At 42.8% G+C, this 288,358-nt stretch overlaps 3 protein-coding genes and 1 pseudogene across 4 annotated transcripts in view; 3 read left to right on the forward strand and 1 right to left on the reverse strand.

The window, feature by feature from the left end:
• Positions 1–44,726: 44,726 nt before the first annotated feature.
• Positions 44,727–192,790, forward strand: LOC311143639 (acid-sensing ion channel 4-A-like; the record flags this gene model as incomplete). Its single annotated transcript, XM_084179507.1, has 10 exons — positions 44,727–45,320; positions 182,173–182,317; positions 182,636–182,763; positions 182,870–183,023; positions 183,841–183,894; positions 189,680–189,833; positions 190,347–190,438; positions 190,695–190,774; positions 191,252–191,359; positions 192,653–192,790. The coding sequence occupies exons 1-10, from the start codon at positions 44,745–44,747 to the stop codon at positions 192,788–192,790; spliced, it is 1,629 nt and encodes a 542-aa protein (XP_084035633.1). The 5' UTR covers positions 44,727–44,744.
• A 10,741-nt stretch (positions 192,791–203,531) lies between these two features.
• Positions 203,532–222,176, reverse strand: LOC311143716 (chondroitin sulfate synthase 2-like). Its single transcript, XM_084179586.1, has 4 exons — positions 221,702–222,176; positions 212,960–213,524; positions 207,849–208,031; positions 203,532–207,204 (listed from the first exon to the last, which is right to left on the reverse strand). Exons 1-4 carry the CDS (start codon positions 221,986–221,988, stop codon positions 205,942–205,944), a joined length of 2,298 nt encoding a protein of 765 aa, XP_084035712.1. The 5' UTR covers positions 221,989–222,176; the 3' UTR covers positions 203,532–205,941.
• Positions 222,177–231,263: 9,087 nt separating this feature from the next.
• On the forward strand, positions 231,264–270,155 carry LOC311143479 (protein Wnt-6-like). Its single transcript, XM_084179306.1, has 4 exons — positions 231,264–231,622; positions 236,958–237,178; positions 265,202–265,512; positions 266,565–270,155. Exons 1-4 carry the CDS (start codon positions 231,543–231,545, stop codon positions 267,024–267,026), a joined length of 1,074 nt encoding a protein of 357 aa, XP_084035432.1. The 5' UTR covers positions 231,264–231,542; the 3' UTR covers positions 267,027–270,155.
• A 15,636-nt stretch (positions 270,156–285,791) lies between these two features.
• The window catches only part of LOC311143698 (protein Wnt-10a-like), a 21,623-nt pseudogene continuing 19,056 nt past the window's right edge, over positions 285,792–288,358 (forward strand). The window contains exons 1-2 of the transcript in view: positions 285,792–286,082; positions 287,497–287,762. The product of the transcript in view is annotated as a protein Wnt-10a-like (transcript). The remainder of the gene's footprint in view (positions 286,083–287,496; positions 287,763–288,358) is intronic.

Consider the following 288,358-nt stretch of genomic DNA (forward strand, 5'->3'; position numbering starts at 1 on the left):
GAAAATATCAAAATAAGATGTAGCATTTATTTTCTGCATGTTCCAGCAGTAATTCATGACACAGGCAGAATGTTACATGATAATATATGGCACTTTAAATCCAATGGCTCTCAAATCTGCCTGCTGAATATGTTTGGAGGTTTCACCAGGCTCCTGCTATACAGGGCTATAGCTGAATGTAGAAATAATAAATACAGTCTCCAGATAATGTCACTCCTCCGTACAGTATCTCTCTCTCTTCAAAAAAGGCCACCTTCTACTCTTCAAGTCGATTGGCTTGTCTTGGCTCTTCCCCTTTCATAAGCGCTGCTGCTGAGATCTTGTCAATGATGAGAGAGACATTCTCTGGTCTGCTGCTGATGTGACAGTGACACACCCCCAAACCCAAACCCGACCCAAACCCGAGATCAAGCCATCCCTGTGCTCTTGTCTAGAACACTGGGATTGGGTTTTCAGACATACCCCATACAGACCCCATATGGTGATTCGATTGTAAATGTCACATTTTGGTCATGCAACCAAATCAGCCGCTCCCCCCTCCCCCTCTTCCATCATTTTCCCAATGGGATGCAATTCGTTACATACATTAAAACTCCAATCTAGGCACCAAAATGGGAATAAATCATTCTACCAGCTACGCTGAAGGGGGGACTGATTATTCCACTGTGTGACCAGGAACTGGGACATTATTTCAAAGCCTACGTCTGGGGAATGCAGCACACATTCTCATTGACAAATGCACAATTATTTTATCAAACACCTGCACATTATGCTATTTTTGTTGTATTAGTCATCCACTTATTTTAAAATAATATATGATTATGCCACTTTCTTTCAAATCTGCTAGTTTGAATATTGAGATGAATGTACTACTCTGATTCATGTGTCATATAGTTTGTATGTCATTTAACACTAGACCTTCATGGAGCCCCTATGACCAGGGCTCCTGCTTTGGCTAGTTTTACAGACCCACTGTTTGTTGATATTGCACCTAGGCCACAGAGCTCTATAGGGACGTTCCATATGATTTCAATCACTTTCTGACTGCACCCCTTTTGATTTGAACGAAACCTTTCAAACATGCCCATGGTAGAAGTGGTCAGAAAGTGACTTTTTGGACCTGAATGCAAATTCAGGAGATAGGGGTGCTCAAAGTTGACCCATTTTGCAGACCCCACCCTACCATAAGCTGTCCATGTCTTCATCACTGAAAAAGGTTGAGTTTGATGTCATTTGAAAGCTTTCAAACAGGATTGTCAAACTATTATGTCATTTTTTAAGTTTGAATGTAAATGATCTAAAAACGTAAACTATGATTTTTCTAATTTTAACAAATGTTGTAGCTCAGACTCTATTTACATCATCAGCATACTCTTGAATACATGGTGAGTGTCATTTCAGTTATAGAAATGTAATTCATAGAATGGACCTATCCCTTCATGCCCCTGTAATTTAGCTGGTGCACTATTGACATTTACATTTAATTGAAACTTTAACTTCCAATTACTACCAGTAAGATGCCTGCCGGTCAGTGGCGATTTTAGCATGTAAATCTTGGTGGGGTAAACAAACATAATTTTTTGTGGATGCCTGCCAGCAAAGCCACTACACAACACAACACAACACTAAACAATACATTAATTGCACTATAAATGTGACAAACGGTGCACACAAACTGTTAGGGCCTACATAAAGCTGTCTTTTCAGCACCATGGAGTGAATCCTTACCACTGCTACACCTGGCTATCAGCGGAGCCTTGTCTGGCAGCAAAACAATTCATTCAGCCTCATTTACTGCCTTTTAAGAAAACATAGCTGATATGGCTGACTTGCTTAAACAAATGTGGTTTCTACTGACAATTGAGATGTACAAACTATGGCATAAGGGGACGACGAGCGGATAAGAGGCAATCTGGAATTTCGATTAAGACATTAATGAGCGAGCTAGGACGGACGTAGTCAATATAACTATTTTTTCAGCACTTTTGAAATGTACAGCGACAGAATTTAGAACATGGGCCATTCTTACAGTGTTCTCCCTATACACTAAGTCAGAACATTGGATATAAAAGGGGGCATAGAAGCAGAAAATGAAAACTCTTACAATATTCAATGATTACATTTCTCTAAAACAGGCTATAGGCTACATGTGCACCACCAAGTCAGAACAGTAGGCTGAGTTATGAGGGGGAAAGGGACCAAATTATTAGGGTGTGGCACATGGGCTACCAGCAGCTTACTACACAACATACAGTGAGGGAAAAAAGTATTTGATCCCCTGCTGATTTTGTACTTTTGCCCACTGACAAAGACATGATCAGTCTATAATTTTAATGGTAGGTTTATTTGAACAGTGAGAGACAGAATAACAACAAAAAAATTCAGAAAAACGCATGTCAAAAATGTTATAAATGTATTTGCATTTTAATGAGGGAAATAAGTATTTGACCCCTCTGCAAAACATGACTTAGTTTCTTGTAGTTGGCCACCAGGTTTGCACACATATCAGGAGGGATTTTGTTTCACTCCTCTTTGCAGATCTTCTCCAAGTCATTAAGGTTGAGGCTGACGTTTGGCAACTCGAACCTTCAGCTCCCTCCACAGATTTTCTATGGGATTAAGGTCTGGAGACTGGCTAGACCACTCCAGGACCTTAATGTGCTTCTTCTTGAGTCACTCCTTTGTTGCCTTGGCCGTGTGTTTTGGGTCATTGTCATGCTGGAATACCCATCCACGACCCATTTTCAATGCCCTGGCTGAGGGAAGGAGGTTCTCACCCAAGATATGACGGTACATGGCCCCGTCCATCGTCCCTTTGATGCGGTGAAGTTGTCCCGTCCCCTTAGCAGAAAAACACCCCCAAATCATAATGTTTCCACCTCCATGTTTGATGGTGGGGATGGTGTTCTTGGGGTCATAGGCAGCATTCCTCCTCCTCCAAACATGGCGAGTTGAGTTGATGCCAAAAGAGCTCGATTTTGGTCTCATCTGACCACAACACTTTCACCCAGTTTTCCTCTGAATCATTCAGATGTTCATTGGCAAACTTCAGATGGCCCTGTATATGTGCTTTCTTGAGCAGGGGGACCTTGCGGGCGCTGCAAGATTTCAGTCCTTCACGGCGTAGTGCGTTACCAATTGTTTTCTTGGTGACTATGGTCCCAGCTGCCTTGAGATCATTGACAAGATCCTCCTGTGTAGTTCTGGGCTGATTCCTCACTGTTCTCATGATCACTGCAACTCCACGAGGTGAGATCTTGCATGGAGCCCTAGGCCGAGGGAGATTGACAGTTATTTTGTGTTTCTTCCATTTGCAAATAATCGCACCAACTGTTGTCACCTTCTCACCAAGCTGCTTGGCGATGGTCTTGTAGCCCATTCCAGCCTTGTGTAGGTCTACAATCGTGTCCCTGACATCCTTGGAGAGCTCTTTGGTCTTGGACATGGTGGAGAGTTTGGAATCTGATTGATTGATTGCTTCTGTGGACAGGTGTCTTTTATACAGATAACAAGCTGAGATTAGGAGCACTCCCTTTAAGAGTGTGCTCCTAATCTCAGCTCGTTACCTGTATAAAAGACACCTGGGAGCCAGAAATCTTTCTGATTGAGAGGGGGTCAAATACTTATTTCCCTCATTAAAATGCAAATCAATTTATAACATTTTTGACATGCGTTTTTCTGGATTTGTTTGTTGTTATTCTGTCTCTCACTGTTCAAATAAACCTACCATTAAAATTATAGACTGATCATTTCTTTGTCAGTGGGCAAACGTACAAAATCAGCAGGGGATCAAATACTTTTTTCCCTCACTGTACACTTAGTATTACTTTCTTAGCTACAGTATACACATCTCCCTGGCATATTGCATCATTTATGCAGCAGCATACAATACATGTTTGGACTCACCTTGTTGTGCTGTGCTCACTTGAACACGAAGGTGGCGCGGTGGTCCTTGTGGGCAAACTTGGTCATCAAACTTTGTCATCAAAGTCTGGCTTTCTCTGGAAAATGTATGTTGTTTAAAAGACACCTGGGAACTCTGAAAAAAAACAAGATAGAATAATGATGGCAGTGATCTTCAGGTCAGAGATCTAGAAAGAGGCCCGAGTTCCTGACTTGGAATTCCTAGTTGTATGACTGTTCAAAACTTATTTTCCCAGTCGAAGCTAGTTTTTTTCCGAGTTCCCAGTTGTCTTGAACTCACTGAAGTCTGAGATTTCCCAGTTCCGAGTTTCCAGAAGTCATGCTGGATTGACAGCATGAATGTTTATCCTTTTAAGCTTGGAAAAGAGACCCTTAAACCCAAATTTGGACCACACACCCACTCCACTGATAACAGGCTAGTGATTGCTTTGCAACGCTTGCAGTTAGCCAGATTCCATCCAAACCAATCATTGTTGAATTTGCGATTTCCAACTTGTTGTGTAAGGTTTATGTCCAATGGCCGATTAGCACCGATACGTTTTATCTATAATTTGCCTTCATATGACAAGGATTGAAAAGGATTTGCCAGTAGATTGTCAACGTGATTCATGATAATGACTGCTTGCTAGCTAAGATTTTGAAAGTATGATGTTGACATGATCAGTCCAATCAAAGCTACGGTAGATATAACGTGGTTGACATCATTTTATCTGTGGCCAATGACCTTGAGCCTTCTTGGATGGGCAATTCTAATGTAACTTTATGGAAGCACCCAAGGGGCTTGAATTTTCGAGCTCTCCCCGTATATTTTGCGGTGATGTAGTGTCCCCATGAGTGACAGAACACTGAGCCAATCACGGCCCAACTAGAGAACATTACCAACCCCTACGCTCCGTATTTTTGCCCTGTCTGCCCCACCACCATAGAAAGCACTGAGCTAGGCTAAAACACCTGCATTTTGGAGCTACCTTACTCAAGAAAGCAAAATACGTAATGTAATATATATATATTTATACATTACTAGTCAAAAGTTTGGACACAGCTACTCATTCAAGGGTTTTTCTTTATTTTTACCATTTACTACATTGTAGAATAATAGTGAAGACATCAAAACTATGAAATAACACATATGGAATCATGTAGTAACCAAAAAAGTGTTAAACAAATCAAAATATATTTTATATTTGAGATTCTTCAAAGTAGACATCCTTTGCCTTGATGACAACTTTGCACACTCTTGGCATTCTCTCAACCAGCTTCATGAGGAATGCTTTTCCAACAGTCTTGAAGGAGTTCCCACATATGCTGAGCACTTGTTGGCTGCTTTTCTTTCACTCTGCGGTCCAACTCATCCCAAACATGGGTTGAGGTCGAGGGATTGTGGAGGCCAGGTCATCTGATGCAGCAGTCCACCACTCTCCTTGGTCAAATAGCCCTTACACAGCCTGGAGGTGTGTTGGGTCATTGTCCGGTTGAAAAACAAATGATAGTCCCACTAAGTCCAAACCAGATGGGATGGCATATCGCTGCAGAATGCTGTGGTAGCCATGCTAGTTAAGTGTGCCTTGAATTGTAAATAAATCACAGAAAGTGTCACCAGCAAAGCACCCCCACACCATCACACCTCCTCCTCCATGTTTCACGGTGGGAAATACACATGCAGAGATCATCCGTTCACCTAGCTTGCTTCTCACAAAGACACGGTGGTTGGAACCAAAAATCTCCAATTTGGACTCGTCAGACCAAAGGACAGATTTCCACCAGTCTAATGTCCATTGCTCGTGTTTCTTGGCCCAAGCAAGTCTCTTCTTCTTATTGGTGCCCTTTAGTAGTGGTTTCTTTGCAGCAATTCGACCATGAAGGCCTGATTCACGTGGCCTCTTCTGAACAGTTGATGTTGAGATGTGTCTGTTACTTGAACTCTGTGAAGCATTTATTTGGGCTGCAATTTCTGAGGCTGGTAACTAATAAACTTATCCTCTGTAGCAGAGGTAACTCTGGGTCTTCCTTTCCTGTGGCGGTCCTAATGAGAGCCAGTTTCATCATAGCGCTGGATGTTTTTGCGACTGCACTTGAAGAAACTTTCAAAGTTCTTGAGATTTTCCGTATTGACTGACCTTCATGTCTTAAAGTAATGATGGACTGTCATTTCTCTTTGCTTATTTGAGCTGTTCTTGACATAATATGGACTTGGTCTTTTACCAAATAGGGCTATCTTCTGTATACCACCCCTACCTTGTCACAACACAACTGATTGGCTCAAACGCATTAAGAAGGAAATCAATTCCACAAATTAACTTTTAACAAGGCATACCTGTTAATTGAAATGCATTCCAGGTGACTACCTCATGAAGCTGGTTGAGAGAATGCCAAGAGTGTGCAAAGCTGTCATAAAGGAAAAGTGTGGCTACTTTGAAGAATCTCAAATATAAAATAAATGTTGATTTGTTTAACACTTTTTTGATTACTACATGATTCCATATGTGTTATTTCATAGTTTTGATGTCTTCACTATAATTGAATTTCAACTTCATTCACATTTTAGTACATTTATATGCCAAAACATAACACCCACCCTGTATTCAGGAGTATGCTGTCCCAACCAATGGCGGGCACAACACAAACACCTCAGATGATGTAAAATAGGGTCTAAGATGGAACATATATGAACATGAACAAAATCGGAGTTTACAAATGTTTTGATAATTGGCGGAAAAGCCATTTTTTTTATGAAAAAAAAGTATGTCAATAAATCATAAAACAGTTTGACAACCATGTTTGTAAGCTTTCAAATTATATCAAACTTGATCTTTTTCAGTGATGAAGACATGGAAGTCTCATGGTAGCGTGGGGTATGCAAAATGGGTCAACTTTGAGCACCCCTATCTCCTGAATTTGCATTCAGGTCCAAAAAGTCACTTTCCGACCACTTCTACCATGGGCAAAAATGTATGGAAGGTTTCGTTCAAATCAAATGGGGTGCAGTCAGAAAATGATTGAAATCATATGGAACGACCCTATACAGTCAAGGGCATGGCTTGGATTCATGGCATTTATAAGTTAAGTGGGGAAGGGTTCACACTGCAGCAAAGGCTTTAAGACCATATGAAAGTTATAGATCCTCCTCTTTAATGGGGTCCTTGGTAAGAATCACCATATCACATTTTGATGCATAAATGCTAAAATTGTAGGCTAGTCAGTTTAATGCTCTGCTAAAGATTCACTACAATATAATGACTTTGGCAACTGCATGGAAATGACTGTCAAGGTCACTTATCCTGTGTATCACTGCTTCAGTAGAAAAGACAGAAAGTAGAATTGACAATGATGGGATGTGATTAAGAGCATTATTTTTCGTAGGATACACAGCAGTTGCCTTTGGAGAGTCAGGAAATATGTTTCAATGGAAATATCTTGGATGATACTGTTCTAGTTCTGTGAGCAATGATTGTCTAGCCACAGCCCCCAGAGTCAATTTTATTAATGCCGTTTTGCAGCCCATCCGTGGATGGCTGGGGTTGTCTCTTTGTTGTTCTTGAACTCCAAAATGCAGTTTGTTGCTCCCTTTTAGTTTGATTAGGCTACTGATTATTTGGAGCTACAGAGGTGGTGGGTTGTTTGTTTTCTGACTAAAGAGATCTGGGGGTGTTAACATACTACGTTTCAGACACCCTTGATTTGGCTTCTCAAAACAACAGCATTATTTTCATTTAAGTAAGATTTGAGGCTTGATTTATATCTGCTTGTTGGGCATCGGGGGTGACTTTGAGTTATCATACTCAGGCACAAACAAACTTAATTTACTTCCTTCCTTATTTTGCTTGTTGTCATGTTACCCAAGGCTATTTTGAATGGTCTATTTAAGTCTTCTAACTGAATCTTCCATTTATAGGCTGAGAGGTGGAGGAAAGCAAGAGCGAGGAAAGCAATAGGCACTATGCTTTGTGATTGGATGAGAAAAAGTAACCAAGGAAACCACAGTGCTTAACGTGTTCTAAATTGGTTTAAAGCCATTTAACTGCAATCCGAGTTGCAACATTGGTGAAGTAAACATGATCAATCAGTGATGAGGCACGGCTCAATATGTTTGGACACTGTGCCCTATTTCTGTATTCCCCATGTTAAGTTTGTGTATCTGCAATGTTGCAAGTGGGCCTGCAAGAGTATTTTATGGAAATTTGGAAAATAATTAAGGAAAGCGTTTCAAAGGTACCCTCATAAATAATGTAAATTCAGCGTTAAATGTCCCTGACAGCCAGTGCTGGCGCTGCAGAATGGTTGCCCTGGGAAAGGCTGAGCTGGTCTGTCTGGTCAGGTGAACTCCTTGGAGTGCCATAAATTGACAGGAATGGGAGACAGTGCAGAATAAATGGGATGGCTTGAGTGACGAACGTTCCCTAATAATGTGTCCAACGGGGAGATCTGATAGCCTACAGGAGGGTTGAGAAATAAATCAGTTACCACTTCACACAAAACCATCTCTTTATTCCTCAGATCTGTCCAGAATACATTTGAGAACTAATTTATGGCTTCAGAATAGATGGTCTTTATCAATCCCTGAAAACAGATGATGGTGGTGATGATGTGTCACTAATCCCTCTCTCTGAAACAAATAATAACGAGCTCTTCTTTTGTGCTATATACATATCAACAGCAGAACTGACAAAGTATTGCACACTATTCATTACTAGTCACTGTCTGTTTGGTGTGTTGTACAGTAGACCTATGTCCTGCATCACTAGCTTCACCATATCAAACCTCTACCAGTCACAGAGAAACCCTCTCATCTATTTTCCTCTTCTCCCAAAGCCTAGGCAGCAAGACTAATGTAGGACAGCTTTAGTGACAGTTACCCATCATTAAAAGGAGTTCTTACTCACGCCTTGATTTTATTTCAAAAACCATATAAGACAACTTTGTCTCATAACGTCTTTAGCAGTCACCGCTTTGTTTCTACACTTTGTTTCACAGATATTCTGGAAGTCCTCGCTATGTGAAGTTGAGCTATACTGTCATTATAGTTTTTGGAGGGAAATAAATATTTACGTTTTTCACTGAGTTAAGAAGACCCAGTAAGAAGGCCCAGTAATGTCTAGTTTGTTCCCCAGAGAGCAGAGCACTGCAGTGCAGTGCAAATCAGCCTTCTTTCTAAGTGTTGGTTTAGCCTGTGGGCCTGTGACGGATGAGTGCGATGTCTCTGGCCCAGATCTCCAAGAGTGTGTCCCCTTTGATATTCCCTGACTCCGGGGCGTGCATAAGCGCGTTGAGCAAAGAAGTCAAGGTCACTCCCACTCTGTCGCCATCCACACACTCATGAATATTATGATTAATCAGAGTCCTTTGGCTTGGAGTAATAACAAACCCGACATTGTTGTGATAAGTGCATAACCCATAGATTTGATGCCGGTTGAGAAGAGCTGTCTGTCGTAAGCCCCATTGGCGCTGTTTTCCTTGAATGAAAACAAAGGCTTTCTCCCAAGGCACCCATTTGTCTAGTTTAACTGATTACAATCTATTAGGGTGAATATTTCATGAATATTAAATATCGGGAACTGAGGTTATACTGAGTTCCCACTATGGATTATCTTGCTCTTTTGTATGCAGTAATTAATGTATTTTTGTTTTTGTTTATTAATATTGATACCTCTGGACAATTATTTCATGGTTTCACATTTCACGGGGAATGGTGCACGCTACAGTAAATAAATCGATCTCATGAAACATGAATAAAAAATCAGCCCGCCTTTTTTAATTAGTACGTTTAATTGAGTAATTTCATATAATAGCTGCGAAGAAGTCAATCAATCAGGGTATTCAGGTATGTCGATAGCACAATACCAACAATCATTAGATTTAATGTCACACTCAGCGATGCTTGTAGAGCAGTGAACAGTAGACATAATTTCACGTGCAATTAGGCAGAGCGAACAGATAGGAGTCTCTTTATTATGCGACATGAAACACTTTTTTCTTTTTCTTTATCAACTCCACTCCAGCCACTGGGGAAGACAATATTTCACATAGTTGCGGGTCCATTTGTCATGATAGTGTAATGTTACTGTTGATTTTTACAAGCTGTAAAACATGAACCAAGGTTACGTTGCCTCTTGGCGATGTGTGCTCAGAACAATTAACCTGTCCCACTTAGAGCCAGCACGTTGGCTAATTTATTAGCAGTCATTTATTAGTGGAGTGGAACAGCATCAGAGCCACCAAGACAGGTTCCTGTTGCAGCCAAACTGTCACTGTCTCTGTCATGATGTGCCCAATCTAAAGGCCTTGTTCCGCCGAGGGAGGCCACCCCTCTTTACCTGTCATTGTGCTACTTAAGTGGCAACAGGTGTCTCATTCGATGCTCTCCAGCTCTCCAGTAACCTTCTTTATTTATTTAAAATCTCCTGATGGTCCCGGTTTGCAAATGGAGTTGTTCCTCCCACTGCTGGTTTACGGGAAGTGTCTGACAGCTCTTGAGAGGTCCTGGGGATGCCTTGATGGGTATTAGACATGGTTTCACACACCCAGAGGATTGGGACAAGTTTGAGTAGGCCTACTTTCTCAGAGTTAGTTGTTTAGTGTTCATTTTTAAAGGGGTAGTTGGCAGTGGTGGTCGGTGCCGTTTAAGATGAGGGAGGACGCTAATTTTTTTATGAGCTTGGCCTTATTTCTATTACATCATATTGATCATTCATATTCTATTCACCAGCTCAATGTAACATCAATAGATTTAGGCTACTACATGATACTCGAATTTCCCTATGCCCATCATGAGGTTGCTACAACCTGGCCTATGAATGAAAGTTTACAACGTAGGTGCACAGGTCGAGATAATTTTTTGTAGTCAAGGTGACAGACAGTGACACATTCAATACCGCCTTGCACACTCTTGCCTGCATCTAGCTGATCTAGGGCGTAATCATTAGTCCAACAGTTGCAAACGAGAGTTTCTATTGGACAAATTCAGGTATGTTTATTCTCGTTTCGTTCCATTTGCTTCTGTTTAAAAAACGTTTTTCAACAGAATCAGCGGAATGAATAGACCCCTGATCACACGCAAACACAGTTCACTTTCATAGCAGCCACATACAAACAGCATGATTACTTTGCTCATTGTAATTCCTTCTCGCATCTACGCGCTTTCCTCCTCTCTCACCTTTTCCCTTCACGTGTGGACTTCAGTGCAGAACACATCAGCTTTGTGTGAGCAGGCAAAAAAAACTTTCCAAGACAAACCTTCATATCATAACCACTAACCGCTACACACAGCCTAAATCATTGTCACCATATTATCTAACATCATAGACAACATAGCTAATAGAACTAACACATTAGTAAACCCGCTACAATCATGCAGTACAGTGTCCAGTCAGCAAGCACTTTAGCAGTTACACCGGCGGCCCCGGTGGCAATAAATTAATAACCTTGACTTGGAAGAGATCCGGTGTTGGATAGCCAGCAAGCTAACATGGGGGCGGCAGGTAGCTTAGTGGTAAGAGCGTAGTGCCAGTAACTGAAAGGTCGCTGGTTCTAATCCCAGAGCCGACTAGGTGAAAAATCTGTCGATGTGCCCTTGAGCAAGGCACTTAACCCTAATTGCTCCTGTAAGTCGCTCTGGATAAGAGCGTCTGCTAAATGACGTAAATGTAAAAAAAAAAAAAAAACATAGCAGCACTCTCTGTTTGACCCGGGTGTTTGAGTAGGCTAAACTAGCTAGCTAGCTAGCTAAGTAAGTGAAAGTGAAAAAAATACTATGAAAAATTGCCAGCTCCCTCTCTCTCTCTTGCTTCTCCTTAATTTTTAAGAAATGTTTTTGTTCAAAACTGTTCAACTATTGTCTTTCTCTCTCTTTGAGTCAACTACTCACCACTTTTTATGCACTGCAGTGCTAGCTAGCTGTAGCTTATGCTTTCAGTACTAGAGTCATTCTCTGATCCTTTGATTGGGTGGACAAAATATCAGTTCATGCTGCAAGAGCTCTGATAGGTTGGCGGACGTCCTCCGGAAGTTGTCATAATTACTGTGTAAGTCTATGGAAGGGGGTGAGAACCAGGAGAGTCCTAGGTTTTGTATTGAAGTCAATGTACCCAGAGGAGGACGGAAACTATCTGTCCTCCGGCTACACCATGGTGCTACCATACAGAGTACTGTTGAGGCTACTGTAGACCTTCATTGCGAAACAGTGCGTTTTAATCAATTATTTGGTTACGTGAATATATTTAGTATAGTTTTATCTAAAAAGGCTAACTTCTTTTATGTTTCACTATTTTTATTTTTATGAAATTCACTGAGGAGGATGGTCCTCCCCTTCCTCCTCTGAGGAGCCTCCACTGGTAGTTGGATAGTGGGATAGTTAAATTTTACCTACATTATATTTCAAGTGTCTACATTTTCTTGATATTCCTGTCAGATCTCGTCATCCATCTTGCCTGGATTGATTTACAGTCCAGCCAGCATCTTTCACTAAACTCCTCTCCTCACTTCCTGTTACGAAGCCTTTCAGACCTTTTCCTCTTATCTTCCCTTGTTTAATTTTTCTTTTAGGACAAATCCCCCTGAAGAATCTCAGAATACAACTGTTTTATCATTAGACCTGTAACCTTAAGTTGACATTTATAAATACCGAATGTCCCTCTGAATTGCTTTTTGTTGAAGTCACTGTATTGCAGGGCCAGATAGCATCAGTCCATTTGTTTCCAGACTTTAAGTACAGGCTCCGTGGGCAGGCACGGCGTGAGAGAAGGACAATGCTACCGGTCCAGCTTCTCTGCAAGCCTATCAGAAACAATAGCGATGGAAAGCAGAGGTAACGATGGTACTCTCCCCTTCTCCTCTGTTTGTGTACCCAGGACAATAAATCGATACTGCCGGCTTCAGAGACTATTTTACAGTCAGGGCACCTCTCAGCTTAAATGTTTGTCTGTTTTAGTCAATGACACTTCTCTGCAAACTATTACCCACCGGGAATGGAGAACAAACGTGAAACAAATAAACTAGACGCCGACCCATCTTGGCATTGTTTGCGCTTACAGATGGAATCCTGATAGTGGGGACATTTTCTTTGCGCAGCGCCAAAGGAAAATCTATCACGGCCAAGATCCAAAGCCATTATACTAGTAGTACAGCCTCAGAGGAAATATTACTTGTGATAAAGGAGGATTTCTGGGCTGATATGAAATCAAGGTTATCTGGATCTTAGTGATGCCTCTTGTATGACATGCAAAACCAGCCAAAACAAGAAAACAGTTCTGCCTGAAAACTCATTTCTGTTTTCGCTAGACTGCCAGTAAACAAGAACAGTACTGATGTGATCATAATTCTCCTTCTCTCCACAGTGAGTCTACTGTAGTGTTCCCCAATGCCTGTATAGTTCTTACTGTGGTGGCTCTCTTTTTGCCTGTTTAGAGATCTTTAAAAAAGGGAACAGCATATATTCAGTAAAATATTTTGAGTGGAACAACCAGAAGTCAATATGCAATTTGAACACTAGTTCCTTGTGTCATAAATAAGTTCAATCTCCAAGTACTCTCTTTGTATTGCCTCTCTTCTTACTGTTACTGGGAAGAAAAGGAGAAAAGAGACTGAGGTTTAGTAGAGCAGACAAGCCAGCCACAGCCTCACACCGCTCACCTGGATCCAGGCAGGACCGAAATAGCACTAAAAGCACCCACTCTCACTTTGTAAATGTTCCTTTGTTCCTCTGTCTCTTGCATCACTTCTATGGCTGCAAATCCCATGGCTTATCTCTCAAGAGATTTCGCCACATCACTGACTGGTGGTTCTCTCACCTAGACGTTTTAACCCCTGAGATTCTGGGACCCTGGCCCTACAGACCAAGGGCTGTCACATTGATTCCTGTATAAATGGATGGTTTTGAAAAAAACGAATAACTTATAAAGTGGTATAGCAACAAGATTCATGTCGCCTGCCACATAACTTGTCAAATAGCAGGGATTTTTTTAAAATATAGGCATGGCAATTCCATATTGTTCGATCAACAGGGTTTTCCACCATTCCCACTAAATATTCCCACTAAATAAAGAGTATCTCTCCTTGGTACTGTCATGTCTTTAGAGACAGTTTAGTTTGAGGGGGAATATTATGGCTTGTCGAGAGCGTGACGTCAGTAGTGCACTGCAATGACTCGTCCTGACAAGGATGGGGAACCTCCCTTTCGCTGCTGGAGTCTGATTGATTGGGCAGTCACGACCATAGGAATGTCCTTCACAATGGCCAGGGAAGGACAGCAAGTAGACTTTCTCTGTAGGAACTTCCTCTAAACTGAACAAACACTGTTTGCAAAGGCAGTGCATGATACAAAAGACATACGGTCTACACCTAGGCCTATTCGGTGTGCACACAGTACACTGACTTTAGTTTAGTCTTGTTAGGTCAAGTTAGTATTACATATTGAAGTATTTAGTTATATATTTTTTCCCAGATAATTTTTATGTAGAAATTGACTACATAATGCAATTCAGTATTGACAGTGTAACAACCTCTCGGGTATATGAATAATAAAACAAATTTGGTGGCAAGGATTGTACTGAAATATATTGTGGTCTTTTTCTTACCCCTTGTGTTTCTCTAGTTCCCTAGTTCTCCAGCAGTAGTGACGGATTCTCTTTTGCCCAAGCTGTTCCTCAGGGCTATCAAAAGTCCATTTACTCAGAGTAATGTGGTCCACGGAGCCTACATGGACCTGCCAATACTCCCCTCAGCTCCACCATATATCATGTTGTACCATAGTAGACCTGTTTTATTACACCTAGTTTATGTAAACATGTAATTATGTCATAGTAAAATCCTCTCTTGCACAATCATGAAAACAGTTGTCATTCATTTCTATTTTGGAAACAAACTATGGTAATCTAAAAGTGAAAGGACTCCCCCGCCTCCTTTCCCTATAAATGTAGCTTTCATATGACAAGATGGGCATTCATGATGCTACTAACAAGCAAAATACACAGTTTGGAATATAGACAGGCTGTTCCCTTAGTCGTAGACATGAGATGTCTGTCTCCCCCTTTACCTTCATCCATTTTAGGCAGGGCCTTGTTAAATATTTGTAGAGTGCCAAGGCACACAGAAGCCATGGCATCATCCCCATTACGAATGAGCCGGGCCCCTCTTTTAAATGTTAATTGCCTTCCCTCATGCTTTCTCATTACACCCATTCTAAATTATGTGCTGTAAGCTCCAGTGAAAGTGTTCTCATTTATTCTCCAGAATGGCATTCAAGATCCACATAGTTATATTCCAATCCCAAATTTGCCATGAACGAAAAGGAATCGCCCTGCGCATTTTGGTGTGTGCATTCACCACCACTGTTAGTGATCAGGGTTGGTTGACAGAATTGTTCAGCCAAGTTTGAGCGAAATAAACAGAAGGCGCCAGCGTCCAGAATGACCACATGCATTATGGAATGTAGTGTATGTGCTCATTAGGTTGGTGCAGGGATGCTTGCTGTCTATATGCTGTATCTGCTCTCACCTCACCCACTCAGCCGCTGCATAATGCATGGGGCTAGCTACACCGTTAAAGATCAGCATTCCATATAGAGCCAAATGAATCATTATTCACTTGTATAGGTAAAATGTTCAAAATAAGAATTGTGTGCATATTCAATGTTTTTTACAATGAGCAGCGTTAACCGACTTGTCACAAGACCTGCAGTACCATCGTTTTTTTGCTTAGTCTGGGAAGTATGTAATTTGTTTCATTTAGGTGTTTCAGTTGTTACCAACTGTGGTTGATGCAATTTTTTGTAGTTTTATACCGTTAGTGTGGTTGAAATGTAACATTTATGGAATTGCATTTGTAACTGCTTTAATACTCCAATAGTAATGGCTATATCAATTATGAACAGTAACGTACTTCATCTCTCCCAACATTGCCTTTCCTAAACCAAATCCCCAAATGGGATTTTGGTACACAACAGTAATTACTTTAGTTTGATAACATTCAGAATGTTGCACGCATTATAATGTCCCGCTAGTTTGTCATTGTGTTTTTCTTTCGTAATCGCAACACATACTTCCGTAAAGGATTTTGAAATTCCTTTTTAGACATTTCCCTCCAGCCCGTTCTTCGGGAATTGAAAGGGTTTGGGAGAACGGTAATGGGCAGACCTCTGCAGTGCTCTTTATTATAAGCATGTTTCTCTGCAGATCCATCTGGGTTTCTGGGTGTCAAACTCATTGCAGAGAGGAAGATGAGTATGCCAATCGTCAGGGCCCGGGGCTTTGCCCCTCACGTCGTCAACATCGCTCCAGTCCTCTCCTGCTGTAATGCCATCTGGCAGAAAGGTCAAAACAGGCTGATCCAAGTGCAAGACTTTGGGGTAAAAACAAAAACACATTTCAGGGTTTACATAATCCCCAAACTCTGTGATGTATCTCGTCTTCCAGACGTTCCAGCATCAAAGTGAGGCAGGAGAGGTATTTAAAGCATCCATGTGAACGCCTTGGTTGCATAAACATGCCCTGTATCAACTCGCCCTATGCCCCCCCCATCACAGTCCTGGCTATGATGCAGATTAACCAACTTGTCTGGAAGCATAGACATTTTTTCCCCTCTTTCACAATGAAATGGAACTGATGAGAGCTTGGCAGGATGGTGTTTCTGCACCTTATGTTTATGGGGATTCCAGTTTGGTAAAAAGGCTTTCCCATAGTGAGTCAACCTAATTATTAGCTGTACAGGGAGGTGTCTGCTAGTCTGTCACACTATTCATCCAATTTGCGTCATCCCATATGTCCATATGAGCAGATATCCCATACCTGAAGTGAATCCGGATGACATCATCACTAAAGTAAAGAAGCTGTCACAGATAGACAACCCTCTTGTGTTCGTTTCCATTAATCTAGTCAAATATTCAGCGGATGCATATTTAAAAGTTGCACTCTTTTTCTCACATTGTATCAAGATGCAAGGGAAGAATAATGAGCTTCATTATAGGAATCCACCCACTTGTCACGACACGTCTTGACCATTACCGCTTCAACTTTTTATCTTTAATACTTAATTAACCTGGCTGAAGAGCAGCTGGTGGAATTATCCAAGATGGGTAAAGCTGCAGCATCTTGCTGGTTGCCTTGGAAACCTTGGATTTTAAGCACCAAGCACTGGGCAAAGTTGGATGATCAAAGGAGCATCAGCACAGGGCGAATAAAGTTAATTGGTTTTGGAGATTCAACCATAACTGACCAAGAGTTGCTGTTATGAGTGGAAAATAAAACCTCTCGAAAGTTTTATAATCTGAGGCCTCACAGAAAATAAGGATTCCGTTCCTGACATGTACAGGAATATGCTGCTCTAGTCTAGGGATGACGATTCAGGATAGGGGCTTAAATCTGACACAATGTGGCCATACAATAGATGGATCTGAAGTCTTGGGAATCTGCGGTGGAAAGCACAGACGTAACAGAAATCCCCACTATAAAGGGAAGGGGCAAAAAGGCAGTTATTTAACCAGATGCCCCACTCAGCAGAGAGGGGATTAAAATGCACTGCTGCTTATCTGCCTTTAAGACCTTGACTTTCAAACCACAGGTTCCCCTCAAACCACGGTGCCAAGGTCAGCTTTTTATTAGTGCTCCATTGTGTGCTAATGAGAATGCAGAAAGACTATTTCAGAGACAGGATTTAGGTATTCTCACTTCAAAGTCTGTGTCTATAAAAGAAAGAAATACAAGGCTAGTGACACATGCATTCTGTGCTGAACAATATGGCAAGGGAAGGTGAATGCTCTTTGATGTGTCAGCATGTTCAAGTTGGACTGAGAGCAGATCTTTGGAGGTTGTGTCCAAAGGCATAGGACATTGGCTGAGGTGAGATTGAGTGGCATAGCTGCCTAAGTTTTGGGGGTGAAGTATGTCCACGTTATTTACATTTTGTTCCACTTAATAATCTTAGTCCACAATGCTAGTCCAGTAATGGCACAACACAGTATTTCCTTGTAATGCTAGTGACCTGTGATGCAGGAAGCAAATTACACTACATCCAGTCCCAATGTAATATTTCCTATAGGATAGTGAGTGTAATGGACTGTGCCCAAGTTTAAGGTATCGAGTTGTGCAAATAAGAATGGTGTCATAACCCTTGCTTGTGTGTGCATGCATGGGATGCATTATTGCTAATATAGCAATATACAGTAGGAAATGTCTCTACAGACTTCTGCCTGGCTCATTCCTATTCTGCACGTTCCACTATCTTACCGCACTCCCCTTCTGTGATGTGACTTGTGAAGAAATGGCATTTATAACTCATACAGTAGTGCGAGAAAGAATCCCTGATGATCAGCAGAGTTCTAGAAGCATGCTAGGAGATTGTGTAGGCCTCAGTACTCCTCTGGTCAATGGAAGTTGATTGGGGTCTCATAGTCATCAGAAGGACAAATCAGAGCCCTATTCATGTCCGTGTACTTAGTAGGCTGGGAAAACCAGTTTTGGTGATTTCTGGTATATCTTCAAAATAAATAAATCGCAGCACATTTTTGGACTCATTCAGCAGTTTTTTACCTGATTAAGTACAATACCATTGGAAATTAATGTTGAAAGTTCCATTCATATTCCTAAAACTTAAGTTGAAAATGCTGTCGCTGATTCCTGTTGACAAAACATTTCGATAAATAGCCCAATGTCAAAACACAGTTTTAACGTTTCCAAATAAATTACCAATATGCAAAAACAGTTTGTGATATATTGAGAACATAAACATACAATGTACTATCTACACATACATGTGCCACAATAGTAATCATATTACTTGTATTTTTTAAACAAGCACCTTATAAACTGCACACGCACCAAAAACCCTGTGGCAATAAATCACTGATATCGATTAGTGTTGTAGGCGCTGTTGAAACTAACACAACAAAAAAACACACATGGAAACTGGAGATATTTTTTTACATCACTGGTTAGAGAACAACCTGCAGATGACAGTCAGCTACATTTTGGAGTGATGCATTTTGATTTGGCGGTTGGCAAAACGGAAAGAGAAAAGCAACACTTATTTGTCAATCACTCATATCAATATCATGTTGAAATCAATTGCCCTAGAGGGGGAAGATGAGGTTGCACGTCTTGTTAAAACTAACACAGCTCAAAAACCACACGGAATCTGGGAATAATGTGTACATCACTGGTTAGAGGACAAATTGTAGAAGACAGCTAGCTACATTTTGAAGTGTTACATTTTCATTCAAGTGGGTCGCCAACGCTACACCCCAAAACGTTTGGGGTGTAGCGCTGTTTAAACAAACAATATTCAAAGGCCACACGGAAACTTAGAATAACCTATACATGGTTGGTTGGATGAAAACTTGTAGAAGGCTTATATCTATATTTTGGAATGTCGGATGTTGATTTTGGGAGGCTGCCATCACGGAAAAGGGGGAAAAAAACACTTTTTCTGTTAGTTAACTTAAACGAATCACAACACGGTATAAGAAATCAACAGTGACAACGGTTGACTGCTATTAAGTGATTGTTTGACTGTCAAATCCAGGTATTGGTGTGTGGCCAGCGGCTTTTATAGAGAGACTGCCCCGAAGTTCTGTGCATCCCAGCGCATGTGCAAAATCAATGGTACAAAACCAAAGATAATGATCTTTTTTAAGCAATCAATCTTATGTCATCGTGATGACTGTACACTTTTATATTAACATCTCCAATCTGAGGTAAAAATTATGTGTAATTCCACTACATATCATTGGGTAAAAAATGCAAGCTTAGGGAAATTAACGCAATATACAATAATTTAATATGCCAGAATAATTCAACATGTTAATTTAAGATGATGACATACAGTGCATTCGGAAAGTATTCAGACCACTTGACTTTTTTCACATTTTGTTACGCTACAGCCTTATTCTAAAATGGATTAAATTAATTGTTTTCCTCATCAATCTACACACAATACCCCATAATGACAAAGCTAATTTAATCCATAAATTTGCTAATGTATTAAAAAATAAAAACAGAAACACCTTATTTACATAAGTATTCAGACCCTTTGCTATGAGCCTCGAAATTGAGCTCAGGTGCATCCTGTTTCTATTCATCATCCTTGAGATGTTCTACAACTTGATTGGAGTCAACCTGTGGTAAATTCAATTGATTGTACATGATTTGGAAAGGCACACACATGTCTACATAAGGTCCCACAGTTGACAGTGCATGTCAGAGCAAAAACCAAGCCATGAGGTCGAAGGAATTGTCAGTGGAGCTCAGAGACTGGGGAAGGGTACCAAAAAATGTATGTAGCATTGAAGGTCCCGAAGAACACAGTGGCCGCCATCATTCTTAAATGGAAGAAGTTTGGAACCACCAAGACTCTTCCTAGAGCTGGCTGCCTGGCCAAACTGAGCAATCGGGGGAGATCAAGAACCCGATGGTCACTCTGACAGAGCTCCAGAGTTCCTCTGTGGAGATGGGAGAACCTTCCAGAAGGACAACCATCTCTGCAGCACTCCACCAATCAGGCCTTTATGGTTGGACAACGACCCTAAGCACACAGCCAAGACAATGCAGGAGTGGCTTCGGGACAAGTCTCTGAATGTCCTTGAGTGTCCCAGCCAGAGCCTGGACTTGAACCCGATCTAACATCTCTGGAGAGACCTGGAATTAGCTGTGCAGCGACGCTCCCCATCCAACCTGACAGAGCTTGAGAGGCTCTGCAGAGAAGAATGGGAGAAACTCCCCAAATACAGGTATGCCAAGCTTATAGCGTCATACCCATGAAGACCCGGGGCTGAAATTGCTGCCAAAGGTGCTTCAACAAAGTACTGAGTAAAGGGTCTGAATACGTAAATGTGATATTTCAGTTTTTTATTTTTAATACATTTGCAAACATAAACCTGTTTTTTCTTTGTCATTACAGCGTATTGTGTGTAGATTGATGAGGGAAAAAAACAATGTAATCAATTTTAGAATAAGGCTGTAACGTAACAAAATGTGGAAAAAGTCAAGGGGTCTGAATACTTTCCAAATACACTGTATGTTGCCCACTCACAAACTATTGCAACAATTACATCTATTTCTCACTCATTTAACCATTTAGAGAGTTAAAAAATGCTCTCAAACTATTTAACCATGCGGCTAGACTAGAGCCTCCATAGTGTCTATGCAGCAGTCTGAACTTTTGACGTCCCTATACTTAGAATGACTTGAAATACAGGCACACCTTACCAGGAATATTCATACACACGACCCTGTTTCTTCATAGAATTTAGGTTCTACCATGTTCAATGCTCCCCATAGAATTACTTATAGAATAATGAATGAAATGATCTCTATGATGCTCCTATGCTCTGAGTTGATATTCATGTCATAAGAAGGAAATTCCAAATTGGGGAATTGGGGATTGGGGAAACATTATTTCCCATTGACCCCCGTTGTAAAAGAGCCAACTTTGTCGTCTATTTTTTTGTTATACAGAAATAACAAAGCATGACGAAAAGCTGCTGTGTTGTTCATAATACATGTAACCATGTAAAAGATCCTGACCTATGGTTCACAATGCTCCCACATAGGGAAATAGAGCCTGCGAGAACAGCCCTGTGGCTTCAGGCTTTTCAGCGTGGGAAATGTGGGGACCCGGTGTCCAAGTAGGCTACAAGTAGCTACACTGAACAAAATATAAACGCAACATGTAAAGTGTTGGTCCCATGTTTCATGAGCTGTAATAAAATATCCCAGAACTTTTCCAGATGCACAAAAAGCTTATTTCTCTCAAATGTTGTGCACAAATTTGTTTACATCCCTGTTAGTGAGCATTTCTCCTTTGCCAAGATAATCCATTCACCTGACAGGTGTGGTATATCAAGAAACTGATTAAACAGCATGATCATTACACAGGTTCGCACAGCCATTGAAGAGGAGTGGGACAGCATTTCACAGGCCACAATCAACAGCCTGATCAACTCTATGCGTTTTCTGAGGCAAATGGTGGTCACACCATATACTGACTGGTTTTCTGATCCACGCCCCTACCTTTTTTTTAAGGTATCTGTGACCAACATATGCATATCTGTATTCCCAGTCATGTGATATCCATAGATTAGGGCCTAATGAATTCATTTCAATTGACTGATTTCCTTTTATGAACTGTAACTCAGTAAAGTCTTTGAAATTGGTGTAGTGTCGAGTTAACGTTGCTAATTATGCTGTGTTGACAAGGAGGACCCGCTGACGCTGTATTTTCATCATAAGGTTTATTCATAACAAAGGGTTACAGCGTCGATTTACAGATACCTGCAGATACCCGGAGAATAATCGCCCCATCTCTAATATGATTATTCTGTCTTCCTTTCTCCCAACTGTGGTATATATGCTATGTAATCTGATATGGGTGTTCCCTACAGACCAATCCCAGGAGGACACCTAACAGACTTCCTCTGTTCTATGGTGTGTCACCACAAAACTACTCCCTCTAACACTGAATAAACATCCTCTCAGGTTCCACTTGAAAACATTAGCAAAGTCATAATTCATCATACACTACATTGGTGTATGTTGCATTTATATTTTTGTTCAGTATATTTGTGTGGAAAACATTTAATCACAGGTAAGACGCTTAACTTCTTTAGTACAGTCCGTTTGTAACTCCCCTTACTACTTGTAGCTGTATAGTCCATTTGTTTGTGTTGTTGGTCTTGGCTAGCTTAATGTTCCGGTTGGTAGTTGGCTAGCACTCAGTCACGTGGCTGCTAGCACTGTCATGAAAAGGGGCATGAGGGAAGCCCTACAATATAACATTTTTCTAAGTAGTGAGAATGCTCGGGAGATGTTGAAAATAAGAAGAGGACACGAAAATTGCGTTTGAAATAGTTGAAGTTTTTGCTGTGAGCCAATGGGGTGGTTTTCCCTACAGGTGGCGGGCCGCGATGTTCTATCTAATACCTATTGGGACTATCCTCCCAAGACACACTACTAGAGCTTGTGAATGGCAAGGGGATTCCTTGGGTGAAGGGAAAATGCCTTTCTATTCTACTAGATTATAGCAAAACAAACCCTGCCATTCACTGTAAGATGCCCCATCTGGGAGATTGGCAGGACTTGCTGTTGTAATCAATGTAGTAATTGTAAAACAACCTGTATTTAAGGAATTAGAGAAATAGCAAAACCCCAGTTGCAATTTTGCCCGGGTTGAAGTAGATAAATGATAGTCCAACTATTAATATTGCTGCATTTTGGATATGAGTCATTTATTTTCAAAAGAGACAAAAAGGCATTTCCTATATACTAATGTTTAATGATGATAATAATTTACTGTAGATTATTCAATCAGCAATGAGTGACAGTGTTGAACAATAACCAAATCCATATAAGTTTAGACTGTCAGAAAGACACACTTTGCACCATCTGTCAAAAATACAAAATAGTTATTTGCAAAATGTCAGTTTTGTATTTCACAAAACCTGTTTATGTCCATTTAGGCCAGGCAGAAAATGTCAGTATGAGGGTTTTGCACTTTTTTTCTTAGCTCTAGAGCCCACTTCAAAGCCATTAGGCGTTCAGAATAAGATTAGTATTCCCTTCACATGAACACATGGCTGTAAACTATGGAGGTTGAGTTATAGGAGAGGTTTATGCTGTAGGTAAGGCCAGAGAACACATTCATCTTTCATTTTCTGTCGATACTGTGGCACAACAAATGATGGAGGAAGGATTAGGCAACAGTAAACACAACTTAACATATAAGGCCACAACGTGTACCATAGGATAAAATCACAAAATACCATTATCTGTGGGTAATTCAATTTTTGTTTTTGCTAAAGTCCATGGAAAATAAGAGCACCTCCTCCCAACTGCGCACTGCACTGAGGCTAGGAAACACTGTCACCACCGATAAATCTACAATAATCGAGAATTTCAACAAGCATTTTGCTACGGCTGTCCATGCTCTCCACCTGGCTACCACTACCCCAGCCACCAGCTCTGCACCCTCCGCTGCAACTTGTCCATGCCCCCTCCGCTTCTCCTTCACACAAATTCAGACAGCTGATGTTCTGAAAGAGCTGAAAAATCTGGACCCCTACAAATCTGCTGGGCTAGACAATCTGGACCCTTTCTTTCTAAAATTAGCTGCCGAAATTGTCGCAACCCCTATTACTAGCCTGTTCAACCTCTCTTTCGTAACGTCTGCGATCCCCAGAGATTGGAAAGCTGCCGCGGTCATCCCCCTCTTCAAAGGGGGTGACACTCTAGATCCAAACTGTTACAGACCTATATCCATCCTGCCCTGCCTTTCGAAAGTATTTAAAAGCCAAGTTAACAAACAGATCACAGACCATTTCGAATCCCACCGTACCTTCTCCGCTATGCAATCCGGTTTCCGAGCTAGTCATGGGTGCACCTCAGCCACGCTCAAGGTCTTAAACGATATTATAACCGCGATCGATAAAAGACAGTACTGCGCAGCCGTCTTCATCGACCTGGCCAAGGCTTTCGACTCTGTCAACCACCGCATTCTTATTGGCAGACTAAATAGCCTTGGTTTCTCTAATGACTGCCTCGCCTGGTTCACAAACTACTTCTCAGATAGAGTTCAATGTGTCAAATCGGAGGGCCTGTTATCTGGACCTCTGGCCGTCTCTATGGGGGTGCCACAGGGTTCAATTCTCGGGCCGACTCTATTCTCTGTGTATATCAATGATGTCGCTCTTGCTGCTGGTGACGCTCGGATCCACCTCTATGCGGGCGACATCGTTTTGTAAACATCTGGCCCTTCATTAGACACTGTGTTAACAAATCTCCAAACGAGCTTCAACGCCATACAACACTCCTTCCGTAGCCTCCAACTGCTCTTAAACACTAGTAAAACTAAATGCATGCTCTTCAACCGAACGCTGCTTGCACCCGCCCACCCGACTAGAATCACTACTCTCGGCGGGTCTGACCTAGAGTATGTGGAGAACTACAAATACCTAGGTGTCTGGTTAGACTGTAAACTCTCTTTCCAGACTCACATTAAGCATCTCCAATCAAAAGTTAGATCTAGAATTGGCTTCCTATTTCACAACAAAGCCTCCTTCACTCATGCTGCCAAACATGCCCTCGTAAAACTGACTATCCTACCGATCCTTGACTTCGGCGATGTCATTTACAAAATAGCCTCCAACACTCTACTCAGCAAATTGGATGTAGTCTATCACAGTGCCATCCGTTTTGTCACCAAAATATACTACCCACCATTGTGACCTGTACGCTCTTGTTGGCTGGCCCTCACTACATATTTGTCGCCAAACCCACTGGCTCCAGGTCATCTATAAATCACTGCTAGGCAAATCCCTGTCTTATCTTAGCTCACTGGTCACCATAGCAACACCCACCCGTAGTCTGCGCTCCAGCAGGTATATCTCACTGGTCATCCCCAAAGCCAACACCTCCTTTGGCCGCCATTCCTTCCAGTTCTCTGCTGCCAATGACTGGAACGAACAGCAAAAATCTCTAAAGCTGGAGACTCTTATCTCCCTCACTAACTTTAAGCGTCAGTTGTCAGAGCAGCTTACCGATCACTGCACCTGTACACAGCCATTCTGAAATTAGCCCACCCAACTACCTCATCCCCATATTGTTATTTATTTTGCTAATTTGCACCCCAGTATCTCTATTTGCACATCATCTTTTGCACATCTATCATTCCAGTGTTAAATTCGAAATTGTAACTATTTTTGCACTATGGCCTATTTATTTATTGCCTTACCTCCATAACTTACTACATTCGCACACACTGTATATATATTTTCTGTTGTATTTTTGATTTTATGTTTTGTTTACCCCATATGTAACTCTGTGTTGTTGATTTTATCGCACTGCTTTGCTTTATCTTGGCCAGGTCGCAGTTGTAAATGAGAACTTGTTCTCAACTGGCTTACCTGGTTAAATAAAGGTGAAATAAAATAAATAAAATATTTTACTGTGGCTTAGTAAATGCTCTCAGTGAATATAAGTTGACATTACATTTACGTGTATGCTCTATGTATATACTTATAATTCAAATGTCTTTACTACATTTATTGAATCATTTATTGAAACTCTCTTCCTCCACAACTGTTTACTAGAATGTAATAACACCTTTGTCTTAACCCCTCTGTCTTAGAACAGTCTCACTGCAATAATAACCTATTATTATCTATGAAGTAGTCAAATAATGGTATTCAATAATTTGGTAAAGAACAATAGATTAGAGTCCACATGCCATTATGTTAATATTTTAAAAACATAATTAAGTTTTCTGTAGAAATACAGGTCATATTGGTTTACATGAAAATCAGCATAACCTAAATACAATATAATTTCCAATGCTTATTGGGTTTCCTTCCTTTATTAGTGCTGTGTGGCCCTACTTAAGGGGGATGTTGTGGTAAAGGGATATATATATATATATTTACCTTTATCTGCCCCAGAGTCAGATGAAATAATGGATTTTTATGTCTCTGTGTCTAGTATGAAGGAGGTTAGAGGTAGTTTTGTGAACCAATGCTAACTAGCGTTAACTTGAAGTATATGGTAACAGCTAAAATGGAAGTCTATGGTAGCAGCTAGCATTAGTTAGCAATTGCGCTAATGCTAGTTAGCAACTTCCTTCAAACTGCACGCAGAGACTTAAAAATGGTATCCACAAGTTCATCTAACTCTGGGGAAGTAGAAAATGGCTTTGCCAAAATCCCAAAGTATCCCTTTAAGAGGAAATCCACTCAATGTGTTTTACAATAAATGCCAGCTCAGCCCCAACAGCTCAAACCCTGGCCAACAGCTAATGTAGAGTTGAATTTCAATTGTATTGAAACAAGGTGACCTAAATGACCCCTCTTTTAGTCCCCATCAAATCCCTTTACACAAACAGGAATAACCAGGAAGTGGGATTCCGCCCAAATGTCAGTTTGGCTCACCATTTATCAGAGAACACAGACAATGAAAGACTGCGTTAAAGAGAGCGCCCACTGAAACCATGGAAGTATGTATACAGTTGAAGTCGGAAGTTTACATACACCTTAGCCAAATACATTTAAACTCAGTTTTTCACAATTCCTGACATTTAATCCTAGTAAAAATGTCCTGTCTTAGGTCAGTTAGGATCACCACTTTATTTTAAGAATGTGAAATGTCAGAATAATAGTAGAGAGAATGATTTATTTCAGCTTTTATTTCTTTCATCACATTCCCAGTGGGTCAGACGTTTACATGCACTCAATTAGTATTTGGTAGCATTGCCTTTAAATTGTTTAACTTGGGTCAAGCTTCCCACAATATGTTGGGTGAATTTTGGCCCATTCCTCCTGACATAGCTTGTGTAACTGAGTCAGGTTTGTAGGCCTCCTTGCTCGCACACGCTTTTTCAGTTCTGCCCACACATTTTCTATAGGATTGAGGTCAGGGCTTTGTGATGGCCACTCCAATACCTTGACTTTGTTGTCCTTAAGCCATTTTGCCACAACTTTGGAAGTATGCTTGGGGTCATTGTCCATTTGGAAGATCCATTTGCGACCAAGCTTTAACTTCCTGACTGATGTCTTGAGATGTTGCTTCAATATATCCACATAATTTTCCTTCCTCATGATTCCATCTATTTTGTGAAGTGCACCAGTCCCTCCTGCAGCAAGGCACCCCCACAGCATGATGCTGCCACTTTGTGCTTCACGGTTGGGATGGTGTTATTCGGCTTGCAATAACCCCCTTTTTCCTCCAAACATAACGATGGCCATTATGGCCAAACAGTTCTATTTTTTTACAACCTAAGTGTATGTAAACTTCCGACTTCAACTGTAGGTGTAAGTACTGTATATAATAAAGTGATGAAAATGGGGTCAACTGGAAACCCCCCAGCTTGTTTCGTCCTTGTCAACACATTACTTAGGTGCTTTTGTTGTTGTTGTGGTGTTGGCGTTTGCGCTACTGTCAAAAAAACGTCACTGATGTGTTTCATATTGCTTCATATGTTTGTCCTTTGAGAGTTGTTATACGCAGACTGCTTTCTTCAGTTTTATGTATTGTTTTCACAACGCTGCCTGAGCGTAGGTGAAACGCGTTGCAGTTGTGTGTCCTGATGTACTATGCTGACTGCTCCCGTATATACAGTGGGGGAAAAAAGTATTTAGTCAGCCACCAATTGTGCAAGTTCTCCCACTTAAAAAGATGAGAGAGGCCTGTAATTGTCATCATAGGTACACGTCAAGTATGACAGACAAAATGAGAATTTTTTTTCCAGAAAATCACATTGTAGGATTTTTAATGAATTTATTTGCAAATTATGGTGGAAAATAAGTATTTGGTCAATAACAAAAGTTTCTCAATACTTTGTTATATACCCTTTGTTGGCAATGACACAGGTCAAACGTTTTCTGAAAGTCTTCACAAGGTTTTCACACACTGTTGCTGGTATTTTGGCCCATTCCTCCATGCAGATCTCCTCTAGAGCAGTGCTGTTTTGGGGCTGTTGCTGGGCAACACAGACTTTCAACTCCCTCTAAAGATGTTCTATGGGGTTGAGATCTGGAGACTGGCTAGGCCACTCCAGGACCTTGAAATGCTTCTTTACGAAGCCACTCCTTCGTTGCCCGGGCGGTGTGTTTGCGATCATTGTCATGCTGAAAGACCCAGCCACGTTTCATCTTCAATGCCCTTGCTGATGGAAGGAGGTTTTCACTCAAAATCTCACGATACATGGCCCCATTCATTCTTTCCTTTACACGGATCAGTCGTCCTGGTCCCTTTGCAGAAAAACAGCCCCAAAGCATGATGTTTCCACCCCCATGCTTCACAGTAGGTATGGTGTTCTTTGGATGCAACTCAGCATTCTTTGTCCTCCAAACACGACAAGTTGAGTTTTTACCAAAAAGTTATATTTTGGTTTCATCTGACCATATGACATTCTCCAAATCCTCTTCTGGATCATCCAAATGCACTCTAGCAAACTTCAGACGGGCCTGGACATGTACTGGCTTAAGGAGGGGGACACGTCTGGCACTGCAGGATTTGAGTCCGTGGTGGCGTAGTGTGTTACTGATGGTAGGCTTTGTTACTTTGGTCCCAGCTCTCTGCAGGTCATTCACTAGGTCCCCCCGTGTGGTTCTGGGATTCTTGTGATCATTTTGACCCCACGGGGTGAGATCTTGCGTGGAGCCCCAGATCGAGGGAGATTATCAGTGGTCTTGTATGTCTTCCATTTCCTAATAATTGCTCCCACAGTTGATTTCTTCAAACCAAGCTGCTTACCTATTGCAGATTCAGTCTTCCCAGCCTGGTGCAGGTCTACAATTGTGTTTCTGGTGTCCTTTGACAGCTCTTTGGTCTTGGCCATAGTGTAGTTTGGAGTGTGACTGTTTGAGGTTGTGGACAGGTGTCTTTTATACTGATAACAAGTTCAAACAGGTGCCATTAATACAGGTAACGAGTGGAGGACAGAGGAGCCTCTTAAAGAAGAAGTTACAGGTCTGTGAGAGCCAGAAATCTTGCTTGTTTGTAGGTGACCAAATACTTATTTTCCACCATAATTTGCAAATAAATTCATTAAAAATCCTACAATGTGATTCTCTGGATTTTTTTCTTCTCAATTTGTCTGTCATAGTTGATGTGTACCTGTGATGAAAATTACAGGCCTCTCTCATCTTTTTAAGTGGGAGAACTTGCACAATTGGTGGCTGACTAAATACTTTTTTTCCCCACTGTATGTATTATTTCATAGATATATTCTGTTAATAGTTCACTAAAGTTTATTGCAACGTACCGGCCGCCTACTTGTCTTCTTTCAATGTATTTTTTATAAAAATTAACAGTATTCTTTTTATCAACTTCATATGGTCGCCCATACTGTACATGTACTGTCCAGAACAATAAAAAATAAACACACATCATATTGGACAGTAGTGGAAAATTGCCAATTTGTTCATCACATTCTGCCCCTTCTACTATTACCCGAGCAGAACCATCACAAGGAACTACCTAGCCCAGGGGTATTCAACTGGGCGTCCCATAGGGGGCCACAGAGGTACTGCAGGGGGTCTGCAAAAATACATATAAGAAATAATATTATTATTTCAATGTTTTTATGAATATCGCTAGCAACAACAGAAAAAACAAATGTTCAATGAAATACTTTACCTACAGTTTATCTTATTTCTAACAATGTCAACTTTATTTCTCAACTCCTAATATTGAGCAAATTACACTCATTGGAGCCAATTACACTCACTGGAGTTTCTGACACAGGCTTTGAAAAAGCACCCGTGTATAGGCTACCGGTGCGGCAAGTGCCGCTGGCTGCTGGTAAGCTTTCTTGACTTGGACATACATTTTTGCCAACACATGGCTAACCTTTGTTTAACCAGCTAAACAGCTGCTCTTAGCAAAAATGTGTTTAGAGTTACCATTCTAGCTAATAGGCTATGTTAGAGTTTACACTTCCTCTTCCAATTATAATGTGGGGAAGTCAAAATAATGAAAAACTGTCTACCAAATCTATTCATTTGAAAATGTTGAATATTTTTCCTTGCAATTATCATTGGCTGATGATAAGACAAGACGTGAAAAAATATGTTTTTTTGCTAACATATGATGGGAGTCCCTGGGTTGCCGGTTTGCCTGGGAGGGGGTCCCTGGGCAAGAAAAGGTTTGAATCCCACTGACCTAGCCCAATAACCCAACAACTCCTGATTCCCCATTACTTTGTTGTGGCCATCACTAAAATACATAAAAGCAATTAAGTATAGTTCCGATGGCTGGGGGTAAATTCAGGTCCCATCTGGCTGGGGGATCTGTTTGTTACTTCCTCAAAGTTGTTTTTGCAAAGGGTTTACTATTCCCAATAACTTAGGCTGCATCCCACATGGCACCCTATTCCTTATATAGTGCACTACTTTTAAACAGAGTAGTTAAAGGTTGTGCAGTAGGGAATAGGTTGCCATTTGAGATGCAGCCTTAGACATTTAAATGTCAAATTTTACTCTACTCCACCTCTTGAGAATAGGAAGCCAAATGACATATTTAAATCCCAGAACTCACTCATTCTGAACTAGAGTCCCTTTTCAAGTCCTTGGCACAAAGGGTAGCTCATGCAGGAGGAATTTACCCTATCCAACCATTGTACCTGCAGTAAATAATAGATTGAGAGAAAAAAAATACACATCTCCCAGACATAAGACATGACGAGTTAACAGACATAAAAAAGAAACCAAGCTTGGAGAAAATTGGATTTTAGAGAAAGCCTTGTCTTGCAAAAAATGACCAGTCAGAAAATGTTAGTGAAGCAGACTGGCTTTCATTAGGTCAGTCATTTAGAGCTATTGAACCATGAAGATTGGTTAAGGGATATTATGTTAACCTCCTGTTTTACATCTAAAGTGAAGATTAAATGTAATTAGGGAGCTTGTGTAATGTTCTGCACAGTCTCCTGGTAATTGATGAGTGACTGAAGCCATTTAGTATGTGTCTGTGCTATTGTTCTGATTCCAGGCAGTGGCATGTGCCATTTTACAGTGATTGATCGCAAACGTAGACATCCGCTATTTCACTCCTCCTTTTTGCTCTTAATGTGAGCCCATATTGTGATGAAAAATATTGTATCACATGAGGGGTTTATCTATATTCTGTTCTATAATCGTATATATATTTAGAATTCGGCAATATTCGTAGTTACGCATTGATCAATGTTAAAACCAAATCTTCCTACTATCACATCTAAGCCAGTGTAACCAATTTCGATAAAACTTAGCAAATCTACTTGGATGGAGGTCGACAATACACTCTCTGTATCTCATAATGCTAGCTAGCCAAAATGACCCAAACAAGACTGCATATATGGACATTTTGTGCACCATAACTAAATGTTGACGATATCCCACATTTTCCGCAAAACATAGATAGCTAGCTAAGTTCAAAGCTAACTGCAAACTTTGGGAAACTGCAGCACTGCTAACTCACACGTGTATTACTTAACTTACTAGCTTGCTACAGTACATAGCTATTAGATAGCTAGCTACTCCATTATCAAACAATTTTGGGGTAGCTAAGGTAAGCCAGCTAGATACAGCTAGGTTTGAGTCCTAAGCAACCTTCCCTGTAGTGAGTAGCCTACATGTTGTTTGAAGTACAGTAGACCAACATAGCTATTGTAGTTGGTCAAAGCAGTGAGTCTATTAAACCTAGGTAGTGCATGTGTGAAGTTAGACCTTGTGTTGCTTGTCAGACCAGCCTAACTTCTCACTTAAAAGGTTGTTTTTGTGTTTAATTTAAAGTATATTCTGTATTTTCTATCCAGTATGGCTGTACAGATTTGATAGACTCCCCTGCAACATTTTGGAACAAATACGGAGGCAGGAGATTGATAACAAATGTCATTTTTGGTGCACAAATGCCTACATCACATTGAAGCGTGGACTCCCTGACCTTTTAAAAAGCTCTATGAATGATATGTATTCACATGAAATTATGTGTTGTCAGCCATTCCTCTGAACTCTTCTATTTGTAACTCCCCTTTACACATCGGGTAACATTTTCTACTGATTGCAGCTTTCACAACCAGTTGTGAGATCTTTATTTGATGTATACAAATGCATGTACATGGGGATAGTACATGGGGATATTAGTACAGATATGGACAGCCCTGGCACTATAGTGTCTCTACAAGTACTTGAACAGAGTTGGAGTGGTGGATATATTTCATAAGTCATGGGAAAGTGTGTATGGAACACAATGAATCAAAAAGTATTTTCACTCATGTAATTTTGGTATCTTGGACAATATGCTACAAAGGAGAGCAGGTTCACTCTATCCTGAATAAGGAAAGAAGGAATTTAATACTGCTCCATCTTATGCTCATCATGGACAGAATGGAATGGCCCGAACAATGTGCCAATATGCCTCAAGCAATTTAACTACCGTAAGTAGTATGTAATAGTAAGCATTTTAAATGATCAATTAATTTAATGACAAGATATAGATCTAAATAAAACTGCATAATCCCCTAAAACCAATTATCCCTTCCCTGATCATCTCACGTGCAGTGCATACTGTATATACATCAGAGTTGTTGAAAGTCACCTTTCCCACTGTTTCTCAGTACAGAACATGCATATTTCAATAGCTTTTGGCAAGGCTGCCCCTTTTCCACCCATGTTAGGGGATGAGAGTGGTTTTGGGGCTAGAGAGGCAGATGGGCTCTCATCTTTCCCTCTCCACTGATGGCCTGACCTCTGCGTCTCCTGAGAGCATGATACCACCAAGGGCTCTGATTAAGACCTGTGCAGCCTGCACGGGGCCTGGGAAACCCACTGGGCAGGTGAGAGAGGAGGCAATAGAGTGGACATGATTGACTACGCCGCACACACTGGCCGAGAGTTGCAGTTCCAACAGATCGAGAGAGTCCTCCCCATGTTTTCTGCTCTTTGGCTAATTAAGTATTATTATCCAACACAGCAGGAAGTACCTGAGAGATAATTGTCCACAGCAACAGCTAAATGTCCCAATCTGGAGGTTGAAGCCAGGAGCACTAGGAAAGGTCAGACACCATTATGTGTTCCGCTGCTGATCTAATTATCGCTACCATCCCTCACAAGGACTCCATTAATTCATATTCCAAAATGTTTCTTGGGGCATTAGTGTCACCTGAAAGCAGCTATTTTGGTCTCTTTTTTAAAAATGTATCTTTATGTAGTCCCAGCCCTTGTTGGCATGCTCTGTATTTTAATGTCTGTACATAATAAACAAGCTGCTTTATTGTGGTGAATTGCTGTTTTGTCATAGTTCTTTGAAGACATCAATTACATCGTATCAATAGCAATGCCATGCAGACTTTATTCAACGCTTTTTCCCCATGCAAATTCTCTGTGTTATGATCAGATGCAAAAGGTCATCTCAGAGCCACGAAGGTTACAGAATGTTCACAGCTTGATTACATTTTACGCTGAAGCCTGATTCACATTGGACTTCTTTCATTTGCAACCTTAGTCATTTACCAAAATGCACCTGTTAAGAGATCAAATGACAGAGCATTGAAGTACATTTCACATCACAATAGATTCATCCCCCTGCTGATGATAAAGACATTTTGGATCTGATTGGGCAGAATGGGACTTTCCTTTGTGAGAATGAAAGTCACGTACAATGTGAATAACGGTAATCAACAAGTAGTTAGCTGCACATTGTACTGTTATTGTCACGCCTGCTCCCGCTCCCCCTCCCTGGTGCTCGAGGGCGCCAGGCTGACCATCATTACGCACACCTGTCACCATCGTTACGCACATCTGCGCTTCATTGGACTCACCTGAACTTCATCACTGTTTGATTGCCTCCCCTATATCTGTCACTTCCTCAGTTTCATTCCCGTGTCTGCATTGATGTTGTTTTGTTTGTATTGTCCAGACGCTGTCGGTGTTTTGTTCCTGTCTGTTTTTTCTATAAATGTTCACTCCCTGTACTTGCTTCTCGTCTCCCAGCGTCTGTCCTTACAGAATGCAGACACCAATATCAGAAGCATCAGGGACGTTTATATATATTTTTGGGGTTGGTGACGTCGGGGCTGGGTGCCGATGCCGAAGGAACCGGGGATGCCTCAGCTGGCTCGTCAGGCTTACATGCCTTAGCTGGCTCGAGAGGTTTTCTTGCCTCGGTTGGCACGGCAGGCTTCCATGCCTCGGCTGGCCCATCAGGCTCCCATGCCTCGGCCGGCCCGTCAGGCTCCCATGCCTCAGCCGGCCCGTCAGGCTCTCATCCCACGTCTCAGCCGGCCCGTCAGGCTCCCATCCCACATCTCAGCCGGCCCGTCAGGCTTCCACGCCTCAGCCGGCTCATCAGGCTTCCACACCTCAGCCGGCTCGTCAGACTTCCACACCTCAGCCGGCTCGTTAGGTTTCCACGCCTCAGCCGATTCGTCAGGCTTCCATGCCTCAGCCGGTCGGTCAGGCTCGACAGGTTCCCGATCCTCGGCCGGCTTGTGAGGCTCCCATGCCTAGGCCGGCCCGTCAGGCTCGACAGGTTCCCGCGCCTCAGCCGACTTCATCACTGTTTGATTGCCTCCCCTATATCTGTCACTTCCCCAGTTTCATTCCCGTGTCTGCATTGATGTTGTTTTGTTTCTCTTGTCCAGACTCTGTCTGTGTTTTGTTCCTGTCTATTTTTTTCTATAAATGTTCACTCCCTGTACTTGCTTCTCGTCTCCCAGCGTCTGTCCTTACAGTTATACTGTATTACATTTTCTTTTTGAAGTACTCAAAGCCTTTGATATACTTTTAATAGAGGGGGTTAGAACTTTCTTGATCTATTTTCATTCAGAAGAAATAAAATCGACTCCCATTCAAAGTGACAATATGAAGTTCTGCCTCATGTAAGATAACACCAGCATGTTCTGAATGGCTCAAATGTACTGTCAATCCAATTTAGTTTGGAACAACTGAACACATTTGAACTAGAAGGGTGTCTTGATCTGAAAAGTAATAAATGTCTACAGCTTACAACTACATCAACACGTTTGTGCTCAACAGATGTTTGAAGCAAGACCTTGCCAAATTGTGTAAAATTGATCTGTCTTTCATTGCCTTTGTGAGGATCCCATTATCGGGTGACTCTTCTGCAATATTTATTCAGTTCACCCCTCTCTGCCCCCTGGCTGATCCATCCATGCTCCCCTTGTACCTCCTTTAGCTATCCAATCACTCCCCAATGCTAATGAGCAGCTTAGGTGCCTGCTCTCCTGTCCCTCAGATATCATGACTGGAGACGGGCTCATTGATTGGAGAAGATTGATCAGGCCAGAGATGATACAGCAACATTACATGATTTATTCTGGCTCTAATATCCTGTGTCAGGGTCTCTCCCTAGGGACGCTGTTCTTCAAGCATGTTGTTCTTTCATCATCGGGAGGATCAGAACCTCTTTACAAAATGCAATCTCAACTTTTCTCGCAGGATGTGGCTGTGACACTCTTCACTTAGCGGGGAGCCTGACTGTTTTGATAAATTCTTACACCGTCTCGAAATTGTCGTCATTTATATTTAATGCGTTATTGTTCTAGGACAGTTTTTTTCTTTCTCCCCTTCTCTTATTCCGAACACCCGTTTGTCTTGCGTTCGGTAGTTGCTATGTTATGGCAATTTAATGAGCTGTTTCCCCCCCTCTGAAAGCCAAGATGGCACAAACAAACACAATGATTCTACCTCTCAAAATAACTGGATTAGAGGTAAGATCCAGCCAGAGAGACACAGTTTTCAACTTTTAACCCTCTTCCCACCACGACCACCACCCTCCCCCAAAACAGAATAGAATCATTATCATCGTCACTGACTCACTGTTGTGTGAAATCCTAGTGAGCCTCACAGGGCTGGAGTGAGTTTTCACAGACTCCACTGAGTCGGGGCGGCGTGGCGTTTGTGGTGGTGAGGTACACAGCTGGCGGCAGAACATGCCCTCTTGTTGTGGGGGCTGGAGGGCAGGTGAGGCTCTGTCGGAGCAGGGGAAAGATTGGGAGTGTGATGCCCGTAGTGTTTTTAATGCTGATGGGGAAGGGAAGAGGGTCAGCGGTCCCTCCCAGGCTTTCCTCCACATCCCATCTGTCCTGCACTGACAGCCTGTGAGCCCAATAACAAGTCAGCATCTGTCCTCTAATGAGGCTTCCCGCTCTGCATCAAGACATCAAACACAAACATATAGATAATCAAGGCAGGGGGAGAGGTGCCCCTCGTGAAATATAGCCTTATCAGTCCACTTAATCACAATGTCTCCAAGTACAAAGTAAGCAATTATCGCAAGATGGCTCGAAGCGCCTCGCTATTCATTTTACAACACACACAACTTGGCTTTATCAGTGTAAACTTTGCTTTGTAAACCGAAAACAATGGTTCATTTATAAATATCTGTTTTTCCCCCCTCACATTTATCATGTCTCTCTTCCTGCTGTCTTCTGTCATCCATTGTTTTCAACTGGACTGTTATTATGTGTGTCAGACGCAAACAGATCAGGTTCAGTCAGTCAATGTTCTCCCCTGGCGTTACATCTATTTCAGCCGCCCTCCACATAAAACCTGACACTCCCATGAACTCTCAAAGAGGGAGAGGGATTTTTATTAAGAAGCTCTTAAAAAGAAAGTGCATTTATTATTTACAAAAAGCTATGTGTTGTAGAAATTGCGCATGAATGATTTTTGTGAAAGGAGATTCAGCCTGTGACATTTAGCTTTTGTTCCACTCGCTTATGGGAGAGTGCCTTTCTTACTTTTTCTTGGGGGGTGGGGGGCTACATGCAGGTGTGGGGAGGGTGAGGACACAAAAGTATCATACTGTTGGGAAGTTAAAGTCTGCTCTACTCTGGCTGTGTCCTTCACTAACTGTGGATAAGAGCGTCTGCTAAATGACGTAAATGTAAATGTAGATGCAGAGCTCTGCCATTTTGGTTGTCAATACTTGAAAACCCTACAAATTGTCAACAACCTCTGTTTTTTAATTTGAGGTTTTATCAATAACGTTGCATTTGTTAGCCTTGGTCTCTTTTTGGTTCCCTTGAGAATAGTAGTCTTTCATATGAACTGTAGCTGAGAGCAGCTGATTGGCAGCAATACACTTACAGGGAAATGATGTACTGTGGTCCTCAACATTCTCTGTGAGAGCAATACTAGGAAGGTCAAGGGATGTGCACTTTCCGTGATCTCTTCCCATGTTGTTCACATATCTATGGATGTTATGGACTGAAACATTGAAGATATACACGAGTAAGATAGTGTGCATTTTTAAATAAAGCAGCTTACTGCGTGTGTTCTTCTTAAATATCAATTATCCTCAGGGCTCTAAAAATAATTGGTGAACCTTGAGCTTTCTACTCATGTGTGCAGAGCATGTCAATTCCTCAGTCCACTGCGTTGGCTACACTCTTTATTTTTCTCCCTTGGGCAATGGGCTACATTCATACATACAGCAAAATGAGTATCCATATGGTCCTTCAGTAGATAGTCTAACCTTAATAATGAGAGCTCTCACTATGCCCTGGCACTTTGGACTTTCATGTAGTATTAGACCATGGTAGCAGGATTTGTGCTGGCCAAGGCTGAAATAAGCGACTGATCCGTACCGTGTCCAATCTCAGCATAAACGGGGGAAAGGTCTGGTGTGTGGCTTTCAATGTCATACCAGATATTTCAGCATTTTCAGAGGAATTAAAAGAAAAAAGTCTCAATCTGTAAGGAATTGTAAAGCAGAAATTCCAATTCTAGACTTAGCAGCAAGGTTGGCCTCAATACAAATATCAGGGCAATATGTTAATACATTCACTGCAATGTATGTCTTTTTTTATTTGGATCCCCAGCAGCATCTACTCTCCCTGGGGTCCACAAAAAACACAAAACATAACAAAGTTACAAAAGTAACAAAACACTGATACACTGACAGACAAGGACAGTCACACAAATACAAAATGCAACAATATACAAACAATACAACAACAAAATAATACAAACCATACAACAACAAAAAACGATGTGTGTGTTAGTGTGTCTGTTTGTGTGTGTCCCCTCCCGCTGTTCCATTTTTACCTGATGTAATCTCAAAAATAAAATAAAAACGAGAGTCGATTTCCACGGCACTGTGGAAATCGAATTAGCAGAAATAAAAAAAACAGCAGATCAGCTGTACCGACTTCAGACAACTTCTGTCTGTAGCGTCCAAACAGTTTGGGCTACACACTAATAAAGGTGAAACTCTCCAAACAGGTACATGTCGGTTGTTTTGCTCTAGGACGCCCACAAGCCTCACAAGACTTGTCTGAAGGTCCCCCCGTACCAGTTTAAAACATTTATGGAAGGATATAGTTCAGTGCCAAAAATAAGGGGTCAAATACATGTCAAAAAAAGTAATAATAGTTTCCTGATCTTTCTTATAACTCTCAGATATAGGACAGACACTTCAGAACATTGTTCTTTTGACCAATCAGATCAGTTCTGAAAAAGATCTGATGTGAAAAGATCTGATGTGATTTTTCAAAAGACCAATTAGTGGAAAGAATTTCAGAATTCAGAACAACTTTAGTGACAGCTTTTTTGTTGTATTATCTTAACTTCATTTTACACCTGAATCTCCCAAACTGGGATGATCTTTGCTATTTACTATTCAATAAATAGTAAATATCACCACATCCTTCCATTTCCCACAGTCCCCCAACTAAACTTAAATGCAAATCTGACATTTCCCTGGCCTGTTTCAGGCAGTTGGATTGTCCGTTTGGTGCAGATAAACACCTTTGTTACCTCTGAGGTAGCAGTCACCTCACCTGCATTCGAGGAACATATTTTAACAACTGAGAGAATTAATACCTCTCTAACAACAATTACATAGCCTCAGAGTCTCAAAGTTAATTTGCTTGTATAGCAGCAAGGCTGGCTAGGGTCTGTCAGAATTTGTCAAACTCCATATCTCATAGTTGCACTCTTGGGAATGAATAGAAATGCCTGTGTGGAAAACGTTCACCCCCAGGAAAGGTTTATTCAACAGAGATTAAAGAAAACATATTTATTCCCAGGATAAATAAAAAACATATTGAACTGCAAAACGGAAGTGCAACATTCTGGATTTATTATGAAGCACAAAACTGAAATGTGAAGAGAATTCTCCAGTTCTACACTGAACAAAAATATAAACGCAATATGCAACAATTTAAAAGATTTTACTGAGTTACAGTTCATATAAGGAAATCAGTCAATTGAAATGAATTCATTAGGCCCTAATCTATGGATTTCACATAACTGGGAATACATACAGTTGAAGTCGGAAGTTTACATACACTTAGGTTGGAGTCATTAAAAGTAGTTTTTCAACCACGCCACAAATTTCTTGTTAACAAACTATAGTTTTGGCAAGTCGGTTAGGACATCTCCTTTGTGCATGACACAAGTCATTTTTCCAACAATTGTTTACAGACAGATTATTTCATTTACAGTGGGGAAAAAAAGTATTTAGTCAGCCACCAACTGTGCAAGTTCTCCCACTTAAAAAGATGAGAGAGGCCTGTAATTTTCATCATAGGTACACGTCAACTATGACAGACAAAATGAGGAAAAAAAATCCAGAAAATCACATTGTAGAATATTTTATGAATTTATTTGCAAATTATGGTGGAAAATAAGTATTTGGTCAATAACAAAAGTTTCTCAATACTTTGTTATATACCCTTTGTTGGCAATGACACAGGTCAAACGTTTTCTGTAAGTCTTCACAAGGTTTTCACACACTGTTGCTGGTATTTTGGCCCATTCCTCCATGCAGATCTCCTCTAGAGCAGTGATGTTTTGGGGCTGTCGCTGGGCAACATGGACTTTCAACTCCCTCCAAAGATTTTCTATGGGGTTGAGATCTGGAGACTGGCTAGGCCACTCCAGGACCTTGAAGTGCTTCTTACGAAGCCACTCCTTCGGTGCCCAGGCGGTGTGTTTGGGATCATTGTCATGCTGAAAGACCCAGCCACGTTTCATCTTCAATGCCCTTGCTGATGGAAGGAGGTTTTCACTCAAAATCTCACGATACATGGCCCCATTCATTCTTTCCTTTACACGGATCAGTCGTCCTGGTCCCTTTGCAGAAAAACCGCCCCAAAGCATGATGTTTCCACCCCCATGCTTCACAGTAGGTATGGTGTTCTTTGGATGCAACTCAGCATTCTTTGTCCTCCAAACACGACGAGTTGAGTTTTTACCAAAAAGTTATATTTTGGTTTCATCTGACCATATGACATTCTCCCAATCCTCTTCTGGATCATCCAAATGCACTCTAGCAAACTTCAGACGGGCCTGGACATGTACTAGCTTAAGCAGGGGAACACGTCTGGCACTGCAGGATTTGAGTCCCTGGCGGCGTAGTGTGTTACTGATGGTAGGCTTTGTTACTTTGGTCCCAGCTCTCTGCAGGTCATTCACTAGGTCCCCCCGTGTGGTTCTGGGATTTTTGCTCACCGTTCTTGTGATCATTTTGACCCCACGGGTGAGATCTTGCGTGGAGCCCCAGATCGAGGGAGATTATCAGTGGTCTTGTATGTCTTCCATTTCCTAATAATTGCTCCCACAGTTGATTTCTTCAAACCAAGCTGCTTACCTATTGCAGATTCAGTCTTCCCAGCCTGGTGCAGGTCTACAATTTTGTTTCTGGTGTCCTTTGACAGGTCTTGGCCATAGTGGAGTTTGGAGTGTGACTTTTTGAGGTTGTGGACAGGTGTCTTTTATACTGATAACAAGTTCAAACAGGTGCCATTAATACAGGTAACGAGTGGAGGACAGAGGAGCCTCTTAAAGAAGAAGTTACAGGTCTGTGAGGGCCAGAAATCTTGCTTGTTTGTAGGTGACCAAATACTTATTTTCCACCATAATTTGCAAACAAATTCATTAAAAATCCTACAATGTGATTTTCTGGAGAAAAAACATCTCTATTTGTCTGTCATAGTTGACGTGTACCTATGATGAAAATTACAGGCCTCTCTCATCTTTTTAAGTGGGAGAACTTGCACAATTGGTGGCTGACTAAATACTTTTTTCCCCCACTGTATAATTCACTGTATCACAATTCCAGTGTGTCAGAAGTTTACAACACTAAGTTGACTGTGCCTTTAAACAGCTTGGAAAATTCCAGAAAATGAGGTCATGGCTTTAGAAGCTTCTGATAGGCTAATTGACATCATTTGAGTCAATTAGAGGTGTACCTATGGATGTATTTCAAGGCCTACCTTTAAACTCAGTGCCTCTTTGCTTGACATCATGGGAAAATCAAAAGAAATCAGGCAAGACCTCAGAAAAGAAATTGTAGACCTCCACAAGTCTGGTTCATCATTGGGAGCAATTTCCAAACACCTGAAGGTACCACATTCATCTGTACAACAAAGTATAAACACCATTGGACCACGCAGCCGTCATACTGCTCAGGAAGGAGACGCATTCTGTCTCCTAGAGATGAACGTACTTTGGTGCGAAAAGTGCAAATCAATCCCAGAACAACAGCAAAGGACCTTGTGAATATGCTGAAGGAAACAGGTACAAAAGTATCTATATCCACAGTAAAATGAGTCCTATATCGACATAACCTGGCATTGCTACCAAATACTAATTGAGTGTGTGTAAACTTCTGACCCACTGGGAATGTGATGAAAGAAATTAAAGCAGAAATAAATAATTATCTCTACTATTATTCTGACATTTCACATTCTTAAAATAAAGTGGTGATCCTAACTGACCTAAAACAGGGAATTCTTACCAGGATTAAATGTCAGGAATTGTGAAGAACTGAGTTTAAATGTATTTGGCTAAGGTGTATGTAAACTTCCGACTTCAACTGTATATCTGTTGGTCAGAGATACCATAAAAAAAAGGTAGAGGTGTGGATCAGAATACCAGTCAGTATCTGGTGTGATGACCATTTGCCTCATGCAGCGCGACACATCTCCATCCAGGAATTATGTACAGATCCTTGCGACATGGGGCCGTGCATTATCATGCTGAAACATGAGGTGATTGCGGCGGATGAGTGGCACGACAATGTCCCAGTTCTTCCATGACATGCATACTCATCAGACATGTCACCCATTGGGCATGTTTGGGATGCTCTGGATCGATGTGTACGACAGCGTGTTCCAGTTCCCACCAATACACAGCAACTTCGTACAGCCATTGAAGAGGAGTGGGACAACATTCCACAGGCCACAATCAACAGTCTGATCAACTCTATGCAAAGGAGATATGTCGCGCTGCATGAGGCAAATGGTGGTCACACCAAATACTGACTGGTTTTCTGATCCACGCCCCTAACTTTTTTTTAAGGTATCTGTGACTAACAGATGCATATCTGTATTCCCAGTCATGTGAAATCCATAGATTAGGGCATAATGAATTTATTTCAATTCACTGATTTCCTTCTATGAACCGTATCTCATTAAAATCGTTGAAATTGTTGCATGTTGTTTTTATATATTTTTTCTGTCAGTGGACTGTGTATTTTGGCTTGTAAAATGAAAAAACCTGTCTTGGCTAAAGGTAAATATAATTCTCTCCAATATGTGAAATTATTAAATTTGCCAGATGTGGCTGCTATATTTTTGGTAGGCAGGAATGAGGGCTGTACCCCTCCCCCAGGATGATGAACAGCCCAGCCCTCTGTGTGGTTGCTGTAAATAACCTCAGCATCCTCAGGGTATCTATTCAAAATACTTCATGTCCAGCAGACTTCACTACCAGTAGCATGGTTAATTAAATAAACATCATTCCCACCGAGTAAATTGAATATTCCTTAGATATCTCAATGTATCCGTAAGGAATTATGATCAAGGGTCCATCCCTTTAAGTTTGACCCCTTGTTGAAGTGACTACCATGACATTGTTCAAGGGACAAATAAACAGAGAAGAGTCAAGGATATGGCTTCCGAGTTACTTGAGGGCACCTTATCAATTCTCACTGTTGATGGGAATTTCTTTGGCTTGCACAAACTAAGGGTGTATTGATTGTTCTTGTCTTTTCAATCAACATCTCAATTCTATAATTTGACAAGATTTCATGCTATTCGGTTATATACTTTCAATAGTCGTGGCAAAAATTACTTTCCTGCTGTTTCTTAGTATTATTTAGTCCCCTAGTCTATGTAGTGAGTGAGTAAGAAAGGGGAGGGCCGGCGAATTATTATTATTTTTAAAGCTTTTAAAAGCCTCATTGTCACCGTAGTTCCTCATTCAATCTGTAATAATCCTGTTAATAATGTGTTTAAAGTGGTTTAATTCACCTTTAAATATTTTTCTCTACAGGTCCCAGCCCTGTGTGATGTGACCCACATGACTAATCCCATTTAAAGGGGAATAACATGCATTAGGGAGCCCACTTTTGTGCCTCCTATTTACATCATTTTGTTTGGCAATCTGGAAAAGGGTCATTAATAGCATGAAGGCACACACTATAAAAGAGGAGGAGTGGGGGTGAAGGGGGGGAAATCAATACTTTATTTCAACATCTCCAGCATCATCTTGGTCCCAGATCAGAAGGCGTCCACTAATTCAAATTCATGCTGGAGCCTGTGACGCTACCATTAATTCCTGATAAGAAAGGACCGTTGTACTGCCTTCCTTAATCTCTGACAGATGCTTCAGCCGGATCGATAGTCTTTCACTTTTTTTGTTCCAAAGAGGAGATTGATTGCTAGGAGTTGCCTGCTGCTTGTTTCCACTTCTCTCACTCCTCATTATTGTTCCAATTAGGCATTCTCTGGGGACCCGGGGTGGGGGGGGGGGGGGGGTCATTAAAAACTACTGACACCCTGCAATTCACATCAAGCACCGGATGTTTGGGAGAACAACCTTTGACCCCAACTTATTACGATCAAGGAGTAAGACCGTTTCAAACAAGTGGATTAAGCAGGAGCAGGCTGTGGGAAGCACAGGGACGTACGACGGGGGAAGTTGCAGCTCGTGCCAGTGAGGAGGAAATAATCACAATGTTGCCTTCTCATGAATTATTAAGTAGCCCCCTGCCTCTTTTAGCTTGACTCAAAATGCTGCATTTTCATCTGTGGTCTGAAGCGGAGAGCAAGGGTGTTTTTTGGACAGCTGTATTACTGCTGATAAGCAAGACTCTGCGAGCTGATCAAGTACTGAGACAAGCATCCAGAGCAGCAGCACAGCAGCACTAGTCACTACGAGCAGTGGCAGTCAGTAGCAGCAGCAGGAGCAGGAGCAGCAACAGCAACTCTCTCGTGCCTTTTTCTTCTTCTTTGTGGAGTTGTAATCTGTTCTGAGGACAACAGCCAGAGAAGACGGGACAAGTGGATCAGGGCTGACAGCTGTCATCAAAACAACCCCAAACGCAGACCTGGCTGCCCACATGCCGATCGAATTTGTTTGCAAAATCAAATTTGCTGAGGAGGATGAGAAGCAGAAAGGCAAGCAGGATGGGGACAAGGAGAGCCTGATTGAGGAGAGCTGCTCACCCCCAGCTAAAGACCTGGTCGGCTTCGCCAACTCCAGCTCTCTCCACGGGATTAACCACATCTTTGTCTCGGGACGCCTGGGCATTCGGCAGACCCTCTGGGCACTTGCCTTTTTGGCTTCTCTGGCACTCTTTCTGTACCAGGCTGCAAAGTGTGCCATCTCTTACCTGGAGCATCCTCACGTCACCGCTCTGAATGAGGAAGCGAGCCCTGAGATGGTCTTTCCCGCTGTGACCATCTGCAACATCAACCGCTTCCGCTTCTCTGCTCTCACCGACGCCGACATCTACCACCTGGCTAACCTCACAGGTCTACCGCCAAAAAACCGGGATGGTCACAAGCCCACTGATTTGGACTATCCTGCACCAGACATGCAGGACATCTTCAACCGGACAGGACATCAGCTGGACGAGATGCTGAAGAGCTGCAACTTCAGTGGACAGAACTGCTCTGCCGAGGACTTCTCTGTGGTAAGTTGAAAAGTTTCCCAAAGTAGCTGACATACCTGTGTCTTGTCTGAGAAATAACATTTCATTCAGTGTTCATCTAAACTAAAACATTTCAGATAATGAAAACACAAGGCATTAGAAAAATAAGTACACTTATGTTTGGAAGTAAACTATTCTGAATTTGATCAATATCACAGATCCTTGGAACATAGCACTTTTCTTGTTTTTGCAAAACACCTGGAGGCATGAAAGATAATGTTGGAGTCAGCTATATACTTTAAAGATAGTGTAATTGAAATGATCTGTGTTTTAGTGTTACTTGAAGAGCCATGTGCTTTTTACTGGGAAAAGCTTAAATAAATAGGATTCAGAGCTCTGTGTCTCTGTTATGTTTCGTCATGGACAGGGGAGCAACAGTTCTCTAATGATTTCCTGTTTGAGAATGGAACAACATGGAACAACGGCTCCGGCTCCCCTGAAGATACATTTATTTTACTTTTCAAAAACACAATGTGGTTTTATGCTGCCTTCAATGACAGCAGCTGAGAGAGTACATGGCCACAAAATCACCTTTTAAAAGCTAACTTCTCTCTCCCTCACTCCCTCTCTCTCTTTCTCTGTCTGGCATTGTGGAACTGCTCCCTGGCTCTCTCAGCTCTTCTACCTTTCAGGAGGGAAGGAGTAATGTTCCACCAATGTTGTATTTCAATCTCGCTGCTGTTAAGATTAAATATTTAGAGACAGACATACATGATTATTGCATTAGCCAGATTGACTAAAAGGAATGAAACAATTTCCATAAGCTTCTCTCACATCCAGTCAGGAAGGTCCTCTCTCTCTCTCTCTCTCTCTCTGTGTGTGTGTGTGTGTGTGTGTGTGTGTTGTGTACTATTTATTAAAGCCACAGTCCTGATAGGAGATGGATTTTTTCCCCCCTCTCTCCAGGAGGAACAGGAATATGCAATTACTTTAGTGATGATAAAGTACTGGTGTCAAGTATTAATAGGGTGTGTTGAACATTGATATGCTCACCTTGCTGATACCTAAGGATTCTCTCTTATCATGGTGATTACACAGTATTAACCTTTGATATACCAAGTTACAGACCAAGGAAATAATGACTTATCCTCCCTGATTTCTGTGGCTGTTGCAATGAATAGGCAGCTTTTTTCTCTTTGTAGTATTTCTGATCCTCAGAAGAATCACTCACAGAGACATTGTATTACCCCTGACATATAGTAATGTATTGTATCATGCCAAGAAAAATGCCATGCATCCTAGGGGACCAAAAAGACGGGTAAAGATGGCAAAACACTGGCAGCTGTGGAGGTGTGATTCCAAAAGTTTGTTATGCACTCGGGTTCAAGCTACAGTATTTCTACACCAGTTGATGAGAATGTCCTCTGACACATTGACAGTCACTTCCCTCGCAGTACATTAATTAGGGGAAGATTGTGACATCCAGGAACGGGGCTGTCCCATGTCAGCTGTTGAAACCTCACTAGTTCTCTGGGATGGGGAGTGACTTCATCACAGATTAAGATCCCGTTGAAAGTTCCTTAAGTAGCTGTTTTCTCTCTGTCAGCTCTGTGATCTGCATTTGGGGGGCTGTCAGTTAGATTTGTTACAGGCTTCCTACTGCCTCCACGCATGACATGTCATTTACTGCATCCCCAAGGGCAGCAGAACTTGGAGGGAGCGTCAGTGTGAGGAGCCAACCAACCTGGGTTGGGAGCTCTGGGTGAGGGCAGGCAGGGATGGGATGTGAGGGATGTGCTCTAGCTAGCTAACAGATGTTAAGCCCAGCCACAGAGTCTCTCTCACACGGCATTTACTCCTCTTTTCATGTGTGCGTGCCTCTGAGGTGCGTGGAGCAACAGAAGTGTGCACCACAGTATGTAGCTAAGGCTGAATATTAAACTAACAGTTCAAATGCTATTAATCACACACACACTAACACACACACACACACTAACACTAACACACACACACTAACACACACACACACACTAACACACACACACTAACACACACTAACACACGCGCTCTCTCTCTCTGTACACGCATTCATTATTCTTCTTCTCATTGATTTGCATATATCAGGATTGCCTTCTTGCACAGCGTTGTGAGTTTCAATACATCATTTGGAGGACTCTAGATGTTTTGTTTAGGTAATGACTGAGATGGTGCTCAGGAGAAGTGTCTGATGAATAGTCTCATCACAAGGCCTTTGTCATTTCATTTTTGCCTAAATAAACATTCTGTCTGTCTTTATCCTTTTACTGCAGTGGGCTAAATCAGGGTCACGTAGAGTGTTTCTTGGTAGTCTTAAACAAATCTACTTTGAAACAAACGTATACACCTCACACACATGGTTATGGGCTTATCTGTACCATGTCAGATATAGAGTTGAAATGTATTCAATTTTGAGTTTGCATCCCAATATTGCACTTTACAGTATATACATCACAGAAGAGTGAAATATAACAAAACCGTTTGACATAGAAACATCGGATTTTCAGCGTGTTTTTTGAAAAATATTAATAACATCCTACCCATGAGGCCACTAGGTCATTTGACTGCAGAAAAGGGCTACTACCTTGAAACTGACATTTTGTTTCAATCTTTTTCTCTCACATAACACTTGAATGCTCTCAAGTTATACACAACACAACATTTTATTGAAGAATAAGAGTGTGTCACTGTGTGTCTGAATCGTGCGCTTTGAAATGCAATAATTGGAAAGGGAAAAAGGAATTCAAACCATGCATTTATGCTTGAGGCACTCGAGACCCCACCAAGATAGAGATACATAGCAATTTATTATACAATCTGGTCCCTAAAAGTGAAATGATTGTTGAAGTAATATAGGCATAGTTCAAAACCTGTCTTTGTCATCGAAACACAGTAGCTCCAGAACCGTATCGTCAGAAACACCTTGGATGAATGTGGACTATCAAAGACCTGTTGTTATTTTTCAGAAGATTGATTGGTGTATTTTTAGGAGCTGTTCTTCTGCATTGAAAAGAAAATGCAAAGAAAAAGGCAGCTAGTAGCATATTCGTATTGTTTTATTTTTACCGATACCCAATGTTAGCCATTCCCAGTCCATATTCAATTCACCAACCTGTTTTCCATAGAGGTCTTGTTGTTTTATATTGAATCTAAGAACGTGTTGACTGGTCAACAAATAGAAAAACAAATAGCTGATCTATTTAAGATGCGATCGTACATAATTATGCATCAAAATGATTTGTTTCCCTTTAATGCCTTTGCTGGTTGGCAGCTTTGTTTGACTAGCATTTTATGCCATTTAGTATAATCAAAAATAATTTTATTGACTCAGATTAATCAACACCAGATATAGCTAGCTCAACATGCCATGAATAAATATACACCTTTTATTTGTTCTTCTTTTTTTGTAACCTGAGGATAATTGTGTGGCGCTATCGTGTAGATCTGGCAGAGAGCCTTTGGCTTTTTAAACAGGATATTTTGGATTTGTTTACTCTCTGACGGCTCTGTTTGCAGCTGCATTATCAGATTTAGCTCTCAGCAAGGACAGAACCCTTCTGTATATATTCATGGGGTTAACTAAGTGGCATTGGACTTGTAATGGTGTGCAGCAACCTTTGAAACCTGGGTTAACGCAGTCACCATTAAAGGTCCCCCCTGTCTGCAGTTTGTAATTTCTGCATGTCCTTGTTGAGAGGCTGGTGTGTTTTAATAGATCATTGAATATTTAGTGACGTGAACCTGAATGGTTAACTATTCTTGACCAACACCTCATCTAACTCGATCAAATTATAAGTGTTGGATAATGCAAATCAATAGTATGCAGAATGGTTAGGCAAGCATGTATGGTGATGCTGTTGTTGATCCTTACCGATGCTGACAACTGCCTAACTAGAGATCTGGGGCTTTGTTCATACAAGCTCCAGTGAATTTCCTATAGGCAAAAACTCCCAAGTCAACAACAAAAGGAGGCACTCTCTACATCTGATTCCTTTGTGTCGTCCTGTGAAAAGTTTTCCCATGAACAGGTGCTCTGTGTTGTGTCTCTGTGTTGCTGGCACCCACTCTCTCCCAGGGTGGCATGTCTCTCTTGTCTTGGAGTGAGTGCTGCACATGAGCACAGGAGTATGTGAATGACAGGTCCCCCAGTGGGTTCAGCGTCTGGCATCCCCTCCCCCCCCGCATCCTTCCAGCCCCCTGATAGAGACGGAGGACTGGGGACCATGAAAGTGACCGCCTTTCTGGAGCTCCATCTGAAACAGCCTGTCAATTAGCCGTCCAGTTCCACTGCTGTGGGCCTCTCTCTCGCCAGTCTTCACAGCTTACCATGCTACTCCACATTTGATGTACAGACTCACTCTGAATTCAGAGCCCATCTTCAGTTAGGATTTGAGCAGCTCAGGAGACCAAGTTTGCATCCGTTTTTTCCCGCTAATGCACATTCTGTATAGCTATTGCTCCTACACGTGTAAAGAAATACGCCAGTTGATCCCATATCATGCTGCTCTGATGGGGAAGATGTGAAGAGTACTGTGGGTGTAACCTATTCCAGGCCTGTCCCACACACTGTCCTCTTCCTCCACTCTGCCACGCTCGCTGGAGATGAATTACAGTCAAATTGGTCGGCTGCTTTACTCGGTATGCATCATCAACATCCAATCAGATAAATCCCACCTGTGACCAGCTACTGTTTAATACAAAACCAAACAGTTTATTTTTTAGGGATTTGGCTTTTTTATCATTTCTGATCAGATTTAAAACCTCTTACCTCTGCAAGGTTTGGATCACTAGGCTGTATATGAGGAGAAGCTAGAGCTTAGGGATGGCTTTTAACTCCACGATAAAGGCTTCTAATGCTCTGGTGCAGTTAACCCCCTCTAACCCCAGGGAGTCTTTACTCACACACATTTGTCCCCTTTTGATAACTAGTACACCAAGCTGTTTGTGTGTGTGTGTGTGTGTGTGTGTGTGTGTGTACACATGCATGTTTCATCACAGGCTGAAGGACTTGGTTCAACAAGATTGATAATAACCCCTAACTTTGTGGCCCTCCCCCTTCCAATGGATCGATAAATCCTCCAGTCAGATTGCTTCCCATCCCTTAAGCCTAGTGTGACTAATTATCTGGTTGCTTTGTTTTGGGCCGAGTCTCTGCTGCATTTGTTAATGCTGCCAGAGCCAGGTTCGAGTTTGATTTTAACATTTCTATTAGTAGAAACACAGAGTTGTTGGCCGAACTCAGTCAATATGTCAGACCTTTCCTCATTTACATGTAAAGGGTGCTCCAATGGTCTAGTACTGCTAAGTATTGAACCATGAGCAGCCATTTCCACACCTCATACAATAGTGGGCTGAAAATACACTCTGCATTCTCTATATATGTTTTCAAAAACAGTGTTCACAGTCTCCATCTGAATACAGTAAGGCTGCATTCCAAATGGCACCCTATTCCCTTTGTGTGAGCAGTACTGCACTATATAGCGAATAGTGCACTAAGTAATGTGCTATATAGAGAATAGGGCGCCATTTGGGTAGCAACCTAGGTGATGATGATGATGAAAGCTGCTGACCAAAGATGCACTGTAAACTCTTTCCTTTCTTCAGGGGAGCAAGCCGTGAGAGTCTCCGAATACATTAGTGGAAAAGCTTGTGAAAAAGGAATCAAGCCTGCTTTTAGAACACATCAGATAATAGATCCGTGCCTCTCATTTCCTTTTACCAGTATCACTTAATTACTTTGAAAGAGACAGCATATTTGAACATTTCAAAGATATTTCAGTTGTAGAAACCATTGTGGCTGCGATTTGCATGAAAATGTCATTGATCACTTGGACTACCATTCAGCGGCAGGAAATGACAAGGAGCGCAAATGTCACAGTGCATATCTACCCCCAGCACTATCTGTATCTGCATGAGGAACTGCCTGTGCCTGGGATATCTGCTTGGCTGGACAATTGGCTTGTGTTCTGAATTATGTCTAATGTCACTTGGCTCGGCCACTTGCTGATCTTTCGAGTGTGGCCTGGCCCCACACTTGCATACATTATCGAGCGGAATTTCACAAACATTTTATCTACATTTTTGTGCCCATTTTACATCATTCTTTGCATATTTGCCACTATTGCTCAAAAGATTGATGCAAACCAGGTATGACCTCTATTGACACACAGTGCCATGACTGTCAGGTGTGAAATTCGGTCTTGATCTATCAGATTATAACAGTGTCCTGAAGAGGACACTGAACCTAGAACCTCTTTCCCTGTGAGAGAGGTTTGGTAAAGCCTGTGCTAAGAAATGGCTGTAACGAACTGTGGAATGGTTAATGATGGTTACATATGAGCCAACTGCAAATACACAGCCTTAGGTTGACCCCTGACCTCCAGTTTTCTTGTATAATATTTTTGGTGAGTAGGAAATCATAGAAATCCTGTTCAGTAATGTTAAAGCTTTCTGAATGATTTATGAAGTAGTGTAATGGAGAATGCCTTATGGTAATGCTCAGGACCTGTTAATGCTGATACCTCCCAGTTGCCATCGTAGCAATCCTCTGCTAAGAGCTGTGATCAAATGTGTGCCTGAAATATTCATACAATTGTGTATAGTGCTATATATAGGCTACTCTAGAAAACATTTGGCCTGATTTAATAAGCATTTAAACTATAGTGCAAAGTTTGCTCCCTTTAGTTTCAGAAGGGAATGAAACATAGTGATGATTTTGCTTTGTCCACTCCTCCCCTAACTTAGAACACCAGATTTATGTGGTGGTGCACAGTAACTGTAAATTGACATATGTTATGTTGAGTGGAAAAATAGGGATTATATATTTAAACAAAGTAAAGATGGACATAACCTTTGAAGATACTTTAGTTACTAGTACCTAACTATAATCAAAAAGGGATTGAATATATTCAAACAAAGTAAAGAGAGAATTTCTGAAGGTACTGTAGTTACTTGAACAAGGTTTTACAGTACCTTGAATAAAGTTATGCCAAGATTATTTTCATGATCGTTTATATATTTCTATTTCTGTACATAGCCTAATCTTTCCAGACAGACAATTTCCCTGTGTGCCAGCCCAGCAGGTTGTGTGGAGATGTGATGTTGACAAACCACTCGACCTTCAGGTGCACAGAACGGTCATCTGATTTATACCCCAGTGCTTGATTTGCCACCTCTCATTTTGTAATCTCATGAAGGAAATACATTACAGTGTAATGAACTGCACTAACAATCAACCAAATTACTTCCTGTTAGATTCCAATATGACTGTGTCCGTCTTGGATGTGGTGTGGTGGTCTGATCTACTTTTCCTGTCCTTTTGTCTTCTGCCTGACCAAGAGCTTTCACCTTGTGTGCATCCCAAATGGCACCCTATTCCCTATATAGTGCTCTACACTTGACACGAACCCTATAGACCCCTATGGGCCCTAGTCAAAAGGAGTGCACTATAGGAAATAGTGTGCTATTTGGGAGGCAGATTCTGGATTACCGTCTAGAGCTTTGAAGTGACATTTGTTGATATTCTGTTGATCGTGACTGGATCCAAGGTTGTGACAGTATATGATGGAGCAAGGGCATCCAGCAGCATCTTTGAAGATGGTCTTTAGTTCATTGTTAACATTCAGAAATGATTTAGATTGAACTCATATGAATCTGGCTGAAGTAGGAGGACATGTCCTTCAGAAAGAGCTATTTAGTTCTACTAATCATCCTCCTCGTATACTATTACCTAAACTAATTATAACAAATTTTTCTGATTGTACATGTTTTTTTTTGTCTTAATGAGTCAGATAAGCAGCATTCCTTGCTTTAGACAGCTGTATTTGTTGTTACTAGAGTTGTATTTGTTGTCTTTGTAATTGTACTCCTCCTCCCTAACACTGTTGTCAAGATGTATTCTGTTTATCCTAATGTATGCTTTTGAGAAGGTTTTGTGCATTTCATTGTCAATAAGGTGAAATGCGGTCCTGCTCCCTAAATGCCGTCTCCATTCAATAACCTATTACAGTTGAAACACAGCTAACTTGGCACGCATCAGGAAATGTATGCTGACATTGATCCAGCGGGGAGAGGACCTAGTGGCTCCGATTAACACTGTTGTCCCTAGAGGGAAGTCCCTTTGGCCATTAATAGCAACACTGTCCTCATGTCCTGGGTTCCCCTCATGATCATAGGAACATTCTTCTTCATGAGGACCTAAGGAGGAAGTCTAAAAGGGGGTGAAGAGATACTTGGACGTGGAAGAGACCTGCCCACCACCAAACACTGTTTCTAAACATGTGTACCAAGTGGAGAGTTTACTGGTGTGTCTCTGCTCACATCTTTATCATATTTTTCACCTTTCATATCAATATCACACCAGTTAGATACTGTAGACAAACTCCAATACACATGACTGCTTGACTTTTCTTTTAAAAGATCAGAGCAGATTCTGTGAAGACCTTGTATTTTGTTGACGGTGAGATGCATAAAACAAAACACTTATTTTAATAGCAAAATTCACAGCACTTTTGATGAGCACGCACTTGTGTGTGTGTGTGTATGTGTGTGTGTGTGTGTGTGTGTGTGTGTGTGTGTGTGTGTGTGTGCGCAGCTGATCGGAGCTCTTGAATGTAAATACCCTAATTAGAGCTTCTCCGTTTGTGATTTTCTCATCTAAAGATAAGTTAAGATTATATGTCCTTTCCTGGGCGAAGAATGTAAATCGCTTTTCCTCTAAATGCCCTTGGGACAAACAAAGAAAAGATAGATCCTTTCAAATTTGTGATCTCATCCATTTCATTACAAACACCGTGATAAGGGCATCACTTAGAATAAATATGGCCATTAATGAGGTGTGGCATCCCTTCCTGTCCATGTTTACGTGTGTCCTTGACATTCTCTCTGACTGCATCCCAAATGGCACCCTATTCCCTATATAGTGCACTACTTTTGACCAGGGCCCATAGCCTTTGCCATAGGGCTGTAGTCAAAAGTAGTGCACTATATAGGGAATAGGTTGCCATTTGGTTACAGAGCCTTAGAGTAAAGGAAGGAAGGGATAATAGTGTGCTTCGAAACAGATCTCCAAAGTCCAGGGAAGAAATAAATGTCATGCCGCTTCACTCACAAATCACCACGCTTTTTTTCCTTCGTCTTTGACCTTCACCGTCGACTCTGTTCTATGGGGAATTAACAGGATGCTAATGTTTCATTAGTATGTGTACCATAATGAAAGTTATCCCCTGAGACTGCTTGCATATTTTTCCATATTAGCTATAATGCCTCTTAACTGACAATTAATTAGCAAGTTGAGGTAATAGGCTAATATATAAATAATCACCACGACATTGAGGAACATCAGGGAAGATAATGTGCAACAGGACCTGAGATATAGGAGTGAGATGGAGATATATAGAACGAGACGTGTCATTATAGAACAAATAGTCTGCTCTTTGTGCCAAAAGAGGGCTGACAATATCATTTGTGCTCGTAAATCCAATTTAAGCTAGAATATTGATGATCTAATAGGTATTATCATACTTTCTGAAGAGAGCTTGGGGTATTATTTGGCAGCTCCTGAGGAAGCGCAATAGCTACAGATCGATATCAGCAGAGTACTATACATAACTATATTATGATTATACACTCCAGCTACAGCATAAAGGAGAGGAGAAAGGATGATTTGAATGAGCGCCACGCCCCTTGGCACAGCTTTTTCTTCCCAAAGTGGTACTCGGTGAGCTCAGTGGGAAACAGAGTGGTCAGCGAGATTGCGTCTGTCCCTTGCTGTCCACTTCTGTGCTGGACCAGCTGATTCAGGAGCTAAATTGGAGCCACCCCATGTGCCGACTTGCCGTATGCTATTGGAGTGTTCCAAATGGGGGCGTTATCTGCCTCCTTTCCTGCCCCTCTGACTAAGCTTGTAAGGAAGTCAAGCAGCTTTCCTACTCAGAGAGAGCACCTTTACACAATGGATTCACCCTTTAGTGGGTAGAAATCACAAGGCACTCACAGAACTGGACTGCCACTCACTGCTTTCTTTCTCTATATTAAGGTGCATGGTGTCTTTCAGGACAATTCGGGCCCGTTTGTGGCATGTCATGTTTGTTCATAAACAAATTTAAAAAACGATCAATTTGGAGCATAGTATGTACTTTAGAATTGGTTCGCAAATTAACAATGCATCACAAATTAATTATTCAGCCGTCCACAAGATTAATACCATGTACTTTTGCTTGAATAATTAAACTTCCTGATGGAGAAATTGAGATAAGGAAGGAAAATACATCTAAAACCTACATCGCACCAGTCAGGTAAAACGATGCTCAGGAGAGGTCACCTTTAACCACGAGCCTCGTTCAAATGCAGCTAATGTCGGAAGAAGACCTGAGATCTCTTTACACGGAATATGTATACAGATAGACACTGAATAAATAAAAGCCTTCTCTCTCTCCCAAACACTGGAATGCGTTGCAGAGGATTAGCATCTCATTACAAAGGAGTGCTGTGAATTGTGGACAAAGTGGTGTGAGGGAGAAAAAGAGGGATTGGGAGAGTTCCCTCTCTGAATATGAAAGAGGTCGTGGACGCTTGGTCCCTCCCGGGAGCTCTGGATAAACATGCATAGACTATGGATTGCACCGCAACAGAGAAAATGTCCCACAAATGGTTCTGTTATTGCGGCAAACTTGCTATCAGACATGATTACACTCCCTCCTTTGTTCCGAGGTGGTGCATCCAGGTTGGATATTTCACAGCAATGTCTCCCAACCTAAACTGTGTGAGCTGTTTGAGTAAACACCACTCTTGAGACGTTGGGGGAGAGATGTATTGGCAAAAGCTACAAATCTCCTGCTGCTGGCCAGTCTGCGTTCTGTGCCATGAACATGCAATTGCCCTTGATTCCTCTCCCCACTGATAAGTGTACATTGCCAGCCGCGCAGCAAACTACGGTAGACAAGCGGCTCGTCGACAGTAGCTACGCTGCATCTAATTCTGAAGGACACGAATACACTCTCCCTAATTTGGATACCAACTTTTTCAAGATACTGTAGTGTGTTGTGTTTATAGTTAGTTGGATAAAGCAGCCCGATGATGCAGTTCTATATCGTGGAGCTCCGCCCCATAGGGGAGCTCTGCTCCTAATGGTTTACCCTCTGCCCTAAGGCAGCAGCAGCCTGAGACAAAATTATGCACACACCTACAGCCAATAGGAGTACAGGTGTCCCTATAAGAGGGGGTGCCTCCCCTCAATCAGCCTCCCTTTTTCTTCAGCGACTGGATGACTAGACTGAAGAGCCAAGAAGAGACGAAGCACGAAGACTCAGGACGAAAACGCCGTTGATATTCCAGTCATCAACGTCGTCTAAATGAGCACACCGGGAGATTTTCCACCCCCAAAAGCTCTTTTCAGAGCTCAGTGCAGATGCACTTCCATGGCGGCCGGTGACCACCACGACTTATGTTTCGTGTGTTTGGGATCCCAGCATGCCAAGGAAGGCGTCTGCAGTCCCCCGAATTGCGCCTCCTGCGCCCTCCTTTCTTTAAAGGAGAGGAAGCAGCGTTGGGCGTTTTTCAGGGAGGACATCCCCCTTGAGGATGTGTTGTCGATACTAGCCTCTGCTTCAGAGGCGTCGTCCGACGGCGCAGACTCGGGGGAAGATGGGGATTTTGAGGAAGGGTCTGGCATTCCAATGGAACAGTCGGACCCCGTCCCTCATACTTTCAAGCCCCCCTTTCCTTTGGAGAGCGAGAGGGCTTGTAGTCCCTATAGCGAAGGGGATACGAGCTCTGAGAGATCAGAAGCTCTCTCTTTCGCTGCAGCCTCTCTGAGAGCGGATTTTCCGGGTCTCATTGAGAGAGCTTCTCAACGGCTGGCAATAGAGCTGCCCCCTCTTCCCTCCGCACCGGAGGTTGATATGATGGAGGGCGGTCCTTATTCCAGGCCAAGGAAGGCGGCAGAGCCAGTGGCTCCTGCCATGCCTTCTTTGGCTAGGTACGTTGGAGGCTCGTGGGAGGCACCTTTAGCGGCGCGTTCGCCTGTAAAAGCATATCTCCCATTCACGAGAGTGGAAGGAAGGCTTCAGGGTCAGGGAATCCCCAGGTTAGAGAGCGCCATGGCGGCATATCTCGTACCGGGTTCGAGCCCTTGGCCCTCTTCCAAGAAGGCCATGTTGCCATCCCAGAAGGACCGACTCACAGCGTCGCTGTTAGAGAAGTCTTTTGGGTTGGGAGCCCAAGCTGTAGCAGCAGCTAACAACATTGCCCTCTTGGCGGCCTCTCTGTCCCGTTTAACCACGGGTAAGACAGAGATGGCACCGGAGGAGGTGGAGGAGGCGTCCAGAATTTCTGGCGCCATACTCCACCTTACACAGGCGTCCGCAGTCTGCGCGGGGAGATCCATGGCCACTTCGGTGGTCGGGGAACGACACCCCTGGTTGTCTTTGACTTCCATGAAAGAGGCAGACAGGACGTCTCTCTTGAATGCCCCCCTCTCTGACGACGGCCTCTTTGGGGTCGCAGTCAAAGAGGCGACGGAGCGTTTTTCGAAGTTGGAGGAGGAGAAGAAGCAGTTGGCCAAGCACCTGCCGTTGGCAGGACGACTCGGCCCCCCTCCTCCCCAAAGGCCATCTACCTCCGCCCCTCTAAGTAGACCGGGATCTACGACGAGGCGGCGTAATCGGCGTCATCCGGCGGCCACGAGCAGCAAGGGAGCGGGCTCGGCCCTCCCAGCAGCTACGGTAGCCCCACTACAGCCGGCGAGGGAGGTGACGAGGACTCCGACCTGGCCCTCCAAGGGAGGCAAGAGGAGGCGTACGTGACGGGACGCGGGGGAGAGGATGGAGGACGCATCGATGGTGTCGAACGCGCCCACTGTTCCCCCCCACCCTTCGGTTGAAGGGACGGGTGCTGATGTAAATGCTTTTGTTGATGTGTTTAATAAAGAGTTGGCTCCACCTGACTTTGTCAAAAAAGAGCCTCTTTTCCATAATACGTCCGAGAGCGTTCAAATCTCACCCTCTCTTCCTTACCACTCTAAGAGCCGTTCAGCCCACCGAGGGTGCGTTGCTGAACAGGCACTAAGAGTAGGTATCCAGAAGACCTCAATCAGGTCGTCACATCACACTTCACGTATAAGAAGTGCTTTACATAGAAGGCAGCAGTCCCGGTCAGATTCTGACATGAGGACGCAGCCGCTATTTGGGGATGGCGCACTAGTACAGACTAAGGTCTCCACTAGTACGAGCCAGACCCATGCTGCGTTCACGGAGGGCCCGATTACCGCGGTCACCAAGGTGCCTAGAGTATCGGCGCCCCCAGGCATTGTAACACAGCAGCTATCTGGGGACGGCGCATTATCGCAGACCAAGGTCTCGGTTAATGCGATTCAGACCCATGCTACGTTCACGGAGGGCAGGATTACTAGCGTTATGGGTATAACCAAAGTATCAGCTCCCCTGACAGAACGAGCCAGTACTCACCACACTGAGCGTGAATCAACCCACCAGGGGTGCAGAGTTGAACACACACAGAAGGTGAAAGTTAAGAAGGTATCAAGGCGCCGCCTTGTTTTACCTCATAGAGACCTCATACTACAGACTTCTAGGAGTACTGTAGTGAAGGGCTCTGATAGCGAATTGCAGTCACCTAAGATGACGCAATCGCTTGCTGGGGATGGTGCCCTGCCGCAGGCTGTGGCCTCGGTCAGTGCAATTCAGACCTGCGATGCGTTCAAGGAGGGCAGGAATACGACGGTTACGGTTTAACCGACGTCCCTACTCCTCTTTCTTTCTCAGAACGCATTTCCTCTCCCTTTCACGGGAGGCCCACCTTGGGCTGTTCCACCACTTCAATGTTGGGGAACAGTGGCGGTAAGGGCCATAGAGGAATACAGGTCCTTCCTACTGGATGCACCACAGCTTCGCGCCCAGCCACTTTCTCAGCATTGCTGGCAGTGGCGAATAAGCTGCACCCTCTCACGCTGGCTAGAACAGATGTTGCAGAAGGGTTATGCTCTCCAATTCCACCGGACCCCACCCCCGTTCAGGGGAGTGGTGGAGACGGTGATGAAAACGCCAGACAAAGTGGCCGCTCTGATGACAGAGATTACGGAACTTTTGGCGAAGGAGGCGGTGACAGTAGTTCCCCGGGAGCAAAGGAACAAAGGGCTATATTCGCCTTATTTCCTAGTGCCCAAAAAGACGGGGGGAGTGAGGCCGATTTTGGATTTACGCATTCTCAACGAGAGCATAACCAAACGGCCCTTCCGAATGCTAACGACAAAACGTCTGCTGGAATGTGTCCAGAGAGGGGACTTTTGTACGAGCATAGACCTAAAGGACGCATACTTTCATGTGCCGGTTCAGCCGCGTCACAGGAGGTTTCTGCGGTTCGCCTTTCAAGGGGTGGCGTACGAATACACGAGGATGCCATTTGGGTACGCCCTGGCACCTCGCACATTTTCCAAGTGTGTGGAGGCGGCATTGGAACCGTTGCGTCGTCAGGGAATACGGCTACTAGCCTACCTGGACGACCTACTGGTTCTCGCCCCGTCAGCAGAGCTGGCGATCACTCACACAACACAGACAGTGATGCATCTCACAAGTCTGGGGTTCGCTGTGAATTGGAAAAAGAGCGCGCCCTGGCCCACTCATCAGATTGTCTACCTGGGGATACAGCTAGACACTGTGAGGATGAGGGCTCGAATCTTGGACCCCCGAAGGGTAGCCTTGTTGCTAGCCCTAAGGAAGTGTCGTCTGAATCACACGGTGACGGCGCTGTCGATCATGTCACTTTTGGGTCTCATGTCGTCAGCCCACTTTGTGGTTCCGCTGGGACTCCTGCACATGCGCAGGACGCAGCGATGGTTCGCCCAACTAAGACTAGACCCATTGCGTCAACGTCATCGGTTGGTGGTGGTTCCCCTCTCGCTCAGTGCAGACCTAAACTATTGGAGAAACTTGCGCGTTCTCACGCACGGAGTCCCGATAGGAAAGGTGTCCTCTCACATCCCAGTATTCACGGATGCGTCCCTGACGGGATGGGGAGGGACATGTCAGACACAAGCGATAGGAGGTGTGTGGCCTCAATCAGGTCGTCACATCAACCTCCTGGAGTTGGAAACGGTTCGACTGGTTCTGACCCACTTCGCGTCTACCCTTCGGGGTCACGATGTGCTGGTCTGGTCAGACAACCGGACCACAGTAGCCCACAGAAATCGCCAGGGTGGAGTCAGGTCGCCTCCTCTCCATCGGGCGGCAGAGGAATTGTGGCTGTGGGCTCACGAGCACCTTCGCTCATTGAGAGCAGCACACATTCCGGGCTACTTGAACGTAGGAACAGACCTCATGTCAAGAGGGGGTCCTCGAGACGACGAGTGGTGTCTGCATCCAGACATTGTTCTCCAGATTTGGGAACAATTCGGGAGAGCCGAGGTGGACCTATTCGCGTCACGCGTGAACGCGCAATGTCCTCTGTGGTTCTCTCTGAGGGAACAGGACGAACCGCCACTGGGAAGGGACGCCTTTGCGCACCAACCGTGGCCGAGAGTTCTCCTGTATGCATTCCCTCCGCTGTCCTGCATTCTCCCACTGCTAGCCAGGGTGAGGTCAGGGGTCTGTCAGTGATACTGATAGCGCCCGATCGCCCGGGGGCTCTGTGGTTTGGGAGATGAGTCAGATGTTGATTGCGCCACCTTGGCCAATTCCACATCGACGGGACGCGTTGTCTCAGGCGGCTGGCACGATAGGGAAATTGCCCATAATCGGCCAACCACTGAAGGCCTGGCTGCTGAGAGGGACAGGCTAGAGCGCCGTGGGTTATCTGATGCAGTGATCAGGACCATACAGGGTTCACGTGCCAGTTCCACTTCTAAGATGTATGCCAGTAGATGGAACGTGTTTTCACGATGGTGTGTCACACAAGGTGTGGACCCCATGAGCTGTCAGGTGGAGAGTATTCTCTCTTTTCTGCAGCTCATGTTTGATAAGCAAAAATCGCCTGCCACGATTAGAGTGTTTGCAGCAGCGATTTCAGCTTGTCATGAGGGTTTTGGCAGAGACAATGTCTTTAGTCACCCTCTAGTGAAACGCTTCCTATTAGGAACGCGGCGACTTAGGCCAACACCTAGAGTCACGCTTCCTCAATGGGATTTGGCTTTGGTACTCAAAGCGCTATGTAAGTCGCCGTTCGAGCCATTGAATCAAATACCCCTCAAGATGCTGTCTATCAAGACAGCACTGTTGCTCGCTTTGACTACAGCTAAGCGGGTCAGTGATTTGTGTGCTCTTTCGACGAGACCTGACTGCCTGGCCATCAATGGTGACCTGAGCAGAGCAGTGTTACGTCCTAACCCGGCATTTGTGCCGAAGGTTATTAAGAGTTCATATAGGTCACAGACCGTGGAGCTGTGGGCTTTTTCTCCTCCTCCTCATAGAGAGAGGAGTGAGGAGAAGCTCCATCGCCTGTGCCCGGTACGCGCTTTGGCGTGTTACGTCGAGCGCACAGCAGCGATTAGGTCATCGCCTCAGTTGTTTGTGTGTCACGGTGCGGCTGCACTAGGTAGACCACTTTCAAAACAGAGGCTGTCTCACTGGCTTTGTGAAGGCATTGAGATAGCTTATGAGGTAGCAGGGCGGCAATTGCCTCAGGGTATCAGAGCTCACTCCACTCGTGGAGTAGCGGCTTCTACTGCCCTTTTTAGAGGAACAGGAGTAGAGGATATCTGTAGAGCAGCATCCTGGTCGACGCCGTCTCCATTTATCCGTTTCTATCTCTTAGATATGTCTTCTAATTCTCTGGCTCGATCTGTACTCAGCGTGGCTGAAGGGAGATCTTGAGCAAGAAAGAGAGGAGAAGCAGGACTGTGGACTCAGGTTTCCATCAGGTCCGCTTTGGTTAGGAAGACGTGTTTTTGACAGATGTGTTTTCTAACTCTTTGGCTCGGTCTGTACTCAGCATAGCTGAAGGGAGATCTGGAGCTAGGAAGAGAGGGAAAAGCAGGACTATGGACTGGGTTTCCATCAGGTCCGCTTTGGATAAGAAAACATATTTTGTGACATGAATCCTGACAGGATCAGTACAGTAGAGGCATGCGTTGATTAACAGAATATGAGGTCATCTATCTGCTTGTTCAGTTAGTATGACTCATGTTTTTGTTCCTGCCCACTAATCTCTGGGATTCCATTGAGTGAGTGAGGCGGTCTACCCCGTTCATAATGTAGAGTGACACTTGATGTCATTCCATTAGTGGTCGGTAGTGTTTTCACAGGATAAAAGGCACATCTATCTGCTAGTACAGATTAGTATGGCTTCTATTCTGGTGATCTGCCCACTAGTCATTGGCATTGCCATTGGGCTAGGTGGGGCGGGTTTTTTAACCGATGACGCGGTATATTGTGACGCCCGTAGGGGTTTTTAGTTGCAGTACTGCGGGACTCGGTTGCAGCCATTGCTAGGATTGACTTTCTCGTTTCGATGGGAAGTGTTAGGCTCGGCAGGGAGTACATTTTGGAGCGCTACGCTCCGCCTTAAACCATTAGGAGCAGAGCTCCCCTATGGGGCGGAGCTCCACGATATAGAACGATTAGTTACCGGAGTGTAACTCCAGTTCTATGAGTGGAGCGGAGCCCCATAGGACTTAAGGCCCTGCCGACCCTCTCTAGTCTCGCTGAAGAAAAATATCTCGGGAGGCTGATTGAGGGGAGGCACCCCCTCTTATAGGGACACCTGTACTCCTATTGGCTGTAGGTGTGTGCATAATTTTGTCTCAGGCTGCTGCTGCCCTAGGGCAGAGGGTAAATCATTAGGAGCAGAGCTCCCCTATGGGGCTCCGCTCCACTCATAGAACTGGAGTTACACTCCGGTAACTAATCGTTTTGTCTCATTTTCAAGTTGCTTATGGGAAAACTTCCAGTCTCTCAACTGTTTGATAAAACTTGGAAGTGGGTCTGCTCAGACTCTGCTGCTTCACTCCCCACGAGTGCTACACTAGCCTATATCCTGGCTGATTTGGTAGGCAGATGTCTCAGGGCAGTGTGTGGGAAGGGTAGGAGTGAAATGCTAGATGGCCTCAGTGACAGACAGCGTCCCATTGCACCACTTCAATTGATACAAACAGGAACTTCACAAAGTGTGTTATATTGCATGGTCACGTGATGTTACACTTGCATCTGAACAATACAAAGCTATTTATTTCACCATTGTATGGTGAGTGAGTTGTGATTCACACAACTCATATTTGTGTTGACCACTACACAGTGGAACCAGGGTATACTAGTAACTGTTACACATCAATTATAATGTATGGATCGGAATACACCACTAGAGTAAGGGTGAGTTTTCTTCCACAAAGCTGTAGAATTGGAGATGTAGGAATATGTCAGTGTCTGTCTTCTCCCTATGATGGCTTACCTTGCTGTACTTATCTGCTGTTGTATACAGTGCCTTGCAAATGTATTCATCCCCCATGGCGTTTTTCCTATTTTGTTGCATTACAACCTGTAATTTAAATTGATTTTTATTTAGATTTCATGTAATGGACATACACAAAATAGTCCAAATTGGTGAAGTGAAATGAAAAAAATTACTTGTTTCAAAACATTCTAAAAAATTAATAACGGAAAAGTGGTGCGTGCATATGTATTCACCCTCTTTGCTATGAAACCCCTAAATAAGATCTGGTGCAATCAATTGCCTTCAGAAGTCACATAATTAGTTAAATAAAGTCCACCTGTGTGCAATGTAAGTGTCACATGATCTGTCACATGATCTCAGTATATATATACACCTGTTCTGAAAGGCCCCAGAGTCTACAACACCACTAAGCAAGGGGCACCACCAAGCAAGCGGCACCATGAAGAACAAGGAGCTCTCCAAACAGGTCAGGGACAAAGTTGTGGAGAAGTACAGATCAGGGTTGGGTTATAAAAAAAGATCAGAAACTTTGAACATCCCACGGAGCACCATTAAATCCAATATTAAAAAATGGAAAGAATATGGCACCACAACAAACCTGCCAAGAGAGGGCCGCCCACCAAAACTCACGGACCAGGCAAGGAGGACATTAATCAGAGAGGCAACAAAGATAACCCTGAAGGAGCTGCAAAGCTCCACAGCGGAGATTGGAGTATCTGTCCATAGGACCACTTTAAGCCGTACACTCCACAGAGCTGGGCTTTACAGAAGAGTGGCCAGAAAAAAGCCATTGCTTAAAGAAAAAATAAGCAAACAAAAGGCATGTGGGAGACTTCCCAAACATATGGAAGAAGGTTCTCTGGTCAGATGAGACTAAAATTGAGCTTTTTGGCCATCAAGGAAAACACTATGTCTGGCGCAAACCCAACACCACTCATCACCCCGAGAACACCATTCCCACAGTGAAGCATGGTGGTGTCAGCATCATGGTGTGGGGATGTTTTCCATTAGCAGGGACTGGGAAACTGGTCAGAATTGAAGGAATGATGGATGGCGCTAAATACAGGGAAATTCTTGAGGGAAACCTGTTTCAGTCTTCCAGAGATTTGAGACTGGGACGGAGGTTCAACTTCCAGCAGGACAATGACCCTAAGCATACTTCTAAAGCAACACTTGAGTGGTTTAAGGGGAAACATTTAAATGTCTTGGAATGGCCTAGTTAAAGCCCAGACCTCAATCCAATTGAGAATCTGTGGTATGACTTAAAGATTGCTGTATACCAGCGGAACCCATCCAAAATCCCAGTGGCTAGATGTACCAAGCTTATAGAGACATACCCCTAGAGACTTGCAGCTGTAATTGCTGCAATAGGTGGCTCTACAAAGTATTGACTTTGGGGGGGTGAATAGTTATGCACGCTCAAGTTTTCGTTTTTTAAATCTTATTTCTTGTTTGTTTCACAAGAAAACATATTTTGCATCTTCAAAGTGGTAGGCATGTTGTGTAAATCAAATGATACAAACCCCCCAAAAATCCATTTTAATTCCAGGTTGTAAGGCAACAAAATAGAAAAAATGCCAAGGGGGGTGAATACTTTCGCAAGCCACTGTACATCCTACATTTCCTTCCCATAGCAACTCCCATTCTAGCAACATGTTTATCTGCAGGGGTGGATAATTCCTTAATCCCCCGACAATCCGCTAGAATTTAGTGTGTAGGATTACAGGTGGGAATGCAGAATATTGGTGATGACCTTGGTAAACATAGAAAGGATACACTTTTTATTAATATTGCTAAAGTCGGTCGAGATTGTATTGTTTAAATTACCCCAGCCATTATCACCTTGGCTGCTGTAGGTTAATTCACCTCAGTCAATCTACAAACGCATAGCCTATTAGCTATACAATTGTAATGTTATATCCCTGAATAATGGGAAATATGAGAAATTATTCACACTGGCACGTAGCATCAGCGACTGTTCAGTCAGTTGTAATGATGAATTGCATAAAATCCTCAACTATTTACATAGATATCTCTTTTGTCAAATTACATAGCGTTCACATTTGTATTCCTAGGCATTACTAATTAAGCTCCGCACAAACAGACATCAATGGAGTACACATTCACATTCACTATTAGAATATTACTTACAATTCTGTATTAATATAATGGATATAATAGTAAAAGTTGGGTAATGGGTAAACTATAAACTCCAGTGGGAAATTGAGATAAGACGAACAACCACCGATATAAACAAAAACGTGTGACATTTTTACAACTGTATTGTTTGCATTTTGATTGCATTTTAATGTAGGCCTAAAGGGAACATAGTACATTTGGAGATGTTCATATTAAAACATCTCAACAAAAAAAATTGTTCCTAACTTGTTTGAAAAGATTAGTAGGCCTACAGATTTTCTCAGAGGACCCCACATAAGGGCCCTGACCCCAAGTTTGGGAACCACTGTCCTCTCTCTGCTTGCTTCCTATAATAATAATAATATGCCATTTAGCAGACGCTTTTATCCAAAGCGACTTACAGTCATGTGTGCATACATTTTTACGTATGGGTGGTCCCAGGGATCGAACCCACTACCCTGGCGTTACAAGCGCCATGCTCTACCAATTGAGCTACAGAGGACCACTTCCTCTCTCTCTATTACCCATTTCAGACAGAAGATGTGGCATATTACCTGTAAAAAAATATATAAGGCAATGTTTAAATGGTCCCCTTTCAAACAGCCCCTTATTTACCACATTCTTGCAGGTATATCCATTTTATACATATCAGTGGGTAACTGGCAAATTGGGAGAGGTGGTGGGTGGGGGGTGTTGTTTAACCAAGAGGGCTGTTTGCATTTAAAATTAGGGAGGTGCTAAACAATGGAAGTGTTAATGAATTTACCTGCAAAAAAGCAGAGAACCGTTCACACAGACCTGATACGACTATTTTGGTTAAAGGGTCTGTGGAAATGCAGGATTCATGACTAGGTTTTAGGTGGGTTTTATTTTCCCTTGTTTTTTTTACCACCTACCCCTTTTAGATATAAAATAAAGTAGGCAAAAAGAAGCAGGGATAGTAAATTAGTGGGATTTTGGTCTGTGTATGAAGGAGATATCTGTCTCCTCTGCTTCCTCCTGCATGCATTACAGCCTGCCTCAGCCTCACCACTGAGCGCCACATCCATGTCTGTAGCCTACTCTCTGTAAAGCAAAGTTATTATGAGAATTTAGTAGCCATTTTTTTGCTCCAGTAGGCTCCGTTTAACATGAGCCAGCTAGAAGGATGAAGTAAGAAGCTAAGTAATATTCGCCAGAGCCCTTCAAAGTTATTGCAATAGAAGTCTCTTCCGGCTGATAGCCACCTTACTGACTGTAAGCGACTATTTACCAGTTGTGCACAAATTCTCCGAAAGTGTTTTTTTGTTTGTTTTAAGGAATATCTGTAGACAAGGAGGGAGTCGAGGGACGGTTTTAAAATGGCCTTTTGTCCGACATCTCGCAAACTGTCAGCGTCTCTAGTTGCCTACTTGAGCCCACTCTGAACTGGGGTAGTTCATTTAATGTCTCAGGCCCTCGGTCTGTGCCGCGAAAGGGTGGAGTTAGCCATTTGAGAGAGTGGTGAATGTGCTGCTAAAAAGGCAAATCTGGGATGCAAATCCAGGGACGCAGGCGAACAGAACAAACCACTGTTCATGATTCATGATATATGTATATATATATATATATATATATATATATATATATATATATATATATATATATATATATATATATGTATATATATACATGTATATATATACATGTATATATATATGAATGTATGTATCTATATATACATGTATATATATATGAATGTATGTATATATATATGTATATGTATGTATGTATGTATGTACGTATGTATGTATATATACAGTACCAGTCAAAAGTTTGGACACACCTACTCATTCAAGTGTTTTTCTTTTACTTTTACTATTTTCTACATTGTAGAATAATAGTGAAGATATCAAAACTATGAAAAAACACATATGGAATCATGTAGTACCAAAAAAGTGTTAAACAAAGGGATAAAGGGAACACTTAAACAACACATCCTAGATCTGAATGAATGAAATTATCTTATTAAATACTTTTTTCTTTACATAGTTGAATTTGCTGACAACAAAATCACACAAAAATTATCAATGGAAATCAAATTTATCAACCCATGGAGGTCTGGATTTGGAGTCACCCTCAAAATTAAAGTGGAAAACCACACTACAGGCTGATCCAACTTTGATGTAATGTCCTTAAAACAAGTCAAAATTAGGCTCAGTAGTGTGTGTGGCCTCCACGTGCCTGTATGACCTCCCTACAACACCCGGGCATGCTCCTGATGAGGTGGCGGATGGTCTCCTGAGGGATCTCCTCCCAGACCTGGACTAAAGCATCCGCCAACTCCTGGACAGTCTGTGGTGCAACGTGGCGTTGGTGGATGGAGCGAGACATGATGTCCCAGATGTGCTTAATTGGATTCAGGTCTGGGGAACAGGCGGGCCAGTCCATAGAATCAATGCCTTCCTCTTGCAGGAACTGCTGATACACTCCAGCCACATGAGGTCTAGCATTGTCTTGCATTAGGAGGAACCCAGGGCCAACCGCACCAGCATATGGTCTCACAAGGGGTCTGAGGATCTCATCTCGGTACCTAATGGCAGTCAGGCTACCTCTGGCGAGCACATGCGGCCCCCCAAAGAAATGCCACCCCACACCATGACTGACCCACCGCCAAACCGGTCATCTGGAGGATGTTGCAGGCAGCAGAACGTTCTCCACGGCGTCTCCAGACTCTGTCACGTCTGTCACATGCTCAGTGTGAACCTGTTTTCATCTGTGAAGAGCACAGGGCGCCAGTGGCGAATTTGCCAATCTTGGTGTTCTCTGGCAAATGCCAAACGTTCTGCACGGTGTTGGGCTGTAAGCACAACCCCCACCTGTGGACGTTGGGCCCTCATACCACCCTCATGGAGTCTGTTTCTGACCGTTTGAGCAGACACATGCACATTTGTGGCCTGCTGGAGGTCATTTTGCAGGGCTCTGGCAGTTCTCCTCCTGCTCCTCCTTGCACAATGGCGGAGGTAGCGGTCCTGCTGCTGGGTTATTGCCCTCCTAAGGCCTCCTCCATGTCTCCTGATGTACTGGCCTGTCTCCTGGTAGCGCCTCCATGCTCTTGTCACTACGCTGACAGACACAGCAAACCTTCTTGCCACAGCTCGCATTGATGTGCCATCCTGGATGAGCTGCACTACCTGAGCCACTTGTGTGGGTTGTAGACTCCGTCTCATGCTACCACTAGAGTGAAAGCACCGCCAGCATTCAAAAGTGACCAAAACATCAGCCAGGAAGCATAGGAACTGAGAAGTGGTCTGTGGTCACCACCTGCAGAACCACTTCTTTATTGGGGGTGTCTTGCTAATTGCCTATACTTTCCACCTGTTGTCTATTCCATTTGCACAACAGCATGCGAAATGTATTGTCAATCAGTGTTGCTTCCTAAGTGGACAGTTTGATTTCACAGAAGTGTGATTGACTTGGAGTTACATTGTGTTGTTTTAAGTGTTCCCTTTATTTTTTTGAGCAGTGTATATTTCATATTTTTGATTCTTCAGTAGCCACCCTTTGCCTTGATGACAGCTTTGCACACTCGTGGCATTCTCTCAACCAGCCTTACCTGGAATGCCTTTCCAACAGTCTTGAAGGAGTTCCCACATATGCTGAGCATTTGTTGGCTGCTTTTCCTTCACTCTGCGGTCCAACTCATCCCAAGCCATCTCAATTGGGTTGAGGTCGGGTGATTGTGGAGGCCAGGTCATCTGATGCAGCACTCCATCACTCTCCTTCTTGGTCAAATATCCCTTACACAGCCTGGAGGTGTGTTGGGTCATTGTCCTGTTGAAAAACAAATGATAGTCCCACTAAGCGCAAACCAGATGTGATGGCGTATCGCTGCAGAATGCTGTGGTAGCCATGCTGGTTAAGTGTGCCTTGAATTCTAAATAAATCACAGACAGTGTCACCAGCAAAGCACCCCCACACCATCACACCTCATCCTCCATGCTTCACGGTGGGAACCTACTCTACTTCTCACAAAGACATGGCGGTTGGAACCAAAAATCTCAAATTTGGACTCATCAGACCAAAAGACAGATTTCCACCAGTCTAATGTCCATTGCTCGTGTTTCTTGGCCCAAGCAAATCTCTTCTTCTTATTGGTGTCCTTTAGTAGTGGTTTCTTTGCTGCAATTCGACCATGAAGGCCTGATTCACACAGTCTCCGCTGAACAGTTGATATTGAGATGTGTCTGTGACTTGAACTCTGTGAAACATTTATTTGGGATGCAATCTGAGGTGCAGTTAACTCTAATGAACTTATCCTCTGCAGCAGAGGTAACTCTGAGTCTTCCTTTCCTGTGGCAGTCCTCATGAGAACCAGTTTCATCATAGCGCTTGATGCTTTTTGTGACTGCACTTGAAGAAACTTTCAAAGTTCTTGACATTTTCCGGATTTACTGACCGTCTTAAAGTAATGATGGACTGTCATTTCTCTTTGTTTATTTGAGCTGTTCTTGCCATAATATGGACTTGGTCATTTACCAAATAGGGTTATCTTCATAATACCACCGCTACCTTGTCACAAGACAACTGATTGGCTAAAAATGCATTAAGAAGGAAAGAAATTCCACAAATTAACTTTTAACAAGGCACACCTGTAAATTGAAATGCATTCCAGGTGACTACCTCAAGAAGCTGGTTGAGAGAATGCCAAGCGTGTGCAAAGCTGTCATCAAGGCAAAGGGTGGCTACTTTGAAGAATCTCATGTATAAAATATTTGTTTAACATAGTTTTGGTTACTACATGATTCCACTTGTGTTATTTCATAGTTTTAAAGTCTTTACTGTTATTCTACAATGTAGAAAATAGTAAAAATAAAGAAAATCTGCACTGAGTAGGTGTGTCCAAACTTTTGACTGGTACTGTATATAATAAATTTTATTAGAAAAAATTACCGATGTCCGGACCTCAGTGTCCTCATATGTAGTCACTGCCCTGGTTTGGTCTAGACTAGATTTCGACGATGAGGGCTTTAGATCCCAAAGACTGATGAGGTATAACAGACTGGCAACTGCTCTTTTGAAAATATTGACGATGGGATTTGTGAGGAATATTACTTCAGCATTCTCCACACGCTCTCAACTTTAAGATCTTTTGATCACCCACCTAGGAGACGTCCACACCCGTGATTTACCCTCCGTTTTTTATCACTCCGATCATCTATCTTGTGCTAGCATGTGGAGTCTGGATTCTGCCTGTATATTCTATCTTCCTGATTACAACAGGTTCAGGAGCTGTCTGTCTTGCCTTGCTAGCAGTCAGCAGAAGGCTTTGTGGGGGTGGGTGGGTTGTGGAGGTGGGTAGTGTGGGAGGGGTGATGCTGGTGCTGCTGGTTTAGTTGATGGTGGATTAATCCCCCACACTGAGACATTAGGTCTTGTGTTCTCCCTCTAGCTACTGGAACTTTGATCAAGCCCTTATGTGATTAGGCGCTGACCCTGACATGACAGGCCCCAGAAACTTGTAAAAGAAGCCGGAAATAAAATTATTCTGATCTGACGGGTAAACTAAGAAATGTCTGAAATATTCTGAAGGTGTCTTTCCTGCCTCTCTCACACCGTCTTGAGGGTAATAAAGATTTAATGTATTCATTTTACTCTGGCAAAAATTGCAATCTATAATGACCTGACTTTTTTTTTTTTTTACTAGCCAGCAGCCTCATGATTTGAATATTAACCAGAGTCCCGCTCAACTCCGGGTAGTAACTAGTGGGAGAGGCATGCTTTGAATTATACAGGGATTACACACCTGTGAATGCAGAGATGCATGTTTTGAATTAATCCATATTATTAATTTGTTTATATTTTGCATACATGTTTTCCACGTTGCATTTTTATAGTATGTCAGGTGACTTCTCTTTGGTTTTTTATAATATTTAATGACTCATATAATGTACAATTTGAATCAATGGCAGACATGAAGATGGAATAGACAGAAAGTTAGCCTCTTGTTAGTGGAACAGATATTTATTGATCTGAATGTCAAATAGAGTAGGGTGAATTAGGAATAAGTGGGACACTTTTTGCATTTACTTCTTCTGTAACCTCTTACGACATCTATCCAGCATATTAGCCCAACACATGATACATTTCTGAAGTCCTCAAGATTTTTCCTAATCGCACAAAAAGGATAAATGTTGATATTATATTCACAGGAGGCATGACACCCATTTGTGTACACTGATCCAAAACCATATTTTCAGTTTGCATTTGGTAAACTGGGACAGCAGGTTAGATAAACTGGGATAGTCCTATTTGTACCCCAATGACAATTCAATTCAATTTTGTGTGATCAGGAAACACCCTATCATGTGTTGGGCTAATATGTTGGATAGATGTCGAAAGAGGTTATAGAAGACATAAATGCAAAAAGTTCTGCTTGGTTCTATTGGTGCCAAAGATTAACAGGATAACAGTACTAAAAGAACCAGAGCCCTGCCTAACCTAAGTACAGGAGGTCCCTAATGTAAACTGGATCTCTTTCCATTGTCCTCTGTAGCTCAGCTGGTAGAGCACGGCGCTTGTAACGCCAAGGTAGTGGGTTCGATCCCCAGGACCACCCATACACAAAATAATGTATGCACGCATGACTGTAAGTCGCTTTGGATAAAAGCGTCTGCTAAATGGCATATTATTATTATTATAAAAGCCTATGAGATTATCCCACTTTAGCTACTCCATGATGTCCTACTTTAGCTAGCTATGAAGTGGGACAAAATAAATGACTGAATTACAAAACGTTTTTATTAAAACGGTCTTTATTTAAGCTATTTTTATTTTGATGTACCAGAACATATGTACAATCTACATCACAATTTTGCATAGTGCATTATTTAACAGGGTGAGCTCCCTGTTTGAAGCTTGCTCTGCCCCCCTCTATGATGTCACACCAACGAAGTGATGTGATTTTGATCATGTGGTTTCTCTGCAAGGGCTCAGTAACAATAGTTTTGATTTTCACTTGTCAGACCAAGAAATAAACGCATCAGGATGAAGCTGTCCCAGTTTATGTGATATCCCACTTTTTCTGAATTCACCCTATGTTATAAAACTACCTGATCGGTGTGTTCCGCCTATGTATAGAGTTCAGTTCCTCCTTTCACCTTTGTTTGGGGTAAACTGCAATGCCTGAACTTCAGAAGCTGCATGCTGCCTGTGCCTGTGTCAGGTCTCAATGTATTATGTTCAGTCTAAAGCTATTTAGCAGCTTTGGCGTGGAAAGGCATGGAGATTAGAAAGAGGGTGGATAGTTGATTATTTAGCATTCTGTTTGGTTCTCCCCACCATGCCTGGAGTTGCTTAGAAGACTTTAAAGGCCTGTCGGAATCTCTTTAATGTAGGGTTCTACTCCATCCTAGGGTACCTCCATTGCTTTTTACCACATCAGCCCGGCCACGTTCCCATAATCTCCATTGGTAATGAGATCTAGAAGATTCAGGGCAATGTTTTCTCCACAGAGATGCCCTCTGCAGAAAGGAATACTTATTTTCACAGGATATTGTGGCATTTTGAGGGGGTGGAGGTAAAATACTGGTAAAAAAAGTACAAAAAAATCATTATTTTAATGCATGTACTATTAAGCTTCTTGGGTTTTACATCAAATATGTAAAAATGAGTCATACAGTATAATTCTGAATTGATATTGATATTGATTACTGCATTGTTGGGTTTAGAGCTTGCAAGAAAGGCATTGCACTGTACGTGTGCACGTGACATTAAAACTTAAAACTTAATAATATTATGTTTTAAGTTTCAAGTTTTAATATGTATGTTTACAGGAATATTATATATGTTTACAGGAATACAGTCCACCCCCCAAATTCAACCCAAGTTTTATATTATGTCATGTGAATAGTGACCAATGCAGAACACAGAAAATATCCTAAATGAACAGATGGATATGTATTTAATATTCCATCCATCAACATAACAATCAGTTCCAGTCCTTTTGATGTATTAATGTTCACATCTTTTAGCACAAGAAATATACAATTCTATACAGACAACATAACAGATTTTCCACATATAAAGTGTGTTCAGGGACCTATCTGGTGATCCACACAAATTTAGTGAGCTTGCCTCAACACGTCATAAGGGACACTGGCAGTACAGAAGATGTGGCCGATATTCTACAGAATTGGCCAAGAGATGGAAAAGATATTCAACCTCAAGGGATCCTCAAACATTAGCCCATAATGAGAAAGGAGATGTGTAGAAATTGGTTGGTTTTCAGTCGGACATGTGGCTGTGCAGCTAAAGGCACAGGTTTATTTCCTCGAACTACATCCTCCAGAATGGAAAAAAGTCCATGTGATAATGGATGTTGTTGTCCTTGATTGCATTTGCGGTTCATATCTCATTATCGATGTGTTGCGTTAGAACTCTCTCCAAATGAACAAACACTTTCCTCTCTTATTATCTGCATCATTTTGTAATAGCATTGCATGGCATTGATTGTGTAAATCTACTTAAAAAGAGGCAGATGTAATTGCGTGGATTGAGTATGCCAAGGAGTTGACTATCTGTTAACCCCTTAGACATGTCTTTATGTGACCAGCTCTAACATAAGGCTTAATGCTGCCTCCTTAGAGAGGGTGCTAGGTCATTACATTTACATTTTAAGTCATTTAGCAGACGCTCTTATCTAGAGCGACTTACAGTTAGTGAGTGCATACATACATGATTGGTGTGTGTGAAATGTAATACATTATTCCAACCCTGTGCATCTCAAACAGGGAGCGGCTAGACATATCTTCACCTTTCCCTCTTTGGCGTTGTCCTTTGTTGCTCTCTTTTGTAACTTCACTTTCTTTTCAACAACAACATCCCTCTACTTAACTTAGCTCCACTCTCCTGCTGTCCATTCACCAGCCTTCTAAACCACAGCCTCCCATCCCAATGGAGTCCTAATGCAGTGTCTCCCCTGAGGGAAGTCAATCAAAGTCTCCCTGCAGTAAGTCATTTCTCCAGCCCTAACTGATCATTTTCCCTCTAATATCCCAGGCCCGGCTTCACACCGGCTGATCAATGTTGTTGAAAATAGTGGACTGTCCATTCTGTCTGGGAGCAGTGGGAAGTGAAAAACGTACTAAATGAATGACTTTGTAAAGGGAGGTGGGAAGGCTTGTATAACCCACGGTTCCCTCTCAAAACACATTCCCGTCAGCCTCATCACAACTAAATTAGCAATTCAAAGTGCGGCCCGGGGGTTGCGAGTGTTTATGTGGATGCCCAGTGCAATGAAGGTTCACATTTGTATCCTGTCACTGCTCTGTTACTCACTTGGCACTGAAGTTAGGAGGCAGCTCTAATTTTAAACCTCAAACACTTCTACAGTGGCCAGTTACTGACAATCCCTAAAAATAAAGGATATAAGATTTTCCTATCATGAGTATGTTTCTCTCTCATCGTCTCCACTCCCAATGATATAAGGTTCTCCTATAGTGAGAGTATTATTTTCTCATTGTTTCTTCTCAAACCATTAAAATGCGTCCATCAGAGAAATAGTATTTTTTTATTTTTTTATTTAAGTGCCCTTCGTGAAAGTTGCGAGGTTTGCCACTTTGCACTCCCAGTAAATTATGTGGGAGTTTTTCTTCATCATCTTAAACTGTGACATGATACGGGATCGATAATCCTAATTAGCACATCTATAGCAACCCAAAGTAGTCATCAGAGTTTGAGATTACATTTTCAACCTCACTGATCAATTGGCCGTTTGAAGTGTCTTACTTAATAATGCTACAGTAACTCTTACTCTGCAACTTGCTAATGAAGGCTCCTGAGTCTCCCAGGGACATGTGTAGGTTCAGCCCTATCCCACTGCTTCCCACTGCTTCTTTTTGCGGTGCATCAGCGGCATCCACTGTGGTCTTTAGGAAGACGTGAAAACTTGCTATCTTATCTTGAATATTTTTAACCTACTTATATACTGTATACATATATATTTATAAAACGGGTTGTTTAGATCCTGGAGGCTGATTGGTTGATAGCAGGGAGTTATTCACCACAATCCCCACATTCTCCGGGTAATGCCTGTTAACAGTTCCATTAGATTTATCAATGCGCCTCCACTGTCCCACAGCCCAGCCAGTCAATTTATGAACTTAATCTCCCCTGGAAAAAAGCGTATAAATCAAATCAAATATTTTATTAGTCGCATACACATATTTAGCAGATGTTATTGCGTGTTTAGCGAAATGCTTGTGTTCCTAGTTCCAACACTGCAGAAATATCTAACAATACACAACAATACACAGACACAAAAAAAATAAAAAATATTAGGACGAGCAATGTCAGAGTCCGGAGTATAAATGTATATATACAGTGCATTCTGAAAGTATTCAGACCGCTTTACTTTTTCCAAATTTTGTTACGTTACAACCTTATTCTAAAATTTATTAAACCATATTTTCCCCTCATCAATCTACACACTATACCCCATAATTACAAAGCAAAAACCGGTTTTTAGACATTTTTTTGCAAAAAATAAAAAAACGGAAATATTACATTTACATAAGTATTCAGACCACTTTGTTGAAGCACCTTTGGCAGCGATTACAGCCTTGAGTCTTCTTGGGTATGATGCTACAAGTTCATCTTTCCCTCTATCATGACTAGTCTCCCAGTCTCTGCCGCTGAAAAGCATCCCCACAGCATGATGCTGTCACCACCTTGCTTCAGTGTAGGGATGGTATTGGCCAAATGATGAGCTGTGCCTGGTTTCCCCCAGATGTGACGCTTGGCATTCAAGCCAAAGAGTTCAATCTTGGTTACATCAGACCAGAGAATCTTGTTTCTCATGATCTGAGAATATTTTAGGTGCCTTTTGACAAACTCCTTTTATTGAGGAGTGGCTTCCGTCTGGCCAATCTACCATAAAGGCCTGTTTGGTGGAGTGCTGCAGAGATGGTTATACTTCTGGAAGGTTCTCCCATCTCCACAGAGGAACTCTGGATCTCTGTCAGAGTGACCATCGGGTTCTTGGTCACCTCCCTGACCAAGGCTCTTCTCCCCCGATTGCTCAGGCGACCAGCTCTAGGAAGAGTCTTGTTGGTTCCAAACTTCTTCAATCTAAGAATGATGGAGGCCACTGTGTTCTTGGGGACCTTCAATGCTGCAGACATTTTTGGTACCCTTCCCCAGATCTATGCCTTGACACAATCCTGTCTCGGAGCTCTATGGACAATTCCGTCAACCTCATGGCTTGGTTTTTGCTCTGACATGCACTGTCAACTGTGGGACCTAAAATAGACAGTTGTGTGCCTTTCCAAATCAATTGAATTTACCACAGGTGGACTCCAATCAAGGATGATCAATGGAAACAGGATGCACCTGAGCTCAATTTCGAGTCTCATAGCAAAGGGTCTGAATACTTATGTAAATAAGGTATTTATCTTTATTTATTTTTTATATATTTGCAAAAAGTTCTAAAAACCAGTTTTTGCTTTGTCATTATGGGGTATTGTGTGTAGATTTCTGAGATAAAAATGTATTTAATCAATTTTAGAATAAGGCTGTAACGTAACAAAATGTGGAAAAAGTGAAGGGATCTGAATACTTTCCGAATGCACTGTATATTTATACAGCTGTGTAAAAAATTAAGAGACCACTGCACATTTTTCTACATGTATGACAGCCATTCCATTCCAGTGTCTGTAGAATTCCAACACAGGCACACCTCATTCTACTGAATTAGATACTGATTAGGTGATCACATGAACCAAATCTTATTTAACGAGGAAAGGTATAAGAACCACTGCTGTGGTCATCACTATACTCTTGCAATAGGACCAGCTGGATGGCAAAAACAGTGCTAATAGTACCTCCAAAGTAATATTAATCAAAAAATAACTATTGACCATGCCAAAAGAGATGAAAAGGAAAGTTTCGAGTGAGGAAAAGAAGGGTTCTATTCTGGCTTTACTGGCAGAGGGATACAGTGAGCGTCAGGTTGCTTCCATCCTTAAAATTTCAAAGGCCGCGGTTCATAAGAACAAGGTCAATCAGCAGACATTGGGGACAACAAAGCTACAGACCGGCAGAGGGCGAAAACAACTCTGTATTGACCGGGATGACCGCCAACTCATTCGAATGTCACTCAAAAACTGTAGGATTACATCAAGTGACCTACAAAAAGAATGGCAAATGGCAGCTGGGGTGAAGTGCACGGCGAGGACGGTTCGAAACAGGCTCCTAGGGGCAGGGCTGAAGTCGTGCAAAGCTAGATAAAAGCCCTTCATCAATGAGAAGCAAAGAAGAGCCAGGCTGAGGTTTGCAAAAGACCATAAGGATTGGACCGTAGAGGACTGGAGTAAGGTCATCTTCTCTGATGAGTCCAATTTTCAGCTTTGCCCAACACTTGGTCGTCTAATGGTTAGACGGAGACCTGGAGAGGCCTACAAGCCAAAGTGTCTCGCACCCACTGTGAAATTTGTTGGAGGATCGGTGATGATCTGGGGGTGCTTCAGCAAGGCTGGAACCGGGCAGATTTGTCTTTGTGAAGGACGCATGAATCAAGCCACGTACAAGGTTGTCCTGGAAGAAAACTTGCTTCCTTTTTGAATAGCTGAATCATTGGACATTAACACCGGATCGCAACTAGCTAGCCACAACCGAATGGACGTTGCTGTTGGCTAATCACCACTGCCCCCGAAGCAAGCACCAGTTACCCTTGAGCTAGCCTCGAGCCAGGCCCATATCCCGGCTATCTACCTCTCTGTCTACCGGACGGGAGTAGCCAGCTAACTAGCTACTTACTATTAGCCACCGTTAGCGGTTTTTCACCAATGTCCGTGGCCTGCACTACCTACCAGCCAACTCTAGCCTGGACTATTATCGGCCTGTCTGCACTGTCTGCACAGCGCGTTATCGACCCAGAACATATCGTTTTTTCTGCCGGAATCACTGAATCACTGGACCTTTAACACCGGATCATCGCAACTAGCTAACTGCAACCAAATTGATGTTGTTGTTGGCTAATCAGCCTTGAGCTAGCCTCGAGTCAGGCCCATCTCCCGGCTATCTACCTCTCTGTCAACCGGACGGGACCTCCTAGAGTCGACATGGAGCCCCGCCGATCCATCACGACTGGTCTGCCGACGTAATCATCTGTGGTTTCAACAGGCTTCCCATTGCGACGACCACAAAGATCCATCTGCTAGCCCCGGCCCGCTAGCACATGCAAACAACAGCCGTGCTTCCTGCTAGCCTGTGCTGTAGCACCAATTCGAACTGCTCTCGGACTCACATATTGCTGTTCACTGGACCTTATGTTCACTCAGCTGCAAAGCTGATGCCTGTTGGACTGTTCCTTTACACGGTACCCTGTCCTGTTTATCTGTTTAGCCTCAGCCCAAACCTTCATCGCCATTACCAGTTGTTGTCTTAGCTCTCTCGAATAACACCTGTGATTGCTTTATGCCTCTCTCCCATGTCAATATCCCTTGCCTATTGCTGTTCCAGTTAGTTGTTATTATACAATTTCACTGTAGAGCCCCAAGTCCCTCTCAAACTGCCTCAAATAGCTCCTTTGTTCCACCCCCCATACACGCGGAGACCGGCTCAATCGGTGCCTCCAATGATGCTATCTCTTTCATTGTTACCCAACGTTTAGGTTTACCTCCACTGTACTCATATCCTTCCATATCCTTGTCTGTACATAATGCCCTGAATCTATTCTACAACGCCCGGAAATCTGCCCCCTTTATTCTCTGTACCCAACGCACTAGAAGACCAGTTCTTACAGCCTTTAGCCGTATCCTTATTCTTGTCCTGCTCTGTTCCTCTGGTGAGGTAGAGGTTAACCCAGGCCCTGCAGCCCCCAGTATCACTCCTACTCCCCAGGAGCTATCATTTGTTGACTTCTGTAACCGTAAAAGCATTGTTTTTTTGCATGTTAACATCAGAAGCCTCCTCCCTAAATTTGAGTTATTCACTGCGTTAGCACACTCCGCCAACCCTGATGTTCTAGCAGTGTCTGAATCCTGGCTTAGGAAGGCCACCAAAAATTCAGACATTTCCATCCCCAACTACAACATTTTCCGTCTAGATAGAACTGCCAAAGGGGATGGAGTTGCAATCTACTGTAGAGATAGCCTGCAGAGCTCTATCATACTATCCAGGTCTGTGCCCAAACAGTTTGAGCTCCTACTTCTAAAAATCCACCTTTCCAGAAATAAGTATCTCACTGTTGCCGCTTGCTACAGACCCCCCTCAGCCCCCAGCTGTGCCCTGGACACCATATGTGAATTGATTGCCCCCCATCTATCCTCAGAGTTCGTACTGCTTGGTGACCTAAACTGGGATATGCTTAACACCCCGGCCATCCTACAATCCAAACTAGATGCCCTCAATCTCACACAAATTATCAAGGAACCTATCAGGTACAACCCTAAATCTGTAAACATGGGCACCCTTATAGATATCATCCTGACTAACTTACCCTCTAAATACACCTCCGCTGTCTTCAACCAGGATCTCAGCGATCACTGCCTTATTGCCTGCGTCCGTAACGGGTCCGCGGTCAAACGACCACCCGTCATCACTGTCAAACGCTCCCTAAAACAATTTAGCGAGCAGGCCTTACTAATTGACCTGGCCCAGGTATCCTGGATGCATATCGATCTCATTCCGTCAGTAGAGGATGCCTGGTTGTTCTTTAAAGTGGTTTCCTCTCAATCTTAAATAAGCATGCCCCATTCATAAAATTCAGAACTAAGAACAGATATAGCCCCTGGTTCTCCTCAGACTTGACTGCCCTTGACCAGCACAAAAACATCCTGTGGCGTACTGCATTAGCATCGAATAGCCCCCACGATATGCAACTTTTCAGGGAAGTTAGGAACCAATATACACAAGCAGTTAGGAAAGCAAAGGCTAGCTTTTTCAAACAGAAATTTGCATCCTGTAGCACTAACTCCAAAAGGTTTTGGGACACTGTAAAGTCCATGGAGAATAAGAGCACCTCCTCCCAGCTGCCCACTGCACTGAGGCTAGGAAACACTATCACCACCGATAAATCTACAACAATCGAGAATTTCAACAAGCATTTTGCTACGGCTGGCCATGCTTTCCACCTGGCTACCACTACCCCGGCAACCAGCTCTGCACCCTCCGCTGCAACTTGCCCATGCCCCCCCCCCCCCCGCTAGCTAGCTAGCTTTGTTGGTCCAAGTAGTGGGTTAGCTAGCCTCGTGCTTCGCCGGGGTCCGCCGAATACAATACTTACCTACAATAATTACCTACAATAACCTACAATAACCTACAATAACTACCTAAGTAAACTACCTATAATACCTAACTACAATACCTACCTACAATCTAAATACATGGTTTAAGCTTTACTCAACACCATATAAGAAGCCAAGCTTACCTCCTGCTAGAGAAAACACAACCTCTCCCGAACACAGTTGTCCTGAACACCATACCTACTGTGAAGCATGGGGGTGGAAACATCATGCTTTGGGGCTGTTTTTCTGCAAAGGGACCAGGACGACTGATCCGTGTAAAGGAAAGAATGAATGGGCCATGTATTGTGAGATTTTGAGTGAAAACCTCCTTCCATCAGCAAGGGCATTGAAGATGAAAGGTGGCTGGGTCTTTCAGCATGACAATGATCCCTAACACACCGCCCGGGCAATGAAGGAGTGGCTTCGTAAGAAGCATTTCAAGGTCCTGAAGTGGCCTAGCCAGTCTCCAGATCTCAACCCCATAGAAAATCTTTGGAGGGAGTTGAAAGTCCGTGTTGCACAGCGACAGCCCCAAAACATCACTGCTCTAGAGGAGATCTGCATGGAGGAATGGGCCAAAATACCAGCAACAGTGTGTGAAAACCTTGTGAAGACTTACAGAAAACGTTTGACCTGTGTCATTGCCAACAAAGTGTATAACAAAGTATTGAGAAACTTTTGTTATTGACCAAATACTTACAGTGAGGGAAAAAAGTATTTGATCCCCTGCTGATTTTGTACTTTTGCCCACTGACAAAGACATGATCAGTCTATAATTTTAATGGTAGGTTTATTTGAACAGTGAGAGACAGAATAACAACAAAAAAATCCAGAAAAACACATGTCAAAAATGTTATACATTAATTTGCATTTTAATGAGGGAAATAAGTATTTGACCCCTCTGCAAAACATGACTTAGTTTTGGTGGCAAAACCCTTGTTGGCAATCACAGAGGTCAGACGTTTCCATCAGGTTTGCACACATCTCAGGAGGGATTTTGTCCCACTCCTCTTTGCAGATCTTCTCCAAGTCATTAAGGTTTCGAGCCTGACGTTTGGCAACTCGAACCTTCAGCTCCCTCCACAGATTTTCTATGGGATTAAGGTCTGGAGACTGGCTAGGCCACTCCAGGACCTTAATTTGCTTCTTCTTGAGCCACTCTTTTGTTGCCTTGGCCGTGTGATTTGGGTCATTGTCATGCTGGAATACCCATCCACGACCCATTTTCAATGCCCTGGCTGAAGGAGGTTCTCACCCAAGATTTGACGGTACATGGCCCCGTCCATTGTCCCTTTGATGCGGTGAAGTTGTCCTGTCCCCTTAGCAGAAAAACACCCCCAAAGCATAATGTTTCCACCTCCATGTTTGACAGTGGGGATGGTGTTCTTGGGGTCATAGGCAGCATTCCTCCTCCTCCAAACACAGCGAGTTGAGTTGATGCCAAAGAGCTTGATTTTGGTCTCATCTGACCACAACACTTTCACCCAGTTCTCCTCTGAATCATTCAGATGTTCATTGGCAAACTTCAGACGGGCATGTATATGTGCTTTCTTGAGCAGGGGGACCTTGCGGGCGCTGCAGGATTTCAGTCCTTCACGGCGTAGTGTGTTACCAACAGTTTTCTTGGTGACTATGGTCCCAGCTACGTTGAGATCATTGACAAGATCCTCCCGTGTAGTTCTGGGCTGATTCCTCACCGTTCTCATGATCATTGCAACTCCACGAGGTGAGATCTTGCATGGAGCCCCAGGCCGAGGGAGATTGACAGGTCTTTTGTGTTTCTTCAATTTCTTTGTTGTTATTCTGTCTCTCACTGTTCAAATAAACCTACCATTAAAATTGTAGACTGATCATTTCTTTGTCAGTGGGCAAACGTACAAAATGAGCAGGGGATCAAATACTTTTTTCCCTCACTGTATTTTCCACCATAATTTGCAAATAAATTCATTAAAAATCCTACAATGTGATTTTCTGGAATTTTTTTTCTCATTTTGTCTGTCATAGTTGACGTGTACCTATGATGAAAATTACAGGCCTCTCTCATCTTTTTAAGTGGGAGAACTTGCACAATTGGTGGCTGACTAAATCCTTTTTTTCCCCCACTGTACATATGAAGTGGGTAAAACAGTATGTAAACATCATTAAAGTGACCAGTGTTCCATTATTAATATGACCAGTGTTCCATGTCGATGTACATACAGTGCCTTGCAAAAGTATTCAACCCCCTTGGCGTTTTTCCTATTTTGTTGCATTACAACCTGTAATTTAAAAATGATTTTTATTTGGATTGAATTTAATGGACATACACAAAATAGTCCAAATTGGTGAAGTGAAATGAAAACAATAACTTGTTTAAAAAAATTCGAAAAATAAAATAAAGGAAAAATATGTATTCACCCCCTTTGCAATGAAGCCCCTAAATAAGATCTGGTTCAACCAATTACCTTCAGAAGTCACATAATTAGTTAAATAAAGTCCACCTGTGTGCAATCTAAGTGTCACATGACCTGTCACATGATCTCAGTGTATATACAACTGTTCTGAAAGGCCCCAGAGTCTGCAACACCACTAAGCAAGGGGCACCACCAAGCAAGCGACACCATGAAGACCAAGGAGCTCTCCAAACAGGTCAGGGACAACGTTGTGGAGAAGTACAGATCAGGGTTGGGTTAATTTTTTAAAATCCGAAACGTTGAACATCCCACGGAGCACCATTAAATCCATTATTAAAAAATTGAAAGAATATGGCACCACAACAAACCTGCCAAGAGAGGGCCGCCCACCAAAACTCACGGACCAGGCAAGGAGGGCATTAATCAGAGGCAAAAAGAGACCAAAGCTAACCATGAAAGGTGCTGCAAAGCTCCACAGCGGAGATTGGAGTATCTGTCCATAGGACCACTTTAAGCCGTACACTCCACAGAGCTGGGCTTTACGGAAGAGTGGCCAGAAAAAAAGCCATTGCTTAAAGAAAAAAATAAGCAAACACATTTGGTGTTCGCCAAAAGCCATGTGGGAGACTCCCCAAACATATGGAAGAAGGTACTCTGGTCAGATGAGACAACAATTGAGCTTTTTGGCCATCAAGGAAACGCTATGTCTGGCGCAAACCCAACACCTCTCATCACCCCGAGAACACCATCCCCACAGTGAAGCATGGTGGTGGCAGCATCATGCTGTGGGGATGTTTTTCATCGGCAGGGACTGGGAAACTGGTCAGAATTGAAGGAATGATGGATGGCGCTAAATACAGGGAAATTCTTGAGGGAAACCTGTTTCAGTCTTCCAGAGATTTGAGACTGGGACGGAGGTTCGCCTTCCAGAAGGACAATGACCCTAAGTATACTGCTAAAGCAACACTCGGGTGGTTTAAGGGGAAACATTTAAATGTCTTGGAATGGCCTAGTCAAAGCCCAGACCTCAATCCAATTGAGAATCTGTGGTATGACTTAAAGATGGCTGTACACCAGCGGAACCCATCCAACTTGAAGGAGCTGGAGCAGTTTTGCCTTGGAGAATGGGCAAAAATCCCAGTGGCCTGATGTGCCAAGCTTATAGAGACATACCCTAAGAGGCTTGCAGCTGTAATTGCTGCGGGGGGGGGGGGGGGTGAATAGATATGCATGCTCAAGTTTTCAGTTTTTTTGTCATATTTCTTGTTTGTTTCGCAATAAAAAATATTTTGCATCTTCAAAGTGGTAGGCATGTTGTGTAAATCAAATTATACAAACCCCCCAAAAATCCGTTTTAATTCCAGGTTGTAAGGCAACAAAATGCCAAGGGGGGTGAATACTTTCGCAAGCCATTGTAGGCAGCAGCCTCTAAGGTGCAGGGTTGAGTAACCAGGTGGTAGCCAGCTAGTGACAGTGACTAATGTTCAGGGCAGGGTACTGGGCGGGGGCCGGCTATTGGTGACTTTTTAACAGTCTGATGGCCTTGAGACAGAAGCTGTTTTTTATTTTCTCAGTCCCAGCTTTGATGCACCTGTACTGACCTCACCTTCTGGACGGTAGCGGGGTGAACAGGCCGTGGCTCAAGTGGCTGAGGTCCTTGATGATCTTTTTGGGTTTCCTGTGACACTGGTTGCTGTACATGTCCTGGAGGGCAGGCAGTGTTGGGCAGACTGCACCACCCTCTGGAGAGTCCTTCGGTTGCGGACGGTGCAGTTGCCGTACCAGGCGGTGATCACCCCGAGAACACCATCCCCACAGTGAAGCATGGTGGAGGTCAGGCAGTGTTCGGCAGACTGCACCACCCTCTGGAGAGTCCTTCGGTTGCGGACAGTGCAGTTGCCGTACCAGGCGGTGATACAGCCCAACAGGATGCTCTCAATAGTGCATCTGTAAAAGTTTATGAGGGTCTTAGGGGTCAAGCCAAATTTATTCTGTCTCCTGAGGTTGAAGAGCTGCTGTTGCGCCTTCTTCAGCACACTGTCTGTGTGGGTGGACCATTTCAGATTGTCAGTGATGTGTATGCCGAGGAACTTTAAGATTTTTACCTTCTCCACTGCGGATGTGGATGGGGGCGTACTCCCTGTGCTGTCTCCTGAAGTCCACGATCAGCTCCTTAATTTTGTTAATGTTGAGGGAGAGGTTATTTTCCAACTCAAATGATTGAGTTGGAGACATGCGTGGCCACGCAGTCATGGGTGAACAGGGAGTACAGGAGGGGGCTGAGCAAGCACCCTTGTGGGGCCTCTTGTCACTGGTGCTGTAGGTGGGTGTGGTGCAGGAATCAAGCGCAGGACGCAGAAACTAAGTCCAAAAGACTTTAGTGAAAATTCACTTAGTACACGAGCTCAACAAGCCCGGAGGCGAAATAAAGGCGCACACAGGCGTCAAACAAAAGGCGCACTAACATGTGCGAAAAACCCTCTCCAAAACAATGGAGGGAAACACGTAGCACAGAACACCAAACAGAAGCGCAATCACACACAACACCTGACACACACAACGAGAACTAAATAGGACACTAATGAACACTAACTGGAAACAGGTGTACAACATCAAGACAAAACCAAACGAACATGAAACATACAACGGTGGCAGCTAGTACTCCGGGGACGACGACCGCCGAAGCCTGCCCGAGCAAGGAGGAGGAGCAGCCTCGGCCGAAGCCGTGACAGTACCCCCCCCTTGACACGCGGCTCCAGCCGTGCGCCGACCCCGGCCTCGGGGACGACCAGGAGGACGCGGAGCAGGGCGCGCGGGATGCCCCCGGTGGAACTCCGACAGGAGAGACGGGTCTAGGATGTCCCTCCGCGGTACCCGGCACCGTTCCTCCGGGCCGTACCCCTCCCACTCCACGAGATACTGGAGACCCCCCATCCGACGTCTCGAGTCCAAGATGGACCGAACGGTGTACGCCGGAGCCCCCTCGATGTCCAGTGGGGGCGGAGGAGTCTCTCCTATCTCACCTTCCTGGAGTGGACCAGCTACCACCGGCCTGAGAAGAGTCACATGGAACGAGGGGTTAATATTCTTATATTCAATAGGCAGATGTAACCTATAACACACCTCGTTCAGTCTTCTCAGGACTTTAAAAGGCCCCACAAACCGCCGACCCAGCTTCCGGCAGGGCAGGCGGAGGGGCAGGTTTCTGGTCGAGAGCCAGACTCGATCTCCAGGTGCGTACACCGGCCCCTTACTGCGGTGGAGATCGGCGCTCGCCTTGTGTCGACGGATGGCCCGCTGCAGATGGACGTGTGCAGCATTCCACGTCTCCTCCGAGCGCCTCACCCAATCATCCACCGCAGGGGCCTCGATCTGGCTCTGCTGCCAAGGTGCCAGAACCGGCTGGTAACCTAACACACATTGGAAGGGGGTTAGGTTGGTAGAGGAGTGGCGGAGAGAGTTTTGGGCCATCTCCGCCCAGGGAATATACCGAGCTCACTCCTCCGGCCGGTCCTCAGACCTCAGAAACCTACCCACATCCTGGTTGACTCGTTCTACCTGCCCATTGCTCTCCGGGTGGTACCCCGAGGTAAGGCTCACCGAGACCCCCAAACGCTCCATGAACGCTCTCCAGACTCGGGAGGTAAACTGGGGGCCTCGATCAGACACTATATCCTCGGGTACCCCGTAATGCCGGAAGACGTGGGTAAATAGTGCCTCTGCGGTCTGTAGGGCAGTAGGAAGACCCGACATAGGGAGAAGACGACAGGCCTTAGAGAACCGGTCCACACGACCAGGATGGTGGTATTCCCCTGCGAGGGGGGAAGGTCTGTCACAAAATCCACTGAGAGGTGGGACCAGGGTCGTTGTGGAAAGGGCAGGGGTTGTAACCTACCCCTGGTCAAGTGTCTGGGCGCCTTACACTGGGCGCACACCGAGCAGGAGGAGACATAAACCCTCACATCCCTGGCTAACGTGGGCCACCAGTACTTAGTGCTAAGACAATGCACTGTCCGGCCAATACCCGGATGTCCAGAGGAGGGTGACGTGTGAGCCCGGTAAATGAGTCGATCCCGAACCTCGAGCGGAACGTACTTCCGACCCACAGGACACTGTGGAGGGCTAGGGTCGGCACGCAACGCCCGTTCGATTTCAGCATCGACCTCCCACACAACCGGTGCCACTAGACAAGACGCCGGTAGTATGGGAGTAGGCTCAACGGACCTCTCCTCCGTGTCATACCGCCGGGACAGAGCATCTGCCTTACCGTTCTGGGACCCAGGGATGTACGTGATTTTAAATACGAACCTGGCGAGAAACATACTCCATCGAGCCTGGCGAGGGTTCAGTCTCCTCGCTGCCCGGATGTACTCCAGGTTCCGATGGTCAGTCAAAATGAGGAAAGGGTGTTGAGCCCCCTCAAGCCAATGCCTCCACACCTTAAGGGCCTGAACTACAGCTAACAGCTCCCTGTCCCCGACGTCATAATTTCGCTCCGCCGGGCTGAGCTTTTTAGAGTAAAAAGCACAGGGGCGGAGTTTAGGTGGCGTGCCGGACCGTTGAGAGAGTACGGCCCCTACACCGGCCTCAGACGCGTCCACCTCGACCTGAAAGGGTAAGGCGGGATCCGGATGCGCCAGCACCGGAGCCGACGTAAACAGGTCCTTCAGTCTCCCAAAAGCCCTGTCCGCCTCAGCTGACCACTGCAGGTGCACCGGACCCCCTTTCAGAAGGGACGTTATGGGAGCTGCCACCTGTCCAAAACCCCGGATAAACCTCCGGTAGTAATTCGCAAAGCCCAAGAACTGCTGCACCTCTTTGACAGTGGTTGGGGTTTGCCAATTACGCACGGCTGACACACGGTCCACCTCCATTTTCACCCCTGACGCGGACAACCGATAACCCAAAAAGGAGACCGACTCCTGGAAAAACAGACATTTCTCTGCCTTGACATACAGGTCGTGCTCCAACAGCCTCCTCAATACACGACGCACCAGGGCTACATGCTCGGCTCGGGTAGACGAGTACACTAGAATGTCATCAATGTACACGACCACCCCTTGCCCCTGCATATCCCGGAAAATCTCATCCACGAAGGATTGGAAGACTGACGGAGCATTCATCAACCCGTATGGCATGACGAGATACTCGTAATGACCCGAGGTGGTACTAAACGCTGTTTTCCATTCGTCGCCCTCCCTAATGCGCACCAAGTTATACGCGCTCCGGAGATCCAGTTTTGTGAAAAACCGCGCTCCGTGCAATGACTCCGTCATGGTCGCAATCAGAGGGAGTGGATAACTGTATTTCACAGTAATCTGATTGAGACCACGGTAATCAATGCACGGGCGCAACCCTCCATCTTTTTTCTTCACAAAAAAGAAGCTCGAGGACGCAGGTGAAGTGGAGGGCCGTATGTATCCCTGTCTCTCGGATTCGGCTATGTAAGTCTCCATAGCTTTTCTCTCCTCTTGAGACAAAGGATACACGTGGCTCCGTGGGAGCGCTGCTCCTGCCTGGAGGTCTATCGCACAATCCCCCTGTCTGTGAGGAGGCAACTGCGTCGCCCTAGCTTTACTAAACACAATAGCCAAATCCCCATATTCAGGCGGAATGTGCAATGCGGGCACTTGGTTTGGACTTTCCACCGAAGTCGCCCCCACGGAAACACCCAGACATCGCCCCTCACACTGAGCAGACCACCCATTGAGAGCTCTCTGTTGCCACGAAATGGCAGGGTTATGGGTACTTAACCAGGGAATTCCCAGCACCACCGGGTACGCAGGAGAGTCGATCAGATATAGCTGTATAGTCTCCTCATGACCCCCTTGCGCACACATCCTAAGTGGCGCTGTGATTTCCCTAATCAACCCCGACCCCAACGGGCGGCTATCTAACGCATGAACGGGAAAAGGCTTGTCAACAGGCAGGAGGGGAATCCCTAAATCTAAACAAAACTTCCGATCAACAAAATTCCCAGCTGCACCTGAATCTACTAGCGCCTTATGCTGGGAATGAGGTGCAACCTGTGGAAAACGAACAGGTATACAAAAGTGCGCAACAGAGAGCTCTGGGTAAGTGGGGCGTCTACTCACCTGGGAATGCTCCCCAGTGCGTGGCCTGTTGTCTCCTCCTCCTGGAGACCCTCCCCAGCACCTGGCCGCAGTGTGCCCTCCACGACCGCAATTGGTGCAGGGGACAGGCCCCCTCGGGCTCCTTCTCCTCCTTTCTCTAGAGCCAGCACCCCCGAGCTCAATAGGGCTCGGCTCGGAGGTGCTGGAGGGTGGAATGGACGGACCCCACTCGGGACGTCCACGGGTGGCCAGCAGGGTGTCCAGACGGATGGACATGTCGACCAACTGGTCGAAGGTGAAATTGGTGTCCCTGCAGGCCAACTCACGTTGAACGTCCTCCCGTAGGCTACATCGAAAATGATCGATGAGGGCCCGTTCATTCCACCCTGCGTCTGCCGCTAGAGTCCGGAACTCCAGAGCGAACGCCTGTGCGCTCCTCCTCCCCTGTCTAAGGTAGAATAGACGCTCCCCCGCCGCTTTGCCCTCAGGTGGATGGTCGAACACGGCCTTGAAGCGACGGGAGAACTCCGCGTAGGAGATGGTGGTGGCGTCTATCCTCCTCCACTCGGCGTTGGCCCATTCCAACGCCTTGCCCGTGAGACAGGAGATGAGGGCGGAAACGCTCTCGTGTCCCGAGGGCACCGGGTGTACAGTGGCCAGGTAGAGCTCCACCTGCAGGAGGAACCCCTGACACCTGGCAGCTGTGCCGTCATACGCCCTCGGGAGCGAGAGCCGAATCCCACTGGGTTCCGGACCTGGGACTGGTGGACCGACCGATGGTGGTGGCAAGGTAGGTGGAGGTGTGGGTACCCCTCTGGACTCCCATCGGTGCAAGGTGTTGATGACATCCTGTAGAGCGGTCCCCAGTTGTCTGATCTGGTCATCCTGGCCGCGGACGTGCTCCTCCAGCGACTCAGGTGTGGCTGTTGCTCCTGCTGATTCCATTTATAAGGTGTGTGATTCTGTCACGGGTGCTGTAGGTGGGTGTGGTGCAGGAATCAAGCGCAGGATGCAGAAACTAAGTCCAAAAGACTTTAGCGAAAATTCACTTAGTACACGAGCTCAACAAGCCCGGAGGCGAAATAAAGGCGCACACAGGCGTCAAACAAAAGGCGCACTAACATGTGCGAAAAACCCTCTCCAAAACAACGGAGGGAAACACGTAGCACAGAACACCAAACAGAAGCGCAATCACACACAACACCTGACACACACAATGAGAACTAAATAGGACACTAATGAACACTAACTGGAAACAGGTGTACAACATCAAGACAAAACCAAACGAACATGAAACATACAACGGTGGCAGCTAGTACTCCGGGGACGACGACCGCCGAAGCCTGCCCGAGCAAGGAGGAGGAGCAGCCTCGGCCGAAACCGTGACACCTCTGTGTTGAGGTTAAGCATAATGGAGGTGTTGTTACATTTACATTTACATCATTTAGCAGACGCTCTTATCCAGAGCGACTTACAAATTGGTGCATTCACCTTATAGCCAGTGGGATAACCACTTTACACTTTTTTTTTTTTGGGGGGGGGGGGGTGCGGTAAGGGGGGTGTAGAAGGATTACTTTATACTATCCCAGGTATTCCTTAAATAGGTGGGGTTTCAAGTGTCTCCGGAAGGTGGTGAGTGACTCCGCTGTCCTAGCGTCGTGAGGGAGCTTGTTCCACCATTGGGGTGCCAGAGCAGCGAACAGTTTTGACTGGGCTGAGTGGGAACTGTGCTTCCGCAGAGGTAGGGGGGCCAGCAGGCCAGATGTGGATGAACGCAATGCCCTCGTTTGGGTGTAGGGACTGATCAGAGCATGAAGGTACAGAGGTGCCGTTCCCCTCACAGCTCCGTAGGCAAGCACCATGGTCTTGTAGCAGATGCGAGCTTCAACTAGAAGCCAGTGGAGTGTGCGGAGGAGCGGGGTGACGTGAGAGAACTTGGGAAGGTTGAACACCAGACGGGCTGCGGCATTCTGGATGAGTTGTAGGGGTTTAATGGCACAGGCAGGGAGCCCAGCCAACAGCGAGTTGCAGTAATCCAGACGGGAGATGACAAGTGCCTGGATTAGGACCTGTGCCGCTTCCTGTGTAAGGCAGGGTCGTACTCTCCAAATGTTGTAGAGCGTGAACCTACAGGATCGGGTCACCGCCTTGATGTTAGCGGAGAACGACAGGGTGTTGTCCAGGGTCACGCCAAGGCTCTTCGCACTCTGGGAGGAGGACACAACGGAGTTGTCAACCGTGATGGCGAGATCATGGAACGGGCAGTCCTTCCTCGGGAGGAAGAGCAGCTCCGTCTTGCCGAGGTTCAGCTTGAGGTGGTGATCCGTCATCCACACTAATATTTCTGCCAGACATGCAGAGATGCGATTCGCCACCTGGTTATCAGAAGGGGGAAAGGAGAAGATTAGTTGTGTGTCGTCTGCGTAGCAATGATAGGAGAGGCCATGTGAGGATATGACAGAGCCAAGTGACTTGGTGTATAGCGAGAATAGGAGAGGGCCTAGAACTGACACCAGTGGTGAGAGCACGTGGTGCGGAGACAGATTCTCGCCACGCCACTTGGTAGGAGCGACCGGTCAGGTAGGACGCAATCTAAGAGTGAGCCGCGCCGGAGATGCCCAACTCGGAGAGGGTGGAGAGGAGGATCTGATGGTTCACAGTATCAAAGGCAGCAGACAGTTCTAGAAGGACAAGAGCAGAGGAGAGAGAGTGAGCTTTAGCAGTGCGGAGAGCCTCCGTGACACAGAGAAGAGCAGTCTCAGTTGAATGACCAGTCTTGAAACCTGACTGGTTTGGATCAAGAAGGTCATTCTGAGAGAGATAGCAAGAGAGTTGGCTAGAGACGGCACGCTCAAGAGTTTTGGAGAGAAAAGAAATAAGGGATACTGGTCTGTAGTTGTTGACATCAGAGGGATCGAGTGTTGGTTTTTTGAGAAGGGGTGCAACTCTCGCTCTCTTGAAGACGGAAGGGACATAGCCAGCGGTCAAGGATGAGTTGATGAGCGAGGTGAGGTAAGGGAGAAGGTCACCGGAGATGGTCTGGAGAAGAGAGGAGGTGATAGGGTCAAGCGGGCAGGTTGTTGGGCGGTCGGCTGTCACAAGTCGCAAGATTTCATCTGGAGAGAGAGGGGAGAAAGAAGTCAAAGCATAGGGTAGGGCAGTGTGAGCAGGACCAGCAGTGTCATTTGACTTAACAAACGAGGATCGGATGTCGTCAACCTTCTTTTCAAAATGGTTGACGAAGTCATCTACAGAGAGGAGGGGGGAGGGTTAGAGGCAGATGCTTGGAATTTAGAGTGGTAGAAAGTGGCTTTAGCAGCAGAAACAGATGAAGAAAATGTAGAGAGGATGGAGTGAAAAGATGCCAGGTCTGCAGGGTGTCTAATTTTCCTCCATTTCCGCTCGGCTGCCCGGAGCCCTGTTCTGTGAGCTCGCAATGAGTCGTTAAGCCACGGAGCAGGAGGGGAGGACCGAGCCGGCCGGGAGGATAGGGGACATAGAGAGTCAAAGGATGCAGAAAGGGAGGAGAGGAGGGTTGAGGAGGCAGAATCAGGAGATTGGAGGGAGAAGGATTGAGCAGAGGGAGGAGATGATAGGATGGAAAAGGAGAGAGTAGCGGGAGAGAGAGAGCGAAGGTTGCGACGGCGCATTACCATCTGAGTAGGGGCAGAGTGAGTAGTGTTGGAGGAGAGCGAGAGAGAAAAGGATACAAAGTAGTGGTCGGAGACATGGAGGGGAGTTGCAGTGAGATTAGTAGAAGAACAGCATCTAGTAAAGATGAGTTCAAGCATATTGCCTGCCTTGTGAGTAGGGGGGGACGTTGAGAGGGTGAGGTCAAAAGAGGAGAGGAGTGGAAAGAAGGAGGCAGAGAGAAATGAGTCAAAGGTAGACGTAGGGAGGTTGAAGTCACCCAGAACTGTGAGGGGTGAGCCATCCTCAGGAAAGGAACTTATCAAGGCGTCAAGCTCATTGATGAACTCTCCAAGGGAACTTGGAGGGCGATAAATTACAAGGATGTTAAGCTTGAATGGGCTAGTGACTGTGACAGGTAGTCATTGTTGCCTACCTTCACCACCTGGGTGCGGCCTGTTAGGAGGTCCAGGACCCAATTACACAGGGCGGTGTTCAGACCCAGGGCCACAAGCTTAATGATGAGCTTGGAGGGTACTATGGTGTTGAACGCTGAGCTGTAGTCTATGAACAGCATTCTTGCATAGGTATTCTTCTTGTCCAGATGTGATAGGGCAGTGTGCAGTGCGATGGTGAATGCGTCATCCGTGGATCTATTGGGGCGGTATGCAAATTGCAGTTGGTCTAGGGTGTCGGGTAAGGTGGAGGTGATATGATCCTTAAGTAGCCTCTCAAAGCACTTCATGATGACAGAAGTGAGTGCTACGGGGTGATAGTCATTTAACTCAGTTACCTTCACTTTCTTGGGTACAGGAACAATGGTAGACATCTTGAAGCAAGTGGGGACAGCAGACTGGGATAGTGAGAGATTGAATATGTCCGTAAACACTCCAGCCAGCTTATCTGCACATGTTCTGAAGACGCTGTTAGGGATGCTGTCTGGGCAGGCAGCCTTGTAAGGGTTAACACGCTTAAATGTCTTACTCACGTTGGCCATGGAGAACGAAAGCTCACAGTCCTCGGAAGCGGCGGTGGCCCGAGGCAGCGGCATTGTGTTTTCCTCGACATGGGTAAAGAAGTAGTTCAGCTTGTCCGGTAGCAAGACGTCGGTGTCCGCGAGCGACGTGGCTGGTTTTCTCTTTATAGTCTGTGATTGTCTGGAGTCCCTGCCACATACGTGTTGTGTCTGAGCCGTTGAATTGTGACTCCACTTTGTGTCTGTACTGACGTTTTACCTGTTTGATTGCCTTACGCAGGGCATAACTGGACTGTTTGTACTCAACCATATTCCCAGTCACCTTGCCATGGTTAAACGCAGTGGTTTGCACTTTCAGTTGGACAATATTTCCACATGCTACTAGGCTAGCATTTGTTTTGCAACAGTTGGGGTTTGTCTAAACCTTGCTGTATCCCTCTTTGACCTGTGGAACAATGTTTTTTCGCAATCTCTACTGTGCAATGCATATGAACGTGACGAGACTGACAGCTTCTCTGATCCAGGCGAATTCATTTATGAGGATTATTATAATAGATATATCCAAAGAATTGGCAATAGAAACGAAGGTTAAACAAACAAAAATGCACATATTTTGCTGTCATTGCAGCTGCTTTATGTGATTGTGTGTTAGCTTTAGTTGGCTAGCTAGCTAGCTAGCAAAGGAGACGTATAGTTAGCCTAGCTATCCTCCATAACTGTCTTATTGACTCGACAATCAGCTGGTTGTTGCCTATGTATAAATTATTTATTAAATCATTATTTGTAGGGTGTCCACCCACTCTGCCCAGAGTGGGTGAAAACACGCTTTGGTGATGACATTTCACTTCCTTATGTTAGAAAATACATTTTAGAAAGACAAATATGATTATTCATGTTCTGAATCATTCAGTAAGTTCTTTCTCTAACATATATCCATTAAGTTGGATTTCGTAACCTAATACATCCGATAATAAGCACTGAGCTCTGTTTTCTCGTAACAACTGCAGGTTTTTTCTTTTTGAGGATTTGACATTTTAAGGTCGTTTCCGTGGATCGCAAAAAGCAAAATTAGCATGACACGGGCTGAATTAAATGTAAAAGGCTTTGAAAATGAACAGAGATGTTTGTAAAATAACAGGAATTTCGAATTTATTGTGAAAAGCGTATACTAAAATATGAAAATACTACATGTCATGTCTCAAAATTGATATCCATCTTACTTGTTTTATGAGAAGAAAGATTACTAGTTCAACGACAATTATCATATAATTTTACCCATTTGTCAAAAGATGCGTTGTTGATTGGACACCCTATTAATTGCTGAAGTTCTTGTTGCCTATTTGTAAAATCATTATTTATTGAATTTATTTTCTGTTGTCATCATTGAACCTCTGCTAGCTAGCTACATGCCAATGAATGGATCTAAAGAATAATCATGTCATATTGTTTATTATTTTGTGATGTCATTAAGGATGGTATCAAGTAATAACATATATTATGTCTATCAACATCTAAATGTTGTATAAAATATAATATTAAGTATGAGAGTATTTTGGTGAAGATAGGAATGTGATTTTAGTCTTCTAATGAGTTAACTAGCTACGCCCCGAGTGACATCAGAGATCGTGTAAACATGATGGAATGCCCCTTTTACCCCGAATGCATAAAACGTTTCGTGACGAAATTCACCTCAGACCAGCAGACGTGAAGCATGAGCTAAATGTTGCAAATGATTGAAACTCTTTCTACAAGACCAGAAAGACCAGAAAACGTGAGACAGTCCACACGTTTGAAATGGAGAAACTCTGAAACTCTCAACCTCTACATGAGGTGAAGAAGAAGACAATGCACTAGACCTTATCATTTCAGTCTGCAGCTGGCATGTATAGTCTTCTAGAGAACTTTCACTAAAGACACGAAGTGGGAAGGACAATCCCTCTTAGACAACCGCTGGTACATCTGAAGTAACCATTCTAACCAGCACTATGACCAGAAACTCTACCAAGGACATTGGGATCTCTGGTGGGCAAACCAGAGTCCTTCATCATCAACTCAACTATCGAGGACAGCTACACGTAAATACATGTTGCATTTCTAATCCGAATGAGCATTATTAGGGTGCATAAGTATTATGATTACTGTGAGCATAGTCTCCAAAGTAGCCATGATAGTTTGAATCTCTGTCTCTCCCTTCCACTCTGACCCTCCTTCTACCCAAGCAGTCATTCGATTGTTAGTCCAGTCAACTAGGGACCTGTTTTCATTGTATTACGTTAGTAAGTAATAACCTAAGTGTGTTTGTATTGTGTTATTATTTAGTTAGTTAGTAAATAAATAATTAAGCCAATTTGTGTATTGCTGATTCATCAATAAGGTTAGGGTTCTTGCAGGTTCAAGGATTATGTGATGTTCAGAATGAGACTGATAAGAGGTAATTATTTGATAAGTGACTGTTATCGATATAAAACATATCTTATAAGAGTTTAATTCGGGAGATGGTAACTCGTTAAACAACTTCTTCCATGGTTCCCCAAATTCCTAATGAGTTAATTGTTACATGATTAATTTAATCGAGTGACAATTAAACATAGTTAGGTGATTCGATAAATAACAGTCATACATTAAAGTAAGTCACGTCACGACATCATTAAAATAAAGATTGTAATGCAAACATGTAATTAATATATTTTGTAATATGTTGGCAACCGTTCTATAAAAGCACTAATGTCCTCCCGGCCATTAAAAAAGTTTTCCTTTAGATAGAACTATACTAAATATATTCACTTAATCAAATAATTGATTAAAACACATTGTTTTGCAATGAAGGTCTACAGTAGCCTCAACAGCACTCTGTAGGGTAGCACCATGGTGTAGCCGGAGGACAGCTAGTTTCCGTCCTCCTCTGGGTACATTGACTTCAATACAAACCTAGGAGGCTTGTGATTCTCATACCCTTCCATAGACTTACACAGTGATTATGACAACTTCCGGAAGACGTCCTCCAACCTATCAGAGCTCTTGCAGCATGAACTGACATGTTGTCCATCCAATCAAAGGATCTGAGAATTAATCTAGTACATAAAACATAAGCTACAGCTAGTTAGCACTGCAGCGCATAAAATGTGGTGAGTAGTTGACTCAAAGAGAGAGAAAGACAATAGTTGAACAGTTTTGAACAAATTACTGTCTTCAGAGAGAGAGAGAGTGAGAGAGAGATGGCTATTTATATACTGTATATGTTTCTTAGCTAGCAAATGCAGCTAGTTAGTTTAGCCTACTCAAACACCCGGCTCAAACAGAGAGGGATGGTATGCTACCTAGCTGGCTATGGCTATCCAACACTGGAACTCTTCCAAGTCAAGGTAAGCTTTTGGTTTTATTAATTTATGAACACAGAGGCCCGCCGGTGTAACTGCTAAACTGCTTGCTAACTGTACTGCATGATTGTAGTGGGTTTACTAACCCATTAATTCTAGTAGCTATGTTGATTTGACGTTAGCTAATATGGTGACAATGATGTTGGCTGTGTGTAGTGGTTAGCGGTCATGATATGAAGGTTTGGCTTGGAAAGGTTTTTTCGCCTGGTCACAGACAGCCGATGTGTTGTGTACTGAAGTCCACAAGCGAAAGGAAAAGGTGAGAGGAGGAGAGTGCATAGATGCAAGAGGGAATTATCCAACGATTAAAGGCTCATGCTGTTTGTATGTGGCTGCTATGAAAGTAGGGGTGTGCGGACAAGGCCATACTTGACAGTTGATAATCGGATCGGCTGATACTTGTGATCGTAAAAAACGGCAGTGTTTTAATATGCCTACATAGATGTTGGCAAAATACCTCCCTGCACGTTCTCACTGCAAAAACATCTGCAGATTTGGAGCAGCGTGCAGAGGGGTGGGTGTGTATGTGTGTCTGTGTGCTATCAACAGTCAGAATGCACATTTGTTTAATATTTTTTTCCTACCCTTCTACCCTTGCCCCACTTGTTATATATTATGCACATTGATAGCTTGATAGCAAACGTCCTCGCCATGTGATTTATCATAGTAGCAGGCAGCAGCAATCTAAATGATCAGACTGAAAACATGCGAGGAAAACTTATCAGGTGAAATTATGAAGCGAGTGGATGGAGAAATACAGCTTCACTCTATCCAATCAGAGCAGTAGGATCAACGTACAGCCCGCCCTTCTCTTTACAGGCAGGAAAACTAGCCAGTTTATTAATTTAGACCGCACATGACTGACTCAAAAACAGTCCAGTATGGTTTAGAAACTTTGTTACTGACTGACATGAGAAAGATGCTTGCTGGCACCCGAAAATATCATTTTTTCAGATCACGGATAACTAGAAAACATACTCTGATCATAATCGTATCCAGAAAATTGCACATATCCGTTATGATACTCGTTTTGTCCGACTGCTCAGCACACCCCTATATGAAAGTGAACTGTGTTTGCATGTGATCAGGGGTGTATTCATTCCACCGATTCTGTTGAAAAACATTTTCTTAAATGGAAGCAAACGGAACAAAACGGGGATAAACATACCTGAATTTGTCCAATAGATCTCTCATTTTGCAACTGTTGGACTAATAACCATACCCTAGATCAGCTAGATGCAGGCAAGATTGGACAAAGCGCTATTGAATGTGTCACTGTCTGTCACCTTGATTACTCAAATTTCTCTCGACCTGTGCACCTACGTTGTAAACTTTCATTCATAGGCTAGGTTGTACCAACCTCATGATGGGTATAGGGAAAATTAGAGTATCATGTAGTAGCCTAAACCTATCAATGTTACATTGAGCTGGGTGAATGGAATATGAATGACAGTCATCCAATATGCTGTAATAGAAATAAGACCATGCTCATACATTTTTTAATCATTCTCCCTCATCTTAAACGGCACCGACCGCCACTGGTCGGGAGAATCCCTGTGTTCTCATGCATTATTATTATTATTATTATTATTATTATTATTATTATTATTATTATTATTATTATTATTATTATTATTATTATTATTATTATTATTATATGCCTTATTGCTTAAATATAATTTATCTATAACTTGTCCTATATATACTGTAATATTTGTTGTCTATAATTTGTCTTTTATATAACTTATCTTATCTTACTTATCTTATTTTGCACTGGCAATTATTTTGTCTTAACCCAACAACAGGGTTTACTCCGCCCCAAAAATCTGTCCATATTAAGCAGATCATTCATTTTTAAGCAAGTGAGGAGTTTTTGTATGCAGGGCCGGACTACCGCATTTAGGGCCTCAGGAGTTTCTCATTTTTATTTTGGGGAAATCATCTAACTTCCTGTATTTCAACACATTTTGGCATTGTGCAGAGAGTAAAAATTGCCGTTTTATAATGCTATTCTACACATTTTGTCATTTGGAAATGTTGCAGTTTTAAAGCTAATTTCCTGCAATTCTACACCTTTTGCCATGGTGTAGGGATATTTTATGTTGCTGTTTTATAGCTCATCTCAAGCTTTTGCAAATTTTTGTAAATTGAAGAAACATTGCCTTGTGCCTTAATATACCATGACCAAAAAAACACATATCTGTAAGATATTTTTCTAATTTCTCTCCCTCATGAGGAGAGAGGATAATGAAAGTTCACAGAAGTAACAAGTAACGGTAGACCTATCAATTAGTGTTTTTACTTATATCAATTTTGTTTATGAATTATTAAGTGATTATAACTCAAAATTATGTTACCAAATTTGGTAACAGAATTTCTGTAAAATCTCCCTCAGTTTTTTATGTAACCACATTTTCCGAAAAAGATCTGCACAGTTCTTCCAGTAAATGTGTTTTTGTAAAATGTTCAGTGTAAATTGTTAAAAGTAGTCCTTGTGCATGGTTGTATGGTTTGTTAAGTCCAAGGCTAAAATGACATTTTTTGCATCTACCTATCAATTTTGAGATTTGGGGGTATTTTGGTCCATTAATATTAGTATTTTGAAAAAGTAAACGTAGAAATGTCAAAATCTTGATGAAAATGTCTATTTTATTAGTTTATCATACTACCGTCATCAACATTTCATGAATTTTAACCACTTTAAAATGAACATACATCCATAATTTAAAAGCCAATTTCATAGAAAATGTAACAAACTGGACTATATGTAATAACTTACTTTGAAGAGATGTTGATTGGGTCTAAGTAGGTGTTTGGCGTTTGGTAAGTGTACGTCAGGGTCGTTAACTGCCATTTCCCGAAATTCAGACTCTTCTCACATGCCAACAAATTTTCCTCAGTTTCAGAAGCAGCTACATTCATCAAATTTGGTGTGGTTAAGCTTAGATATATTCTCTAGACTTGCCCGGAGGAAATTGTTGATGTGTTTTTTTAATTCTAGATAATATTTTCTTTAGAACCATGTGCCAAATTACAGATAGAAAAATGAATAAAGTATTTATCAACAATCTGCTCTGAGTAAGTTCGGTCCTGGTTTGTCTTAACAAAATGAAACCAAAACATTTAGGCTGACTTAATCCAGTGTCCTGAAAAAATGTATTTGTGTGATATGCAAATATGCACATATTTAATGAGATATCGGCTCATTTTCAGAAAAATTGTAATACAAAAAAGTATTATATTTGTATCTACGTCAACCGGTAAAAGTTGATTGTGATATGATTAAGGGGGAAAAAATCCCTATTAGTGTGTGGTGCCTGGACTTAAACTTTGAAATCAATAGTTTTTGTTTGGCATACATGTTAAGTAAAAAATAGTCTCAGCACAATTCAGTTTCTGTGGAATTGCCCTACACTTTCCCTCCTTTATTTTCAAGCAGGGATAGGGCCTCAGGCTTGATATGAATGTTGACATTTCTACTCTGACTAATGCCTTGCCAATGTGGGACTGGCAGGTGTTAAACAGATGCAGTGTAAAGAAACACCAGAGGTGTGGTGAAGAAAAGTGAAATCACTTGCATAAGCCGGTGTTGTGATTTCATGTTCAAAATAAATGGTTGGGTGCTAAGTAAATCTAACAGGGGACTTTTGGCCATTAGCCAGTCAAGTAACACAATTTAATAAAACCCTGGGTTTAAATTACTCATATTTGCTCAAGTTAGAATTCAATACACTTATGCACAGAGTTCAGGTGGGTCTTCACGATTCAGTAAACAAAGGAAAGGAGGGGTGCTCAACAACAATGACAAAAAATCATGAGAAGGGCTTTCCAAGAAAAACTTCAAAAAGGACTTATTTGAGGCAGAAAGGAGTAAGAGCACTGAACAAAAAAGGCAGAGATTGATTTATTTTAGTTCACTTTAATCCATTGTACAGGATTACAACAGGTGACTGACGTTTCGACATCAAGCTGACATCTTCCTCAGTGACCTGACCATTGCACTTAGCTCCTATTTATAGCCTAGTAGCCCATTGAGACACAATGTAAGAAAATAATAATAATGTTTCAAGGTAAATGGCAAATTATAGCACAAAATAATAATAAGAGAAACCATGTGTCTCATTAATCAATAGGCCATGTCAAAATAAAATATATACATAGGTGATATTTGGGTGTCTGCAACTCTGACCCTGCGGGGGACCAGAGAAACTGCATTACGCCAGTGGCGTCTATGCAGTGGCGCACAATAGCATAGTCCGTGTTTTTATTACGAATAGCAGCCTTCCGTTCTGCGATGCGGAGTTTCAATGCCTGTTTAGTTTGACCAATATAAGCAGCCCTGCAGACGCATTTGAGAATTTATATGACATTTGTGGTGCTACAAGCTTTGGATTTTGTATTCTTTACCTGTTCTTCGGTTGTAAAAACTCTAGTAGTGGTCGTGTTTCTGCAATGTACACAGTTTATCAAATGTTTATCTAAATAGCGCAGCATGTTTATTCCCACAGCATCACGTGCCTCTCTACATAATCAACAATGTTGGCTGTTTGTTGTGGTTATTATCACATTGTTACAAACCAGCTTTGTATTATGATGACAGCTTATTGTAGCGGGAGACTTCTATTAAGTTCAATGAGGATCATGTCAGTCCAGTTGTTATTAATATGCTGTTTGTCCGTTCCTGACCCTAATTATGTAAATGTGGCATTAATCCCCCAGAATCCCCGGGATTGTGGAGCTGAAATACGGTTGTTGAGAGGTTAATGATGGTCGGAATTGTCTGGGTGGTTATCAACATACACTGATAACTTCTAGGAGCCGTATTGGTTTTGGCTGCTGCTTTAACTGCACTATGTAATTAGTGTTTGTACACCGTGTGCATATGATTAGCTCTCTGTGGCCCTAGCCGCCTTGTGTGTGTCAAGTGCATATTTTCTTCCTCTTGTCCAGGTATGAGACCCTATTAAGAATAGACACAAAAAATATGTTTAGTTATGATACATTGTGACAATTCTTAGAAATGTTTTTTGTCTGAGCTTCACAGTAAAATGTAATTACATTTATTGCTGCTATTTCTATCAAAAGCTTTGAGTTTCCTGATCTTTTGTTGTTTTAGAATCAATGAGACCTTGGGCGGGCACTTACATGTTCAGTGAGTGGCACATTTTCTCATAGAGCAGAAATGACTCAGGTCGATGTAGGCAATAACCTATTCAAACTGATTGAACAGTGTCCTGAATCATTCCACACCACACTCTCTACAGTACGTGATTTGTCTTTAACAAACCAGCAGAGCACAACACACACGTGGCAAATACATAGGCCTACATCTAACGAATAGTTTTTATATATACATACTATACCAGTCAAGAGTTTGGACACACCAACTCATTCAAGGGTTTTTATTTATTTTTACTATTTTTACATTTGTCACGTTCGTTTACAGACGGGACGGACCAAGGCGCAGCGTGATATGCGTACATGTTTATTTATATGAATAAACAACCGACAAAACAACAAACGAAACGAAACGTGAAGTCCAAGGTAGACAACATACCTTACACGGAACAAGATCCCACAACCCACTAGTGCCTATAGGCTGCCTAAGTATGGTCCCCAATCAGAGACAACGAGCTACAGCTGCCTCTGATTGGGAACCACACCAGCCAACCTAGATCTACACGATCTAGATCTAAACATAGAAAATGCAACATAGAACAAACCACACAGAAAATACACACCTTGACTCAACAAATACGAGTCCCCAGAGTCAGGGCGTGACAGTACACCCCCCCCCAAAGGTGCGGACTCCGACCGCACAACATAAACATAACAGGGTAGGGGCCGGGTGGTCATTCCGCCTCGGAGGCGGATCCGGCTCAGGGCGTGACGACCACTTACTCACCGCCTCCCTGTTGCGCCCCTGGTCTGGTCTGGACCTCGGCGCGCTGCTTCCCCTCTCCTTCCTCCCACGAAGTACCAAGCCCTGTCTGGACCCTGGTGTGGGAGCCCCCAAACCTGGAGAGGGGCTGACGTCTGGGTCTGGACTGGAGCCGCTGACCTGAGCTGGACCGGGCACCGGTGGAGCGGACTACACAGGCTCCGGACTGGAGCCGCTGACTTGAGCTGGACTGGGCACCGGTGGAGCGGACTGCTCTGGCTCCGGAGTGGAGCCGCTGACCGGATCTGGACTGGACCCCGGTGGAGCGGACTGCTCTGGCGCCGGAGTGGAGCAGCTGACCGGAGCTGGATCAGGCACCGGTGGAGCGGACTGCTCTGGCTCCGGAGTGGAGCCGCTGACCGGAGCTTGACTGGACCGCGGTGAAGCGGATTGCTCTGGCTCCGGAGTGGAGCAGCTGACCGGAGCTGAACTGGGCACCGGTGGAATCGGAATGCCCTCCCGGCCCCTACCCTGTTATGTTTATGTTGTGCGGTCGGAGTCCGCACCTTTGGGGGGGGGGGGGGGGGGGGGGGGGGTACTGTCACGCCCTGACTCTGAGGACTCGTATTTGTTGAGTCAGGGTGTGTATTTTCTGTGTGGTTTGTTCTATGTTGCATTTTCTATGTTTAGATCTAGATCGTGTAGATCTAGGTTGGCCGGTGTGGTTCCCAATCAGAGGCAGCTGTAGCTCGTTGTCTCTGATTGGGGACCATACTTAGGCAGCCTATTGGCACTAGTGGGTTGTGGGATCTTCTTCCGTGTTAAGGTATGTTGTGTTGTGCTGCCTTGGACGTCACGTTTCGTTTTGTTTGTTATTTTGTGGTTGTGTTTGATATTTAATAAACATGTACGCATATCACGCTGCGCCTTGGTCCGTCCCGTCTGTAAGCGATCGTGACAACATTGTAGAATAATAGTGAAGACCCAAAACTATGAAATTACACATATGAAATCATGTAGTAACCAAAAAAGTGTTAAACAAATCAAAATATATTTTATATTTGAGATTCTTCAAATAGCCACCCTTTGCCTTGATGACAGCTTTGCACACTCTTGGCATTCTCTCAACCAGCTTCACCTGGAATGCTTTTCCAACAGTCATGAAGGAGTTCCCACATATGCTGAGCACTTCTTGGCTGCTTTTCCTTCACTCTGCCGTCCGACTCATCCCAAACCATCTCAATTGGGTTGAGATCGGGTGATTGTGGAGGCCAGGTCATTTATTTTTATTTTTTATTTTTAGTTCACCTTTATTTAACCAGGTAAGCCAGTTGAGAACAAGTTCTCATTTACAACTGCGACTTGGCCAAGATAAAGCATAGCAGTGCGATAAAAACAACAACACAGAGTTACATATGGGGTAAAAAAACATAAAGTCAAAAAATACAACAGAAAATATATATACAGTGTGTGCAAATGTAGCAAGTTATGGAGGTAAGGCAATAAATAGGCTATAGTGCAAAATAATTACAATTAGTATTAACACTGGAATGCTAGATGTGCAAGAGATTATGTGCAAATAGAGATACTGGGGTGCAAAAGAGCAAAATAAATAACAATATAGGGATGAGGTAGTTGGGTGGGCTAATTTCAGATGGGCTGTGTACAGGTGCAGTGATCGGTAAGGTGCTCTGACAACTGATGCTTAAAGTTAGTGAGGGAGATAAGAGTCTCCAGCTTCAGAGATTTTTGCAATTCGTTCCAGTCATTGGCAGCAGAGAACTGGAAGGAATGGCGGCCAAAGGAGGTGTTGGCTTTGGGAATGACCAGTGAGATATACCTGCTGGAGAGCAGACTACGGGTGGGCGCTGCTATGGTGACCAATGAGCTAAGATAAGGCGGGGATTTGCCTAGCAGTGATTTATAGATGGCCTGGAGCCAGTGGGTTTGACGACGAACATGTAGTGAGGACCAGCCAACAAGAGCGTACAGGTCACAGTGGTGGGTAGTGTATGGGGCTTTGGAGACAAAATGGATGGCACTGTGATAGACTCCATCCAATTTGCTGAGTAGAGTGTTGGAGGCTATTTTGTAAATGACATCGCCGAAGTCAAGGATCGGTAGGATAGTCAGTTTTACGAGGGCATGTTTGGCAGCATGAGTGAAGGAGGCTTTGTTGCGAAATAGGAAGCCGATTCTAGATTTAACTTTGGATTGGAGATTCTTAATGTGAGTCTGGAAGGAGAGTTTACAGTCTAACCAGACACCTAGGTATTTGTAGTTGTCCACATACTCTAGGTCAGACCCGTCGAGAGTGGTGATTCTAGTCGGGTGGGCGGGTGCCAGCAGCGTTCGATTGAAGAGCATGCATTTAGTTTTACTAGTGTTTAAGAGCAGTTGGAGGCTACTGAAGGAGTGTTGTATGGCATTGAAGCTCGTTTGGAGGTTTGTTAACACAGTGTCCAATGAAGGGCCAGATGTATACAAAATGGTGTCGTCTGCGTAGAGGTGGATCTGAGAGTCACCAGCAGCAAGAGCGACATCATTGATATACACGGAGAAAAGAGTCATGTTGGGTCATTGTCCTGTTGAAAAACAAATTATAGTCCCACTAAGCCCAAACCAGATGGGATGGCGTATCGCTGCAGAATGCTGTGGTAGCCATGCTGGTTAAGTATGCCTTAAATTCTAAATAAATCACAGACAGTGTCACCAGCAAAGCACCCACACACCATAACACCTCCTCCATGCTTTATGGTGGGAACTACAGTTGTGGTCAAAAGTTTTGAGAATGACACAAATATTAATTTTCACAAAGTCTGCTGCCTCAGTTTTTATGATGGCAATTTGCATATACTCCAGAATGTTATGAAGAGTGATCAGATGAATTGCAATTAATTGCAAAGTCCTTCTTTGCCATGAAAATGAACTTAATCCCCAAAAAACATTTCCACTGCATTTCAGCCCGGCCACAAAAGGACCAGCTGACATCATGTCAGTGATTCTCTCGTTAACACATGTGAGAGTGTTGACGAGGACAAGGCTGGAGATCACTCTGTCATGCTGATTGAGTTACAATAACAGACTGGAAGCTTTAAAGGGAGGGTGGTGCTTGAAATCATTGTTCTTCCTCTGTTAACCATGTTTACCTGCAAGGAAACATGTGCCATCATCATTGCTTTGCACAAAAAGGGCTTCACATGCAAGGATATTGCTGCTAGTAATCAAATCAACCATTTATCGGATCATCAAGAACTGATGCCTTCTTCAATTGTTGTGAAGAAGGCATCAGGGCGCCCAAGAAAGTCCAGCAAGCGCCAGGACCGTCTCCTAAAGTTGATTCAGCTGCGGGATCGGGGCACCACCAGTGCAGAGCTTGCTCAGGAATGGCAGCAGGCAGGTGTGAGTGCATCTGCACGCACAGTGAGGTGAAGACTTTTGGAGGATGGCCTAGTGTCAAGAAGGGCAGCGAGGAAGCCACTTCTCTTCTGGAAAAACATCAGGGACAGACTGATATTCTGCAAAAGGTACAGGGATTGGATTGCTGAGCACTGGGGTAAAGTCATTTTCTCTGATTAATCCCCTTTCCGATTGTTTGGTGCATCCGGAAAAAAGCTTGTCCGGAGAAGACAAGGTGAGCGCTACCATCAGTCCTGTGTCATGCCAACAGTAAAGAATCCTGACACCATTCATGTGTGGGGTTGCTTCTCAGCCAAGGGAGTGGGCTCACTCACAATTTTGCCTAAGAACACAGCCATGAATAAAGAATGGTACCAGCACATCCTCAGAGAGCAACTTCTCCCAACCATCCAATAACAGTTTGGTGACGAACAATGCCTTTTCCAGCATGATGGAGCACCTTGCCGTAAGGCAAAAGTGATAACTAAGTGGCTCAGGGAACAAAACACCAACATTTTGGGTCTATGGACAGGAAACTCCCCAGACCTTAATCCCATTGAGAACTTGTGGTCAATACTCAAGAGGCGGGTTGACAAACAAAAACCCACAAATTCTGACAAACTCCAAGCATTGATTATGCAAGAATGGGCTGCCTTTAGTCAGGATGTGGCCCAGAAGTTAATTGACAGCATGCCAGGGCGGATTGCAGAGGTCTTGAAAAATAAGGGTCAACACTGCAAATATTGACTCTTTGCATGACTTAATGTAATTGTCAATAAAAGCCTTTGACACTTATGGAATGCTTGTAATTAGTAACATCTGACAAAAATATCTAAAAACACTGAAGCAGCAAACTTTGTGAAGACCAATACTTGTGTCATTCTCAAAACTTTTGACCACGACTGTACACATGCAGAGATCATCCGTTCACCCACTCCCTGTCTCACAAAGACCAAAGGACACATTTCTAGTGTTTCTTGGCCCAAGCAGGTCACTTCTTCTTATTGGTGTCCTTTAGTAATGGTTTCTTTGCAGCAATTCGACCATGAAGGCCTGATTCACACAGTCCCCTCTGAACAGTTGATGGTGAGATGTGTCTGTGACTTGAACTGTGAAGCATTAATTTGGGCTGCAATTTCTGAGGCTGGTAACTCTAATGAACTTATCCTCTGCATCAGAGGTAACTATGGGTCTTCCATTCCTGTGGCGGTCCTCATGAGAGCCAGATTAATCAAGCTTGATGGTTTTTGCTACTGCATTTGAAAAAATTGGAATTAGGAACACTTGATATTTTGGTTCAAAACTTTTTTAGTCCTATGTGTAAAACACTTTTTTAGTCTCCTTACCAGGCAAACTACATGGGTAATCCATATGCCTTGTGGCTTGGACATGATCTCATTGGGTTTCGATTATTACTCATCTTAATAACAACCTACAGTGGCTTGCCTACCACTTTGAAGATGCAAAATATTTTTTTTTGTGAAACAAGTAAGAAATAAGACAAAAAAACAGAACTTGAGCATGCATAACTTTTCTCTGGAAGACTGAAACAGGTTTCCCTCAAGAATTTCCCTGTTTTTAGCGCCATCCATCATTCCTTCAATTCTGACCAGTTTCCCAGTCCCTGCCGATGAAAAACATCCCCACAGCATGATACTGCCACCACCATGCTTCACTGTGGGGATGGTGTTCTCGGGGTGATGAGAGGTGTTGGGTTTGCACCAGACATAGCGTTTTCCTTGGTGGCCAAAAACCTCAATTTTAGTCTCATTTGACCAGAGTACCTTCTTCCATATGTTTGGGGAGACTCCCACATGGCTTTTGGCGAACACCAAACGTGTTTTTTTCTGGCCACTCTTCCGTAAAGCCCAGCTCTGTGGATTGTATGGCTTAAAGTGGTCCTATGGACAGATACTCCAATCTCTGCTGTGGAGCTTTGCAGCTCCTTCAGGGTTATCTTTGGTCTCTTTATTGCCTCTCTGATTAATGCCCTCCTTACCTGGTCCGTGAGTTTTGGTGGGCGGCCCTCTCTTGGCAGGTTTGTTGTGGTGCCATATTCTTTCCATTTTTTAATAATGGATTTAATGGTGCTCCGTGGGATGTTCAAAGTTTCTGATATTTTTTTATAACCCAACCCTGATCTGTACTTCTCCACAACTTTGTCCCTGACCTGTTTGGAGAGCTCCTTGGTCTTCATGGTGCCGCTTGCTTGGTGGTGCCCCTTGCTTAGTGGTGTTGCAGACTCTGGGGCCATTCAGAACAGGTGTATATATACTGAGATCATGTGACAGATCATGTGACACTTAGATTGCACACAGGTGGACTTTATTTAACTAATTATGTGACTTCTGAAGGTAATTGATTGCACCAGATGTTATTTAGGGTCTTCATAGTATAGGGGGTGAATACATATGCACGCACCACTTTTCCGTTATTTTTTTTTTTCATTTCGTTTCAACAATTTGGACTATTCTGTGTATGTCCATTACATGAAATCCAAATAAAAACAAATGTACAATACAGGTTGTAATGCAACAAAATAGGAAAAATACCAAGGGATATGAAGACTTTTGCAAGGCACTGTATCTCATGCACATCCAATGTATTTTCCAAGATGGCGCTGCATTTGATAGCAGCCGTTTTACGGGCTTCTGACCAATTCTTCCACTGCAGATATCTTACAGGCTCCTGACCAATTCTTCTACATTGCGTTTTATTTTGAGCAGATCTTAACTTTTGTACATAATGTGTCTGCCATCATTTCCAATGATCGAAAACAGCTTCTGAACATTAGAACAGCGATTACTAACCTCAGTTTGGATGACAATTTCTACTTCAACGAGTGGGCAGCTCTGGACATTCTGCTTACTCCAGACCAGTCCCTAATCCCCGGGACACGAAAGAGAGTCAGGTGAGGCGGAATCCTTACGAGACTATTTCGGCAAACAAATGGACCACCATTACCCTCTGTTCTGTTGGCGAACATGCAGTCACTGGGGAACAAACTGAATGAGCTCTGTTCGAGACTATCCTATCAATGGGACCTGAAAAACTGTAATATCCTATGTTTCTCAGAGTCATGGCTGAACGAGGACATGAATACACTGTACATCTCGCTGGTTTTTCTATGCATCGTCAAGACCGGACGGCAGACTCATGTAAGACGATGGGAGGAGGGGTATGTTTCTTTGTTAATAACAGCTGGTGCATGATCTCTAATGTTAAGGAAGTCTCGAGTTTTTGCTCACCTGAGTTAGAATACCTCATGATAAGCTGCAGACCATACTATTTATCAAGAGAGTTTTAATCTATATTTTTCATAACTCGCTATTTACCACGACAAACCGAAACTGCACTAACAGCGCACTCAACGAGCTGTATAGGGCCATAAGCAAACAAGAAAATGCACATTCAGAGGCGGCGTTTCTCGTGGCCAGTGATTTTATTGCAGGGAAACTGAAATCTGTTTTACCTAATTTTTACCAGCATGTTCCCTGTGCAAATAGAGGCGACAAAGCTCTATATCACATTTACTCCACACACAGAAACAGATACAAGGACCTTCATCCCCCTCCCTTTGGAAAATCAGACCACAACTATATCCTGCTGCTTCCTGTTTACAAGCAAAAACTCAAAAAGGAAGTACTACAGGAAGTGACACACTCAATACGGAAGTGGTCCGATGAAGCGGATGCTAAGCTACAGGACTCTTTTGCTAGCACAGAGTAGAATATATTCTGGGATTCATACAATAATCTTGATGAGTTTACCACATCAGTCACCGGCTTAATTAATAAGTGCATTGACGATGTCGTCGACACAGTGACCCTATGTACATACCCCAACCAGAAGCCATGGATTACAGGCAACATCCGCACTGAGCTAAAGGCTAGAGATGCCGCTTTCAAGGAGTGGGACACTAATCCGGATGCTTATAAGAAATCCCGCTATGACCTCCGACGAGTCATCAAACAGGCAAAGCGTAAATATGGGACTACGTTTGAATCCTACTACGCCAGATCTGACGCTCGATGGATGTGGCAGGGCTGGCAAACTATCATGGATTACAAAAGGGAAACTCAGCCACAAGCTGGCCAGCGATGCAAGCCTACCAGACGAGCTACCTTCGAGGAAAGCAACACTGAACCATGCATGAGAGCACCAGCTGTTCTAGACAACTGTGTCAAGAACAAGAATGTAACCTGACTAAATGACTATCGTCCATAGCACTATGGTCATGAAAGGCTGGTCAGGGGTCACATCAACACTATCATCCCAGACACCCTGGACCCACTTCAATTCGCATACTGCCCCAACAGATCCACAGCTGACGCAATCTCTATTGCTCTCCACACTGCCCTCACCCACCTGGACAAAATAATACCCATGTAAGAATGCTGTTCATTGACTACAGCTCCGCATTCAACACCATAGTCCCCTCCAAGCTCATCACCAAGCTCAGGACCCTGGGACTGAACACCTCCCTCTGCAACTGGATCCTGGACTTCCTGACGGGCCGCCCCCAGGCAGTGATCGTAGGCAACAACACATCCGCCACGCTGACCATGAACACAGGGGCCCCTCAATGGTGTGTGCCACATCGATGTGGCTGTAGTGGAGTGGGTTGAGAGCTTCAAGTTCCTCAGTGTCCACATCACTAAGGAATTAACATGGTCCACACACAACCACACAGTTGTGATGAGGGCACGACATCGCCTCTTCCCCCTCAGGAGGCTGAAAAGGTTTGGCATGGGCCCTCAGATCCTCAAAAAGTTATACAGCTGCACCATTGAGAGCATGTTGACTGGCTGCATCGCCTCTTGCTATGGCAACTGCAAGGCACCCGACCGCAAGGCGCTACAGAGGGTGGTGAGTACAGCCTAGTACAGTACTGGGGCCGAGCTCCCTGTCATCCAGGACCTCAATGACAAATGTCAAAGACTCCAGCAACCCAAGCAATAGATTGTTCTCTCTGCTACCACACGGCAAGTGGTACCAGTGCACCAAGTCTGGAACTAACAGGACCCTGAACAGTTTCTACCCCCAAGCCATAAGACTGGTAAACAAGAATGCTAAATAGCTAATCAAACTAACTCTCTTGCACTGACTCTCTGCACACACACTGGACTCTACCCACACACTCACACATACTTATACTGGCACCCCAACACACACATACACTACATACACCCACAGACACATAACATGCACACACATGCATACTGACGCCACACACACACACACACACACACACACACACACACACACACACACACACACACACACACACACACACACACACACACACACACACACACACACACACACACACACACACACACACACACACACACACACACACACACACACACACACACACACACACACACACACACTGCTGCTACTGTCTCTTATCTGTCCTGTTGCCTAGTCACTTTGCCCCTACCTGTATGTACACTGAACAAAAATATAAAAGCAACATGTAAAAGTGACCTGAAATAAAAGATCCCAGAAATTGTCCATATGCACAAAAAGCTTATTTCTCTCAAATGTTGTGCACAAATTTGTTTACATACCTGTTAGTGAGCATTTCTCATTTGCCAAGATAATCCATCCACCTGACAGGTGTGGCATATCAAGAAGCAGATTCAACAGCATGATCATTACACAGGTGCACCTTGTGCTGGGGACAATAAAAGGCCACTCTAAAATGTGCAGTTTTGTCAAACAACACAAATCCAAAGATGTCTCAAGTTTTGAGGAAGCGTGCAATGGGCATGCTGACGACAGGAATGTCCACCAGAGCTGTTGCCAGAGAATGTAATGCTCATTTCTCTACCATAAGCCAACTTGTTGTTTTAGAGAATTTGGCAGGACATCCAAGTGTCCCATGGTGGCAGTGGGGTTATGGTATGGGCAGGCATAAGCTACGGACAATGAACACAATTGCATTTTATCGATGGCAATTTGAATGCACAGAGATACCGTGACGAGATCCTAAGGCCCATTGACGTGCAATTCATCAGCCGCCATCACCATCACCTGTCATGTTTCAGCATGATAATGCACGGCCCCATGTCACAAGGATCTATACACAATTCATGGAATCTGAAAATGTCCCAGATCTTCTATGGCCTGCATACTCACCAGACATGTCACCCATTAAGCATGTTTGGGATGCTCTGGATTGACGTGTACAACAGCGGGTTCCAGTTCCTGCCAATATCAAGACACTTTGCACAGTCATTGAAGAGGAGTGGGACATCATTTCACAGGCCACAATCAACAGCCTGATCAACTTTATGCGAAGGAGATGTGTTGCGCTGCATGAGGCAAATGGTACTGACTGTTTTTCTGATCCACGCCCCTACCTTTTTTTCAAGGTATCTGTGACCAACAGATGCATATCTGTATTCCCAGTCATGTGAAATCCATAGATTAGGGCATAATGATTTCCTTGTATGTTTTTCAGTATACATAGCTGCCTCAATTACCTCGTACCCTTGCACATCGATTCTGTACTGTTACTTCCTTTATATAGCCATGTTATTGTTATTCGTTATTCACTGTGTATTTGTTCCTCGTGTCACTATTTATATACTGTATATACAGTTGAAGTCGGAAGTTTACATACACTTATGTTGGAGTCATTAAACTCGTTTATCAAACCACTCCACACATTTCTTGTTAACAAACTATAGTTTTGGCAAGTCGGTTAGGACATCTACATTGTGCATGACACAAGTAATTTTTCCAACAATTGTTTACAGACAGATTATTTCACTTATAATCCACTGCATCACAATTCCAGTGGGTCAGAAGTTTACATACACTAAGTTGACTGTGCCTTTAAACAGCTTGGAAAATTCCAGAAAATTATGTCATGGCTTTAGAAGCTTCTGATAGGCTAATTGACATTTTTTGAGTCAATTGGAGGTGTACCTGTGGATGTATTTCAAGACCTACCTTCAAACTCATTGCCTCTTTGCTTGACATCATGGGAAAATCAAAAGAAAAATGTGTTGACCTCCACAAGTCTGGTTCATCCTTGGGAGCAATTTCCAAATGCCTGAAGGTACCACGTTCATCTGTACAAACAATAGTACGCGAGTATAAACACCATGGGACCACGCAGCCGTCATACCGCTCAGGAAGGCAATGCGTTCTGTCTCCTAGAGATGAATGTACTTTGGTGCAAAAAGTGCAAATCAATCCCAGAACAACAGCAAAGGACCTTGTGAAGATGCTGGAGGAAACAGGTACAAAAGTATCTATATCCACAGTAAAACGTGTCCTATATCGACATAACCTGAAAGGCCGCCTAGCAAGGAAGAAGCCACTGCTCCAAAACCGCCATAAAAAAGCCAGACTATGGTTTGCAACTGCACATGGGGACAAAGATCTTACTTTTTGGAGAAATATCCTCTGGCCTGATGAAACAAAAATAGAACTGTTTGGCCATTATGACCATCGTTATGTTTGGAGGAAAAAGAAGGTTTCTTGCAAGCCGAAGAACACCATCCCAACCGTGTAGCACGGGGGTGGCAGCATCATGCTGTGGGGGTGCTTTGCTGCAGGAGGGACTGGTGCACTTCACAAAATAGATGGCATCATGAGGAAGGAAAATGATGTGGATGTATTGAAGCATCTCAAGACATCAGTCAGGAAGTTAAAGCTTGGTCGCAAATGGGTCTTCCAAATGGACAATGACACCAAGCATAATTCCAAAGTTGTGGCAAAATGGCTTAAGGACAACAAAGTCAAGGAATTGGAGTGGCCATCACAAAGCCCTGACCTCAATCCTATAGAACATTTGTGGGCAGAACTGAAAAAGCGTGTGCGAGCAAGGAGGCCTACAAACCTAACTCAGTTACACCAGCTCTGTCAGGAGGAATGGGCCAAAATTCACCCAACTTATTGTGGGAAGATTGTGGAAGGTTACCCAAAACGTTTGACCCAAGTTAAACAATTTAAAGGCAAAACTACCAAATACTGTACTAATTGAGTGTATGTAAACTTCTGACCCACTGGGAATGTGATGAAAGAAATAAAAGCTGAAATAAATCATTCTCTCTACTATTATTCTGACATTTCACATTCTTAAAATAAAGTGGTGATCCTAACTGACCTAAGACAGGGAATTTTTACTAGGATTAAATGTCAAGAATTGTGGAAAAACTGAGTTTTAATGTATTTGGCTAAGGTGTATGTAAACTTCCGACTACTTTATCTTTAACTCTGCATTGTTGGAAAAGGACCCGTAAGTAAGTGTTTCACTGTCAGTCTACACCTGTTGTTTACGAAACCTTTGATTTGATTGATTTGATTTCTGATGTATGGACCAATATGAGGAACTCTCAATGGAGAAGTATCACATAACACTACATCCACCATGGCTATTGCACTGTGGAGACCTGTAGACTGGTATGACCTATAACCTGTTGTCATCATGGAAATGTTGGACATGGAGAGCGTTGAGATTAATTAAGAAGCTCGCTTTCAAGGCTAAGCTCCAGTGTTCTGTGACCTATGTCTCCCATCTGATAGAACACGCCCTGCGGTGGACAACTGTGACTCTGCATAAGTAGGGTGCTCACACAATCCAGGGGGAATGAACATTGGGCTCAGTTGGACACTTGATGTTGTCATCACCATAATTAGGCCATTTTGAACCATGATTGCCACAGAGACAGATGAAAAGTGCTTCATAAATGTAGGTTACCTGACCTTTGCAAACCAAACAAATAATATTGTAGCTCATAAACTCCGGCTGAAAAGAGAGAAGTTGTGTGCATGTTGCATGTTGTATTTTCCTTTTTGTGCTTTTGGAAGAGTACCTGATAAGAGCTCAGTAAGATCGCAAAAAGTAGCTAGTTTTGGCCATTCAGGATGAACTCATTGTGATTGTGCTATTGGACAAGATCACATGGATTGCTTTTGAAGACTGCTTTTGAAGAAGAGATGCAGTTTGTGTGTGTGGTCTTCTCAGCGTGGAGAGATTGAGCTGTGAGAGTGAATTACTTTCAAGGTAAAAAGCCCTCATGGATTTTTACCTTGACTCTTCTGTCTCCCTTTGTGTATGAGAACATGATGTTTCCGACAACCTTGTTATACTCATATTTTGAGAACAGCATTGGCACATCATGTGACATCATAACGACAATAACGTTCCTTCTTTCTGCACCGGCAAGCTGTTTAAACTCAGAATTCAATATTTTTAGAGTGTTTTTTCCGGCCAACACAAATAAAATGCACTTCTGAAAGCGCAGTGCAGAGAATACACTATTAAATGTGTCAATATTTTTCCCAGTCTGGACAAAGAAATACGAACAACTGTAACTTGGACATCATGCTTGGTTGTTTTTGCTGTTTTGTTAGCATGCCTAAGTCTTAGTATGAAGTTGTATAAAGAAATCTGCACTGCACATTTGTATTGTTTAGACAAATACTCTGTTGTGTGAGAGAACTGGTCTGTGGAAACATTTATTTTCTACAGTTATTTTTGTCCATTCAGGCACATTCGTAATTATTCAATTAAGCCGTGCATGGCTGATTAAACAATATTTTGTTTGATTGAAATAAATTACGTTTTGGATGTCTCCAGAGAAATGGAGTGAACAGATGACTTATGTAACTATTTTTCACAGACCATTTCACTGTTTTTCTCTGTCTTTTCCTAACAGCTGTGCAATTGTATGATTGAACCGTAGAGAGTCGCGTGTTGTCTCTTACGTCTTGAAATTACGACCAGCGGCCTGTGACATGTCGTTAATATACAGTAACTTTGAATTGAACTTCCACATGAATATTTATGCTGTAAATTGTCACCAACCGGTAATGAGTTATCAGGAATTAATTATTGGTTTCAAGGGGAAGAGATACAAATCGATCTGTTGTCTTGATGCTGTGTAAAATGTGTCAGATGTACGGGGGTTGTCTTAGTCCTTGGAGATGGTACTGTAGATCACATTGGCTCCCGAGTGGCGCAGCGGTCTAAGACACTGCATCTCAGTGCTTGAGGAATCACTACAGACCCCCTGGTTCAATTCCAGGCTGTATCACAACCGGCCATGATTGGGAGTCCCATAGGGGGGTGCACAATTGGCACAGCGTTGTCTGGGTTTGGCCGGTGTAGGCTGTCATTGTAAATAATAATTTGTTCTTAACTGACTTGCCTAGTTAAATAAAGGTCAAAAAACATCAGGGGACAGCTGATTAAAAATGTTATTTTCAAACGTCACACACTGTTTCGCGATATATGGAACATGATTGGGGATCTGAGCTGGGCTCTTCTCGTTGCAGAAGGACTCTTGTCTTGGATTATGCAGTGTCAAGGCTTAGACTAAGTCCCAAATGTCCTTCTATACCCTTAATAGTGCACTACATAGGGAATAGGGTGCCATTTGGGATGCAGACTCAGTAGAGGTACATGTAAATAGAGGGCATGACTGTTTTGCTTCCCGTTGACATGGCAATACACTATCGTCTCCAGAGTTCATATCCCCCAATTCCCCTCTGTGTCTTTCTCTGAGTAATGCCCCTTCACCACACCTAAACCACACTGGCCTTTGACTCATTTACACAGATAACAGATGTGATGTTGAAACATGGCCTGGATCAGCACCTGCCCCTCTGAGGTGTAACAAAATGTCACAATGATGGTGAGGACACAAATGCTTTATTTTCTTGGACCTATTGTTTAGCAGATCCACAGCAGATGTGATGAATGTCCTGCAGCGGGACACACATCCTACCTGTCTACCTGTCTGTGGGGGTTTACCAGAGGGAAGAAGAGAAAGCTGTGGTTTCAGATGGTTACAGTAGGAGGGATGTTTGATCAGAGACAGGGTGGATGCACTCGTGGCTCGGTGTTTGGCCTCTGGAGAGTTGTGTCTGCCACTGCAAGGGAAGATGGACTAGATCAGGGACACACACATTTAGAAGGTCAATACAGGGACAGGCAGCTGTGGGCCACTAGTGTGTAGGCCACAGCAGCCTCCACAGCCACAGCATGTACCACTGCTGTCATACTGTATACCTTAGAGATCAGACATGGTAATACACAATATACTTTGCTGTAATGTATAGACATTTTACATTGACATTTTAGTCAGTTAGCAGACACTGTTATCCAAAGCGATTAACAGGAGCAGTTAGGGTTAAGTGCTTTTCTCAAGGGCATATTGACAGATTTTTCAACTAGTAGGCTCGGGGATTCGAACCAGCAACCTTTCGGTTACTGTCCCAATGCTCTAAAAGGAGTAGTTCACTATTTTACAACTTGATGGGCCAAGAGAAACTGTAATCCATGGTTCAGTTTTCTTTAAACAGCCACTACAAACTTCAGCTAAACTTAGCCACCACAAGCTAACAATCAATGGAAGTGTTGGGGGGCATGTGAGCATGTTTACAAAGAATTATGTCCAAATCACCTGAAATCTATTCAAATCAACTATTTGATGTTACTTAAAGGTGATTTGGCCATAAAAAGAAGGCATGCTCACATGCCCCCATCATTTCCATTGATTATTAGCTTGTGGTGGCTAAAGTTAGCTGAAGTCTGTTGAGGATGTTTAAAGAAAACTGAAGCAAGGATTACAGTTTCTCCTGGCCCATAGACTACTTTCAGAGTGAGATTCCATCTAATATCAAGTTGTAAAATAGTGAACTCCTCCTTTAAAGGGTAGGTAGCGTAAATGTAACCACATGAAACATAAGGATTTGCAATAGTATATGCATCTAAAGTCCCAATGCAAAGTAACACCTCACTTTTCTATTTTTCGAGTTAATCATAAAACCAATCAGGATTTTGAAGAATGCTGAAGTCATGCAGGATTTTATTTTTGCAGGGTGTGACTTTTGTGGAGGACCCAGCAAGCCAGCCTATTCCCTATAATGTAAACTCCAACAGAAATAACTTCAAATGTATAACTTCAAATTAAACCAAGTTGTTTGCACTCATGACTACTGGTTTCAATACAATTTTCAGCCAACCTACAAGCAAATTCTTTATTAATTTATTGTTACAAATCAGCTTGCAAGGTTGCTAGCCAACTAGCCTGCTAACGTTTGCCCTACAAGCCTACTAACATTACGATAGCACTGCTTAAGTCAGCCAGTTGCTAGCAACACCTAGCTTACAGCTATATTAAAGTAAACCAAAGTAGATAGATTCCAGAGGCAATAATCCAGAGGAGGCATTGGGCACAGGAGATGAGGGGACGAGTCAACAATAAGACAGCGATTGGAGGAAGGCTCCAAGCAGATGGAAATGATAACAACAGCACAGCCAGTCAGCTACTGTAGCACGCTATTTCTAAGCCAAGGTTGAAAAACTCTGCCTACTTCACGGAAAACCGGTCAAAAAGCTGACCAAACAAATTGGAGGACGAAAAACAAATGAAGAACAGACGAGGTACTAAACAATTAGAGCAGGCAGGAATGATTTTCCACTATCCTTTTGAGTCAGAGGCAAGCCTGCCGGTGCAAAAGAAGTCAACACTTGGTCTGCATGGCTAGTGGTTAACACTAGCCAGTTCGAGCTAGCTAATGCAGAGTAGATTCTCAATATGACATTAGTGCATTATGGGTAGTTTAGAAGATATCCGGAAATAAGTTAATAAATATGTAAAAACCCAAAAGCATAACTATGTTTGTAGTTATAGGTAACCAGATCGTGACTACAACTAAGTTACTAAGTCTTTGACCACACTGTGTTGTTACTTTGGTGAGTAAAAACGAATGCTTTAAACGCTAAGCTACCTGCCGCCAGAAAATGTAGGCTTTTAGAATGACCTTAGAGAATAGTCTCAAGTGGGGTTTGGTCCTTAGAAGAAAATTCACTGAAATGCACTGAACTCTATGGGCCTGGCATTGCATTATAAATACATCTGAGAGAAAATGCATAATACAGAGATGGATTTCAGCAGTAGCGGTGCGTGGATAAAATCACTGAGAAAGGCAAGCCAGTAAAAAAGCCATATTACAACCTATGTTGTGATAATTGCTTTGTTTGCTCTATAACCCATTCACTCATACACCACCGTGATGTACAATAAGGCCGTGACAACCAAAAGACAACAGTCATACAGTGGCGAAATAAATTCAACTACACATTCGTTTGTTTCAAATCAAATCAAATTTTATTTGCCAAATGCGCCGAATACAACAGGTGTAGACCTTACAGTGAAATAAATGCTTACTTACAAGCCCTTAGCCAACAATGCAGTTTTTAAGAGAAAAAAAGTGACTATGCATAAATAATAAACAGAGTAGCAGCAGCGTAAAAGAGAGGGTTGGGGTGGGGTGCAGCATCTATCACAAAACCGTAGAGCAACATCTATCCGGTGAAGTCCACAAAGCAAATATTGCATGTAACAAACAGTTATATCACCTGCAGAATGGTCAAGCAAGTTCATGTTTTCGACAGTTTACTAAACAACTACTGATTTAGAACCAAGGAGTTACCACAAGTCAGCATCATTTCAACTTAAACATTTACACATAATCAAATCAACAAGGCTATATATGCTTAGTTTAATAAACTGAAAACAACTTAAAGATACCGAAAACTATTTTGTCCAATCAATGTTGCTAAATATCATGTGGCAGTCCATGTTACTGATTTATGTCTCTCTCTCTCTCTCTCGCTCTCTCTCTCTCTCTCACTCTCTCGCTCTCGCTCTCTCGCTCTCTCGCTCTCTCGCTCTCTCGCTCTCTCTCTTTTGCTCTCTCTCTGTGTGTGTGCGCGCACCCTCAAGTAAAATATTTTTTTGTGACTCACACTACTTGTAGACTAGTTGAACGCCAATGTCATTCTCCTCTCTTTCATGTTGGCAAAATGGTCTATGGCACGGTCATACAGTACACTTTTAGTTTTTGTTATCATAGGCTACCTAGCTAAAATGCTTGCTAGCCTAACTTCCTTGCATGGGCAACAATGAACCAGCTAAGTTAGCTAGCTAGTTAGCGTGAGCCTAAAAAGGCTAGGCTACATTTAGGCTACATTTTGAACTTCAATCGTCTCAGGCCAGTGGCACAACATATTAATTTAGGGTTAGATCAGAATTGCCATCATAATCATTGGCTAGTACAGAGAATTAATTTAAAACCAGAAGTTCAAATCCCCATCTCCATCCATGGTTTAAGAAAGGGACGATTTAGCAAGCTAGCTACTGTAAGACATCAACACAACCAGACCAGAAAAATAGACATTTTTCTGAAAATTGAGTATTGCTTATGAAGTGATTTGATTTGTATGAATCCAAATCCAAACTGGCCTCCCTTGATGATTTCTCTGGTGAGATTCAGCCACTTGCAAATTGATGAAAAATTATAAAAACACAGAGAGACAAAATATAAATTATTATGTAATTTTAAAAAATGTATTTGGGGAAGCCTGGCTTCCCTTGGCATCCACGAATACACACCACTGGATTTCAGTAACACTTCACTGGTGATAGAGAAAAAGGGGAAAATAAAATCAGTTATGTGTACCAGCCAATTTCAAAGGGAAGATCTTGTTCCAACATAAGGTAATTATAATGTAACACATTGACCTTTCGCATGACCTGTTTTAAAGGAGTACTCTGCTGACAAGCGCTAAGTAATATTAGCCTGCAGCAGCAATGGACCAGTGTCTTCTGGGAGGAGGTAAACAATGCTAGTGAACTGGCTGAGGTCCTGTAGAACACAGCAAAGGCCATCAGTTCATCTGCTAACACCCCGGTCTCAGCCCTCTCTTTCTCCCACTCCTGTGAAAAATAAACTGGCCAGCTGCTCATACATATTACTAAATATGGAGAATGGGTCAGCTCTCTAGTCCCGTGTAGCTCAGTTGGTTCATGCTGTGAGATTTCAAAATGTTTAAAACCATGACTAGAGAGAGACCGTCAACAAATACAGCAAAGAGCTGCTGTTTTTACGAGTGACTTCATGTTTAAGTTCTTTTATTCTTTCTTTTATTTTAATTTTTAATTTTTTTATGTTAACTTCTTGGGGGTAGATCAGCTTAATATTGCAGATAGATTGTAACTTCCATCAATGTAATTGTCTGCATCACTTCCAATCCCCCATGTTTTATATATATATATATATATATATATATATATATATATATATATATATATATATATATATATATATATATATACACATATATACACACATACATACATATACATATATACATACATATATATACATATACATACACATACACATACATACACATATACACACACATACATACATACATACATACATACATACATACATACATACATACATACATACATACATACATACATACATACATACATACATACATACATACATACATACATGCATACATACATACATGCATACATACATGCATACATACACATACATATATCCTTTTAAATATATATATATATTCCCCTTTATTACTTTCCAACCGCGCCACCCTTTCCCCACTTGGAGTAAACTAGTGAACAACAACGCCTAGGCCTCTACTTCCAGCCCATACCCACTATCTACATTTTATGGACACAGTCAATTTTACAGTAATTACATTTGGTTTGTTCTTTCTCCTGAACTTCTTCTACTCTCTTCTTCTACTCTCAAAATCATTTTCATGATGTCCATCCAGTTTGCTTCTATATGCCATATCTTTCTAACTGTGCTCCTTCACAAAAGCTCCCAACCTACAAACCATACACTTATTATGTTTAAGCTCTTACTCAGCGCTGTCAACACTTTGTATTCAACACTTTTATAAGCCATAAAATGCACATTCTTCCTATTTCCACACAGCGCTACAACAAGCACTGCAGCAGTAATGATCGAGTAGGAAAGTGTATCTATAGGCTTGCGCTGTTGTTATTATTAGCAGCTTGGGTCTTTTTTAATATCAAGTAATATTTCACTTTCTCTGTTCATAGGAGTAACAACATGAGGCAGAAATGCGGTAAGACTTGAGTTTTACCATCAGCTGGAAGACGGTGTCCCTTTTTGGTCAGTGTCAGTGGAGGAAAGGGAGAGCGGAGGGATTTGCTAGTTAGTGCGTTATTAGCCAGCAATAAGGGACTGATTGCTTCCTACAAGAGCACAAAACGTGTACATTTCTAGACCTCTTTGAAAAATGAGTCAGGTAAAGAGCTTTTTTTTTTTGACTTAAAGGGGCAGTGCTGTATTTTTGCGACAGGCTTGAATAAGCTAAGTAGCCAATAGGCAAAGGGTAGCATAATTTGTCTGATTCTCTGTAATAATGGTATGGGAATAATAATGCATTTTATTTTGTAAAGTGGTTTCTTGCATCAATCAACAACAACATGTTCAGTCAAGTGGATAAACAGGTTAATGTCAAGCCCTGCATGTTTTTTTTCAAAAGTCTCATGGAATGTAGGCCTACATTGAACACCACACATTGGCTGCTACTGTAGGCTAAATGATAGAACAGCTATTTCCATGTTAAAATGTTATGGGATGCATTTTCTCCATTGTTTTTGATGGTAGGCCGCTCTGGTAGGCCTACATTATAATAAAATAGCTACAGTAGCCTACTTGGCCACTGTTAAAACTGTAACTTAAAGCCGGTACAACCTCAGTGTTCACATTAAACGCGCACTGGAAGTTGCACATCATTTTCAATGTTCAAGTTTGCGCTCAGCAGACATGAAATTTGCTCAGTGCCCCAAAAAATTGGAGGGAAAATTGGTCACCACACCTCTCCATTTCAGTATCTCTTTGATGTTTTTATCAAGCATCTATGCTAACATATGTATTGTACACTAGAGGGTTGTTGGCACACCTGATGTAGTACCCAGTGCAAAGAGGAAAAAGATACTCCAGCACACTGGTGTTCTCCACAATGTCTCAATCGTCCTACATGGATGCAACGTCTATAATATTGTTTAAGTTTAGCCTACAATTTTTCTCAGTCTCCACAATGTTGTGTTCAACATTTTGCTCCATCAGAATACCAGTGCACCGGAGTTCCTTTTTGAAAATATACTGTATGATATCAGAGCTTAAAACTGAATAAAGGTTTTCCTGTAGTTGCCATATTGAAATCTACCAGGCCCATACCTTAAACAGTTTCTCTCACACATGCAGTCATCTTTTCCCCTCCATCTGCCATTTCTCTTGGTCAAATCAATAGCAATTTATCAGCTGCAGCAGGGGACTCATTTTCATCATCAGCTCATTGACCTTCTCGCTCACGAACATCCAAATTCTCCCAATAACAATATCTACTGATAGACCTGGAGGCTTGCAGCAGAGCCGGGAGATAATACTTGAGCACAGCACACCTTAATGAGCTTGTTTTGAGATTGTGCATGTCCACTGAAAACAGCTTTGTTAGCAGACATTTAGTAAAAACGCTCTGCATCACAAATAGCACACCCTATTCCCTATGTAGTGCACTACTTTTTAACAGGGCCCATAGGGCTCTGGTCAAAAGTAGTGCACTATATAGGGAATAAATAGGGAAGGTAAGGCAGCACAGCCAAGGCAAGGTTTCCCTTGATCTGTGCAGCTCTGAAGCATCATCATAAATGCTGTCACCTGAGCGGTCAGTGGGAGCTCGCAAGTGAAATAAAGGCATCCAGCAGGGAGTTGGGTTTTATGTTGACATAGCACATTTTTTAAAAACCAGTTTGATAATGTTGCTCGGCAAGGACTGGGTGAAACCTAAGGTGTACATCAATGCTTGCTTTCTCCTGTCAACATTGATATAGGCCTAAGAAAATAGTTTTTTATTAAAAATGTTATGGTCAACTCCTAACTTGCATTAGGATTCGGACATGTTCGGACCTTGATCTGAATAAGACATTGATTGGGAAATTATAATACATTTGTGTTTTCTGTGTGACAGACATTTGCTCCTTCACTATGTTCATATTCTAATCAGGCCAACGCTATGAGCAATTATTTGTCAAATTCCGAGCGGCGCTACATACCATGCATTGATCCCATTAAACTCGTGTCGTGAGGCTGGCCACTATCGCCCTGTTTTGTCCATTGCCATGGAGACGGTGTTGCGTCGGAGAGTATTTAGATCACTCATGGCGGAGGAAGACATTTGACCATGCCATGTTAATCACCAGTTCTGATTAGTTTTTTGTTTTGTTTTTATTGCCGAGGCCAATTATGGTAAAGCTCTCACTCTGAGAATTACACTAATGGCACAGGCTGAGCTCGCCTCTCCTTGGGTGGCCTCTGTAGTCAAGTACACACATTTCCCTCCCTGCAAAGCATACTGGAACAAATGGGGTGCCTCTGTCACTGCCAGTGTCTCAAATATACACACTATTCCTTAGATAGTGCACTACTTTTGACCAGAGCCCCTATGGTCAAAAGTAGTGCACTAGATAGGGAATATTGTGCCATTTGGGACATATCCTCTGTGTTCGTAATGCACCCTTATGTTATTTCCAGTTCTGCTTGTATGGGATTCTCAATAATAACTCATGGATGCTGACCTTTTCTGCAGATTTCTGGTGACATTCAAGTATGTCCCCTGGATCGAAGGCCTGCTCTTAGTGCCTGTTTGGGAACAGAGATGAATCTCTCTCTGATCTGTGCTACAGCCCGTCAGACAGGGGATTGAACCAGTGGTCTGCTGGTCTCAGGGTGAGCACTGGGGCGAGACAGAGGGACTGAGTACTGCTAAAACCTCAACGTAGGAGTGCACTGAAAGGTGTGTGAAAATGTCAACGGGGGAATGAAACATGAACACAGGTCATTGTTCTCTTGTATCCAATTGTTCGATTGTTTTGCCCTATTTCATGTGATTCGAACATTTTCAACTGTTCAATTAGACACAACTTACACTGTTCAGTAAGGCGGAGGAGAAGGCTGTGGCAAATGATATCCAGAGTCAGTGGAGTGTGTTAAAGTGGAATGCTAAAATATCCCTGTCGTGGCCTCAGCCAAGAGATGTGAGCTGCTCTAATGGAAATCATTGAAACCACTGGCATTTAAAATGTGGCTTGATGAAATGTGTGAAGTTGCCAAGAGAAAAGGAAATTAAATGATCAGGGGAGTAAGCACATTGACGGCTGAAAGTCACAGCGTGCCCCTGCTTATTGTGCTTGCTCTGTGGGACTCCTGGTGCCCAGCACTGCTTCTGTGGCCTGGGCTTTACCTCACTGCTGTCCAAAGAAACCTGGTTTGCATCCCAAATGGCACCCTATTCTCCTATATAGTGCACTACTTTTGCCCAGGGCCCACCCTATTCCTATATTATGCACTAGTTTTGACTGCAAAAGTAGGTAAAGGAAATAGGGTGCCATTTGAGACACTGCCCTGCTGCCCGGCCAAAACCTTAGACGATGGATGCATTATATTAAGACAAATCACAGTCAAATAATACTGTCAGCCAGTGAAGCAGTGCAAGAGTGGAGATACTGACAAGCGACACAGTCTACCTCTGTTCTCTCATGTGTACAATTCAATGCAAATGACCTTCCCCCGTATGAAAATGTATGCACTCACTAACTGTAAGCCGATCTGGATAAGAGCGTCTGCTAAATGACTAAAATGTAAAATGTATAACTATTGTATAGAGTACAGACTGATGTGTTGGAATGCCAATCTAGCTAACTGCATGTGGCAGAATGCACTTTAGTTTAAGGGTATTAAACTGTGTCCCTTTGAGAGATCCCCTTTGACTGTGGTAACAGCAGTCGCTGAGGGAAGATACTGTAGTTTCCCTGAGGTGCAATTGTTTTTGCAGATGGTATTAATAGTTTTAATATGATTGACAGGTGCAGTCTCCAATACAGTCTAATCTAAAGCAGCTTGCTCCTGTAACGTCTTAAAACGTGCTGTCTCTAGTAGCACCACTCGTAGGAGCTGAGTTGAAATTTCCAGTAGAAATTAATAAATGATAGGAAATGTCTACCTCTACCTATCAACGCCAAAATGCGCTGGTAGATTGCCTGGAGAGTGTTCCTGGGAATGGATTCGTCATGTTTCTGTAACATAGACGCAGGGAGTCAGGAAGCAGGTGCAGATTGTGAGTTTAGTAACGAACATGGAGCATTACAAAACAAGAGAAGTGTCTGGACATGGAAACTGAACCAATACTGCCTGAAGAGTGATCAAATCAAATGTTATTTGCCACATGCGCCGAATACAACAGGTGTAAATATTACAGTGAAATGCTTACTTACAGCCCTTAACCAACAATGCATTTATTTCTTAGTAAAAAAGTAAAATAAAACAACAAAAAAGTGTTGAGAGAAAAAAGAGCAGAAGTAAAATAAAATAACAGTAGGGAGGCTATATACAGGGGGGGTACCGGTGCAGAGTCAATGTGCGGGGGCACCGGCTAGTTGAGGTAATATGTACATGTGGGTAGAGTTAAAGTGACGATGCATAAATAATTAACAGAGTAGCAGCAGTGTAAAAAGATGGGGTGGGGGTGCAAATAGTCCGGGTAGCCATGATTAGCTGTTCAGGAGTCTTAAGGCTTGGGGGTAGAAGCTGTTGAGAAGCCTTTTGGACCTAGACTTGGCGCTCCGGTACCACTTGCCGTGCGGTAGCAGAGAGAACAGTCTATGACTAGGGTGGCTGGAGTCTTTGACAATTTTGAGGGCCTTCCTCTGACACCGCCTGGTATAGAGGTCCTGGATGGCAGGAAGCTTGGCCCCAGTGATGTACTGGGCCGTATGCACTACCCTCTGTAGTGCCTTGCGGTCGGAGGCCAAGCAGTTGCCATACCAGGCGGTGATGCAACCAGTCAGGATGCTCTCGATGGTGCAGCTGTATAACTTTTTGAGGATCTGAGGACCCATGCCAAATCTTTTCAGTCTCCTGAGGGGGAATAGGCTTTGTCGTGCCCTCTTCACGACTGTCTTGGTGTGTTTGGACCATGATAGTTCGTTGGTGATGTGGACACCAAGGAACTTGAAGCTCTCAACCTGTTCCACTACAGCCCCGTCGATGAGAATGGGGGCGTGCTCAGTCCTCTTTTTTTTTTCCTGTAGTCCACAATCATCCCCTTTGCCTTGGTCACGTTGAGTGAGAGGTTGTTATCCTGGCACCACACGGCCAGGTCTCTGACCTCCTCCCTATAGGCTGTCTCATCGTTGTCGGTGATCAGGCCTACCACTGTTGTGTCGTCGGCAAACTTAATGATGGTGTTGGAGTCATGCCTGGCCATGCAGTCATGGGTGAACAGGGAGTACAGGAGGGGACTGAGCACGCACCCCTGAGGGGCTCCCGTGTTGAGGATCAACGTGGCAGATGTGTTGTTACCTACCCTTACCACCTGGGGGCGGCCCGTCAGGAAGTCCAGGATCCAGTTGCAGAGGGAGGTGTTTAGTCCCAGGATCCTTATCTTAGTGATGAGCTTTGAGGGCACTATGGTGTTGAACGCTGAGCTGTAGTCAATGAATAGCATTCTCACGTAGGTGTTCCTCTTGTCCAGGTGGGAAAGGGCAGTGTGGAGTGCAATAGAGATTGCATCATCTGTGGATCTGTATGCAAATTGGAGTGGGTCTAGGGTTTCTGGGATAATGGTGTTGATGTGAGCCATGATCATCCTTCATGATGCTAGGGAGTGCTAGATAAAGGGGAAGTAATCAGGGTAGTGGTGAAGTCCAGGTGTGCCTCATGATGAGGTGCCAGTGTGCATATTGAGGGTTGCCAGGTGTGCATCATGATGGGTTGCCAGGACCGGTGGTTAGTAAACCGGCAACGTCGAGCGCCGGAGCGGGAGTAGACATGACAGTACACCCCGACATGCAGATCCAGCCGCAGGATGACGCCGGCCAAGGGGACGGCCCCGAGGGCGAGGAGCAGGCCGGTCGTCGAAGGTGGAAATCTCGGATGATGTTGAGATCTAGAAAATCTTCCATTGGAACCCAACACCGGTCCTCTGGACCATACCCCTCCCAGTCCACCAGGTACTGGAGTCGACCCCCACGATGTCGGGAGTCACAGAGGGATCTGACGGCATAGGCAGGGCTTCTCTTGATGTGCAGGGTAGGCGGAGGGGTGTCGTGGGCAAGACTTCAGTCAGGGGACCAGTAACCACTGGCCTGAGGGAAACATGAAAAGAGGTTGAGATCCGGTAATTAGTGGGGAGCTGTTACCACATTGACCCTCCGGAGGACCTTAAAGAGCCCCACAGACCGGGGGCTCAGCTTCCGGCAGGGCAGGCGGAGCGGGAGGTTCCTGGTGGAGAGCCAGACGCGATCACCAGGATGGAACATGGGAGCCTCACTGCGGTGGCGGTCCGCCTGATCCTTCTGATGGCGGACGGCGCGCCGGAACCACTTGTCAACCGCAGGGGCCTCGGTCTGGCTCGGAGTCCACGGAGCCAGGGCCGGCTGATATCCCAGGACGCACTGGAATGGAGTCAGCCCTGTGGAGGCGTGACGAAGTGAGTTCTGGACGTATTCCGCCCAGAGAAGGAACCGGGCCCACTCCCCCTGCCGGTCCTGGCAGTGACTCCTTAGGAACCTCCTCAGCTCCTGGTTGGTCTGCTCCACCTGCCCATTAGACTGAGGCCGGTACCCGGATGTGAGGCTGACCGTGGCCCCCAGCTTCTCCATAAAGGCTTTCCAGACCCGTGACGTAAATTGGGGACCACGGTCGAAACGATGTCCTCCAGAAGGCCATAGTGCCAGAAGACCTGCGGGAATAGTGCCTCAGCAACCTGGAGAGCGGTGGGTAGACCAGAGAGGGATAAAAATGGCAAGATTTTGAGAATCTGTCAACCAGAGTAAAACCATCAAAAAGGGGGAGATTCATTACAAAGTCTGTGGACAGATGCGACCAAGGCCGCTGAGGCACGGGAAGGGGGAAGTACTTCACCTGTTGGAGCGTGCAGGGGAGATTTGGATTGAGTACATACCAAACATGAGTTGACATAGTGGGCGACGTCCTGCGCCAAGGTGGGCCACCAGTATTTATCGGAGAGGGATTGGAAGGTGCGGGTGATACCTGGGTGTCCAGCGGCGAGGGATGTGTGTGCCCAGGTCAACAGCCGATCACTCACCCCCGTGGGGAAGTGAGTAATTGTGCCGGATCCCCATGGTCGCATATTCAGAGCTTGGACTGGAAAAGGAGAGGAAAGCGGGTATGAAGTTATGTTCAGGGAGGAGTTGAGGGCCTGGTCGATGAAGTTCCTAGCGGCACCGGAGTCCACTAGAGCTGTAGAGACAGATGAGGGACAGCCAGCCAGTGAAATTTACACCAGAAAGGGTTTGGCGGAAAGTGATGGAATACTCACGCCTACCCTGGAAGACGGAAGGTCACAGGGCCACCCCTCTGCGCTAGTGGACCCCTGGTTAGGACGCACCGGGAACAGCTGAAGCTGGTGTCCCTCCTGGCCGCAAAAGGGACAGAGCCCCAGCTGTCTCCGGCGACGCGGAGAGAAGCGTGGCCCCCACCTCCATGGGTTCAGGCTCTGCCGCAGGACAGCCATAGGAAGGAGGCGAGTGGTGAAGTGGACACCGGCGCTCCCGAAGGTCCAACGGATGGCCATTGAGATGAGAGTGTCCAAGGATAGGTTGTCATCTCGACATGCCAACTCCGTCTGGACCTCCTCGCGCAGTCCACTGCGGAATATAGTGCGGAGCGTCGGCTCATTCCATCCGCTGGTGGCTGCCACAGTCCGAAAGGTGAGGGCGTACTCCGCAGCAGTCTGGGCACCCTGCTGGAGTTGTAAAAGGTTGCTCACCTCCCTCTCTGCCCTCTGGAGGATGGTCGAAGACCGCCCTGAACAGAGCCATGAACCTCTCATAGGAACCCAACTAATCCTCTCCCCCAGACGGCCGTAGCCCACGCCCGTCCGGTCAGCAGGGAAATTACCGTGGCAACCTTGGACCTCTCGGTGGTGGGGGCTCCCGTCTGATAGGCGAAATAGAGGGAGCACTGGAGTAGGAAGACACAGCATTTCAATGGAGTACCGTCATACTTCGTGCATAAGTCGTGCATCGCTGACCTGGGCGGACGGCTGGGTAGCCTGGGGGACTGGCTCACTGTGACAACCCATGGTAGGAGGCCCTCTGTCAGATGTATGGAGAAACTCACTGGTGGTGTCGATGCGGTGGAGAACGCAGAGGACCTCCTTCATGGTCGTACCCAGTAGAGCCAGCAGGTTGTGGTGTTGGTGGAGTAGATGACCCTGTTCCACAACCGTCTGGAAGATGGTGTAATCATCTGCTGCTTCCATAATTCTGAGGCAGTATTCTGTAACATAGGAGTCAGGAAGCAGGTGGTGAGTTTAATAATAATGAACATGGCACATTACAAAACAAGAGAAGCGTCTGGACATGAAAACTGAACCAATACTGCCTGAAGGGTGCTGATAGGGAGTGGTAGATAAAGGGGAAGTAATCAGGGTAGTGATGAAGTCCAGGTGTGATACATGATGAGGCGCAGGTGTGCGTATTGAGGGTTGCCAGGTGTGCATCATGATGGGTTGCCAGGACCGGTGGTTAGTAAACCGGCGACGTCGAGCGCTGGAGTGGGAGTAGACGTGACAGTTTCAATACAAATGTGTGAGAACTCAATGAAAAGAGGAAATACTGTTAACTGTGAACATCTTTCTGTTGTGCTCCCAAATGACTTTTTTGAAATCCTTTTTGTCCTCAATGTTTATGTGAGAAACATATTCATATTCAGGCACAACATGTTATTTTCTTTATTTGAAATATGTAACAAGACTTGAGAATTCTGTTCTGTTATCACATTGGAATTGCACCCCAGATGTTTGCATCAGATAAAAGCTATTAATCTTAAGAGGAGCGAGATTGTGAATGTAAAAAGGTAGATGTACAGTAGATCCATTACCTTTTTGGATTTCTATTTTGACAGACCTCATATTACACAGTGATTGGCAGTAGAGTCAAAATGGAACATACAGTTGAAGTCGGAAGATTACATAGACTTAGGTTGGAGTCATTAAGACTCGTTTTTCAACCACTCCACAAATTTCTTGTTAACAAACTAAAGTTTTGGCAAGTCAGTTAGGACATCTGCTTTGTGCATGACACAAGTCATTTTTCCAACAATTGTTTACAGACAGATTATTTCACTTATAATTCACTGTATCACCATTCCAGTGGGTCAGAAGTTTATATACACTAAGTTGACTGTGCCTTTAAACAGCTTGGAAAATTCCAGGAAATGATGTCATGGCTTTAGAAGTTCTGATAGGCTAATTGACAACATTTGAGTCAATTGGAGGTGTACCTGTGGATGTATTTCAAGGCCTACCTTCAAACTCAGTGCCTCTTTGCTTGACATCATGGGAAAATCCAAAGAAATCAGCCAAGACCTCAGAAGAAAATTTGTAGACCTCCACAAGTCTGGTTCATCCTTGGGAGCAATTTCCAAATGCCTGAAGGTACCACGTTCACATGTACAAAAAATTGTACGCAACTATAAACACCATGGGACCACGCAGCCGTCATACCGCTCAGAAAGGAGACGCATTCTGTCTCCTAGAGATGAATGTACAAATCAATCTCAGAACAACAGCAAAGGACCTTGTGAAGGGAACAGGTACAAAAGTATCTATATCCACAGTAAAATTAGTCCTATATCGACATAACCTGAAAGGCCGCTCAGCAAGGAAAAAGCCACTGCTCCAAAACCACCATAAAAAAGCCAGACTACGGTTTGCAACTGCAAATGGGAAACAAAGGTCGTACTTTTTGGAGAAATGTCCTCTGGTCTGATGAAACAAAAATAGAACTGTTTGGCCATAATGACCATCGTTATGTTTGGAGGAAAAAGGGGGACGCTTGTAAGCTGGAGAACACCATCCCAACCGTGAAGCACGGGGGTGGCAGCATCATGCTGTGGCGGTGCTTTGCTGCAGGAGGGATTGGTGCACTTCACAAAATATATGGCTTCATGAGGAAGGAAAATTATGTGGATATATTGAAGCAACATCTCAAGACATCAGTCAGGAAGTTAAAGCTTTGTTGCAAATGGGTCTTCCAAATTGACAATGACCCCAAGCATACTTCCAAAGTTTTGGAGTGGCCATCACAATGCCCTGACCTCAATCCCATAGAAAATGTGTGAGGAGAACTGAAAAAGTCTGTGCAAGCAAGGAGGCCTACAAACCTGACTCAGTTACACCAGGTCTGTCAGGAGGAACGGGCCAAAATTCACCCAACTTATTGTGGGAAGCTTGTGGAAGGCTACCCAAAACGTTTGACCCAAGTTAAACAATTTAAAGGCAATGCTACCAAATACTAATTTAGTGTATGCAAACTTCTGACCCACTGGGAATGTGATGAAAGAAATAAAAGCTGAAATAAATCATTCTCTCTACTATTATTCTGCCATTTCACATTCTTAAAATAAAGTGGTGATCCTAACTGACCTAAGACAGGGAATTTTTACTAGGATTAAATGTCAGGAATTGTGAAAAACTGAGTTGAAATGTATTTGGCTAAGGTGTATGTAAACTTCAGACTTCAACTGTATATTACTCCCATCCTCTAATTGTGCGACGTCCATGATGACGCCAATGACGTTTGCAGTTGTGAAATGAAACTCTGTAGATACAGTAGGTGTGTGATACACATAATGCAGTCACGTTGTTAAATGCCAAATTAGTTTTGAAACAAATGTCACATAGCGTCATGTTTTGAGTATTTAAAGTGATATGGTATATGTTGACAACTGCACAGCGTTTTGCATGGTCACTCAATTATGTTATGTGGAGGGCTCTAGAGAGAAAAGAGTGCAAAAAGTAAATAGAAAAAGAGTGGAACTAGATCATTTGATTGAGCTCCCTCTATGTTTGGCAGTGCGACAGCTGCTCCGGGGATTCTCAGCAGCTCTGTGTTGACTCTGTCTTCAAGGTTCGGGGCTAAGTACCCATTAAAATCCTATGATCACTTAATACACCTGTCATTAGCCATCGGCTGCCCATTTACAGTGCAAATCATCGGCCCTTACTCCAGGAGAATACAAAACCTAATAGAAACCTGGGCTACATCCCAATTATCTCTCCTTCCTCCCAAAGTGTGCATTTGTACACTTCCCTTCGCTGATTTTAAAGGAAATTACTGGTGTAAGAAATAAGGTGAAAACTCCCTCTAGCTAGCCCACGCCTCCACCAATCCAATGGATTTAAATGTGTGGTAAGTAGTGAACGTGTGTACATCTTAGGAGAAAGAAGATGACATTGGGATGCACCCACAGCCTCAAAAGCCTGCTTCAGAGTTCCAACACAATGGGCCACTCCTCAGGTTTTTATTACAATATGTTTGAAACTTTGAGGCAAGTAAAGGCAATGTGTGAATAAATGGGAAATAAACATGTTTATTTTAAGGATCTCACACTTACCTTTGGCAAGACAAAAATCTATTTTCTTCTGACCAACTTTGAAACTGAGGACAATAAACAAAGCAGAAATGGCGGTCGGTGTTCTTAGGACCTTGGCAAGTCAATAGAATGTTCTCATTAACAGACTCATAAAAAAAAATAGGTAGCTGTATGTAGAAATAGATTTTCTGGTAATTGTTTTTGTAGCTGGAGGCCAGAGATGCGGAATCGTTTAGTAAGACTGTTTATTTCTTTGAATATCAAAGAGGAAGGTAGCCCATTTCCTACATCAACATATCGTTTGAAAAGACTGGTTCCTTCTGCCACTTTAATTAGACTAGACCAAACTGAAAAGTGAATTTACTCTTTGGAAGAAGGAGCACCTGTCAATCCTTTTCTGTCACCTCATTTTCTCTCCTCTGCTCTGCTTGGTCAGGGATGGGCAAACTGCATCTTCAAAACAACAAACACATGTTCCAAAAATTTACATTTACATTTTAGTCATTTAGCAGAAGCTCTTATCCAGAGCGACTTACAGTTAGTGAATGCATACATTATTTTTATGTTTTATTTTTCATACTGGCCCCCTGTGGGAATCGAACCCACAACCCTGGCGTTGCAAACGTCATGCTCTACCAACCACCCTGCCGGCCATTCCCTCCCCTACCCTGGACGACGCTGGGCCAATTGTGCGCCGCCCCAAACATTTCAAATACTAATTACATATTTCAAAGTTTGAAGGTATTCAGACCCCTTCACCTTTTCCACATTTTCTTATGTTACAGCCTTATTCTAAAATTGATTAAATAAATAAAAATCCTTTAGAAATGTTTGCAAATGTATTAAAAATAAAACACATAAATACCTTATTTACATAATTATTCAGACCCTTTGCTATGAGACTCAAAATTGAGAACAGGTGCATCCTGTTTCCATTCATCATCCTTGAGATGTTTTTACAACTTGATTGGAGTCCACCTGTGGTAAATTCAATTGATTAGACATGATTTGGAAAGGCACACACATGTCTACAGCATATAAGGTCCCATAGTTGACAGTGCACGTCAGAGCAAAAACCAAGCCATGAGGTCGAAGGAATTGTCTGTAGAGCTCCGAGACAGGATTGTGTCGAGGCACAGATCTGGGGAAGGGTACCAAAAAATGTCTGCAGCATTGAAGCCCGCTTGGAGTTTGCCAAAAGGCACCTAAGGACTCTCAGACCATGAGAAACAAGATTCTCTGGTCTGATGAAACCAAGACTGAACTCTTTGGCCTGAATGCCAAGCGTCACATCTGGAGGAAACCAGGCACCGCTCATCACCTGGCCAATACCATTTCTACGGTGAAGCATGATGGTGGCAGCATCATCCTGTGGGGATGTTTTTTAGCGGCAGGGACTGGGAGACTAGTCAGGATCGAGGGAAAGATGAACGGAGCAAAGTACAGGGAGATCCTTGATGAAAACCTGCTCCAGAGCACTAAGGACCTCAGGCTGGGGCGAAGGTTCACCTTCCAACAGGACAACGACCCTAAGCACACAGCCAAGGCAATGCAGGAGTGGCTTCGGGACAAGTCTCTGAATGTCCTTTAGTGGCCCAGCCAGAGCCCGAACTTGAACCCGGTCGAGCATCTCTGGAGAGACCTGAAAATAGCTGTCCAGCGACGCTCCCCATCTAACCTGACAGAGCTTGAGAGGATCTGAAGAGAAGAATGGGAAAAACTCCCCAAGTACAGGTGTGCCAAGCTTGTAGCGTCATACCCAATAAGACTTGAGGCTGTAATCGCTGCCAAAGGTGCTTCAACAATGTACTGAGTAAAGGGTCTGAATACTTATGTAAATGTGATATTTCAGTTTTATATTTTTTATAAAAACCTGTTTTTGCTTTGTCATTATGGGGTATTGTATGTAGATTGATTAGGGGAAAAAACTATTTTATAATAAGGCTGTAACGTAACAAAATGTGGAAAAAGTGAAGGGGTCTGAATACTATCCGAATGCACTGTACAGCCCATCCTTGTGCTGTGTCATGCTCAGTAAATTCTATGGCTGATCACTTAGCCTTTGGTTGTAATAAGACTTTGATGAACAATTGTGATACAGCTCATAAAACAACAGAGAACCTAGCTAGTAAATATCTACACTATTGATATTAGAATTAAATTAATGTCTACCTAGAAGTGATGCCATTCTGTGTATGGTTTAATCAACGATAACCCGCAGACTAGTTATCATAAATGTCTGCACAATACTTTTGCTGTTCAGAGCATTTACAAAATAATTGGGATAAACATTTTAGGTTTCCTGCTTATTTGTGGTAATTGACTAGTTTTCCCTGCTCTGCAGTAAGTGAAGTCTGTCTCAAGCTGTGCCTCCCCATTCAGTGCTATATGGAGCATTTTGACATAACACTTAGCAAATATGCCACTAAAAAGACCCATTCGATCCAAGGCTAAAACAAAGTGCTCATGGTAAGGTCAAGTGAGGGACGACAAGAAACGAAGGTTTTTAAATCATATAGTCATTAGTCCTGTTCCTGAGTCAGTGGGCTGGGCTTTTTCTGAGTGAGCTGTTGGGGCAGATCCAGGCTGCATTCCAAATGGCACCCTATTCCCTACATAGTGCACTACTTTTGACAATATATCTATTTTTAAAAGTCAATGCTTGACAAATGAAGACTGTCATTTTTTCTAAATTAAATTGCAAATGTTGTGATTAGACATAAGGTTCTATTTTTCGGCTGGCGATAAGGCTGCACAAGTGTCAAATGCACGTTAACGGTAGCTAACGCACTTTTGTACATCGCGCTGTTCCGTACATTTGACCTTTAGCGCACCAAAAACGTAATAATTCCAGGTCAACTGTAATATAAATACCATTGTAAAGCACAATTTCTCCCCTTTCCAGCAAAATCAATGACGAGACCTTCATGCTGCCCGTCTCTGCATGATTGAAGAAAGCAATGGAGCTCCGCCGGGTCGTTTTAAAAATGGCGGGTGGGGAAGCTGCTTTTTTCACCTGATTTGTCCAACTTATCACCTCTAAAATGTAAATAAATCGCTATAAAGAGTTTATATAATGTCTCATTACATACCTATTTGAAGGTTATTGTCGACTTTGAATAGGGGTTTTTAGGGCGGCGCTAAATTTATCTTCACAATTAAACTGTGGGTGTCACGGTTTTTGAGAGTCATGATGGCTCGCAGTGATTATGCGAAAAATTACCAATTGATTGAATTAACTATTGATGAACTCACAAGTAATTAACTTTACACTCACAATTACACTCACCATTGATCATTTCTTGTTTTTAATCTGCGAGAGAAGCGCTACACCTGGTGTAAAGAGGCTGTACGGCACAGAATGAGTTGAATAATGCGTGCCGTACGTTACTTCGTGACACGTCACACTTTAACATACAGCGTCAGCGGGGTCAATTTTTTCAACTTTTCTCCAATACTATTGGTCCATTACCATGTCAATCAACACTGAATCGAAACTTAGATCACACCCCGGATTTTGATGCCAACACAGTCTATGGCTGATCACTTAGCCTTTGGTTGTCCCATTAGTTTTCATTGCTGCCTATTTTGAATGCCGCGGTAGCCCACATATGTACGGAACGGAGTTAGCTACCGTTAGTTGTCAATTTTGGCATGTAAAAACTTGTGTTCCACCCTTTGCGACAGGTTCGGAAATGTACCTGGCCAACATCAACTAACTTGCGGTGAAGTGGGAGGGGTGGCAATATCTGATGTGTGTCCTTAAAAACAAGTGCAAAACTGACAATTTCATTCAGTGCAAATAGGGAGATTTAAGACTCACCAAAAGTAGGTCTTAGCGGTAACGCGGTTTGTTATGGCATGGAATTTGACAGCGGAAGCGCAGCCTATCCTTCTCCTTGGAAGAAGTAACACCTGTCAATCATTTTCTATCGCATCGTTTTCTCTCCTCTGCTCTGCTTGGTCAGGGATGGGCAAACTGCATCTTCAAAACAACAAACACATTTTCCAAGCCTTTCAAATACTAATGACATATGTAAAATACAATCCATCCCTATGTGGTGTCATGCTCAGTACATTCTATGGCTGATCACTTAGCCTTTGGTTGATATAAGACTTTGATGAACAATTGCGATACAGCTCATAAAACAACAGAGAACCTAGCTAGTAAATATCTACACCTGCTTATTTGTGGTAATTGACTAGTTTTCCCTGCTGTGTAGTAAGTGAAGTCTGTCTCAAGCTGTGCCTCCCCATTCAGTGCTATATGGAGCATTTTGACATGACACTTAGCAAATATGCCACTAAAAAGACCCATTCGATCCAAGGCTAAAACAAAGTGCTCATGGTAAGGTCAAGTGAGGGACGACAAGAAACAAAGGTTTTTAAATCATATAGTCATTAGTCCTGTTCCTGAGTCAGTGGGCTGGGCTTTTTCTGAGTGAGCTGTTGGGGCAGATCTAGGCTGCATTCCAAATGGCACCCTATTCCCTACATAGTGCACTGCTTTTGACAATATATCTATTTTTAAAAGTCAATGCTTGACAAATGAAGACTGAACCTGACTGTCATTTTTTCTAAATTAAATTGCAAATGTTGTGAATAGACATATTTTTTGGCAGGCGGCACAAGTGTCAAATGCACATTAGTTGTCAATTTCGGCATGTAAAAACTGGTGCTCCACCCCTTGCGAATGTATCTGTCTAACGTCAACTCACAATATTTGAGGTGTGTCCTTAAAACAAGTGGAAAAGTGTCCACGGTTGGTTAAGGAATAGATTTTGACAGTAGAAGCGCAGCTTATCTAGCTGTGACGCACAGTGCCCATATGCACATGGAACAGAATATGTGCTTTTGTGCCCCTGACCCTCGTATCTATGTATTGTACATGATTTTAGCCAGCTCCTGTTATTATTTTGTATGTGCGTAAAACCCCCTCCATGTAGGCTACATGTCCATATACACATCATGGAACGACAGATGACATGATGCCTGTGACCCTCATATTTAGAAACATTTAAGTAATCTTTCTGTAACAACTGCTTCTTTCCCGTTTCGTTCGATTAAATACCAAGCCCTCAGTAGGCTACCTTACTATAACAAAAGTTGGTTCAACAGCAATGCTTTGGGTGTCTTTCTAATCCTGGCTATGCATTAGCAAAGTAGCCTACCTGTAAAATGTTTCTAAATGGTCTACTCGTGAGGCTTTTGCCGTCATGCTTTTGTATTATTCACAGTTCACATAGGCCAACCTGCAGAGGCTACTCCATTTCGCTTGTATCCATCTCCATTTCCAAAGAGCGCCTCTTGTCCGGTTACCAAAGACGTGCTCCTCCAAACATATTCAAATTATTCAGTCCTATAATGTCATATCAACGGAGGATATTGCAAACGTGCCTCACACATACAGCACATTATATTTTAATGGGAGCCTAGTATTTTTTATTTCAGGGAAGTGAAATGCATAAAGACATGTATGGCCTATACTCGTTAAAGCAATTACAACAATGTTGAGTGCCAACATTCCAAACATATTTAGCAAAAACTGTATGTATTTTACTGTTGCGAGCACACCCCCATCCACAGCGATGGGGCAGTAGTGGAGCGGGTCGAGAGCTTCAACTTCCTCGGTGTCCACATCACTAAGGAATTAACATGGTCCACGACAGCCCTTCAGGAGGCTGAAAAGATTTGGCACGGACCCTCAGATCCTCAAAAAGTTATCCAGCTGCACCATTGAGAGCATCTTGACACACACACACACACACATACAGTTGAAGTCGGAAGTTTACATACACTTAGGTTGGAGTCATTAAAACTCATTTTCAACCACTCCACAAATTTCTTGTGCACATCTAATTTGTGCATGACACAAGTAATTTTTCCAACAATTGTTTACAGACAGATTATTTCACTTATAATCCACTGTATCACAATTCCAGTGGGTCAGAAGTTTACATACACTAAGTTGACTGTGCCTTCAAACAGCTTGGAAAATTCCAGAAAATGATTTAAAAGCTTTAGAAGCTTCTGATAGGCTAATTGACATCATTTGAGTCAATTGGAGGTGTACCTGTGGATGTATTTCAAGGCCTACCTTCAGACTCTGTGCCTCTTTGCTTGACATCATGGGAAAATCAAAATAAATCAGCCAAGACCTCAGAAAAAAATGGTAGACCTCCACAAGTCTGGTTCATCCTTGTGAGCAATTTCCAAATTCCTGAAGGTACCATGTTCATCTGTACAAACAATAGTATGCAAGTATAAACACTATGGGACCACGCAGCCGTCATACCACTCAGGAAGGAGACGCATTCTGTCTCCTAGAGATGAACGTACTTTGGTGCGAAAAGTGCAAATCGATCCAAGAACAACAGCAAAGGACCTTGTGAAGATGCTGGAGGAAACAGGCACAAAAGTATCTATATCCACAGTAAAACGAGTCCTATATCGACATAACCTGAAAGGCCGCTCAGCAAGGAAGAAGCCACTGCTCCAAAACTGCCATAAAAAGACAGACTACGGTTTGCAATTGCACATGGGGACAAAGATCGTACTTTTTGGAGAAATGTCCTCTGGTCTGATGAAACAAAAAATATAACTGTTTGGCCATAATGACCATCGTTATGTTTGGAGGAAAAAGGGGGTGCCTTGCTATCCGAAGAACACCATCCCAACCGTGAAGCACGGGGGTGGCAGCATCATGCTGTGTGGGTGCTTTGCACTTCACAAAATAGATGGCTTCATGAGGAAGGACAATTATGTGGATATATTGAAGCAACATCTCAAGACATCAGTCAGGAGGTTAAAGCTTGGTCGCAAATGGGTCTTCCACATGGACCATGACCCCAAGCAAAGTTGTGGCAAAATGGCTGAAGGACAACAAAGTCAAGGTATTGGAGTGGCCATCACAAAGCCCTGACCTCAATCCTATAGAAAATGTGTGGGCAGAACTGAAAAAGCGTGTGCGAGCAAGAAGGCCTACAAACCTGACTCAGTTACACCAGCTCTGTCAGGAGGAATGGGTCAAAATTCACCCAACCTATTGTGGGAAGCTTGTGAAAGGCTACCCGAAATGTTTGACCCAAGTTAAACAATTTAAAGGCAATGTTACTAAATACTAATTGAGTGTATGTAAACTTCTGACCCACTGGGAATGTGATGAAAGAAATAAAAGCTGAAATAAACCATTCTCTTTACTATTATTCTGCCATTTCACATTCTTAAAATAAAGTGGTGATCCTAACTGACCTAAAACTGGGAATTTTTACTAGGATTAAATGTCAGGAATTGTGAAAAACTGATTTAAATGTATTTGGCTAAGGTGTATGTAAACTTCCGACTTCAACTGTACGCCCACGCCTACACACACATAACACACGCATGTATGCATGCTGATGCCAAATACACACACACACACACACTTTCACACTCACCACATACACTGCTGCTACTGTCGATTATCTATCCTGTTGCTTAGTCACTTTACCCCTACCTACAAACATTAGGAACACCTTCCTATTGAGTTGCACCTCCATTTGTTGTTGTATGGACTCTAGGTGTCGAAAGCGTTCCACAGGGATGCTGGCCCATGTTGACTCCAATCCTTCCCACAGTTGTGTCAAGTTGGCTGGATGTCCATTGGGTGGTGGACCATTCTTAATACAGAACGGGAAACTGTTGAGCATGAAAAACCCAGCAGCGTTGCAGTTCTTGACACAAACCGGTGCACCTGGCACATCCTACCATACCCCATTCAAAGGCACTTAAATATTTTGTCTTGCCCATTCACCCTCAGTATGGCACACATACACAATCCATGTCTCAATTGTCTCAAAGCTAAAAAATAATTATTTAACCTGTCTCCTCCCCTTCATCTACACTGATTGAAGTGGATTTAACAAGTGACATCAATAAGGGATCATGGCTTTCACCTGGATTCACTGTCACGACTTCCTCCGAAGCTGCCTCCTCTCCTTGTTCGGGCAGGCTTCGGCGTTCGACATCACCGGCCTTCTAGCCACTGCCGCTCCTCATCTCATCATTCCATTTGTTGTGTCTTGTTTATTACACACACCTGGTTCATATCCCCTCATCAGTACCTGTATAAGTGTTCCCTCTGCCCTGTTGTTTTTGTGTGTGATTGTTTATTGTGGAGGCTAGTTTAGCTCGGTGAGCTCCTTGTATTTTGTATCGCTGGAATATTTCACCCGTGTGCCTTATTGTTTCCCAGTGCGCCTGATTTCCGCACTGGAGTGTTTGACGCATTGCTGCGTATCGATGTGTTTTCGGAAGAAACCCTTTTATTCTGTGATTTACCCTCCTGCGCCTGACTCCTTTAAAATGACATTCACCTGGTCAGTCTGTCATGGAAAGAGCAGGTGTTCTTAATGTTTTGTATACTCTGTGTATACTGTATGTACTTATTTCCCTCATTAAAATGCAAATCAATTAATAAACATTTTTGACATGCGTTTTTCTGGATTTTTTTGTTGTTATTCTGTCTCTCACTGTTCAAATAAACCTACCATTAAAATTATAGACTGATCATTTCTTTGTCAGTGGGCAAACATACAAAATCAGCAGGGGATCAAATACTTTTTTCCCTCACTGTAGGTACCCCAATTACCTCGTACCTCTGCACATAATAATAATAATAATAATAATATGCCATTTAGCAGACGCTTTTATCCAAAGCGACTTACAGTCATGCGTGCATACATTTTTTTGTGTATGGGTGGTCCCGGGGATCGAACCCACTACCTTGGCGTTACAAGCGCCGTGCTCTACCAGCTGAGCTACAGAGGACCACATAGACTTGGTACTGGTACTTCCTGTGTGTAGGCATGCTACAGAGGACCACATAGACTTGGTACTGGTACTTCCTGTGTGTAGGCATGTTATTTTTACTACTTATTGTTATTCATTATTTGCTGTGTATTTATTCCTTGTGTCACTGTTTCTATTTTTTATCTTTAAGTCTGCATTGTTGGAAAAGGACCCGTAAGTAAGCATTTCACTGTTAGTCTACACCTATTGTTTACGAAGCTTGTGACAAATACAATTTGATTTGATTTGTTACTGTAAACTATTTCATAAACGGTATCAATATACAATGGACTATGACACAAACATTTTGTGCCCCCCCAGCCGAATTGGAGTTGATGACAACGCAAAAACCGTCAATAACATATCTTCAGACAACAGCATCGATTATTAAGCCATGGAACACGCTGATTGGCCAGTGAATGGTCTAACCCTTGTCACACCTACAACTTATTTATTCATCAAAACCCAGCTTTTTCACGCCACCGCCAACTATTGCACCCATAATTCTCGCTGTGAAAATAGCTCAAATATTTCTGACACACCCCCGGACCTATAGCTACCACTATAAGATTTACCATTGTGTTAGGTTTGTTAAAATAGAGCCCAGAGTATTTTTATCACTATAGTGATATTTATGTTTGTTGGATTTCCCCACATTGTACTGAGCCTCTTGGTAGTTGACAGCTGCTGAGTTTACAAACACAATTTGCAGTCTTTTTTCAGCCCACTGAACCAGGCGAATGAGCTGGAGTGTAGTGCCAAGGCCCTGGTGGCCCAGATTCATCACCCCCTCTATAAAACAAACAGTGAGAGACAGGAAGGAAAGAATGAGTGGCCAACCCCTGGGTGTCCGATAGCATCAATGGTATGGTACTCTCCGCTCCCTCTCTGTGGCCCTTACAAAGCTGGATGGGGGGGATGTCTGGGCTGGATTAGGCAGGGCTGGGATGGCAGTACCCCGGACGGTGTCCCTGGTTCCCCCCTAGCTCCCCCCGGCCCGCCCGCCTCTCAGTACTGAGTGATCTCAGACAGTCAGACTGCCTGGGTGCTGAAGGAGTGTGCAGAGGCAGCAGGAGGCAGAGATAAGGCCTCCCAATACCTCCACAGATTAAACAGGCGGATTAACCTCTCTCCTCCAACACCACTGCTTTTTCACCCCTTATCTGGCCCCCTTTTTCCTTAACATTTGCCACCATAATTTGTACAGATGTCATGATGGGGGAAATTGCTTTTTAACCCCTTGCGGCATTTCCTCTCTGGTAATTGAAGCATAAAAACAAATGGAACTGACACTGGCTAAACACAAAAGTAGCATGGTGTGTTAATCTTGGAGAGTTCAAAGTATCTTTCATTGTGTTTTATTTCCCCGTTTTCCCTCCCGTTGTCCCAGACTTGACATGAACAAGCATGGGGACATTGGAAAAGTGGAAGCACTGCAGAGTAATCCACAGATTACAATGAAATTATCTTTGTTGATTTTCTTTTTCACTCTCCCAGATGTAATAACTTTGGAAATTCAATCGCACATTTTGAGTTATTTGTGTTCAAAGAATAGGGGTGCCAGCAGCACCAATAAATAGTGGCTGTGATAATGCTGTCCTCAGCTGTGCCACCCTGAAGCCACACAACAGAAATGATTTGTAGATACTTACTTATTTTACCACCCCCTAAGCAAATTAACTTATAAATTCAATCCATGAGTGTTTGCAAAATGTTTATATTTCTGTCCCTGAATGCCACACTAACTCTTAACTCTGAATTACAGAAACATCAAATGTGTTTAGGATTTTGGGCTGGTAGGAAAGGGGCAGAGATGCCCTGTTGGAAGGACATGACACCTGCACCCCTCCAGACTCCGTGATTAGCATAGGACCCCTACAACCCGTTTCTGTAGGTACCTGCGATAAGAGTGCTAGTGACCAAGTGAGCTATGACGTTCCATTGATCCAGAAAATTGCTGCGGAGCCAGCCTTGAAATTAGTTTAAATTGCTGAATCAAAAAATGTTATCCGTGATTCTGGCAAGGCCAGAGTAAACCCCTCTTCCTAATCCCTGGCTGATGTGAAAAGTTGTCAGGGATCGTGTCTTCCGCTGCCCGATTGATGGAGGAATTTGGATCGCTTGTGACAGAGAGACACACATGCAACCAACTGGGATTTGACTTGGATGGCACTTATTGTGACCAGGGTCGTGACTTGGTTTTGAATTCGAGGGCTTGAGGCATTTTGAGTGTGATCTACAGCGGCTTTGTGCTTTTCAATTCAATTACACGCCAACACTTTCCACTGTGCCAATCTGATCCTCTCTTAGTTGTGATTTGAGTCATAACTCCATGCCTTGCTACACAGTTCATGGATCGGGGAATAATTTAACGTCAATCATGTGTCTTATTTTACCCCGTTTGCTTCATCCTAAAAATAGCAACAAACACCAGCGTTTGAGCTGGAGATTGATGTGAAGAGGGAGCAGGCAGGGACATTTTGCACAAAAACAGCCCTAATGTGGAGTAAATTGCGCTAAGAGGATCACTAAGGCAAACACAGTAGTGGATTATACCACACATATTCTGTCATTATTACCGTATTATTATCATTACATTAAAGAGCAGAGAGAAGGCCTCAGCATACGTTCATAAAAAAATATTCTGCGGATTCTGCCTGCTATTTAATGGGAAGTGGGAACATTTATCGTAATACAATACAAATGTAATGGAAAGTTATGATTTTCACATAAAGCCACACTCCCACACAGCTTGCACTCTGTAATTGTCCAAATTGACTGAGCATTCTAAATCCATTCTAGTTAATTACCTGCATGCATAACCTTGCTATTAGCCAGGTGTGATGGGGACTGGGGGCTAATTGAATTGCTTAAGGATAATGCAAACACACCAGCAGATCACACTGGCACCACCAAACATGTGTATGTTGTCTCAAGTGATCCTTGGGAAAAAGGCAGGTGTTCCATTTTATTGTCAAAGGTATTTTCAGCCGTAGATTGTTGTGAATCCTGATACAGGAGAATAAGCTTCTTCTCCATGGAGAGCAGTTTTACATTTTCATGACTGATGTTGAAAAATGTCTGGGATAAAGGATAACAGATGGCTTTTCATCTGTCACTTTGATGGGTGATTTTTTCCCCACAAGTTTTGGTTTGTTTCTTTACGCAAACTCAAAATGTAAAACTCATTCCTCCTTTGTTTTTTCACCCACCTTTCCTGGCAAAAGTTGGAGGAAGAAGCTTTAAATCTTACCCATAATCCCCCCATCGCTCACAGGAATAAGAATTCCACCCTGAAGACCACTCAACGGATTTTAAGTTAGTGTGTGAAAATCCTTAAGGATAAAAGAATGCCCTACTGGATACACTAGGATTAGAATGTCCTTTAAGTGTCTATTGATTTCTGTCATCACCAGCTACATGCAGTGTATTATAGACAGATTAGTTAGACAGTATCTGTCAACATTTAAATGAAAGGCAAAGAGGGTGGTCAAGGACTTGCATGTCTCTCAAACAGCTGCTTCAAACAGGAGGCTTCTTGGAAGTCAGAGGGTAGATTTGCCCCCATCTGACCTTGCCATACAGAATAAAACGTGGGTAAATCCAGGGCAAAGCTAAATGTCTTCTACCCTGAGATTTATTGCCTCTGAGCAAATGTTATTTCATTTTTATGAACAGGGATCTGAAATTGTTTCTTTATAAACGAAATTTGGCATTAAACAGTGTTTTGTTGTTATACATTTAAATTGATCAATTTCACAGATCTCGAATAGGCTCTGCGATTTACAAAATCAAATTGGAATTTCCCACTTCATTTCGTAAGCAAAGATCAACAACTTGACAGTCTCACTCATGACACTATGTTTTGAAAGCCAGTCTGTCTTTTCCTAGTAGGCTGGTTTTGTGCAAGCTCTTTGAATGGAGAAATGCATGACAATAATTGTCAGGGTGATTTGACTTCAAATGGAGTCCCACCTGTCGTGGTGACCCCAGCAGACCATGGTTCTCTGTGTCCTCTCCGTGGCCCTGTAGTGGATTGGAAATCATGAGGCCTGACAAAGTGCTGACAACTTGTCCCATGCAGACCGACCAAGGCGTTATCAGGTCCGTCTGTCTGTCTCAGTGAAGCGCAGTACAGATGCCACACATGCCAAACAGGATCAAAGGTAGACTACCATGGTGCAGTTGATAGGATTGGATTGGATAGGATGAACTTTAATGTCCCCAAGCGGAATATTGTCTTAGACACACAGTACTGCTGTATACAAAGTAGACACTATATATCAGTGTGTAGTACTCAAGTCTCGAGTCCGGTCCGGAGACTACATATTGAGTGTCTCGGTCTTGTCTCGGCGTTGGATACATTTGTACTCGGTCTTGACTCGGTCTCGGACAGTGAGGACTCATCATTTCTTCCTGAGACCAGCTGAGACCAGGCCAAATATATACACTCCTTTCTTGAAACATAAATATCTTAACAGCCTTATCTATTATAGATATGTTTGACAGTGGCGAACCTATAGGCCTTCATTGTGTGACAGGTTCGTGGTTCTGAAAGGACAGCAACCGTAATACCAGCACACTCCTGTAGGAGAGTGCACGTTTTGTAAAACACAAAGGGCCAGTGGTGTAGTGGAGTGTATACGCAGGTATAAACCATATACCCACTTTTTTTGCGTGTACTCACTTCTTAATCCCTATTGAGGTATACAATTTATCAATTATGTAGTACAATAGAGAAATCATGCACGTAGAGCATGGCGCTTGCAACGCCAGGGTTGTGGGTTTGTTTCCCATGGGGGGCCAGTATGAAAAAAATATATGTATGCACTCACTAACTGTAAGTCGCTCTGGATAAGAGCGTCTGCTAAATGACTAAAATGTAAATGTAAATGTTTCAACTTACGATATCTACCAGTAAATGCTAACTAAGGCAACAATGGGTATGGAAATCAGGTATTGAAAAAGTTTAGTCCGAAGTGTTGGTTAGTAGGTTATTTGTGATGCGCTATTGTAATCATGCTTTGTTTGCATCAGGGGCGTAGACATGGATGGGCCTGGGTGGACACATGCCCACCCACTGGGGAGCCAGGCCCTGACAGGCCCACCCAATCAGATTGATGTGGTTTAAGCATTGTTGTGGACTTAGACCATCAAATGTTTGTCGTTTTTCTATTTAAAAAAAAGGTGTGATGTTAAGAGTGAAAACTCATTAAAAAACATAGGAAAACATAGGATTTTTCACACAGGGTGCCTTTCCTTCGGTGGGCGGGCCGTTTGGGGGAACTTTTTGGCAAAATTAAAGTAAACCCACTTCTCCAGGCACCACTACACCACTGCATAGGGTCGATGGAAAGACAGCAGTCACACACAGCATGATGTTAAAGGATAAGCAGTCCATAAACTCAGATATAATACGCCAGTAGGTCCCAGTCATAAGAATACAAAAACACAACCATTAAGCATTTCCCAATCGAAATGTACAACTATTACTTCCCATTGCAAAAAACATTTAAGTTTTAGCGCACAAAGTAGCCGGTGACCTAAGTTTAAAGTGGAACTGACAGCGTTTTAACTACTTTGCAGATATGAAACAAACAGACAATCATAATATCAGTAAAAAATATCAAATTCTCAGTTTATGCTACAAAACCAACTTTATAAGAGGTTTTAAAAATAGGTTCCATTTGACTCAACGTTCCATGACGTACACTAAGGCATAGCTGGCAGAATAGATGAATGCAGTTCAATGATTGATTAATATAATTCATCAATACATTTGTTGGTAGTCCATAAAATATTTATATTAGGTTGTAAATCACAGCTGGTCTGTTACATTGTTTGCTGTCTCTATTCGGGATGCAATATTTCAATTTCAATGACTCAATATTCTGGACAAGAACGGACGAATGCAACTAAGGCTGGGAATGTAAATACAATCAAACTAGAAAGGGCAATTATCACGTCAGTCATAACGTGGCTAATAGGCTAGCGTATCTATTTATGTAGCATGCTAAAAACATGGAGCCTAACGTTAGCTAGATAGCTAGCTAGCTGCTAGGAGGATGTCATGTCATGCCATTGGAGGAGTGGGTGAGTGACTGACTTTTTCCCCTCATATCGTTTTTCGGTGGCTATACAAAGCTAGAAATGCAGGTGTCATTTGGTTAGCTAGCAAGAACTAGAACGACTGTTATCCAGTTAGCATGCAGTGCCTTCGGACAGTATTCAGACCCGTTGACGTTTTCCACATTTTGTTAGGTTACAGCCTTATTCTAAAATTGATTAAATGGTTTTTTCCCCTCATCAATCTACACACAGTAACCAATAATTACGAAGCAGAAACAGGTTTTTAGAAATGTTTGCTAATTTATTACAAATAAAAAACTGATATAACATTTACATAAGTATTCAGACCCTTTACTCATTAACTTTGTTGAAGCACCTTTGGCAGCGATTACAGCCTTGTGTCTTCTTGGCTATGACACTACAAGCTAGGCACACCTGTATTTGGGGAGTTTCTCCCATTCTTCTCTGCAGATCTTCTCAAGCTATGTCAGGTTGGATGGGGAGCATTGCTGCACAGCTATTTTCAGGTCTCTTCAGAGATGTTAGATCGGGTTCAAGTCCGGGCTCTGGCTGGGCCACTCAAGGACATTCAGAGACTTGTCCCGAAGCCACTCCTGCGCTGTCTTGCTGTGTGCTTAGGAATGTTGTCCTGTTGGAAGGTGAACCTTCGCCCCAGTCTGAGGTCCTGAGCACTCTGGAGCAGGTTTTCATCAAGGATCTCTCTGTACATCTTTGCCTCAATCCTGACTAGTCTCCCAGTCCCTACCGTTGAAAAACATCCCCACAGCATGATGCTGCCACCACCATGCTTCACCGTAGTGATGGTGCCATGTTTCCTCTAGACATGACGCTTGGCATTCAGGCCAAAGAGTTCAGTCTTGGTCTGAGAGTCTTTAGGTGCCTTTTTGCAAACTCCAAGCGGCCTGTCATGTGCCGTTTACTGAGGAGTGGCTTCCGTCTGGTCACTACCATAAAGGTCTGATTGGTGGAGTGCTGCAGAGATGGTTGTCCTTCTGGAAGGTTCTCCCATCTCCACAGACGAACTCTAGAGCTTTGTGATAGTGACCATCAGGTTCTTGGTCAGCTCTCTGACCAAGACCCTTCTCCCCCGATTGCTCAGTTTGGCCGGGCTGCCAGCTCTAGGAAGAGTCTAGGTGGTTCCAAACTTCTTCCATTTAAGAATGATGGAGGCCATTGTGTTCTTGGGAACCTTCAATGCTGCAGAAATGTTTTGGTACCCTTCCCCAGATCTGTGCCTCGACACAATCCTGTCTCTGAGCTCTACGGACAATTCCTTCGACCTCATGGCTTGGTTTTTGCTCTGTCATGCACTGTCAACTGTGGGACCTTATATAGACAGGTGTGTGCCTTTCCAAATCATGTCCAATCAATTGAATTTACCACAGGTGGACTCCAGTCAAGTTGTAGAAACATCTCAAGAATGATCAATGGAAACAGGATGCACCTGAGCTCAATTTCGAGTCTCATAGCAAAGGGTCTGAATATTCATGTAAATAAGGTGTTTTCTGTTCTTTATTTTTTATACATTTGCATTAAAAACCTGTTTTCGCTTAGTCATTATGGGGTATTGTGTGTAGATTGCTGAGGATTTATGTATTTTTTATATCCATTTTAGAATAAGGCTGTAATGTAACAAAATGTGGAAAAAGTAAAGGGGTTTGAATACTTTCCGAAGGTACTGTATCTCTTGCGTTCGCAAATCCACTCTTGGTATCTACTCTGATTTCAGAGTGTGCCAGAGCGCAGAACAACTGATTAATTTACGAATGCGCAACACTCGCTGAATATGACCGGTGTCGGTAAACGTAGGCAAAAAAAGTAATTGTTAGTCAAGAACGCTCTAGATAACATGTAAACAGCCTAACCAGCTCTGCTACGGCGAGTAAAATGGTCAGAGTGAGGTGTTCTCTCATTTGTGTCTGGAAGTAGCTAGCTAGCAAGCTAGCCAACTTTAGCCAGTTACCTTGTGTGCTTGGTTGGGACAAGCATGCATTGGCAGGCAAGCTGCAGAAGGACGAGGAGGCTACAATTCCCCATTGTTTATCAGTGCAATTTTGACAGCCAACTAGCTGAAAAAGTTTGAGAGGGTTTATCTAATGTTTCTTCGTTAGATTTTAGCTCATCTTGCTCAGGCTAGCATTAGTTGTTGATCTTGTTGTTGTTGATGTGCATAACTGAGGGAGAGAGAGCCTACCTTTTCATGTTTGTTTGATCAATAGGATTGTAAAGTTCCCAAATGTAAGAGGACTCCCGTGGTGTTTACATATTTGCAGAAATCCATTTAGGTGTATTTTGTGGCTTTTGGCGAATGCGTTCTAATGATTTAAAGTCGCGGTGTTGCAACTGGCTGTAAACACACAGTCCAGTTCAAAGTGAATGATGTTAGGTCCGTGTGGCAAATGGCTTGTTTGTATAAAGGTCTACTGTAGCTCTGATTGGCTATAGCTCACCGGTCAGTGTAGACTCCGGTCCTGGACAAGACAGATGTTTTTATTCTGTTTTATTTACTGCAGTGTCTATTAATTGTCCAAACGCATGGCCTCTTTCCCACTCTATATTGCTATAGAATTTTCACAAATACCTTAGTATACGTAATTCCCAAACATTCTAAGAATTTATGAAAACGTGAAAATGACCATATCTAAGTGTAATATTCTTCCTGGGGGTGTAAATGAACAGATTTGAATAAGATTTCATGTTGCTAAAATGCTGTCAGTTCCACTTTAAATGCAACAATGGTTCACACACATAAGTTATTTTCAAAGACATGGCTAACAACAGTAAGCGCGGTGCAATAAAAAACACAATTCCACTCACCAGATGATGATCATTTGAAACATAATAACTTATTGTTGAAAGTTATTCTTGAAAAAGTGCTGCTAACAAATTAGCAACAACATCCTCTTTGATAACACCTGCTGCAGCCGCTGCAAACTAGTCGACAACAAAAGCTAGCTAGCTAGACTGTGGGAAAATTACTGTTCCACTGTCCAAATACAGTTGAATGGCAGATGCCTTTATCTAGCTTCTGATGGCCTAGCCAAGGGCTGAATTAGCTAGCTAGATTTATCTCCCCAGAGATCAGCAAAGAAAAATCCTGATTGGATCATTTTTTGTCTTCAGTGTTAACCCTTTCCTTTCCAACAAAAACTGAAGAGATTAAATCAGATTAAAACATCATTGAAAATAATAATATAATTATTTTATAAATCCTTAGCCCTTCTCTGAAGGTGTAGAAGGCCCATTGTTCCCCACTGTGTTTGGGTTAGTAATAATTTGTAGAGTGGGTCTATTTCCCCTCAGCATGCATTTTTTCACTATTCTGAATGTCTAAAGAATCCATAAATTGTTCATAAATATGAACACAGAAATACTGGACATTTTGAACTCTTATTATGGTAGTGATTTGACAAAATTACAATCATGATCTTTAATTGGACTCGCATTTTTCTGGTCTCGGTCTTGACTCCAGTGGAGGCTGCTGAGGGGAGGACGGCTCTTAATAATGTCTAGAACGGAGTAAATGGAATGGAATTATATCAAACGCATGGAAACCACTCGTTTGATATATTAGATATCATTCCACTTATTCCGCTCCAGCCATTACCACGAGCCCGTCCTCCCCAATTAAGGTGCCACCAACCTCCTGTGCTTGACTTGGTCTCAGACCCCTTGTCCCCCTCCCGGTCTTGGTCTTGACTCGGACTCGGATTGCTCCAGTCTTGGTCTTGAATCGGTCTCGCTTTAGGTGGTCTTGAACACAACACTGCTGTATATTACACATTCAACATACTACATACATTGCCTAGTGAAAGTCTAGACACCCCTTGCACAGTCTTCAAATTTTGCTGCCTTAAAATTAAATCTAAAAAGGGATTAAATTAGATTTTTCAGACTTTCAAGCAAATGTAAGTCAGGACTGAGACTGGCACACTCAACACCTCTTGGAAAGCCATTCTGGTGTGTCTTTGGCATTACAATTTGTGAAATTGTCCCGCTGAAAAATGTGAATCTATCCCAGGGTTAGGTTCTCAGAAGACTCAGGCAGCTTTTGCTCTAACTTTTTACCTGGGCTTTGCTCCTTTCATATTTTCAGATCCTGACAAACTCCCCAGTCCCTGCCGGTGATAAGCATGCCATACAGTGCCTTGCAAAACGTTTTTCCTATTTTGTTGCATTACAAACCTGTAATTTAAATGAATTTTTATTTGGATTTCATGTAATGGACATACACAAAATAGTCCAAATTGGTGAAGTGAAATGAAAAACATAACTTGTTTCAAAAAATTCAAAAGAATAAATAACGGAAAAGTGGTGCGTGCCTATGTATGAAGGCCCTAAATAAGATCTGGTGCAACCAATTACCTTCAGACGTCACATAATTGGTTAAATAAAGTCCACCTGTGTGCAACATGATCTCAGTGTATATACACCTGTTCTGAAAGGCCCCAGAGTCTGCAACACCACTTAGCAAGGGGCACCACCAAGCAAGCGGCACCATGAAGACAAAGGAGCTCTCCAAACAGGTCAGGGACAAAACTTTTAACATACCACAGAGCACCATTAAATCAATTATTAAAAAATGGAAAGAATATGGCACCACCAAAAACCTGCCAAGAGAGAGCCTCCCACCAAAACTCACGGACCAGGCAATGAGGGCATTAATCAGAGAGGCAACAAAGAGATCAAAGATAACCCTGAAGGAGCTGCAAAGCTCCACAGTGGAGATTGGAGTATCTGTCCATAGGACCACTTTAAGCCGTACACTCTACAGAGCTGGGCTTTAAGGAAGAGTGGCCAGAAAAAAGCCATTGCTTAAAGAAATAAAATAAGCAAACACAGGCATGTGGGAGATTCCCCAAACATATGGAAGAAGGTACTCTGGTCAGATGAGACTAAAATTGTGCTTTTTGGCCATCAAGGAAAACGCTATGTCTGGCGCAAACCCAACACCTCTCATCACCCCAAGAACACCATCCCCACAGTGAAGCATGGTGGTGGCATCATGCTGTGGGACATGTTTTTCATCGGCAGGGACTGGTAAAATGGTCAGAATTGAAGGAATGATGGATGGCGCTAAATACAGGGAAATTCTAGAGGGAAACCTGTTTCAGTCTTCCAGAGATTTGAGACTGGGATGGAGGTTCACCTTCCAGCAGGAAAATGACCCTAAGCATACTGCTAAAGCAACACTTGAGTGGTTTAAGCGGAAACATTTAAATGTCTTGGAATGGCCTAGTCAAAGCCCAGACCTCAATCCAATTGAGAATCTGTGGTATGACTTAAAGATTGCTGAACACCAGCGGAACCCATCCAACTTGAAGGAGCTGGAGCAGTTTTGCCTTGAAGAATGGGCAAAAATCCCAGTGGCTAGATGTGCCAAGCTTATAGAGACATATCCCAAGAGACTTGCAGCTCTAATTGCTGCAAAAGGTGGCTCTACAAAGTATTGACTTTGGGGGGGTGAATAGTTATGCACGCACAAGTTTTCTGTTTTTTTTTGGTGTTATTTCTTGTTTGTTTCACAATACAAATATTTTGTATTGAACTAGCACTTTAGCAAACCCGCTACAATCATGCCATACAGTCAGCAGCAAGCAGTTTAGCAGTTACACCGGAGGGCCCCAGTGGCAATAAATTAATAAACCCAAAAGTTTACCTTGACTTGGAAGAGTTCCAGTGTTGGATAGCCATAGCCAGCTAGCTAACATAGCATTCCTCTCTGTTTGATCCGGGTGTTTGAGTAGGCTAAACTAGCTAGCAGCATTTTGACTCTAGCTAAGTAAGTGAAAAAATATATACTACGAAATATAGCTAGCTGTCTCTCTCTCTCTCTCTCTGGCTTCTCCTTAATTTTGGAAGAAATTAATTTGTTCAAAACTGTTCAACTATTGTTTTTCTCTCTCTTTGAGTAAACTACTCACCACATGTTATGCATTGCAGTGCTAGCTAGGTGTAGCTTATCTTTCAGTTCAAGATTCATGCTCTGATCCCTTGATTGGGTGGACAACATGTCAGTTCATGCTGCAAGAGCTCTGATAAGTTGGAGGATGTCCTCTGGAAGTTGTCATAATTAATGTGTAAGTCTATGGAAGGCGGTGAGAACCATGAGCCTCCTAGGTTTTGTATTGAAGTCAATGTACCCAGAGGAGGACAGAAGTTAGCTGTCCTCCGGCTACACCATGGTGCTACCCTACAGAGTGCTGCTGAGGCTACTATTGACCTTCATTGCAAAACAGTGTGTTTTAATCAATTGTTTAGTGACATGTGAATATATTTAGTATAGTTTTATCTAAAAACATTTTTTCTGAAATTCACTGGGGAGGCTGGTCCTCCCCTTCCTCCTCTGAGGAACCTCCACTGCTGCCTCACACCCATAACCTTCATGGCAGTTTGTGTCAGGCGGGCAATTTGAGATTTTAGTTGGACAGATACATTAACAAACCAGACTGATGCCATATCACACGATACTCTCTATGACCACATGCTTGAACAGTATAATTATTTTCTGGTCAACTCCAAAAACCCTCAGTCTACGTAGGAAATTGGGCATTGTTGGACTAACCTGTGCTATGTTGGAATAGTGGTCAACCACAGGCGCAGTGTTGCCAACAGATTTGGGGAAAAACACCATCTCCTACGTTTTCTTTACATTAAGGATGAGATAGTGTTCATCACACCACTGGACAAACCTCTGGATCTCTGACCTGTACACAATAGTATCAGCATCATTATACAGCAGACCAAGAATGGCGGGATCATCTGAGAATTTGACAATATAGTTATCAGGATTACTGCTGGTGCAGTCATTTGTGTAAAAGGTGTGAATAAGATGGGAGAACTGCGGGGCCACCAGTGCTAATGTCTCTATACTCAGCAAGAGTACCGTTAACTCTAACCTGCTGAGTGCGGCTAATCAGGAATGAGTAGTACCACCTAATGGTGTAGGGCTTAACACCCATTTTTCCTACATGTTAAACTTCAATAGACATTTTAGTCCCGCAAGAAGAGCAATTAATGGATTATTTCTGGAGGAATGGCAAATTATAAATAAAATTGACAAACGTTTATGGTTACAGATAAGGCTACAGTGCCAAACCCAGTGCCCACCACCACCCAACACTGTACTATATCTGAATTAGGTGATGAATGCAATGAGGCCCAGGTTGGAGTTGAATGATAATTAAAGGGCAATTGAATGTCAGCTAAATCAGACAAACATTTCATGAAGAGGAGGACACATTTGATGACAAAGAAAAGAAAGCGCCACCTTTTTGTTTCGTTCAGTAGAGCCGTACCTCCCATCGTTAAATACTTACCGTGATGTGGTCTCCTGGGAAATTAAAATCATATTGTGCACATTTTCCCTATGACTCGGAGACTCTCTGGGGAGGAGACTTTTTACATTTTCTAATAAAGGAGACTTCAAATGACTGAACAGGGGACTTGTCTTTAATTAAACTGGGAATTTGGACGGGTCAAGCTCTCATATTTATCTGTTTATGTTCTTTGTTAGAACTCCTAAAGCATGTTGAGACTTTTAGGGTCACCACTTTGGGGACTTGTCACCCCCAAGGGTTGCGCAATAAGATAATTGTGTGTTGCAATAACTTCAGGTGGTAAGATGAAGAAAGATGGTACAGTAAAAAATAAAGCATACAAAGGTTCTGAGAAATATTTTTTGGGGCACATTGTCCTTTCTCTTTGTTATCTTGCATCACAAAGGATTGCCAGCTAATTTAATATTTTGGTCCCTGGGACATCGACGTTGGATTTCATCACCTCATTTCACAGGTACCTCTTCATTTTAACGCAAAGTTTAAACATTTGGAGCAGAAGTTAGACAATAAGCTTGTGGGTAGTTTAAAAAATGTATCACAGAAAGTGGGAAAACGTTCAGGATAATACTTGAAAAAAAAACTAAAGCAGGAAGCACCAGTGACTCGGTTAATAAAAAAGTGGTCAGATGACGCAGATGCTAAGCTACAGGACTGTTTTGCTAGCACAGACTGGAACATGTTCCGGGATTCTTCAGATAGCATTGAGGAGTACACCACATCAGTCACTGGCTTCATCAATGAGTGCATCGATGATGTCATCCCCACAGTGACCGTACATACATACCCCAACCAGAAGCCATGGATTACAGGAAACATCCGCACTGAGCTAAAGGGTAGAGCTGCCGCTTTCAAGGAGCGGGACTCTAACCCGGACGCTTATAAGAAATCCCGCTATGCCCTCTGACGAACCATCAAACAGGCAATGAGTCAATACAGGACTAAGATTGAATCGTACTACAACGGCTCTGACGCTCGTCGGATGTGGCAGGGCTTGAAAACTATTACAGACTACAAAGGGAAGCACAGCCGCGAGCTTCCCAGTGACACAAGCCTACCAGACGAGCTAAACCACTTCTATGCTCACTTCGAGGCAAGCAACACTGAAGCTTGCATGAGAGCACCAGCTGTTCCGGATGACTATGTGATCACGCTCTCCGTAGCCGATGTGAGTAAGACTTTTAAGCAGGTTAACATTCACAAGGCCGCAGGGCCAGACGGATTACCAGGACGTGTACTCCGAGCATGTGCTGACCAACTGGCAAGTGTCTTCACTGACATTTTCAACATGTCCCTGACTGAGTCTGTAATACCAACATGTTTCAAGCAGACCACCATGCCCAAGGACACTAAGGTAACCTGCCTAAATGACTACCGACCCGTAGCACTGACATCTGTAGCCATGAAGTGCTTTGAAAGGCTGGTCATGGCTCACATCAACACCAGTATCCCAGAAACCCTAGACCCACTCCAATTTGCATACCGCCCCAACAGATCCACAGATGATGCAATCTCTATTGCACTCCACACTGCCCTTTCCCACCTGGACAAGAGGAACACCTACGTGAGAATGCTATTCATTGACTACAGCTCAGCATTCAACACCATAGTGCCCTCAAAGCTCATCACTAAGCTAAGGATCCTGGGACTAAACACCTCCCTCTGCAACTGGATCCTGGACTTCCTGACGGGCCGCCCCCAGGTGGTAAGGGTAGGTAACAACACATCTGCCACACTGATCCTCAACACGGGGGCCCCTCAGGGGTGCGTGCTCAGTCCGACCTGTACTCCCTGTTCACCCATGACTGCATGGCCAGGCACGACTCCAACACCATCATTAAGTTTGCCGACGACACAACAGTGGTAGGCCTGATCATCGACAACGATGAGACAGCCTATAGGGAGGAGGTCAGAGACCTGGCCGTGTGGTGCCAGGATAACAACCTCTCCCTCAACGTGACCAAGACAAAGGAGATGATTGTGGACTACAGGAAAAAAAAGAGGACTGAGCACGCCCCCATTCTCATCGACAGGGCTGTAGTGGAACAGGTTGAGAGCTTCAAGTTCCTTGGTGTCCACATCACCAACGAACTATCATGGTCCAAACACACCAAGACAGTCGTGAAGAGGGCACGACAAAGCCTATTCCCCCTCAGGAGACTGAAAAGATTTGGCATGGGTCCTCAGATCCTCAAAAAATTCTACAGCTGCACCATCGAGAGCATCCTGACTGGTTGCATCACCGCCTGGTATGGCAACTGCTTGGCCTCCGACCGCAAGGCACTACAGATGGTAGTGCGTACGGCCCAGTACATCACTGGGGCCAAGCTTCCTGCCATCCAGGACCTCTATACCAGGCGGTGTCAGAGGAAGGCCCTCAAAATTGTCAAAAACTCCAGCCACCCTAGTCATAGACTGTTCTCTCTGCTACCGCACGGCAAGCGGTACCGGAGTGCCAAGTCTAGGTCCAAAAGACTTCTCAACAGCTTCTACTCTCAAGCCATAAGACTCCTGAACAGCTAATCGTGGCTACCCGGACTATTTGCACTGCCCCCCCACCCTATCTTTTTACGCTGCTGCTACTCTGTTAATTATTTATGCATAGTCACTTTAACTCTACCCACATGTACATATTACTTCAACTACCTCAACTAGCCGGTGCCCCCGCACATTGACTCTGCACCGGTACCCCCCTGTATATATAGCCTCCCTACTGTTATTTTATTTTACTTCTGCTCTTTTTTTCTGAACACTTTTTTGTTGTTGTTTTATTTTAAATTTTTATTAAAAATAAATGCACTGTTGGTTAAGGGCTGTAAGTAAGCATTTCACTGTAATGTCTGCACCTGTTGTATTCGGCGCATGTGGCCAATAAAATTTGATTTGATTTGATTTGAATGATAGTGGGATGAAAGTGTGTGTGGAATAATTCCATAGTGTATAATCAGGTTCCTCATAATTATCCTCTTGATCTCTACAGTATGTTTGCTGTGAAGCATGCGTTCAAGGTTGATTTTAAGGTCAAGAAGGACCAACACAAACATCAGCCGTACACTGCTGGTATGTCCTATATCGCCTGTAACCACAGAACATCGGCCCTAATTTTATCTCAATTTCCTGACGATTCTACATGTTCGTTGACACCCAGCAGGTGATCTACTGCACACGGCCGACGTGGTCTGTCTTATATTGTATTATTTATTTATTAAGCATTTTGACCTCTAAATAATTTACCCTATGTTAAGCATTAATATTACTTTATTAACCTGACACCTGTTAATCAGCCATTACACAGCACTTATTCTCATTTAATGGAGGAAATAAGGCAACATTGAAAAACATGCCTTGAAATGCAGCAGTTGAATGTACTGTAGCCGTTTTGAAAATCGGTTCCTATATCTGCATTGTGAAGTTGTGGAATGTCATTGCTCAAGTGTAAAAACGTTGCATTTCTTTTGTAATTAATTTTTTTTCCTTCAATTATAATAGTTGTTTTTTATGCTTTATCACACACAGTTAAGAAACATTACACGTAGCTTGTACAGCTTGCCAATAAATAGAGCGGCAGGGAAAAAAGTGCGACTTTGATGAATGGTCATTTGCAGCTCTTCCGCTTGTTTGTTCATCCATTGCTTTGTTGTCCCCCACGATGAAATCGGGGAGGGGACTGTGGATCTGTCTCTGTCCGTTAGTACGTTCGTTTGTTAGTCACACACGATATCTCAGACAGCATTGGCCCGATTTTGACGAAACTTGGGTGAATGATGCGTATTGCCATAGAGATCTGGCATTATTACACTGTTTGTCCAGATGGTGGCGCTATAACAAGAGATTGAAAATGTAGACTTTGAAAGGTCACGTCCCTCACTGCGTTTGACCTAAAGTCATGAAATTCGGTACATAGGTCCCTCTCCTCACAAGGAACAAATTTGCCTCAGGGACCCATAAGGTCCACCATGATGGATTTTCCACCATTTCGAATTTTGTGAAAAACTCTTAAAACGCACCGAATGACCGATCTGCATAAAACTTGATATATGGCATCTATGGACAAAGGTCTCTCAACGCAATATTTTCCAGACTAGTACCTAAAACAACATGGCCGCTATTGACCAATAAACATTCACGTGGCCGTGGTCTGGTACATAAATGCATATAAATCAGTCAAGGATATTCATATTGTAACAACATTTGGTACACATGTTGCAAACACTGTCAAGACTCAACATATGCAAGAATATTCATATCAACCTCATGGTGGCGATATAACGGGCACATGTTTATATCTCTTGATCTGTTTGACTCAGAGTGATGAAAGTTGGCACACATCTCAGGGATATATCTAGCTAACCCATGCTATATCTCAGACACCACTGGCCCAATTTGGACAACATTTGGCTGAATGATGCATCTTGCCATAGAGATCCGACACTTACAAAATTACACGGATTGGCTCAAGGGTTCGCTATAATAATCAAATGTACGTACGGTAGTCACACACAATATCTCAGACACCACTGGCCTGACTTTGACGAAACTTGAGTGAATGATGCGTCTTGGGGGACGACGTGTTTACTGTTGTTTACCCTTGTTTAAACAAGACCAAGGGAGGAAGCCGGAGTGTTTCACTGAGCAGAGGGGCATGGTTGCTTGGATAATCTGTTACCATTGCTTTTATAAGGGTCTTTCTTGACACCAGACACCCTTCAAACATCAATATCAGATGTCTGCTATTCCCCTTGGGTAAGTTCAGCTGAAGACTTTCCATCCCTGTATGAAGCCTTGCTGGCAGACATGGAGGCATTATGGGAATCCACTGACATATATTGTTTTATCCCCATGCACACACAGATAGTTTAACACATTGGATCCAGTCCCGATTAGCTGGAGATGCTTTATTTACAGTAGGTGAGAGTAGGTGAGAGAGCAGCGCTGTACAAGCTGTAGAGACATCAAGGCCAACATAAGTAGTTTGTCTGTGTTCAGGCTCATTCATTCCATCTTTTAAAATGATCTTGAAAAAAAAAGCCACTGTAAATGAGTGATTGTAGATTTCCTCAGGAAAGTGGTCATACAGTAGGCCTATGTTAGCAACAATTTTTTTGGGACTTTTCAACCTATGGTGACTAGCAATGTGATTATGGTAAAAGGAATAAATGCAACAGGGATACTTCAGGACTTTGGCAATGAGGCCCTTTATCTGCTTCCCCAGAGTCAGATGAACTTGTGGATACCATTTTTATGTCTCTGTGTCCAGTACGAAGGAAGGTAGAAGCAGATACTCATAGACTTTCAATCATTGCAGTAACGCTAGTTAGCAATTGCGCTAGCGCTAGTTAGCAACGTCCTTCTCGCCTTGGTGTCTATTATAGGAAAATAAATAGCAGGAATTTAGACTATCTCATTTCCTAGGGAATTCATGTAACTTTAACAGTCTGAATCCACAGGATGTCAGAGACTAACCGCTTACAAATGGATTTGTCAATGACATAATACTGTAAATAATACAAAATCATTAAGCACCCTTATTGAACATTTTTGTTTTGAATGCTCATTGTGACAAGGCTATTTTGTTTTATTCCCTGTATGGGATTTAATAGCGTCTTCACTGCTCACCGAAAATGTTCTACCCTAATATCCAGTTTAAATTGGATTTGACAGAAAATTGTACACCCATTTACCTTGAGGGAACTATCCAACGATGAGGAGAAAAAAACTGTAAAAAGAATTGCTGCTTGTATGCAAGTGTCTCACTGCTTATGTGTTCGTATCATCATCATTGATCATCATCTCTGGTGTTGGTACAACACAGTGGATCCTTTTCACTCAGAAGTAATTTCCCCTCACTTGACCCATGCATCAGTTTGACCTCCAACTCATCTTCCCCCAAGAGCAGAATAACATCAGCGCTAGCTCTGTGAGGTTTGGCTGTAGATAAAAGCAAATGTGGGTCATCATTGCTCAACACCAGCGAGATCAAATCCACATTGACAGTTAGCGCCGTAACCGCAGGAGCCCTTCCAATATGTGTAGACCTGTGTATACTAGGCGAGTCCTTCACCTGACATTAGTAGTCTACTCACCTGTGACAACATTCATACCAGTATGGGGTTGCCGTTAAAACAAAATATAAAGAGTTCACACATATTTACCTTACTAATCCTCACAGAGAAGTCTGGCACAGAACACCCAACAGCTTTGAGGTGAGTTTTCAGAGACTTGACCAGTATGAAGTAGTATCCTTTTTATCAGAATGTTAGCCGCCTTGGGGTGTTATTGACTGACCACAGACTCGCCCTTGATGTTTTGGGAGCGTCACAGGCCTCTTGGAAAAAAATATTATTGTGTCTCATGATCCCAATTTGGCAGCTCAAGAGTCCACATGCCAAACATCTGTGAGGATGGCACCCAGCCTTGCTGCTAATAGCCCATCATATATCTGGACCTGGCTGGATTGGACAGCTCCTCCACCACTCTTTGATGTGTTGACCATAGAGTTGGATAGAGGGCATGTCTTTGCATCTTTCACATAATGGCTTCTTAACCCAGAGGAAGTCCCACCCAGCTGTCTACTTCAAAATGGTGAAAGCTGTCAATGGCGCTGGCCATGCTAAAACAGGAACCCAATCTCAAATGGACCCCTAGACCTTTCGCCCTATGCACTTGTGGAGATCTGAGAGGATTTGACCGGTGCAATCCATTTGGTAATAGCTCCACCTTGTCCTCTGATAGGATAGGTTGAAGTTCCACCATATTGCTTATACCAATCAAATCCTCTTAGATCTCCACAAGTGCAGAGGACGTAGGGTCTAGGGGTCCATTTGGGAATGGGCCAGGCTTTGTGGAAAGTGCGCCCTCCATCTAACTCTATGGTGTTCACAAAGATCACAGTGGTGGCTAACACTAGATCCCCACCATCATGCTAACCAAAGAAAGTAATTCAAATGTGCAAAATGTGTCTTTCACTAACTTCCACACGTTCTAAGAACAAGTGTATAGGCCTGAGTAAAGATTCTGCTCGGAGGCGCAGTCCGATGATTCATAGACCATGGACCACACTGGTCCCCAGAATCATTAATATTACAAGGTAAACATTGTTTCCTTATTCATGTTAAGCCCACCAAAACAAGAGGTTTGGGTAAGCCTGATATGTTGCGCTTATTGCACCACCTTGTGAATAAATATAGTGTTGCATGTCTATTTTGTAATATCACAACATGGGCTATGGTGATCTATAAGTATTCTATTTATAACGTATTTAATAACATTTGTTATAGATGTGTAATAATGCTGGGTGAGGTAATTTTCCTAAATTACCATAATCCTTACATTTATAATGAATGTGTTCAGTCTAGGTCTAGACTCTAAAAGGACCATTGACTAATGAACGAAAAAAATACTTATTAAACCCCATGAACACCATATACTGTATACTGATGAGTTATGTAGTGGTAATGTAATAGTTGCTGTTCTTCCAATACGGAATTGTCAGTCCTTAACAAATATTGTTTTCCCAGACTTCCTTCCCAGAGAAAGAAAAACAGCCGCGACGGTGTCTCACATCTGATGAATACCAAATAAAACGTTTGCCAGGCAAAAGTGGAGCCCGGGTACGCTGGTGACGGCGGCAGGAGTAGTTTTCTAGCGGTTGCACCAGGGAGGTGGGAGATTGAGAGCTGGGGAAATGAAGGTCTATGATAACGAGAGAGGTGCCTTAATTAAAATAGAAAATCCAAACGGCAGCAAGAAAACAAAGTCGACAGTTAGACAAATGCCTCAGGCAGGGCTGTGTTCTGCGCTCTATGCCCAGGGCCGATTTCTCTTCTCCCCTTCAAGCTCTATCAAATATTACCAAACAGAATCACTGATAAGAACAAAGAGCAAATTGACCCAAAGGGAATAGCCTGGCACTTATTTGATAAACGTGGATTATATAAGTCTGGTGAGGACCCTTGTGACCTACGATAACATGCAGTCAGCAGTGCTGTAGTAGTAATCTGCTCCAGTCCTTTCATCCACGCTATGATCCTGACCATCCAAGTGGAAAAAAGAGCCAGAGATTGTAACTATAATGCCATGGGCAAGAAAAGGCACATAAGTCAACTGTCACAAATGGTTAGTGTAGTTTAGACACATGATGCATAATCCAATAAACAAATTTGCTAATTTGAATACAGATCTGAAAGAATGATATGACTACAGAAGTAGTCATATAAATGAAGAACATACTATATCTAATGTTACCCAATGCTACATTTATAGAAGCCTTTGGGTGTTTTAAAAATGGGAAGATTTAATCATTTGATTTATAGAGGAGATCAGGGGGGCATCGTTTCTGTGCCCAATCGGTTGTTTCAGTCCTCCAAGACATTTAACAAAGCTTTACAAGCAAGGGAGGACTCATTTCCATTACCGGCAAAGACTGCTTAGAGAATTGTATGCCTCTGGTGATAGAAATTAATAGATCTCCGTTATATTAGTGGTATCTAATCACATTTCCAAATGGCTCATTTGTGTGCCTGTGTACGCTGTTGGATGTTGGCACACTCTGTCAACACTGTCAAGGTAGATTTCCCCCCATCTGTCTGAGCTGTTGTCTGCGTCCCAAATGACATCCTGTTCCCTACATAGTGCAGTACTTTTGATCAGAGCCTCATGGTGCCATTTGTGACGCAGACTTTGTCGAGTGCACATGTGCTGCTCCATTAGCCTGTTATAATCCAACATGAGGAGAGGAAGGAGGGCTATACAGCCTGCTAGTTTCTGATGAAGTTGTCTATACCATTTTTATGTCTCTGCGTGCAGTTTGAAGGACGTTGCTAACTAGTGCTAGTGCAGTTGCTAACTAGCGTTAGCTGACTGAAAGTCTATGGGTATCTGCTAACATGCTAGCAGATACCCATAGACTTCCAGTCATTGTGCTAACGCTAGTTAGCATTGGCTCGCGAAACTACCTCTAAATTGGTTCATACTGGACAGAGAGACATAAAAATGGTATCCATGACTTCATCTGACTCTGGAGAAGTAGATAAAGGGCCTAATATTGCTAAAATCCTGAAGTAGCCCTTTAACAATATGTGTATTCTAAGAAGTATAGTGCCCATGTTTTCCTTCATTCTTATTTTTGTGGTTGAGTGAGGGAGATCGGAAACAAAAGAAAAGTCCCAGATTATTATTTTTTTATCAATACAGTAATTTATATTTCAGCACCCCCCATATACTGTATATTTACCAGGATATGGATGATTAACCACACTGTTAAAAGATAATATAACGGAACGTTTGCAAATATAGATGGCACTTAGTGCACTGAGTCATATATTCAACAGTGATTAGAGACTCGATAGTTTGATAAAGTATAATCTCACCGCTGTGGCGTCTGTCCTATATAAATTACTAAAAATCTCAAATTAAAATAATGAGATATAATACCGTCATAATCCACTCTGGTTTTAAAGTGATGGAGAGGGATAGGCCACCACTCAAGCGATGCTGCCAGTCAGTTGTTTAATGAAGTTAGGAATTTATATACAATAAATGTAATGTGTCCGATAGTGTGCCAAAGTGGTGCCCTAGACGCCGATTTGAGTGGCTTACCCCTGAGACAGGAGCTAATGGTGCAGAACCTTGCGTGCCTCTCATTCCTATCCACACTGTTTAGACGTTACGTTTCAATGTCTCCTCCGTTTTAGCCAGTATCTGTGTAATATAATATAATATGCCATTTAGCAGATGTTTTTATCCAAAGCGACTTACAGTCATGCGTGCATACATTTTTAGGTATGGGTGGTCCCGGGGATCGAACCCACTACCCTGGTGTTACAAGCGCCATGCTCTACCAATTGAGCCCTATGGGCCCTGTTCAAAAGTACACTATATAGGGAATAGGGTGCTATTTGAGATGCCTTCTCTGTTCCCTCAATGAGAGTGCTTCCTTCTTCCCAGTATGTTGAGATCTTAAAAGCATTGACCCATGACAAATCTCATATGTTTCATGTTGCCCTTGATAGACTCTAATTGCATACTTTGATTCCGGATTATTTGATCATTAAGTGACTAAACTGCAGTCTAGCTGCCACTGCACCTTGAGCAGTGAGGTAGAACCGCCGCCCTTAGTTCCTAATTTCCTCTGGCACCTAGCTACTGTATGTGCAATTCAGGCGGTTGTGAGACTTCATAGATGTCCTTACTCAATCAGTCCTGCCTTGCAACTTAACACAAACGCTACCAACCAAGACATGTCTCCAAATAGGGTTGCAAAATTCTGCTAATATTCCCAAAATTCCCAGGTTATGCAGAAATCCTGGTTGGAGGATTCCAGATTTCCTGCTTATTCCCTCCTGATTCCGTGAATCTTCCGAGCGGGATTTCTGGAAAACCTGGGAAAGTTTTGGGAAGTTACCAGAGTTTTGCAACCCTACTTGCAACTTAACACAAGAGCAACCAACCAAAAGACAAGATATGTCTCCAAAGGTTTTGCAGCTCTCATGTAAATATTCCACCAATGTATGCCACTGTGTGATCCCTAGCACTCTGCCAGAGGTCTGTAATGAAGCCATTAAACCAGGGAACGTTCTGTCTCACCCTTAAACCCGCGTGAGCCACCCTTAATGGGACTCAACTGCCAATCAGCCATGCAGCATGTTCCACTACCCTCTGAAATGAATTCCAATCCTCCTCCTCATCCATATACAAAGAGCCCCGGCCACTGACACACGGTCACATGCTAGGAGAAGCGCTCAAGCGATTCTTGTGGGTTATTTAAAAGGAAAGCGCCCGGGAACTGTCAGATGACTGTCATAAAGCAAGTGGTGAGCCTCTTAATGTATTTAAAATGGAGAGACAATGGGAGAAAGAAAGCAATTTAAGGATAAAACAATGCCAAAACACTGTTAATGGCCTGATAATAAGACCAATTAAGTTGGGTGCTAGAACAGGATAGATTTATGCAAATGAGATGTAGCTAGGCAACTTTCCAAAGCAAAGATACTGCTACGGACTTGGGTTGCATTTTAATGTGGATACCATGTAACTATCCAGCTGTTCATGTGGATGTTGGCCTATTTGTATCCTTTTAAAATGTCTAACCTATAGAGATGTCCCTCAGCAGAGGATGAGAATGTCAAATGAACCAACAACCGAGATAAGGTTCACTTATTTATTAGGAAAATAGACATGTCACATCATGCATACCACAGCAGCAGCTGCATAGGTCAGTTTCCAGCACCTTCTGGTTTACACATGTGCAGTATGTCCCTTACATCTCTTCACGTTCTTGTCAATGATTGGCTTACAGGGTTGTCTGTTAATAGATATGGCCAATACCTTGACACCTCCTCCTTAAAGATACTTACCCATTTCCTGCTTTGTCAACCATACTATCTGTAATGTCAACATTAAGATATCAATTCAACTCAAACTTCAAGTTGCTTACAGTAACTTCCAAAATAAGCAAGTCTATCAGCATTAGACATCTTTTCTCTTCGTTTAACTGACCTCTCCATACTCTGCTGATCATTAATTTAAATTTGAACAACTGTAACACAATAAACATTATTGTACACCGTTTGCATTGCCTGCTTGTAGCTGCGCTATTTTTCAGACTATTATTCAGACTGTTAAACAGTCACCACTAGCCAACCTCCGCCCAGTACCCTGCCCTGAACCTTAGTCACTGTTACTAGCTGGCTACCACCCGGTATTCTTCCCTGCACCTTAGAGACTGCTTTTCCCTATGTACATAAAGTCGTTGAACACTGGTCACTTTAATAAATTTTACATACTGTTTCACCCACTTTGTATGTATATGCCGTATTCTAGTCATGAATCATCCTATATAACTGCTGCTGTACTCACCTTTTCTATTCATACACTGTCCATACTGTCTATACACACCATTATATACAGTATATATACACACACTATCTGTCAAAAGTTTTAGAACACCTACAGTCGTGGTCAAAAGTTTTGAGAATGACACAAGTATTGGTCTTCACAAAGTTTGCTGCTTCAGTGTTTTTAGATATTTTTGTCAGATGTTACTATGGTATACTGAAGTATAATTACAAGCATTCCATACGTGTCAAAGGCTTTTATTGACAATTACATTAAGTTTATGCAAAGAGTCAATATTTGCAGTGTTGACCCTTCTTTTTCAAGACCTCTGCAATCCGCCCTGGCATGCTGTCAATTAACTTCTGGGCCACATCCTGACTGATGGCAGCCCATTCTTGCATAATCAATGCTTGGAGTTGGTCCGAATTTGTGGGTTTTTGTTTGTCCACCCGCCTCTTGAGGATTGACCACAAGTTCTCAATGGAATTAAGGTCTGGAGAGTTTCCTGGCCATGGACCCATAATTTCGATGTTCTGTTCCCAGAGCCACTTAATTATCACTTTTGCCTTATGGCAAGGTGGTCCATCATGCTGGAAAAGGCATTGTTCGTCACCAAACTGTTATTGGATGGTTGGGAGAAGTTGCTCTTGGAGGATGTGTTGGTACCATTCTTAATTAATGGCTGTGTTCTTAGGCACAATTGTGAGTGAGCCCACTCCCTTGGCTGAGAAGCAACCCCACACATGAATGGTCTCAGGATGCTTTACTGTTGGCATGACACAGGACTGATGGTAGCACTCACCTTGTCTTCGCCGGACAAGCTTTTTTCCGGATGCCCCAATCATTCGGAAAGGGGATTCATCAGAGAAAATTACTTTACCCCAGTCCTCAGCAATCCAATCCCTGTACCTTTTGCAGAATATCAGTCTGTCCCTGATGTTTTTCCTGGAGAGAACTGGCTTCCTCGCTGCCCTTCTTGACATCAGGCCATCCTCCAAAAGTCTTCGCCTCACTGTACATGCAAATGCACTCACACCTGCCTGCTGCCATTCCTGAGCAAGCTCTGCACTGGTGGTGCCCCGATCCCGCAGCTGAATCAACTTTAGGAGACGGTCCTGGCGCTTGCCGGACTTTCTTGGGCGCCCTGAAGCCTTCTTCACAACAATTGAACCTCTCTCCTTGAAGTTCTTGATGATCCGATAAATGGTTGATTTAGGTGCAATCTTACTAGCAGCAATATCCTTGCCTGTGAAGCCCTTTTTGTGCAAAGCAATGATGACGGCACGTGTTTCCTTGCAGGTAACCATGGCTAACAGAGGAAGAACAATGATTTCAAGCACCACCCTCCTTTTAAAGCTTCCAGTCTATTTTTCTAACTCAATCAGCATGACAGAGTGATCTCCAGCCTTGTCCTCGTCAACACTCTCACCTGTGTTAACGAGAGAATCACTGACATGATGTCAGCTGGTCCTTTTGTGGCAGGGCTGAAATGCAGTATAATTGTTTTGGGGGGATTAAGTTCATTTTCATGGCAAAGAGGGACTTTGCAATTAATTGCAATTCATCTGATCACGCTTCATAACATTCTGGAGTATATGCAAATTGCCATCATAAAAACTGAGGCAGCAGACTTTGTGAAAATTAATATTTGTTTCATTCTCAAATCCTTTGACCACGACTGTACTCATTCAAGGGTTTTTCTTTATTTGTACTAATTTCTACATTGTAGAATAATAGTGAAGACATCAAAACTATGAAATAACACCTATTGAATCATGTAGTAACCAAAAAAGTGTTAAACAAATCAAAATATATGTTATATTTGAGATTCTTCAGATAGCCACCCTTTGCCTTGATGACAGCTTTGCACACTCTTGGCATTCTCTCAACCAGCTTCACCTGGAATGCTTTTCCAACAGTATTGAAGGAGTTCCCATATATGCTGAGCACTTGTTGGCTCCTTTTCCTTCACTCTGCGGTCCGACTCATCCCAAACCATAACAATTATCCTACCGCGTCTCACAAAGACCAAAAATGGAACCAAAAATCTCAAAATTGGACTCCAGACCAAAGTCAAATTTCCACCGGGCTAATGTCCATTGCTCGTGTTTCTTGGCCCAAGCAAGTCTCTTCTTATTATTGGTGTCCTTTAGTAGTGGTTTCTTTGCAGCAATTTGACCATGAAGGTCTCCTCTGAACAGTTGATGTTGAGATGTGTCTGTTACTTGAACTCTGTGAAGCATTTATTTGGGCTGCTATTTCGGAGGCTGGTAACTCTAATGAACTTATCCTCTGTAGCAGAGGTAACTCTGGGTCTTCCATTCCTGTGCCGGTCCTCATGAGAGACAATTTCATCATAGTGCTTGATGGTTTTTGCGACTGCACTTGAAGAAACTTTCAAAGTTCCTGAAATGTTCCGTATTGACTGACCTTCATGTCTTAAAGTAATGATGGACTGTCATTTCTCTTTGCTTATTTGAGCTGTTCTTGCCATAATATGAACTTGGTCTTTTACCAAATAGGGCTATCTTCTGAAAATCCCCCCTACCTTGTCACAACACAACTGATTGGCTCAAATGCATTAAGAAGGAAAGAAATTCCACAAATTAACTTTTAAGAAGGCACACCTGTTAATTGAAATGCATTCCAGGTGACTACCTCATGAAGCTGGTTGAGAGAATGCCAAGAGTGTGCAAAGCTGCCATCAAGGCAAAGGGTGGCTATTTGAAGAATCCCACATATAAAATATTGTGATTTGGTTAACACTTTTTTGTTTACTACATGATTCCATAGGTGTTATTTCATAGTTTTGATGTCTTCACTATTATTCTACAATGTAGAAAATAGTAAAAATAAAGAAAAACCCTTGAATGAGTAGGTGTGTCCAAACTCTGACATTGCTCATTCTGATATTTCTGTTTTGTATTGCTAGATATTATTACTGCACTGTTGGAGCTAGAAACACAAGTATTTCGCTGCACCTGCAATAACATCTGCAAATCTGTGTACGCGACCTATAAACTTAGATTTTATTTGATTATGTATGCTACCGGACCTTGTCGCCGGCAGACCTGCTGGAGAACTAACCACTGTAACGGGTAGGATAACTTGCAGTGGCTCCAAACATTGAAATCACATTTTATTGGTCCCATACAGATCTTTTGCAGATGTTATCATGGGAGTAGCGAAATGCTTGTGATCCTAGCTCTGACAGTGCAGTAATATCTAACAATACTAAACAATACGTAAATCCCAAAAATAAAAATTAAGGAATTAAGAAATATAGAAATACAGTGGGGAAAAAAAGTATTTAGTCAGCCACCAATTGTGCAAGTTCTCCCACTTAAAAAGATGAGAGAGGCCTGTCATTTTCATCATAGGTACACGTCAACTGTGACAGACAAATTGAGAAATTTCAGCCTGGTTTGGTGGGATGGAGTTTTGGCCTACCTGGTGACATCAATTACTTCATAGACCAATAAAAAAAGAGTTCCAAACTACAATAACATTGCTCTTTGCTAAGAAGCTTTTTGTTTGTTTTAAATTAAAATGGTAAAAAAGAATCACAGTAAAGTACTTAATTGTTACCCACATTTTATATTGAGATCAAAACAGCTGCATTAAGAGCACAAGCAAAATAAATTAAAAATCGTTTTATTCAAACATCTTTATCTATTTATGTGATCATACAGTGGGGAAAAAAGTATTTAGTCAGCCACCAATTGTGCAAGTTCTCCCACTTAAAAAGATGAGAGGCCTGTAATTTTCATCATAGGTACACGTCAACTATGACAGACAAATTGAGGAAAAAAAATCCAGAAAATCACATTTGTAGGATTTTTAATTAATTTATTTGCAAATTATGGTGGAAAATAAGTATTTGGTCACCTACAAACAAGCAAGATTTCTGGCTCTCACAGACCTGTAACTTCTTCTTTAAGAGGCTCCTCTGTCCTCCACTCGTTACCTGTATTAATGGCACCTGTTTGAACTTGTTATCAGTATAAAAGACACCTGTCCACAACCTCAAACAGTCACACTCCAAACTCCACTATGGCCAAGACCAAAGAGCTGTCAAAGGACACCAGAAACAAAATTGTAGACCTGCACCAGGCTGGGAAGACTGAATCTGCAATAGGTAAGCAGCTTGGTTTGAAGAAATCAACTGTGGGAGCAATTATTAGGAAATGGAAGACATACAAGACCACTGATAATCTCCCTCGATCTGGGGCTCCACGCAAGATCTCACCCCGTGGGGTCAAAATGATCACAAGAACGGTGAGCAAAAATCCCAGAACCACACGGGGGGACCTAGTGAATGACCTGCAGAGAGCTGGGACCAAAGTAACAAAGCCTACCATCAGTCACACACTACGCCGCCAGGGACTCAAATCCTGTATTGCCAGACGTGTCCCCCTGCTTAAGCCAGTACATGTCCAGGCCCGTCTGAAGTTTGGGAGAATGTCATATGGTCAGATGAAACCAAAATAGAACTTTTTGGTAAAAACTCAACTCATCGTGTTTGGAGGACAAAGAATGCTGAGTTGCATCCAAAGAACACCATACCTACTGTGAAGCATGGGGGTGTAAACTTCATGCTTTGGGGCTGTTTTTCTGCAAAGGGACCAGGACGACTGATCCGTGTAAAGGAAAGAATGAATGGGGCCATGTCTCGTGAGATTTTGAGTGAAAACCTCCTTCCATCAGCAAGGGCATTGAAAATGAAACGTGGCTGGGTCTTTTAGCATGACAATGATCCCAAACACACCTCCCGGGCAACGAAGGAGTGGCTTCGTAAGAAGCATTTCAAGGTCCTGGAGAAGCCTAGCCAGTCTCCAGATCTCAACCCCATAGAAAATCTTTGGAGGGAGTTGAAAGTCTGTGTTGCCCAGCGACAGCCCCAAAACATCACTGCTCTAGAGGAGATCTGCATGGAGGAATGGGCCAAAATACCAGCAACAGTGTGTGAAAACCTTGTGAAGACTTACAGAAAACGTTTGACCTGTGTCATTGCCAACAAAGGGTATATAACAAAGTATTGAGAAACTTTTGTTATTGACCAAATACTTATTTTCCACCATAATTTGCAAATAAATTCATAAAAAATCCTACAATGTGATTTTCTGGAATTTGTTTCCTCATTTTGTCTGTCATAGTTGACATGTAGCTATGATGAAAATTACAGGCCTCTCTCATCTTTTTAAGTGGGAGAACTTGCACAATTGGTGGCTGACTAAATACTTTTTTTCCCCACTGTATTAGAACAAGCAATGTCAGAGTCCGGAATATAAATATATACAGTATGTACTGTATGTGATGGTGTGTATAGACATTATGGACAGTATATGAATAGAAAAGGTGTGTACAGCAGTAGTTATATAGGATGAGCCTTGGCTAGAATACAGTATATACTGTACATATGAAGTAGGTAAAACAGTATGTAAACATTATTACAGTGGCCAGTATTCAATGACTATGTCCAGTGCATTTGGAAAGTATTCAGACCCCTTGACTTTTTCCAAATTCTGTTACGTTACAGCCTTAATCTAAAATGATCCTCAGCAATCTACACACAATACCCCAAAATGACAAAGTGAAAACAGGTTTTTAGAAATGTTTGCTAATTGATTAAAAATACAAAACAGAAAAACCTTATTTACATAAGTATTCAGACCCTTTGCTATGAGACTCGAAATTGAGCTCAGGTGCATCCTGTTTCCATTGGTCATCCTTGAGATGTTTCTACAACTTGATTGGAGTCCACCTGTGGTAAATTCAATTGATTGGAAATTAGTTGGAAAGACACACACAGGTCTATATAAGGTCCCACAGTTGACAGTGCATGACAGAGCAAAAACCAAGCCATGAGGTCGAAGGACTTGTCCGTAGAACTCCGAGACAGGATTGTGTTGAGGCACAGATCTAGTGAAGTGTACCAAAACATTTCTGCAGCATTGAAGGTCCCCAAGAACATTCTTAAATGGAAGAAGTTTGGAACCACCAAGACTCTTCCTAGAGCTGGCCGCCTGGCCAAACTGAGCAATCAGGGGAGAAGGTTCTTGGTCACTCTGAAAGAGCTCCAGAGTGCCTCTGTGGAGATGGGAGAACCTTCCAGAAGGACAACCATCTCTGCAGTACTCCACCAATCAGGCCTTTATGGTTTGCCAAAAGGCACCTAAAGACTGTCAGACCATGAGAAACAAGATTCTCTGGTCTGATGAAACCAAGAATAAACTCTTTGGCTTGAATGCCAAGCGTCACATCTGGAGGAAACATGGCACCATCCCTACAGTGAAGCATGGTGGTGGCAGAAGACTTGATGAACGGAGCAAAGTACAGAGAGATCCTTGATGAAAACCTGCTCCAGAGCGCTCAGGACCTCAGACTGGGGTGAAGGTTCACCTTCCAACAGGACAACGACCCTAATCACACAGCCAAGACAACGCAGGAGTGGCTTCGGGACAAGTCTCTGAATGTCCTTGATTGGCCCAGCCAGAGCCCGGACTTGAACCCGATCTAACATCTCTGGAGAGACCTGAAATTAGCTATGCAGTAACTCTCCCCATCCAACCTGACAGAGCTTGAGAAGATCTGCAGAGAAGAATGGGAGAAACTCCCCAAATACATACAGGTGTGCCAAGCTCTTTTTGGCCTTCCTGTGACACCGGGTGCTGTAGATGTCCAGGAGGGCAGGCAGTGTGGCCACGGTGAAGCATTGGGTTGACCGCACCACCCTCTCTTGCGAACCTAGCTCAGGGCTAGCTAGTCTCTGTTCCATTTCTTGGGAACCCGACACAGGTGGTGCTTGAAGATGCCGGTGATTTGTCCTTTTCTCTCCAATAACCGGAGTCTTCAGAAGGTAAGAGTGTTGGGTCACACTCTCTCTCACTATCGAAGCTGGGCCTTTCCATGTCTTTTTCCCCGTCCAGCTTGACCAGTACCGGATTCCCCGGTCTCCAAGTGGATAGATCTCGTACTCCGTGACATCTGTTAAAGTAGAAAGCATGTTGTTGTTTTGCTGCCGCATCTCGTTGCCTGATAACGGTTCTGTTTTGCCATTTCGGGTATAGGTTCTTTTCCAGTGTAGGTAGTGTTGTCCATCCCATCAGCAGCTCTGCTGGGCTCGCACCTGTAGATGTAGCTGTTGTCGCTCTGTAGCTCCTGAGAGCTAATAGTGGGTCATCTTGCTGTAAGATCCGTTTTGCTGTCTGGATTGCACATTCAGCATGTCCATTCCCATGCAGGTTGTGAGGGCATGAGGTTATGTGCTCAAAGTTTTACTGTTTAATCAACTCTCCAGGCTTCACTGGTATACTGGGGTCCATTATCACTGACTATTTGGGTCGGAACCTCGAACCTGCCGAATGTCACTTTTAGTTTAGCTATAACCTGCCCTGTTGTTGTAGTAGGCAGATGTCTCTAAGTAGTGTGAATAATAGTCTGACACTACGAGATAGTTTTGATCTTTATACTCACACAAGTCTGTGCCTATACGCTCCCTGGTCGCTCCGGGAGTGAGTGGCTCTTTCTGTGAATGTTTTGCCTGTCTCACAACAGAACTTGCATGACAGTACTTTGCTTTTGATATCCAATGATAAACCTGGCCACCACACTGATGTTTTTGCTCTTTCTCTGCATTTAGTTAGTCCCTGAAGCCCATCATGAATATGTTCTAGTAATACTTGTCTCATTGCATCAGGTTTGACAATGCTATTGCCTAGTATAATCAGCCCCTCAGTGACTGATAAAGCATCTTTCATAGGATAATAGTCTTTCACTGTTGCTGGGATACTTTTAGAATGTTCTGGACAGCCTTGTTTTATTAGTCTCTGTACAGGGTAGGCTGTCAATCACTGTGTTGTCGTGACCAGTGACATCAGCTGACGTTGTGCTCTGCTCCCTGCACAGTGGGCTGCGTGATAGTGTGTGTCTGCCACTACCAAAGTTTTACTGGGTGCATATTCTGCTGTTGCCCCGAATCGCATCAATCTCAGTAAAAGTCTCTGACATCTTATTGGCACTGCATCTAAGTCTTTGCTATTTATCAATGGAATTAGGGGTTAACGGCCTGTTATTAGTCTGAATCTGTAAATGCCAATAAGGTACTTTTGGAAATGTTCACATGCCCAAACTCCGAACAGTATCCAACAGGTTTCCAGCTGTCCCCATGGAGCTGTAGCATTACTCTGCCTACTCTATAACAGCTCACATCAGCTGACACTGCAGTTGCCCTCTGACTGTTGACAGGTCTGGAATGTATTTCCCCATGTACTTTATCATGCCCAGGACTCTTTTCAGCTCCTGCACATTGGTTGCTTGGTCGATCGGAGATGGCTCATACCTTTTCTGGGTCTGGCCGGATCCAATTCTTGTTCACGATGTGTCCCAGGAAGTGTAGCTCACTTTTCCTAAACACGCACTTGTCCTTGTTCAACTTCAAACCGGTCTGTTCGATTCATTCCAGGATGAGCTCCAGTCGCTCATCATGCTCTGTCATGCTACTTCCATAAACAATGACGTCATCCATATATACTGAAACGCCCTCCAGCCCTACAGTAGCAATAGTTAAGTAATTTTGGTGCTAATTCCAAAAGGGTGACGTTTAAAACCGTATTGTCTGAATGGCTACTCTCGCTGTGTAATGTTATTTGCCAAAAACCACTCGCTGCGTCTAATGATGAGAACACAATGGCACCTGTTAGTTTGGCTAGTGTTTCCTCAGTAGTAGGCAATATGAATCGCTCTCTTTTCACAATCTCGTTTCACAAAAGTTTCTGCAGACCAACGCATATGCATACTTTACCGTTCGGTTTCATCACTGTCACCATTGGTGCACACAAATCTGTGGGTTGTGTCACTTTCGCAACGTTGTTTTCTTCCATTCTTTTTTGTATCAACGGCGCCTAGGTAGTATGCGTTCTCACTCTCGGAATTGTTTGTAACCTCCCAGTGGCTCCCAGTGTCCCTAGTTGTTGCATCTCCTGCACACCGAATCTGCCGCTGGGCACCTAGATGCCTCCTTGTGCTGAGCTTTACTGCATTTTACGCATCTGCTTTGACTTGGCGTTCTCTCTCCTATTGCCTCTGTCGTGTCTTTTTCTTTCCAGACGTTTGTCATTCCTCCGTGCCGAACGTCGGTGGAATACCTCTTGCACACTGCATGTTGCCGATCCCTGATGTGTTCATTTCTGTGCTCACCGAAGTCACAGTTCTTTGTGAGGTTGTAGAGTGCTCTGATGAACATTTCAGCTTTCTCCCCCAGTTTCTGTACTCGCTAGTAGAAGCATGCCTTCTCATGGATTACATTTTTCTTAGGCACAAAGTACTCTTCAAACTTAGCTAGCATTATATTGCAGTCATCTTTTCATTTTCGTCGAATGTGAATGTCTTAAAATATTTTTTGCCTCTGGGCCCATTGAGTATATGAGTGTGCTCACTTAAATGTCGCCATCTTCTTCACTTAGCTTGGTAGCTATTCTGTAACGCCTGAATCGCTGGCGCCACGTGGCAGGTTAAACTCTGCATTCTGTTATTTCGTTCAGTTTCTTCCCCTTTTACCTGACTGCTTCTGACACCATGTCAAACGAACCAACGACCAAGATAAGGTTCACTTGTTTATTATGAAAACAGACATGTCACATCATGCACAGCACAGCAACAGCTGCATAGGTCAGTATCCAGCACCTTCTGGTTTACACATGTGCAGTATATCACCTTTACTAGTGCCCCGTCTAATCCAATCGCATGGTTATATGCAAATACAAGAGGCCGCGTCTTACCCAATAACATCAATGCAAATATCCTCTGCAGAACCTTGGGACAAGCAGGCAGAAAAAAACAGAAAGATTTGACCGCAGTTCAACTGTTAATATCACAGATAGCAGGAGCTTAGTTACCAGTATCTTTGTTAATATGGCTTGTTAAAAAAAGTTGACGCTGAAAATCGTATATTCAAAGACGAGCGGACGGAAAAGTATGTATTAATTCTCCCCGCAACTAGCACAAAACCTGTGCCTGATATGCAGCGAGTCCGTAGCCCTCGTGAAAAGTGCAAATGTTAAGCGCGATTATAGTAATTTCGATCAGACGTATCCCCTGAACACGGAGGTGAGTACAAACGAGATTAACCAACTCGAATCCCAATATGAGAAATCCACCAAAGTCCTTGTCAATTCCCTGACAGCCCAACAACAATGGAGTGTTCACTGAGGATAGCTTGGGTTTTGGGAAAACCCCAAAAAACCTTTTCTGATGTTGAGGTGGTAAAATAATGCATGTGTGAAGTTGCTGACAGCTTGCTTGAAGGTAAACAAAAAGATGAGCTCAGGGAAAATATCAAACAGATCCCACTGTCAGATTCCACAGCAATTAGGAGAACTGAAATATTAGCGGAAGATTTAGTAACTCCACAACTTGATGAGGCCATTCAGAATTCACCATGCATTTCATTAGCTGTGGATGAATCAACAGATAACACTGATAATGACCAGCTTCTGGTGTTTGTCAGATTTTATAATGAAACAAAGAAGTAATTCTGTGAGGAGCTGTTGGGCTTAACAAATCTAGAAGCACACAGGGAGAGGATATCCATGAGGCCATCAAAGGGATGCTGACAAAAAGGGTATAGATCTGAAGTCAGTGGTCTCCATCACCACAGATGGAGCTCCAGCCATGATAGGAAGTGGGAGGGGACTAGTTGCACGTTTGAAAGAGGACCACCCTGACTTGACATCATACCACTGCATCATCCATCAATCTGTCCTGTGTGCCAGTCTGGGAAAATAGTATTCTGAGGTCATGACAACGACAATAAAACTGATAAACCTTTTGAGAGCAACATCATCCCTACAACAGCGCCTGCTACAAGGCTTTCTGACAGAGGCCAATGACAGTTTTGCTGACTTACTACTGCACAACAATGTCAGATAGCTCAGCAAAGGCAGGGTTTCGGAACACTTTTGGGCCATTCGGGAGGAAATCAAAGCTTTCTTATCAGAGTAAAAGAGTGACAAGGCAACTCAGTTTTCTGAGTTTTTGGAAGATGAGGAGAAAATGGAAACAGTTGGATTTTTGACAGACATTACATCACACCTTAATTAACTGAATTTTAAGCTGCAGGGACGGGACAAGACAGTGTGTGATAAGATATCAGCAGTCCGGGCTTTCCAGAAGAAATTTGAGCTTTTCAAGAATGATCTCCAGGGAGAACTTGTCCACTTCCCCAATCTTCTGGTGCAAACGCAGGGAGACAAAGATGTTCCAGTGTCTCAGAGTTGCTCTCACACCATTTGTGCCAAAGTTCAAAGCATTGATAGGAGACAGAAAGTGTAATTTCTTTCATTGATGGAAGGGCAAGGCCCAGAGTGACTTATACATGAATACTGCATGGCCCACAGTGACTTTCTGTGCATTCAGATTATTTTTGTTAAACTCTCTTTTGTTCTCCCGAAAACATGCACTTTATTTTATAAAAAATTAAATTAAATCAAGGCCCATGTACAGTGCACATTTTGCATAGACAATTATGCAACCACTTTTGTTCTTCAGCAATGTTGATGCAATGACGCACATGTTTACATTTTAAAGAAAGAAGTTGTAATTAATTCAAATGTGTCTTATTTAATGTATTTAATGTACATTTTATATAACAACATGTTTCCTAAGTCATAGACGACTATGTTTGTTAATACGCTGTACCACAGCGCCGTTAAAGGACGATATCCATCCGGACCTTTGCCACCTAGGAACTTTGTGTCACTGGACCTCTGGTTTACAGGGTTATCTGTTAATAGATATAACCAATACCTTGACAGAGAACATCATAGAAGTTTTGTCATGAATGTAGCTATCTGTTACATTCATTAAAAGTTAACCAAGAACACTAGTCCACAACATGATTTACCTTAAAGGTGTATAGCTACAGATGCCTTTGAGAGATTATTTTAGAACTCTTGTTAGTGTGATTTGAGGATACTATGTTCCTCCTTGGAATTGACAAAGTCAGTGCTGTTACTTTGCTAAATTTGGTGCGAGATGTAACAAGGGAAAATGCTACATCAATCACACAGACTCTTGGAGAGACGCGAGAGAGGCTCTAAAGCTGAGAAATGAATCAGTGGAAGCTCTGCCAACAACCATTTCCAGGCTGAGATGATGGGAAAACTTCCCCTGCTCTCTGGGGACATCATTTGTGAACACCCCAGCATTATCACAACACTCTGTAAGAGAGTATTCTTTCTTTCTATTTTTTGTTACATTTCTAAACTTGAATCCCTCTACCGCTGGAGCCTGCTGGATCAGATCGAGTGCAGCGGTGGAGGCTTAAGTATGTCAATGAAGCAGGCTAAATCAATGATAGGTGCAGCTTACCTTCTCTGCTGCTCTCTGCCAGCCTTCCACAGATTAACCCAATTTACACTAACAGCCCATGTCAGTCAAAGACGGCGGCTTGCACACCATTGTCCTCTTCGTACACTATTGGTTTAGCCACAACTAAACTGTATGCCTTTGAAACATTTGACAACATTGTTTTGTTCCTACATACTAGGCTACCCATTTATTGAATGATCATACAGTAGATTGAAATGTTGACATTTTTTCTGTCAAAGGAACCATATGGTGGGTGTGTACTATGTTTTAGTAAACATCCCAGTTTGGTAATAAGTGTCTGTATAAGCATTTCGCTGCACCCGCGATAACATCTGCAAATCTGTGTACGCGACCAATAAACTTTGATTTGGGCTTAAAGGGACAATCTGGGATTCAAACAACAACAAAACTGGTCTTAATGACTGCTGTGGATGGAGTACAACAGCTAACTGCAGAGCCAGATGACAGTGTACAGGTTTTATAGCTCAACCATGGCTTTGATTTATGTGTAACTATCAGAGATCAGAGCACTCCATGTGATCTGTAAATCAGTGTGCATGTGTTGTCTCATGTTTGTCCCTAATTTAGTTAATTTATTTAATTTAGTCGCACCACTCATTATAAGGCTTGTGCTTAGGGTTGCAAAATTCCGATAATTCCCAGGATTTCCGGATTTCCTGTTTATTCCCTCCTGTTCCGGGAATCTTCCATCAGGGCATTTTGAGAAAGTTACTGGAATTATGTAACTCTAAGTGGGCTGATATTGAAGTAAAAACAGGCTTGTTTTTACAGAAACATACTGGATTTGGCACCACTGACTTTTACTGTCAACCCTGCGGTCTCATCTGCTCATCTTGTTTGTCATGTGATTTTCTCATCTTTCATTCTTTTGTTCTAATGCTCCACAAGGTTCATGGTGACAAGTCAAAATAATAGACGTGTCACTTTGGATTATACTGTATTGAGATGAGGCCCATAAACAAAGGAATTATGCTTCCCTAAAAGGCTGCTGTCAAGCTTTCAAATGATTTTGTACCTCAGTTTCAAATGCTTCTGTTTTTTTATATTTTCTTATCAACGTAGATTAAAAGGAACACTTAACTTCGTGTGATCTTTTTGTGGAATCCTGAATGGATAATTTTTATCATGGTCATAAGTATGTAAAGTATATAGGTATAAGTTACAAGTTGTGTTTTTCATGTTTTTATAAGTATAGTAAAGATCAAGATTGTTGGTACAGTGTTTTGCAAAAGTATTCACCCCCCTTGGCATTTTTCCTATTTTGTTGCCTTACAACATGGAATTAAAATAGATTTTGGGGGGGTTTGTATGATTTGATTTACACAACATGCCTACCACTTTGAAGATATAAAATATTTTTGGGGGAGAAACAAACAAGAAGTAAGACCAAAACAAAGAAAACTTGCGCGTGCATAACTATTCACCGACAGAGAATGTAGACCACGTAGACAATCTTGTTTATTTTCCAGTCCATATCTTCAACTTCAACTTTACCTTATGAGTATGTCTGTCGTAGTAGAGATGAATATTGTCATGTTTATTATGACATTTCTGATATGAATATATTCTCCTGTAGGTCTACACCAGATATGGAAAATGTTATACTTTCAATGGGAACAAGTCGACGTCCAGGAAAACCAAGCAAGGTGGAATGGGAAATGGCCTGGAGATTATGTTGGATATTCAACAGGACGAGTATCTCCCCATCTGGAAAGAGACAAGTAAGCCATAAATCTAACATGTTGCTGCGGGATCTGTTTCTGTTGTCATAAATCTGAATCATGTTTGTATGGGACCCTAGTGATACATTTTTGCAATGGCAACACCATCCTGAATAATGTTTTCGTAAAATGATTACTGGAAGGGATAAATCTGTTGACAGCGCTGTTAGTCATATAATGTGATCATTGTCAGTGTCTCATTTTTCTCATGACTGAGAAAATTAGCCTTCCCCTAGGATTGATGGATAAAAGGCTGAATGAACCCGCTCTGTATGTGTGTCTTTGTACTGCATGCGCATGCCTCTTTTATCCCTGAAGATGAGACGTCGTTAGAGGCAGGGATCCGCGTGCAGATCCACAGCCAGGAGGAGCCTCCATACATCCACCAGCTGGGCTTCGGAGTCTCCCCGGGATTCCAGACGTTTGTTTCATGTCAGGAACAAAGGGTAGGCCCCAGCACCGCTTTCTCCCAGATTACCACTCCCTCCGTACTTTACTCACTTCTCCTCACCGTGGCTCAGACACGGCTCTAATCAATCACTCTGTGCTTAGCTGACCTACCTGCCCCAGCCCTGGGGGAACTGCCGCTCCACCAGCGACCAGATGATCCCGGGATACGACACCTACAGCATCAGTGCTTGCCACCTGCGCTGCGAAACCAGGGAGGTGCTCCGGGAGTGCAACTGCAGGATGGTGCACATGCCCGGTAAGTAGTCTACTGTAAACCTCACTCCCCACTTGGCACAGACGTAAATCCAACGTCTATTCCACGTTGGTTCAACGTAATTTCATTGAAATGACATGGAAACAACGTTGATTCAACCAGTATGTGCCAAGTGAGTCACTGGTATTAGATATTTTTCCCTGTTAACCATTTCATGTTCCCACACTGTGTCAATATATATGTATAGGCATGGCTATAGTCCTATGTGGTATACAAATCTGCTTCTTTTAATTCCTGAATGGAGTGCCTTGATGTAAAAGCCCCTTTACAGACACACCTGACCTCTCTCCATTGAGAATATGATGAAAGATTTCCTGTGCATTCCTGCTATTCTGATCATAATGACGACTCTGCTCCTCTATGCCCCCGACTTTAATATCCCCAAATCAATCTTCCCCAATGCAAATTGAAAAGGCGACTGTTCTCAAAACATTAACTCAAAGAACATTTTGTCGTCTGCGTTGCCACACATATTTCCCGCGATTAATTGTGCTCCTGATGAATTCCTATCATTAGTGCCCCCTGCGCTGTGTTTGTCACGGTGAGAAGGTAAATCATTGATTGGTTTTTAGACTTTCTAAGTATGCCTTTGGGGTGGTGCCCCAGTGCTCCATTTCCCGATGCAATCAGAGGCGGACACCCTATCCCTGGAACTCATCTTCCCACGTCTGCTTGCGTTCGTAGATGAATGATAAGCTAGTGTTCTGTTCTCAATGAGAGTTTCCAATGTTGGCAGAGATACGAGCAGCGAACATTTTGTTTTTGATTGATCAAACTCATTTCATGTTTTGTACTCCAGGAACTGCCGATATCTGCACTCCCAGTAACATCAAGTGTGTTGACAAGGCGCTTGGTAAGACATGTTTTTTTATCTATTATAATAGAGTAAAACGAGAGTGAAATCAGTAACTCAGAATGTTGATTTACTTTATAAGGAAATATTGGGTTTCAATGTATGGGTGGAGATAGCCTGGGTAAAGATTTCAAAATGAAATTGCCTCCATGTTGGTATGTCAATTGTAGGAGCAGGAAATGTGCAAGCTGTGAGTGACAACGATGTTACCCAACTCTTTACTCAACTTCATCTCAGAGCTTTCACAATACATTGATATTCCTTCACCAATCCAATTCCATATTGTGCAGCCGACTCCCCACTGGCTGGTTCGGGTTATCTCTGTGCAGAGGTGCCTTGTCTCAAAGATATTATGATGGTCATAAAAGAGACGCTTTATTATGTGATGAGAGATATATTAGTACAATTATGATCTTCAAGCCTAATAAGCCAGACATTTAATTATCTTCTTCTTCAAAAGGAATCCAAGCCCATTTAATGGGTGGGTGAGCTAAATCTAGATATATCTTACAAGAATTGCTCATATTTCTATTGGTTATATTCTCTACTCAAATAATCAGAATACATTTACCCATTGTGAAAGGTAATAACTTAAAACATTATTTATATATTTGTATTATATAGTTGATTTTTTGTGTGCCTCAGTCCAAGAATAGATTATGTGTTGCCCCTGCATACAAATAACCTCATTATAAGAGTTATAAAATTTGAATTACTGTTATCAGGTCATGGACACTGGCCATTTTGTCCAACTGAATTGAATTTTGTCTTGAAAAGAGGGATGATTCAGTAAGCCATGTATTGTGGTCTATGTTTATGTAGTATGTGAGTTTCTTTCTGATTGTGCATATATTTGCTTTTATTGCTGTGAATGAGCAATTGTTTATGCATTCGGAAAGTATTCAGACCCCTTAACCTTCTCCACATTTTGTCACGTTACAGCCTTATTCTAAAATTAATGAAATGTTTTTAAAAATCTCATCAATCTACACACAATACCCCATAATGACAAAGCAAACACAGGTTTTCAGACATTTTTGCAAATGTATTAAAAATAAAAACAGATATACCTTATTTACATAAGTATTCAAGACCCTTTGCTATGAGACTCGAAATTTAGCTCAGGTGCATCCTGTTTCCATTGATAATCCTTGAGATGTTTCTACAACTTAATTGGAGTCCATCTGTGGTAAATTCAATTGATTGGACATGATTTGGAAAGACACACATCGGTCTATACAAGGTCCCACAGTTGACAGTGCATGTCAGAGCAAAAACCAAGCCATGAGGTCGAAGGAATTGTCCGTAGAATTGTGTCAAGAAACAGATCTGGGGAAAGGTACGAAAACATTTCTGCAGCATTGAAGGTCCCCAAGAACACAATGGCCTCCATCATTCTTAAATGGAAGAAGGTTGGAACCACCAAGACTTTTCCTAGAGCTGGCCGCCCGGCCAAACTGAGCAATCAGGGGAGAAGGGCCTTGGTCAGGGAGATGACCAAGAACCCGATGTTCACTCTGACAGTGAGTTCCTCTGTGGAGATAGGAGAACCTTCCAGAAGGACAATCATGTCTGCAGCACTCCACCAATCAGGCCTTTAGGGTAGAGTGGCCAGACGGAAGCCACTCCTCAGTAAAAGGCACATGACAGCCCGCTTGGAGTTTTCCAAAAAGCACCTAAACGACTCATGAGAAACAAGATTCTCTGGTCTGATGAAACCAAGATTGGACTCCTTGGCCTGAATGCGAAGCGTCACATCTGGAAGAAACCTGGCACCATCCTACGGTGAAGCATGGTGGTGGCAGCATCATGTTGTGGGGATGTTTTTCAGCGGCAGGGACTGGGAGACTGGGAGACTAGTCAGGATCGAGGGAAAGATGAACGGAGCAAAGTACAGAGAGATCCTTGATGAAAACCTGCTACAGAATGCTCAGGACCTCAGACTGGAGCGAAGGTTCACCTTCCAACAGGACAACGACCCTAAGCACACAGCCAAGACAACGCAGGAGTGGCTTCGGGATAAGTCTCTGAATGTCCTTGAGTGGCCCAGCCAGAGCCCGGACTTGAACCAGATCGAACATCTCTGGAGAGACCTGAAAATAGCTGTGCAGCGACGCTCCCTAATCAACCTGACAGAGCTTGAGAGGGAGGATCTGCAGAGAAGAATGGGAGAAACTCCCCAAATACAGGTGTGCCAAGCTTGTAGCGCCATACCCAAGAAGACTTGAGGCTGTAATCGTTGCCAAAGGTGCTTCAACAAAGTACTGAGTAAAGGGTCTGAATACTTACAGTGGGGAAAAAAAGTATTTAGTCAGCCCCCAATTGTGCAAGTTCTCCCACTTAAAAAGATGAGAGAGGCCTGTAAATTGAGGAAAATAAATCCAGAAAATCACATTGTAGGATTTTTAATGAATTTATTTGCAAATTATGGTGGAAAATAAGTATTTGGTCACCTACAAACAAGCAAGATTTCTGGCTCTCACAGACCTGTAACTTCTTCTTTAAGAGGCTCCTCTGTCTTCCACTCGTTATCTGTATTAATGGCACCTGTTTGAACTTGCTATCAGTATAAAAGACACCTGTCCACAACCTCAAACAGTCACACTCCAAACTCCACTATGGCCAAGACCAAAGAGCTGTCAAAGGACACCAGAAACAAAATTGTAGACCTGCACCAGGCTGGGAAGACTGAATCTGCAATAGGTAAGCAGCTTGATTTGAAGAAATCAACTGTGGGAGCAATTATTAGGAAATGGAAGACATACAAGACCACTGATAATCTCCCTCGATCTGGGGCTCCACGCAAGATCTCACCCCGTGGGGTCAAAATGATCACAAGAACGGTGAGCAAAAATCCCAGAACCTGCAGAGAGCTGGGACCAAAGTAACAAAGCCTACCATCAGTAACACACTACGCCGCCAGGGACTCAAATCCTGCAGTGCCAGACGTGTCCCCCTGCTTAAGCCAGTACATGTCCAGGCCCGTCTGAAGTTTGCTAGAGTGCATTTGGATGATCCAGAAGAGGATTGGGAGAATGTCAGATGAAACCAAAATATAACTTTTTGGTAAAAACTCAACTCGTCGTGTTTGGAGGACAAAGAATGCTGAGTTGCATCCAAAGAACACCATACCTACTGTGAAGCATGGGGGTGGAAACATCATGCTTTGGGGCGGTTTTTCTGCAAAGGGACCAGGACGACTGATCCGTGTAAAGGAAAGAATGAATGGGGCCACGTATCATGAGATTTTGGGTGAAAACCTCCTTCCATCAGCAAGGGCATTGAAGATGAAACGTGGCTGGGTCTTTCAGCATGACAATGATCCCAAACACACCGCCCGGGCAACGAAGGAGTGGCTTCGTAAGAAGCATTTCAAGGTCCTGGAGTGGCCTAGCCAGTCTCCAGATCTCAAACCCATAGAAAATCTTTGGAGGGAGTTGAAAGTCTGTGTTGCCCAGCGACAGCCCCAAAACATCACTGCTCTAGAAGAGATCTGCATGGAGGAATGGGCCAAAATACCAGCAACAGTGTGTGAAAACCTTGTGAAGACTTACAGAAAACGTTTGACCTGTGTCATTGCCAACAAAGGGTATATAACAAAGTATTGAGAAACTTTTGTTATTGACCAAATACTTATTTTCCACCATAATTTGCAAATAAATTCATTAAAAATCCTACAATGTGATTTTCTGGATTTTTTTTTCTCATTTTGTCTGTCATGGTTGACGTATACCTATGATGAAAATTACAGGCTTCTGTCATCTTTTTAAGTGGGAGAACTTGCACAATTGGTGGCTGACTAAATACTTTTTTCCCCCACTGTATGTAAATGTGATATTTCAAATGTTTTTATCACTTTGCAAACATTTCTAAAAAACAGTTCTTGCTTTGTCATTATGGGTTATTGTGTATAGATTGATGAGGGGGGAAAAATCTATTTAATCAATTTTAGAATAAGACTAACGTAACAAAATGTGGAAAAAGTAAAGAGGTCTGAATACTTTCTGAATGCACTGTATGTGTTAGTGTGTGCACTCAATGAAATAGCCATGAGCTTAGTAAGTATATTAAGCATGTCGTAACATTACCTCTGCCACACTGATCCTCAACATGGGGGCCCCACAGGGATGTGTGCTTAGTCCCCTCCTGTACTCCCTGTTCACCAACGACTGCGTGGCCACGCACGACTCCAACACCATCAAGTTTGCTGACGACACGACGGTGGTAGGCCTGATCCCCGGTGACGATGAGACAGCCTACAGGGAGGTCAGTGACCTGGCCGTGTGGTGCCAGGACAACAACCTCTACCTCAACGTCAGTAAGACCAAGGAGCTGATCGTGGACTACTGGAAACGGGAGGTGGGGGAGCACGCCCCCATCCACATCGACGGGGCTGCAGTGGAGCGGGTCCAGAACTTCAAGATCCTCTGTGTCCAAATCGCTAAGGACTTAAAATGGTCCACATACCACATGCAAACAGTCGTGAAGAAGACGCGACAGCGCCTCTTCCCCTCAGTAGTTTGAAAAGATTTGGCATGGGCCATCAAATACTTAAAAGGTTCTACAGCTGCACCATTGAGAGCATCTTGATTGGCTGCATCGCTGCTTGTTATGGCAACGGCACCTTCCCCTAGATCGCATGGCGCTACAAGGGGTGGTGCGGACAGGCAGTACATCACTGTGGCCGAGCTCCCTGACATCCAGGACCTCTATATCCGGCTGTGTTGAAAGGAAGGCCTGGAAAATTGTTAAAGACTCCAGCCACCCAAGCCATACAGTGTTCTCTCTGCTTTCACACGACAAGGAGTACCAAGTCTGACACCAACAGGCTCCTGAACAGCTTTCAATCCCCAATCAATAAGACTACTAAATAGCTAACAAAATGGCTACACGGACTATCTGCATGGACCCTTTTATTTTTGCACTGTCTCTATGCACACTCACACACTCACTCTATGAACATTCTACACACACACACACATACTCACACACACACACATTCAAACTGACTCTACACACGCACACACACTCAAATACAAATATCATACCCGCTGCTGCTACTCTGTTTATCATATATCCTGATGCCTAGTCACCTTACCCCTATACATATCCAATCTTATCACTCCAGTTTTCCTTTCTCATTGGAAATATGGTATTGGCACTGACCCTGGAACTGACCCTATATATAGATTCTTACTTTTTTAGTGTTCTTCTTATTTCTATTTCTCGTGTGTTTTTGTTCTATTTGATTTTTTTATTGATTTTTTATAGAACTACTGTATTGTTGGGAAAGAGCGAGCAAGAAAGGCTTTTCATGGTACTAGTACATGTGACAATAAAAACGTTGAATTATATTAAAGGGAAGATCCACCATTTATTTACCTCATATTCATTATCTCCACCACATAGACACTGGAGAATAATGAACATGAGGTTAAAAAGTAACAGAATTCCCCTTTAACTTGCTAACTGAAATACATCAACAGTGGTTATTGGGTAGGCAAAGATGGAACCCAAACACACCTGCATCCTATTTGTGGTGCCCATGCAGGAGAACAAGGGCCTCACTTTGTGCATGGCAGGTGTTCTATCATCACTGGAGTCTATAGCTCATTTAGGATCACCTGGCTTTAGACTGGCCTACTGACCCAAGCTATATCCTAGAGGCAGGCTAACACACTGCTCTGTGTTCGAGGCTATGTCCCAGACCCAGGCTATAACACTCTGCTCTGTGTTCCAGGCTATGTCACAAACCCAGGCTTTAACAATCTGCTCTGTGTTCCAGCCCTTCTCCAGAAGAGCACTGGGGACACCTGTCCCTGTGAGACACCATGTAACCTGACCCGCTACGGCAAGGAGCTCTCCATGGTCAAGATCCCCAGCAAGGGCTCCGCTCGCTACCTGTCCAGGAAATACGACAAGTCTGAGGAATATATCAGGTAGAACTAACGTGGCGATTTAAATTACTATGACCTGGAAAAGATCAGTGCTGGAAAATGGAGACACCCTCAGGGGTTGGCTACACATCATGTGTGTCTCAAATTGCACCCTATTCATATATAGTGCAATACTTTTGACCAGAGACCTATGGACCTATGGAAGTAGGGTACTAGGTTGCCATTTCAGACACAGCCCATGCTTTTCATGTTCACTGCTCAATGCTGTTAAAATGTTAAAGAACCCATAATCTGACAATCATTAACTTGAATACTTTTAATTGCTTTAAGGCATGAAAGTGCCATCATGACAATTTATGACGACCATAAAAATTACATGGTACAGTATATGTTTTGAGATATTATCCTGTTAATATTAAAGTGCTGTGGTTGAGGTCAAAAGGAAAGTGCAATTTGTTTTATTTTTCATAACAACACTTCACTATTGGTTATAACAACATATAACAAACATATGCAGTTATCCTTTATTAATGTTCACATTTTCTACGTCTCTAGAGACAACTTTCTGGTGTTGGATATCTTCTTTGAGGCTCTTAACTATGAAACAATTGAACAAAAGAAAGCGTACGATGTTGCAGGTCTACTGGGTGAGTTTCTCTTTTCTGCCATGACCCCTTTCTCTCTCACTCATCTTTTATTCAAAGTTTTCAATAATTGGTGTTTGATGTGGTTTAAGATAAGTCTTAATATGGAAACTGTCTGACAGTGGTTCTTTGGCTCTAGTAATAAATGGAATTTGGAATCAGATAATGGTTTTGAAATATCAGTGAATGAGTAATCATTGGCATCACCTGGAACCATACCAGAAGTAGGAATCTTAATATTATATTTCTTCCTTTTCAGGTGACATTGGAGGCCAGATGGGCTTGTTCATTGGAGCCAGTATTTTGACAATCTTAGAAATATTGGATTATGTTTACGAGGTACATTGTCTAATATGTGTATGTGCATGAAGCTCACAAAAGGTGACACATTTGGGGTTGCACATTTCTGTTAGTTTTCCAGAAATGTTGGTTGGAGGATTCCGGATTTCTTGCTTATTCCCACCTGATTCCAACCAGGATTTCTGGAATACCTGGACATTTTGGGAAAGTTACCGGAATTTTACAACCCTAAACACATTTCAGCTGCTCTTACTCTGTAAACCCCAATGACACCATTCTAAAATGGCAGCCTCAATCAGTGTCAGTGGGACTTTGACCTTTTCAACTGTTACGCAAGGACTACTATCACTGGTAATGTGTCAATTATGAGTTTGAAGGATATCACTCGTGTTATACGAGGCTAAGAATATGGAAATCCTCCACTCACTGAGCTCTGGGACATGTCAGATGTGCTGATGGAGTGAACTCCTGACTCTGCTTGCTCTCTTCCATTTCTCCATCTATCCCTTCATCCAGGTGATCAAGCACAGGCTGCAGCGTCTGCTGAGGCCACAGAAGGATGAGAAGAAACAACAGGCGACCACTGTTGCAACTGTGGATCTGCAAGATATGAAAGCCAATAAGGTGTGTGCGTTGCTCGTGGAGGGCAGGCATGTTGCATCAGGCATGTTGTGGGCCTACACGGCTACAGTGTGTGCATGCAGAGAGAGCCCAAAGGGGAATGAGCCTCCTGAAAATGGGGTTGTTCAGTTCACTCTGGCCCCGTACACATTCAATTTGTACAACTGATGTACAACGCATTCGACACAACGGTTGTACATCTAAATATCACTACAAGCTATAGCACTATAAATCTTTATATATCACTACAAGCTATATCACTATAAATCTTTATATCACTACAAGCTATATCACTCATCTTTATCACTACAAGCTATATCACTAATCTTTATATATCACTACAAGCTATATCACTAATCTTTATCACTACAAGCTATATCACTAATCTTTATATATCACTACAAGCTATATCACTAATCTTTATATATCACTACAAGCTATATCACTAATCTTTATATATCACTACAAGCTATATCACTAATCTTTATCACTACAAGCTATATCACTAATCTTTATATATCACTACAAGCTATATCACTAATCTTTATATATCACTACAAGCTATATCACTAATCTTTATATATCACTACAAGCTGTATCACTAATCTTTATATATCACTACAAGCTATATCACTACAAGCTATATCACTAATCTTTCTCACTACAAGCTATATCACTGCATGTCTTTCTCAAGGAGATCAGGTTAGTCTCTTGTTAAAAATATTGTTTTATCCCATTGTACAGGATTACATCCCCCCAGAGGCAACTTCAATTCCCAGGTCCCTCTCTCATGAGGAACAAATGTACTTCTCGAGTTCATATAAAATCATCCAAAATCCTCCATTTTCCCTACACGTAAAAAAATAATCTACATGAAATATCTACCATTACATCAAAGGTATTATCATTTTGGTTTATTCAAAGGCATTATAATTTTGGTTTATTGAGCCAATGTTAAACTGTACATCAGTTAGGGCCAGTTTCCCAGACACAGATTAAGCCTCCATTGAACATGCTTCTTAAGGCTCTATTCAATCTGTAGCGCTGAAGATCCGCTTTATAGCCCGATTGACTATTAAAGTCAATGTTCCCGCGGTCGCAGAGACTGCATTCACAGTAAACGCAGCATATTTCGGCTCAGTTGGAAATTACCTTAAAATGTATACGTGGATCTTCCGCGATACTTCGGCGATACGAATTGAATAGAGCCCTTAGTCCAAGACTAATCTTAATCTGTGTCTGGGAAATTGGCCCATTTTATATATCTTATTGTGTTGTGGTCTTTTTGGCCACCAGGAGTCCAGTGATATGACCATGACCAGAAGTCATCCTGAAGGAGCTTACGCCAATACGATTCTACCGAACCACCATCTCCCCCACCACGAAGGACACGAAGGACACCCACATGGAGTGTTTGAGGACTTTGCCTGCTAGAGCCAGCGGCCATCTTTCCATCCTGATGACAACAAAAGATGTGTCCTCTCTGGGCTGGATCGGGCATCAAAACAGACCCTGGGACCTCAGTTCTATGTATTTCTTGCTGTCACCAGTGAAAAAGCTACAGCCAAAGTTGAACACCAAACCTGTGCTGCTAACAGACCACTTGTATGTAGGCACAGATTGGACCCCACATTACTGTCCAGCTGGAGACGCCCACCTTCGATCCTCCTCCAGTTGAAAGCTGGCCACTCTGTGATTTCTATACTGGTTATTTTGGTACATGGTCACCACATGGGAACAAGACAAGGACTGCATGTCATCTTGAGCCATCTTGATGAATTTATACTCAACTCCAGTATCTTGATTTCTGTACCACTATTCTCACTCAGTTCACTGTTTTGAATCATTGTAAAATATGTAATTGTTTAATGAGATATTATAATTTCCCCTCTATATTGTATACAAGATGAGTATAAGACAAGTGGTCATATTCAATCTAACCATTATATTGAGATCTCAACAAACAAAATCAGAGGAATTACATTGATCTTTTAACGTGTTAAAACCATACTACCCTTGCTTTGATTATAGGGCCCATACTGCATACCAGCTATATACCATTTAGTATTTATTAGGATCCCCATAGCTGCTGCCAAGGCAGCAGCTACTCTTCCTGGGGTCCAAGCAGGGTTAAAACAGTTACATCATCACAACAAAACACAACAGCCTAAATCATAAATAAAACAATGCATCATGCAATATATTATTACATTATTACTCTCTTATTAAAAATGTACAACATAAAATCCACAATACCACAATTACAACGTGTGTGTGAGTGTGTGTTAGATTGTGTGTGCATGTTTGTGTGTCTCTTCACAGTACACTTTGTGCCATGAGGTGTTGTTTTATCTGTATTTGTAAAAAAAAATGATTTTACTGCTCGCTTGAGTTACTTGATGTGGAAGAAAGTTCCATGTAGTCACAGCTCTATGTAGTACTGCGTGTTTCCCAGAGTCTGTTCTGGACTTCGGGACTGTGAAGAGACCCCTGGTGGCACATCTTGTGGGGTATGTATGGGTGTCTGAGCTGTGTGTTAAATGTTTGAACAGACAGTTCGGTGCTTTCAACATGTCAATACCTCTCACAAAAGGCAAGCAGTGAGGAAGTCAATTTCTCCTCTACTTTGAGCCAGGAGAGATTGACATGTCTGGTTTATGGTAAAGGTGTTTTAGAGAGTAGCATTATACATGTACATACACTACCGTTCAAAAGTTTGGGGTCACTTAGAAATGTCCTTGTTTTCGAAAGAAAAGCAAAAAAAATTGTCCATTAAAATAACATCAAATTGATCAGAAATACAGTGTAGACATTGTTAATGTTGTAAATGGCTATTGTAGCTGGAAACGGCTGATTTTTAATGGAATATCTACAGAGGTGTACAGAGGCCCATTATCAGCAACCATCAGTCCTGTATTCCAATGGCACGTTGTGTTTGCTAATCCAAGTTGAACATTTTAAAAGGCTAATTGATCATTAGAAAACCCTTTTGCCATTATTAAAGCACAGCTGAAAACTGTTGAGCTGATTAAAGAGGCAATAAAAGTGGCCTTCTTGAGACTAGTTGAGTATCTGGAGCATCAGCAATTGTGGGTTCGATTACAGGCTCAAAATGGTCAGAAACAAATAACTTTCTTCTCTCGTCAGTCTATTCTTGTTCTGAGAAATGAAGGCTATTCCATGCGAGAAATTGCCAAGAAACTGAAGATCTCGTACAACGCTGTGTACTACTCCCTTCACAGAACAGCGCAAACTGGCTCTAACCAGAATAGAAAGAGGAGTGGGAGGCCCCGGTGCACAACTGAACAAATACATTAGAGTGTCTAGTTTGAGAAACAGGCGCCTTACAGGTCCTCAACTGGCAGCTTCATGAAATAGTACCCGCAAAACAACAGTCTCAACGTCAACAGTGAAGAGGCGACTCCGGGATGCTGACCTTCTAGGCAGAGTTGCAAAGAAAAAGCCATATCTCAGACTGCCCATCTTAATCTTTTATTTTTATTGGCCAGTCTGAGATATGGCTTTTTCTTTGCAACTCTGCCCAAACTTTTGAACGGTAATGTAGGTTCAACCTGAATACAAAGAGAAAGCACTGTTTTAAATGGATAATTATTAATTTAATATATAACACTAATACTACTTTTTGTAAATTATTTATAGATTTTAGAGAAAATGTTTTTTTTTTTTTTTTTTATATATAGCCGTTATTATGATTGTAGTAATCAGACTGACATCTCTTTGTTTATTAGCAAAACGAGTCAGAAAGACGATGATTGGAATTGCTTTGCTCCAAGCAACAAACTTATATAGATATGGTTAATATTATTGTCATTGTTTTTGATTTACTGACTTGGGTATGGGTGAAGTTCTTACAACAATTACCGTGTCCATATTAGGTCAGCAGTCAAAAAGTCAATGAATAGCAAGCAACAAGCTGTGCTGTGAATCCCCTTGACGTGGATTAATCATAATAAACATAATTGAGCACATTCAACAGTCTGTAGTAGCTGAGCACCTCTATTTAAAGAAAGGGTCAGAAGAGTATTTTCCAGAAATCCCTGTTGGAAGCAATGTTGCAACGTTAGTCTCCCGAGTGGCGCAGTGGTCTAAGGCACTGCATCGCAGTGCTAGCTGTGCCACTAGAGATCCTGGTTTGAATCCAGGCTCTGTCGTAGACGGCCGCGAACGGGAGACCCATGGGGCGGCGCACAATTGGCCCAGCGTCGTCCAGGGTAGGGGAGGGAATGGCTGGCAGGGAGTTTGTAACGCCAGGGTTGTGGGTTCGATTCCCACGGGGGGCCAGTATAATAAAAATAAAAAATCTAAAAAATTATAATGTATGCACTCACTAACTGTAAGTCGCTCTGGATAAGAGCGTCTGCTAAAATGTAAAATAATTGTTCTATGTCTCCTGCACAATCTCTTGGCTTAGATAGTGAATTTGTTACAGTAAAGGTTGATCCAAGACTAAAACTGCTCTCAACTCCCAAGTAGAACAGCCTCAGTGAAAAACCTATCAAAGACCTATTACTTTGACTACTTTCTGAAAATCAACTGTGGGTATACGATTTTGTATTTTGCTGGGTTATTCATTTATACCTCACATTACAGCGCATACAGTGGGGGAAAAATGTATTTAGTCAGCCACCAATTGTGCAAGTTCTCCCACTTAAAAAGATGAGAGAGGCCTGTAATTTTCTTCATAGGTACACGTCAACTATGACAGACAAAATGATAATTTTTTTTCCAGAAAATCACATTGTAGGATTTTTTATGAATTTATTTGCAAATTATGGTGGAAAATAAGTATTTGGTCAATAACAAAAGTTTCTCAATACTTTGTTATATACCCTTTGTTGGCAATGACACAGGTCAAACGTTTTCTGTAAGTCTTCACAAGGTTTTCACACACTGTTGCTGGTATTTTGGCCCATTCCTCCATGCAGATCTCCTCTAGAGCAGTGATGTTTTGGGGCTGTCGCTGGGCAACACAGACTTTCAACTCCCTCCAAAGATTTTCTATGGGGTTGAGATCTGGAGACTGGCTAGGCCACTCCAGGACCTTGAAATGCTTCTTACGAAGCCACTCCTTCGTTGCCCGGGCGGTGTGTTTGGGATCATTGTCATGCTGAAAGACCCAGCCACGTTTCATCTTCAATGCCCTTGCTGATGGAAGGAGGTTTTCACTAAAAATCTCACGATACATGGCCCCATTCATTCTTTCCTTTACACGGATCAGTCGTCCTGGTCCCTTTGCAGAAAACCAGCCCCAAAGCATGATGTTTCCACCCCCATGCTTCACAGTAGGTATGGTGTTCTTTGGATGCAACTCAGCATTCTTTGTCCTCCAAACACGAAGAGTTGAGTTTTTACCAAAAAGTTATATTTTGGTTTCATCTGACCATATGACATTCTCCCAATCCTCTTCTGGATCATCCAAATGCACTCTAGCAAACTTCAGACGGGCCTGGACATGTATTGGCTTAAGCAGGGGGACACGTCTGGCACTGCAGGATTTGAGTCCCTGGCGGCGTAGTGTGTTACTGATGGTAGGCTTTGTTACTTTTGTCCCAGCTCTCTGCAGGTCATTCACTAGGTCCCCCCGTGTGGATTTTTGCTCACCGTTCTTGTGATAATAATAATAATAATAAATAATAATAATATGCCATTTAGCAGACTCTTTTATCCAAAGCGACTTACAGTCATGCGTGCATAATTTTTTTTTGTGTATGGGTGGTCCCGGGGATCGAACCCACTACCTTGGCGTTACAAGCGCCGTGCTCTACCAGCTGAGCTACAGAGGACCATCATTTTGACCCCACGGGGTGAGATCTTGCGTGGAGCCCCAGATCGAGGGAGATTATCAGTGGTCTTGTATGTCTTCCATTTCCTAATAATTGCTCCCACAGTTGATTTCTTCAAACCAAGCTGCTTACCTATTGCAGATTCAGTCTTCCCAGCCTGGTGCAGGTCTACAATTTTGTTTCTGGTGTCCTTTGACAGCTCTTTGGTCTTGGCCATAGTGGAGTTTGGAGTGTGACTGTTTGAGGTTGTGGACAGGTGTCTTTTATACTGATAGCAAGTTCAAACAGGTGCCATTAATACAGGTAACGAGTGGAGGACAGAGGAGCCTCTTAAAGAAGAAGTTACAGGTCTGTGAGAGCCAGAAATCTTGCTTGTTTGTAGGTGACCAAATACTTATTTTCCACCATAATTTGCAAATAAATTCATTAAAAATCCTACAAATGTGATTTTCTGGATTTCTTTTCCTCAATTTTTCTGTCATAGTTGACGTGTACCTATGATGAAAATTACAGGCCTCTCATCTTTTTAAGTGGGAGAACTTGCACAATTGGTGGCTGACTAAATACTTTTTTCCCCACTGTATGATCACATAAATAGATAAAGATGTTTGAATAAAACGATTTTTAATTTATTTTGCTTGTGCTCTTAATGCAGCTGTTTTGATCTCAATATCAAATTTGGGTAACAATTAAGTACCTTACTGTGATTCTTTTTTACCATTTTAATTTAAAACAAACAAAAAGCTTCTTAGCAAAGAGCAATGTTATTGTAGTTTGGAACTCTTTCTTATTGGTCTATGAAGTAATTGATGTCACCAGGTAGGCCAAAACTCCATCCCACCAAACCAGGCTGAAATTTCAGGCGGTCTTTTCAAACAGCTATTAACTAAAAAGGGCATTATCATCTTTTTCACAATTTCACAGTATAATTCCAACACAGGAAAATCTCATTTTTGACTACACTGGGCCTTTAATATCGGTAACCCTGCTGCAGTTGCGCGCTCCGAGCTGTGCTTTGTTAGACAAGTCCACAATGAAATTAACCATTCATCAGCTAAATATAATCTACTCTTGTCCTTGTCAAGTAATCATGGGCCATACATGGCTTTTAAATATTCATAATCATGTGTCACAATGACATTTTCAAAGGTTCCCAATCATGGTCTCTGATGGCATCCTATACCAAGTTTCTCCTCTGTCATCAATAACACTGAAGATGACAGGTCACACACACACACACACACACACACACACACACACACACACACACAGAGGAGATGCTGTTCTAGGGTGAATGTGGGGTCAAATGATCAATGTAAAGCTTGACTTCACTTGTTACAATCATTTATAGGCGGTCTTGTATGTATAGATACAGCAAAGCCTCAGAGTCGGTCTCTGATTTTCTGTGTGTATAGAATACATGTATGGCCTATCTGAGAATGTGTCCATGGAATTCTGAAATAATTTGGTATGTAATATTACAAATAGTAGTTGCAAATTACATCTGGGCATATTACTGTGGAACGAAATGGTGGCTGTGGAGCTGGAGTTGACCTTGCTTGATTCCCCCAGTTGACAACATTCTGTACATTACCATTTCTAAATGTGCCGCTCTGCTCGTTCTTTCACTTCATTTCTCTGCTTGTTCAGTTTCACAATACTGTTTACATGTTGTATATTCACACAATCAAAATCAAATTCTCTGTAATAACAGTTTGTGTATTGCGAATTTCTCATTTTGGTCTGAATGTTCCACATGACAGCAATAGGGGGTCATAGAGTGAGATGGCAATGCAGCATGCACCGTTACACTGTCGACAGTTCAAGATGAAGAACGGATCAAAGCAATTCTATCAAACAGTATGACACCAATGGAAATTCACTACGATTTACAGGAGAATGCTGAAGACATTTTGTTCAGAAGTCTGCTATTGTAACTGTTTCTTCTGTTAGAACACATTTTATAAATGTTATGGTAAGTACAAATATTAAAGTTTAGATTGTTACATTAAATGCCTCCTATATGATCTATTGTAAATTCGCTTTTTTTCCTTCTTGCTTTCATCACTTTGTTCTTGAGCTTTAAGGAGCTTAGCCGTCAGGTATTTTTATTTATACTCACTGTGACCTTTGTCAAAATAATTTCAGCGATAAGGAGAAGACAAAATACATCGCTCATACATTTACGACAGGTTGAGTGTGACTGAACCGTTTGTCTTCAAAGCATCAACAGGAACAAACAAGACTGTCTTCGATAACAAGTTGGTGTAACTAATGTGAAAGTTGAATAGCAAAAGTATGGTAATTCAGCTCACTCAAAGTGTGCGCATCCCAAATGGCAACCTATTGCAGTACCCATAGGGCTCTGGTCAAAAGTAGTGCACTATATAGGTAATGGGTGCCATTTGGGACACAAACCTCGAGTCTGAATTCTTCAGATGAACCCTACCTTGTGGGAGGAGAAAGTCCAAGGACTGTATGCAAAATAATGACATACAATTTGCTCCCAGCTGCCATATAATTAGGTGGTTTCACAGCATGCCTGGGGGTAGTATGTATGGGGCCCTTGAAATACACCTGCTATAAATATAATTGAGCCTTTTTCAGTTTCTTCCCAAACAAACTTAAAAAGAACACTTGATACAAGACAAAAGTAAAAAATAAGATGTACAGAATATGCTAATATATAATATAGCGTCCTGGCTTTGAAACTTTGAAAGTGTGCGGTTTTAAACATATAACAGAAGCAATTTGGTCGTCGCACACACTTTTCGCAATGTTGATAAACAGCCGACATTTGGCCGTGGCTGAATGATTATGTGCTCTTTTGCTGACACCTAAAGGACATCCTTGGCTTTGTTGGCTCCACTGACTCAATGTAATGCTCCGATTTCTCCACGCTAGTTCATCACCAACCACACATTTTAAACAGGAACTAAGATAAAACGTTCATTCTCAAATATTGTTTATTTCATAATTACAATAATTCACAGTTCATTGAGGATTTCAGTATACCATTGAGTGTTATATCTACATAATGACTAATTTGGATTAATATGACATGCAAAATCTTTGTAACAGAAGATTTATCAATGAGTATTTTGTTTTCTGTTGGCAAGTAAGAACTGTTCTGCACGTGTGTACTGTGTAACGAATGTCCTAAGATGGGGGCAAAACATCATTTACAGTTTGTACTGTACACAGGACCTTTTCATATAGGTCTGGATAGCCTTGGGCCAGCTGCTTTAAGGGGAGGATACGGATTGAATTTCCAACCTATCACGGTTTCTCAATTTGATGAGTAATGGCTTTGGTTAACACTACCATTAGAAACATACTACAGTACACTGGATACTTCAAATTACTGGTAAATAAATGATTGACCGAACTCTGACTGAATCCAATACTTGGAGAATACTCAACAGACACAGTGTAAAATACAAAGTAGGAAACGTCTATCACGCCGTCCCGCACAATATTATTACAATTTGTGTAAACAAAGCTAATAACAGAACAGTTACAAGACAAATATTATATACACACACAGATACAAAGCAAACAATGGAAATCTCTATTTGAGCTTCAGCATTCTGAATTTGCATAATAGTCTCTGGTGAAGTAGACATGCATTAAGAATTGTGGATGCAATTACAAAACCACTTGGAAAATCAGGATATACATTTAAAATCAAGATTTACAAGGGAATTAGGTTATTTCTTTTAAGTATGTTTTCATTTCATGATAGATTAAAAAAGTGTCCATTTCGTTTTTGTGTCAGTATAATACAATATAAATCTAATGTTGGAAACATAGTGTATTAATTAACACACAAAACAGTAATGCAAGTTAAGTCTTAATGTAGTTCATGTCACATTCAGTGTTGTTACACAGGATATTTCCTTGGTATAAGTTTTAAATAAATATAATTTAGAGTATGTACTTGCAACATGTTAAAAAATTGTAATCCTTGTTCTTGATTGGACAGTTAATTTCTTTGTTATAATCTATAAAGTATTGCACATATTTTACTTAAGCTCTTATTTCAAACTCAGGTTTCTAGTACCTGCAGCGCCCACTCAAAAGGCCTCTGGTTGCACAATACTAAGCGGGAACTGGGGTGTACAGCTATTTGTTTGATGTCAAACTATTACATATTTAGGGCTACAATGTGTTACCATTTAAATAAATATAATAATACTTATCATAATAAAAAACTTGACAGAAATGTTGCAGGGAAATGTCAATATCAATGTAATTTCAAACTATGGGTGCGTTCATAAATTCACTCTGGCTATCTTTCAGAGCACTCTCATCTGAGTGTGCCAGAGCGCAGAATAACTGATGAATTTATGAATGCTCAACACCCATTGAATATGGCCGGTGTCAGTAAACATCTCAAAAAACCTTAATTAAATTGTTGCCAGCAGCACAGTTACAGTCACCAATGCTCTGGATAACATGAAAACGGCCTAACCAGCTCTGCTAGGGCAAGTAAAATGGTCAGAGTGAGGTGTTCTCTCATTTGTCTCTGGAAGTAGCTAGCAAGCTAGCTAACTTTAGCCAGTTAGTTTGGGTGCTTGACTGCGGTTGTGAGGTCAGAACGCTCGGATCAACCCTACTCCTTGGCCAGAGCATCCAGTGTGCGCTCTAAAACTCCGAGAGCAAAACGCTCTGAATTTACAAAACAGACAATCTGACAAAGCTCTGAATTTACGAACGCCCAGAGCGCACTCTGAGCGCTCTCTGGCACTCCACAGTGAATTTACAAACGCACCCTATGTATATCTTCAGGTATATTCTGATGTAATAGAAATGTAATGTAACATTCATGTAACACGTAACAATGTTGACTGCCAACTTATACACGTCATACCACAATCATGATTGCCCTCAATAATTACATTCTTGTTCAACTGATTTCAAATACCTACTTTAATATATTGAGATTACATTTTGGTGTGTAACATACCGAAACCAGCAACTACTATGAACTAGTCCAGTCACAAAGTTAGCCCTAGTTCAAACACTGCTCTATCGCCGCACCAAACTAAAAAATTTAACTTTCTCTTTGGAAGAGTGCGGTCTGAAATCATGCAGTGCGCCTTGTCTGACTTTTAACTATAGTTCGGCAGCCTCTGCCGCTCTTTCGGAGCGGTGCGTGTGACGCGTGTCTCCGTTTCATGCAGCGCGCAAGAGCAATTCTTCCACTGTCGTGAGAAATGGTCATGCATATTCAGATGTTAATTGCATGCAAATAAAAGGTTGCTTCGCTACCACCCACAACAAAAGCACAATCATGGCCTCTGATTCACAGGTTGTTGGTCATGTTAGAACAGACCCAGGGTCTGTTTCTGTGGCGGCAGAAACGCTAAGGCTCATGGTTAGTATAGTTTTTGGTGCTCTTTGAAACCAGGAACAGACGGCAAAAACAACTTCTCAACGCGGGAAACTCTTTTCACGCCACTTCAATGACTTTTTCGTAGCAGGTTAGGAGAACTTACGCAGCAGGGTAGGAGACTGAGGAAAAGGGTTAGCGTTAGCGAAAATGCTTGCCTAATCTGGTACGAAAATCACTTTAGAATGTGTCTCTTCTCAGCACAGCGCTTGAAACATTCATAAATGATGGGCACTACATCAATGTACAGAATTATTTGCAATCTCGGGAGAAAATAGAACATCTACGTTACACAGTAATTTCGCTAAAGCCAACAGATCTCATGGTTTATTTTAGGTATGAGGAGACTGGGAGACAGGAAATCTGAAGACACCGTACGTTAACCGAGTAGGGATGGGCATGAGTAATTGAGTACTCAAACGGACGTCAAAGCTCAATCTTTAACAAGAGATCACTTTTTTTTTCCAAATACTGTAAAACTATTTGGTTGAATGTGCTTTGTGGCTGCCCAAACGGGCAAGTGAAATTGTGTCTTTAGACAACGTTAATTTGCCTTGACTCTTGTGTTCCATATGAACATGTGCATTTGCAGGGCACAACAAAAAAGAAACCAAGCATCACACCTTTCTTCTCCCCAAATTCGCTTTCCCCTCCATGTTTCATTCACTCAATTGCGTTCTGACCGCTCCTTCCACACAAGCGTGCTGAGTGCGCACACAAGCTCCCGTTAGGCCTACAGCAGTGGTGGAAAAAGTACCCAATTGTCATACTTGAGTAAAAGTAAAGATACCTTAAGAGAAAATGACTCAAGTACAAGTGAAAGTCACCCAGTAAAATACTACTTGAGTAAAAGTCTAAAAGTATTTGGTTTCAAACATATTTAAGTATTAAAAGTAAATGTAATTGCTAAAATGTACTTAAGTATGAAAAGTATAAATCATTTAAAATTCCTTATATTAAGCAAACCAGACGGCACAATTGTCTTGTGTTTTTATTTACGGATTGCTAGGGGCACACTTCAACACTCAGACATTTACAAATGAAGCATTTGTGTTTAGTGAGTCTGCCAGATAAGAGGCAGTAGGGATGACCAGGGAGGTTCTCTTGAGTGTGTGAATTGAGCATTTGTCCTGCCCTGCTAAGCATTCAAAATGTAACAAATACTTTTGGGTGTCAGGGAAAATGTATGGGGTAAAAAGTACATCATTTTCTTTAGGAATGTAGTGAAGTAAAAGTAGTCAAAAATATAAATAAAGTAAATTACAGATACGCCAAAAAACTACTTAAGTAGTACTTTGAAGTATTTTTTACTTAAGTACCTTACACCACTGGCCTACAGAAATAAATGCCTGTAAATACTTATCTAACGGATTGGATACACAAGCTACATTCCTTGCAAAATGAAGACAGTTTTATCACAAATTTAAAATGGACTGGTGTTCCAGCAACGAGCTGCAGTTTTGGAATAATTGTTTCCCGTCTATTTTCCGCTTAAGCTACTTTGCGAACTGCTAGTGCCATTTAGAATTGGTTAGCCTAGGCTATAACCCCCCTAAACATAGACAGGTTCCACACTTAACATATGTAAAAACATTATCAAACTAAAGACAAAGAGCGTATTTTCATCAGAATAAATAAGTATATGCCTACTCACCAAACAGATGTTGTGGCCGTAATTCATAACCATGCAGTGTTCAATGTGAAATTGTTCATCCATTTAGAAAATTCCAAAAGAACAGGCAGAATAAACTACATTGAACGTCTGTATATCGAAAAGACAGATTTTAGTTTGTAAAAGTTTTAGTAAAAAAATTTGACTCACCAAATTGAGCCCCGTTTCAAATTATCACTGACAATAACTGTTCCAGACACGCAATGCGCATCACTTCACACTGGTAACATTTTTCATTTGGAAAAATATTCTGTTCCATTTTATAATGTTTTTTTTTTTTACTATGAAATCGATGTTTTGACTGTGATAAGGGCTCGGGAAATAAGAGCGTCTTGTCTGCTAAATTAACAAAAGGCTAAGCCATTACACAGCCATTGGGATCTACAAGCAAACGCCAATGCTGAGGTTACTGACTTTTTGAAGATTGTGTTCCATAATATAACCAGTTGATATTACGGTTTCAATAAATTCATCTTAAATGGCACTTGCATTTTTATTGTTTGAATATATTTGGGGCGATTAGGATTTGTTATGTGTTATGGTTATGATAAATTAGGCATTGTTGCCATCTGTTGGCATATAGATGAATGCACTTTTCTTTTCCTTCTAAAAATATTTTTTTATTTTATTTGAGTACTCGAAAAAAAAGAGTACTCGAACGTTCAAAAAATGTCAAATGTTTCAAACATTAACTTCCACGCTGCATAGGTGTGGGAGTCGTCTTTCTTTGTCCTTTTAGTGCAATAATTTTTTTTTTAAACAAGAGGTGTTGTTATGCCTGAATTTGACCCAAAACCAACAAGGAAGTCTGTAGTGTTGAGAGCGGTTGTATGAAACCAATCAGTACGTCAACTCACTCTTAATATCTATTCAGTTAGACTCACCAAAGTGCAGCGTCTGAACTGTGCGTTAGCCTCTCAGCTCTGTACAAGGACTGTTATGGCTAAAGGTTACATCATTCTCCTTTCTTTTTTTTCTTTTCTGTAACACTGCAAACTCCTGAAGAGGCTCTACATCTACAGGCTTGTTTGGGACCTCACCTATGGGGACCTACAGTACCGACACATACCGTCCAATCCTCTCAGCCCAACAGTAATCTCATTCTGCATCTGATGAGGTCAGTGCCATAAAGCTTCCTTCCGGTTAACATGTGAGTAGAGTGAATCTATATTTCAGATGCCAGCTCATTCATTAAAATGTGAAAAGTGTAATGTGAAAGTAAGGGGACTCAAATATTGATAAATGTATACATGTAAAAATCTCTACATATTTTGCTAGATATGATAACGGACATGAAAATACAAGAGGACTGACATACATTAAAAAAGGCACACATATTGAGATGTGCTTTAGTAGTGATTACTAAACTGCAAATGACCAAGTATCAAACGTTTTGCAGGTTTAAAGCCATACCCTCAAGAGCCACATCAAAAGGTATGTAGAACTTTTGTAACATATTAAAATAATGAGATAGACGTCCCAGCATGACCACCAAATCCGAAGGCTTAAAACACATTTGGTTCCAGCATCGGTTTCTGTACGGACAGCACATTTTTATTGTAAACATTTAGTAAAAAGATTTCCGCTTAGGAATGTACTGCATTAGTTTTAAAACACAAACAAGCACGCATACACACAATCAAAACGCACGCAAACAAGCACGCATTCACACAATCACACACATTCTAGGTCAAGTTTCTAAGGGGGCTTGTGCTCAAGTGCTATTTCCTTGCTCTTGTTCAAATAACAGCATGGCGAGCTGGGAACGGGATCCCAGGCCATCCAGGTTGCTCTGGACACACCTGTGGTAGATGTCCTCACTAAGCTGCGGGTTACAGGCCTGGTAGCGGTACTTCTGGTGCAGAGCCGGCTCCACAGCCCTGAACACATGCAGGGTGGAGTACTTGACAAACATGTCGTAGATATCCAAGGTCTCCAGGATCTCCTCGTTCTCCTGCACGTCGGAGGCCATGCGTGTGCGCGTCACCATATAGTCCGAGTTGTAGAAGCACGCCTCCTCAAAAGAACTGCGGTCAAAGTGTCCGGCGTCCTTGACCAGGTCTACTGTGGGTGGGGGCTCCTGGTTGTGGAAGGCGATGTCTGGGTTGTAGTCCTGGAAGTGGATTGGGAAGAATACCTGCCAGTTGTTGATGGAGTTCATGCGGCAACGGTTGAGGAACTCTGAGTTGATGTTGGTGTTGACGTTCGTGATGAAGAACAGCGTGTCTACTGGGTGCTTCTTGGAGATGATGTCCATGAATTTGATTTGAGAAGGGGTTTCGGTCTTGACACTTATCCACAGGATCTTCACTGCCGGATACTTGCGTTCGTAGGCATTGATCTGGGCTTTAACACTGGAGAATATGTCATTCTGGTTGACCTGCTGGGCCTCGAATGGGTCGTAGATAAACAGTAAAGTCAAGATGGCGTTTTCACTGGTCTCAAACAAATTTGCAGCAAACACTTCAAGAAAATGGTTGACGGCGCCCCGATCCTGAAAGGTCAGTGGTAAGATGATATGAACCCTGGTGGCCTCTGTGACGTAAGGCATGGGGATGATCTCGATGCGACTCAGAGGACGCACCAGGTGGACCCTCTTGGTGATGGAGCGACTGCGGCCTTTCTGGTTGACTACCTCCAGCTGCAGGTCCAGGGTGTACTCCATGCCCCGAGTGGGGTCAAAGCGCCGGTAGCCGTTGATCAGCTGCTGCTTCTTCAGGTGGAGGACAGGCTTGTACTTCTTGTTCAGCTCCCCCATGGCTATCTCGATGATGGCGGCCACGTCCAACCGATCAATGCCACGCAGTTCACACTTGGGGGAGCCGTCAATGCATGAATACACTTGCTCCTCTGTGAAGTAGTCCCATCGGAGGACCTCAAAACGAGACTTAGGCTCAAACGGAGGATTGATCCCAATGGGCCACTGGGAGCTCCGGTTGCCAGCAAAAGCCACTTTGCTCACATTCTTTATCTCTGCCTGTGGACACATGAGGAGATGTACACATATAGTCACAAGCTGACAGTGATACTGTACTGCTACAATTAAAGAGATTCTCCAGTACCTTTGTATATGTTTTAGCCAGTAGTTCTGAAAGTAGTGCTCACGAGCCAAAAGTGGTCTCAGAAAATTGCATACTACGTCACATATGTGCAGATATGTGCACAACGTTATTGCTCTCTCTCCCTCTCTGCTGTGTACATCTTGCTAGCTGTCACTCAAATGGCGAGGGGCTGAATCTCATTGGCTTGAACTCAAATTGCTAGAGGGCTGGCCCACGTGTTGAAAAATGTAGGGAAAATGGCGCCGCTAAGCTTCCAGAAAACGTTCAAACTAGGGAATTCTGCTCATAGATTACGCATGAATGAACTACACATCGACTCATCCAGCCCAAAGCGGGAGGTTTAAAAAAAACACTTACTAGTTGGCAAGGTTCCTGAGCATGTCTTTAAAAGGATAATTATGTCCAACCAAGAGAGTGGAGTCATTCACAAAACAAATATTCGACTTAAATAAATAAGCCTTCAGCGCTTGATGTTAAATGAAAACAGACAGGGAGACTGACTATGTCGGTGTTCACTGAACAAAGGATGTTTTGTGGTGTTCAGGATCAGATCGTTTACCTGCAGCTTCTCGATCTCATCGTATGTCCTCTGAAGTTCGAGTTCAGTGAAGTGTTTGTGTAGTCTGTACATCTGCTCAGGGTCAGACACCGGGTGGACAGTCAAGGCATTCTTAAACTGCACATTCTCCACCTTACTCGGATCTGAGTTCTTGCCCATCTCGTAACGGTAGTACTGCAGCCCCTGAAAACAAAAAATGTATATACATTTAGCAATGTGGTATCATGGGAAATTGGGTGAAAACAAACAGAAGACTGAGTTATAACTCTTTGGGCTCTATTTTAACAAATCTAACTCAGTGGTAAATCTCAGTGCTGTCAGTAATGCTATATTCTTGCTATTTTCACAGTGGGAATTATGGCCGCAGTAGCTGGTGGTGGTGTGAAAGGGCTGGGTTTTGATGAATAAATAAAATAGGTGTGTCAAGGCTTGACCCCTCACTGGCCAATCAGAACGTGCTCCATGGCTAAATATGTGGTTGCTTCAAGTTGTGTATTTACAGTCTTTTATGTATTGCGTTGTCATCAACTCTGATTTGAATGTTAGTTTGTTATAGCCTATATAGCCTACAGAAACAAAATAAAATGTATGTAGGCCTGTCCCATATTTGCTAAACATGTTGAACATGTTTGCAGGGCACATTGTTCTAAGAAGTAATTGCACGGCTTCAATATGGAAATATATTGTTTAACATAGCATTTGCATTGATATAGGGGCTAGGCCAACTGTAAATTGCATTGTCATCCATGTCTGAACCATGGACATGCCAAACGTTGTCAATAAGCAAGATTAAAGTCACTATTGATACGGCTTAAAAATAGTGAATAATTATAATCGAAACAACTTGTTTTAAATAGGCTGTCTAAATATATAGTTACAGCCACCGTAATGGCTCCCTGTGGGCATATAATAGTGAGTCAATATAGACTATGGAGGGTTTTATGCACTTCCAAACTTTTCACAGAAGATGGACAAAGATCCAAATTCAATATAAAAGAGGGGTAATGTCCACTCACCATTATAGGCTACTGCTACCAAATATTATGTTTTACTTGCACTACAGATCACATTCGCACTTCTCCAGAAATAGCAGACAGCTCCTAAATTGCATTGCATGCGAGCCATGGACGTTCTCACCATAAAGCCAAGGACGGTGACTCATTCTAATCAGTTTGGTTTTTGATCAAATGAAACGGAAGACAAGCAATTGTTAGTTTTTTTTGTTTCTAAATACGAGGGTCACCGGCATCCTCTCATCTCTTGTTTCTGATGGGCATATGGACACATGTACATAGAGGTTTTACGCATGTCCAAAATAATAAACGGGAGCTGGCTGAAATAATGTTAAAAAGGGTATGTCCACTCACTTTTTTGCTGCTCCCAGACTTGATCTTTTAGTAAAGCTTTGGTGTTTAATGTTTATTTCAAAGCAGTCTCACGTGCCAAACCCTTTATTGATAGGCTGCTACTTGGCGAATGCCCCCAAAAAACTGCCTTCTGAGGGGAGGGGAGGCTATGCTTGGTTTTGAATGAACTTGCAAAATGCAAATGTTTTATGTTTCTAAACGCGAGGGTTACCAGCGCAAAATGCAAATTTCCTCTCGTTACATGAGCATATGGGCACTGTGCGTCACGGCTGAATAGGTTTGCGCTCCCGCTCTCAAGATCCTGTCATTACCAACCATGTAACCGCAAAGGCCTGCTCTTCGTTGGTCTTAAATCTCACCATTTGTGCTCCATGACATTTTCATTTTTGCACTTGTTTTTGAGGACACACCTCAAATATTGCTACCCCTGCCACCTCAGCGCAAGCCTGCCGAACCTCACGCAAGGGGTAAAAAAAAAAATATTTGACATGCCGAAATTACCAACTAACATGCGTTTGACACTTGCGCCGCCTTAGCGCCTGCCGGAAATACAGCCCTGTGTATTATTTACTAGTGACGGTTGAACGCTGATAGAATTGTTTACTTGAAAATGGATAGGAAGCTTTCCTATCTATTTGGATGGAGTATATTAATGTAAGGGGAGACAAGGGGTGCTCTCGAAGAGAAGCAGACAAGGTATGAAAAAAAACTAAGAGGATGTGTCAGTGTTATCTGACAGTGAATCAGTTCAAGTTCACCTAAGGCTATTAGTCATCTTTCCTCACTAAAACAGCATTTCAGAATGATATAGACGTTTAGCCCTGATGATGCTCCACTATCACACATTGGTCCTCTGACATGTTTTAGAAAAACTTTCCTTAAATGGCTGTTTCACTAGCTGTTTCCAAACACATTAACCCCTATGACCGTATCAGCCATCACAAAAGGGGGAGTATGGCTATTGCCGCAAGGTTTCTTTTTGAGCAACAACTTTCTCTGTACTAAGAGTTCCAACAACCATTTTATTTAGGATCCTAACAACATGTAAGAGTACAGCACTTTAGATTGTATTTTCTCAATGAATTAAATAGAATACACACATCCCACTGGTTCAAATGCTCTGCAAGGCACTCCAGCGGGTGGTGAAGATGGCCCAGTACTTCACTGGGACCGTGCTTCCACCCATCCAGGACATCTACTCAAAACAGTGCCTAAGGAAGGCACGCAGCATCATCAAGGACCCCACACACAAGATGTATCGGAGCATGAGGTCTGATACCAACAGGTTCAGAGACAGTTTCTATCTACAAGCCATCAGACTGCTGAACACTTGAACTGGACTGACCACCTGCTCTAATTCTCCGCACTTTAGCACACATCACAACTGCTACCAGACTCTTATTATACTGCTAAATGTATACACTTTCTCCCCATTCTCCCCTCCCCCAATACAAGTGTAAATATTGTACTAAAAACAGTGACTTCCTGTATTATACTTATGCGAAAACGTTTTCTATTCTGCCATTTTACTTTATGTTTGTATTCTTATTCTTTTAGTATTTCTTATTGCTGTTGCATTGTCGAGAAGGAACCTGCAAGTAAACATTTAGTTGGACGATGTATACCTTGCGTATCCCGTACTTACGACTAATAAAACAACTTCTGTCCAAACAATTAATGTTTAACAAACTTATGGAAATGGCTTCATAGGGAAAAACACTACTGGAATGTATGGTGTCAGTGTACGAATAACACCTAAATGACCATAAGTAATAAGACTCCACTTAAAGATGCACTATGCAGAAGTCACGCCGCCATTTCCTGGTTGCAAAAATTCTAATTGTTTGCCTAATTTCAGTTTGTGACAAAACAAGCAAGTATAGTGTAGAGCAGGGTTCTTCAATTCCGGGCCTGGAGGGCCGAAACACCTCTGTTTTTCATCCTCTCCTTCTAATCAGGGGCTAAGTCAGACCTGGGACACCAGGTGAGTGCTATTAACTACCAGGTAGAAATAAAAAACAGGAGTGTTTCGGCCCTCCAGGACCGGAATTGAAGAACCCTGGTGTAGAGAATCATTGTACCATCTAAACCGCCATGAAATATATTTTCCATAAACAAAAAATATTGTATTTTTCAGCTGTTTGAAGCTAGTGTACAAAGCAGAAAGTAAAAGAAGCAAAAATGCAACTTAAGCACGGAAATCATAGAAATAGAGCACATAGAACAGATCTCCCGCTTCTTAGATTTGCTTTCAATGAGAATGACAGATCTATAACACACATTTACGTGAATTTGGTCAGGTCGCCCAAAAAGATACATATTGCAGCTTTAATCTAAAGAGACAACCAATTAGGATAAACGTGAGTTGTACTTCCTCATAACACTCTCCAATGTTTTTTCTTCTGACTTTTCCCCTATTTGTTGTGCTGGCCCTGAGGAAAGATGACCACGCAGCAGTGAAACAGGCCCTCTGTTTCTGTTCCAATACAGACTCTTAAACAAGATGGTTTCCTGCTCAAATGCCCGACCACAGGAGAAAAAAATGGAAGCCCAAGTAAAGAGGGTATAGAAGGTTACATGCCACAGAAAAAAGTTTAGGGAAACTCAAACTGTCTTGAATTAACTACTCATTATGTTTTTAAAAAGTTATAAAATAGTATTGCGGTAGAATGGTGTATAACTGGTGATATTGTTGGAACAAATTCAGGTGCAATGTGCATGCGGCCACACTTTAAGCCAAAAAGGGTAGCATATACAAACAGATTAAATCAATGTAGTTAGCTAAGGTGCACAGTCTTTAAACTGTCACTTGGAAAAGCAGTGTGACTGTGACAGGGCTCCACTGGGGCCCTGACTGTCAGTGCAGAACAGGAGAAGCAAAGCTCCCTGTCACAGAAGAGAGGACAAGTACCCTCAGGGGCCACAGTGTGAAGAGAGACAGACAGTCAACTTTCTGTCTCTATAGAGAACGTAGTGCTAAAACACTGATGGGTGTTAGAACTATGTTTTAGCACTACTATAGTGCAACATACCTTATTCTATAGAGGTCACTAGTATATAATTTAAAATATAATTTTTCACGACAAATGTAGATTGTAAAGAAAGTGTTCGAACATGAGGCTGGTAGATCTTGAAAGATGGATCTTATATGTTGATGTTGTAGTATACGGTCTTCGTGTTTACCATATGGTGTGTGTGTGTCAAGCTTTTACTGAGCAGGAACCAGCCTACTACACCGACGGATAATGAGTTATGTTGGCAGGCAGTGTAAAGTTTATGAGGCTTCATAAAGTCAGGCTCTATTTCATCTTTTTGGGGGAGATGCCAGTGAAAGGTAGTGGACTTGTGGTTTCAATTCAGAGCAGACCTGGGCCAAATACACATGTTAAATACTTCAACGTCCACTTTTGTGACTATACATCGGTTCTATTGTACTGGACGAACTAAATCAAGTGCAGCTCAAGTATTTGACATATGATGTATTCAACCCAGGTCTGGTTTGTTGACCCAAGAAACATTCACTTACTGAGAAACACAGGGATGCTTTCTCGGGCACAGATTAAGCCTAGTCATGGACTAAAAAACACTGAATGGAGAATCTCCATTAAACATGCTTCTTATTCTAGGCCTAGGCCTAATCTATGTCCGGGAAACAGTCTCTTGGACAAAGGGACCATAAACCCATGGAACAGCAGTCCCTTCATGGAACTCTTCTGTACAAGACAGTAATAATACATAGCCTACCTCATGCTCATCCACACAGTTTGTGTTGACATAATCAATGATGCATCTGCCCAGCCATTCGTCAGGCCTGGCACTCAGGATGTCATTCCTACAGTTCTCCAGGAAGGGTTTGAGCCGGAGCAGCAGGGTACGGGACAGGAGGTATCCGAACCCACCATAGCAGTACCTCCCCTCCATCTCCCCACCTATAAACTCCTCAGGACTTCCCATGTAAAGCTCCCGGTCCATGCTCAGGTGAGCCACCAGCTGTTTGATCCTGTCTGCCTCCGTATAGGTGTCGTCCTGGGCTAGATAGAACCAGTCATACTCATTGATATAGTGCTCTAAGATGTACTTGATGGTCTGGAACATGTTCCATATGAGCCTCTCGTCCCCATGGGTGACCACGAACATGCCGTGGGGCACTTTGCGGTTGCGCATGCCGGTGAAGAAGACCAGGGCGTCCAGGTGGTGGCTGATGGTGCGGTTCACGGCCACTCCCAGTGTGTTGATGGTGTTTTTGGATGTCAGGATCCCTACAAAGAGGCGCTCCCGGATCCCCAGTTCTGTACTGATGTACTTAGCCCTGGAAAGCATACACACACATTAAAGCGGCAATCCTTAATTGAAACATTAACAGTGTACTCCCCGCCACAGTTTCAGTAAAAAGATGAGGGATTGGGCTGGAGAAATGGAACCACTCAAATCCATAGAAAACGCTATGATGCAAGGACTGATCATCCACAATATCAAAATAATAGTGAAGTGGTTGTTTACATTTACTTTGTTTGCAAATATTAGAGTAAAACAAGCTTATATTTTGGGTTCTGATGGGGTACGACAGTTGAACTAAGCTCATGAGGCATTTACAGTGAGGGAAAAAAGTATTTGATCCCCTGCTGATTTTGTACGTTTGCCCACTGACAAAGACATGATCAGTCTATAATTTTAATTGTAGGTTTATTTGAACAGTGAGAGACAGAATAACAAACAAAAAATCCAGAAAAACGCATGTATGTGAGGGAAATAAGTAGTTGACCCCTCTGCAAAACATGACTTAGTACTTGGTGGGAAAACCCTTGTTGGCAATCACAGAGGTCAGACGTTTCTTGTAGTTGGCCACCAGGATTGCACACATCTCAGGAGGGATCTTGTTCCACTCCTCTTTGCAGATATTTTCCGTCATTAAGGTTGAGGCTGACGTTTGGCAACTCGAACCTTCAGCTCCCTCCACAGATTTTCTATGGGATTAAGGTCTGGAGACTGGCTAGGCCACTCCAGGACCTTAATGTGCCTCTTCTTGAGCCACTCCTTTGTTACCTTGGCCGTGTGTTTTGGGTCATTGTCATGCTGGAATACCCATCCACGACCCATTTTCAATGCCCTGGCTGAGGGAAGGTAGTTCTCACCCAAGATTTGACGGTACATGGCCCGACCATCGTCCCTTTGATGCGGTGAAGTGGTCCTGTCCCCTTAGCAGAAAAACACCCCCAAAGCATAATGTTTCCACCTCCATGTTTGACGGTGGGGATGGTGTTCTTGGGGGTCATAGGCAGCATTCCTCCTCCTCCAAACACGGCGAGTTGAGTTGATACCAAAGAGCTCGATTTTGGTCTCATCTGACCACAACACTTTCACCCAGTTCTCCTCTGAATCATTCAGATGTTCATTGGCAAACTTCAGACGGCCCTGTATATGTGCTTTCTTGAGCAGGGGGACCTTGCGGGCGCTGCAGGATTTCAGTCCTTCACGACGTAGTGTGTTACTAATTGTTTTCTTGGTGACTATGGTCCCAGCTGCCTTGAGATCATTGACAAGATCCTCCCGTGTAGTTCTGGGCTGATTCCTCACCGTTCTCATGGTCATTGCAACTCCACGAGGTGAGATCTTGCATGGAGCCCCAGGCCGAGGGAGATTGACAGTTATTTTGTGTTTCTTCCATTTGCGAATAATCGCACCAACTGTTGTCACCTTCTCACCAAGCTGCTTGGCGATGGTCTTGTAGCCCATTCTAGCCTTGTGTAGGTCTACAATCTTGTCCTTGACATCCTTGGAGAGCTCTTTGGTCTTGGCCATGGTGGAGAGTTTGGAATCTGATTGATTAATTGCTTCTGTGGACAGGTGTCTTTTATACAGGTAACAAGCTGAGATTAGGAGCACTCCCTTTAAGAGTGTGCTCCTAATCTCAGCTCATTACCTGTATAAAAGACACCTGGGAGCCAGAAATCTTTCTGATTGAGAGGGGGTCAAATACTTATTTCCCTTATTAAAATGCAAATCAATTTATAACATTTTTGAAATGCTTGATTTTGTTGTTGTTATTCTGTCTCTCACTGTTCAAATAAACCTACCATTACAATTGTAGACAGTTTTTTTGTCAGTGGGCAAATGTACAAAATCAGCAGGGGATCAAATACTTTTTTCCCCTCACTGTATGTTATATTCTTCAAGAATCAAATGGGTACATATCATCCAAAAATGGATGTAGCAACTAAGGAGTGCCCCTTTAAGTGATTGCTGCTATTTTCAATGTATACAAAAACATACTATACAGAGATTTTTACATACATTTACAGTGCCTTGCAAAAGTATTCAGAACCCTTGGATTTCTTCACATTTTATTGTGTTACAAAGTGGTATTACAATTGAATTGTAATTTTTTGTCAACAATTTACACAAAATACTCTGTCAAAGTGGAAGAACATTTAAAAGACTGATAGAAATTATATTTAAAAATATAGTCGTTGCATAAGCATTAAGCTCCCTAAGTCAATACATGTTAGAAACCCCTTTGGCATCGATTACAGCTGTGAGTCTTCTGGGGTAAGTCTATATGAGCTTTGCACAACTGGATTGTACAATATTTGGCCATTATTATTTTCAATATTCTTCAAGCTCTGTCAAGATTTTGGTGATCATGGCTAGACAGTAATTTTCAAGTCTTGTCATAGATTTTCAAGCAGATTTAAGTCAAAACTGTAACTTGGCCACTCAGGAACATGCACCGTCTTCTTGAAAGCAACTCCAGTGTAGATTTGGCCTTGTGTTGTAGGTTATTGTCCTGCTGAAAGGATAAATTCCTCTAGGATTTTGCCTGTGCTTAGTTCAATCCCGTTTCTTTTTATCCTGAAAACCTTCAGAGTATTTGCAGATGTCAAGCATACCCATACCATGATGCAGCCACCACCATGCTTGAAAATAAAGTTTGTTTGTTTTTGTGTTTTTTGCAGTGTTACTTTAGTGCCTCCTTTCATAGAAGATGCAACCTTTGGAATATTTGTTATGTATTTTACTCTGTCATTTAGGTCATTATTGTGGAGTCACTAACATGTTGTTGATTCATCCTCAGTTTTCTACCATCACAGACATTGAACTCTGTAGCTGTTCTACAATCACCAGTGGCCTCATGGTAACATCCCTGAGTAGTTTCATTCCTGTTCTGCAGCTCAGTTCAGAAGAACGACTGTATCTTTGATGTGTCTGGGTGGTTTAATATATACAGTGCCTTGCAAAAGTATTCACCCCTCTTGGCATTTTTCCTATTTTGTTGCAGTACAAACTGTAATTTAAATTGATTTTTATTTGGATTTCATGTAATGGACATACACAAAATAGTCCAAATTGGTGAAGTGAAAAAAATAACTTGTTTCAAAAATTCAAAAAAATAAATAACATGATCTCATTCATATATATATATATATATATACACACATATACATATACACACACACACCTGTTCTGAAAAGGCCCCAGAGTCTGCAACACCACTAAGCAAGGGGCACCACGAAGACCAAGGAGCTCTCCAAACAGGTCAGGGACAAAGTTGTGGAGAAGTACAGATCAGTGTTGGGTTATAAAAAAATATCAGAAACTTTTAACATCCCACAAAGCACCATTAAATCAATTATTTAAAAAATGGAAAGAATATGCACCACAACAAACCTGCCAAGAGAGGGCCGCCCACCAAAACTCACGGACCAGGCAAGGAGGGCATTAATCAGAGAAGCAACAAAGAGACCAAAGATAACCCTGAAAGAGCAGCAAAGCTCCACAGCGGAGATTGGAGTATCTGTCCATAGGACCACTTTAAGTCGTACACTCCACAGAGCTGGGCTTTACGGAAGAGTGGCCAGGAAAAAGCCTTTGTTTAAAGAAAAAAATAAGCAAACACGTTTGGTGTTCACCAAAAGGCATGTGGGAGACTCCCCAAACATATGGAAGAAGGTACTCTGGTCGGATGAGACTAAAATTGAGCTTTTTGGCCATCAAGGAAAACGCTATATCTGTGAAGCAGGGGGTGGCAGCATCATGCTGTGGGGATGTTTTTCCCCATTGGCAGGGACTGAGAAACTGGTCAGAATTGAAGGAATGATGGATGGCGCTAAATACAGGGAAATTCCTGAGGGAAACCTGTTTCAGTCTTCCAGAGATTTGAGACTGTGACAGAGGTTCACCTTCCAGCAGGACAATGACATTTTACATTTACGTCATTTAGCAGACGCTCTTATCCAGAGCGACTTACAGTTAGTTCATACATTATTAAATGTTTTCATACTGGCCCCCCGTGGGAATCGAACCCACAACCCTGGCGTTGCAAACACCATGCTCTACCAACTGAGCTACCTCCCTGCCGGCCATTCCCTCCCCTACACTGGACGACGCTGGGCCAATTGTGCGCCGCCCCATTGGTCTCCCGGTTGCGGCTGGCTACGACAGAGCCTGGATTCGAACCAGGATCTCTAGTGGCACAGCTAGCACTGCGATGCAGTGCCTTAGACCACTGCGCCACTCGCCAATGACCCTAAGCGTACTGCTAAAGCAACACTTGAGTGGTTTAAGAAGAAACATTTACATGTCTTGGAATGGCCTAGTCAAAGCCCAGAACTCAATCCAATTGAGAATCTGTGGTATGACTTAAAGATTTCTGTACACCAACAGAACCCATCCAACTTGAAGGAACTGGAGCAGTTTTGCCTTGAAGAATGGGCAAAAATCCTAGTAGCTAGATGTGCCAAGCTTATAGAGACATACCCCAAGAGACTTGCAGCTGTAATTGCTGCAAAAGGTGGCTCTACAAAAGTATTGACTTTGGGGGGTGAATAGTTATGCGCACTCAAGTTCTGTTTTTTGTCTTATCTGTTGTTTGTATCAAAAAAAAAATATTTTGCATCTTCAAAGTGGTAGGCATGTTGTGTAAATCAAATGATACAACCCCCCTAAAAATCAATTTAAATTCCAGGCTGTAAGGCAACGAAATAGGAAAAATGCCAAAGGGGGTGAATACTTTCATAAGCCACTGTAATACACAGCAAAAATATATATTCAATGTCTGATTTGATATTGTTACCCATCTACCAACCACTGCCCTTCTTTATGAGGCTTTTGAAAAGGTCCCTGGTCTTGGTAGTTAAATCTGTGCTTGAAATACAATATTTCACAGAGGGACCATACAGATGTAGTATGTATGGAGGACAGATGAAGGGTTAATCATTCAAAAATAATGTCAACCCCTATAATTTAACACAGATTCCATGTCACTTATTATGTTATTTGTTAAGGCAAATTATACTCCTGAACTAATTTAGGTTTGCCTAAAGAAAGTGGCTGAATACTTATGCAAGGCACTAATAAATAAATATATATATACACACACACACTACCAGTCAAAAGTTTGGACACACCTACTCATTCAAGGGTTTTTCTTTATTTTTACATTGTAGAATCATAGTGAAGGCATCAACACTATGAAATAACACATATGGAATCATGTAGTAACCAAAGAAGGGTTAAACAAATGTATTTGAGATTCTTCAAATAGCCACCCTTTGCCTTGATGACAGCTTTGCACACTCTTGGCATTCCTCAACCAGCTTCACATGGAATGCTTTTCCAACAGTCTTGAAGGAGTTCCCACATATGCTGAGCACTTCTCGGCTGCTTTTCCTTCACTCTGCCGTCCGACTCATCCCAAACCATCTCAATTGGGTTGAGGTCGGGGGATTGTTGAGGCCAGGTCATCTGATGCAGCACTCCATCACTCTCCTTCTTGGTAAAATAGCCCTTACACAGCCTGGAGGTGTGTTGGGTCATTGTCCAGTTTAAAAACAAATGATAGTCCCACTAAGCCCAAACCAGATAGGATGGCGTATCACAGCAGAATGCTGTGGTAGCCATGCTGGTTAAGTGTGCCTTGAATTTTAAATAAATCACAGACAGTGTCACCAGCAAAGCACCCCCACACCATAACACCACCTCCTCCATGCTTTACGATGGGAACTACACATGCAGAGATCATCCGTTCACCCACACCGCCTCTCACAAAGACACAGCGGTTGGAACCAAAAATCTCCAATTTGGACTCCAGACCAAAGGACAAATTTCCACCGGTCTAATGTCCATTGCTTGTGTTTCTTGGACCCAGCAGGTCTATTCTTCTTATTGGTGTCCTTTAGTAGTGGTTTCTTTGCAGCAATTCTACCATGAAGGTCTGATTCACACAGTCTCCTATGATCAGTTGATGTTGAGATTTGTCTGTGCCTTGAACTCTGTGAAGCATTTATTTGGGCTGCTATTTCGGAGGCTGGTAACTCTAATTAATTTATCCTCTGCAGCAGCGGTAACACTGGGTCTTCCATTCCTGTGGCGGTCCTCATCTTGGCCAGGTCGCAGTTGTAAATGAGAACTTGTTCTCAACTGGCTTACCTGGTTAAATAAAGGTGAAATAATAATAATAAATGAGAGAGTTTCATCATAGCCCTTGAATGTTTTTGCGACTGCACTTGAAGAAACTTTGAAAAGTTATTGAAATGTTCCGCATTAACTGACCTTCATGTCTTAAAATAATGATGGACTGTCATTTCTCTTTGCTTATTTGAGCTGTTCTTGCCATAATATGGACTTGGTCTTTTACCAAATAGGGCTATCTTCTGTATACACCCCCCCACCCCCACACACACACACCTTGTCACAACACAACTGATTGGCTCAAACGCATTAAGATGGAAAGAAATTCCACAAATTAACTTTTAAGAAGGCACACCTGCTAATTGAAATGCGTTCCAGGTGACTACCTTATGAAGCTGGTTGAGAGAATGCCAAGAGTGTGCAAAGATGTCATCAAGGCAAAGGGTGGCTATTTGAAGAATCTCAAATATAAAATATTTTGATTTGTTTAACACTTTTTTGGTTACTACATGATTCCATATGTGTTATTTCATAGTTGTGATGTCTTCACCATTATTCTACAATGTCAAGAATAGTACAAATAAAGAAAAACCCTTGAATGAGTAGGTGTGTCCAAACTTTTGACTTGTACTGTATATATATATATATATACACACACACACACAGTACTGCAAACATACTGGTACTTCAATTGGATCTTAGCATTTCAATTACTTATGTTTAAAGTCTTCATTCACCATCCGAAAGCTTGACTATTTCATGCACTTTCTTATGCTTAAAGTTTGAACAAATGCAACCATTCACACAATGTATAATCCCATCAATAATTGATTTGCTATAGTTAACTGATTAAGGATTGTCTGCCTTTGAAACCTGGACATTGGAGTCCAAGATTTAAGAGTTAGCACCAGAGAAGGACCTCGGCCCAGCAGCTCATAGCTCGATCTCATATAATGGAGCTGTGTGACAGGTTGAATGAACAAACACAGTATCTATCCTGTACATCTCTTTTACTGGCTAGCTGTCCATGAGGAAACATGGAATGTGTAGGGGCAAAACGTATTCTAACCCCCTGAAATTAATGTTTTCATAGGCATTTTTTTTATTCAGATCAAACCAAATACTGTTACACACTGCTGTGAAGGTCATGAGAAAACATCCTAGCATATTTTGTCTAATAACATTTTGGTAGTTCTTCACATTACAGGCTGAGCTAGAAAAGATGGGTCTCATGGGACAGGATACAAGGCAGAAGATTGTTTCGGCCTTATGTCACACCAGGGACCCAATGGACTAAGTAAGTAAGTCATGTTACATCGTGGAATAAAGTGGTAACAACATGGTATAGTTAAAGTTACTCCCAATGACATTATTTATCCAGATTCTGCTGAAATTAAATTATAGTTCCAGGGTAACACACCACAACAACACTGTGATGCAAAACTTGACTGTTGCTATACAAGGTTAGGCAAGCACATGGCACCAATTCTCCAAATATTCTAGCACATACAATAGGTAGACTATGTCAATAAAACTTTTCAATAATTTGTTATGGACAAAAATACTGTACTCTGGTAGTTGGAGACTAAAGGCCACAAACAGGGTGAAGGATGTAAAATTAGTGAAACATTTCAGGAATGTCGGCCTTTCAAAGATGTTTCTGTTTTAGTGGGCACAATAACAGCAGATTCCAAGAAAGACTGATTTCCAATGTAATGTTATATTGTTCATCAATTCCTGTCTGATGTTGTTTAAGTGTGCTTGACATCTGATAGGTCTATGAGTTAAAAAATAATGCAAAAAAAAGAAACTGATTAAGAAAGAGGTGAAAACAACCACATGCCTAAATTAACCTAGGCTCATAATATACTGTTGAAGGCCAATTGGCAACATAGTAAGGAGTTTTCCTAGGAAAACTGCCAACATAATATCCATTCTGAAAAGGTTGTGGGGCAATAGCGTCACAGACAGTCCCAGTCAACTGGAAAAATAAGCTCTAAGTAGGCTACACTGTTGAAACATGTTTATAATAACACATTTGACCTTTTCGGGTTTTAACCATGGTTTTTGAATGCTTACCGAAAAAGTTTCTTTGTTTGGCTTTGTTGGACTGGTTTATATGGCACTATTCTTGGCTCAAAATCTTCCTCGGCATCCACATCCACCGTCGATATCGAATTTGGTCTCCTCGCTCCTTTTGAATTCCCATCTTGGGCCAAACGTATTTCTTCACTTGCTTTCCCGTCGAGGACACAAGATTCCTCTACCCAATTCACACTAAGTAAACTTAAGGTAAATCCCAAAGAAACACCGATAATAACCGGCCCGATCGGCCTCAGCAGAGAAATAAACATTGCAAATCTCATTTTCAACGTTGACTATAGAATACTTCGATCCTTTCTACAGCCTACACTCGCCCCTAATGTGAGACTCTTTGGGTAATTATATACATCAATCCAAATAGAAAATATTAGCAGCTGGTTATAGTTTAAAAGGACATCCTTCTCGACTAAAAAGATGTAGGCCTATGTAGCTTCTTCCTAGGAATTAATGCAGGATTCTTACGTGTCAGTGGTCTCTAGCTCCGCCCCAATAAACACCAACGTCAGAAATGCATAAGAATAGGCGTTTCCAGCACTCTTTCTTTAGCCTACTGAATCACAGAATTGGTCAAATAAAACCCATCGACCTCGCCCATGGCTAAATAGATCACAATACTGTGGCCTACATAAATGTTGGTTTAAATAAGGAGCTGTTTTAAAGTAAATCCTTGCTTCAGCTGAAAAGCCTATTACAGAGGTGCGCTGCCACACTAGAGGGCAACCTAGAGTCACAGTCAATCAAACACAAAGTCCAGATTTGCGGGTTAAGACAACAACAACAAAATTGCGCTGTTAATGATTCATGGTTACTTACTATGAATTCATGATACACTGTTACTGTGTGAAATAAAACAAATATTCAGCTGCATGACTGTTCAAACATGCCCTACTACAAGAAGAACTTTGTTTTTCTCTTCTTGACTTGGAAACCTTGGCCTGGTTTTATGTAGGGCATGGGGTGTCACAGGCCTACAAATGCTAATACAATTATAGAATAATTATTATATATTGATTTATCTTCATATGTGTCTGAGAAACTGGCCCTAAGAGGCTAAATAGAGGACTATGAGGAAATGTGCAATTTTAGAGGATAATGCTTTTTGATTGTCACTTTTTTTTGTTGCTCTCAGACTCTGGGTCGTGGGGGATTGGGAGTGGAGTGTACAGCTTGGGTCTGTGAGGTGTGGATAAGTCACCGGCAGGGAATTCGTAACACTATAAGCCTATGCATGAATGGACCTTGTTAACCATTTGGTGCATTGGTTTTAGGATAGAGGAAATTAGGGGTTTTGGGTTGTGCAAAATGCTCTGTCATTGCTATGGACAAGCAATGACATAGCGGCATGGACTAAGATACAGTAGAATATTATAGAATAGAATACAGTTTATACATATGAGATGAGCAGTGCAAGATATGTAAACATTATTAAAGTGACTAGTGTTCCATTTCTTAAAGTGCGCAATGATTTCAATAGGCAGCAGCAGACTCTAATGTGCTAATGATGGCTATTTAACAGTCTGATTGCCTTGAAATAGAAGCTGTTTTTCATTCTTTCGGTCCCAGCTTTGATGCACCTGTACTGACCTCGCCTTCTGGATGATAGCGGGGTGAACAGGCAGTGGATCAGATGGTTGATGTCCTTGATGATCTTTTTTGGCCTTCCTGTGACATCGGGTGCTGTAGGTGTCTTGGAGGGTGGGTAGTTTGCCCCCGGTAATGCGTTCGGCAGACCGCACCACCCTCTGGAGAGCCCTGCGGTTGCGGGCGGTGCAGTTGCCGTACCAGGCGGTGATACAGCCCGACAGCATGTTCTCAATTGTGCATCTGTAAAAGTTTGTGAGGGTTTTAGGTGCCAAGACACATTTCTTCAGCCTCCTGAGGTTGAAGAGGCTCTGTTGCACCTTCTTCACCACACTGTCTGCGTGGGTGGACCATTTCAGTTTGTCAGTGACGTGTATGCCAAGGAACTTGAAGCTTTCCACCTTCTCCACTGCGGTCCCGTTGGGGGGGGGTGCACCCTCTGCTGTTTCCTGAAGTCCACAATCATCTCCTTTGTTTTGTTGACGTTGAGTGAGAGGTTATTTTCCTGACACCACACTCCCAGAGCCCTCATCTCCTCCCTGAAGGCGGTCTCGTCATTTTTGGTAATCAAGCCTACTACTGTTGTGTCGTCTGCAAACTTGATGATTGAGTTGGGACCCCAGTGTTGAGGATCAGCGAAGTGGAGATGTTGTTTCCTACCTTCACTACCTGGGGGCGGCCCGTCAGAAAGTCCAGGACCCAGTTGCACAGGGCGGGGTTCAGACCCAGGGACTCAAGCTTAATGATGAGCTTGGAGGGTACTATGGTGTTGAATGCTGAGCTATAGTCAATGAACATCATTCTTACATAGGTATTCCTCTTGTCCAGATGGGATAGGGCAGTGTGCAGTGTGATGGCGATTGCATCGTCTGTGGATCTATTGGGGCGGTAAGCAAATCAAATCAAATCAAATCAAATTTTATTGGTCACATGCGCCGAATACAACAGGTGCAGACATTACAGTGAAATGCTTACTTACAGCCCTTAACCAACAGTGCATTTATTTTAAACAAAAAAGTAAAAATAAAACAACAACAACAAAAAAAAGTGTTGAGAAAAAAAAAGAGCAGAAGTAAAATAAAGTGACAGTAGGGAGGCTATATATACAGGGGGGTACCGTTGCAGAGTCAATGTGCGGGGGCACCGGATAGTTGAGGTAGTTGAGGTAATATGTACATGTGGGTAGAGTTAAAGTGACTATGCATAAATACTTAACAGAGTAGCAGCAGCGTAAAAAGGATGGGGTGGGGGGGCAGTGCAAATAGTCCGGGTAGCCATGATTAGCTGTTCAGGAGTCTTATGGCTTGGGGGTAGAAGCTGTTGAGAAGTCTTTTGGACCTAGACTTGGCACTCCGGTACCGCTTGCCGTGCGGTAGCAGAGAGAACAGTCTATGACTAGGGTGGCTGGAGTCTTTGACAATTTTGAGGGCCTTCCTCTGACACCGCCTGGTATAGAGGTCCTGGATGGCAGGAAGCTTTGCCCCAGTGATGTACTGGGCCGTACGCACTACCCTCTGTAGTGCCTTGCGGTCGGAGGCCAAGCAGTTGCCATACCAGGCGGTGATGCAACCAGTCAGGATGCTCTCGATGGTGCAGCTGTAGAATTTTTTGAGGATCTGAGGACCCATGCCAAATCTTTTTAGTCTCCTGAGGGGGAATAGCCTTTGTCGTGCCCTCTTAACGACTGTCTTGGTGTGTTTGGACCATGATAGTTCGTTGGTGATGTGGACACCAAGGAACTTGAAGCTCTCAACCTGTTCCACTACAGCCCCGTCGATGAGAATGGAGGCGTGCTCAGTCCTCTTTTTTTTCCTGTAGTCCACAATCATCTCCTTTGTCTTGGTCACGTTGAGGGAGAGGTTGTTGTCCTGGCACCACACGGCCAGATCTCTGACCTCCTCCCTATAGGCTGTCTCATCGTTGTCGGTGATCAGGCCTACCACTGTTGTGTCGTCTGCAAACTTAATGATGGTGTTGGAGTCGTGCCTGGCCATGCAGTCATGGGTGAACAGAGAGTACAGGAGGGGACTGAGCACGCACCCCTGAGGGGCCCCCGTGTTGAGGATCAGTGTGGCAGATGTGTTGTTACCTACCCTTACCACCTGGGGGCGGCCCGTCAGGAAGTCCAGGATCCAGTTGCAGAGGGAGGTGTTTAGTCCCAGGATCCTTAGCTTAGTGATGAGCTTAGAGGGCACTATGGTGTTGAATGCTGAGCTGTAGTCAATGAATAGCATTCTCACGTAGGTGTTCCTCTTGTCCAGGTGGGAAAGGGCAGTGTGGAGTGCAATAGAGATTGCATCATCTGTGGATCTGTTGGGGCGGTATGCAAATTGGAGTGGGTCTAGGGTTTCTGGGATAATGCTGTTGATGTGAGCCATGACCAGCCTTTCAAAGCACTTCATGGCTACAGACGTCAGTGCTACGGGTCGGTAGTCATTTAGGCAGGTTATCTTAGAGTCCTTGGGCACGGGGACTATGGTGGTCTGCTTGAAACATGTTGGTATTACAGACTCAGTCAGGGACATGTTGAAAATGTCAGTGAAGACATTTGCCAGTTGGTCAGCACATGCTCGGAGTACACGTCCTGGTAATCCGTCTGGCCCTGCGGCCTTGTGAATGTTGACCTGCTTAAAAGTCTTACTCACATCGGCTACGGAGAGCGTGATCACATAGTGGGTCTAGGGTGACAGGTAAGGTAGAGGTGATATATATAAATATGTCCCCCCACTTCTAAAACCAAAGTTGCGCACCTGTTTCTAGGTAACAATTAAGTACCTTACTGTGATTTTTTTTCTATCAAAATTGTAAAAAAAAAAAAAAAAAAAAATAGCTTCTTAGCAAGAGCAGCTTCTCAAGCAAGATTTTTGCTAGGACTGTCTGGGAGTGGTCTGAGTGGGAAGGGGGAAACTGAAAACTAGCTGTTATTGGCAGAGAGGTTTGGAACTCTCTTTCTTATTGGTCTATTAACTAATTTAACGCCTGGTGATGTCACCAGGCAGGCCAAAACTCCATCCCAACAAAACAGGCAGACATTTCAGGCAGTCTTTTCAAACAGCTCTTAAACTAAAAAGGCATTATCATACATTTCAACATTTCACAGTATTATTCCAACCACATAGTGTGGAAATATATATAAAACACATGAAAATCATGTTTTTGACTGCATTGGACCTTTAAGGTTATGGTAAGGGTTAAGGTTGGGGTAAGGGTTTAGGGTAGGATTCTGAATAGCACTAACATATTTTGAGTAGACTACCAGAGATACTCTATATAATGACGAGATGTTCTTGTTTCTGCCCTAACAATGGGAGTCGTTGCAAAGACAGGCAAGAGGACGTGAGATCAGGTGGGAACATTCTAGCCACTGGGAGGGCAGATACGCGTGTGTGAACAACAAACACAACTCGGATATAAAGTAGTTTTTCTCAAAGTTGGCAAAATGCCACGTGCGTCCACTTATATCAGTACATTCGTAACAACCTAGATATTACGGAACTTCTATTTGATCAAATAAGCCTCACTTAGCAAATTAGCAATCATGTTTTTATTTTGACCAAATCCGACACTCTCATATACCTTCCTACAAAAAATCCCCACTTGGTCTGATTATCGCTATATTCTCGCGTGGACAGATTTTGATGGGAGTAGAGCCTCGCATCGCTTCTGACGCTACTCAACTCAACCGCTGATTACCAAAGTCGCACTCGCACGCAAAGATCATCACATCAGTTATGGCACTCTGGACGGCCGCAGCACTAGGCTACTGGTTTTCATTCTTCAGGGACTGATTCAGACCTGTGACACCAGAGACCTGTTCAGGGGAGCGCATGACGTTCAGAGAGATTAAATGTAGCATATTGAAAATTATTGGAGCATCCACATTATCCTTAATGTATAATACTGTAATACTGCATAGAATCATATAGTGTTTTAATAAGATCTCTATGTTTATAAGTTCATGGCACAACATTCTTCCAGGTTGTGCCATCTCATAAAAAATGTATGACATCAAAGCTCACACTACAAAGTAGCCAGGGCTAGTCATTAATTATTTCTTCTATTCTCTCTGAAGCGTCCTTTACATATATTTCCACAAGGTGACGCTATATACTAATAAACCATATCAATGTTTTTCATACAGGAACAGATTTCTTCTAAAGATTTTCTTCATATGTAGCCTACAAATCAGCCAAAACCAATACAAAAAATATTTCAGAGTAGCAAGGCTTGATTATGTTGTGTACCTACTGTACATAACATCATGAGGTATCATAATGAATAATAATGTAGTGAATCATAATGAATAATAACGTAGTGAAGGTAATGAAAATAAAAGTAATAAAGGAAAAGTTTTAAAAAAGTAAAGAAACTATTATCATCTATGTTGGTGTACATGCTAGAGAATGCATTTCTCCCATGGTTGCACACTGTGGCCAACATTTGCTACTGTACATCTCATTGTGAGCAATGTGTATGAACTGCAAAGATGTATCATTCCAGTGATCCGTGTGTGGCCTGTTATCTTCTGATATCATCTCCCTGAAAATGTGCAACACAACAAAAGCCCTCTAAGAGAGCATTCTCTCCCAGGAGAGATCCACTAGTAGTACATACATATTGTATTTCCTTTGTAAGACACAGGGGCTGTATACTGTTGCTGCAAGGCAGCACATGGAGACACATGCTCAGTGAAAGAAAATTCAGAAGCAGCTCCACTTATCTCCTTTTGTCTCTTTGTCTTTTAAACACAGGCCTAAGATAAGAGCACATCTGTAGTTCCATGGCTTCGTGTAAAATAATAATAATAATAATATGCCATTTAGCAGACGCTTTTATCCAAAGCGACTTACAGTCATAAATGACCCAATAGGACAGATCTTGGTGATAAAAAAGCAGCTGTGTGTATAACTGATAGACACACTTTCAGATAGACACTATCTGAGAGACAGTGGGTCTCACTTTCACACAATCGATTGGGCCAAACCTAATCTAATGAACAAAAGTTCAACAGTGATGTTATTATGGAGTATTAAAAGTGACGCACTTGGAAGATGCAAACACTGCTGGAATTAATTAAGTTTCCAATATGCTGGCCCGATTCTGAAGGGACTATTTGCTGCTGAGGGGTGATCTCATGATCAGTAAAAAATTTAACATGTTTTTACAGTCAGAATGCGTAATCTGCACGGGAATTAGGTTTGTGTTGGGGAAGCATGCGGTCTGGACTCACTGCAAAGGGTCATAGGTGACAGTGCAGACAAGTGACATTGATTTGTGGGTGTCAACACCAATGGGCCTCGACTATGTGAGAAAACAAGATAATAGTTTTTTTTACTCTCTCTCTGGGCAATTTACTGTTTTCCTTAAAACATTTACACAATTCTGATTAAAAATGGTGTCCATCTCCCTTATTTGCTGTAGTCAGGGCATCATATCATATGACATAACTCAATTTATTTTTCCAAACAGACTTAGTGTTTACAGATATGTGAAGTCATGTGGCAATATCGTTGTTTTCTAATAAAATTCCGTTACCAGTTGTGAAGGAATTTCACAAACTTTGCTTCTCAAGGGGATTCCAGAAATGACTGGGGTTTGTTTAAAAAGGTTAAAGCACATAGCCGTCATTTGTTTTTGATTTTAGCCTTAATTTAATTTGGCATATAAAATATGATGTGTGATGGGATTTCTAATCATTTTGGATGATAATCCTAGGGGAATGTATTGACTGACGTTTTGCCAGATTAAGGGGATTGAAAGATTTGAGAAACAAAGGGCTGATGTGTGGTAGAAAGATGAAGCTCTGGTAACCAGAGATAGGAGGTGCAATCCCATGGCAGACAGTAGGTAGCCATTTCATGGTTGGATGAAGGCAGTGTGAAAAGGTGAGTATGCTGAGCCAGGGTGCAAGGGCGAAGTATGAAGCACATTCTAGCAGTACAAGGGATTGTTGAAGCACTGTCAGCTAAAGACATACTCTAGTTCTGCTTAGGGCTGTTCCCAGGAACACTCAGCCAAGACCCCAGGCTCAACACCCTGCTGTACTTTGAAATGCGATCTTTATTGTCCATAAAGTTTAAGCCAAGTATGAAGAATCAGTCTTCCCTAACAAAAACACTCACCCATACAGAGAGAGAGAGAGAGAGAGAGAGAGGGGGGGGGGGGGAGAACTACAAGTGGAGTAGTCATGCTTGCAATTATGCCTCAGTTAAATATAGACGAGGAGTGATAACGCAATTTTCAAAACTTTCTTAAATGAATACGAGTGCAATTCATATAAATAGCAGGGCATTTCTTGCAGGAATTCAAAAAATGTAAGGGCAGATTTACGTAGGCTTATTTATTAGATTAGGTCAAATGTAATGTATTGCACTAAAAGCTGGGACATGAACTTTCTGCATGTGGTTAATAAAGAGAGACTTCAAACTTGATACAAAAGTGCAAAAAAAAAATACACAGTTCAGTCTACTTTGAATTGTGTCCTACATATGATCTTGATTTTACTGTAGGTCACACAAAACAAACTTTAAGCATATTTGATTAAATGTCTGCTTTGTCACATGACCCAATGATGACCCAATGATGATACATTGAGGCTAAGCCAGATATCACTTCTTTTTTTATCTAATGATAAATTGAACTATCATTACTGTGACACACCTGCGGCTTAGACAAAACTCTTCCATATCTCACCTTTGAAGTTGGAGGGAAAACAAAAGGTATTAATCAAAGACAAGGCTCCCCTTCTTTCCTTTTGGCTGCTCAGGGCTATCGAGAGAGACATAAATGAAAAATGTAAATGAGACTAGTGAAATTACCTGTTTGCTTGTGTTTATATTGTGATTGATTGGATCACTGTATTGGAATGCAGGGGTGAATCTTTGATGCGCTACAAGAAGACAGAGATCTTGAATTTCAAGTGGGATGCCCTTCGCAACTCTAATGGGAGATAAGTAGATGGTAATCCTATGTAAGACATGAATGACACATGGGCACAAAGTGTCCTTTTGTCTTGAAAATATTGTAAATAATTTATTAACGACTAATATGAAAAAATTGAATGTGAGCTCAGCAAAGAAAAGGCACTGAGAGAAGGTTTTTCCATGCAGTATAATGGAACAAATCATAAAATATATTTCAGCACAGACGTAGGTAATAGCCCATAGATTACCTTAGGCTACTTGTCCTAAATAAATACAAATATAGATGAATGGATGAGTAGAAACCTATTATCTCGCTCTCAATAAATGTTTTTGATAAATATGTTATTGCCTTTCCACAACTGTTAAAGTATTTCAGAAAAACAACTTTGGGCCTACGTAGTTTCCCCAAAAGTATGCATGTTCACGTTATCAACGGATATTGGCAAATATGACAGAGGTATGCAACACCTGAGATGAGCTCATCCATTCCTGAGAGCTCTTATTTCTTTACTATAAACACGCAGGGGGAAATGTTTCTCTTTCTCTCCCATTCTGATCTAAAATATATTTTTGCACACAGTCAGGTTCTTCCAACTAATTAGCCCGTTTTTCTGAGTGACAAAATAGGTATTCACTTGGCCGGAAGCGACATCATACCAGGTGGGAGATGAGCGCATTTCTTATGCAAGGAAAATACATTCCAACTTGAAAAGTGCACTAGAGCGCAGACACCCGGGTAAATTTGTGCGCTTTGCGCCTACCTGTGAATCGAAAATTACCGACCACTTCGATGCTGAGCAACGCACAAATTCAACCGTTGTTACCAAGGCCAATAGATGAAATTACTTTTGCACTAAAACGTTAGCATTGATTGTCCTCGCGGAATCTGCTGGGTCCTTGGGTTTACTTTTCTGCCCAAGGTCTGGCTACATTCCATCACCCCCGGGCTGTAGTATCCTTGCTGCCAGATTAAAATCGCTGTGCTATTGGAATTTGGGTGTTTTAGTTAGGACGTGCTTGTCACCTCTTCCTCTGGTATTTGATCTTTGAATCTGTCTGCCAGAGAGACGACTATGAAGAGGTTAACAAATTTCATCACGATGTCTCTTCCCTCCTGACGGAGTAATCGAACGTTAGTGGTGCATCCAAAGAGGGTTTCAAAGGACTTTTTGCGCATTTCATGGGGGTGCTGAATCCTGCAGATGACCAACTCTGCAGGACATCCCATGAAAACAACAACACCTTAATTGAATTGGGGATTGGCGCCTCTCACTTTCTAATTTAACGTTTTTTTTTTAAAGGATACTCTCATCATGACGATTCCATTATCTCGGACTCAACTAGCCCTGTTTTTCATCCTCTTATGTCCGGTCAATATCATTGGGTTATGGTGGTAAGTCATGCTACACACAATTAACATGTCTGTCAAGTTTAGTTGTTAATGGAAATAAGGTTTCTTAGAATACGGTGTTTTTTGTCATCTGATGAGATGTAGGTTATGCTTTGCACGCGTCCATGTTCTTGATATTTGGCTAAAGATTGGCATGATGTCAGGTTGCACTAAAATACATGCAATTCTGGATCTGACTCTATTGATACAACCACTATTCAAGAGCCTTGTATTGACAAGTGTAATAACATGGTAACACGTTTGATGACCTTGACCGCATTGTGAAGCATTTGGTAATACTTAGTCTACAATTATATACTAATTAAACGTTTTGGTCTATCATCACCTTGCTACTGCAAACTCACTCAAATAAATTGTAATGATTGATCAAACAATCTCTGACAATCTCAAAAAAATGTCTTAACAAACCACAATACAGCATTTTTTATTGTTGATAACAAACTAATATCTAAAATGTGGATAAGTAAGTAAATGAAATCAACAATAAAAAACGAACATCCCTAATGTTATGACTCAGCTAGCCAAAAAGATTCAGCTTCAGCTTGTGGAGATCTGCAATTGCCTGTAGTAAAAACAGAGATATTAGGGAGGTCAGAGTTGGAATCTTTTCCGTGGACCTTGAGGCAGTGGATATGTTATCATAAAACAATTATTTGTTCAGTACTCTGAGATGTATGAGACTTAAAAAGACACAGGCAGATTTTTTTAAATAAAGTATAATACATTAATTTGAGACACACATCTGAAGAGGGATGTTTGGCTAAATCAACCTTTTCAAGTTTGCCTCTCATCCACTCTCAATCAAGGCCGGCTATTAGTACTGCCAAACTGTGAACCTCTCTCCCCAAAGACAAAATTGGAGCACTCAGGTGAGCACACCTGGAGGTCCTGCAGTTTGACAGGACAAAGATGCTTTCTGTTGAGAGCTGTGCATGCCATCTCACTCCTGTCTCTCTGCCCCTTGTCTTTTAAAGAAAATGGTTGTCAGCCTGACCAGACAGACAGGATGCCATTTGTTGGGGTAGATGAAACGTCTCTGAGATAAACCTCTTCTTTCAGAGCTTCTTTGATTAGGCTCTAATCATTTGGGCAGAGAGCAGTGAGACCAGAGAATGTGGAATGCCTCTGCAAGTTTCAGGACAAGTAAGCTCCCGGTCCTCCTGGGTGTGTGTGGGTCATAGTCTGGCAGGCAGCCAGGAGTGTGGCCCACAGGTGTGCATATAGCGCGTGCCATTTCCACTCATCCGCTCCTGGAATGGGTCCTCGGCCAAACTTCAGCTCTGCATCACCTGTAGAGAAGCACTTCATTATACCAGATCTTTATCGTTCTCACTCCCATTTCAAAGCAATACATATTTCTGGAAAATCGCATGATTTCCAATCAAGGCCAGATGGATCAGATAAAGATTACATGACAGGGCTTGGCAGGGGCTACTATGTACACTGTTTCACCACAGAGCATGTGGCCTCCACTGATTTCCAGACATTGGGATTTTTCAGTGCGCGCGTAAACCTCATGTTGTCCTCACTTATTGCAAGACAAACATGTGACAGACAGCAGCAGTGCATCAGTGTTGTGCAGGATTTGATTTAGTGTTGAGTTCTAGAGAAGATTGTGCCATGGCTCGGAGACACAGACCGAAGAGCTGAACCCAAGCCACTCTCCAGCTAGCGTTCCAGCCTTGTCGTGACTAACTTCATATCCACCATAGCCCACTTAGAGGATTAGGAGGATGAAATGTACTTGTTTGCAAAGTGAAAAAATCCCACATATCTATGGCCATGCAATTCATAATGTAACTTGAGGTCCACGCAAAGCTAGAAGAACAGCTTATCTCCAAAAGATCATGACGGCCTACATGGAGACTGATTATTTGGATACGTGTCCTTTATCAGTGTTTCCCTTTCTATTTTGGTCTCTGGTTATCTCTATGATATTTCATGCGAGGCACTGTTTAGAGGGCTCTTGATTGCGTAGATGGCAGTACATCCTCCTTTCTCTTATGATTAGACTCTGTTTCACCATTATCGTGTCCAGGAGCTTTACTGTGACTGATACAGAAGAGGAATAATGACACATTGCATGGACATGGAAGATTGATTGCTTATCTGCTTTTGTAGTTCCTTTATGTGTGCTTTTATAAAGATTCCTATCCTTTATATTCAACACTGATAACAGTGTGTTCCTCATAGTGTCCTGTTCAGGTCAGTCTTGATTTGGATTAACGCTAGAACACAGCATGGTGGTCAAGATAGAGAAATGTCTTCATCTACATATTGCTAGAGCCATACTCAGACCAGTGGCAATCAGCGCCATTTAAGATGAGGGAGGACACTTTTTTTTTTCATGAACACTGCCTTATTTCTATTACAGCATATTGGATGACTGTCATTCATATTCCATTCACCCAGTTAAATGTAACAGCGATAGGTTTAGGCTTCTACATGATACTCATATTTTCCCTATACCCATCATGAGGTTGCTACAACCTAGTCTATGAATGAAAGTTTACAACGTAGGTGCACACAGGTCGAGAGACAAATTTGATGTGACAGACAGTGACACATGGAAAGACAGTGACATTCAATACCGCCTTCCACACTCTTGCCTGCATCTAGCGAATAGTGGGTGTAATCTTTAGTCCAACAGTTGCAAACGAGAGTTTATATTGGACAAATGCAGGTATGTTTATCCCCGTTTTGTTCCTTTCTGTTTAAGAAACGTTTTTCAACAGAATCGGCGGAATGAATACACCCCTGATCACACGTAAACACAGTTTCATAGCAGCCACGTTGTATTCCTTCTCGCATCTACGTTATGTGCTCTCCTCCTTTCACCTCTTCCCTTCACTTGTGGACTTCAATGCACAACACATCAGCTGTATGTGACCAGGCAAAAAAACCTTTCCAAGCCAAACCGCTACACACAGCCTACATCGTTGTCACCATTAGCTAAAGTAACATCATAGTCAGCATAGCTAATAGAACTAACGTGTTAGTAAACCCGCTACAATCATGCAGTAACGTTAACAGTCATTAAGCTGTTACACCGGCAGGCCCCGGTGGCAATAAATTAGTAAAACCAAAAGCTTACCTTGACTTGGAAGAGTTCCAGTGTTGTGTTGGATAGTCATTGCCAGCTAGCTAACATAGCAGGGTGTTTCAGTAGGCTAAACTAGCTAGCTGCATTTGCTAGCTAAGTGAAACTGAAAGTGAAAAAAAATGACAAAATCTCTCTCTTCTTTCTTGCTTCTCCTTCATTTAGGAAGAAATTAATTTGTTCAAAACTGTTCAACTATTTTCTTTCTCTTTGTCAACTACTCACCAATTTTATGCACTGCAGTGCTAGCTAGCTGTATCTTATGCTTTCAGTACTAGATTAATTCTCTGATCCTTTGATTGGGTGGACAACATGTCAGTTCATCCTGCAAGAGCTATGATAGGTTGGAGGACATCCTTCGGAAGTTGTCATAGTTACGGTGTAAGTCTATGGAAGGGGGTGAGAACCATGAGCCGCCTAGGTTTTGTATTGAAGCCAATGTACTCAGGAGGACGGAAGCTAGCTGTCCTCCGGCTACACCATGGTGCTACCCTACAGAGTGCTGTTGAGGCTACTGTAGACCTTCTTTGCTAAATAGTGTGTTTTAATCAATTATTTGGTGGCATGATTATATTTAGTATAGTTCTATCTAAAAAGGATAACTTTTTAATGTTTTACATTTGAAATGTTTATGAAATTCACTGAAGAGGCTGGTCCTCCCCTTCCTCCTCCGAGGAGCCTCCACTGACTCAGACCACATGCTTCATCCATGCCAGTGTTCAAGCTGCTTCGGCTGCTCGTGTGATATAAAAGCATTCCTTTTGAATTGGGCTAGGAGGGTTTGCCTTTCACTTTGACAATGACACAGGACTTGGAGAAGAAACCTTGAAACATGGTCTGCTTTTTTTTTACGAGTCTACACCTCCTGCTGTAAAACCTGGTCCCTTTTTGTGAGCAGCTCGCTGAGCCAATTTCAAAGCTATGATCCTGGCACACAGATTCCCACAGGTTTGAAGGCCGTGACACATCTGATAATCAGGGGTTGTAAAGACTTGGTGTGTCTGCTAAGTTCTGTATCTGCACATGTTAATTACACAGGGGTGTGGAATCATTGGAGTCAGATCTGTGTAGGAATACTATAGCGTGCTGGAGATGTGTTCCCCTGTGATCCGTCTCCATGGAGACATTGTCAATACATCATCAATAACTGGCAGAAGGATGTCAGGATCCCAGAAGTCGGTGACGCTGGACTGTCGGAGTCAAGTTCTCACACTTCAGCGAAGATAACTCACATTGTGGGCGTTAAGCTGCTGTTCACTCCCCACTTTTAGGACAGCGTGAATTATTAGGCTTTCAATAATTTTCGATGCTTAATCTGTGCCGCCATTATGCTATTTCTCAGTCTTTCAAGGACAAGTGTACAGTATGTTGGCTGTTCAATTTTAGTTTTCCATGACGCTATGGCAAAAAAAAAGGTGCGTCTAACTGTACAAATAATTGGTATTTTGATTGAATCACAGATATACAGTGACATTTCAGACGTTGATATATAAATGGTTTCGACTTAATAATGTAATTTACTTACTGGAGATGGGATGCATTACATTTTAAGAGCAACGATCCTGTGTCTCATGCTTCTTATCAGGCCGCCATGCTAGGGATTGGCAAGAGTGCTTGTTTGACTTCTTAAAACAAACTCATAAGGCAGATGAATGTTATTAGTCAGAAAGATTAGCTGTGACAAGGGTGAGTGAAAAGCAATGAGGTATTCTCACACACTCCTACTCCCACATAATAATAAAAACGGACTCGAGCTTTACGGATCACATCAGCTGAACTGGAGTCAGATGCAGAGTTATTGAATAGAGGGAACAGGGTGATAGGGCTGTTCTCACATTATGTCATAGCAACTGTCACGGGAAGTACTGGCAAGAGTTCACAGTGTTGAACCTGAGGCCCGTACGCCCATTAGGAATTGAAATAAACAATTTCCCTACGTGTAAACATACATCTGTCAACGCTAGGTAAGAAACACGGCAATTAAGATGCAGCCCTCTCGCTCCTTTTTATGTTCCGCATCACTGCAGCGTTACTATTTCTCTCCACACCTGAAATGTCTTTTTGCACAACTTTGTGATGTCAAGTAATCAAACTGCCTGATAGAAGAACACGTACATTTAGCTTTAGTGATACTTATATGTAATAAGAGTAAGACCCGAACACATCATAATATTATGATTTGTAGTCATAGTCTATCTGTTGTATGCTTCCCTGTAGGGCAGTGGGGAGCCCTCTGGTCATGGACCCCAACAGTATCTGTCGGAAGACCAAGCGACTAGCGGGCAAGCAGGCCGAGCTGTGCCAGAACCAGCCAGAGATCGTCCACGAGGTCGCCAAGGGTGCCAAGCTGGGTGTGCGGGAGTGCCAGTACCAGTTTCGTTTTCGCCGCTGGAATTGCACCAGTCAGAACAAGTACTTTGGCAAAATACTCCAACAAGGTGAGTAAGGACTAGTCATAATGGAAAATAGGACCCTATGATAATTTCCCCAAGATGTTTCCAATAACTCTACACACACACTGCCTGCCTGACATAGAAAATAATCATCTAAGTGCCTTTCAAATGGTTCAACAGTGTCTCACTTAAGACGTGACTCCTTGACCTTTGAGTGCACAGCCAATGGCCTCACTTCAACTTCACTCTGATCTCAAGTGCAGTGGAGAACAAGGCCAGCTGTTGTATGTTAACAAGACAGATTTACACTTGACTGCTCCTCTTTTGCATCAAATTGCAAACTCAAAATGATCTCCTAAATTGCTTCTCATATAACCATTGATCTCTAACATTGTCGGTGCACTTTGAAGTGAGTAATAAAACGAATGTAGGCCCTGCTACTATGCAATTATTGTCTTGCTTTTTGCACGTTGTCTCCTCCCATTTCACTTTTCTATGCTTGGTTAATAGAGACCATTCTGTGTGTACCAACAAGGAAGTGTTTTGTCAACAAACCACCATTTAGATCCAATATAGTGTACCCTTTATTGTCTTCATCTTTTACTATCTAGCTAATGCATGCCCTCAGTTGAATCTTTTGAGGATGTCTTTCATATTCAAAACAATTAGAGTACCGTTACTAGCATCCTGCTGGCGCTGACAGAATTCCTGTTCTTTACCGTCAGTAAACTGACACAGGAAATGTCCATTATAACTTTCAGATTTTGTCTCAAAGAACCGCCGCTTAGTTCTAAAGACTAAATTCGGAGTAAAACATATCTCATGCCGTAGCCATTTAAGTCATTACAGACGAAGCCTGTAATCTCTTGAGGCAAAGCTAATTATTCTGCAGGTGATTTAACAGAATTTTGGTCGCTCGTTGAGGAATATGTGGGTATTACGATGATACCTCCTAAAGTGCTAGATTACATATGTTACAGGTCCCAGTTTTGGGACTGGTGCAGCAGATAATAGTTCCTGTAACACAGGATAAATGACGAAACAGGAGAACGTGGCTTCTCTTTCAAAGGTTCTCTCAATTCACATCCTAAAATTCTTTACATTTATAACCCAAACACATTTACTCTTAACTTGAATTCACCTGTTTAGGTTATAATTATGTAGTTGACTGTTGCCCACTATAGCCCCATAGGAGACTCTAAAACATGAAAGCCTTTAAAGACTGGTATAACTCATTAGAAGTTATTTTATACCCATGCTAAAAATACATTCACCCAGTGTAAGAAGGGCTAATAGAAAGACAAGATTATTGCAAATGACATTAATGTTAATTATTGGAAAATGACTGAACAAGCTAGCATAGCGCTAACCGAAGCCAGCAACCAACTGACCGGAGCTAGCAAACAGCTAACCAGAGCCAGCCAAAAGCTAACCGGAGCTAGCTCTAAGCTAGTGGCATTTCTAACATTTACTTTACAACAATTACAAAATTCTTAAACATCACAGTTACAACATTACATTCTCTAAACCCTTAGGATTTTGTCAGAAGCGTCTTTTTCAAAAATATAAAATGTTCAGGAGTTAACTATTCGTTTTTTTTCTAGATCAAAGGAATGCTCCGCCATCATTTCATTTTACATGTGTTTCTGTCTAGTACGGAGTTATACAATTACTATGTTGTTCAAAACCATTACATTCACTTCAACAGGCAAGTTACAAAACTATATTGTGGTATTCAGTGTATTGTTGTACTTTACTGACCTGTGACACAGGATAAATGATGAAACAGGAGAACGTGGCTTCTCTTTCAAAGGATCTCTCAATTATGAGAACACACAGGTGCAGGATCGCATATAGTCCCAGTGCGAAGTGAACATGTCTCACTGTCTCCTACTGGCCAACAGTAGTATAAGTGCATCGCAATGGCAAAACCTTGGAGGACTGACATTTCAGTAAAAGCCTTCTTCCCCAATACAAAGAAATAATACATAAACACAAATGTGACCATACATTTTGTGTGTGTCACACATACATCATCTTCCTGTAAACTGTGGTTTGTAACGTTCCTGTTTTGTTGCTGAGAGCCAGCAGAGGGCAGAGTGCCTGTGGTGTGGTCTGTCTCCTCTGGTCAAATGTTGATCCAACCGTTATCAGAGGTACAGCTAGAACATTGATTTGACCTGGTTTTATGTGACCACTCTTATTGGATTGGGCCCGGTTTCCCGATAGTGATGGAACTTATGTTTACGAGTGTTTTAACGATGCATCTTTCCTACAACAGCCGAAGATGTAACATGCGTTTCCCAAAACACCACACAGAAAGAACGTTCACTAAGTGCGTCGTTGAACCATGTGTTGATACTGATAGGATCGAAAGAAAGGCAGCGCTGCTCTCTGATCAGCTTTCTCCATTCAAATCTTACCTTAACATTATAATTATTCCATAATACTGACAACGGATTAGCTCTTAGAGAGATATTATCACCTAGTGGCTGCAAATATTGAGGTGGCTTATTCTAATGCTTACCTTATAATAATGACTAAATCACAGATTCATTTGGCACATCATTGCACACATGTTGTTACACATCATTAAATATACTGAGGCAAACATTACAGACAGTGTAGCCTACAAATAGAACTCAACTGACTGAACATGAAATTGATTTCAATATGATTGAAATATAAAGGCCTGTGTAGCCTATAGCCCTACTGTATTTGTTTTAATGCAGTCATCTCGGTTTTTATTCTTCACTTGTTCAATTGCAAAGACATTGGCAAATTTGTCGTTCCAAAGTTCATGGCGGTCACAGAGAGATAGATAAACAGCTTGATTCTATGTTTAGCAGAGATCTTCTGTGTATAAAGTGACGCGGAACGGCAAAAAAGAATCTAACATCTACTTTAGCTGTTCTGAGGCGGTCAGTAAATAACAAGTGTTTTCAAGTGCAACTTTACTTATGATGGTTTTGCGAGACAACTCGGATATTTAACGATGCTCCTACGAAGGTTCTAACAATGAACTTAGCCTTAAAACCAGTTAAATGTAACTAAATGTAATCGAAAATATAATTTACGTAATCTCCAAAAGTAATTATTTATCATGAGAGTGCCATAAACAATAACTAGTAATTCTACATACTACAAAAAAGTTTAAAATCTCACCCTTCTGATAAAAATAGTTATAAACTGCTGAGGTGTAGTCGATTTTGAACACAAGCTCAAGCACAGTACAAATATGATAAAAATATGAAAATATGAAATATTTTATATGATGTATTTTGTATTCAACAAATCTGTATGAATAAGGCTCGAAATGACTTATATGCTTTATAAATATAGTATAATGAAATTATCAAATGACTAACTATAAGATTTAATCTTCCTAATAACTGTAAAATACATATTTGTATGTTTAGTGTTAGAGAAAATATGCATATGATCAAAACATCTGCTCCCACCGCTGTGAACGTCACACCGAGCTCAAGCTTGGCTTCCTGAACTTGTTAGGAACTCACCTTTCATCTCATATTAATCTTGTCCATCTATGACAAACAGAAAGTGTTTTTTGTTTAACATCTATGAATTATTTTAGATTAATGGCTATATCGATCTCTGAATGTGCTGTAATGATGAAACCACTCTCTCCTGCTGCACTATGATATAAGGATTGCAGGCATGTGGTTTGTCAGTATCTGTGACATAGGGTTCAGCCAGGAGTTGATGGACAGTAGGAAGAGCGAATGAAATGGTAGGAGGGACATCCCAGCTTCAAGTGGTTTCAGAGTTCACATCCTTCGTCACATAGGCAGACAAAATATACTACTGTGTCCGTAGGAACCAGGGCTATCGCTCAATGCAAGCCATGTTGATCTACGGTGTCCACAGATCAATTTATAACCGGTACCAGAATCACGCAGGTCCCCTAAACAGGGGACTTTACATCTAAGAGGTTTTAAGATGCTTTTGGGAAACCAGGCCCTGATCTGTTCACAGACAGATTGATCTAAATAGCATCTTTGTAGCTTTAGTTGAGTGTAAATTTAGTTTTTGCTGTCAGGGTAAGGATTACAACATTAGCTACTCCTTTCACTGAGAACTGGAGAACTCTGTGAAACTGCTTGCCAAAATGGCAATTAATCATAAATTCCTCCATGTCTATAGGTAAGGCTTAAGTGCTCCTATGTTTTGAAGCATTCCGAACAATTACCAAGATGCAGCTCTAATGACCATTTGTCAGTGCAGGAAGATCTGCAAGGACAGGTTCACTTCCTCACATGCAAGCGGCGGGCTGGGGGTGCTGCACAAAGTAGCATACATCTTTCTCCCTTTGCAAAAATAACGGGAGGCTATTTTCTTCCTATATTCAAACATATAAACCAGAGCTGTTGTTGTGTTGACTTCTCGATGCCAGGGGTTTGCTGCAAGCTCTGCTGGCTGCTTCGACATGTTGTCTCATGGTTGTAATGAAGTAATTAGACGTGCTCAGAGACAGTATGCAGGTGTGACAAGATAGAATAATCATAATTCTTCTGCCACCTCAGGAATGTAGCTCATTATTAGCTCTGTCAAAATGTTCCTGCTTCTGTCTGCTTCTCTGTCAATCATCATTTGGGAGCTTTGCATTGTCTGGCCGGGGGGCGGAGAGGTTTTCTCCAGACTCCTGGAGAGAAAACAAACACACACATTTGAGATCTTTCAGTAACTGTCCTTTCTTATGAATGTGACACACTTATTAGTCTGAGTACCAAATAGCACTCTATATAATTGCACTGTAAAAAATAAAATATATATATATAGTTGTTTCAATTAAATATGATTAAGTAACTGGTTCACACAGACTTATTTTTTGTTTACTCAACTTTTCGGTCGAAGTGTTACCTGAACTTAACATTTTTTGTTTGCCCAAACTTGGCTCCAACATAAGAAAACGTAGGCAAGAATTCAGTCAACTTAAAATGATGTGTTTGCGCAAATTATGTCATATGTTCATTCAACTAGAAACTATTATTTGGGCATCTTACCTTAAAAAGGGCTGTGGAACTAGTTACACACAGTGCTTTTAACGTACAATGTTTTCAATTTACATATTTGACATACTTGATTACATTGTGCATGTATACAGTAATTATTATTCCATTATGTCCTCAACCTGGGATTTGAACTCACAACCTCTTGGTTCACAGCATTAAAATATTCCTGCTACATTTCTGTGTCAATAACTGATTTTACCTGTATTGCTACACTTTGCACTTCAAAGTAAATCTCAGCTCTTGTTAAAAATACACTCAAGAAAACTATTTTTATTTACCATAGTGATTAAGGAGTAACATTAAAACCGAGTAATATGCCCCACCAACATTAGACAACTATACAGAAAAACCTAAAATTGCTTAAATAAGTAAATCAAATCAATGATGAGAGAATAGTCCGATTATTTAATAATCATCACGGACATGGTGGCGTAGCAGAAAGCTTGTGTGATGAGGTGTGAATGACGGAGTCAGGCGCAGGAGGTAAAACACCGAAATCAGGAGGTAAAACACCGAAATCCAGAGTTTATTCAGTGTACATGAATAAAGCGCAGCAAGCGTCAAAAGGGAAAAATCCACCTTGGCTACATACAAGGAAAGAGTACCTCAACCGAGCTACTCACTCTCACAATGAACAATCACTCACAAAGAACAAGGGGGCAGAGGGAACACTTATACACAGACTAATGAAGGAATGAGTACCAGGTGTGTGTGACTGACAAGACAAGACAAATGGAGTGATGATAAATGGAGCGGTAGTGGCTAGTAAGCCGGTGACGACAAACGCAGAACCTGCCCGAGCAAGGAGGGGAAGCCTCGGCTGAATTTGTGACAGTATCCCCCCCCCCCCCTTGACGTGCAGCTCCAGGAGCGTGCCGATACCAGCCTCGGGGACGGCCAGGAGGATGCGGAGCAGGGAGAGTCGGATGGCGACGATGGAAGTCCCTCAACAGAGAGGGATCGAGGATATCCCTCACCGGGACCAAGTACCGTTCCTCCGGACCGTACCCTTCCCACTTCACGAGGTACTGAAGGCCCCCCACCCGGCGCCTCGAATCCAGTATAGAACGGACAGAGTACGCCGGTGCCCCCTCGATGTCCAAAGGAGGTGGAGGGACCTCTCGCACCTCAGACTCCTGGAGCAGACAAGCCACCACCGGCCTGAGGAGAGACACATGAAACGAGGGGTTAATACGGTAATCAGGGGGGAGTAGTAACCTATATGTGACCTCGTTGATTCTCCTCAGGACTTTGAACGGCCCTACAAACCGCGGGCTCAGCTTCCGGCAGGGCGGGCGGAGGGGCAGATTCCGGGTCGAGAGCCAGACCCGATCCCCCGGTACAAAGATGGGGGCCTCACTGCGGTGACGGTAAGCGTTGGCCTTCTGACGACGCACAGCGCGTTGGAGGTGAACATGGGCAGCGTTCCGCGTCTCCTCCGCGTGCCGAAACCAGTCATCCACCGCAGGAGCTTCGGTCTGGCTCTGGTGCCACGGTGCCAGAACCGGTTGATAACCTAAAACACACTGAAATGACGTTAGGTTCGTAGAGGAGTGGCGGAGAGAGTTCTGGGCATATTCTGCCCATGGCAGGAACACCGACCACTCCCCCGGCCGGTCCTGGCAATAGGACCTCAGGAACCTACCCACATCCTGATTTACCCGTTCCACCTGCCCATTACTCTCAGGGTGGAACCCAGAGGTCAGGCTGACCGAGACTCCCAGACGTTCCATGAACGCCTTCCAGACATTTGATGTGAACTGGGGACCTAGGTGCCTAGGTGCCTTACTCTGGGCGCCAACTGAGCAGGAGGAAACATACACCCTCATGTCCTTAGCCAAGGTAGGCCACCAGTACTTCTCGGTCAGGCAGCGCACTGTACGACCGATACCTGGGTGACGTGTGTGCCCAGTAGATCAGACGATCACGGATAAGTGCAGGCACGTACTGCAGCCCAGCTGGACACTGCTGTGGAGATGGATCTGTGCGTAATGCCTGCGCTATATCCGCGGCCATCGCCCATACTACCGGCGCCACAATGCATGAGTCTGGCAGTATGGGGGTATTGTCTCTGGGCCTCTCCTCTGTATCATACAGCCGGGACAGTGCGTCTGCCTTCACGTTCTTCGTACCCGGAATGTATGACAGTGTGAAATCAAACTGGGTGAAGAATACGGCCCACCTGGCCTGGCGAGGGTTCAGCCTCCTCGCTGCCCGGATGTACTCCAGGTTACGGTGGTCTGTCCAGACGAGGAAAGGGTGTGTCGCCCCCTTGAGCCAATGTCTCCACACGTTCAGAGCTCGGACAACAGCCAACAGCTCCCGATCACCAACGCCGTAGTTCTGCTCCGCCGGGCTGAGCTTCTTTGAGAAGAACGCACAGGGGCGGAGCTTGGGTGGCATGCCCGAGCGTTGACAGGACTGCTCCCATCCCAACCTCGGACGCATCCACCTCCACTACGAACGGTAGTGATGGATCTGGGTGGGCCAGTACTGGGGCCGAGGTGAACAGTTCCCTCAGGTTACTGAAGGCCCTGTCAGCCTCAGCAGACCAGCGAAGCCAGGACGGCCCACCCTTCAACAGAAATGTAATGGGAGCTGCGACCTTGCCAAAGCCCCGGATAAACCTCCAATAATAGTTGGCGAAGCCAAGGAAGCGCTGCACCTCCTTTACCGTGGTTGGAGTCGGCCAATTACGCACGGCTGAAATGCGGTCGCCCTCCATCTCCACACCTGTGGTAGAACTGCGGAATCCGAGGAAGGAGACGGACTGCTGGAAAAACATACACTTTTCTGCCTTAGCATAAAGGTCATTTTCCAACAGTCGGGCCAGTACTTTGCGAACCAGGGACACATGCTCGGCGCGCGTAGCGGAATACACCACGATGTCATCGATGTAGACCACTACAACACGACCAAGCATGTCCCGAAACACCTCGTTCACAAAGTACTGGAAGACTGAGGGAGCATTCATCAAACCATAGGGCATCACCAGATATTCATAATGCCCCATGGTTGTGCTGAATGCTGTCTTCCACACATCTCCCTCTCGGATACGCACCAGGTTGTACGCACTCCTGAGATCTTATTTAGTGAAGAAGCGCGCTCCATGCAATGACTCAACCACTGACGGAATGAGGGAGAGAGGATAACTAAATCTAATCGTCTCCTTGTTCAGTGGTCGATTGTCACTGCACGGGCGCAGACCGCCGTCTTTCTTCTTCACAAAAAAGAAACTGGAGGAGGCGGGTGAAGTGGAGGGACGTATGTACCCCTGGCGCAGGGACTCGGTGATGTATGTCTCCATAGCCTCCGTCTCCGCCTGCGACAGGGGATACACATGACTCCTGCGAGGTACAGCGTCTACCTGAAGGTTTATTGCGCAATTCCCCGCCCGATGAGGTGGCAATGTAGTTGCTTAAACTTGTGCCAGATCATGGTATTCGGGGGGAATGCGCACGGTGGAGGCACCGTCTGGACTTTCCACCGTGGTTGCACCAACGGAAACACCCAGACACCTACCCTGACACTCTCGTGACCACCCCGCGAGAACCATCTGCGGCCATGAGAAAGTGGGGTTGTGGAGTGCTAGCCACGGAATACCTAACACCACAGGGAAAGTAGGAGACTCAATGATGGAAAAAGTGACCTGCTCACAATGAGTCTCCTGTGTGATCATGGTGACTGGTACCGTGACTTCCTTTATCAACCCGGACCCTAATGGTCGACTATCAAGTGCTCTGATGGGGCGTGGAATGGATAGGGGAACTAATGAAATGCCCTGGCGGCGTGCGAAAGTTTAATCCATAAAGTTCCCAGCTGCGCCTGAATCTACTAGCGCCTTACACTTGGGAACTCTCATGTAATCAGGGAAGTATATGGGTATGGTACAGTGCGCAGCAGAGGGCTCTGAACAAGTGTGGGTGCTCAATACCTGGGGTGATGCGAGAGTGCCCTGCTGGCCGCCTCCTGACCCAAAAGAGCGCTGACGACAACATGAGGTGGAATGTCCCTTCGTGCCCTCCGATTGACACTGGCGCTGTCGTCTTCCGCTCTCTCTGTGCGCGTACCACCCAGCTCCATGAACTCTGGATCCGCGTTGGTCGGGGCGGGAACGGGCAGACCTCCTCCAGGACGTCCTCTGGTTGCCAGCAGGTTATCCAGACGAATGGCCATGTCCACCAGTTCGGTAAAAGACAAACTGGTGTCACGGCAGGCTAGCTCCCGTCGGACGTCCTCCCGTAGATGGCACCAGAACTGGTTGATCAGGGCCCGCTCGTTCCACCCGGATCCTGCTGCCAGAATCCGGAACTCCAACGCGAACTCCTGTACTGTCCTCGTCCCCTGCCTCAAGTGGACCAGCTGCTCACCTGCCTCTCGACCCTCGGGCGGGTGATCAAAAACCTCCCGAAATAGGCGGGCGAACTCCCTGTAGTCCTCCAACGCGGCTCCTCCTTCTCTCCAAACCGCGTTGGCCCACTCCAGGGCTTTCCCCGAGAGGCAGGAAATGAGGACGCACACCTGCTCTCGATCTGATGGCGCCGGCCTGACACTGGAGCAGTACAGCTCCAGTTGGAGAAGGAATCCCTGACATAGAGCCGGCGTCCCATCGAACGCCTGTGATCGTGCTATCTGGATCCCTCCGGGTGCTGTGATGTAGGTGGCTGGATCCGGTTGGGCAGCTGGTCTCGACGGATCGGTTCCTCTTCTCTCCAGGCGTTGGACGACCTGAAGAACCCGATCCATCGCTTCCCCAAAGCTGGCCAGCATAGTGGAATGTTCCTGGACCCTTGCCACTATTCCAGGCATGCGCTCCTCTCCTGCTGACTCCATAGAGGTGAGTGATTCCTTGTGCTAGTTTCGTTTTTACGCTTGCTGTGCTTTATTCATGTACACTGAATAAACTCTGGATTTCGGTGTTTTACCTCCTGCGCCTGACTCCGTCAGAGTCAGGAGGTAAAACACCGAAATCCAGAGTTTATTCAGTGTACATGAATAAAGCGCAGCAAGCGTCAAAACGAAACTAGCACAAGGGAAAAATTCACCGAGCTACTCACTCTCACAATGAACAATCACTCACAATGGAAAAGGGGGCAGAGGGAACACTTATACACAGACTAGTGAGGGAATGAGTACCAGGTGTGTGTGATTGACAAGACAAGACAAGACAAATGGAGTGATGTTAAATGGAGCGGTAGTGGCTAGTAAGCCAGTGACGACGAACGACGAAAACCTGCCCGAGCAAGGAGGAGGGGCAGCCTCGGCTGAATTCGTGACAGCTTGGAATACCATGACCCAAGAGGTTGTGAGTTCAAATCCCAGGTGAGGAAATGTCAAATTGTAATTAGTGTATAAATGAACATGCACAATGTGTGTCAAATATGTAAGTTGAAAACATTATATGTTAAAAGGACTGTGTGTGTTACCAGTTTCACAGACTTTTTTAGTTAAGCTGCCCAAATAATAATTTTCTAGTTGAATGAACATATGAGACAAGTTGAGCAAACGCATCATTTTAAATTGATAGAATGTATGCCAATGTTTTCTCAAGTTGGAGCTAAGTTTGGGCCAACTTAATGTTTTAGTTCAGGTAACAGAAAAGTTAAGTAAATGAAAAAAAGGCTGTGGAACCAATTACTTAATAATAATTCGTTGAAACAACTAGATTAGTTGTTTTTTTACAGTGTGGACAAATATGAATGAACATACAAAATGTTACCACTGTGAACCTTAAAGTCATGTACTATCCACTTATTTTTAGGCAATTGCTTTTCTTGGTAATGATCTAACACCATAATTGCCTTGATCTCTATTATGTTAGAACCAATTAGCCCTGAAGTGTTAATTACACAGGGTTGATCCTGATCCTGTCTCAGGCCCTGACACTGATACTATCAAAGTGGAGATGTTGCTTCATTTCTCTGTTCTAAACTCAGATAATGGCCTAGTGGTATCAGTTAACACCATGCAACTTTAGATTATACTCTCACAGGTCCACTGGGGCAGACAGTTGTCCAGGAGTTAAGCTACTGGAACTAATCGTCTCTCTTGTTTCTTCAATGTAATATTTTTTAAGGCACAGTTGTGTGCATCCATTGAACACCAATGTTCAGCTACAATCAATACACTCTTAAACATTCCTCTGGTTGTAAATTGAGGGCTTGAGTGGGTCATATGGCCTTGGACTCTGCATGATGAAAGAAATACTGTATGTGTTGATTCAGAGATCAACAGAGCAGCTGCATTTAGTCAATTATCGGATTATAGTAGAAGCTGTGTGATATAAGGATATGCATACTTTTTAAGGTGGAATGTGTATTGTTTTGAGTAAGTGTGTTTGTCTGTTTGATGCATGTTTAGGGATTACTTGGTGTACTCACTGTTCTGTGAGACTCAAATTAATAGAATGGATTTCAGATATGCAATGAGATATGTGCTGTACAAGAGTTTAACTTCTCCTGGACTGTGGCACATGGCAGCAAAATCAATCAAAAAAAGTATTCACACTCATCAGGCTGTGTCACATGTACTGCTACAGAGAGGGGCCCTGGGTTCCCTCGATTCGTTTTAACCTGAACCCATGCATCATTGACTCAAAGATTGAGTATTTAAAAAAATATGTTATAATTCCTTGCGAAGCCCCTTCTGGCACCAAGTCATCTCCCAGGCAAGCCTAAGCATAGGCTGCTGGAGAAATCTGTTTGGAATTTGTGTCTTGGAGGAAAATATAAAACGGTGTTCATTCAAATCAAGGTATTTTTTATTTATTTTTTCATAACCTCTTCTCTCTTCGTCAAGTAAGCGTGTCTTTATTATCTTAGTCAAGAAGGTTTGTCACATTATACAGCTGAACAGATATGCTTTTTGATTGTGTTATATAGTTTCATTTCACTTCTATGAATTGAACGTCTTCTATCCAATATAGACATGATGATTGCATTGCACATTGGTGATGAAGACGAGCGAGCCTAAGGGACATAACTGAAACAACTATTACTGTAGCTTGTCTAGACATTGACCTCCTTAGAGATTCTGTGGAGGCTGATTAGTTGTCTACAGTTGTTTTCTCTTTGCATCCTTTTAATTTCCGCCTCTCCAACTGAAACAGTAAACAGGCGTGACTGTTAGACATCTACCTTTAATCCCTCTGGACGAGTCCCAAATGGCACCCTATTCCATATATGGGTGATTCTACAGAAGTGGGGTAAATTGCTGTCCCACTCCAAAAACAACTATTAAAAAAACGTAGAACATTTACAGTATTTACATAATGATATGTTCTAATTCATTCCAAGGAAATAACAAACATATTGTTACAGTCAATGTTTATACACCTATTTCTACTGAGAGGTGGCTGTCCCACACCCTGACGCCTAAACTTCATGTTTGAAAATAAAGCAATTAATTATTTATAAACACCGTACATCTAGCGACCGTGTCAGCATGCATGCGCCCGGCCCGCCACAGGAGTCGCTAGAGCGCGATGGGACAAGGACATCCCAGCCGGCCAAACCCTCCCCTAACCCGGACGACGCTGGGCCAATTGTGCGCCGCCTCATGGGTCTCCCGGTCGCGGCCGGCTGCGACACAGCCCGGGATCGAATCCGGGTCTGTAGTGACACCTCAAGCACTGCGATGCAGTGCCTTAGACCGCTGCACCACTCGGGAAGCTAAACGTTAAAACCTTTAAACGAAATTGGGATCCTTAACGTTAAGAAAAATCCCTAACGGAAAAACAATGTTTTTTGTTTTTTTCCCCCACTAAATTAAAATCATAGTGCAGCTGACTCGCCTGCTCTTTCTCTTCGCTAATGATGTGAGTGTGTGTTCAGTCTTTGGTCTGTTGCGTGTAGAATATCCTAGCATATTCATTGATGATAGGCCCTGCTTTACTGAAGTTGAGAGACATTGCAAGCCAAGAAATTGTGAAATACAGCATTCCATTGTGTGATACAGCTTTTGATTGCCGATAGATAGGCCTAGTGCACGGTTCTGACTCCGGCTAGCTCACTATGAAAGATGCGCGTGTTCTAGGAAGTACGGCAACTAATCAGTCTCCTCCGTTTCAAAAATACTGAATCTTAGGAGTCGATTCCTAGCGGAATATGTGTTTTCTTTCCACTAAATATCTTCGTAAGTCACGGTATTTAACCTCTACGGGATCGGTGTCCCTTATACGGGACGGTTGTTGCTCAATATGCAATATGTGACTAGAATGGTGTTGTAAACAACAGCCAACTTTCCGGGACATAGACATGTCTTATATGGGCAGAAAGCTTAAATTCTTGTTAATCTAACTGCAGTGTCCAATTTACAGTAGCTATTACAGCTACAAAAATACCATGCTATTGTTTGAGGATAGTGCACAACAACAAAACACTTTTATCACGACAGCTGGTTTGGTACATTCACCTCTGAAGGTAAATAATGTACTTACATTCAGTAATCTTGCTGTGATTTGTCATCCTGAGTGTCCCAGAGATAACATGTAGTTTTGTTTGAAAATTCAATTTTTATATTCAAATGTAGGAACTGGGTTCTACAGTTTGACCTCTGACTCCACACACACCCCGCCCGGCAATCTAGATGTGTGAAGGTTAGTGTATTTTCTGTAGGGAAGCTAATGATCCATAATTTATGACATTCCTGGGAGTGTGCAAATTTACATTTTGTATTACCATAGCATTTCTGTATGTTCTCTATAGGTATGTACTTGAAAACCAATTTGGCACATTTGGGAAAACTCCTGGCAGACTTGATACAAAATATTGTGTAGTGATGTAATTCTTCACTGGATCAGTCTGAAACTTTGCACAAACACTGCTGCCATCTGGTGGACAACATCTAAATTACATCTAGAATCATACATCACTGTCTGGCCTTTCCCTTGCATTTCAAAGATGATGCAACAAAAAAAAGAAAAGAAAACGCATGTTTTTGGTTTGTATTATCTTTTACCAGATCTAATGTGTTATATTCTCCTACATTGATTTCACATTTCCACAAACTTCAAAGTGTTTCCTTTCAAATGATATCAAGAATATGCATATCCTTGCTTCAGGTCCTGAGCCACAGGCAGTTAGATTTGGGTATGTAATTTTAAGAGAACATTTTAGAGAAAAAAAGGTCAGATCCGTAAGAGGTTTTAACTAACTTTAAAATTATTTAAAATGGTGGAAGCCCTCAATTGCAATGTCCATACTTAAATGGGTTATATCCATCAAGAGTCCTCTATTTATCTCTATGATTGACACTTGATTGTTAGTCCACTGTATTTCTTTACATTTATATAAAACATTTTTAAAGACATTTTCTATTTTGGATTATTTTAAAAAATATTTTAAAAATCTACATTTATTGGTCGGGGTACACAGATTTGTTATCCCAGGTGCAGCGAAATCCTTGTGTTTCTAGCTCCAACAGTGCAGTAATATCTAGCAATAAAAAAACAATACACATAATCCAGTATATTTTTGTTATACAGTTGAAGCCGGAAGTTTACATGCACTTGGAGTCATATTATTATTTAAACTCGTTTTTCAACCACTCCACACATTTCTTGTTAACAAACTATCGTTTTGGCAAGGCGGTTAGGACATCTACTTTGTGCATGACACAAGTAGTTATTCCAACAATTGTTTACAGACAGATTATTTCACTTATAATTCACTGTATCACAATTCCAGTGGGTCAGAAGTTTACATACACTAAGGTGACTGTGCCTTTAAACAGCTTGGAAAATTCCAGAAAATGATGTCAAGGCTTTAGAAGCTTCTGATAGGCTAATTGACATCATTGAGTCAATTGGAGGTGTACCTGTGGATGTATTTCAAGGCCTACCTTCAAACTCAGTGCCTCTTTGCTTGACATCATGGGAAAATCAAAAGAAATCAGCCAAGACCTCAGAAAACAATTGTAGACCTCCAAAAGTCAAATCAAATCGATTTTTATTTGCCACATGCGCCGAATACAACAGGTGTAGACATTACCGTGAAATGCTTACTTACAGCCCTTAACCAACAATGCATTTATTTTTTTATAAAAAAGTAAAATAAAACAACAACAACAAGAAAGTGTTGAGAAAAAAAGAGCAGAAGTAAAATAAAATAACAGTAGGGAGGCTATATACAGGGGGGTACCGGTGCAGAGTCAATAGTTGAGGTAATATGTACATGTGGGTAGAGTTAACGCGACTATGCATAAATAATTAACAGAGTAGCAGCAGCGTAAAAAGATGGGGTGGGGGTGGGGGGGGCAGTGCAAATAGTCCGGGTAGCCATGATTAGCTGTTCAGGAGTCTTATGGCTTGGGGGTAGAAGCTGTTGTGAAGCCTTTTGGACCTAGACTTGGCGCTCCGGTACCGCTTGCCGTGCGGTAGCAGAGAGAACAGTCTATGACTAGGGTGGCTGGAGTCTTTGACAATTTTGAGGGCCTTCCTCTGACACTGCCTGGTATAGAGGTCCTGGATGGCAGGAAGCTTGGCCGTACGCACTACCCTCTGTAGTGCCTTGCGGTCGGAGGCGGAGCAGTTGCCATACCAGGCAGTGATGCAACCAGTCAGGATGCTCTCGATGGTGCAGCTGTAGAACTTTTTGAGGATCTGTGGACTCATGCTAAATCTTTTCAGTCTCCTGAGGGGAATAGGCTTTGTCGTGCCCTCTTCACGACTGTCTTGGTGTGTTTGGACCATGATAGTTCGTTGGTGATGTGGACAACAAGGAACTTGAAGCTCTCAACCTGTTCCACTACAGCCCCATCGATGAGAATGGGGGTGTGCTCAGTCCTCTTTTTTTTCCTTGTGTCCACAATCATCTCCTTTGTCTTTGTCACATTGAGGGAGAGGTTGTTATCCTGGCACCACACGGCCAGGTCTCTGACCTCCTCCCTATAGGCTGTCTCATCGTTGTCGGTGATCAGGCCTATCACTGTTGTCTCGCCGGCAAACGTAATGATGGTGTTGGAGTCGTGCCTGGCCATGAAGTCATGGGTGAACAGGGAGTACAGGAGGGGACTGAGCACGCACCCCTGAGGGGCCCCCGTGTTGAGGATCAGCGTGGCAGATGTGTTGCTACCTACCCTTACCACCTGGGGGCGGCCTGTCAGGAAGTCCAGGATCCAGTTGCAGAGGGAGGTGTTTAGTCCCAGGATCCTTAGCTTAGTGATGAGCTTTGAGGGCAGTATGGTGGTGAATGCTGAGCTGTAGTCAATGAATAGCATTCTCACGTAGGTGTTCCTCTTGTCCAGGTGGGAAAGGGCAGTGTGGAGTGTAATAGAGATTGCATCATCTGTGGATCTGTTGGGGCGGTATGCAAATTGGAGTGGGTCTAGGGTTAATGGTGTTGATGTGAGCCATGACCAGCCTTTCAAAGCACTTCATGGCTACAGACGTCAGTGCTACGGGTCGGTAGTCATTTAGGCAGGTTATCTTAGTGTCCTTGGGCTAGGGGACTATGGTGGTCTGCTTGAAACATGTTGGTATTACAGACTCAGTCAGGGACATGTTGAAAATGTCGGTGAAGACACTTGCCAGTTGGTCAGCACATGCTCGGAGTACACGTCCTGGTAATCCGTCTGGCCCTGCGGCCTTGTGAATGTTGACCTGCTTAAAAGTTTTACTCACATCGGCTACGGAGAGCGTGATCACATAGTCATCCGGAACAGCTGGTGCTCTCATGCATGCTTCAGTGTTGCTTGCCTCGAAGCGAGCATAGAAGTGGTTTAGCTCGTCTGGTAGGCTTGTGTCACTGGGCAGCAAGTGGCTGTGCTTCCCTTTGGAGTCTGTAATAGTTTTCAAACCCTGCCACATCCGACGAGCGTCAGAGCCGGTGTAGTATGATTAGATCTTAGTCCTGTATTGACTCTTTGCCTGTTTGATGGTTCGTTGGAGGGCATAGCAGGATTACTTATAAGTGTCCGGGTTAGTGTCCCGCTCCTTGAAAGCGGCAACTCTACCCTTTAGCTCAGTGCGGATGTTGCCTGTAATCCATGGCTTCTGGTTGGGGTATGTACGTACGGTCACTGTGGGGACGACGTCATCGATGCACTTATTGATGAAGCCAGTGACTGATGGGGTGTACTCCTCAATGCTATCTGATGAATCCCAGAACATGTTCCAGTCTGTGCTAGCAAAACAGTCCTGTAGCTTAGCATCTGCGTCATCAGACCACTTTTTTATGAACCGAGTCACTGGTGCTTCCTGCTTTAGTTTTTGCTTATAAGCAGGAATCAGGAGGATAGAGTTATCGTCAGATTTGCCAAATGGAGGGCGAGGGAGAGCTTTATGTGCGTCTCTGTGTGTGGAGTAAAGGTGGTCTAGAGTTTTTTTTCCTCTGGTTGCACATTTAACATGTTGGTAGAAATAGTACGGATTTGAGTATCTCTGCATTAAAGTCCCCGGCCACTAGGAGCGCTGCCTCTGGATGAGCGTTTTCCTGTTTAGTTATGGCCTTATACAGCTCATTGAGTGCAATATTAATGCCAGCATTGGTTTGTTGTGGTAAATAGACAGCTATGAAAAATATAGATGACAACTCTCTTGGTAAATAGTGTGGTCCACAGCTTATCATATAATATACTCTACCTCAGGCGAGCAAAACCTCGAGACTTCCTTAGTATTTAATTTTGTGCACCAGCTGTTGTTTACAAATATACACAGACCGCCACCCCTTGTCTTACCTGAGTCAGCCGTTCTATCCTGCCGATGTAGCGTATAGCCCGCTAGCTGTATGTTGTACATGTCGTCGTTCAGCCACGACTCGGTGAAACATAAGATATTACAGTTTTTAATGTCCCGTTGGTAGGATAACCATACACTTAGTCTGGTTCGTCCTTGGGAGCAATTTCCAAACGCCTGAAGGTACCACGTTCATCTGTACAAACAAGAGTACGCAAGTATAAACACCATGGGACCACGCAGCCGTCATACGGCTCTGGAACGAGATGCGTTCTGTCTCCTAGAGATTAACGTACTTTGGTGCGAAAAGTGCAAATCAATCCCAGAACAACAGCAAAGGACCTTGTGAAGATGCTGGAGGAAACAGGTACAAAAGTATCTATATCCACAGTAAAACGAGTCCTATATCGACATAACCTGAATGGCCACTCAGCAAGGAAGAAGCCACTGCTCTAAAACCGCCATAAAAAAGCCAGACTACGGTTTGCAACTGCACAAAGATCGTACTTTTTGGAGAAATGTCCTCTGGTCTGATGAAACAAAAATAGAACTGTTTGGCCATAATGACCATCGTTATGTTTGGAGGAAAAAGGGGGTACTTGCAAGCCGAAGAACACCATCCCAACCGTGAAGCACGGGGGTGGCAGCATCATGCTGTGAGGGTGCTTTGCTGCAGGAGGGACTGGTGCAACTCACAAAATAGATGGCATCATGATGAAGGAAAATTATGTGGATATATTAAAGTAAGACATCAGTCAGGAAGTTAAAGCTTGGTCGCAAATGGGTCTTCCAAATGGACAATGACCCCAAGCATACTTCCAAACTTGTGGCAAAATGGCTTAAGGACAACAAAGTCAAGGTATTGGAGTGGCCATCACAAAGCCCTGACCTCAGTCCTATAGAAAATGTGTGGGCAGAATTGGAAAAGCGTGTGCGAGCAAGGAGGCCTACAAACCTGACTCAGTTACACCAGCTCTATCAGGAGGAATGGGCCAAAATTCACCCAACTTATTGTGGGAAGCTTGTGGAACACTACCCGAAACGTTTGACTCAAGTTAAACAATTTAAAGGCAACGCTACCAAATACTAATTGAGTGCATGTACATTTCTGACCCACTGGGAATGTGATGAAATAAATAAAAGCTCTGCTATTATTCTGACATTTCCCATTCTTAAAATAGAGTGGTGATCCTAATTTACCTAACACGGGGAATCTTTACTAGGATTAAATGTCAGGAACTGTGAAAAACTGAGTTTAAATGTATTTGGCTAAGGTGTATGTAAACCTTCGACTTCAACTGTATATATACAGTGAGGGAAAAAAGTATTTGATCCCCTGCTGATTTTGTATGTTTGCCCACTGACAAAGAAATGATCAGTCTATAATTTTAATGGTAGTTTTATTTGAACAGTGAGAGACAGAATAACAACAAAAAAATCCAGAAAAACTCATGTCAAAAATGTTATAAATTGATTTGCATTTTAATGAGGGAAATAAGTATTTGACCCCCTCTCAATAAGAAAGAATTCTGGCTCCCAGGTGTCTTTTATACAGGTAACGAGCTGAGATTAGGAGCACACTCTTAAAGGGAGTGCTCCTAATCTCAGTTTGTTACCTGTATAAAAGACACCTGTCCATAGATGCAATCAATCAATCAGATTCCAACCACTCCACCATGGCCAAGACCAAAGAGCTCTCCAAGGATGTCAGGGACAAGATTGGAGACCTACACAAGGCTGGAATGGGCTACAAGACCATCGCCAAGCAGCTCGGTGAGAAGGTGACAACAGTTGGTGTGATTATTCGCAAATGGAAGAAACACAAAAGACCTGTCAATCTCCCTCGGCCTGGGGCTTCATGCAAGATCTCACCTCGTGGAGTTGCAATGATCATGAGAACGGTGAGGAATCAGCTCAGAAATACACGGGAGGATCTTGTCAATGATCTCAAGGCAGCTGGGACCATAGTCAACAAGAAAACAATTGGTAACACACTACGCCGTGAAGGACTGAAATCCTGCAGCGCCCGCAAGGTCCCCCTGCTCAAGAAAGCACATATACAGGCCTGTCTGAAGTTTGCCAATGAACATCTGAATGATTCAGAGGAGAACTGGGTGAAAGTGTTGTGGTCAGATGAGTCCAAAATCGAGCTCTTTGGCATCAACTCAACTCGCCGTGTTTGGAGGAGGAGGAATGCTGCCTATGACCCCAAGAACACCATCCCCACTGTCAAACATGGAGGTGGAAACATTATGCTTTGGGGGTGTTTTTCTGCTAAGGGGACAGGACAACTTCACCGCATCAAAGGGACGATGGACGGGGTCATGTACCGTCAAATCTTGGGTGAGAACCTCCTTCCCTCAGCCAGGGCATTGAAAATGGGTCGTAGATGGGTATTCCAGCATGACAATGACCCAAAACACACGGCCAAGGCAACAAAGGAGTGGCTCAAGAAGAAGCACATTAAGGTCCTGGAGTGGCCTATCCAGTCTCCAGACCTTAATCCCATAGATAATCTGTGGAGGGAGCTGAAGGTTCGAGTTGCCAAACGTCAGCCTCGTAACCTTAATGACTTGGGGAAGATCTGCAAAGAGGAGTGGGACAAAATCCCTCCTGAGATGTGTGCAAACCTGGTGGTGGCCAACTACAAGAAACGTCTGACATCTGTGATTGCCAACAAGGGTTTTGCCACCAAGTACTATGTCATGTTTTGCAGAGGGGTCAAATACTTATTTCCCTCATTAAAATGCAAATCAATTTATAACATTTTTGACATGCGTTTTTCTGGATTTTTTTGTTGTTATTCTGTCTCCCACTGTTCAAATAAACCTACCATTAAAATTATAGACTGATCATGTCTTTGTCAGTGGGCAAACGTACAAAATCAGCAGGGGATCAAATACTTTTTCCCCCTCACTGTATATATATATCATTGAAGAAATTAAGAAATATCAGAACCGGAATAAAAATATATATACATACACAGCATGTAAATCTTGGTGGGGCAACAAAACAAAAATGTGGGGGATGCCTGCCAGCAAAGCCACTACACAGCACAGCACAACACAACACTAAACAATACATTAATTTCACTATAACGGTGACAAACTGTGCCCAGAAACTGTTAGGGACTACATAAAGCTGTCCCAACAGCAAAGTCCCAACACCAGTCCCAACACCTTACCACTGCTACAGCTGGCAATCAGCAGAGCCTTGTCTGGCAGTGAAACAGTTCATTCAGCCTCATTTACTGCCTTAAATAAAAACATAGCTGATATGGCTGACTCGCTTAAACAAATGTGTTTTATACTGACAATTATGATGTACAAACTATGTCATAAGGGGATGACAAGCAATAAGAGGCAATCTGTAATTTCGATTAAGACATTAATGAGCGAGCTAGGACGGACGTAGTCAATATAACTATTTGTTCAGCACTTTTGAAATGTACAGCGACAAAATTCAGAACATGGGCTGTTCTTACAGTGTTCTCCCTGTACACCAAGTCAGAACCGTAGGATAAATAAAGCGGGCATATAAGCAGACAATGAAAGCTCTTACAATATTCGATGATTACATTTCTCTAAAACAGGTTATAGGCTACATGTGTAACAACTCAGAACAGTAGGCAAAATTATTAGGGTGAGGCACATGGGCTACTAACAGCTTACTACACAACATACACTTAGTATTACTTTCTTAGCTACAGTATACATATCTCCCTGGTATATTACATAATTTATGCAGCAGCGTACAACACATTTTTGGACTCACCTTGTTGTGCTGTGCTCACTTGAACAGGATGGTGGCGCGGCAGTCCTTCATGGGCAAATTATGTCATCAAACTTTGTCATCAAAGTCTGGCATTCTCTGGATTTATGGTGCTTTCAAGACAACTGGGAACTCAGAAGAAAACATGGTCAAATCATGATGACGTCAGCGATCTTCAGGTCGTAGCTCTAGAAAGAGGCCAGAGTTCCCGACATACAATTCCGAGTTGGATGACCGTTGAAAAGGTATTTTCCCAGTCTGAGCTCTTTTTTTCTCGAGTTCCCAGTTGTCCGATTTTGCAATTCCGAGTTAACAGTTGTTTTGAGCATGGCAGAAATCATGCTGGATTGACAGCATGGCCAATGTTGAATGTTGAACTCATTGTTGAATTTGCGATTTCCAACTTGTTGTGTAATGTTTATGTCCAATGGCCGATGAGCACGATATGTTTTATCTATAATTTCTCTTCATTATTTCTCTTCATATGACAAGGATTAAAAAGGATTTGCCAGTAGATTGTTGACTTGATTCATGATGATGACTGCTAGCTAAGATTTTGAAAGTATGATGTTGACATGATCAGTCCAATCAAAGCTACTGTAGATATAACGTGATTTGACATCATTTTATCTGTGGCCAATGACCTTGAGCCTTCTTGGATGGGCACTTCTAATGTAACTCTATGGCAGCACCCAAGGGGCTTGAATTTTCGAGCTCTACCCTTAGATTTGGCAGTGACATAGTGTACCCATGAGTGACAGAACACTGAGCCAATTACGGCCCAACTAGAGAACATTACCAACCCCTACGCTCCGTATTTTCTGCTGCCTGCCCCACCACCACAGAAAGCACTGAGCTAGGCTGAAACACCTGCATTTTGGAGCTGCCTTACTCAAGAAAGCAAAAAAGAGACCATGTTAGTATGCAGCTTTATTAACTCAATTATTATTTATTTGTTTACATTGTTTGCAAACTGATTTGTGACACGTATTAATGCCAAAATAACATGCAAAACACCCCACCCCCAAGAAATATTTTATTTTTAGCTATTTTTAGCTAAAGATGTGGGGCTCCGCCCCACCTGCTCTGAATGACGGGTCGCCACTGTACATAGTATAATGGTGTGTAAAGACCGTATGGACAGTATAGATAAGGTGTGTACAGCAGTAGTTATATAGGATGAGCCAAGACTAGAATACAGTATATACATATACAGTGGGTAAAACATTATTAAATTGACCATTGTTCATGCGGTTGCGGACAGTGCAATGCCGTACCAGACGGTGATACAGCCCGACAGGATGCTCTCAATAGTGCATCTGTAGAAGTTTGTGAGGGTCTTAGGGACCAAGCCGATGTGGATGGGGGATGCTCTCTCTGCTGTCTCCTGTAGTCCACGATCAGCTCCTTCAATTTGTTGACGTTGAGGTAGAGATTATTTTCCTGGCACCACTCCGCCAGGGCTCTCACCTCCTCCCTGTAGGCTGTTTCATCGGTGTTGGTAATCATGCCTACCACTGTTGTGTCATGAGCAAACTTGATGATTGAGTTGGAGACGTGCGTGGCCACGCAGTCATAGGTGAACAGGGAGTACAGGAGGTGGCTGATCACGCACCCCCGTGGGGCCCCCATGTTAAGGATCAGCGTGGCGGAGGTGTTGTTGCCTACCTTCACCAATTGGGGTCGGCCCGTCAGGAAGTCCAGGACCCAGTTGCACAGGGAGGGGTTCAGACCCAGGGCCCTGAGCTTAGTGATGAGCTTGGAGGGCATTATGGTGTTAAAGGTTGAGCTGGAGTGGATGAACAGCAATCTTACATAGGTGTTTATGTTGTCCAGGTGGGATAGGGCAGTGTGCAGTACAATGGCAATTGTGTCGTCCATGGTTCTGTTGGGGTGATATGTGAATTGTAGTGGGTTTAGGGTGTCGGGTAAGGTAGATGTAATATGGTCCTTAACTAGCCTCTCAAAGCACTTCATGATGACAGAAGTGAGGGCTACAGAGAGATAGTCATTTAGTTCAGTTACCTTCGCTTTGTTAGGTACAGGAACAATGGTGGACATCTTGAAGCAAGTGGGGACAACAGACTGGGATATGAAGAGATTGAATATGTCCATAAATATTCCAGCCAGCTAGTCTGTACATGTTCTGAGGACGCGGCTTGGGATGCCGTCTGGGCCAGCAGCCTTGCGAGGGTTAACGCGCTTAAATGACTTACTCACGTCGGCCACGGAGAATGAGAGAACACAGTCCTCGTGAGCCCCGAGGGACTGCGAAGAAGGTGTTTAGCTTGTCCGGGAGCGAGAGCCAATGTCCGCAACGTGGCTTTCCCTTTATATTGAATGGAGTCTTGTGTCTGAGCCGCCGAATTGTGACTCCACTTTTTCCCTGTACTGTCGTTTCTGTTGAGTTATTGAAGGACAGGGACATCCATAAGGTGCCAATATGCCAAAAAGCAGACAGTCAGAGAGGACAGAGAGAGGATAAAAACTGACCCCGATATCAAGAATATCTGAAAAAGGAAAGGGAAATAAATGCGAAAATAAAGGAAGAGGGAAAGGTCAAATTAGTAAAATATGTATCTGAGAGGGAGAAGAGGTACACAAGAGCAAGATGGAGGTCAAGTCAAAGACAACACAGGGCAGCAGTGAAAAGGCAGAAAGAAACAGATAGAAATAATTGTATTGATTGTGTTATTTATGTGAATCACATTCGATATGGTATCAATTAAGTAAGCAATTAAGTTCTGAATGTATACGCCGGGTCACTACCGAAACGCCTGATATTTTGCCACAATAAAGATAGGAAAAGTTACAATTTAAACATCTAACAACATAATTAATTAGATGCATAAGTAATTCAATCAATCAATAAGTTTCAGATTCATAAAATCGACATTGAACATTTTACAGAGAACAATAGAGATTATATTTATCTAAATTAAATGTAAATGTTTTCCAAATCTGGTAAAAAATCATGTTTTTACTATTTTGTAAATGTTGTATGCAAATACAATTTCAGAAATTTATCTGTAATAGAAGGATAATCAAAATTATCAATACTGTGCATGGTTCTCCCATTATTGCAACTTTATCACTATGTTTCGGTAGTGACAAATTTAGTGGGGTGGAATTCAGGACAATATTTCAAATATGCAATACAAACAAAGTGTGTGAGTAGTAGATAGCACAGGAGGTTGGTGGCACCTTAATTGGGGAGGACGGGCTCATGGCAATGGCTGGAGCAGAATCAGTGGAATGGTATCAAATACATCGAACACATGGTGTCCATGTGTTTGATGCCATTCCATTGACTCCGTTTCAGCCAATATTATGAGCCGTCCTCACCTCAGCAGCCTCCGCTGGTAGATATGTCTATCAGACATATGTCGTAAGCTGGTAGATATGTCTATCTGACATATGTCGTAAGACGTGCTTAAAGTTTTGGAGAAATATGATACAAATGTGAAAAAAACATTTAACCCCCAATTTGCACCACTTCTGTAGAATGACCCATATTCACTGAGTGTACTAAACATTATGAACACCTGCTCTTTCAATGACATATACTGACCAGGTGAATCCAGGTGAAAACTATGATCCCTTATTGATGTCACTTCTTAAATCCACTTCTTAGATGAAGGGGAGGAGACAGGTTAAAAATGATTTTTAAGCCTTGAGACAATTGAGACATACAGTGGGGAAAAAAAGTATTTAGTCAGCCACCAATTGTGCAAGTTCTCCAACTTAAAAGGTGAGAGAGGCCTGTAATTTTCATCATAGGTACACGTCAACTATGACAGACAAATTGAGAAAAATAAATCCAGAAAATCACATTGTAGGATTTTTTATGAATTTATTTGCAAATTATGGTGGAAAATAAGTATTTGGTCACCTACAAACAAGCAAGATTTCTGGCTCTCACAGACCTGTAACTTCTTCTTTAAGAGGCTCCTCTGTCCTCCACTCGTTACCTGTATTAATGGCACCTGTTTGAACTTGTTATCAGTATAAAAGACACCTGTCCACAACCTCAAACAGTCACACTCCAAACTCCACTATGGCCAAGACCAAAGAGCTGTCAAAGGACACCAGAAACAAAATTGTAGACCTGCACCAGGCTGGGAAGACTGAATCTGCAATAGGTAAGCAGCTTGGTTTGAAGAAATCAACTGTGGGAGCAATTATTAGGAAATGGAAGACATACAAGACCACTGATAATCTCCCTCGATCTGGGGCTCCACGCAAGATCTCACCCTGTGGGGTCAAAATGATCACAAGAACGGTGAGCAAAAATCCCAGAACCACACGGGGGGACCTAGTGAATGACCTGCAGAGAGCTGGGACCAAAGTAACAAAGCCTACCATCAGTAACACACTACGCCACCAGGGACTCAAATCCTGCAGTGCCAGACGTGTCCCCCTGCTTAAGCCAGTACATGTCCAGGCCCGTCTGAAGTTTGCTAGAGTGCATTTGGATGATCCAGAAGAGGATTGGGAGAATGTCATATGGTCAGATGAAACCAAAATAGAAGTTTTTGGTAAAAACTCAACTCGTCGTGTTTGGAGGACAAAGAATGCTGAGTTGCATCCAAAGAACACCATACCTACTGTGAAGCATGGGGGTGGAAACATCATGCTTTGGGGCTGCAAAGGGACCAGGACGACTGATCCGTGTATAGGAAAGAATGAATGGGGCCATGTATCGTGAGATTTTGAGTGAAAATCTCCTTCCATCAGCAAGGGCATTGAAGATGAAACGTGGCAGGGTCTTTCAGCATGACAATGATCCCAAACACACCGCCCGGGCAACGAAGGAGTGGCTTCGTAAGAAGCATTTCAAGGTCCTGGAGTGGCCTAGCCAGTCTCCAGATCTCAACCCCATAGAAAATCTTTGGAGGGAGTTGAAAGTTCGTGTTGCCCAGCGACAGCCCCAAAACATCACTGCTCTAGAGGAGATCTGCATGGAGGAATGGGCCAAAATACCAGCAACAGTGTGTGAAAACCTTGTGAAGACTTACAGAAAACGTTTGACCTGTGTCATTGCCAACAAAGGGTATATAACAAAGTATTGAGAAACTTTTGTTATTGACCAAATACTTATTTTCCACCATAATTTGCAAATAAATTCATTAAAAATCCTACAATGTGATTTTCTGGATTTTTTTTCTCATTTTGTCTGTCATAGTTGACGTGTACCTATGATGAAAATTACAGGCCTCTCTCATCTTTTTCAGTGGGAGAACTTGCACAATTGGTGGCTGACTAAATACTTTTTTCCCCCACTGTAGATTATGTATGAGTGCCATTCATAGGGTGAATGGGCAAGACAAAAGGTTTAAGTGCCTTTGAACAGGGTATGATATTAGTGCCAGGCGCACCGGTTTGTGTCACATTCAACCATTTCCCGTGTGTGTCAAGAATGGTCCACCACCCAAAGGACATCCAACGCAACTCAATATTAGGATGTTTTGTACACTCAGTGTAGTGCACTACTTTTGACCAGAGCCCTATGGACCCTTGTCAAAAGTAGTGCACTATAAAGGGAATATGGTGCCATTTAGGACGCAGTCTATATGAAACCTCCTGCAGAAGCAGACATGACTGGCCTGTCTAAGAGGAGTCTCAACAGAAGTTATTGAGTTAGTCAGCTCTGCCCCTTCTGGACACTCAATTGGCCTGGGAGGAGAACATTTGTTTTCCCCCGAGATCTATTACAGCCTAAACCTGAGATGAAACAGTGATGGTGTGTGATGGGGAATGGCCTTCACAATGCACACAACAGGCAGGCAGGGAAGGGCTTTATTGGAGCAGTATGTAAGGAGGACTGAGGAGGACTGTGTGTTCAGGTGCTGGTCCAAGCTGGGCTGGGGCTGGGGCTGGGGCTGGGGCTGGGGCTGGGGCTGGGGCTGGGGCTGGGGCTGGGGCTGGGGCTGGGGCTGGGGCTAGGCTGGGGCTGGCAGGGAGACGCCACACACAGAGAACAGGCCTGTATGGAGCCATCACTGGGTGTGCAGACGGACAGCTGGTATTAATATCACAGGGTGCTGGTCTGCAGGGCCCTCGCACGGCACCGATTCCGTTTCACTAGATTTAATGAATCCCATTCACTGAATCATGCGATATGGATTTGGCACAGGGCTGAGCGGTGACTGCACGCTCATGTCTTCCAGCTCCAGAAAATAAATGTCATTCATTTCAACTTCGACACAATGGACCGCTAACGGCCTACCTCCTCTTCTCCCTTATAACAGCTAGGAACACTGCATAGACATGTTGTCTTTTCCAAAGCAACAAAGAACAATACACATTAGAATGATGTTGTGGTCCCTAAGATAAAGACAGAGGATCAATCTGCAGTTTTAGCCATACATCCCTCTGGGCTAGAGTGGTAAACTCCCCTACTACAGAAATAGCCCTGCAGCTGTTTACTAGCCCTCCTATCTCAGATACCAAGGGTATCAGCACACTATGTGACCTGGGTCACTGCTCTGTTCGCTCCTCTGATGACACCCGTGTGTGTGTGTGTGTGTGTGTGTGTGTGTGTGTGTGTGTGTGTGTGTGTGTGTGTGTGTGTGTGTGGGGGTCTTTCAGACATCCGGGAGACAGCGTTTGTGTACGCCATCACGGCGGCTGGCGTGACCCACACAGTGACTCAGGCCTGCAGTATGGGGGAGCTACTGCAGTGTGGCTGTGAGGCGACCAGGAGCAGGGCTCCCCCCCGGCCTGCTTCCTCCTCCACCACCACCTCTGGCGAGGGAGTCAAGTGGGAGTGGGGTGGCTGCGGAGACGACGTGGAGTTTGGCTACGAGAAGTCCAAGCAGTTCATGGACGCCAAGAGGAAAAAGGGCAAGAGTGACATCAGGACGTTGATCGATCTCCACAACAACGAAGCAGGACGACTGGTAGTGAATTCACTTTTCTGTTTTGATAAGGATTGTGGCACTTCTTTTGTACTTTTTAATCCTTTATTACAAAGGGTAGAGATAGAGAGGAAATAATGCTGAAAGAGCCCCTTGCTGGCTGCGGTACAGTACATGTGTTCCAGAGGCAGCAGCTTTGAACGCTAGACCACCCCAGGCTGTGAATGAACTGTTTATAAATCAAACACACTCATCTCCTATGTTTTATTTGACCTGTGCTGATCTAAGCAAAAGTACAGGTAAGGATACTTCTGAAAAGTTTTTTATTATGCTCACTATCATCAAGTTAAATTCTTTCATTTATGTTGATGGTTTTTTTTAGAAACAAAGTTGATAATTAGGCCTAGATGCTGAAAGTATTCATTGTTTAGCTGAATGTTCCTCTTTTCATCCAATGCGTCATCCAAGACAGCCTCTAGCCATAGTTTTGTAACACTGTAAACTGATATTTTAACAACAATCATATTTCTGATAAAAGAAAACAAGTGTGAGCCACACAGTTTGCTTTCAAGGCTTTAAGGCAAGTAGCTGCTAATTTTTCTCCTTGTAAAACTTTTATGTTTTCAGGTCTTTGTCAAGGACTCAATACAGTACATGTATGTTGAAAACATGAAATATTGGATTTACAATGGCCTCCTTGTTGATAGGGAGAGAGGAGCATTTAGGAGGTTGTCTGCTCTTTTGAGAAGTTAATTACAGGTTATTGCTTTGAATTTCCTGGGACTTTGCTCACCCCTGTCAGTATTGCTTCATCACAGTATATTACATTGGCACACAAGCCAAAACCTTTCCAAGGGGTCAGAGACAGGTAAATGGGGAGGAGTGGTTGTGTAGTTGGGCCAATTATAGTCTCAGGGAGACAGGTTTTGAACACAACAACAAGAAGCAAAGGTTGCCCACATGTAGAATAACAACAAAGTGAGGTTAAAGACTTAGGAGGTTAGAGGCAGGGTTTGGGGGGGGGGGGGGGGTAAATTCCTTCTGAAAAGTGTCTGCTTTTATCTCACCTATCTATCTCTGTGTCTTTACTACAGGCGGTGAGGAATTATATGAGGACTGAATGTAAATGTCATGGCCTGTCTGGGTCTTGCACACTTCGGACCTGCTGGAAAAAGATGCCTCACTTTCGCGAGGTGGGTGATCGCCTGCTGGAGAGCTTCAATGGAGCTTCCAAGGTGATGGGAGGCAACGATGGCAAGACCCTGATTCCCGTAGGCCAGAACATCAAGCCTCCGGACAAACAGGACCTGATCTACTCGGCCGAGTCGCCCGACTTCTGCTCGCCCAACAGGAAGACGGGCTCATTGGGAACGCGGGGCCGCATGTGCAACAGCACAGCCATGGACGTGAGTGGCTGTGACCTGCTGTGCTGTGAGCGTGGCTACCGAGACGAGACGGTGGTGTTCGAGGAGAATTGCCTCTGCCGCTTCCACTGGTGCTGCGTGGTGCAGTGTAAGAAGTGCTCGGTGAGGAAAGAACTCAGTCTCTGTCACTAGCATTACCACAGAGAAGCTGGGTTGGTTTCAGGCCTGACCTCTTCTGCCTCACACGAAAGATGCACGGAGATCAAGCTCCCACAGTTCAATTCAGGAGCACGCTGAGAGATTAGTGTCTTATCTAGGATCATCTTGGACAGAGCTGCAGTAACTCTTCTCTCAAGCTGTAGAACAGTCCAGAATGGCCATTTCTTCAGTGCTCGCCACATAGAGCTCTATGACCCTGAAACTGAGGCTCTTTTAGGCTCTTTTTCTAGAAACCCACTGGAGGAACTTACCCAACAACTGTTCCAGCTCTCCAGAGTGGAATATTGAATGTCACATCTAAGGTTAAAAGTTACATTTCAGCTCCCAGAACGTTCTAGAACAGAATGCTTGGTCCCATCTCATAGAAGACAATCAGATAGCTTGGTACCATTCTCAGTCATCGGCACGGAGATCTTTGCCTCTAAAGCAGTGGTTCCCAAACGTGTTTGCACAGTGACCCACCTCAAGACTTTAGCTATTGAACCAGAAAATAGCATAACAACTGTTTCTAGCCTCAAAACCCAATGCCAAGACCTTCTAGGAACATGCTACAACCCCCAATTAGGGAAACACTCTCCCTAGTCAGTTAACCGTGTAACTACAAGTGGGGACTATTGTAACAAAAGCATAATGACTTTTGAGTGTGGAAAATAAGACTATGGTCATGGTAATAAGATGGTAACTGGAATGTTATGAAAAAGGTAAATGGACATGCACAACATGGAATACAGGTATCAAGCACAAAATATATGAAAAAGGGAAATGTGGGGGTTATTTGTTTGGAGGACGAACCCCATCCTGTTTCATGGTGAGGAGCTGAACTGACACCCAAGACTATTATTTATGAACATTTTATAGTGATAAAATGAGGAACGTGCCTACCATCTCTCTGAAAAGCACTTTGGATATGGGAGTTATCCATGTAAACTATATGTTACATTGGTTGTTGTTTGAGTAGTTTGCAAATGGAAAAACCTGTTACGACTTTTTTTCGTATGAGGTGCAGTATCGAGAAAGTATAATATTATGTTTATCTGTTTAATATACAGGGCTTTTGTATGCACTTTCAATTAAAGCATTTGTTGCGTATAGATTTGTTACATATAGTCATGTTTTGCAGAATGGCTATTCACAATCACATACAATGCTGACAATGAATCCATCCATTTGTCTCTTTGATAAGTCAACTCTCTGAAGTGAGTTGGATGTTAGAATGCCCATTTCTTTTGACTCTCTACCTACGTTCTTTGGAATAGGCAGATCAGATCTCTGTTTTTTGGGGGGGAAACAAAACATATCTTCACTGTGATTAATAATAGCAATTACTTATGAAGTGTGTTGTACCCAAACACGTTGTACATTTTCACTCTTTATGTGTATAGGTCTAAGGTATTCAAGTGTACTGTGTCTTACCCTTCTTTTAGAGTATGTTTTTGTTGCTACTTACCTTTCAGGGATCTGTAAGACAAGAAATTGTTGGGCAAAAGAGAGAGAGAGAGTACGATGAGAGATGACATCGCTACAATTTATTGCCAATATGCCATGGTTTATGACCAGATGATTCCTTGCCAGAGGGTTCATCGTTAATATTGTTACCATGACAGTGAATACACACTGCACAGGATCACTCTATCCTCGGAGCTACTAGTTCTGTCTGTGGAGTCAGCACCATTAGATTTTTCATTTAACCTAAATGTAGTTTTTGTACAAAAGCATATCACATTAAGGGAGAAAAACTTGGTATAATGGAACTATTATGACTGAGTTCTGATTCAATATTAGGCATTCTTTACGTAAGCAGTAGGATTGACCACTTTACCATGTTAAGTTTAGGTTGCAGTCTACCAAAGCACGAAATCAGACCAAATGTGGTCATTCATATATGAGATACACTCGGTGGCCAGTTTATTAACAAAAATGGTTTGCTTCTACAGACAGTGAGTCACGTGGCTGTGGCCTTCTATATAAAGCAGGCAGACGGACATTGAGGCATTCAGTTACTGTTCGATTGAATGTTAGAATGGGTAAAACGAGTGACCTAAGCAACTTTGAATGTGGCGTGATCGTTGGTGCCAGGCGCACCAGTTCTAGTATCTCAGAAACGTCCGGGCCTCCTGGGTTTTTCACGCACGACAGTGTCTAGGGTTTACTGAGAATGGTGCGACAAACAAAAAAGAAGCCCTGTTGGCAAAAATAGCTAGTTGATGAGAAAGGTCGAAGGAGAATGACAAGAATGGCGCAAGCTAACAGGCGGGCCACAAACAGGCAAATAATGGCGCAGTAGAACAGTCGTGTGCAGAACAGCATCACGCAACGCACAACTTGTCACGGATGGGCTATTGCGGCAGATGTCCACACCGGGTTCCACTCCTATCAGTTAAAAACGACAAGAAATGGCTACAGTGTGCATGTGATCATGAACATTGGACAATTGAAGGTGGAAAAACATTGCCTGTTCCGACGAATCCCGGTTCCTGTTGAGTCAGGATTTGGCGTAAGCATTGTGAGTCCATGGCCCCATCCTACCTGGTGTCAACGGTACAGGCTGGTAGCGGTGGTGTAATGGTGTGGGAAAAGTTTTCCTGGCACACGTTAGGTCCCATGATACCAATTGAGCAACATTTGAACGCCACACCTTGTAGAATCCATGCCCCGAAGAATTCACGCTGTTCCGGAGGCAAAGGGTGGTCCAACCCGGTACTAAATGGGTGTACCTAATAAACTGGCCACTTAGTGTATACTGTATGCATGAGCATGACCAATCAAGGACTGAGCCTTTATTTTCCCCATAGAACAACTTTAGGACTTGTTGGGCTGCCAGGAGTTTTTCACTGTTACTGTATGTATGTTTAAACAGCCCTTGTCAAAATGGAAGAGTTGCTTTGTCGTTTTCTTGATTCAAGGCAAGACAATGATCTAAAGATAATTCGTCAGCATTTGTTTGGATTCAGAGACAGAATTTTGACTTTCATAATTGCTTGTTCATTGATTAAACTTTTGTATTCTACATGTTGTTATTTTCCAGTGACAGTATGTGTAGAAATTGGAATAAATTGAAAAGTGAGTTTCTGCACTAACTATACAAATAAAAAGTCAACTGTTCTCTCTACTCTCGATTTTTGGGGTATTTAATTTAAAATATATTTTTGTTGTATTTGATGTGAACAACATCAAGTAACTTTTTTAGACCAAGACAAAGCAGAGATTTAGATTCATTACCCTTGTATAAACTGCTAGATTTATAGAAACCTATGTCACTTTTTCCTTCCATTGACCTTCAACACATCGTGTAAGTGTTATTCTAACTGGTTGACTTCATACTAGGTCAGGGTTGAGGGTTTCACCTCACTCCCGATGACCATTCTCTAAAATATATTTTTCGACACTTCTGCTTCAACTATATCCTTTTGCCACTCAGAAACAAAGGTGTTGTTTTTAGTTATTTATGGTGTTAGGGAAAAAAACTCCTGCTGTATTAGTTTGAGCCTTGCAAGTCGACACAAGTTCATATTTTCCAGGAATTCACATTGCAGCAGAGCCAGCAGTGTTCAAGGCAGAGGTAGGCCACAGACAGGAAAAGCGCCAGGAGCGCTCTCTCCTCAAGCTGCCACGGCTCAGCATGGGTAAAGTCAGAGGAACTGCATAGACAGTGGATAGATTTATAGAACCCCTGATATTAATGTGGCTGCCTCTCTCTCCCTGCCTGCTTGCCGTGTTTCAATGAAGAGGTGTACTTTTCCACATGTCCCCTTCCAAGCAGTGCCCTGAGGAATGCAGTGTATTCGGAGATCTGTCTGTCTTTGCCCGCTGATTGTAAAACACACAGAGACATTAATGAAGGCCTGCCACTGTAAGTGGATATATGTCATGAGGCAGACAGTCATTTCCTTGGATCAATCAGACCAATAGGAGTCCTCCTGGGGTAGAGTCTGGTTATCATAAGGGCAATGAATGAACTCCTGGTGGTCTAGTCACTGAGCCTAGAGGTTCTCATTAAAGGTGCATAGTCTTTAGATACTAGAACCTTTGAATATGTCCCAAATGGCACCCTGTTCCCTATTTAGTGCACTACTTTTGATCAGGGCCCATAAGGCTCTAGTCAAAAGTAGTGCACTATAGGGAATAGGGTGTCGCACTGGTCAAAAGTAGTGAGTCCACTAAATAGGGAATAGGGTGCCATTTGGGAAACATGTTTGTCACAGAGAGTAGCTGTTAAAATGAAATCATCTCAAAGCCATTTAAAATGACTTAAATGTGAATCTCTTCTTGTTCGCTCCTTTAATCAGGGAGATCTTTCTCTGTTGTCAGGCAGCTTGAATCGTTAATAAGAACAAAGGAGAGAGTGAGAGCTAGAGTAACTGTTACAACATAACACCATAATGTTCTGTGAACTTTTGTGAATTTCTCTTAATCTTCACTGAGATGCTATCGACTATGAATCTACTCACAAACGTTGTGAGATTTGATCTGATCATAATCAGTCTAATTATAACCCACAGAGTGTAAACCTCCATTCTAGCAGTGTGTGAGCACTGTGTTTGGATGAAACAATGATATTCACGAGCAAGACGTGCCGCTGGAGATGGAAGTTCAGCTGTTGTCTGCTTGGTGGACTGACTTAGAGGGGCCCACCAAGGTCCATGGCAATAGACTATTTGAGTAACGGAATTAACTACAATGTATCATTACTTTGGCTGGATGAACATACAATTGAGCACTCTTTGTCTAGTAAAAGTAGACCTCCTTGTTATCCTTTGCAGTAAAAACATTGCTGCTTGGTCGGGGGGTGATTGAGGATCCTGCTGTTTAGGTTGACTTGGCAATGCCTGTTCAAAAGAAAACAGGCTTCAGGACAGTCACTCCAGGACTGTGTCAATAAACAATGTTGTTTGCGAACACTCCATACGGGAATTCCCTAATGTAGTTTAGCCTCTGTCCGGAATCAAATGTTGATTTCACTGTTTGAGCACAGCCCTCTTGTTGAGTATTTATGATACAGTATATGGTTCAATTGTATGGAGTCCTGGGGCCGTATGTGTCAAGCGTCTCAGACAAGGAGTGCTGATCTAGGATCAGGTTCCCCCTTCTATGTAATCTTATTCATTGTGATCTAAAAGGCAAAACTGATCCAAAATCAGCACTGAGATTCAGGGCCAACTCAGATCTTTGGACACAAGATGGCGCTGTTTGAACAGGGTGATTTTTTCTCTCCCCAATGTGGCATGCTTCAAAGACAACTCCTCGAAATGTAGTGTCGTGAAATAGCTGGTTAATTGCGATGTATGACTTGCAACACCAATACATATGGGTGTGGAGCTTTTTGTTGAGATATAGAGAGTACGTTGACTGTGGCTTTCAAATCCTCCACTCAGTTTAATTCTCTGTTCAAGGCCACTGGCCAGCCACTAATCTGTAGTTTCTTTTTTTGCCTGGTCAGCTCAATGGCACCCTATTTCCTTATATAGTGCACTACATTGACCAGAGGAGCCCTATGGGTCCTGGTCAGAAGTAGTGCACTATAAAGGGAATAGGGTGCCATTTGGGACACAGACATTAGTGCACTGAGCTGACCAGATCTGGTGGGCCAGATGCTTCAACAGACTGAAATCCCTGCTTTCTCTCTCATCCTTATCTTCATCTCTGTCACCTGAGACCACTCCACTTAAAGGTTTTGAAGGAAGCCCAGGCACAACATATCTTCAGATCTCTATCTTCACCCCATTTCTCTCCTCAGATTGTTTATCAATAATGCCTCAAGCCACTTCTTTCTCCTCCAACCGGTAACTTTCTGCAGTTTATGTGCAGTTTCCGTAAAGTTGTAAAAGTTCCAATCCGTAATTTGTTGTGATCCTTGTCTTGATAAACAAGACATTGGTGGATGATTCACAGGAGGCCATGGAGAGAGACATAGTCCAGATGGTTGGGTCAGCACTGCCCACTGAGAGAGAGAGAGAGAGAGCGAGACCACCATTTATAGCAGAGAGAGAGAGAGTGAGATCCCACTACAATATTTCCACTGTAGAGCAAAGTTCGGAGAGACTAGCCGTGCGTGCTTGCATGTGTTTGTGTTTGTAATTTCAGTTATGATACTTATGCAATTATCCAGCAACTGCAATTATTTGCATAATTGCACAGCAACAAACAGTAGAGATTTCAAAATCCGTATTCTATCCCAGCAAACATGGCCACATTGGCACGATGTGGGCCCAATGCAGGCTAAAATATTGGCCCCATGCAGGCTGCCCACATTGGACCAATGCATCTTTGCTATTAATTAGGAATTTAATTCAATGCATAAATTGCATAATTTTTTTTACAAGAGTTACATGCACTTATTGAAGTCTTTTTAAAGACTTCATCATTGGCAGTGTACAAGATTCAAAAAATTGGGCATCGCACAACACTTAAACTGGAACGACACTCTCAGTAACAGTTGCACAAAAATAACTGTGTGCACACCACACAATATTCGAATGAGCCCCCTTCTCTAGCTGGGCTTGGTGTGGGCTAGCCTGTGTTGGGCTTGGTGTGGGCTGGCCCATGTTGGGCTGTTGTGGGCTAGACTGTGTTGGGCTGGTGTGGGCTTGGTGTGGGCTGGCCCATGTTGGGCTGTTGTGGGCTAGCCTGTGTTGGGCTGGTGTGGGCTTGGTGTGGGCTAGCCTGTGTTGGGCTTGGTGTGGGCTGGCCCGTGTTGGGCTTGGTGTGGTCTAGCCTGTGTTGGGCTTGGTGTGGGCTAGACCTGTTGGGCTGATGTGGGATTGCTGTGGGCCTGGTGTGGGCTAGCCCATGCCCACCTTGCCTACCAAATACCCACATGGGGCCAATGGGGTCATGTTTGCTGAGATGTTTTCTATCTTACATACCTCTCTGGTCGTATCTCCAGCATTGCACACACAGATGTTCTTACACAATAACAATATCAAACAAACATGTAATTATGCCCAATTAGGGATACCCAGGAGTAATTCAAGCGTTAACGAAAATAAGCGTTGTTCTGATTTTCCTTAATGGGCTCTGGAGAACCTGAGCCAGCTGGTAGGTAAACACCAGCACAGAAGATACCCTGCTTATTGCCCTCCAGGAATTAATAACACATCAAATGCTTAGAACAAACCACAAACTACCTGGTCACGGAATAGCTGGGAATAACTGAGGATACCCAGACAGTATAGAATAGAATAGAATAGAATAGAATGCGGTAGAATATAATATGATAGAATAGAATAGAGTAGTGGACATTTTAGAGGATTTTACTTTACCAGCATGAAAATTCAATCCATACAGGACATGATACAGTGGAGTAGAGGCGTCATGCAACCCAGAAATCTGAAGGGGCACACATTACGTGAGGATGGCGGGAGGTGGTCCTTAGGGAGGCCCCCCCTCCTTCCGGAAGTTGGAGAATTTGGAAACTGTAAATCTGGGTAAAAGATTGAAAGGAATGTGAGTCATATTCAGTACATTTAGTAATTGCTTGTCTACCAACCTTGCCAGCAGGCATGCCAGCTAAGATTGTCAGTCAAGCTAGCTGATTGTTGTTTGGCTGATACCTGATCCTCCTTGATATTTAATTCTGAATAAAAAATTCAACATCACACTTGGTGTAAACCTTTTTAGTATGCATTCACCATCCCATTGAAATGAAACTGTGAAATTAATTTTCATTAATGCTATTGAAATTTTAAAATTATTCCAATGTCTCGAGTACCATTTACCTTTTTATGAAATTGAGCACATTGATAGATATTAAGTCAACTTTGAATAAGACCGTCATTTAAACTGTACAGCCAACTGACTTTTATTGATGTCAGTCTTCATTGGAGATGATCTGTTCTGGAGGACATCTGCAATTTATTATTTTTATTAGGATCCTCATTACCGGCAGCTAACGCAGCCTCTGCTATTCCTGGGGTCCACAAGATGGTGCTGGCAGGCTTAAATAATACATTAATGTCAAATCAATTACACTTAGTTGTTGTTCTTTTTGTTTGCTGTCACAGTTTACCATTTGGCGTAAAAAAGTACCATCCTAAATTTGTAACTAGTAGTTTTCTGATCGGATACTTTTTACTCTTACTTGAGTAGTTTCTTAAGAGGGCTACTTTTACTTTTACTTGAGTAAATTGCAATCTAAGTAACAATACTTTTAATTAAGTATAGATTTTCAGTACTCTACCTACCTTTGCAAATGGGACATTATTTGTCTTTTTACCTAAACATGCAAACACCATCAGATAGAATTCATACCAAGCAGTGCACTGGAATGACATTCAAATGAACTGGAATGACATTCACTCTCATGGGATGGGTGACCAGAAAGAACTAACTGAAACCCACACCCCCAATAAGCTATGAATATGACCGCATTGAGGCATATGTCACTGTGCTTCTACGGCTATATGCAACATGCTACTGCCTACTGTATTTCATTTGTTCATTTAGCATAATCAGTGCATCACCAGTGCCTTTATCACAGTCAACACACCTATAGCTTTAAAACAGCAACATTTTCTCTCAGCCTCATGGCAAAATGTGTAGAATAGCAAGATTAGCTATACAACTGCACATTTTCCTCTCTGCCCCATGGCAAAATGTGTAGAATTGCAGGACATTAGCTTTAAAACAGCAACATTTTCTCTCAGCCTCATGGCAAAATGTGTAGAATAGCATGAGATTAGCTATGAAACTGCACATTTTTCTCTTTGCCCCATGGCAAAATGTGTATAATTGCAGCAAGTGAACTGTTTCTGCAGGCCCATCCACCAACGAATTTCCTACTAAGCTAATGATTTGTGTCCTCCTGTACTCCTGTCAGATATCAGAGAGAGGCTGAGAGCAGCAAGCTACATCCCAAATGGTACCCCTATTCCTTATATAAAGCCCATAGGACCTCAGCCACCCAAGGACCTCAGCCACCCAAGGACCTCAGCCACCCGAGCCACGGCCTGTTCACTCCGCTACCATCTAGAAGGCGGAGACAGTAAAGGTGCATCAAAGCTGGGACCGAGAGACTGAGAAACAGCTTCTATCTCCAGGCCATCAGACTGTTAAACAGTCACCACTAGCCAGCCTCCGCCCAGTACCCTGCCCTGAACCTTAGTCACTGTTTCTAGCCGGCTACCACCCGGTATTCTTCCCTGCACCTTAGAGACTGCTGCCCTATGTACATAGAGTCATTGAACACCGGTCACTTTAATAACGTTTACATACTGTTTCACCCACTTTACATGTATATACTGTATTCTAGTCATGGCTCATCCTATCTAACTTATTTTTTCATTTTTCTGGATTATGTGTGTATATATATATTTTTATTGCTAGTACTGTACTGTACTGCAAATCTGTGTACGCAACCGGTAAACTTTGATTGATTTTGCTGAGATTTGTAGGACTTTTAGTGCACTACAGAAGGAATAGGGTGCTATTTACGACACACCCTATTTTAGCCTGACCTCCAGTATGTCCTTTCCAGATAAATAAACATGTAGAGTACTGCATAGACAGCACACTCTCTCTGGCTCATTTCACCACACTTCTGACTCTCTCGCTACAATCGAAACAAAACACGGCACATTTTTAAAAAGCCCATAAAACGTTTCGCTAAATTTAAACTCTCCCCTAGGCAACAGATTAGTGTACCTTCTGTGAGTCGTTAAGATGGTCCAAAATAAAGTTCCACTCATCCCCAAACTATTTTTTGTCCCGCAATGACTCGTTAATTGATTAGAACCATACTGTTCTTCCACCCAGAAGATTGCAACACAGATACAAAGGAATAACAAGGTCAGCCTAACCTTTCTATTGCACCATGCATCAGTTTAACAGTGCAGTTTCAATAATCAACATGTTTACAACATTGTTTTATAAGGTCTTGGCTTTAGACCTTAAAGAAGTTTATTCCCGGCTTTACAGAGCCCTGGTATACTGTACGTCTCTTCAGCAGAATTTTACTGTACAACAATCACTCAATTTCTATAGTGGTTGTTGCTATGGAGATAAAAACAGGCAGGCCAAGGTACTGACCAAAGTACTGGTCTGGATCTATAGACCACTGCAATTGTCTGAGATGTAGGCCTACAATAGTGTATTCCTCAATCATCTAATATTCCTGCATTAGCATCTGAACACAAGAGGCTTTTTCCGAACAGAGATCTGTCCTAAATTTGTAATGAGGGACATAAATACTAGCAAAACTACTTACAGTGACATCATAAAGTATTCACACCCCTTGACTTTTTAAACATTTTGATATTTTACAAAGTGGGATTAAAATGTATTTAATTGTCCTTTTTTGTCAACGATCCACACACAATACTCTGTAATGTCAAAGTGGAAGAAATGTTTTTTTAAATGTTATGAAAAATAAAACACTAATATATCTTGATTAGATACAGTTGAAGTCGGAAGTTTACATACACTTAGGTTGGAGTCATTAAAACTCGTTTTTCAAACACTCCACACATTTCTTGTTAACAAACTATTGTTTTGGCAAGTCGGTTAGGACATCTACTTTGTGCATGACACAAGTAATTTTTCCAACAATTGCTTACAGACAGATTATTTCACTTATCATTCACTGTATCACAATTCCAGTGGGTCAGAAGTTTAAATGCACAAGTTGACTGTGCCTTTAAACAGCTTGGAAAATTCTAGAAAATGATGTAATGGCTTTAAAAGCTTCTGATAGGCTAATTGACATAATTTGAGTCAATTGGAGGTGTACCTGTGGATGTATTTCAAGGCCTACCTTCAAACTCAGTGCCTCTTTGCTTGACATCATGGGAAAATCTAAAGAAATCAGCCAAGACCTCAGAAGATTGTACACCTCCACAAGTCTGGTTCATCCTTGGGAGCAATTTCCAAACGCCTGAAGGTACCACGTTCATCTGTACAAACAATAGTACGCAAGTATAAACACCATGGGACCATGCAGCCGTCATACCGCTCAGGAAGGAGAAGCGTTCTGTCTCCTAGAGATGAACGTACTTTGGTGCGACAAGTGCAAATCAATCCCATAACAATAGCAAAGGACCTTGTGAAGATGCTGGAGGAAACAGGTACAAAAGTATCTATATCCACAGTAAAACGAGTCCTATATCGACATAACCTGAAAGGCCGCTCAGCAAGGAAAAAGCCACTGCTCCAAAACCGCCATAAAAAAGCCAGACTACGGTTTGCAACTGCACATTGGGACAAAAATCGTACTTATTGGAGAAATGTCCTCTGGTCTGATGAAACAAAAATATAACTGTTTGGCCATAATGACCATCGTTATGTTTGGAGGAAAAAGGGGGGCAGCTTGCAAGCCGAAGAACACCATCCCAACCGTGAAGCACGGGGGTGGCAGCATCATGCTGTGGGGGTGCTTTGCTGCAGGAGGGACTGGTGCACTTCACAAAATAGATGGCATCATGAGGAAGGACAATTATGTGGATATATTGAAGCAACATCTCAAGACATCAGTCAGGAAGTTAAAGCTTGGTCGCAAATGGTTCTTCCAAATGGACAATGACCCCAAGCATACTTCCAAAGTTGTGGCAAAATGGCTTAAGGACAACAAAGTCAAGGTATTGGAGTGGCCATCATAAAGCCCTGACCTCAATCCTATAGAAAATTTGTGGGCAGAACTGAAAAAGTGTGTGCGAGCAAGGAGGCCTACAAACCTGACTCAGTTACACCAGCTCTGTCAGAAGGAATGGGCCAAAATTCTCCCAACTTATTGTGGGAAGCTTGTGGAAGGCTACCCGAAACATTTGACCCAAGTTAAACAATTTAAAGGCAATGCTACCAAATACTAATTGAGTGTATGTAAACTTCTGACCCACTGGGAATGTGATGAAAGAAATAAAAGCTGAAATAAATAATTCTCGCTACTACTATTCTGACATGTCACATTCTTAAAATAAAGTGGTGATCCTAACTGACCTAAGACAGGGAATCTTTACTAGGATTAAATGTCAGGAATTGTGAAAAACTGAGTTTAAATGTATTTGGCTAAGGTGTATGTAAACTTCCGACTTCAACTGTAAGTATTCAACTCCCTGAGTCAATACATGTTAGAGTCACCTTTGTCTCTAAGAGCTTTGCATACCTGGATTGTACAATATTTTCCCAAAATTCTTTTAAAAATTCTTCAAGCTCTGTCAAGTTGGTTGTTGATCATTGCTAGACAGCCATTTTCAAGTCTTGCCATAGATTTTCAAGTCGATTTAAGTCAAAACTGTAACTAGGCCACTCAGGAACATTCACTGTCATCTTGGTAAGCAACTCCAGTGTATATTTGGCCTTGTGTTGTAGGTTATTGTCCTGCTGAAAGGTGAATTTGTCTCCCTGTGTCTGTTGGAAAGCAGACTGACCCAGGTTTTCCTCTAAGATTTTGCCTGTGCTTAGCTCTATTACATTTATTTTTATCCCCCCAAAAAACTCCCTAGTCCTTGCTGATTACAAGCATACCCATAACATGATGCAGCCACTACCATGCTTGAAAATATGAAGAGTGGTACTGAGTGATGTGTTGTGTTGGATTTGCCCCAAACATAACGTGTTGTATTCAGGACAAAAATTGATTTCTTTGCCACATTCTATGCAGTATTACTTTAGTGCCTTATATTCTGTACAGGCTTCCTTTCACTCTGTAATTTAGGTTAGTATAGTGGAGTAACTACAATGTTGTTGATCCATCCTCAGTGTTCTCCTATCACCATGCTCAAAGGAATATTCAGTGTCTGCTTTTTTTATTTTCACCCATCTACCAATAGGTGCCCTCCTTTGCGAGGCATTGGAAAACCTCACTGGTCTTTGTGGTTGAATCTGTGTTTAAACTTCATTTCTCGACTGAGGGACCTTACAGATAATTGTATGTGTGTGGTACAGAGATGGGGTAGTCATTCAAAAATCACGTTAACTACTATTATTGAGTCCATGCAACTTATTATGTGACTTGTTAAGCAAATGTTTACTCCTGTACTTATTTAGGCTTGCCATAACAAAGGGGTTGAATACTTATTGACTCAAGACATTTTAGCTTTTCATTTTTAATTAATTTGTAAAAAATTATAAACAACTAAATTCCACTTTGACCTTATGGGGTATTGTGTGTAGATCAGTGACACAACATCTCAATTTAATCCATCCAAATTCAGGCTGTAACACAACAAAATGTGAAAAAAGTCAGTCGGTGTGAATACTTTCTGAAGTCACTGTAACTTCAAGTGAATGATAGGTGGACAGAAGAGGTGGAATGTACAATTATAACTGACAATAAATAATATTGGGGAATATTCAAATTGGTGAATATATAGGGCCTATCCTGAAATATGAATATAGTGTGTCAAGTATAGTAATAGAATAATATTGTAATATAATATATACTACATAAGTCCTCAGAATACACGATATTGGTAGGAAGTAGCCATGGTCTCTGGACAGGACACTGATGATTTGAGGAAACCGATTGCCTTGAGTCATTTGAGTAAAGCAACTCATTTTTGTAAGTTAGAAGTACCCTTGGTTGACATGGGACTGATTTATATTTCCTTACGTCACTTATGATACATTTAATTGAACAGAAAATGTATTCCCCAGTGAACAATTGGAAACAATTAGCCTCCATGTGTGTTAGAGTCCTGACAGCATATCTGCTTGGCAGAAAACCACAGCCCACCAGATGGAAGCAGTGTTTTTTGTTTTTCTTGAGCTTGCAACATCTTGCTATTCATTCTCAGAGAGGAAATATGTCCACTGTAATGTATCTGACCTGAGGAAAGCAATAAGTGAGTAATATAGCAGAATAGTGATTCAGTTGTAATGGCTCACAGTGGTGGTTAACTGCAGTAGTATGAAGTAGACAGTGGGACCTTTGCCATACAATATATCTACCCTGAGTCATGTAGTGCCCCCCTAGTTCAGACCATATGAACTCATGTTGTGATTTCACATTGCCAGAATGCACTGGTGGCTAAAGGTTATCGTAAAAGCCCAAGATGAGTAATATCATGTGGCTTTGAACAACTTTGTATTTTGACACAATTCACAATTCAATATCCAGTTTGTCTACAAATTAACAATTAATATGTTCAATTCATCTCAACCAAATGTTAAAGAATAGGACCAAATCAAATTAAATCAAACTTTAAATGCACTTTAATAACGTTTGATTTGATTTAGTCACAAATGCTATTCATGGGTTGCACCTCCGTCACTCGGTTGCGTAGTTGCCATTGTTATCAACGTTCTACGGATTCCGCAAGCATATTGATGCTCAAAAGTAGAATGGGGGCTAATGACTGTGTCTTCTAAATTACACTATATGGCCTTGGGAATACGATGACATTGCGAAAGTAGGCACATACAGTAGGGAAAAAAAGTATTTAGTCAGCCACCAATTGTGCAAGTTCTCCCACTTAAAAAGATGAGAGAGGCCTGTAATTTTCATCATAGGTACACGTCAACTATGACAGACAAAATGAGGAAAAAAAATCCAGAAAATCACATTGTAGGATTTTTAATGAATTTATTTGCAAATTATGGTGGAAAATAAGTCTTTGGTAAATAACAAAAGTTTCTCAATACTTTGTTATATACCCTTTGTTGGCAATGACACAGGTCAAACGTTTTCTGTAAGTCTTCACAAGGTTTTCACACACTGTTGCTGGTATTTTGGCCCATTCCTCCATGCAGATCTCCTCTAGAGCAGTGATGTTTTGGGGCTGTCGCTGGGCAACACGGACTTTCAACTCCCTCCAAAGATTTTCTATGGGGTTGAGATCTGGAGACTGGCCACTCCTTCGTTGCCCGGGCGGTGTGTTTGGGATCATTGTCATGCTGAAAGACCCAGCCACGTTTCATCTTCAATGCCCTTGCTGATGGAAGGAGGTTTTCACTCAAAATCTCACGATACATGGCCCCATTCATTCTTTCCTTTACACGGATCAGTCGTCCTGGTCCCTTTGCAGAAAAACCGCCCCAAAGCATGATGTTTCCACCCCCATGCTTCACAGTAGGTATGGTGTTCTTTGGATGCAACTCAGCATTATTTGTCCTCCAAACATGACGAGTTGAGTTTTGACCAAAAAGTTCTATTTTGGTTTCATCTGACCATATGAAATCTCCCAATCCTCTTCTGGATCATCCAAATGCACTCTAGCAAACTTCAGACGGGCCTGGACATGTACTGGCTTAAGCAGGGGGACACGTCTGGCACTGCAGGATTTGAGTCCCTGGCGGCATAGTGTGTTACTGATGGTAGGCTTTGTTATTTTGGTCCCAGCTCTCTGCAGGTCATTCACTAGGTCCCCCCGTGTGGTTCTGGGATTTTTACTCACCGTTCTTGTGATAATTTTGACCCCACGGGGTGAGATCTTGCGTGGAGCCCCAGATCGAGGGAGATTATCAGTGGTCTTGTATGTCTTCCATTTCCTAATAATTGCTCCCACAGTTGATTTCTTCAAACCAAGCTGCTTACCTATTGCAGATTCAGTCTTCCCAGCCTGGTGCAGGTCTACAATTTTGTTTCTGGTGTCCTTTACAGCTCTTTGGTCTTGGCCATAGTGGAGTTTGGAGTGTGACTGTTTGAGGTTGTGGACAGGTGTCTTTTATACTGATAACAAGTTCAAACAGGTGCCATTAATACAGGTAACGAGTGGAGGACAGAGGAGCCTCTTAAAGAAGAAGTTACAGGTCTGTGAGAGCCAGAAATCTTGCTTGTTTGTAGGTGACCAAATACTTATTTTCCACCATAATTTGCAAATAAATTCATAAAAAATCCTACGATGTGATTTTCTGGATTTTTTTTCAAATGTACTTTAGACAGATGGCAATGTTGTCATTAGCTAGCAAGGTTTGCTGTGAAACCCATGAATATAGGCCTAAATAAACTCAGCAAAAAAAGAAACGTCCCTTTTTCAGGACCCTGTCTTTCAAAGATAATTTGTAAAAATCCAAATAACTTCACAGATCTTCATTGTAAAGGGTGTAAACACTGTTTCCCATGCTTGTTCAATGAACCATAAACAATTAATGAACATGCACCTGTGGAACAGTCGTTAAGACACTAACAGCTTACAGACGGTAGACAATTAAGGTCACAGTTATGAAAACTTAGGACACTAAAGAGGCCTTTCTACTGACTATGAAAAACACCAAAAGAAAGATGCCCAGGGTCATCTGCGCGAACGTGCCTTAGGCATGCTGCAAGGAGGGATGAGGACTGCAGATGTGGCCAGGGCAATAAATTGCATTGTCCGTACTGTGAGACGCCTAAGACAGCGCTACAGGAAGACAGGACGGACAACTGATCGTCATCGCAGTGGCAGACCACGTGTAACAACACCTGCACAGGATCGGTACATCTGAACATCACACCTGTGGGACAGGTACAGGATGGCAACAACAGCTGCCCGAGTTACACCAGGAACACACAATCCCTCCATCAGTGCTCAGACTGTCCGCAATAGGCTGAGAGAGGCTGGACTGAGCGCTTGTAGGTCTGTTGTAAGGCAGGTCCTCACCAGACATCACCGGCAACAACGTCGCCTATGGGCACAAACACAAACCCACAGTCACTGGACCATACAGGACTGGCAAAAAGTGCTCTTCACTGACGAGTCGCGGTTTTGTCTCACCAGGGGTGATGGTCAGATTCACGTTTATCGTCGAAGGAATGAGCGTTACGCCGAGGCCTGTACTCTGGAGCGGGATCGGTTTGGAGGTGGAGGGTCCGTCATGGTCTGGGGCGGTGTGTCACAGCATCATCGGACTGAGCTTGTTGTCATTGCAGGCAATCTCAACGCTGTGCGTTACAGGGAAGACATCCTCCTCCCTCATGTGGTACCCTTCCTGCAGGCTCATCCTGACATGACCCTCCAGCATGACAATGTCACCAGCCATACTGCTCGTTCTGTGCGTGATTTCCTGCAAGACAGGAATGTCAGTGTTCTGCCATGGCCAGCGAAGAGTCCGGATCTCAATCCCATTGAGCACGTCTGGGACCTGTTGGATCAGAGGGTGAGGGCTAGGACCAAACCCCCAGAAATGTCCGGGAACTTGCAGGTGCCTTGGTGGAAGAGTGGGGTAACATCTCACAGCAAGAACTGGCAAATCTGGTGCAGTACATGAGGAGGAGATGCACTACAGTACTTAATGCATCAGATATTGACTGTTACTTTTGATTTTGACCCCCCTTTGTTCAGGCACACATTATTCAATTTCTGAAAGTCACAGTTTATGTCTCAGTTGTTGAATCTTGTTATGTTCATACAAATATTTACACGTTAGGTTTGCTGAAAATAAACGCAGTTGACAGTGAGAGGACGTTTCTTTTTTTGCTGAGTTTAGTATCATTGATGATATATGACTTATAAGGTCTTCCATGCTGACCACACCGCACGCGTCGCGTGCACGAGCATTGTGCGAGCGTTGCAAAATAAATTTACACACACATGTTATTCAGTCATGGCATCCACACTGCTCGCGTGCATCAACGAGCGTCTGCGTGGCCAGGTGCTGTAATAGAACTTGGTTCTATTTGTGACACTTGACGCGCTGCAAGTCCCGCCTCTCCCATCTCCTGATTTTTTTTTTAGGAGCATATACCCACGTGGGTGGTCAAAAGACGAACTGAGTTCCACACTCCAATCCAGTTGGTGGTGGTAATGCACCTTAAAGTTGGTTGCCAAACGCCATATAAAGTCCAAAGAAGAAGAAGAAGCCTGAAGGAGGAGAGAACTAGAAACTCACTCGGTTTACCCTTAAATCTATCGATGAATTGTTGGAGTAGAGGACCTTGTGCATTTCAGGTAAAATATCAACCCAATGTTTATATCCCAGGACAAATTAGCTAGCAACAGCAAGCTAGCTAAATTGCCATACATGTTTAATGGTTTTTGACCTGTCCCAAAGTTAATATAGTTGAATCAGAGTTCGTTTTGATGTTTCAACCTGCGTGTCCTGATCGTGTCTGGTGTGTGTGGACAAAATCAACATGCGCGCGATGGCACAGGTGGACACACGTGTGGTCTGGCCAGCATGTCAGATCAACTCTCCAGTAGGAGGTGCTGCCCAGCCTATAGTTTTTTTTCTGATAGTGGATATAATGTTCAAGGTCTGCCATTGTTTCAAATTTACAAATTCAACATATTTTATACAAGGTTTGTCTGTGTTGAAAATTAGTTACCACGATGACATAATCCTGTGGTTGAAATGTCACCCTCAAAACAACAGTTTCAATTCATTACGTTTTGCAAATCCAATTAATTTTTCATGTCACAATACATTGACAAATTAAGTTGAAATAATGTTGATTCAACCAGTTTATGCCCAGTGCAAACTTGGGACAGACATCGATTCAACATCTATTCGACGTTGGTTCAACGTAATTTTGTTGAAATGATGTGGAAACAACATTGATTCAACCGGTGTGTGCCCAGTCGGTGGGTTGTCCTCTTCTGCCGCTATTAGTTACTCTGAGTGACGTAGAAGTGGGCTGGCAAAGTGCTAAGTGGTGTAGTTTAGAATGCTATCAGTATAAGCAAATCATCACAAGTCAACGAGACTCAAGATAGTGCGCTGTTAGTACACCCACGGCTTTCGGATGTATTCCAATGCAAATATCTTGGCGGAGCTGTCGTACAATTGCGCAGATGTGAGATAGCATGCAAGAGTGTTTAGTCGTCTCTCTTCCAACATTATCTTCATTCAATAAGTTGACAGATAGTGCAGTCAAACTCTGTCGTTCTTTGAATGACTTGTCCTGCAGTCGTTAGGTACATCCAGCACTTTGTCTTTTATCAGTTCTCAAATCAGATCCACACTTGAACTCAAGACCTGTCATCCTCAAAGCGCGTCCCCCGGGAACTCTGGAGTGGACAAACATTTTCTTTGCAAAAATCTGACAGATATTATAGAGAGATATAACTTGTTATACACGCTCTATGTCATTTCTTATATTTTGTCAAAAACAAGCGATACAATGGATTTCTCATTCTGCCGCCTAATATGTATTGTGATGGCAATCGCTCTGTTCAATCAAAGGTGAGTTGAGAAGTTTCATTTACTTAATTTAATATTTTACCTGAAGATTTCTTTGAATTGTAGTCTTTTACTTATACTGGTGTAGTTATTCATCTTCAAGATATACTCATAAATTAATAAAATAATGAATTGTGCCAGTGTTTATCTAAAGTTTGTACCACATGTATTACAGCCTACAGTTGCTACATTATAGTCGGTTGTGATTTTATTTACATGTTGCAGCACCTAGCTACAGTTGACCCTCTAGTCTATGTTGGCACAATCACTACGTTAGGTTCATTGTAGGCATTGCTCTTGTTCGCAAATCATATTGTGCAATTAGTACTGTACAATAAATAACTCAGAACAACTTTAACTTCACAAATCATGTTCATCTAGCAGTATATGAGTTTGTCATAACTTAATAAGTATCATATTATTGACATGATGACTACCTTTACTATCATACATATCATACTCTTTGCATGATAATGTAATGCACATGGAGATGTTTAGGAGATGTAAGCAAATAAACAGTCTTTGTTCCATACTTGGTCAGTGTAGGTATCCTTTTTAGGCTACTGTAATAACCCAAAGTTGATTTAAAGGGTTATTAAATGTTTACTTCTGCATAACTGTTTTAATGATCAGGATGCTGTATTTACATAAATGTTCCCAATGTTCCCAAGTACTTTTCTACTCAGAATCAAAGTAACGTGAATTTGCTCTTAGAATTTTTCAATGACTCTAAAAAGTTATCCCACACTTTTGGACTGAGTGCTTATTTTTCATTCTTGTTAACATGGTGTCCATCCTCTCTTGTGACATGCCCCTTCATTCAATATCAGATTGCGAGATTTTAAGTTTGATGTCGCAGAGTTATTTGAGACATGGTCAAATGAGTTGTAGAAATGCAATCTGTTATTTTACCAATGCCAACATGTTTCTTTGATCAATACTGTGATTACAGTAACAACTCTGCAAATATGAATGATTGCACAAATTGCATTTAAATGGATGAACTTCATGAGATTGACTGGTGTGTGTCTGTCTGTGTGTGTGTTTGTGTGTGTGTGTGTGTGTGTGTGTGTGTGTTTGTGTGTGTGTGTGTGTGTGTGTGTGTGTGTGTGTGTGTGTGTGTGTGTGTGTGTGTGCAGGAGGCAATATATTTTAGAATGCATAACAAAAAAATCATTAAAACTGGATTTTTCATTTCCACAATGTACAATGTACCGCTTTTAGACCTTCATCTACTTCATGAGTCAATACTGTCAGAAACAATTTACAACCATAAACTCTCAGAAGTGTAATACTGTAAAACACCTGACTCCTGTCATGTAAATGATGGTTGTTACAAATGATTTACATGCCACAGAAGTATCAATCATGTGCTACAGTACAGGCACACCTTAACATCAAACCTTCTGTGTTCCAGGGTAGATTCCAACAAGATTCTAGGGCTGAAGATCCCTAATATCGACCCCATTCTCAACGCTAACACTGTGTGCTTGACCCTGCCTGGACTGAACCACAGACAACTAGAAGTGTGCATGAGAAACCCCGACGTCACTGCCTCAGCCATCCAAGGGATCCAGATCGCCATCCATGAGTGCCAGCACCAGTTCAGAGGACACAGGTGGAATTGCTCCAGCCTGGAGACCAGGAACAAGATCCCATACGATAGTGTGGTTTTCAAACGAGGTGAGTCACCTAACAGACAGTATGGGGTAGGGACACCTCCTGAGTTAAAAAAGGTGCTTCTGATTACCACGCCTGCATCCCAAATGGCACCCTATTCCCTATAGTGCCCTACTTGTAAAACGTATTGCACTATAAAGGGAATAGGGTACCATTTGGGACTTGTCCCCCTTTACTCATTCACTTTACACACTGACTGTTTGTCATTATTATTGAAGGAGTTGTTGGTTTTCTGGCATTTGGTTATGGATGGGTATGTTTTGCCTGAGGCATAGAAACTCTAAATAATTTATATAAACAACCGCTTTTAAATGAGGTGATTAATCCGCTAAGAAATGCATACTTTGAACGAATATTTTGTTACATACAGTTGAAGTCGGAAGTTTACATACACTTAGGTTGGAGTCATTAAAACTCGTTTTTCAACCACTCCACAAATTTCTTGTTAACAAACTATAGTTTTGGCAAGTCGGTTAGGACATCTACTTTGTGCATGACGCATGTCATTGTTTACAGACAGATTATTTCACTTATAATTCACTGTATCACAATTCCAGTGGGTCAGAAGTTTACATACACTAAGTTGACTGTGCCTTTAA

Source organism: Coregonus lavaretus (assembly GCF_964263955.1).
Source record: "Coregonus lavaretus genome assembly, chromosome: 16".
Lineage (NCBI taxonomy): Eukaryota > Metazoa > Chordata > Actinopteri > Salmoniformes > Salmonidae > Coregonus > Coregonus lavaretus.

What these genes read in the sequence shown, in the direction of transcription:
- LOC311143716 (XM_084179586.1), bottom strand. Translation starts at nt 221,988, where the DNA reads ATGAGATTTGCAATGTTTATTTCTCTGCTGAGGCCGATCGGGCCGGTT. An exon ending in ACTGTGTGGATGAGCATGAG is followed by an intron (nt 208,032 to 212,959) that starts GTAGGCTATGTA and finishes TTTTGTTTTCAG; the next exon opens with GGGCTGCAGTACTACCGTTA. An exon ending in ATGAGATCGAGAAGCTGCAG is followed by an intron (nt 207,205 to 207,848) that starts GTAAACGATCTG and finishes ATGTGTCCACAG; the next exon opens with GCAGAGATAAAGAATGTGAG.
- LOC311143479 (XM_084179306.1), top strand. Translation starts at nt 231,543, where the DNA reads ATGACGATTCCATTATCTCGGACTCAACTAGCCCTGTTTTTCATCCTC. An exon ending in AATATCATTGGGTTATGGTG is followed by an intron (nt 231,623 to 236,957) that starts GTAAGTCATGCT and finishes GCTTCCCTGTAG; the next exon opens with GGCAGTGGGGAGCCCTCTGG. An exon ending in ACAACGAAGCAGGACGACTG is followed by an intron (nt 265,513 to 266,564) that starts GTAGTGAATTCA and finishes TCTTTACTACAG; the next exon opens with GCGGTGAGGAATTATATGAG.